The 287,380-nt window shown below is 46.7% G+C and overlaps 5 protein-coding genes across 7 annotated transcripts; 2 read left to right on the plus strand and 3 right to left on the minus strand.

Annotated features, from left to right (window-relative positions):
- Positions 1 to 42,706: 42,706 nt before the first annotated feature.
- MVK (mevalonate kinase) lies at positions 42,707 to 66,097 on the minus strand. The gene is made up of 11 exons (XM_043987221.1): positions 65,837 to 66,097; positions 65,171 to 65,262; positions 64,386 to 64,533; positions 61,293 to 61,437; positions 60,342 to 60,497; positions 55,574 to 55,677; positions 54,798 to 54,843; positions 51,240 to 51,330; positions 49,971 to 50,087; positions 45,403 to 45,556; positions 42,707 to 44,358 (listed from the first exon to the last, which is right to left on the minus strand). The coding sequence occupies exons 2-11, from the start codon at positions 65,246 to 65,248 to the stop codon at positions 44,207 to 44,209; spliced, it is 1,191 nt and encodes a 396-aa protein (XP_043843156.1). The 5' UTR covers positions 65,249 to 65,262; positions 65,837 to 66,097; the 3' UTR covers positions 42,707 to 44,206.
- Positions 66,098 to 66,256: 159 nt separating this feature from the next.
- Positions 66,257 to 83,032, plus strand: MMAB (metabolism of cobalamin associated B). Its single transcript, XM_043987235.1, has 9 exons — positions 66,257 to 66,500; positions 70,168 to 70,229; positions 72,200 to 72,293; positions 72,497 to 72,554; positions 78,738 to 78,810; positions 79,076 to 79,173; positions 79,703 to 79,767; positions 81,213 to 81,272; positions 82,596 to 83,032. Exons 1-9 carry the CDS (start codon positions 66,367 to 66,369, stop codon positions 82,687 to 82,689), a joined length of 738 nt encoding a protein of 245 aa, XP_043843170.1. The 5' UTR covers positions 66,257 to 66,366; the 3' UTR covers positions 82,690 to 83,032.
- Positions 83,033 to 104,500: 21,468 nt separating this feature from the next.
- UBE3B (ubiquitin protein ligase E3B) lies at positions 104,501 to 160,858 on the minus strand. Of its 3 annotated transcripts, none has more exons than XM_043963421.1 (28): positions 160,737 to 160,858; positions 156,397 to 156,502; positions 154,612 to 154,782; positions 154,198 to 154,321; positions 152,005 to 152,064; positions 150,708 to 150,812; positions 149,566 to 149,662; positions 147,721 to 147,806; positions 146,946 to 147,028; positions 145,743 to 145,848; positions 145,000 to 145,120; positions 142,293 to 142,470; positions 131,384 to 131,556; positions 131,070 to 131,237; positions 129,318 to 129,489; positions 126,725 to 126,843; positions 124,874 to 124,988; positions 123,424 to 123,523; positions 121,820 to 121,939; positions 120,288 to 120,464; positions 120,058 to 120,168; positions 117,687 to 117,824; positions 117,066 to 117,131; positions 116,044 to 116,102; positions 111,064 to 111,246; positions 110,586 to 110,697; positions 108,137 to 108,229; positions 104,501 to 106,841 (listed from the first exon to the last, which is right to left on the minus strand). In XM_043963421.1, exons 3-28 carry the CDS (start codon positions 154,770 to 154,772, stop codon positions 106,650 to 106,652), a joined length of 3,219 nt encoding a protein of 1,072 aa, XP_043819356.1. In that variant the 5' UTR covers positions 154,773 to 154,782; positions 156,397 to 156,502; positions 160,737 to 160,858; the 3' UTR covers positions 104,501 to 106,649. The 3 variants fall into 3 exon arrangements, with proteins under 3 accessions (XP_043819356.1, XP_043819349.1, XP_043819364.1); XM_043963414.1 differs by having other exon boundaries at positions 154,612 to 154,785; XM_043963429.1 differs by lacking the exons at positions 152,005 to 152,064; positions 154,198 to 154,321; positions 154,612 to 154,782; positions 156,397 to 156,502; positions 160,737 to 160,858 and having other exon boundaries at positions 149,566 to 149,598; positions 150,708 to 150,806.
- A 145-nt stretch (positions 160,859 to 161,003) lies between these two features.
- Positions 161,004 to 187,480, plus strand: KCTD10 (potassium channel tetramerization domain containing 10). Its single transcript, XM_043969045.1, has 7 exons — positions 161,004 to 161,079; positions 168,108 to 168,321; positions 178,517 to 178,686; positions 179,597 to 179,683; positions 180,088 to 180,140; positions 180,669 to 180,864; positions 183,344 to 187,480. Exons 1-7 carry the CDS (start codon positions 161,077 to 161,079, stop codon positions 183,560 to 183,562), a joined length of 942 nt encoding a protein of 313 aa, XP_043824980.1. The 5' UTR covers positions 161,004 to 161,076; the 3' UTR covers positions 183,563 to 187,480.
- Positions 187,481 to 188,394: 914 nt separating this feature from the next.
- Positions 188,395 to 238,947, minus strand: MYO1H (myosin IH). The gene is made up of 31 exons (XM_043969033.1): positions 238,792 to 238,947; positions 236,229 to 236,344; positions 234,888 to 235,086; positions 233,462 to 233,542; positions 230,175 to 230,354; positions 227,667 to 227,765; positions 223,934 to 224,047; positions 223,170 to 223,241; positions 222,833 to 222,952; positions 219,927 to 219,994; positions 219,243 to 219,348; positions 218,781 to 218,861; positions 215,966 to 216,057; positions 213,610 to 213,704; positions 211,454 to 211,500; positions 209,054 to 209,134; positions 207,811 to 207,916; positions 205,906 to 206,023; positions 205,412 to 205,525; positions 202,273 to 202,349; positions 200,826 to 200,894; positions 200,270 to 200,354; positions 199,249 to 199,408; positions 198,403 to 198,486; positions 197,675 to 197,768; positions 197,155 to 197,210; positions 193,672 to 193,807; positions 192,211 to 192,281; positions 190,357 to 190,454; positions 188,959 to 189,058; positions 188,395 to 188,418 (listed from the first exon to the last, which is right to left on the minus strand). The coding sequence occupies exons 1-31, from the start codon at positions 238,915 to 238,917 to the stop codon at positions 188,395 to 188,397; spliced, it is 3,069 nt and encodes a 1,022-aa protein (XP_043824968.1). The 5' UTR covers positions 238,918 to 238,947.
- Positions 238,948 to 287,380: the final 48,433 nt, after the last annotated feature.

The raw sequence follows: 287,380 nt of genomic DNA on the forward strand, positions 1-287,380 counted from the left end.
AGCTTACAGCCCAAAGGGACCCCAGAGGCCATCTGTTCCGACCTCCTCATCTGACCTGATGGAGATGGGGCCCATCAAAATAAGATGACTTGCCCAAGATCACATAGCTGGGAAGTGACAGAGCCAAGATTTGAATTCTCATTCCAAGCTCCAACTTAAAGATGAGGAAGTCAGCTTGGAGAGGCTCATCGAATCCTACATTTATAGCAAGAAGAGAGCCATCCAATCCAATCTTTCCATGCAATAGATGGGGAAATGGAGACTCAGAGGGACTGAGGGACTGATGTGCCAAGGATCACACAACTAGGAAGTGTCTGAGGAAGGATTCAAACCCGACTCTTTGTGCCTGCAAGTACAAAAGGCTATTTCTATACTGCTTCTTAAAAAGCACTGAATTAACCTGCCCTGCTCTGACAGAGCTGGTCTTCTGAGAAAGACAAGGGCTCTTTTCATTCAAAACTGCCACAATCATCTATTATTGTTAAATATTATTTATTATTGTTAAATATTATATTGTTATATATTATACCACATAATATAGAATCTATTATACATCATATATTATTGTGTATTATTATTATTTATTAAATGATGATTAAATTATCCATTTAGACCTGGAAGAGACCATTAACTACTCATTCTAGAGTTGAGGAAACTAGGTATAGAGACGAGCAGATTTTTTTTTCCTTTCCTTGTGATCCCAGTACATAGCACAATGTCTGACATGCAGTAGGCACTTAATAAGTGTTTCTTTTTAAAATAATATTAATGCAATTAAAAGTAAAAGCAATTTTAAACATTTGGGTTTTTAAAAAAAAATTGAGTTCTAAGTTTTATCCCTCCCTCCTCCCGCCCCACCATGAGAGGACAATCTGATATAGGTTATACATATGCAATCATGTAAAACATATCCATATCAGTCATTTTGTACAAGAAGAGTTGGAAAAAAAGAAAGAAGAAAGGAAGGAAGGAAGGAAGGAAGGAAGGAAGGAAGGAAGGAAGGAAGGAAGGAAGGAAGGAAGGAAGGAAGGAAGGAAGGAAGGAAGGAAGGAAGGAAAAGAAAGAAAATGAAAAAGTATGCTTCAGTCTGTAGGCAGACAACATTAATTCTTTCTCTGGGGGCAGAGAGCAATTTTCATCATGAATCCTTTGAGAGTGTCTTGGATTATTGTATTGCTAAAAATGGCTGGGTCATTCATAGTTCTTCATCATACAATATTGCTGTGCAATATTCTGCTGGTTCTGCTCACTTCACTTTACATCAGTTCATGTAAGTGTTTCCAGGTTTTTCTTTTTTCTTTTCTTTCATTATTTTTACCTCTCAGATTTATTTTATGATTTACAATATGCTTTCCTCACAGCAATCCTATGAGGAAGGTAGTGGCTGTATGATTGTTATTGCTTGTTTATATATAAATTCTCTCCAATTACATGTTACAAGAACTCCTTAACATTTTTTAAAGTTTTGAGTTCCGAATTCTATCCCTCTCTCCTCCCTACCTGCCATGCCACCACACCAAGACAGTAAACAATCCCATATAGTTTATATAGATGCAACCACGTAAAACCTTTCCATATTGGTCACTGGGATTAAAGACTAGAATTTTAAAAAGAATGAAAGAAAGTGAAAAATAGTATGCTTCAGTCTTCATCGTTAGTCCTTTGGGATTGTCTTGATCATTGTATTGCTGAGAATAGCTAAGTCGTTCACAGTTCTTCATCGTACAATATTGTTGTTACTGTATACAACATTCTTCTGGTTCTGTTGACTTCACTTTACATCAGTTCATATAAGTCTTTCCAGGTTTTTTCTGAAGGCATCCTGTTTGACATTTCTTATAGCAGAAAAATATTCCATCAGAATCATATACAGCAACTTGTTCAGCCATTCCCCAACTGATGGGAATCCCCTCAGTTCCCAATTCTTTGCCACCAAAAAAGAGTTGCTATAAATATTTTTGTAGAAATAGGTTCTTTTCTGGTTTTTTTTAAACCTCTTTGGGATACAGACCTAGTAGTGGTATTTCTGGATCAAAGGTTATACACAGTTTTATAGCCCTTAGGGCATAGTTCCAAAATGTTCTCCAGAATGATTGAATTAGTTCCTCAACAGTGTATTAGAGTCCCATTTTTTCCACATTCCCTCCCACATTTGTCATTTTCCTTTTCTGCCATCTTAGCCAATCTTATAGGTGTGAGTTGTTTTAATTTGCTTAATAAATGTTTCTCGACTGACTGACTGACCAACTACTTTACATTGGATAGGAACAACCCCAGTCAAGTCAACAGTGTGGCATGGCCATCCAAAAACTGACCTGTCCTTGGGCTGCATTAGAAAAGGGATCGCTTCCAAGAAGAAGGAGAGGGTCCCTCTAAGCTCTGGTCTGGCCTGATCTCATCTGGATTGCTGGCTTTAGTTATGGAAGCCAGCTTCAGAAGGCCAAGCTGAAGGGTCCCCAGGACAATAACAGGCTATGAGTTTGTTGTCATACCAGGATTGAATGAATGAATGGGGATTGGTTAGCCTGAAGACTAGAAGGCTGGGGAGGAGGAGAGACTCGGCAGCTGAGCTCAGGTACTTGGAGGGCTGTGACCCGGAGGTGGGGCAGGCTTGATTTTGCTTGGCCCCAAAGGACAGAACTAGGGACAACAAGTGGAAGATGCAAAGAGCCAACTTCAAATTTGAGGTCAGGAAAAACTTGCTAAAATAAGAGCTGCCCCTAAGTGGGATGGGCAGCCCAGAGAGGGGGTGGGTGCCCCCTCCCAGGAAGTCTTCAAGTAAGGACTGGAGGGCCTCTTGGTGTAGAGGGAATTCTTGGTCAAGTGTGGGCTGGACCAGATGGTAGCTGAGAATGCCAGGGTTGGGAGAGGCCTTAGAAGAGAGAATGGCAGAGCTGGGTGAGGCCTTAGAACAGGGGATGGCAGAACTGGGTGAGGCCTCAGAACAGGGGATGGCAGAGCTGGGAGAGGCCTCGGAACAGGGGATGGCAGAGCTGGGAGAGGCCTCGGAACAGGGGATGGCAGAGCTGGGAGAGGCCTCGGAACAGGGGATGGCAGAGCTGGGAGAGGCCTCGGAACAGGGGATGGCAGAGCTGGGAGGAGTCACAGAACAGTCTTCAAGATTGGACAACAATAATAATATTCTAGATCATAATATTCAACAAGCATTCACGAAGCTGTACTTATATTTATGAAGCCTATGCCAGTCCCAGTAGACTTTTTTAGAAAAATTAAAATGTGGTATGATTTCCTGATTGTAAGGAGGAAGCTGGGTGGTTCAGTGGGCAGAGCACTGGCCCTGAAGTCACGAGGTCTTGAGTTCAAATCTAGCCTTGGACACTTACTAGCTGTGTGACCCTGGACAAGTCATTTCACTATTGCCAGTCTCAGTTTCTTCATTTGTAAAATAATAGCGTCCACCTCCCAGGGTTGTTGCAAGGAATAAGTGAGGTAATATTTGTAAAGCACTTTGTAAAAACTCAAGAGCTTAAGAAACTCCCTCCAACATAGAAGATTAGCAGCTCATCTTTATTTTACAGTCATAGAGAAGTTCCTGGGGCAGGATTTGAACCCAAGTCTTACTGATTCTGAATCCAGTCCTCTATCTACCCCAAACTGGGGAGACAGACTTCCAGCACTCGAAGGACCGGGATGGAGGAATGGCGGGAGAGGAAGGGAATAATGCACACAAACAGAAGCCAATCAAAGCCTGTTTAAGACAAATATAGAGTAACATGGGGAGGGAAGGGACTTGAACACTGGGGAGACCAAGAAAGACTTCCTGGAGGAGGTGGTACATGAGCTGAGCCTTCAAGAAAGCCAGGAATTCAGAGAGAGAGAGAGAGAGAGAGAGAGAGAGAGAGAAAACCAGGAATTCAAAGAGATGAGGAGGGAACTGCCTTCCAGGTCCAGGGAATGGTCTAGGCAGAAGTGGGGGAAGTGGGGTGGGGAATGGAGTTTGACACACAAGGAAGAGTACAGATGCCTACTTGGCTAAAACACTGAGTATATAAAAGGGCAATAAGCTTGGAAGATCAGGCTGGAGCCAGGTTGTAAAGGACTCTAAATGCTGGACAGAAGAGAATGAATTTTGTCTTAGGGGCAATCGGGAGCCACCAAAGCATCTTGAGCAGGGGAGTGACCCACAGATACAGGCAGAGCTAGTTTAGCCTTGGGGATTAACTAAGCCAAGGCTGGGGGGAAGAAAAGGCCCTGGGCTCAGCCTGGGGAAAAGGGTCAGAGGCCAGGGAAACCAGAACTCCCCTTTCCCCTCCATAAGTAGGATTACCACTGGTTGGGACCCCACTGCTTGGGATGTGGGGCACAGATGTGAATGGGGAGCAGAAACATGGTGTCAAGAACCATAGGCTTGAATTGCACCTCTGACATGCCCAGGGCAAGTCCATCTTCTCAAACTTCAGCTCGTCATCTGTAAAAGGCATCGACCACCTTCCTTACCCACCTCCCAGAGCCGTCCTGGGATGAGAGTGGGGGTGGAGAGTACTTTGTAAACCTCCACACACTAAAGAAACAGGAATTCTCGGCACTATTTTCATCAGGCCCAACCTGGCCCAAATTTATCGACTCTCCCCACTGCCGTGGCATCAATAAAATGTACTTTGCTAATTAATCTTTTGCAGATAATTGCAGAAAATGATTGTCTGGTCCTGGCTGTGACCCTCTTCTCCTCTCAGACCCTTCTCTCCCTTCCCCCAGCTCTGAAATTGACTTAGCCTTCCCATCCTCCCCCCTGCTCCCCCTTCCAAGTTCAGCATAAATGGAACTCACGTGAGGAAGACCATGAAGGCTCTTGGGATGACCAGCTGTGAGCCTGGAAGGGCTTGATGGCTCTGGGAGGGAGACATCCAGCAGCCCCTGGCTGGGAGCCGGCCTCCCTGGGAGCCAGGGCACAGCTGGAGGTGGACAGAGAGTGGGAGAGAGCGTGGCATCCTGCAGCTCCTCTTACATTATAGATTTTACAGTCCCCTGCATGTAATCTTCCCGCTGGGAAGTGGGGGGGGGGCAGGGGAGTGGTCGCTGCCTCCTTCCGGGTTTGACTTTTATGGGTATCTTTGAGCATGTCACTTCTATGAAGTCACTTTTCTCTGGGCCTCAGTTTCCCCTTCTGTAAAAGGACAGGTTCAACTGGATGACCTCTGGATTAATGATTTGATGAACTTGAAGGTCTCTCACATCTCTAAAATCCTATGATAATTTATACCATCCCTAAAGGATTGAGCCTATTTGAGTATATTTTGAGTGGTATTATCTGATGGTGACTTCTGAAGGCAAGGGGCTACAAATCAGGGGTCAAAGGGCACACAGACCTAGGAAGGGTGTGACCCAACCATTAGAATAGGGAAGGTATGGCCAGCTAGAGAGTCATGGAGGAGGGAGAAGTGGGGGAGAGTTGGTGCTGGGTCTCCCTGCAGCCTCAGAGAGGGCTCAGCTAGCCCATTCTAACGCAAATCCACAGCTGCAGAGGCCCAGGGAGGCTAAGCCACTTGATCATAACCTGTCATAACCAAGCAAGTTTGAAGTATCCGGGACAGGATTGGAAAGCAGGTTCTGTGACTCTGGAGCTAGCCTTCTCTAGACTGTACCAACTGTAACGGCATCTTCACACAGCTGAAAAATAGAGACGAGGCATGCTAGTTATTATTTACCCGGGCTATAGAAAGGGTGATTGCTTATGTATAGAATTGCAAATGGATTCATAGATCCCTGTAGGTGAGGAGCCACATCCCCCAAAAGATATCTGCAAAGCCATCTCCTGGAAAGAAACAAAGGGTTCTCTCTCTCTCTCTCTCTCTCTCTCTCTCCTGTCTCTGTCTCTCTGTCTCTATGTCTCTCCTCTCTCTGTCTCTCTCTCTCCTCTCTCTATTTCTGTCTCCCCCTTTCTCTTCTCTCTCTCTCTGTCTCTCTCTCCCTCTCTGTCTCTCCCTTTCTCTTTCTCTCTTTGTCTCCCTCTCTCTTTCTCCCCCCTCTCTCCCTTTCTTTCTCCTTTTCTATTTCTCCCTTTCTATTTCTGTCTCTCTATCTCTGTTACTGTCTCTGTCTCTCCCCCCATACCACCAAATGCCCAACATCTTTTCTTATCATCATTCATTCATTCAATAAATCAATATGCAAGCATTTGCACTAGCACTGTGTAGTGGCTAGAGAGCTGATTCTAAAACCAGGAAGACCAGGGTTACCTCTGGGCATATGCTGGCTCTGTCAGCATGTGAACAAGTCACTTAAACTCAATGCTCTTGGCAACTATTCAAAGATAATAGCTACAGCAAAGGTGTCACCCTGCATGGGTGGAGAGAGTTTCCTCACCTGGGAGTTCCCTATAGCAATGAAAACACAGGTTCCATTCCAAGGTACAAAGTGCACATCCAATCACTAGGGTCATAGACCTTGAGAAAAGAGTGTCTGGAAAAAGGAAAAAAAAAGATGGACCAGTTATGTAAAGAAATGGAGTGATAGCTCATATGCTTCCTTAAGTGTCCTTGTGATGTTGGGAGATCCCAAGGAAGCACATTGTTCTGTGTAAATTTTAGCAAGGATGTTGTTGGTGATGGTGATGGTAATGACGATATAGCACTTTAAGGTTTGCAAAGCTCTTTAAAAACTATTATCTCACTGGGGCAGCTAGGTGGCGATGCAGTGGATAAAGCACCGGCCTCAGACACTTAACACTTACTAGCTGTGTGACCCTGGGCAAGTCACTTAACCCCAATTGCCTCACCAAAATATATATATATATGTATATATATTTATATTTATATATATTTATGTATATATTATCTCACTTATTCCTCACAACAACCCTGGGAGGTAGGCATTGTGATTTTACATTTTACAGTTGAGGAAACTGAGGCCAAGAGAAGTTAATTGGCTTGTGGAAGGTCATACAGCTAGCAAGCATCTGAGGCTGAATTCCAAGATGGGTGTTCCTGACTCCAAACCCAGCCCTCCACTACAACTAGACAAGAGTTCCCCAGCGTGGGCAGGCAGGGATGGGTTGCCATCTTGGAGCCACTGGATTATTGCTGTGTGTGCTGGGCACTAGGTGAGATGAGACATAATCTGAGGCTTGTGAGATTGAAGCCTCTTGTAAGAAAGACAAGATGTACGGGCACATAATTAGACTGTTTCAAGTACCTACAAAGAAAATGACCGGAGTTGGAATTGGCTGATTGCTTCCAGGTGGGTGAGGGAATCTGGGGAGGCTTCTTGGAAGAGGCAGCTTTGAGCCAAACATGCCTCATCACCACCCAGGAAGGATCTCAACTTGGGCCTCCACTGGGGCTCAGGTGACCCTCTCATAACCTCCAGTGAGTTCTTTCTCCTCTCCACAGTTAATGAATGCTAGCTGGATGACTTGCTAGGAGGATACCCACCTTTCTCCTCCGCCCCCCACCCCAACTCTGCAACCCCCCCCAGTGGGGTTTCTCTTATTCTCTGAAATATCATCTTAATATATAACCTCGCCGGGCTGTATACCTGTTCCTAATAAACCTCCAAGACTCTAATGAACTAAATAGCAAATTACTTTTTTATTCAAGAATGAAATTTCATCATATTCATAATTCATATTTTATTTCAGACATCTGCTGCTGATTACATTACATTTAACTAAAATTAGATGAAGCTCAGAATGCAATTAAGGCCTTGCCAAATTCTCCGGCCCACCAATACCAGCCGAGCTCAGCGGGGGCCGTTAGGAGCCTAATATGTAATTAGGAGCTATTTTCTAGCTGTTTTTAAAGTCTGAAAATTAGCTGCCTTTATTAATCACACAGACAAATAGAAAGTGCAGCCAGCGCTCGCTGAAATTTCTAAAAGGGATTTTTTCTTTAATTACATACCACCTCGCGAGGCAACTCGCTCCGAATGTTGATTTGTTGTACGGTGACATTTTGACAACTAGTTCTCAATTTGTCTGTCGCGGTTAGGCAACAACAAAGCCGACGGTAATATTTTAACTTTCAAAACCTTCAGTGCGTTGGGGAGGAACCCAATGGTGGGCCTCAACCCTGAGGCCTGCTCCCTCCGGAGACAAGGCCGGGGATGGCAGGGTGGAATGGGGAGCGGGAGGGGGTGGCCCTCTCCTGACTCTCATGGGGAGGACAGGGCTGGAAGGGTAGCAGGATGATGGAGAGAGAGGGGCTGTCCATCACAGGCCACCTGGTTGGGCCACTCTCAGCAGAACCTGCAGAGAGTAGGTATTGAGCCAGAGAGAAATCCAGGCCTGGCCTTGGTTCAGCTGTGGTCCAGCTGAGCACAGCCACCGGAGATGAGTGGGGAGATCAGAAATGAAATTTGAAATTCTAGCACCTAGGACAGGTTCAGCTGAGAGTGTGTATCTAGACGTGTGGCTGGGGTGGACGTCTGAGGTTAGACCATTCCTAGACATGTTTGGAAATATAAGGTTAGACCCCTCCTGTGTATAGTAAAGGTAGATAGGAACAGACACCAAGGGGACTAAGGGATTGAGGAGGCTGGAGTGTTTGAAGGAGGTGGGGTTGGGGTGGAAAAGAAGACTGAGCCCAACACTGAACTCACTGGAGAAGAGAGAGGATGTCCTTGAAGTCCACGGACCGGAGCTAGTGCTAAATGATAGTGGCAGAAGGAGGGCCTGGGGGGGGGGCGGGGGCGGGGGGGGGGGGGGGCAAGGAGCACAGCAACTCCTCCTCCTAGTCCTGGGTATCAAAGGTTCTGAGAGGGGGCCAAGAGGGGGCCAAGAGATGTGGTGTCCTCAGTAATGGGCTAGGTTTCAGAGAGCACAAAAGCATGGAGAGAATCTGAGAGAAAGCAATAGCATCATGGGATCTTGGAACTTAGTGGGTGTCTATTCCATGTCCTTCATTTTACAGATGAAGAAACTGAGGCCCAGAGAAATGAAGTGATTTGCCAACCGTCACACGGTTAGTGAAAGAGCTAGGATCTGAACCCAGGTCCTTAGATTCCCAATTACTTTTTTGTTTGTTTGTTTTGGTTTTGGTTTTGGGTTTTTTTTTGCTAGGCAATGAGGGTTAAGTGACTTGCCCAGGGTCACACAGCTAGTAAGTGTCAAGTGTCTGAGGCCGGATTTGAACTCAGGTCCTCCTGAATCCAGGACTGGTGCTTTATCCACTGCGCCACCTAGCTGCCCCGGTCCTTAGATTCCAAACCTGATTTTGCTCCCTTTTTTGCACAAGAGACAGAGGCCTCTTGGGTAAAATGTGAGGCTCATGTGGATGGGTGACTATCTCTGGGCCCAGACAATGAATAGAAACGAATGCTAGACAGCAACCTTTCCATTGCTCCAGGAGACCTTGGTGGCCAAGGATCCCTCGATCCTCCTTCCATGCCACAAGTCCTGACTCGGCCCTTCCCTCAGACTAGGCCCTCTGGGCACATCTGCAGTGTCCTGGGGCCCTCAGACTGTCCCCATTCTGACCCTGGAGGCTTTTCCTCCCGATGGATTATGTGGAAAACACACTTGACTCCTCACCCTGGATTAGCCCCTATAACTAGCAAGGTACTTGTCCAAATGTCTTCCTTTCTCCGAGACTTGTTTTCTTCATCTGCTTTTCCAACCTTTGTTCATATTACCTGCCTTCATGGCCAGGGCCTACTTGACATTCCAGGACACAACATTCTATCTCTTGCCTCCTTGCCCTAGCCAAGCTGTGCTTCCTACCTAAAATGCCCTTCCTCCTCACTGCTTCTTCTTAGAACCTTTAACTTCCTCCAAAGAGCAGCTCCAAACACACCCCGGTTTTCCTGTTCCCTCCCCCTCCTTAAAATCATTTTGTATATGCACAATATGTACTTATCCTAGAGGAACTCTATGCTGGTCTTCTAGTATCTTTTGTCAGGAAGTGACTTGATACTCTGTATTCCATTTTCCAGTTACATGTTGTCTTCCCCATCAGAACATAAGCTCTTTGAAGACATGGATTGTTTCTTTTTGGTCTTTGTATCTCTGGCATCTAGCCCAGTAACTACCACAGAGCATGCAATTAATAAATAATAAGTTTGTTGAATATGGTATGAATGAATAAGGGAATGAATAAATGGGAGAATGAGGGAATGACTGGATGGATGAATGAATGAGGGAATGGATGGATGGATGGATGGATGGATGGATGGATGGATGGATGGATGGATGGATGGATGAATAAATGAATGGATGGATGAATGAATGAGAGAGTACATTAATGAGGGAATGAATGAATACATGAATGGATGGATGATGGATAAGGGAGTGAATGAATGAGGGAATGAATGAAAAAATGAATGGATGGATAGATGGATGTATGAACAAATGAAGAATGAATAAGTGAATGTATGAATGACAAATGAATAAATGAATGGATGGATGAAAAATGAGGGGATGGATAGATGAATGAACGCACTGTGTCTCATATCCATCCTTCAGCATATAAATACTCTGAGCACAGGAATTGTTTCCTTTTTGTCTTGCATCTTCAGCACCCAGCACAATGTATGCCACATAGAAAATTTCTTAGTAAATAATAAATACCTGTTGAATGTTAGATGAATGAATGTGTTGCGATTGGCCTCCTTCATTCCCCCTAGAATTTAAGCTCCTCGAGAGCAAGGGTTGTTTTGAATTTCTGTATTTGTATTCTCAGCACATAGCCCAGAAATTACACAAAATGCCCCCTTAGTAGTAGCAATATTGTTTTAAGAACAACTTTAAGCAACTAAGTAATTTTAACTATTATAAATACCCAAATTAACTACAAAGGACATATGAAGGAAGCCACTATCTGCACCCAGAGGAAGAACTGACAAATAGAAAAATGTATAGAAGAATTTTACATATATGTGTGTGTGTGTGTGTGTGTGTGTGTGTGTGTGTGTCTAATGGTAGCCATCTCTAGGGCAGAACAGGAAAGGAAGAAAAAAAGAAAAAAGAGAGTTACATGATAACTTTAATAAAATTTAAAAGGGGGCGGCTAGGTGGCACAGTGGATAAAGCATCAGCCCTGTATTCAGGAGGATCTGAGTTCAAATCCAACCTCAGACACTTGACACTTACTAGCTGTGTGACCCTGAGCAGGTCACTTAACCCTCACTGACCTGCAAAAAAAAACAAAAACAAAACACAAAACAAACAAACAATGAACAGGAAAACTGATCAGACTGCTGTCCAAAAATGCCAGTAACAACTGTAGTCAAGATGGCAGAACAATCCCCATCATTACAGATTCTGCCCAAAGTGTCCCAGAAAACATCAGTGGAAGGGAGTAGGTTTGGGGAGCTGCAATGAACCTGCCAATAAGCTATGAAATAGAGCACAGGAAATGACTTTCTCTACTTCTGCCAACTCTGATTGACTTCCCAGGGAAAGGGAAGGGAAGTGACAGGCATCTGCCCTCCTTGGTGCTTGTCTTCCCCAGCAGCCAAGAGGAAGGACCCACATACCACCTGGCACTTTAAGCTCCTGAGATTCCCCCTTCTGGAGAATCACAAAGCACTCGAAGTCATGACAGCCCTTTGAGGTTCGTAGGACAAGGACCCCTATTCTCAGGAGGGAAACTGAGGCTTAAGGGAGAGGAAGTGACTTTTTCTGGGTTACACAGGTAGGGATTTTAGAGCGAGGATTCAAACTCCTGACTTCAGCTCTGGGGCCCTTTCCAATGGAGAGCACTGCCTCTCCTGCCCCCAAGGAGAAGTCAGTCTGGGTTAGGCAAGGCCTGGGAATTGTTGAGGGTGTCCCAGATCAGAGACTGGAGAGTAGGGCTCAGGACAAGCACTCTATCCACTGCCCCAATGTTTTTAGAACAGTATTGGGGGCAGTTAGGTGGAGTAGTGGATAAAGCACCAGCCCTGGATTCAGGAGGACCTGAGTTCAAATCTGACCTCAGACACTCGACACTTACTAGCTGTGTGACCCTGGGCAAGTCACTTAACCCTCTGTTATAGGCCCAGGCCACCCCAGAAGTTTTCTGGAGTACATCAAAGAACCTTCTCCTTGAGAAACTAAGCCAAAGGACAGACACACCTAAAGAGATAAATGGAACCGAATCTGGACTGAGCTAGCTCTGGGACCACCACCCTTCATTCCAGTCTCCTTCACACCCGAGGAGATAAGATTACATGTGGCTGCTGCCTTTGTGCCAGGAGGAGGAGAGAGATGGCTTGAGAGATCCGCAGCCACCCCTCACCCAAGTCCTCCAGCCACCACCAGTGGGGGATGGTCCTCCCCCAATAAGGGAACTTTCCACAGTCAGATGATCACCCCTATCAGTCCTCTATAAAAGTATCTGCCTGTCTCCTGCTCCAGGAGATTGGTATCTCAGAGCCATGCTCTGCGCCATGCCTTCTCCCCATGAGAAGAAGTTCAAGGATTTCTCTCTCAGTTTCCCTTCCCCAGCCTCTAAATAAACTATTATCTTATTCTACTGGATTTGTGTGCAAGAGGGTATAATTTTTAAGAGGAATTCCTAAGTACCCCTACCCCAACTCCAACCCCTATCCCAAACCCCCTACCCTATTTCCCCATAACACCTCATTGCCCCATTTAAAAAAAAAAGAACAGTATTTATTATAGTATCAGCTAGATAGCTTCCTAGTACACAAATCACTGGGCTTGGAATCAGGAAAGCTCATTTTCATGAGTATCAAATACAGCCTCAGATACTAGCTGTAGGATCCTGGGCAAGTCACTTAATGCTGTTTGCCTCAGTTTCCTCATCTGTAAAATGTGCTGAGGAAGGAAATGGTAAACCAGTATCTCTGCCAAGAAAACCTCAAATGGGGTCATGAGGAGTTGGATATGACTGAACAATGACAATAACAAGGTCCCTTTGGGCTCTAAATTTCCGATTCCATGTAGGAGTGAAGTGGTAAATGTTTAACAACTGGACCTCTAAAGAACATACACAGGACACATTTTTAACATTTACTCTGCATTATTAACATTTTCTCCATCACTTTCTTAAGTCTAAACAATCAATAAAATAGCAAATCAAGCCCTGATTTGTACATTTTTGAGATGTAAATGTTCCCACTAAAAATTTAACAATTGGCTCTTCTGAGTCATCACCTCCAGCACATCCCTAATCCTAAAACATTAAAGAAATATATGAGTAAAGTTCATTAGATGCTAGGTGTTGAAATAGAAGCCTGGGCTTGAAGTCTAGAAGACTCAAGTTCAAATTTGGCCTCATACACTTACTAGTTATGTGACCTTGGACAGTCACTTCACCTCCATCTGCCTCCTTTTGCTCATCTGTAAAATGGGGATAATAATAGCACCTTTCTCCCAGAGGGTTGTTGTGAGGACCAAAGGAGATAATGCTTGTAAAGCACTTTGCAAATTTTTTTTTGGGGGGGGGGAGGGAGCAGGGCGATGGGGGTTAAGTGACTTGCTCAGGGTCACACAGCTAGTAAGTGTCAAGTGTCTGAGACCAGATTTGAACTCAGGTTCTTCTGAATCCAGGGCCAGTGCTTTATCCACTGCCCCAGCTAGCTTCCCCCTGCAAATCTTTTTTTTTTTTTTTTGAGTGAGGCAATTGGGGTTAATTAAGTGACTTGCCCAGGGTCACACAACTAGTAAGTGTTAAGTGTCTGAGGCCGAATTTGAACTCAGGTACTCCTGACTCCAGGGCTGGTGCTCTATCCACTGTGCCACCTAGCTGCCCCGCCCCCTGCAAATCTTAAAACACTAGATAAATGCTAGTTGTTGTTCTTAAAAAGAAAATGGACTGGTCCCATGACAAGAACTGAGGACTAAATGAACCACCCATGCGTTTCATTGGCAGGAGGACTGGAGGAAAGGCCCATCCTAGTAGGTGGACCCCTTGTAGCAAGCCTCTGATTGGACACAGACAAGAGTGGTCCCAGGATCCACCTGCCTAGATGGATTGTGGTCTGCATCATTGGGCATGAACCATAAGGTCAGTGTGACTACAGAACCCCTGGAGTATTTCAGTTATCATTAGATCAAAGGACTTGGAACTTGGAAGGTACCTTAGAGATCATCTCATAATTGCTTGTTGATTGACTGTTATTGGCTAACCCTGCTATTTTACAGAGAAGGAAACTGCGACCCAGGGAGGGGAAGTGATTTATTTACTTCAACTCATAGAGGTGATGAGTGTCGGTCTGAGATAAGAACCCAGATCTTCCTGAATTTCATCTATAATTGCTTCACTACTATGCCTCCCTCCTCATCTGCATCTCTGGGATGGGATTTGGGATGAGAGTGGGTACAGGGAGGCGTGCACCTTCTCCCTAAAAGAGGGTCCTTAACCAGAATAGCACATCTAGGCAGGTCCTTCTCTTCCATCCATCTTCCCTGACTGCACTCAAGTGGGGGGAAAAGCACTAAAAAAAGCACTATAAAGCCATATAGTCTGAAGACCTGGGTTCAAATCCTACCCCTTCTGCTCACTACCTATTTTATTCATACCCAGCTGTGTAACTGCCTTACACCTCAGTTTCCTCATCAAATGTCAAATGAAGGGGCAGCTAGGTGGTACAGTAGATAAAGCACTGGCCCTGGAATCAGGAGTACCTGAGTTCAAATCTGGCCTCAGATACTTAACACTTACTAGCTGTGTGACCCTGGGCAAGTCTCTTAACCCCAATTGCCTCACTAAAAAAAAAAAAAAAAAAGTCAAATGAAGGGAGTAGCAGAGACCTCTGGGGTCCTGCCCAGCTTTGACAATCCATGCTCCCAGGTCCCTCCATGCTCTGACATTCTCTGTTCTAAGGGCTCTCCTAGCTCCCGCATACTGTTTTCTGTTCTGACATTTGATAGAACTTCCATCTCGAATATTCTATTGTTTTATGGCAACCTCTTATATTATTTCATTCTTTATGTACTTACTATATGTCTTATTCCCCCAACTAGACTGTAAGCTGCTTGAGGTCAGGGATCTGGGAGGTCAGGTCTTATACTTTTCAGTATCCCCTCCAGAGTTTTGCATGTAGTAGGCACTCAGTAAATGTGCTGAGTCTAGTAAAGATTTCCGTTATTTGAGCTCCCCTGGGTCCTCACTCCTGTAAGGAAATCCTTTTACCTCTCTCTGTGATTCTCTCTTCCATTCATCATGGTATCTATTTTAAACCCACTCTTCTCTCTTCAAGCCCCCCTGGTACCCTCTACCCTAACCGTCTCAGTCGATGATCTCACCTCAAATTCTGCCGAGAATTTCAAGGACTTTTCATCGTCAGCTCTTTCTTCTCTTCCATTCTCACAACCTTAACATTGTCCCCCACAATCTCCTTCTTCCTTCCAGTCTCTGATGAAGAAGTTGCTCTTCTTCTCACCAAAGCCAACGCACGGACATTTCCCCTAGATATGACACCTCCCATCTCCTCCAGCAGATTGTTCCCTGAGTGTCCCTTTCTCTCTAATCTTCAATCTCCCAATCTGCTGGCTCTCTCCCAGATGCCAACAAGCACACTCAAGTCCCTCCCATCTTAAAACAAAGCAAAACAAAACAAAACTCACTCATCTGTCCATCCCCACAAACTTTTGTCCTGTGAGTCTCCTCCCTTTCTTAGCCACACTCCTTGAAAACGTGTTCTACCCTCACTGCCTCTACTTCCCTTCTTCTCACTCCCTTTTATACCTTTTACACTCTGGCTTCTGACTTCACCACTCAACAGAAACTCTCTCCAAAGTTACCAACGATTCTAATCGCCAGTTCTGATGGCCTTTTCTTAATCTTAGAATCAAAGAATCAAAGGACCAGAGATTTCGAACTGGAAAGGACCTTGGAGGCCAATAAGTGGAGGAAATGGAGGACCCAGGAGGTGAAGTGACTTGCCCAAGGTCACACTACAGTGAGTGACAAAGGCAAGATTTTAATTCAGGCCCTCTGAGTCCTAATCCAGTGCCTTGGTCTCCCTCCTGAGCTCCAGGTCCACGTCACCAGCTACCTAATGGACATTTCAGATGAGCTGTCTTGTAAGTGTCTCAAGCACCACATATCCAATCTGGCCCCCCTCCAAAAAAGCCAACCCTTCTTCCAAATTTCCCTCCTATATCAGTTTAGGGCATCACCATGCACCCAGTCACCCACATTCACCATCTCAGTGGCATCTTTGTATCTCACTCACCCCACATATCCTTCTTTATCTCTCCCTCCTGGTCTCCCTAGCTACCTTCAAGACCCAACTAAAATCCTTTCTTCTACAAGGTTTTTCCTGTTCTCCCCATATCTATCCATTAGACCAAATCTCTCAATCAATGAACTACTTACTGCCTTCCCTCGGTTGACAACTTACTCTATAGCTTCTTTGTCCATAATTGTTTACATGTTGTCTCTCCCATTCGATTGTGAGCTCCCTGAAGGTAGGGAATGGCTTTTGCATTTCTTTTTAACTCCAGAGTTTAGCACAGTGCACACAGTAGGCTCTTAATAAATGCTTATTCATCGATAGATTTGGTCTCTCATAGCACCTAGATCTCAGCTAGGCATAGATGATTGATAGAACTGTCTCTTTTAGAATTTCAGAATTCCAGGATCTCAGAGTTAGAAGCAAACCCAGGGTCCACTTTATCCAACCTATACCTGAACAAGAATTCCCCTACAGCATACTGGAAAAGGAGTCATTTGATATTAACCTAAAGACCAGAGGGAGAACCCATTATTGCTCAAAGCAATCTGGATTGTTTAACTATTGTGACTCAGAACCTCTTTGATGTGTCTCTCTGAGCCCCCATCCAGTGTTTTGTCTTACCAGACTAAACCAGATTAGACATTAAACCAAAACATAAAGTACTTAATTAATCAGAACAGCCATGTAAACAAGGAAAAAGAAATCCATACTCACAGGGGCACAGTATCTTACTGATTCCACGACACAAGTGGAAGAAGGGATGCTTTTTCTGGACAATTCACGCTCCCAACACCTTTCTGCCTGAAGAGCAATTGGGAATTTTTATCCTTCTGTCAAGTCTATTGGATTCAATACAAAGGCTCAGTAAAGATTTCACAGGTTTGCAGAAGCTAGAGCTGGAAGAGACCTCAAAGGTTCGTGGGATTTAGGGCTGAATTCAAGGAACCTTAGAAGCCCAACTATCATTTAACAGAGAAGGAAACCTCATGAGACCCAGAGAATGAATGAATGGGTATATGGATGCATGGGTGCAGAAAGCATTTATTAATCACTTACTGTTTGCAAGACACTGTGCTAAGTGCTGGGGGTACAAATAGAAAAAGAAGAAAGTTCCTGTTCTCAAAGAGGTCATATTCTAGTAAGGAGACAACACATATAGGAAATTTCAGCTGAAAGCCATATGGAAAGGCTCCGTGGTCCTTGGGGTAATGCAACAGAGCAGATGGGAATATGCTTCCTTAATGCCATTTCCATTAATAAGAACTGATAATAATATCTATCATTTATATAGCACTTTAAAGTTTACCCACCATATGCCTGGCCATGAGCTAGGTGCTATCTATTGCAAATCAAGCATTTATTAAATACCTACTGTATGCCAGGTACAATGCTGGGCACAAGGCATACAAAGACTAAAATGAAACCGACTATCCTCAAGGGGCTTACATTCTAATGGGTGAGACCATGTGTATACCGATGTGGCTATGTATAAAAACTTACAGATCTGAAGTAATTGCAGATTCAAGGTAATTACACAACAACTCTGGGAAGTAAGTACCATTATTATCCCCATCTTTACAAATGAGGAAACTGAGGCAGACAGCAGTGAAATGACTTGCCCAGGGTCACGAAGCTAGGACATGACCGAGGCCAAATTTGAATTCAGGGCTTCCTGACCCAAGGCCCAACACTCTAGACACTGGGCTACCTAACTGGATTTATCAATAAAATGATGTATGGTTTTTGATGTTGAACCATTTGATATTGCATAAGACTTTGGGGGTGAAAATTTCTTTGATGGGCCTTGAGTAGTTAGGGTTGTTAAGGAGGTGGGAGCTGTAGCACCTATTGAGGAAATTGCCTGATCAAATCCCCATGAGAAATTAAGTGATTTTTTTCTAAGGTTACAGGGATCCAGAGAGCAGAAAGGAAGGAAGGAGGGAAGGGAAAGAAGGTGGGAGGGAGGAAGGAAGGAAAGAAAGAAGGAAAGGAGAAAGGAAGGTGGAAGGGAAGGAAAGGAGGAAGGAAGGAAGGGAGGAAGGGAAGAAGGGAGGGAGGAAGGAAGGAGGGAAGGAGGAAGGAAGGAAGGAAGAGAGGAGGGAAGGAAAAGAGAGAAGGAAGGAAGGGAGGAGGGAAGGAGGAAGGGAGGGAGGAGGGAGGGAGGAAGGAAGGAGGGAAGGAGGAAAGAAGGAAGGAAGAGAGGAGGGAAGGAAAGGAGGGAAGGAAGGAGGGAAGGAAAAGAGGGAAGGAGGGAGGAATGAAGGAAAGGAGGAAGGAAGGGAAGGAGGAAGGGAGGGAGGAAGAAAGGAAGGAGGGAAGGAAGGAAGGAGGAAAGGAAGGAGGAAAGGAAGGAGGGAGGAAGAAAACCAGTCCGGCACTGGGCTAAGCGCTGAATATACAAATAAAAGAGGAAAAAAAGAAAAGGCATTACCTCCCCTCAAGGAGCTCACGTTCTAATAGAGAAAGACGACACACAAAAAGAGGCTGAAAATCGGGGCATGGTTTTGGTCCAGAAGCCAGACACAGGCCCAGAGGGGAGTAAAGGCTGGCTCCCTGGACCCCTCCACAAAATGGTCACACAGTCACTTAAGAGGAAGAAGCAGAATTTGAAGCCAGAGCCTCAGGAAATGCCCAGGATAGCCACCTGAGGCGGGCAGGGCTGGGGCATCTCAGGGTGGGGAGAGGCCCCCGGGCAGGCAGGATGGGCCAGTCTACAGCTAGGACACAGCTCTGGCTACAGGAGCTCCTGTGGGCCTGCTGGCACTGTCTGCCCCACAGAGGATGAGTGGGAGGTGGGAGGTGAGCAGGGTGGCGCCACTCTCACTGACAATAAAGACCATTTTTTACTTCCCCAGCTCTTTGAAAGACTTTACAAATCCAATTAGTTTCACCCCTTACCCTGCCTCTGGAGGGGCCAGGTGGGGAGGATTAGCTAAGGGCCTTCTCTAAGTTTGATGGATAGGAGATGAGAGCCTCCGCTGGCCCCCATCCACTTTTCAGACTGGCTATCGCCCCACCCCACTGAGAGCTCCCCATCCCAAGTGGAGACAGGCTTTGAATTCCAAAGCCAGAGGTCTCTTAAGGAGCCCTTCCCTCCTACCATGGGGGGCCTCAGCCCCTGACCTCTTCTTTGCAGAAGGGACGGGAGTGGCCACCTGATGGGGAGAGCTTGAAATTCTCTGCTACTTCTCACTCAGTCACCTCCTGGGCCCCCAGACCCTACCCCAATCCCCTTGTATATGGGCTAAAGCAAAATAGGTCACAGTTCATTATTATGCTTTTTATTAAGACCTCAGCCAGAAGTCAGTCAGTTAACAAGCATTTACTATGGGCCAGTGTGCTAAGGAGTGTTCATAGGATTACAGGCTTCACAGATAATATCTGGAAGAGATCTCTGAGACTATCTAGTTCAAATTCACCGCCCCGCCCCATACCTATTTTATAGATGGGTTGCCTCAAAATAATTGACATTGAAAATTTTTTTTGCCACTACACACATAATAACTAACTTTTGGGGGCAGGGCAGGGCAATGAGGGTTAAGTGACTTGCCCAGGGTCACACAGCTAATAAGTGTCAAGTGTCTGAGGCTGGATTTGAACTCAGGTCCTCCTGAATCCAGGGCCAGTGCTTTATCCACTGCACCACCTAGCTGCCCCAATAACTAACTTTTATATGGTTCTTTACATGGAGAGAACTTCCTGTGGGTTACCATCCCAGGTTGCCACTACCACGCTTGTATTCTAAGGATAATGCTATGACTTATAAACCCCCACCAGTGTGTTTCCCATTAACAATCAGACAGTAGGTTCTTAGCAAAGGCACAGTGAGAACAGTAGTTACAAAATAATTTCCCCATAAACTTGGGGTATACTCTCTCACAAATATACACACTGGGATCACAATGGTAATAAGAGACATGTGTCGGCTGTACGTATGGAAAACAGCAACTTATAACTAGTACTTTGGGGCCTAGAAGCTGTTTATCTCTTCATAGAGTCCTTACACAGTTCTCCCTAGGTGTAGCATCTTTGCCAAGCAGTTTGCTCAGCTGAGTTACCAAGGTCTGCTCCTCTTCATAATTCAATTCTCTGTTGCCAGAAGGAGCTGTCACGGTCCTTCAAGCTGCATCATCCCTGGGGTCACTTTCTCACTCTATATGTATCTGTCTGGAGTGTATGGCTTTGTTCCCCAAAGGATGTGATGTTTCTTACTGGTCAAGTAGCATCCTTTCAAAGTTAGATGGCCAATGTGGGAAGGGGAAAGGAAAGAAAAATTCCTTCTTCCCTTCCTGAAGTTGTCTCTTTCATAGACAACTCCTGCCTTGCAATGTCTCCTGCTCTTAAGTAATTATTTCCAGACACAGCTATTTAAAGTTCCCAGTTGTTGTTTTCTGGTCATTTCAATCCTAATCCCATTTGGAGATTTCTTGGCAAAGATACTGGAGTGGCTTGCCATTTCCTTCTCTAGTTTATTTTTCAGATGAGGAAACTGAGGCAAACAGGATGAAGTGACTTGCCCAGGGTCACAAAGCTAGTAAGTATCTGAGGCCAGATTTCAACTCAAGTCTTCCTGACTCTAGGCCCAGCACTGTGCCACCTATCTGCACCCCCTAAACACGCCCAGAGGTATGTCTAATTTTTTCTGTTTGGCCAAACTGATCTCATCTTGACTCAATCAGAGATGTAGTCACACTTGTTAAAGGGATCAGGGCAGATGAGACTTTACACAAGAAGAGACAGGTTTAGAGATTTCCAGTGACTTGCCCAGGATCACACAGCTAACAAGCATCAGAAGTGGGATTTAAATCCTGGCACCAAGTCCAGAACTCCAGCTATTACAGATTTTTTTTTTTGGTGAGGCAATTGGGGTTAAGTGACTTGCCCAGGGTCACACAGCTAGTTACGGGTCAAGTGTCTGAGATCAGATTTGAATTCAGGTCCTCCTGATGGTGCTCTATCTACTGCTCCACCTAACTGCCCCCATTACAGCATTTCTGATCCTCAAGTCTGATGAGTGAGAAGCATTTTTCTTATTTCTGGCCCATGTCTGGAATTCACTCCCTCCTCACCTCCACCCCTCAAGGCTTAGCACAAGTGCTGCCTGCTTCCGGAAGCCTGCCCTGATCCCTTCGACTATGGGTGCCCTCTCCCCAACTCAATCAGGCAATCAACAAGCATTCATTCAGCAAAGAGCGGGGCACCAGGCTCTGGGCGGGCGAAGACAAAAGTGAAACTGCCCCAGCCCTCAAAGAACTTATACTAATTAATGTCTAGGAATATTCAAAATACACACAAGTTGATTCAAAATAAGTGGGAGAGGGAGGAAGAGTCGCTAGAATCCAAGGGGGGGGGGAAGAAGCCAAGGGGATCAGGAACGACTTTTGTATGTGTTTTGTATTGATTGATCCACATCTACATTGTCTTTCCCAATAAAATTCAAGTTCTATTTCATCTTTGAGGGATGTGCCTGGCCCGTAGTAAACACTTAAGTGCTTGTTGAATGAATAAATGATGAGCAGGAGAGGCATAAACCCCACTTGCCATTTCTACTCCTTTCTAGGACTTTACCTGTGTGACCTGTGTGGTCATTTCCCTCTCAGCCTCAGTTTCCTCCTCTGTAAAAGGAAGGGATTGGACTGAAGGATCTCTAGGGTTTATGATGGAGAGAAAGGTGCTACGGGAGATTCTGGAGCTTCTTGGCCCAATCGCTGCTCCATGAAATGGAGAGGGCCCAAAGAGCCGAAGTGGGGGGGGGGTTGGGGGGGAATGGGGGGGCTGGGGTGATTGGTGAGCCACAGGCATTTCCCTGAAAGCCTCCCTCCAGTCTCTCCACAGCCAGAGAGTGCATGTGTAATACAAACAACCCTAATCCCCTGTCAGTTAAGCTGGGTATCAGAGGAGACAAGTTTCCCAGCAGGGGGCCTAATTGAATAGAATTGAAAAGTAGGAATTGTCTTCTAGAGCCGAGTCTGGCCGGCTGCTGGGGGAGGGCAGGGCTTAGGGGCCGCTCACCTGGAAGTAAACCGTGGGGGCTCTTCCCCCCCCCCCCCCCCCCCCCCCCCCCGCCACTGGATTCCAGCCTGGCTCTGGGAGTGGTTTGTCTGCTTTGGGGTTCAGGCCCCCTCAGCCTTCACCCCCCATCTGGGCACAGCCCCCCCAACTCAACCCAATACACTATCCAGACTGCCTCCCACCCCTTTTTTCTCTGCGAGCTCTGACATTTTCTATCACTGACCATTTTTCTGTTCTCTCTCTGTTATCTCAAATAATGTCACTGCCTCTTTAGAATCTATTCATCAGAGCAGAAAGAAGCCGGTGCTGACATTGATAAAAAAAAATATACCATCTGTGCCGCACAGGGGAAAGAGCTCACAAATGAACCTCACACATCTCTCACCCCCTCCCCAATCCCCCCACCACGGTCCCCTCCTCCCCAAACTCTGAGGCCCTTTGCCATTTCAATAGGGAAATTCAGCGGTAATTAAATTCCAGTGGGGGTTGGAGGGAGCTCGCTGGGCCTGGAGAAAGGACTCATTCTGTCAGGTGGGAGGCTTCTGAGAAAGGAGGACTCTGTCCCCTCTGTCCCCTCCCAGGGCCAGGAGACTCATTCCCTTTCATGTGGGAGTGCACCAGAGCAGACTAAGTCCATCCGGCCTCTTCTGGGAGTGTTCTCCCTCCAATAGCTAGGAGGTCCTTAGGTACCAGGCAGATAATAACAACAATGATTAGTCTTCTTATTATAAATCATAATGGTAGCTGAGGGGTTTACAGTGTTTGGAGTTTTGCAAAGGTGGATCAGAGTGGAGCAGCTAGGTGGCACAGTGGATAGAGCACCAGCCCTGGAGTCAGGAGTACCTGAGTTCGAATCCAGCCTCAGACATTTGACACTTACTAGCTGTGTGACCCTGGGCAAGTCACTTAACCCCTATTGCCTCACCAAAAAAAAAAAAAAAAAAAAGGTGGATCAGAGTGGTGTAGTCGTTAGCGAGCTGGATGGAGAAACAGGAGATCTAGGGTTCAAGTCTCACCTCCCACACTTACTAGTTGGGTGTTAGTGGTATATGCTTTCTTGTCTCTCCTGTTGGAAAGTTAGCTGCTTGGGGACAGGGATTGTTCCAATCTTGGTTTGGTCTCCCCAGCGCCTTACAGGCAGCTTTGTGGCCCAGTGGATAGAGTACTGGGCCTGGAGTCTGGAAGATCTGCGTTCCAATCTAGCCTCAGATACTTAGCAGCTATTTGACCCTGGGCAAGTCACTTAACCTGGGCTTGTCTCAGTTTCCTCATCTGTAAAAAGGGGATAATAATAGGACCTACCTCCCAGGGTTGCTGTGAAGATAAAATGAGATAACGTTTGGAAAGCACTTAGCACAGTACCTAGCCCATAGTAGGTGCTTCATAAATGCTCGGGCCAGACTCTCAGAACATGGCAGCAGGTGTTCTGGGTGCTAGGAGATCCTAGGACCTCATGCTGCCTCCCAGACTTTTCACACTTGTAGCCTAGTAGGAGCTGAGGACACAGATTGGGAGTCAGGGGACTGAATCCCTGACCTGTAAGGGGGATACCAGTCACCAGTTTCAGAGTCCCAGCCATGTGGAAGCCGGGGCGATCTCCTTCAGTAGGTGGATACAGTCAGTGTTCTGAGTCCCCTCATCTCCTCCCTCTCCCTGGACAACCTAGGTGCTGCTCAGCCTCTCCCTGGAGACCTATGGCTCAGAGGCTGCTCAAAGCCCATGCATCGATTAACTGTCTGGGCAGGGTCAGTCCAGGACAAAATGGAGAGCTCACTCCGTTCTCTCCATGAGAGCAGGAGCAGTGAATTATCTAAATGTGTTTTCTTCTGAAGCCCTGCCTGGGCCCAGGGCCCTGCTGGGTTCTGTAGGTCTGAGATCACAGACTCACCAGATGTCAGAATCTCCTGGCTGGGAAGAGAATCCCTCCCCTCTGTTCCTGCAGAGTGTCAGAGAGTCAGGGACAGATGGGTGGCGCAGTGGATAGAGCACTGGCCCTGGATTCAGGAGAACCTGAGTTCAAATGCAGCCTTAGACACTTGACACTTAACTAGCTGTGTGACCCTGGGCAAGTCACTTAACCCTCATTGCCCCGCAAAAAAACCCAAAAACAAAACAAAACAAACAAACAAAAAGAAAAAGAGTGTCAGAGAGTCACAGAACACTGTGGCTCTAGGTATGGGTCATACCTTGGGGGTCAGCCCACTCCCACTTCTCATTTTCCAGAAAAGGAAACCAGACCCAGAGGGGTTAAATGATTATCAGCCCATGATCACACAGATAGTGTCAGAGATATGATCATTTTACAGATGAGGGAACTGAGGCAGATCCCGCACTGTCCACGTGTGATCAGCCCATTTATTCCCTCAGCCATACATCTCTCCGATGCCATCCTTTTCACAATTCCTCCTGAAGAATTCTTCATTAGAGGACCTTAATTCTATTTCCCCTGAATGAGATCATAGATGGGAGGTGCCCTGTAAACCTCAGAGCTCCCATAAGCATTAGTTATTAGTAGCAACAGTTGAGTTAATATGACTCCATCCAGGGAAGAGAAACCTGATTCCAAAGAGGGCCTATCAGGCCTTGGAGTGTGAAATCTAATGCTCACTCTCCCCTTAGCCCCCACCCCCACCCGTCGTCGCTCTCAGAGCCAGAGACCTTCTCCTGAGCCCATGAAAGTCAAACTGTGTCCTGAGCAGATGTGGATGCCTCCGGAACAGAAGGCAGGTGCCTCGTTCTTGGTGTGCCTTTGGATGCAAGGTCACATCTTATGGCTCCAGACTCCATAGGCCTACAAGGGATTCATAATAATCACACACACTCACTCACAAGAAAGCTCAGTCAGAGAGGGGGAAATCCTACCCAGGTGTAGCAGAGGCCCACTTGGAAGCTGGCCTCTCTTTGAAAGACCCAATCCAGTTTCCCTTGCTGAGTTCTACCTCTGGGCCCAGACCAGAAGAGGCCTCCAGCTCCACCGGGCTCCCCACCCTGACTCAAGTCAATTCAACAAGCATTTATTCCATTTATTTCAAATTTATTAAATTTTTATTAAATTTATTTCTTAAATATTATGCCATTAAATATTGATTATTATATTAGTCCTTTATTAAATATTAAAACGATTAATGTTTATTTATTAAATCATTGCTAGGTGCTAAGTTCTGTAAATTAAGGCAAAAACATAGGTCCCTGTTCTCAAGGATCTCACCATCTAATGCGGGGGACAACCTGCAATAATTACATACAAACAAGATTCAGCCAGGACTAATTGGAAAGAATCTCAGAGAATTGAAGGAAGACTGCGAAAGGCTTTTTGTAGAAAGTGGGATTTTAGGAGGCAGCTACGTGGTGCTACAGTGGATAAAGCACCGGCCCTGAATTCAGGAGGACCTGAGTTCAAATCCAGTCTCAGACACTTGACACTTACTGGCTGTGTGACCTTGGGCAAGTCATTTAGCCCTCTTTGCCCTGAAAAAAAAAAAGTGGGATTTTAGATGGAAAAGGAAGCCAGAGGAAACCAGGAGGCAGAGATGAGGAGAAAGAGCCTTCCAGGCATGGGGAATAGCCAAGGAAAACTACAGGAGTTGGAAGTGTCTTATCTGAGGAACAGCCAGCCAGGAGGCCAGTCAGTGTCACTGGATCACAGGGTACGTGGGTGGGAAGTAAGCTATAAGACCAGAAAGGTAGGATGGGGACAAGTTGTGAAGGACATGAAGCCAAACAGAGAATGTTCTATTTGATCCTGGGGGGTAGTAGAGAACCACTGGAGTTTATTGAATATGACAGGGACATGATCAAACTTTAGGAAGATCCATTTGGCAGTAGAGTGAAGGATGGACTGGAGCGGGAAGAGACTCGTGATGAGACCAACTAAGGACTATTAGGAGAGTCCAGGCTTGAGGTCATGGGGGCCTGTGCCAGAGCAAGGGATGTATACAGAAAATTTTAGAAATATAGAATTGATATATAAAAATATAGAATTGATAGCTGGGTGGCACAACGGATAGCATGCTGGATCTGGAGTGAGGAAGACTCATGTTTGTGGGTTCAAATCCAGCCTCAGATACTTCCTGGCTGTGTGACCCTGGACAAGTCACTTACCCCTATTTGCCTCAGTGTCTTCATACTCCAGTAGTTTTGCCAAGAAAACACCAAATGGAGTCAGGGAGACTGAAAAATGACTGAACAACAACACAATCGATGGGCCTTGGCAACAAATTAAAATGGAGGATGACAGTAAGTAATTGAGGATGACCCATGGGTCATGAGTCTGGATGACTGGGAAGATGGAAAGAGAAAAGTTGGGAATAGGGGAGGGTTCGGGGGAGAGAGATAATGTGTTCAGTTTGTGATATGTCAAATTTTTTTTTTTTTTTTGGTGAGGCAATTGGGATTAAGTGACTTGCCCAAGGTCACACAGCTAGTAAGTGTTAAGTGTCCAAGGCCGGATTTGAACTCAGGTCGTCCTGATTCCAGGGCCGGTGCTCTATCCACTGCGCCATCTAGCTGCCCCGATATGTCAAATTTTAAAAGGAAACATCCAGTTGGAGAAGTCCAACAGTGAGTTGGAAATGGAAAAACAGAAGTGTGAAGAGAGGTTAGGGCCAGATAAATTGATTTAAGAATCATCTTCATAAAGATGACAATGAATCCATGGGAACTGATGAGATCTACAAGTGAAATAATACTGAGGAAGAAGAGAAGAGAAAATTCCAATTTTAGAGCTTCCCCTCAAGCCCAAAGGAAGATAATAACCTCAGCATCTTCATGTTCTCAAGGGGAGCTCTCCCTACATTTTCCAAACTAAGGTCATATGAATTAATTTTCTTTTTCTCATAAAATAATAATATTGTGTATTATATTATATTATGTTATATAACAATATTATAAAATAATAGCTCCCACATCTAAGAGACCTCAAAGTTTACAAAGTGTTCTCCTTACACTAACCCTATGGGAGGTAAAGGAACAGAGGGGAAAATGTAAGAATTGGTATCCCTATTCTAAGAAATTATTTTATTTTTATTAACCCCAAAGAGGCATAAAGTAGTGAAGAAAGATGGCCTCTGAGCCAGGAAATACCTGGATGTAAGTCCTGCCTTTGACATGTACTGGCTGTATACCCTGGGTAAGTTACATAAGTGAACAACTACAAAATGATGAGAAGGTGATGACCTGCATTGAGAGAGGGAATTTCCTCACCAAGAGTTCCCTGAATCAATTAAATCACAGGTATAATCCCTATCCATTTTCAGATATTTCTCTCTCCTCTCCCTTACCCAATCAGCTTTCCTTGTAATGAAGAAGAGGAAATACAGATTGTCAGAACCAACTAACACATTAATGACATCTGAAAATAAATATGCAATACTCCATACTCATAGTCCCTTGTCTCTGCAATGGAGAAAGGAAGGACGACATTTTCTCAATTCTTCTCCAGGATCCTAATAAGTTCCTAGCCAAGATTTGAAGTCGCATCTCGATTCCAAGTCCAATGCTTTTGACACCAAGCTAGCCTGCCTCCATGTTATCTGTTGGTGGAGCAGAGGACTTTGTTAGTTTCAAATGTTCTTTCCACCACGCTCTGCTCATAGACTAAGCCAGACCCCTAAAGGGGGAAATTCCTAGATAAGTCCAGTGGATCAACTTATATAAGGGAGATATACCCTTTGAGGAATCCGGTTCAACCCAGCAATGGATTGACCCATCTAGGGATGTTTTTAAACTCGGACTTCATCAACCAATTGTTAAATTTTCAGTGTGAATATTTATACCCAGAAAATTGGCAAACACTATAAGCCAGGGCTTGATTTATTGTTTTGTCAATTGAATAGACCTAAGGAAGGGATTGAGAAGTGCTAGGTAGCACAGTGGATAGAGCACCGGCCCTGGATTCAGGAGGACCTGAGTTCAAATCTGGCCTCAGACACTTAACTCTTACTAGCTGTGTGACCCTGGGCAAGTCACTTAACCCTAATTGCCCCGCAAAAAAAAAAAAAATGGAGATTAAAGTGTAAGGTGGGTACATTTATTCCTTCTGGAGAGCCAATTGTTAAACATTTGCCAGCATACTACTGGACCCATTCATCACTAACACCATATCCATAGGGAACTGTGTAAGGACTCTGGGAGAAAGAATAGAGTCCTGCAGCTCCAGAATAGTGACTTACCTTGGCTACGTGTGTTCCCTATATGTGTGTTTCACTACCTGAGTTTGTACTCACTACAATTGTATGTGTATTTGTGGGACCATACATTCCAGGTTGGGGGGTGGGGGTGTTTCCAATTTTCCGGTTACCGTCAAGGGCATGACTATGCTCCCAGTAACCAAGGCTCATCCTTGACTCCTCACCCTCATTCAACCATATCCAATCTGTTGTCAAACCTGGCCATTTATAATTATACAATATCTCTCTTTTTTTTTTGCGGGGCAATGAGGGTTAAATGACGTGCCAAGTGTCTGAGGCGGGATTTGAACTCAAGTGCTCCTGAATCCAGGGCCGGTGCTTTATCCACCGTACCACCTAGCTGCCCCCTACAATATCTCTCTTACAGATCCACATTTCTCCTTTTACTCGGCCACAGTCCTCGCTTAGGATCTCAACACCTCTCGGCTGGTCTCCTGCAAAAGTTTCTGGTAGGTCTCCCTGCCCCAAGTCTCTCCACTCCAATCCACCTTCTAGTCAGCTACCAAGGTTATTTTTCTAACTCATGTCTGACCACATTACCCTCTGTCCCCTCCTCACTCTTTGTCAGTGAGCTCAATCACTTCCTATTACCTCTGGGTTCAAATAGAAGGTCCTCTGCTTGATATTAATAGTTCTTCATTCCTACATTTCCAGTCTTCTAATACTTGACCCCCCCACACACACACACTCTACAATATAGCTACACTGGTCTACTAGCAGTTCTTTGCACACATTCCATCTCCCATTTCCAAGCCTTTGCACTCGCTGACACATATTTGGAATGCTCTTAGTTTCCTTGATTTCCATCCCACCTTATGCAGGAGGGCTTTCCTGGCTACCTCAGCTACTAGTGCCTCTCCTCTGAGATGACCTTCCATCTACTCGGTATTTGTCATGTATATACCAAGTTATTCACATGTTTTTTACCATTGGAATACAAGCTCCTTGAGGGCAAGGACTGCTTTTGTCTTTCTTTGTATCTCTAGCGCTTAGCACAATGCCTAACACATGGTAAGTGCTGAATAAATGCTTGCTGGCTTATTGCTATAAATACCTTTCCTAAGAACTGATTCCATATATTGGCTGGTGTTTAATGGGAAGCCCAGTGGTGGGGTCTCCCGGGTTCCGATGCTGGTGAACCCCAGGTAGCAGTCACCCCTCTGGGAACCCAACCTGCAAGTACATGCACAAGGGGAGGAGATCCTGGCGGTGCTACAACATGAGAAGGCATAAATAATTTTTTCTTTTAAAAGAAAAAAGGTCTTGTTTTTTCTCCAAGAGCAGTTTTACTTCCATTTTCAAAATCCCTGAGTACCCTGTGGGGATTCTGTACAGTGAACTCACCCTTCACCTGAGAAAATTAACTACAACTCTGTCTTATTGATCAAGACAGTTAATGACAGTTTAAAAAAAACAACAGGCATAGATCCCTAATTCAATTCAATCCACTAACTATTGCTGTCTGCTATATGCCTAGCCTTGTTTAGGATGTTGGCAGGATAATTAAGTACATGCTGAGCACTGAGGCATAGGTTCAAATCCCTCCCCCCACCAAACTTCCTACCTGCGTGCCCCTGGGCAAGTCACCTTGCTCCACCGTGCCTCAGTTTCCTTATCCATAAAATGAGGGAGTTGGATGAGATGCCTCTGAGGCTACTTCTTGTTCTAGAGATAGAATCCCATCTGGGAAGCACAGGGCAAGTTACTTCCCCGGCCCGAGCCTCACTTTCCCTTATCTGTAAGGTGGGCAGATAGATTAGAGGATCTCCAGGTACCACTCCAACCCTAAACCTGTGGTGTAATAGAATGACAGGGTGATATGATCTCTCAAACCTCCGACAGCTATCAATAATATGCTCCGAAAACTCGGGCCTGTCCCCGACCTCTGGAGTTGCCAGGAGGAGCAGCTATCTTGCCCTCCATAAAAACACCCCTGGTACCTGTCAGCCAAAGCTGGATGGATAGCTGTCAAATGTGGAGGGGTGATGCAACACAGAACCCCAGAGCAGAAAGCAGAGCTTTAGAGTCAGAAGGACCTTGTTGTTTTTCAGTTGTGTCTGACTCTTCGTGACCCCCATTCAAGGGTCTTCTTGGAAAAGATACTGGAGGGGTTTGCCATTTCCTTCTCCAGATCATTTGACAGATGAGGAAACTGAGGCAAACGGGATTAAATGACTTGTACAGGGTCGCATAGCCAGTAAGTGTCTGAGGCTGGATTTGAACTCAGGTCCTCCTTATTCTAGGATCAGTGCTCTATCCACTATGCCACCCCCCTAGACCCCATTTGACCTTTTGCATATTTGTGTGTGAGCACTAGCAGGTGCTCAGAGTATCTGCCCCTGGGAAGATGGGGGTTCCTGGGGGGGTGATCAGGACTGTTAGGAGGCAAACTGCAATTGTCTCCCCCCAACCTTTTGGGGGGCAAATCTCCTATTTTGTGAAAAATGATGTCGGAAAAAAAAACAAAAAAAAGAAAAATGATGCAGGAGAAAAATTAGCCAAATTATGGGCATAATCCTTCAGCTGAAGTAGAGAAATGAGAAGATAGGCAATGGGCGAAAAGGGAACATGTCCTCACAGGTGAACCCACAATGTCCTCTGACCTACCTACAAACACCAAGATGATAATCTCTGCAAAGATGGGGGGGCTTTCCCAGTATCCAAGTCTTAACCATGGAGAAAAGTACCCAATTACACACAAACACAATGGGATAGAGCACCTGGCCTGGAGTGGGAAGACTCATTTTCCTAAATTCAAATCCAATCTCAAACGAAAGCCGTGTGACCTTGGGTAAATCACTTCGCCCTGCTTGCCTCAGTTTCCTCACCTGTAAAATGAGCTGGAGAAGGAAATGACAAACCGCCTTAGTATCTTTGCCGAGAAAACCCCAAATGGGGTCATAGAGAATTGGACAGAACTGAAAGGGATGAACAAGGTCTCCTCTAGTAATGGAATCCTGTTTAGACTGGTTTCACAGCAGGAGCCAACTGAGGAAATTAATCAGGTCTATTCTCAGGTAACAGGTTTTAATCCTGCTCAGGAAACCATCCCTTTGGACACAAACCATCTTGGCTATGTCTAGGGCTCCTACCTGAATGGTGGCTGAGGGAGCCAGGACTCAGGACTTCCCTGGTCCCTTCCTGGCCTCAGTCAGGCTTCTTCTGGCTTCTCGGGGCTGCTGCTCCGCTCAGACCTGGCACCTGATCCCCACCTCTCTAGCCCCACTCAAGGAATGGAGGACTGTAGCTGTGAATGTGAATGGGATAAACTCTCCCATAAAACAGAAGCAGATAACAGAGCGGATCACAAACAGAATCTTACAATATGTTGTTTATAAGAAACACATTTGAAGCAGAGAGATACACAAAGAATAAAGGTAAAGGGCTGGAGCAGAATATATTATGCTTCAGCTGAAGTAAAAAAAAAAAAAAGCAATGCAGGGGTAGCAATCCTTATCTCAGACAAAGCAAAAAGCAAAAATAGACCTAATCAAAAGAGATAAGGAAGGAAACTCCATCTTGCTAAAAGGTACCAAAGACAATGAAGTAATATCAATACTAAACATATATGCACCAAGTGGTACGGCATCCAAATTCTTTTTTTTTTTTTTTTTTTTTTTGCTGGGCAATGAGGGTTAAGTGACTTGCCCAGGGTCACACAGTTAGTAAGTGTCAAATGTCTGAGGTCAGGTCCTCCTGAATCCAGGGCTGGTGCTTTATCCACTGTGTCACCTAGCTGCCCCCAGCATCCAAATTCTTAAAGAAGTTAACTGAGTTACAAGAAGATATAGAAAGCAAAACTATACTAGCAGGGGACCTCAAACTCCCCCTCTCAGAAATAGAATTTTAGAAAAATTAAATATGATAGACCTCTGGAGAAAACTGAATGGGGATAGGAAGGAATATATCTTTTTCTCACTGGTATATGACACCTGCACAAAAACTGCTTATGTATTAGGGCATAAAAACCTCCCAGTCAAATGCAGAAAGGCAGAAATAATAAATGCATCCTTTTCAGATCATGATGCAATAAAAACTATGTGTAATAAAGGGCCATGAAAAGACAGACCAAAAATTAATCGGAAACTAAATAATCTCATCTTAACCAATGAGCGAGTCAAACAAAAAAATTGTAGAAACAATTAATAATTTCATCCAAGAGAATGACAATAATGAGAAAACATACCAAAACTTATGGGATGCAGCCAAAGCAGTTCTTAGGGGAAATCTTATATCTCTAAATGCCTACATGAATAAAATGAAGAGGAGATCAATGAACTGGGCATGCAACTAAAAAAGCTAGAAAAAGAACAAATTTAAAATCCCCAATTAAAAAACAAATTAGAAGGGGCAGCTAGATGGCGCAGTGGATAGAGCACCGGCCCTGGAGTCAGGAGGACCTGAGTTCAAATCCGGCCTCAGACATTTAACACTTACTAGCTGTGTGACCCTGGGCAAGTCGCTTAACCCCAATTGCCTCACATAAAAAAAAAAAATTAAAAAACAAAAAAAAAATTAGAAATTCTGAAAAATCAAAGGAGAGATTAATAAAATTGAAAGTAAGAAAATTATAAAATTAATAAATAAAATTAAGAGATGGTTTTGTGAAAAAACAATAAAATGGATAAACTTTTGGTTAATTTGATTTTTTTAAAAAGAAGAAAACCAAATTATCAGTATCAAAAATGAAAAGGGTGAATTTACCACCAATGAAGAGGAAATTAAAGCAATAATTAGGAGCTATCTTTTCAATTGTATGCCAATAAATTTGACGGTCTAAATTAAATGGACGAATATTTGCAAAAACATAAATTGTCCAGATTAACAGAAGAGAAAATAAAATCCTTAAGCCCGTTTTAGAAAATAAAATTGAACAAGCCATCAATGAATTCCCTAAGAAAAAATTTGCAGGGTCAGATGGGTTTACAAGTGAATTCTACCAAACATTTAAAGAACAATTCCAATGCTATAAAAACTATTTGGGAAAATATGTAAAGAAGGAATCCTACTAAATTCCTTTTATGAGACAAATATAGTGCTGATACCTAAACCAGGAAGAGCAAAAACAGAGAAAGAAACTTATAGACTGGTTTCCCTAATGAATATTGATGCAAAAAATCCTAAATAGAATATTAGCAAAGAGATTACAGCAATTTGTGAGCAGGATAATACACTATGACCAGGTGGGATTTATACCAGGCATGCAGGGCTGGTTCAATATTAGGAAAGCTATCAATATAATTGACCACACCAATAACAAAATTAACTGAAATCATATGATTACCTCAATAGATGCAGAGAAAGCTTTTGACAAAATACAGCACCCATTCCTATTAAAAACATTAGAGAGCATAGAAATAAATGGGGCTTTCCTTAAGATGATAAACAGTATCTATCTAAAGCCATCAGCAAGCATTATATGTAATGGGGAAAAATTAGAAGCATTCCCAATAAGATCAGGGGTGAAACAAGGATGTCAATTATCAGCACTATTATTTAATATTGTACTAGAAATGTTAGCTTTGGCAATAAGAGAAGAAAAAGAAATTGAAGGAGTTAGAATAGGCAAGAAAGAAACAAAACTATCACTCTTTGCAGATGATATATGATGGTATGCTTAGAGAATCCTAAAGAATAAACTAAAAAACTACTTGAAACAATTACAACTTTAGCAAAGTTGCAGGATATAAAATAAACCCACATAGATCATCAGCATTTCAAATTTCATATGACCAACAAAGTGCAGCAGCAAGAGATTTAAAATAACTGTAGACAGTATAAAATATTTGGGAGTCTACTCACCTGCCAAGGCAAACCCAGGAATTATATGAACACAATTACAAAACACTTTTCACACAAATAAAATAAGATCTAAACAAATGGAAAAATAACAATTGCTCATGAGTAAGCTGAGCTAATATAATAAAAATGACAATTCTACCTAAACTAATTTACTTATTCAGTGCCATACTAATCAAACTACCAAGAAATTTTTTCATAAGGCTAGGAAAAATAATAACAAAATTCATCTGGAAGAACAAAAGGTCAAGACTATCAAGGGAATTAAAGAAAAAAAATGCAAAGGAAGGTGGTCTAGCTGTACCAGATCTAAAACTATATTATTAAGCAGCAACCATCAAAACTATTTGGTGCTGGCTAAGAAATAGGGTGGTAGATCAGTGGAACAGATTAGGTACACAAAACACAGCAGTATATGAATATAGCAACCTCCTGTTTGATAAACCCAAAGACTCTGGCCTCTAGGATAAGAACTGACTATTTCACAAAAACTGCTGGGAAAACTGGAAAATAGTATGACAGAAACTCAGCATAGACAAACATCTTATACCATACACCAAAGTAAAGTCAAAATGGGAACGTGGCCTAGACATAAAGGGTGATACCACAGACAAATTAGAAAAGGAAGGAATAGTTTACTTGTCAGATCTATGTAGATGGGAAGAATTTATGACCAAAGATGAGATAGAGAACATTATGAAATGCAAAATAGGTCATTTTGATTACGTTAAATTAAAAAGGTTTTACACAAACAAAACCAATGCAACCAACATAAGAGAGAAAGCAGAATGCTGGGAAACAATTTTTTATAGCCAGTGCTTCTGATAAAGGTCTCATTTCTAAAATATATATTGAGCTGAATCAAATATATAAGAATCCAAGTCATTCTCCAATTGAGAAATGGATATGAACAGGCAGCTTTCAGATGAAGAAATTAAAGCTAAGAAAAAAGCCATATGAAAAAATGTTCTCAATCACTACTTATTAGAGAAATGAATATTAAAACTACTCTGAGGTACCATCTCACACCTAGCCAATTGGCTAATACAACAAAAAAGGAAAATGATAAATTTTCGATATGTGGGAAAATTGGGACACAGGTGCATTGTTGGTGGAGTTGTAAACTGATCCAACCATTCTGGAGGGCAATTTGGAACCATGTCCAAATGGCTATAAAACTGTGCATACCCTTTGACCCAGCAATATCACTACTAGGTCTATATTTCACAGAGAGCATAAAAAAGGTAAAAAGGACCCACATGTACAAAAATACTTATAGCTGCTCTTTTTATGGTGGCAAAGAATTGGAAATTGAAGGGATGCCCAACAATTGGGGAATAGCTGAACAAGTTGTGGTATATGAATGTAATGAAATACTATTGTGCTGTAAGAAATTATGAGCAAGCAGATTTCAGAAAAACCTGGGAAGACTTACATGAATTGATGCTGAGAGAAATGAGTAGAACCAAGAGAACATTGTACATAGTAACAGCAACATTATGTGATGATCAACTGTGAAAGACTTAGCTCTTCTCAGCAATACAATGATCCAAGACAATGCCAAAAGACTCATGGTAGAAAATGCTCTCCACATCCAGGAAAAAGAACTATGGAATCTGAATGCAGACTGAAGCATACTATTCCCCTTTTTGTTGTTGTTGTTTTGTTATTGTTGTTGTTTATTCTTTCTTGTGTTTTTTTTTCCTTTTCCTTGTTCTGATTCTTCTTTTACAACATGACTAATGTGGAAATATATTTAATATGATGGTAATGTATAACCTATATCAAATTGTTTGCTGGCTTTGGGAGGGGGAGGGAAGGGAGGGAAGGAGAAAAATGTGGAACTCAAAATCTTATAAAAATGAATGTTGAAAACTATCTTTACATGTAATTAGAAAAAATAAAATACTATAAAATGAAAAGGATAAACACACAAGCAATGAATATGAAAGTAAAGCAATTGTTAGGAGCTATTTTGACCAACTATCATAAAACTGACAATCTAAATTAAATGGATGAATAGTTACAAAAATATAAATTGCCCAGATTTACAAAAGAGGAAATAGAATAGAAAATTTCTTTTATTGATGTAAGCATTTAGAGATATAAATTTTTCCCTAAGTACTTCTTTGGCTATATCCCAAAAATAAGTAACTATATCTTAGAAAAAGAAATTGAACATGCCATAAATGAGCTCCCTAAGAAAAAAAAAATCCCAGGACCAGATGTATTTGTAAGTGAATTCTACTAAACACTTCGAGAACAATTAATTCCAATACTACATAAACTGTTTGAAAAAAAAGATAGGTGAAGTCCTATCCAATTTCTTCCATGAAACAAATACTGTCTTGATAATTAAAACAGGAAGAATCAAAACAGAAAAACTGTAGAGCAATTTCTCTAATGAATACAGATGCAAAAATTTCAAATAAAATATTAGGAAGGAGACTATAGCAATATAACACAAAAATTATACACTATGACCAGGTTGGATTATACCAGGATGGTCCAATATTAGGAAAACTATAAGCACAAGTGACCATATAAATAACAAAAGCAACAAAAAAATCACATGATTATTTCCATAGAAATAGAAAAGGCTTTTGACAAAATATAATACCCATTCCTATACTAGAAAGCATAGTAATAAATGGAGCTTTCCTTAAAATGAGTAGTAACTATCTAAAACCAAGAGTAATCATTATCTGCAATGAGAACAAGCTAGAAACCTTTCCATTGTGATTAGGAGTGAAGCAAGGATGTCTATCAGCACTATTACTACTCAGTATTGTGCTAGAAATGCTAGCTATAGCAATAAAACAACAAAGAAATTTAAGAAATAAGCACAGGCAATGAGGAAAAAACATTACTTTTGTGGACGATATTATTGTTTACCCAGAGAACTGTAAAGTGTCAATTTAAAAAAATAACTGAAATAATTAACAACTTCAGCAGAGTTGCAGGACATAAAACAAACCCACACAAATCATCTACATTTCTGTATCTTACTAACAATATCCATTAAGAAGAGAGAGAGAAATTCCATTTAAAACTCCAAACAGTATAAAATACTTTGGAGTCTACTTGTCAAGACACATACAGGAACTATATGAACACAATTACAAAACCCTCTTCATACAAATACAGATCTAAATAACTGGAGAAATTTTAATTGCTCATAGATAGGCTGAGCCAATATAATAAAAATGACAATACTAAGTAAAGTAATTTACTTATTCAGCTCCATCCCAATCAAACTACAAAAATATTACTATAGAGTTAGAAAAGAATAACAAAATTATATGTTAGAACACAAGATCAAGACTATCAAGGCAATCAATAAAAAATATAGAGAAAGTGGGTCTAGCAATATTGCATCTCAAACTATAATACAAAGCTATAAAAATCAAAAGAATTTGGTACTGAGTAGGAAACAGAAGGTCCAAAATATACAGAAGCAAATGACCACAGTAACCTAGAGTTTGATAAACTAAAGGTCCCAACCATTGGGGCAAGAACTCACTTTTTGACAAAACTTTTGGGAAAACTGGAAAGCAGACTAACAGAAAGTAGGCATATACCAACTTCTCACCTTCTATACCAAGATAAACTCAAAATGTGGGTTTGATTTAGACATAAAGCATATCATAACCAAATTAATCAGGGAAGAAATTACCTGTCAAATATATGGAAAGGGAAAGCTATAGCTAGCAAAAGACAGATTCACAGGAGGTAAAACGGATAATTTTGGTTACATAAAACCAAAAAGTTTTTTACACAAATGAAATTAATTTAGCTAAAATTAGAAGAAAAGCAGAAAACTTGGGAAAAGTATATCAAGTTTCTCTGACAAAGGCCTCATTTCTAAAATATATAGGGAATTGGGTCAGATTTATGAGAATAGGGAGCAGCTAGGTGGCACTGTAGATAAAGCACCAGCCCTGGATTCAGGAGGACCTGAGTTCAAATGTGACCTCAGACACTTGACACTTACTAGCTGTGTGACCCTGGGCAAGTCACTTAACCCTCGTTGCCCCACCAAAAAAAAAAAAAGATTTATGAGAATAAGAGCCATTGCCCAACTGATAAATGATCAAAAGATATGAATAGGCTATTTTAAGGGTAATAAATCAAAGCTATCAATAGCCACATAAAAATTGATCTAAATCACTAATAGAGAAATGCAAATTAAAACAACTAAGATACCACCTCACCCATCTGATTGGCTAACATGACAGAAAAGGGAAATGCAAAGGCTGGAGGGGGGTGTGAAAAATAGGGACATTAAAGCATTGTTGGTGGAGTTCTGAACTGGTCTAACCATTCTGGAGAATAATTTGGGACTATGTTTTATTTTGTTTTGTTTTGTTTTTGTGGGGCAATGAGGGTTAAATGACTTGCCCAGGGTCACACAGCTAGTAAGTGTCAAGTGTCTGAAGCTAGATTTGAACTCAGGTCCTCCTGACTCCAGGGCCGGTGCTTTATCCACTGTGCCACCTAGCTGCCCCCCCCCATTATGTTTCATGATGAAGCATACTTTCCACCTACAAAAAGAGAACTGTTGGGCTTGGGAAGTAGCAGCATTTTTTTTTTCTATTTTTCTTGTTTGTTTGTTTGGTGGGGGGGGGGGTTTGGGGGGAGGCGGACATGAGCAATTTGGAAATTCACTTTGAATGACTATAAATATTCATGATGGATTTTGTTATTTCTTGCCTTTTCAATGGGTGGGGGAGGGAGGGAGATACCTAACTAGAAAAAAAAGGCGAACAGCAAGAAAAAGTGGGGCATCACTTGAAAGTTAAAAGGGGGCGTCATAAGGAAGCTAAAGACTTGGAAAAAAGAAACCCTCTCTGGTAAGAGCTTGAACCAAACAAAATGACATTTTGTCTCAAATTAGAGACCATCCTGGTATCGCAGTTTAATAATTTTGGAAACAGGCAGCTAGGCGGCACAGCAGATAGAGCACCAGCCCTGGACTCAGGAGGACCTGAGTTCAAATCCAGTCTCAGACACTTGACACTTGTTAGCTGTGTGACCCTGGGCAAGTCACTTAACCCCAATTACCTCACCAAAATAATAATAATAATTATTATTATTATTGTTGAAACATCTTTCACTTTGGTTCTGACTCAAGCTACTGCACTCGTGTTTGGGTGGGGTTCTTTGGGGGTGGGGAGGAGTTACGGGGTCATTTCATAGTTCAGTAAATAATTTGATGCTCGGGTCCAGGTTGTCAATTCAGCACGCTCATGCAGTCTTTTTGGTTTTGTTTTGCGGCCCATGGTCAGCTCCACCTCAAGCCACTGGTCTCCAGCTTGGAGTTGCCTAGATATAGGATGACAAGGGCTGAGGAGGCAGAAGAGTTTGCTGGTGCCACGTTGTTGGCTCCAAGACCAGCACAATTTAGGAATCTGCAGAGGGCAAGAGTCAGTCTCTGGACAATCACAAGACTGTAGATCTAGAACTAGAAGACATATCTAAGGTCATCTCTAGTCCTCATTTTGCAGACAAGGAAACCAAGGCCCAGGGCAGTGAAGTGACTTGTCCAACATCGTACGGGTGCTAAGTCAGTCGGGATTCAAACCCAGATCCTCTGACCCTGACTCCAGCACCCTTTCCACTACACCATAGAAAACATGAATCCCATTTTACAGATGAGGAGACTGAGTCTGGGAGGCTTTCAGGTCAATTAGTCCAACCTCCTCATATTACAGACGAGGAAATCAGGCCCACGGAGGTTAACTTAGTTTGTGCAAGAGGCTTTAGTAGGAAGAGACGAAAGTGGGATTTGAATTCTAGTCCTCTGACACTCCCTCTCCTATGGTCACTTCAGCTCTCTGAGACGCTTTGCTCGTCTATGTAATGGGGCATGACTTCTTTCTTCCCCCTCCTTGCTCCCCCCCCTCCCCCTACACACACACACACACACACACACACACACGCCTGCTAAGGCCATTGTAAAAACAAAACAAAGCCTTTTGGTGATCTCTAAAGTCTCTACTATTTGAAATATTTGCAGATGGCCACGGGAGAGTAGAGCAACAGGGTGACAATTCTATCACATGCAGGCAAACCAAGGGGTCGACCACATTCGAAAGGCGTCAGTGAAAATTCAGCTAAAAACAAGTTTTAAGCATCCATTGTGGCATTTGCCACCTCTGTCCCAGGAGAGGACCCCTGACAGAATTGGGGGTGGGGGGCAGGGATTGGGGGATTTGGTGTTTTGTAGGTAAAGGTTAAATTCCCAGCAGCTCCCAGGGCCAAGTGCTGACCCGAGCAATTACTGTCTGACTGTTGGCACAGCTCGCGCCAGGCTCCAGTGCTATTTGACTGCTTCATCAGACAGGCAGCGTGGGGAGGAAAATGCCATCCAGATTAGCCTCGTTTCTTAACAGCCACTAACCTAACCCCAAGGAAGGTTGAAGACTCCAGGCTGGGGTCTGCTCCAGGAGGCGCCTCTGGTCCAGAGAAGGTTCTTGCTGACATGGCCCACTTCCCTACCCTGATCATGGGGCTCTGGGTGCCATGTGACTCCATTGCAATGTACGCTTTGGGCACAGGTCGATGGGGGTAGACAGACCCAGCTAGCAAAAGAAGGGGCTTCATCCTCGTGGTGCCCCGGAAGGGAGCCCAGACTGTTCCACAGGGACACCAGGGTTTCTTAACCTTTCTTGTGTCAAGGTCTCCATTGGTAGTCAGACTGGTGAAATCCCCTTCTCAGAAGAATGCTTTTAAATGCAAGGATTACAAAGGAAACCAATTATATTGAAATACTGTTATCAAATCATTTTAAAAATCAAGTTCACAAGGCCCCCGGGGGAAGAACCTTTGATTTAGGTCAACTTTCCTTTTTCAGAGGGAAATGCCACCAGTGACCTGGGGCCAAAGCTGGGACAAAACCCCCACTCTCCTAACTGCCACCCAAGGCAGTACTGGAGAACATAGGATACCCATCCATTCAGGACCAAGAAAATGGGGGTGCCATGACCTTTCCTTTCCCCCACCCCCAAATATGCTTTGAAACCATTTATGTCCTTCATCTACCAGGAGGGCCCACTGAGAAAAGAAGCTGGATCCAGGCCTAGGATTATAGACTAGAACGGAGAGGGACTTCAAGAACCATCTAGTTCAATCCCCTCCCATCCCCAATGGGGAAACTGAGGCCCAGAGGGGTTAAATATCACTGAGTTTGAAGCCAGTTCTGCAGTGAAATCTGAGTTTATCAGCTCTGGATTACAAGGACCAGAACCCAACACTAGTCATAAGAAATACAGGGAAAACTCAGGGGGAGCAAGAACATCTGTTAAGCTGGACATCTCCTGGGAGTAGAGAGGGGCCTAGGAGGGCACAGTCCAGATGAAAATCATTTGCAAAACGTATGCAAACACCACTGGGCCAGAAGGACTGAAGGCAGAGCTGGTTCCCCAGCATCCCCCAGAGGGATTCTGGTCAACACCCTCTTCCAGAAGGGCTGGGGAAAAGAAGGCTCCCGTCGCCCCCTGGTGACCAAGGGCAGAAACACAGCGGCGTCTTGGAGGTCGGGACGCTCCGCAAGTTAATCCAAAATTACTCATCCCTGGCCCTCAGCCCCAAGCCTTGCCCGGTGATGACCCAGTGGGCTGGACGTGCCCGTACTACCTCAGTAACAATCCTCTAAATAAAGGCTGTTCTGCTTGACTTTTCCAGTCGTTCAGAAATAGATGACTTGCTTCTACTCACCCATTAACTCATCCCTCACCCTTTCCTGACTGGTCAGGTGCACAGACGGGCCTTGATTGTGTCTCCTGCCAATATAGGAAAAGATAAAAACCCCTTCCTTGTGGTCTCTGGTTTTGGTTTCCTTGGTGACCAAACACCCAAGGTTCAGGTAGTGGGTGTTGTGTCTTTGGGAACTGGGGGAGCCTGAGGGAGGGGTCTCATCCCCTTGCCTGGGGAGGGGGTGTGTGTGCAGGGCATTCATGAAGGGCAGGTGGATGGATGAATCAGGTAATGAACACACAGGGTCTTCCTCCAGTGACCGAATGATTCCTCATCTTTTCAAAAACCACAGGGGGAGATTCCCATCCATTCAGAACCAAGGCAAGTGTGGGTCCCCATTACTTCTCCCCCTAAAACATGCACCCCCCACCAGGACAGGGAACAGAGCCATTTTTTCCTTCATGTACCAAGAGGGTCCATTGAGAAAGGGAACCCCTGTGTAGTTGTGGACAAAGGCCAGAGAAAATGGCTCCCTCAGGGATGGAGGGGGAACACAGTCTCTAGTGGGTCACAGATCTTTCCCTCAGGACTCGGTCAGCCCCTCCCCCCCCACCAGTGCTGGGGGAAAGTGTGGAAGCCCAGAAGGCAAACTACCTGTTCAAGGTCACTGCCCTCATTTCTTAAGTCCTTTTTCTTTTTTTTAATCTAAAGTGAATTTTTATCTAAAGTGGATCAAGAAAGACTGATCCCATGCTTGCTGGTGAGATGAATAATACCCGTATGGACAGACAGAGATGGGGTTTGGTCTTCTCCCTACTCAATTAAGGGACCACTGCATATTGTAAGGGTTCAGAGAGGTAAGAGCCCTAACAATGAGATCTCTCTGAAAAGGCTTAAAAAATACACATAAATCCTGAAAAATAATTACACGAAATCACCATATTTAAAATATATTTACTATGAAAGGGTTTGGTTTTTTATATTTCTTTCCATTCAAATAAAGGCTTTGTTCATTTTTTTCTCTTAATGCTCATCATTTTGAAAAAGGGAGCCAAAAAATTTCCAGGGGGAGGGAGTGCCACCAACTCCCTCAGGCCATATGTGCCCGACCCCAGGTGATAGCTCAGTGCACTCTGTATAGAGAGGCATTCATTTACTCAGTGTACATCACCATCTTTAAAAACATCGTTACAAGGTCAATTTCCTTTCATCCATCCCCAAGTAGTTTTCAAGTCTCCCCTCCACCTATCGATTCCGTTGTAGGTCATGGGTCCCCCTCACCCTCCACCTCCATCCTTGTTTCAAAAGCTAAGGATAGGGCAGCTAGGTGGCACAGTGGATAGAGCACCGGCCCTGGAGTCAGGAGGACCCGAGTTCAAATCCGGCCTCAGACACTTGAAACTTACTAGCTGTGCGACCCTGGGCAAGTCACTTAACCCCAATTGCCTCACAAAGAAAAAAAAAAAGCTAAGGATAGAACAACTCCCCACATCCTCATAGATGGATCTGAGGATCCGGGTCCCGTGTTCAGATTCTGCAGAACCTGCTGGGCAGAAATGCTCCCTGGGACCATAGGCTGTGGACACTGAGGTAGTTCTCACATTTCACACCAACTGGATCTCTGGGGTGAGCATGGCCTACATTTGGCCCAATACGGGGCTATTTAAAGTACCACAAAGGATGCAAAGTCTCCACTGGTTCACTCATTCAAAGGTTATAGACCAGCCTCCCCTGTGCTATCCTAGGCTGGGTTGTTCAAAGGAATTTTTAAATGGGAGAGGAGTTTACAGTTGGTGCCTGCATGCACAATCCCAGTTTAGCTGCTGGAGACAAGATGCTCACATGTCTGACAAGTGACCCCCAGCAGCGCGGGCCATGTGCTGACTGAGGAGTGGGGGTTGTAGCAGCAGAGAACACACCAGGGCTCAAGTGGTCAGGGAAGGCTTCCTGGAAGAAGCAGGCACTGAGGAGCTGCATCTGAAGAAAGGCCAAAGGATGAGCCTCAATCTCACCTCCATCTCCACTAGCAGCAGAGAACCCAGCACAGCCTGAGCTGAGGACTGTGAGCCAAGGCTAATTCCTCCAGCTTAACCACGTTTGGGCGAGTCGAGTCTGGAGAAGGGAGCTGAGGACCAAAACCAGTGGGTTTATGGTAGGTTTTGGGGCCAGGGAGGTAAGGAAGTTTGGAAATGCAGCAGCTTTCACCTCTGGAGCGTCTGTGGACATCAGGAAGCCCGAGGAGGAGGGTACAGGGACTGGCTGGTGTGCACACGCATCTACACAGACGAGGATGCTGTACTGTCGTAGCAGCCGTGACGGACAAGAATCTGCCCACGCCGGAGCGGGCAGGAAACTGAGGAAGTCCGCTCTTGTCTGCCGGGGCCCAGGGAGCTGCCGTCTGACGCCGTGGCGTGCAGAGCATCTTTCTAGGAGCTGTTCAAAGCCTGCAGCACATCAGCCTTTAAGGAGGACATGGAGTGAAGGGAGACTCCGGGAGCCCCAATGGTGGTCTCCCAGCACTCGAACCCACAGTCAGTGAGGTCCTGTTTGGTGGCCTCCACCACAGACTGCTCCAGACCTGGAGGGAGGAGGGAAGGCAGCTGTTATAGGTACAGGACCTCAGTGTGATCAGACCTGATGTTCTCTGGGCACGAGGGAGCGTCACGGGGATGACCCCAGGCTGTGCCTTCCCAGACCTCCGCAGCCACGGGCAAGGCTGTTTGTGTAGCGTCCACTCGGTGTGCTCGGGCCCCTCCACCTTCCTCCCCAGCCCTCATCAGTCGCCTCAGCACTGAGCACTGAGCACACACACTCATTGTGCAAACCATCTGGGCCTCACTTTCTTCATCTACAAAATGGGTGATAATAGCACCTGCCCTACGAGGCTGTTAAGAGAGTTAAAAGAGATAAAGTCCTTTCCAAGCCTCAGGGAGCGCTTGTATCAGGACTCAGGACTTACATCAGGAGAGAAATCAGGGGACCATAGATTTAGGGCTGGGAGAAGCCTTGAGGCCATTCAGATCAACTGCTGCAGGTGGGGGGGGGAGCCAGCGGGGAAGCAGGAAGGGGCAAAGAACACAGGATTTGGGCTCGGTGCATGTGGAGGTCTGGGCTCACTGGTCCTCACTACTCCGTGTCCTTGGCAAACCCTGCCACAGCACCTTCCTACTCCCCCGTCCCCCTCTGAGAGCCTGTTTCCTTATCTGCAAAAAGGGGGGCTTGGCCTGGCTCCTTTTTTCCAGTGCCAGACTACAACCCTAACTAAGGCAGGGAGAATGAAAGGGAGAGAGAGGGAAGAGAGAAAGGGAGAATAAAAAAGGAGGAGGAAGAGACCAGAGGGAAAGGAGAAGAGAAGGGGGGCACTGGGTGGAGGGAGGGTGGCAGGACGCCAGGGAGGCTGGGTAGGAGCAGGCCCATCAGACACCAGGGTGGACGTCCTCTCTGAGGCCAGATGCCAAGCTTTTTGTTTAAGATGACCCAGCCCTTTCTCAGCCGTGGTGGCCCCTTCATAGTGGAAGAGGGTCTACGGGGGCTCAGCCCTCAACCCCTCAGCCCCATCCACCCGCAGGAGCCCTCCAAGAAGCCCCAGAGCTGGACCCCCAACTGGGGGCAGCCAGCCTACCTGGCCTGAGCAGAGTGAAGCCACAGCCCCCGCCGCCAGCTCCCGTCAGCTTACTGTGCAGCCCGTGGGCCACTGTCACCTGGCACAGCCTGTCCAGGGAGGCGTGGCCCACCCCGATGGCATTGAGGTGATGCTGGTTCATGTCAATGAGCTCCTAGGAAAGAGATGGAGGTCAGGACCTGACACACAGCTCCCGGGCAGGCCCCCGGGGCCACTCAAGAACACAGGCTTAGACCAAGAAGGGCCTTAGAGACCGGAGTCCAACCTCCTCATTTGACAGCAGAGGAAAAGGAACTGAGAAAAGTCCCACGATTGTCCAAGTTACCGTGCAGACACGTGTGTGCACACACAGCTTTCTCCTCCCCAGAGAACATCCTTCAGGACGGGGCTTTCCCCACTTCTGCCTTGTCTGTCCAGAACCTGGCAGAAGGCTAGGCATACACTTGGCACTCAATACATGGACTGATTGACCAAGTGATTAGCAAGTAACAGAAGCCCAACAGGAACCAAGACCACCCGCTCGGCACCACTCTCTGGGCCCCAGAGGGCCCCTGGCCCAAGGCCTGCGACAGACCAGGCCAGACCCCCAGGGCCATCTTCATCCCACAGACTGAGCCTGCTTTTCTGGGAAGGCACTGAACTACACCTGGCAGCGGGCGTGTGCATGTGTGTAACCTGGGGGAAATTTGTTTCAGGGAAAATGAGGCAGAGCAAGAGAGAAGACACAGATAGAGAAGAGACAGAGAGACAAAGAAAGGAGACAGAGACAGAGACAGAGAGGGGAGGAAGAGAGGAGAAAGAACACCAAAGGAAGCAAGTGAGGCCCACGTCTCTCCAGAGCCTCCCTGCCCGGAGCCTGGCCTCCGCACCCGCTCACACCCACGCTCGGGAGCACGTGCGGCTGCCCTGCCCCATGCAGCTGCAGCATCAAGGGCACCAGGCGGCGGGCACCAGGCCACGGCCACATGGGAGGCTTTCGAAGAGGCTCACCAAGCTCAATGGAGCGTGTGATACCTGGAGACAGGCTGACAGTGCCACAGTCTGCTAGGCAGGGCAGAGACCCCAGCAATGAACCAAGAGTAAGACAAGGGAGCTCAATGGTGAGGCCAAGACCACGGCTCCTGGACGTCCGATTCCCTGAGGGAGGGGCTCACGGGGAACAACCTGGTGATGGGAAGGCCGGGGGGAAGCACCCAGAACAGGGTGCCCGGTGGTGAGCAATGCATGCCGATAGTATCACCCACTGCCAGAGGTTCTGGCTGAGAAGCCAGATGCTCAAATGGGAAAGAGAAGGGGTTGGCAGGGAGCGTGGGCGGGAACAGCCTTGGAAAATGCCAGTGTGGGATGGGGAAGCCAAGGCTCCCTGGGGGCACTTGGGAAGACTCGCTAGAAAGCAGCATGCTATAGGATGAATGAGGCCCAGATACCTTCTTATTGGAGCGGAGGGTCTGCTTCTCCCTCTGCAAAGGATGCCCCCCCACCCCAAGGTGGATCTGCCAGTGATAGGAGACAAGTCTTACGAGGTTTGTTGATATGGATGGGAATCAACAATAAAACCATGGGGAAAAAAGATAAAACTGGAAAAAAACAAAAAACAAAGGGAGGAGTTTTGGCCGGATGACCCCAGAAAGGTTTGTTTCTTGCTCCCAAGGCTGTAGTCTAAGGCCGGCCCACTCAGTCCGTGGGGAGAGCACGTGGGGGTGCCACAGAGTCAGGAACCCGAGTGCAAGCGGCACTTACTGGCTGGCACGCTTGTTCCTACCCACCAGGAGGCCACGAGGGAGGGAACCTCCAGCTAGGGCCAGAACAATGATCACCCCAGAGGATCTAGGGAGGTCATTTACCACAGGGACAGAGGAAGCTGCTGACCGATTCTGGGGCCAGCAGCATTCTGCCAGATGCCAGGGGCAAGCTTGAGGCCTTAAGACCCCAAACGATTAACAGGACATGGGTACAGAGCCTTCCCAGTGGGATGGGAGAGACAGGCCTTTGCCTGTGCTGACCCTTGCCAAGTTCCTGAGCTTTCTTGCCTCGGTTTCCCCATTTGTCCAAACGGGGTTTAATGGAGTGGTCTCTAGGGTCTCCTGCAGCTATGCCATTCTGCCCCAGAGCGCTCCCCTTCGCAGAGAAGGGTGCCATTCTGGAGACCAAGCCCTGAATGACGGGCTGTGATTGGGGAGATCTCTGCTTTCCCAATATGCAGAGCTCTTCATGTTTGAGAATGCCGAGATGAGAGGCTTCGAGCTGACTCCTGACAAGTGCAAGCTGTGTTTTAAGACGTCTGGCCCGATATGCTCGGCTTGATGGAGCTTCAAGCTTCCCTGCACCATGAGGGGTGTCAATCACCGAGACATCTCTGCTGACACCCACCTGGTTCACTCATCCCAATACCTGCCAATGAAGCGGTGGCTCGTCAGGACCCCCCCAACCACGACGACGGTCTCTGTCCCTGCCAACTTACGCATCAGACAAATGAGCAAGGGAGGGCAGGGGGGAGAGAAGGCAGCCCCGGGCGGGGGACGGGATCCAAGCCCACTGGCAGCAAGGGCTCTGAGATTCTGAAAGCGCATCCCAGATATTATCCGCCCGCTGCCGTTCCGCCTGAGTGCCGAGCCCAGCCTTGTCTTGGCCGATCCCAGACACCTGTCATATCCTGATCCCAGATCCGTCAGGAATCAGACGACAGGTTATGACACAGTAGAACAGTTCGCTGGTTTAAGTACAGAGCTGTCCAAAAGCTGAGGCATTCACCAGGCCAAAAACACACCCAGTGGATAATCAATGGGCTCTCCATCGAGCTCCCTACATGAGGCCGACTGCTGTAGCACCAGAGAGACAAAGACAGGGGCGTGAGGGGAGAAGGTAAAAAGAATGAGAGGGGGGACGGGGAAAGAGAGAATGAGAGAGAGGGAAAGAAGGAAGAGGGGAGAGAAAATGAGAGAAGAGAGGCAGAGGGAGAGGAGGAAGAGGGGAGAGAAAATGAGAGACAAAGATGGAGACAGAGACAGACAGACAGACAAAGAAGGAAGAGAGGAGAGACAGAGACGGAGAGAAAGCTTGAGCCTGGGCGTGGTCACTATTTCCCCCCATCATTGATTCCCTCTGAAAAGCCCCCTTTGGATGGTACAGCTGAGGCCGGATGGCTAGAAAACAGGTGCTGGAGAGAGCTTTGACGGGGACCTCTGCTCTGTCCCCATCTGGCTTCAGGCCCTGCAAGTGTAGGTCCCCTCAGCCTCCCTCCCCTGGCAGTGCCTCTGCCTGATGCCATGCTGTTCCCTTGATTCAGCCCCTCCCATGAGCCTGGGCACAAGGCCCGGCCCACAGAACTCCCCCAGAACAGCAGCCCTGTGGAGGCTGGCACGGGCCCCTGTCCTGAGGCAGTCACTTGTTTCGGGGGCTCGGCTCGTCACCTCTCAAACAGGGCTAATAATCGCAGCTCTGCTCCATTTTCACAGGGCTGCTGGGAGAATCCAGTAAAATAAGGGGGCTACCCCAGCACATAAGGGGCTGTTACAGGCAGGGCTTTGGGCCGGAGGCATTTGAAAGGCCACTGGAATGCTGCTCTCAAGCAGGAGACAGTGTGGTGTGGGATAAAGAGGACTGGCCTGGGAGAGCTAGGATAGTCCAGTCCTGGCTCTGCCCCTTGGCTAACCTTGGACAAGCTGCATAACCTTCTATACCTCAGTTTTCCTATCTGTAAAGAGGACTGAATTAGAGCCCTCCCAAATGGGAGAGTCTATGTTCTGAGATGCCCTCAGTCCTGACATTTCCTGTGCTAAGGCTCCTCCCAGCTCTAATATTCTATGTAGAAATCACCCACCCCACCCCATTCCAGCTCTGACATTCTCTGTCCTAAGCACACCACCCCCCAGCTCTGACATCCCCTGTTCTAAGCCCCCTCAGCTCTCACATCCCCTGTTCTAAGCCCCCTCAGCTCTCACATCCTGTTCTAAGCCCCCTCAGCTCTCACATTCCCTATTCTAAGGCCCCTCCCAGCTCTGATATCCCCTATTCTAAGCCCCCTCAGCTCTGACATCCCCTGTTCTAAGCCCCCTCAGCTCTGACATGCCCTGTTCTAAGGCTCTCCCAACTCTGACGATCTATCTTTGGATGACACTGGGATAGCCTGGGTGCCCTTCTATTCAACCTCAGAAACAAGCTCCTACCCTAAGAACAAGGTTTCAGGCGGCCCTATTCCAATGAGTTCAACAGTGATGACAGTGTATGGTTCAATAATATTTTTGTTCCCATTAACTTCCTCCTTGGCATTGAAGAGAGCTTTCTTTCCAGAATCCCCTTCTTCCCCTGGGAAGATCATTTGGAGGTATAAAACCCTAACCTGCATCCCAATTCAGAATATGCAAACAACATTTCCATTTTTTGGAAGACAAATGAAGGAAGCCCAAAGGGACCCCCCCACGGCCACCAGTATCCACTTCCTATCTAATGGGACAGTTCCCTCTGAAATGCCAGCTTGTCCCAGCTCCTGATAGACACCAGCTGCCCAGCGGCCTCTCAATGAAGCTCTGGTGAGTGATGGACCCCAGATAAGGCAGAAAAGCTCTTACTTCCAACACCATGAACTGCTCAGGGGCCGGGGCCACGGCCATCACACCCAGCACACGCTCACACTCTTGGGAAATAGCATCGATTGAAGCTAGTAATGGGTTCATGATCTCTGGGAACTGGAAGGGAAAGAAGGCGCCGTGAGGTCAGAGACAACTAGAAGACCCTTCACATGCAGGGCAGGAGAAGCCCCTTGGGCCAAGGCCTGCCCGACCTCCCCCTCCCACACAGGTCTGAAAGACAATGTCAGGTTGGACACTGTCTAGACCTGTCCCCCATGCTGACTCTTCAGGGGACGTGAGTGTTCTTGGGCTTAGACCTCCTCTGCCCAAATGGCACTCATGTATTCAGGGCACTGAGGCTCTGCGTTCTAGCAGCTGTGGACCACTGACCGAACACCCCCTGGTCACGCCCCAAGCCTTGAGAATAATCAATAAGCCTTTATTACACAGTGCATCCTCCATGGCCCACCGTGCTGTGCTGGAGTTAGAGGGACAGAGAAAGAGACATCACATCTTGAAAGGAACTGCTTCCTTTCTATTGACAAGAGATATAGAAAATAGAGGGAGGGAGCATGAAATAGAGTGAATAATTATAAATACGGACAAAGCCGTTTGGGACGAAAGGCACCAGCAGTAGGGAGGATGCGGAGAGGCAGGGTGTCATGGTGGGGTTTGAGGGAGCAAAAGCTCAGTGAGGTGAGGAGATGAGAAGGGACACATGGCAGGTGGGCCGGTCAAGTTAAGGGCGTGGAAACAGGAGGTAGAGGGTAGGAGACCAACCGAAGGAGGCCCTGAGCCCTGGTGTGGGAGTCAGAAGTCCTGGGTTCTTCACTGGGGCTCTGCTGAGAAGCCTTAGCCAAGCCCCTTAATCCTCCTGTGCCTCAGCTCCCCAAACAGAGCCTTCCGTGCCTCTGCACAGACCCTGAGTGAGAATGTACCCGTCCTCACTGCCACCTCCTGGAATCCTTAGCCCTTCAACACTCATCAGGGCCTCTTCCTCCTTCCTGATCCCCTTCCTTCTAAAAGCACCATGCACACCCTTATCAATGATTCAGCCATCGCTCTCCCAAACAGGAGGGCCCAGAGTGCTTGGGGGGTTTGTAACTATCTCCCCGGCACCCAGGAGGCACTTAGGAACCACTTGATGGGTTGGGTGGGATGGACATGGCTTCACAGGGAGTCTGGGAGGAGAGAGAAGTCACAGAAGCAGTTGGGCATTACTCTGGGGCCCAGCTCCCTTCTCCCTCCCCCAAACCCAAGAGCACGCACCTTCACCAGCCTGTCTTTGACCCGAGCCACCAGGGCCTTGGTGCTCCGGGGCACTTTGGTGTTGGTCAGGAGAATCCTTAAGATGGGTATCCTGGGGTGGGAAGAGAAAAACACCTCCTAGGCCTTTTCACCACACACTCCTTTCATCAAAGGGCAATTCCAAAATGGGGCTTTCTACTAGGAAGCCTAATTAACTGTTCCCTTGTAAAACAGAAAGGCATGGCCAAGCTGAGAAGAAAGCAATTGAGCTGGATGAACCTGGATTGCCTCAAGGCAAAACAAGATCTTCCTTGGTGTAGAATTTAGAGCCCTTCTCTCTCTGGCTCCAATCTCCCCCTTATTATCCTTAATGAACTCGTGCTTGGAACCAAACCAGCCAATTAGCAGCTCCTAAATTCAAAATCAACCCCCACACCCTACCCTGCTCCAGTCCCACTTTCCCCACCCACCTGCCCTCCCCAGCTTTTGCCTTCTCCTTCAGGGGCTTGTGGAGGCCTAGGAGGCCACCCACCCCAAACCCCTCAATTGACAGATGAAGAACCGAGGTGGAGGGAGGGGGGGAGGTGACTTGGCCCAGGTCACAGGCTGTAAGAGACAGAGGCAGGATTTGAGCCCAGGTCCCCTACCTCCCAAGGTAAAGGTCTTTCCACTTTATGACCCCCTTGACCATACAGCTCCTCACTAGAATGAGAGCTCTGAGGGCAAAAACTCCCATCTCTTTGTCCTTGTGTCTACACCCCATGTTGGGAGGAGGCTTTCTTCATTTGATCTACTTTCATTTGGACTGTCCCACTGGCCCCTGAGCACAGCCAATCAATATTTACTAAGTGCTAGGCATTGCACTAAGAGCTGGGGATACAAAAAAAAGGGCAAACAGTCTTAGCCTTCAAGGAGCTTACAATCTAGTGGGGGGGGAGGGGTAAGTAAACATACAAAACAAGCTATGTACAAGATGAAAGGGAAAGCGCTAGAATTAAGAGAGTTGGGGAAGGTTTCCTATAGAAGGTGGGATTTGAGTTGGGACTTAAAGGAAGCTGGAGCGGTCAGCAGGGAGGCAATAGGGAGCCCCTGGAGTTCACGGAGCAGGTCAGACCTGTGCTTCAGGAAAATCACTCTGGAGGATGAATAGAGGATGGAGAGACTTGAGGCAGGCAGACCCCAGCCCCCTTCCCTAGCAGGTACTGGGAGGTGATGACGGCCTGTATGGGGGAGGGGGAGCATATACAGAGGTGAAATCGACCAGGTGAAATGGACAAGAGAAGCTGCAGAGGTGAAACTGACAGGCCTTGGCAGCATGCTGGATCTGACTCCTGGGTTGTGAGTGAGGGACTGGGAGGAGGGTGGAGTCCTCTACAGTCACAGGAAGGTAGGAGGGGAGAAAGGTTTAGGGGGAGCGATAATGAGTTCTGTTTGAGAGAAGCAATGGCAGCCCCTGACCTCAAGGAGTGTGCCAGCCTACTAACACAAACAAGTGCAAAGGCAGGAAAAGGGGGGGGAGAGAAGGGTGAAAGGAAGAATTAGAGACAAAGGGAGGGAGAGAGAAGTGGGGGGGGAGTGAAACGGGGGGGGGGGGCAATCTGCTGGAGACCAAGGGGTGGGATGGGATCACTTGGCTCCTGGAGTGGGCAGGGCTGAAGGAGACAGCAGCAGAAGGCACCTGGGCACTGTGAGATAAGGATGCAGGGAGGAGAGAGAGCCCTCCAATGTCCTCAGGGAAGCCCGAGGCAGGGTCTGGGCTGAGAGGCGGGGGGCTGCGGAGGGATGGGAGGTTTGGGCGAGCCGGCACGGGATGGCCTGTGTCCCATAAAGCTGTGGTGGGCCCAGGCAGCGCGGCTCCATGATCTTTTCTCATCTTGTTCAGCATCACGCAGCAGCGGCTGCTGGCGGTCATCTGTGGCCAAGACCCAGCAGGGCAAAAGTGGCGATGGAGAAGGGGGAAAGTAGTAGAGCTGAACTTGTTCACCACGGGGTCAAGATCAGGGAGGGAAGAGAGGCGGCCGTGCAGGGGGATGGCCTGGGAAGGGACTGAGGGCCGAGGGCCTGGAGGTCACATGAGGACAAGAACATGGTTGGGGGTTGCTTGGCAGAGGCAGAGGAGGAAAGGCCGCAGACTGAGATCAGAGAAAGGAACTGGAGCGGTTGTGAGCAAGATCTGAGGTACGGCCTTCTCAGTGGGGAGCTGAGGCAGGCCTGAGGAGCGGGCATGGGAAAAGAAGCAGAGACACTAGGGAGTTGGGGTGTTTCAGGGTATCGATATACCCGCTGAAATGCCCCAGGAGGGGAGCAGGGGAGCAGCTGAGGAGACAGCCTGTGAGCCAGCAATTTCACCCACTGAGGAAAGACGGGGGCGGGGGGGGGGGGCGGCATCCTGGAGGGGTGTGGACACCAGCAGCTGGGATTCTGCCTGAGTGGTGGATGGGGAGTGAGGGACCCTCATAGGAGGAGGTGATGGGGGCAGGAGAGCCTGGAGGCAGCACCCAGTGCTAGGCAATTCATTTGTAATTTATGATCTTAGAAAGCTGCCCCACGTGATTTGCCTAGGATCATTCAGCCAAGACCGGCAGGAGGCGGGACCTGAACCCAGCTCCTTCTAGGGCTACCAACTGTAAACATGCTGCCCTTCTTAAGAAGGGCTCTAGGGGCAGCTAGGTGGCACAGTGGATAGAGCACCGGACCTGGAGTCAGGAGTACCTGAGTTCAAATCCGGCCTCAGACACTTAACACTTACTAGCTGTGCGACCCTGGGCAAGTCACTTAACCCCAATTGCCTCACTAAAAAAAAAAAAAAGGGCTCTAGGTGTGGTCCAATTAGGGCAGAGGGCAGCAGCCTTCTCCCTTTGCTAGTACTGGACACTGTACCACTCAATGTAAACCAACGTTGCATTTGCTTTGTCAGCCACTGCATCCTCCTCCTGAACTTGCAGTCCACTCAAACCCCCAGATCTTTTTCAGAAGACCACTGCCTAGTTTCTCCTCCCCCATCTGGTACCCTGGGAACTGTAATGTTAATCTCACTAAGTTTAGCACTGAGGGACAACTAAGGCCAGACTTTAACTTTTATGGGCTCCTTCACTTCCGTTCTGAGGAATATTACAGGGAAAACAGGACTGGATTTACAGACGCTAACAAAGCTGAAATAGGACAAATTACAAGACCATGTGTGACAGCGGGAATGGGCCCAGTTCTCCCTGCCAAGTGATGAGGCTGTGAAGGGGAGAGCCCAACCGGAGAGGGCAGCAACCCAAGGCAACTCCCCACAGGGAGGTGGTGAGAAAACTGTTCTCCAGTAAAGGTAAGAGGAGAGAGGGCTGGGCCCACAGCCAGAGGCATGACCACCTGTCAGCTATGTGCTAGTGGAGATTTCTCCCGTGTCGGGGTTGGACAAGGTGGGCGCTGAGGTCCCTTCTGACTCCGATCCCCTGACTCTAAACAGAACGGTCCCAGCCCCTGGCCCCACTGGGGATATCAGAGCTGGTGAAACGAAGGACCCTCTCACCTCCCCTACCGCCCCTTCCCTGTCCCCTGCCTCCTACTTCTCCATCACTCACCCCGCCTTACCTCTGTAAAGATGAAATGTTCCCTCTCTGGAATCGAAGTGCTCCGCCTAGGGAGGGGAACAAGGAAACAGACAGTGCTCTCTACACAAGGCAGTCTAGATCTCAGGAGGACAGGAGGGTCCAGGCCAGGAACCCTGGTTGGTCTTCATCCAGGCTCCAGAGCAGGGCACAGCCAGGCCAAGCAAGGACCTGAGTACCTTACAGAAGGTGCTGGCACCATTTAAGTGGTTCCACCCAAAGCCCCAGACACTGGGGCCCCAGCCTCTCAGCAGCTGCAGTATGCCAAGGCTCCGCCGCTTGGCCCGGCTCGCTGTTCCACTCCTTGACCATTACTCTCCCTGTAAACTGAGCTGCTGTTGCTATGACTATCATCCCCCAGAGCCAACGGGGTCAGGGGAGAAACTCCTCTGCATAGAGCTGGGCTGGTCCCCAGACCACAAACCATCCCCCGGTGCCACCAACTCTGGGAGCACTTGACCAAAGGGCTGGCCTGGAGGAAGCTCCTCCTTATCTCCGTGCCACACTAAAACATCAGAGGAGGCTCTTACTTAAAGGGGAAAGCAGTCCTTGCCCCTTCTGCAGACAGGCCTGACCCTCATCTGCTCTGGCCTCCCACCCCACCCACATCCCACCCAACTCTCTTCAGCAAGGACAAACACTGGACGCAATTCCCAGGGGCTGGTTTCCCCTCACAGTGAGGAGGTGTCACTGGGCCTTGTTCTGAACAATCTAACCTGCAACTGAACGCCACAGCGAGGAGGAAGAGAAGGAACATACCCCAAGTACTGATGGAGTTATCCACACCAGAAGGGTTCCCGTGAATGACCTTCTCTCCCAGAAAAGCCCATCTGTTAATCAAATTCAGCTCCTCCTCAGTCCACCTGATGAAGGGAGGAAGCAAACTGTCATCTCCCCTGGCAGCGACTCACAGGAGGGGCGCACTGCCCTCATTTCCTCTTCTGACAAGATTACGAGGCTGGGAAGATGAGGGGAATCGGGTGGACAGAGCATCCTTTGGCTCTTCCTCGTATCCTTGTGGACCAGATGGCAAGGGGGCACCGAGTGCGAGGGAAGAGGGTTTGGAATTGGCCCAAAGAGAGGACTCAGAGGAAGGTCATGAATGGGTCCCCTTAGACGTATGGAGGCACTTGGCTCCAGGCAGCTCAACATTGATCATCCATCACCAGGAGGAAGATATCCAAACCAAGCTTGTCCAGCCCACAGAAGACAGGAAGCAAGGAGGGACGGTCAACACGTCAGATGACGGCAGGAGCCAGAGAGCCCGAGAGGTCAGAACAACGGGCGACACCTAAAGATGAAACAGAGCAGGGAGAGACGGAACGTCCTGCCACAGGGGTTCAAACTTCACAAAGACCAAATGGTGGGTAACCCAAAAGCAGAGCTGTAGTGTCAGGAGCTGAGTGGCCCCTGAGGCCGCCCAGTCCAGCCCAGACCTGTCCAGGACTCGTCTTCAGGGAGGCAGCGCAGTACAGGAGAGAGGGCGCTGATCACGGGGGCAAGGCGCCGTCACCTCTCCATGGTCGTTTTCCTCATCAGACCGAGAGCTACAACTCTGCCTACCGAGGCAGCCTGATCTGCTTCTGGACAGCCTGAACCATGAGGTCCTTCCTTGCACTGAGCCTAACCCTGCCTCTCAGCAGCCCCCCCGTTATGGCCCTGCCCCCTGGATCCAAGTCAATCGCACCCTCTTCCATTCGACAGGCACGCCTTCAAAGACTCGAGCCACCAGCGGGTCAGGCATACGGCGTGGGGTGGGGAGCTGTTCTTGGGAGCTGGAGGGATCACAGAAACCAATCGGATCGTGGACTCTTAACCTTTCTACATGTCACAGACCCCCAGGCATCGTCTCTGCTCAGAATCATAGCTTTCAACCGTAGAGTGAAGTACTGCATTTCAGTTAGAAGTCAGTGGAAATAAAGATATAATTCTTTTTCCCATCCAATTTCACAGACCCCTGATCTGGACTAACCCTCTCATTTTCTAAATGAGGCTCAGAGAGGGTAGGCGAATTGACCAACATCACACAGGCAGGACACGACAGGTCCTCAGATACCCTTCCCGGGATACCAGATGGCATGGAAGGACACACAGTCTGGAGACCATTCCCCTCTGGCCTCGGACACCTCTGAAGTGCCTTTCAGCTCTGATGGATGCTCTGTGATCTCCCAGAGGGAAAAGAGAGAATCATTAAAAGCCACCAAGAACTGGGGACTGCAGCCCAAGGAGGTGCAAGCAGGGGGCAAACGGATGTTACGGAAGCACTCAGGGCCAAAAAAGCCGAGGGGCGGGCAGGAAAGCCTGCTCCATGAGCAGAGGATCCTGGAACTGCTGCGTCTCACTGCCCTATGAGGCCACCTCCCGGTATTTCCTAGCTTCATAGGCTTCCAAGATGGAAAGGAGCTTCAAGCCAACTACTTTAATTCCCTCATATAGGAGCTGAAACCAAAGCCCTGGGAAGGAAAAGGGATGACTGTGGGCCAGGTGGCACCCACCACTAGCAGGCTGGGAGCCAGGGCCTCTGACTTTAAGCCGAATGCCCTCCTGAGTACTGAAGACAGCCAGGACTTTGCCCAAGGCCCCACCAGGAGTCAGACAGAATCTGCCTTGCATTCCAAGTGGCCAAAGCGTGCCTGCTCACTCTGACAGTGGTGATCCCAAGGCCCCATACACGCAGGGTATCTGTAGATGCAATGTGTCCCTTGGTCCCCTTTCCCTCTTCTTTTAGCTGGTCCTCTGGCCACCTGGCCAAAAAGAGTCAGGACCCCCCGGCACATCTCCTCAGGCTCCCCACAGATACACTAGCTTCTATTCCAGAGACAGAACACACCATCCCATGGGATGGACATTACTTAAAGGAAGACTGGGTTCTAAACAGGGAGAGAGAAAGCCTACAGGCACCCACATCTGTGGAGTGGACAAACCGTCCCAGAAGTCTACATTCCACAGGACCATCAGCTATGCTAATGGGAAGGGGCCTGATGATCAAAAAACAAAGACTGTCCCACCAATGGGGCCTTAACATTTAGGGTCTTTAATAATCAAGAGCACCACGCCAGAACAACAAAAAATAGCAGACTACAGGACAGTAGAGCTGGGTGGGGATTCTGAAGTCATCTTCTCCAGGACCTTCATTTTGAGGATGAAGAAACTAAGGGTCAGAGGTCAAGATTACCGAGCTTGTTAACACCAAAGAGAATCATAGAAAATGTCTAGAAAACTGGTTTGTTCACCCCCAGGTGCAGCTCCTTACCATCTGCTGTCTTCCCCTCCACATTTCTCTCTTACACACATGAGCTCACACAAAAGATCCATTCAAAGCAATTCTGGGGAATGTCGACAGAAATATTAATATCAGCAGCCTTGGCATCAACAGCAGTCTACATAGATCAAAGCTCCCCTTGGCAAAAGGAGTTGGGTTTGACAGCATTTTCATCTCAGAATAGGAATTCTAGGATACAACAAACACTAAATAGCCCATTTTTACAGGTGTCACAGCATCACATACAAAAGGAAGCCAGGAAACAGAAGACTGTAAGATTCCCAGAATAAAAAGAATATGAACAGATTTAAAATAAAATCAGCAAAGAAAATGAGCCCCTCTGAACACCATCACTTGCACTCCGGATGCCTGGCAGAAGGGTGTTCTAAATCTCCAGGGTGTTATTAACATCACAGTACTCTTGGCACAGGATGTAACAAGTAACATTTTTCTCTGTTCTATAAAATAACCAAATCAAGAAAGAATTCCCTCAGATGGTGAGGTTCTCCAGATTATCCTTTGCAGATAACATCGTGTTAAATGCATCAAGTCCAGGAACTCTTCGATAAGATTTATAATCACACACAAGTTTGGCCTGACAACTCACACAAGACAAGCCAAGTGGCTGAAGAGTGCCTTTTGTCCACACCAGTTAGACCACACTCTGGCAGCTGTGGGGAAGAAGGCCCACAGAGACTAAACTCAGGCGAGGGTCCTGCGGGTGGAGAGGAGATGCAGGAATGGACAATCTCTTACAAAGGCACCACAGAGATGAGGAATGGGGCCCAAAGATGAACAAGACAAGGGCAGGTCGGCTTGCCCTTGAAAACCGTGTGGTGCTTTTACTTCTCCCTGAAACAAGGGCCCATTTCTTTTTTAGCATCACGATTCTTCCCATGATGCCGCATGGCATCTGTGGGCCACAGAAAACCAAAGAGTGAAAGGGAAAAGGCACCAAGGGCACTGGAGACGTACACGGTGGGTGCAGATCAACCCAGGAGCCAGACAAAGAATTAGAGAGCAGCTGGAAGGGTATCATTTGACTGGCACAGAAATGGCAAGAAATCACTGGCTACATGGCCAAAGGCCTCCACAGGAGGTGCTCCCCTGATATCTTTGGGGCATTTGGCAATGTCGGCCCTGTGGCAGACCCGTAAGAGAGCATGGACCAGAGTTACAAGAGATGGGAAGGCATAAGTGGCACCTGTGGAAGAACTATCCAGCCTGGTGATGTCACAGGCCCATCTGTGGGGTGTAAGACAGGAAGGAGGACTGGCAGCTAAGTGTCCGCTCTGCCCCGGGGCACACGATGCCACAGCTGACACTGAGCCCTCTCTGCCCTGGGACCCTCAGGCCAGGACTAGTGTGAGGTAGAGTGTTTGGTGTAACCAAAGGAATCCTCCAGGGGAGGCAGCAGACCCGTCTGTGCCCACCTCTCGCTGGTCTTCAGCGGGCGTCAAATCAGGCGGCTGGACTGGAGGCTCCCTCGGGTCCCCTCAACTCCAGACCTTCTATGGTTTTGCTCAGTGACAACCATTCCATAAAGGCAGGCCTTTGCACAGTTCCCTAAGGAACTTAATGGAAGAGCATTTGATGCAGGTTATGTCCTGGGGGCAGGTTCAGAGGTGCCCTAGTCCGGGGTTGTCTATCTACAAAGGGACTGAGGAGGGTCCTGGGCTGGGCCAGGCTCCCCCTGACAAATGGCCTCAAAGGGCAGAGGGCGACTGGACAGAAGTGGAGGGAGAACAAGTCCTCACACGCGTACCACGCTTTCTGTCATCAAAGGCCATGGACGTAAGCTCATTTCAGCTCCACAAACACCCAGGGAGGCCCATCTTATAGAAGGGAGGCTGCAGCCACGTTGCAGGTGGCTCTCAATGTCCCCAGAGAGTCTTTCTTTGATGCCAGAGGTGACAGGGTGCAGGGGTGACTCAGTTAGACCACACTCTGGCAGCTGTGGGGAAGAAGGCCCACAGAGACTAAACTCAGGCGAGGGTCCTGCGGGTGGAGAGGAGATGCAGGAGATCCTGCCACGGTAGAAAGGACAAGAGCTGGAGAGAGAAGAGCAGAGGAGGACTGCAGACCCATAGGCCCGGGAGGCAGACACGGGGAGTTCACAAGAGGGACACTGAGCTCCCCTCTGGGCCCCATGAAGCTGAAAGGTCCAGCAAGAAGGGCCAAGAGACCCAGTTTTCTGAGGCTGCCCCCGGCCCTCTCTTCTTCCAACACCCGAGGACTCCTGCAGGACCCCCTGAGTCAACTTACCGGGCACTGGGGGAACCTTCCTTCAGAGGACTCGTGATCTCTTCACAGGAGGCCAGCAGGGCAGCCGCCAAGCAGACGGAGTAGGCAGCGCTGGAGCCGAGGCCCGCCCCGGTGGGCAGCTCAGACCACACCACGATGTCCATGCCGGGCAAGTACCTGAAACACAAAGGCGTGACCTTCTCAGGACAGCTGCCAAGACCCTCCTTCCATTGAGGCAGCCAGGAAGCCAACGTCAGGGCTGGCACCAAGAGTTGAATGCCAAGATCTAGCCATGGCAACCACCAGTGCTGGGCTGGTGAAGCCCTTCCCTGGCATCCCTGCTGGCAAACAAGGACCAAAGAACTTCAGAGCTGGAAGAGACCCTCAGGAGGACATGACCCTCACTTTAAAAAAAAAAAGATGAAGAGGGGCAGCTAGGTGGTGCAGTGGATAGAGCACTGGCTCTGGATTCAGGAGGATCTGAGTTCAAATCTGGCCTCAGACACTTAACACTTACTAGCTGTCTGACCCTGGGCAAGTCACTTAACCCCAACTGCATCACCCAAAACCAAAAAGACGAAGAAATTAAAACCCTCTTCCAATGCCTCAGCATGGGATGGAGGTGACCTTGAGGTCTCAAGGGCTCTGCCAGCAGAGTCTGTGCCACAGCAGGTCAGGGAGTCAGTCAACAAGCCTTCTAATGAATGTGTGCCAGACACTGTGCTAAGCTCTAGGGATAAAAGACTGCAGTCCCTTCCCTCAAAGAGCTTGCAATCTATCGTAAGGGAAGACAGGATGCTGACACTATCCATCTAAGACCTAGATGGAAGGTCATCTCAGCAGGGAAGGCCCTGGGGGAGAAGGGGAGGCGGGTTCCTGACCAAGGTGGGCTTTAGCTGAGTCTTGAAGGAGGCGGGGGGAGCCAGGAGACAACCACAGCAAGAAAGAATCAGCAGCAAAAGGCAAACCTACCTCTGTTTCCCGCAAATAAGTAAGTACAAATAAAGAAAGGCCAACACAGCCATGCACTCGCTGTCGGAGCAGCCCGTCGTGAAGCTGACAAACACCTTCAGTTTTTCTACTTGCTCTGGCATTGGAGCCTTAGGCTCCCCCGAGTCTGTCAACACAGCAAAACAGCGAAGAGTAATGAGGGACCTTCAAAACCACCCACTGCTAAGGCAAAAACAGACAACTCTAGTAACAGCATTCAGAGAGAACTTTGGGATTTGCAAAGTGCTTTACAAAAGCAGACAGAAGGTAAGTGACTTGCCCAGAGTCACATTGCTGGTAAGTGTCAAGTGTCCGAGGTCACATTCGAACTCAGGTCCTCCTGAATCTAGGGCCAGTACTTTATCTACTGTGCTACCTAGCTGCCTCCCTGTCCCATTTCTGATTGTGAATTCTTTGAGACCAAGGCCTGTGTCTTTTTCATCATTATATCTGCAGCAGTAACACAGTACCTTTCATTAATCGTTCAACAAACATTGATTAAGGACCTACTATGTGCCAGGCACTGTGCTAGGGCTGGAGACAAGTACAAAGAATAAATCTACCCCTGCTCATGAAAGGCTTACATTCTAAGAGGAGAGACAAGCACATATAAAAACACACACTGCAGAAATGTAAAGTGAATAAATACACACATATACATATGTACATTTTTTTTTCATGTAGTAGGTTCTTTAAAAATGTTTCTTGAAATTCAACACCTATTAAGTAAGTGCCTAACATATTGGTGCAAGAGGGGAACCAATGATGTCAAGTCCCAAGTCTCTTTCCTCTAGAAGGAATAGAATAATCTAATCTAATAATTAATTTGATAATATGTAATATAGTATCATATAATATACATGATATGTAATATAAAACAACATAATACATTAATTCAATAATGAGATGTAATTGTATATTGCATATAATTGCATGTTGTTTCATAATTAAATTAATATAATAAAATTTTGTTGAAATAACAATAATTTAATAATTGGTGATCTAAAGAATGGAGATAAGCTTGGTGAGAAATAACTACAATCTATATGAATATGCTAAAGAGCTTCACTTGTGTGAGATGGTCTGACCCAGTGGACAAATGACCAGCCCTGACTCCAGGAATCCCTGGGCCCTAATCCCACTTGGACACATCCTGGCTGTGTGACCTCAGCCCTGAGGGACCTCTCCTGCCCCCAGGAAACACTCCAGGGCTCCAGCCTCTACACTGGCAGAGAGATCGTTCTCAGCCGGGACTTCAAGGCATCATCAGTCCAGCCCCACCCAGATACTCACATGAGGAACAAGGCAAAAAGAATTGGGTTCAAGGGGAAACTGAAGCATGGGATCTCTAGAGTATCTGCATGTGGGGAAAGATCCCTATTGGAGCTGAAACAGAAGTGATTCTGTCACTTCATCACACTACAGGGGACCATCCAAAGGGAAGGGATAAGGAGTCTGGAAACCAAACCCATAGCCTACAGTGGGGGAGGGAGACTTCATTACCCAATTACCTCCTTGGGCTTAACTCAAGTCAAGACTTAATGATGATCATTTCATCTGTCAATAATCAATCAACATTTATTAAGCACCTACTATGTGCCTGGCATTGCAATTCTCAATAACAAGGAAGAACGGGGAAGTGACGGCTCCACTTGAGAATTCATGACAAAGGAGAAAGCCAGGCAGACTCAGAGGGCCCCTAGATTTGGGGGAGAGGAGATTTCAAAGGATATAGAGAAAGGACAGGTAGGATGCCACAGAGTAAATTCTATAGAGAAATGGTAAGCTCAAGAGAAATGGTAAGCTTTTAAGGATGGAATTCTGAAGAACAATGCCAATGAGGAAAATGGATTTGTTTAAAAAGACTGGTATAGATGATGCTTAGGAAACCGCCCCCAACCAACTTGGGTTCTTAAGACCAGAAGAGAAGGAAGGCAGCAAGGTGTTGATGGAAGGGAGATGGGGAGGTCCTAAGAGAGCTCCATGATCTCACACATGTAAAACCTGCTTCCTCTGGCTTAGTCCCTGACATAACAAAGGTAGCAAGGTTCCACAAAAGAAGGATCAGAAGCATTAAAGCTCAGAATTAGCTGAGCTTATGATGATGCTGAAGACAACAAAAAAGGAGTGTTATCAGTTAAGTTCGGAGAAAGTAGAGGATCCAAGAAGGGACAAGACAGATGCTCGAGCGGATGGGCTGATGATAAAGGAGGACAAAAACAGCAGAACTACTCAATTCTTTTTGTCTTCTCTGCTGATAAAAAGACTTTTTGTATGGAAAAGGAAAGCACAGATCTAGTTATTAGGGAGTTGAAATCAAAGATTGATTAAATAGGGAGTAACAAGAGAGTAACTTGTGTTCACACATCTAAAACCTACAGAACAGGCCCTGCTTCTTCTAGCTTAGTCACTGATGTAACAAGGGCCAGGCCAAGCGTCTGAAGACAGCACACACAGATAATTGGTGGGTGACCTCTGACTGTCTCATTAAGACAATGTACCCCATGGGGTTCCAACCTTAGCACTCCTTACACCCTAAGTGTTCCAGAGGCCATCCCTCAAAGAAGGGGACAGCCCCCTCCCCAGACCAGAAACTAAAAACACAAATTACTATTTCAAGGTAATCCCACTACAAACTTCCTACCCACAGAAGGGACCTAATCCAACCCATAAACGATGTGTTCAGCGAGACTTTGCTTGAACTCCCAAAGCAGCTGCTCGGATCTTACCCTCCCACCTCCAAGCCCATGGTAAACGCCCCAGGGAAGCTTTCCCTCCCCTGCTTTCCACCAGGAGCCAAACAGATGCTCAAGAACCCCCTGACTTCCTGTGGTTAATCCTGTTCCAGCAGGCCTGAGCTCTAACCCATTTTCATCTTCCTTGACAGCGCAGGCCAAGCGTTAATCGGGCATCCACCAAATATTAAAACCCAGAAGGCACCTCCACCAGGGTTATGGAAGCACAGGAACACAGAGACAAGGACAGATGGGTGGGTCTGAAGCTACGCCCACACTGATAGAGCCATAGGCCAATGAGCTCCACACCCCCTGAAGGTGAGAGAAGTCCAGCACTTACCCTGGAAGGCTTCGTGCAGCAGTTGGAGTTTGGAAACATCCCAGTCTCTCTTGGCCCCTATGTTTGGCAAGCTGAGTTTCACCTTCCCATCTTTGTCAGGTTTTATCCGAAGGAAAGTTCTCAAGTTCAAGGCTTCAGCCAATGCCACCTGTAACAGCCAGGAGCAATGAAAGTTGAAGTCAAGCTTCCAGAATGAGCTCAGGCCAAATGGCACCTAAAGATGTTTAACAAGTCACTGAAGAAAGGCCCAGGAAGAGATTCTCTCTCTGGGGCTGAGAGCTCCAGACAAGGCCGATGTTCCCTTCTTTCCATCCTGCAGGGAAAGGAAGAGCCTCACAGCTGTTTGGCAGAAATGCTTAACATCTATCTTGTGCCTGACCAGCTGAAGAGTAGCCACCCTTTGATTCCTGGGCAGAATCCACTTCCTTCTACCACCAAATACTACATCCTAGTCACAGATTCGGAGACAGAAGGAGCCTTAAAAATGATCAAGTCCCATCCCCTCACTTGATTAGTGAGAAATTGAAGAACAGAGAGATGGTGATTTTCCAAAGGTCACACAAGGAGAATCACAAGCAGACTTGGGATTCAACCCCAAGATCCCAGAGGTGCCAAATGCATCCCCCCCCTTCTACCTTAACCACCCAGTTTATGGCTCTGAGAAGGCTGGACTAGGTTTCAAGTTCCCCCATCTCCACTTTGAAAATCTGTTTCTAGAGTTTTTAGCTTCTTGGAAGAAAGAGGCAGAAGCATGGGGGGGGGGGGGGGAGGGCTAAGTCATTTACCTTGCCATGGACCACGGCATGCTCCCCATGGAGGATGACTTTTCCAGGTGCTGACACCAGCAAAGCCTCTGTCAACATGTTGGGCTTGTATCCTGAAAAGACAGACAAAGTGGTCCTGAGGGGTGAGAGGCAAGAGACGCCGGGTGACTGGAGAATCACGGGAGTCAGTCAATCAAGAAGCTTCGATGACCCACTTCTGAGGGTCGGGCACCACGCCACGGGGGGGTGGGGGGGTACAGGGAAAAGATCAGTCCCTGCCCTCGAAGAGCTTTCGTTCTAACGGGGAGACAACACGCCAACAATGACACTCACGACACGTCACCCGAGCTTCAAAGAAGGGGAAAGCCCTGTGGAAACCCAAGTCTCTACAGAGAAAGAAAGAAGGGGAAGGTCGGAGCAGACAGAGGGCAGGCGGTCCCGTGAGGGTCCCTCAGAGGAGAGGGACAGCCCGGTCACTGCGACCCCTATCTCACGAGGGGCCCCGCCATCCCCTCCACTTCAGACCCGTCTCTCGGGGGCTCTTCTCCATAGCCGCCCCCCCTTTCTAGTCCCTCCTTTCTGGGATGGGGGCTTCCTGAAAAGCTGGGACTGTCCTGTTTGCCGGGGGACGGCCCTCTCCCGGCCTCAGTTTCCCCCTCTGTCAAATGGGTTCGCCATGATACCCACACGTCGGTGAAGCGCTCTGAAAACCAGAAAGCGCCGGTGGGGCGCCGGCTGTGGTCACCCGGGGGCCAGGTCAGGGTTCAAGGGTCAGGAGCCTCCCGGACGAGGCCTTCTCAGGACCTGTACCCCAGCCTCCTGGAGGGACGGAGTTGTTCACGGTCAGCAGGGCTGCTCGAGGCCCTTCCCCAGGCCCGGACGGCTATCTCTCCGTCAGACGCCGCCTCCCTCCAGTGCCCACACGCCTCTATCCCCAACAGCCGCAGACCACGGAGGCTTCGCCCCCCAAGCCCGACCAATCAGAGCCTCGAGCCGGAGCGACCCTTTGCCGATTGGCTGTCGGTGAACCCAATAGGAGCGAGGATCATGCGTCATGCTCGCTGGGCATCCGGAACCAATCGTCAGTGCATCTCTGGGGCAGGTCGGCCCTCGGCTGAGAGGCATTGGCCAATCGGACAGCGAGGACGCCCGGTGGTGCGGCGGGTGGAGTGACCTCGGGGGCGGTACGGGAGCCGGGCAGGGTCAGGCTGGCCGCGATGGCTCTATGGAGTAGGGGCGGCCAAATGGGCCTGGGCCTGGACGTGGGCCTGGCCCGTCTCGTCTGCGCGCGGGGGCTTTGGTGCTCCCGAAGGCAGAGCCGCGGATCCCAGCAAGGGGAAAGCGCCGAAAGGTGAGTGCCGGGATCCTCAGGCAGGCAGCGGGCCCCGGGGCAGCCACCGAGGGGTGAGCGACCCCTCGCCGCCGCTTCGCCTCGATAATGCCGCCTCCCTCGTGACGTCTGCGCGGCGGCGACGTAGCCTCGCTCCGGTGTCACCATGGCAACACCCAGCCGGCGTCGTTATGGCGACCAAAGGGGAGGAAGGAGGCCTTTCCCCCCCTCCTCTTTTCTCCACGTGCCTCAGTAGGACAGAGCCCAGGATGGAGAACCCTGAGACGCGGGTTCTAATCCTGCCCGGCCACCACTTAACTCAATGCAAGACGCTTGCAGTCCCGACCGCCTTGATCAGGCAGCCAACAAGCATTTATTGGGCAGGGCATCGTCTCCTCTGCAGCTTGTCATCTAAGAGACACTTGTGTCCTGAGCTGCTTCGTACACAACCAGGACTTGAACCCAGATCTTCCCGATTTGAGGCCAGCTCTGCATACTCTGGCTACACTGATGCTCAGGAGTGATGCTGTTACAAAGATGACCGGGGTCCTAGTGGCCACAATGTGACACACACACACACACACACACACACACACACACACCCCAGTTTAAATCCTGCCTCAGATATTTGCTGATTGTGTGGCCCTGGACAAACCAACTAACCTCCAGGGGCAGCTAGGTGGTGCTGAAGTTGGGAGGACCTGAGTTCAAATCTCACCTCAGACACTAGCTGTGTGACCCTGGGCAAGTCACTTCACCCCCATTGCCCTGCAAAAAAAAATACAAACACACACACACACAAGAGACAAAAGACTGTCCCTGTCCTCAAGGAGTTTACAATCTGGTGGGAGGAGACTACATGCAAACAAATATAGACAAAGAAAGCTCCATACTTGATCAATAGGCAATAAGGCCCTGAGATTAAGAAGGGTTGGGGAAGGGGCAGCTAGGTGGCGCCCTGGATTCAGGAGGACCTGAGTTCAAATCCGGCCTCAGACCCTTGACACTTACTAGCTGTGTGACCCTGGGCAAGTCACTTAACCCCCATTGCCTCACCAAAAACACACACACACACATACACAAAGAGGGCTTGGGGAAGGCTTTCTGTAGAAGATGCAGTTTTAGTGGGAACCTGAAGGAAGCCAAGGAGCTCAGGAGTTGGAGTGGAGGAAGGAGAGTGATCCAGGCATGGGGAGCAGCCAGATAAAATGCCCAGAGCCTTGGAGCGCCTTGTTCGTGGAACAGCCAAGGAAGCCAGTGTCCCTGAATCAAAGAGGGTGTGTTGGAGAGGAAGGTGTGAGAAGACTGGAGAGGGAGGAGGGGGCTGGGTTATGGAGGGCTTGGAATGCCCAACAGAACCTTTTGTGTTTGATCCTAGAGCCGATAGGAAGTCAATAGAATGGGGGTAGAATAACACTGTCAGACTTTCACTTTAGGAAGATCCATTTGGCAGCTGAATTGGAGGATGGACTGGAATGGGGAGAGACCTAAGGCAAGCAAACCCACCAGTAGCTATTGCAGTAACCCAGGTGTGAGGTCATGAGGTTCTTTACCAAGATGGCAGCAATGTCAGAGAAGAGATGCTGAAGAGGTGAAATTGACAGGCCTTGGCAATGTCTTGGATACAGGGGGCTAAAGATGGTGAGGAGTCCGGGATGGCTCCTAGGTGTGAGCCTGGGGGGTCAGGAGGATGCTGGTACTCTCAGAGGGAATAGGGAAGGGCAAAGGGGGAGGGTTTGGGGGAAAGAGATGAGTTCCATTTTGGACATACTGAGTTTAGGCTGTTTGTGAGACATCCCATTAGAGATGGCTGAGAAGCAGGGAGAGATAGGGAACTCGAGGTCAGCAGAGAGGTTGGGACGGGACAGGTGAATTTGAGAATCATCAGCATAGAGACAGAGGCTAAATTCATGTGAGCGGCAGAGAGAAGAGGGCATGTGTACAGTCTTTCACAAACCTTTCTCATGTATGTGTATGTATGTACAAAAATGTATTTAATATTTAATACTTATAAATATATTGCATAATATATAATAGATTTAAATATTTCATTTTTAATAAATATTATATATTTTTATATATGGTTTGTGAAACACTACATATGCCTTCTTGTGTGTGCGTGTGTGGATGGATGGATGGATGAACAGACGGATAGTGTGTGTGAATGTGTGTATAAATACACAGTAAGTGGGTAGGGTCTTAACAGCTGAGGGATCAGGAAAGGCTTCATGGAGAAGGGAGGCTGTAGAAATAAGGGGCACAGCTTGGGCAAAGGCATGTAGGCAGGAAATGGAACATCGTCTATGAGCAGATAGGTCAGTGTGGCTGGAGTGGGGAAAGGAAGGAGAGAGAACGTCATGTGTAATAAGCATGGAAATGGAAGCTGGACCTTTTTTAAGTGCCAGAGCCCAGTGTGCAATGAGTGTCTGAGAGGTGGAAGAGGGAGGAGTGTATGTTGCAGGGGGAGAGGGGGGAGAAATGACTGACAACATCACAGCTGGGTCCGAAGGCTCCGCCAGGGCCCTGGTGCTGCCTCAGTGGGGCATTGACCCCGTCTCCCTCCTCTAGCTCAGGGCCCACTTCTGATTTCCCAGCGACAAAAGAGGCCTTGGGCTCCCACCCGATCACCTGCAAGAGGGGCTGGCCCTGGGGACCACTCCAGGATGGCCTCAGCAGCAGGGCCAGAGTTCAGAGACACTCCCGGGCCTACTGGGCTGTAGGTTGTGGAAGCCAGACTCGGCTCGGCCAGGCCAGCCAACAGCACAGAGCTACACATAGCAATGTCGCACCATTGTCTGGAGGCCTGTGTAAGAGAGGGTCTCTGCAAAGCATCTGGGCAGTGCGGCAGCCCCACCAAGATTAGTGTGGGACCCCTCGGGGCTTCCACTTGGAAGAGAGTCACAGTTGCTCTTTGTCACGAAACCAGGCACGTGACTGCCCAGCCACATCTGTAACTGTCCACCTCTTGGTTCCATCGATCTCAGATTTAGTGGAAAGGATCTCTAGATGAGTGGGTCTGCAGGGAGTCAATGTCAGTGGCCTCCCCTGGCTTCTGTGGCCACCCATGATAACAGCTCTCATGGATACGCCAGGTGAAGCGCATTGCAGCCCTTCAAGCCTACCCATCCCGAGCCTCTCTTCCTCAGTTTCCCTTACATGAGGCAAGGTAACGGGGGAGCACACAGCCTCCCGTCCGGCCAGCCCTTCTCCTTTTTGCACACGTCCCTTTATCCACCTCTTCCCAGTGGGCTGCAGCTCACATTTCAACCCCACTTTATTGTGAGCACATGATCTCATTCATCCTCACCTGTTCTGCAGGTGCTACTGTTATTTCCCCTTTCAGAAGAGGAAAAGTGACTTGCCCAGGGCCACGCAGGCCTTCCCAACTCCATGTCCAGTGCCCTCCCCATCACTCCACACTGCCTCTCCTGAGGTTCGTGCACATAAGCTGGTCGAGGCTTTGCTGATCTCTTTCCTGGTAAGAACCTCTGGCAGCTTGTGGGAGACCCCTGACATCGAGGCTCCCAGTAAATCTGTCCCCCGTTCCCCTCGTTTCTTGGTCTGTAAGACCGTGGAGGGCAGAAGTGGTGTCTCGTGTATATTTGGGAGTGGCTGGTGCCCAGCAGGCTTCAGACATGATAACCACCGCTAAGCACATGACTGATGTGGATCATCGATTTCTCCTTAGGCCACCATCTTCATCAGAGACAAGGAAGCTGCCCAAGATTTACACCAAAACGGGAGACCAAGGTAGCGTGAGAGACCCGCCGGCGGGAAGCACCGGAACCTGTCACAACCCAGCTTTACCCCCCTTGGCATCAACGGCTCTGGGTTTTAGTATCCTCTGTTTCTGAAGGAATTCCCCCTTCCCAACCCACTTCACCTTCCCTTGTAGCAGAGAACATTAGCTGACAAGAGGAAACAAAGGGGTCCTCCCTCTGAGTCACCTCTGGGTACCCTCAATGGGACTGCTTGGGGCCGCCTCCCTGTCTTGCTGCCATCAGTGATGTGCATGTTGGTTTCCTGCTCAGGTCTCTCTTCCTCTGTTCAAATCCACCTTCCCATTCATCTGCGGGCCTCCCATTCATTCTGCGGCACGCTGCATCCCATTCACACACACTTTCCCCAGCCCCGTGGGCAGCCCTGTCTCTGAGTAATTATTTCCTAATTACGAGGCAGGCATCAGCCTCACAGATGTGGATACATCTGAATCAGGTGTTGGGATGGATGCAGGCTCAACACAGAGCCACCGATCTGAGTGCAGATTCTGTTCCACTGCTGATTCCTAGCTGGGTCACTTGAGAAGGGTTATCTGAACTTCAGTTTCCTCATCCTCAGTGATCAAGCCAGAGGACCCCAGAAAAGGTGTCTCCCCAACAAAGACATCCTCCCTTGGGTTAAGACTCTGAGACATGGGGCAGCTAGGTGGCGCAGTGGATAAAGCACTGGCCTTGGATTCAGGCGGACCTGAGTTCAAATCCAGCCTCAGACACTTGACACTAGCTGTGTGACCCTGGGCAAGCCACTTACAGTAGACCCCCAAGATTTAAAATAAAAAAGAGGCAGAAATAAATACTCCCCAAAGAAGTTGGACTTTATTGTGCTTAGGAAAAAATGGCAGATTAAGGAAGAGGCCAGTTGGGGATGAGGGCCTGGGTGAGAGTTCTGGAAATGAAGCCCCAGGGTAATGTCCTCACCACCCCAGGCTTGCCAGGCCTAGAGTCCAACTCATCACTCGTATCACTGGGGGTTAGTACAAGGGAGATCCATGACCCCTCCCCAGCAGACATCCTGGGCCCTCGGCTGACAAGGTAAGAGCACCGTGGGAGCTCACTACGTGACCCGGGCCCTCTGCTCCCTTCTTTTCTCCCATTGCAGTTCGTGTTTATTTTTTCACACTGGGTCCCCTTTCTTAGTGGAGCTAGTTTTTAGAAATCTCTTTGTGTAACAATCAGAACTTTTTCTGTTTGTCCAATTTTGCTCTTGGAACAAAGTTTGGTATTAACTGTTGTCTGCATTATAGCCAAGTTAAGGATGGTCAGCAAAGTGGTCAGGGCACCAGACTGAGAGTCAGGAAGACCCAAGTTCAAGCCCAGCCTCAGATACTTCCTAGCTGTGGGACCTTGGGCAAGTCACTCAACCTCTGTTTGCCTCAGTCTCTTCATTTGTAAAATGGGAATAATAATACCATCTACCTCCCAGGGTTGTTATGAGCATCAAACGAGAATATGTGTAAAGCACTTTGTAAACCTTGAAGCGCTCTATGGACGTTAACTATTATTATTTATCTGGGTCGCTGTTTTGTTTTCTTCTTGCGACTTAAAATCGGGTGACTGGTATTTGGGGGCCTAGATCTGCTACTAATGAGGCGTGTTACCTTCGGAGTTTTACAAAGGCCCCACTTTCTGGAGTCTCAGTTTCTTCCTGTGGAAAATGTGGGGATCTGGATTCCCAAGTTCTCTCCCAGCCCTGACATCCCATGGTCTAAGGCCCCTCCCAGCCCTGACCTTCCCCATTCTAAAGAAAGTGTCTCATTGCCCTTTAAACTTCCCTCATGCTTAGAATAACTCGATGCAGATGCTTTGTCAAGTCAGAGGCACTGTTACAGACAGAAGGGGTTTATGGGAAAAGCCCTTGCAGGGAAACCGCTAGGGTCCTGTCTCCCTGCTCCCCATGGCTTACTCAAACTCCTGATCTCTGTTATCTTTTTTTCCCCACAGGTTTTTCCAGCACTTTCACTGGGGAAAGGAGACCGAAAGATGACCAAGTGTTTGACGCCTTGGGAACAACTGATGAACTAAGTTCAGCCATTGGGTAAGTAAGACATGATTGGGCTGCAAGTTGTCTTTGCCTTTGGCACTTCAGTAGCCAGTGACTTTAGTCACCTTGTGCCCCCTCTCAGGGGCACTTCTGATCCTGCTTCCTGGAGCCCCTTGGGTGGCCCAGAATCGCTGAGGGGTCTACACTAGAACTCTAGGGCACTAGTCTAAGAACAGTGTTTTCTCTGTTCCCTTTAGGTTTGCCATCGAAGTCATGACAGAAAAAGGCCATACGTTCGTGGATGAACTTGAAAAAGTGAGTCCTCCCAGCTTCCCCAATGGTGAACTACCTGGGCAGTGGGCTTAGGCCAGCAGGTGTGGCTGGCCTCCCTCCTTCCCTCACATTGTCCCCCTCTGGGGGACATTCTCCAGAAAGGGACCATAAGACTCATCAATTACCCCATATTGTGAGCTGTAAGTCAGCCCAGCTTTTTTGATATAAAAAATCAGGTTTGACCTATATTCGCCATATAGATCAATCATAATCTACCTTCCTGCTTTCTCTGAAGTGTGGCCTCCAGTCCAAGCCATAATCAGCCAGGGGAAGAAGCTTCTGTTGGCAATATACCCAGTATATAGAAACCAGCTCCACTGGGGGTTCTGTTGGGGGGTACTTTTTAGTAGTCAAGCCAGGGGTGATTCTGCAATGCTACCCCTGGCTTCTCCCTTTAGGCTTGGTGTGAGAACAGCTCAGGGACTAGCCCTCTGTATTGGGGCTGTGGCTGCTTGATAAACACAATGGTCCCACTGTCTGATCTCAGCAAAGAAGAGCTGTTAGCTCATGGTTTCAAATATATGCCTTTTATCATAGGGAGGAAATAAATCCTTCCTTTCCTTTATTTCTTAGTGCTTTGAACCTCACTAAAGGCAATATTTTATCAAAGGCTTTCTCTTCTAATGGTATAATTATGTAGTCTTTCCTTTTTTCTTGTGTTGAAAAGATTTACTATATTGATTGTTATCCTGATCTTAGCCATCCTTGCATTCCAGTTTTAAATCATACTTGGTCATTATCAATATCGTTTTTGTTTTGCTGCTCAGTTCTATTCCTGAGTGTTATTAGCTATATGTAATCATAGGCAAGTCACTTAAGCTCTCCGGGACTCAGTGTTTTAGGTCTCAATAAAGTGAGAGGTTTGACCTTGATGACCTCAAAGCCCCTTTTACCTCTAAATCTATTATCCTATTGGAAATGATGTGTCAGTATTCATTAATGATCTTGGCCTACAATTTTCTTTTTCAGCCTTATTGTTGCCTGGTTTAGGGTTCCAAGCCATATAGCCTTTTCTTTCTTTGTAGGATCAGTTTATGTAGTATAGAAATTACTTTTTCTTTTAAGATTTGGTCAAATTTGCTTATGAATCTGTGGATTTGGTAACTTTCTTACAGATTTTTCTGATTTGTCTAAGACTGGCCTATTTGGATTAGATTCTCTACTTTGGTATGGTGTACTTTTGTAAATAAGCAGTCATGTCTTTTAGATTCTTAGATTACTACATAGATCTGTGTCTAATTTTTAAAAATGTTTTGCCTTCACCTTGTCATTTCTAATTTGGGCTGATTGTCTTTCTTCTCCCCCCTTCATTTATTACTTTTGTTGATCTGTTTAAAAAGCCAGCCCTAGAGTTTTCTTTATTATTTCCATTTTAAAATTTCACTCATTCATCTTTTTTAAAAATTTTTTTCTATTTAGAATTTTATTTTCCAAAGTATATGTAAAAACAAATTTTGACATCAGTTTTTTAAAACTTTGTGCTCCAACTTCTCTTTCTCCCTCCCTTCTCACCCGCCACCCACAAGAACTCAAGCAATTCAATATAAGTTATACATGAGTAATCATGGAAAACATCCCCACATTAGCCAGGTTGTGAGAGAAAACAGATAAAAAACAAAACTTCAGATTAAGGAAATGTCAAAAAAACCCAAAAACGTGTTTCAATCTGTTTTCAGATACCATCAGTTCTTTCTCTGTAGATGGATTACAATTTTCATAAGTCCTTCGGGGTTATATTGGATCATTGCCTTGCTGAAAATAACCACATGCTTCCCAGCGCATCATCTTACACGATTGCTATTATTTTGTATACAGTACATTTCACTCTGCTTCAGTTCACGTAGGTCTTTTCAGGTTTTTCTGATAGCATCCTGTTCATCATAACTTTATATAGTGCCTTAAATTTGACAAAGAATTTTCTTCACAATAGCCCAGCAAAGTAGGTACCATACATTTTGCCGTTAGTCAATCATCATAACTATTTCCCTCCATCTTATTCCCTTCCCATGATATTAACTCTATTTTCTATCTTCTTTTACCCTATTCCTCCTCAAAAGTGTTTTACTTCTGACTGCCCCCTCCCCCTCTCTGCCCTCCCTTCTTTTACCCTTCCCTCCTTATCTTCTTCCCTTTCTACTTTCCTGTAGGGTTAAATGGATTAACTCCCCCCAGGAGGAGCCTTGAGCCCGCTCTGATGAGATTAAGGTCTTTGAGCTAATTCTGTGTTCTAAATTTTTCTTCCTCCCTCCCTCCTGAACCCTTCCATATGAAATCAAACAATTCAATATGTCATACATTTGCAGTTATGCAGAACATCTTCACCTTCCTTGAAAGTGTTTTGCTTTTTACTGCTCCCTTCCCCTATCTGCTCTTCTCTCCTTCCCCTCTTCTCCCTCCCTCCTTATCTCCTTCCCCTCTCACTTTCCTTCAGGGCAAAAATATATTAACTATACCCACTTGAGTATGGGTGTTATTCCCTCTTGGAGCCAATTCTGATAATAGTAAGGTTCACTCATTCCCCCACTCCTTCCCCCTCTTCCCCTCCTCTCCATAAGCTTTTTTTCTTGTTTCCTTCATGTGAACTACCTCTCCCCTTCCCCCTCCCCCAGTCCATTCCTCCTACCCCTCAACCTTATTTTAAAGATGTCATCATGGGTTAGCTAGGTATCACAGTGTACGAAGCACCAGCCCTGGACCCAGGAGAACCCGAGCCCAAATCCAGCCCCAAACATAAGATACCCCACCCTGTTTGCCCCACAAAGAACAAGGATAAAAAATAAATTCTTTACAGATATCATCCCTTTATATTCAGTTCAGACCTGTGTCCTCTGTATATTCTTTTCAGCTACCTTAATACTGAGAAAGTTCTCATGAGGTTTGAAGTATTATCTTCCCAAGTAGGAATGTAAACAGTTTAATCTTTGGTTTTGTTTTGTTTTGGGGCAAAGCAATGAGGGATAAGTGACTTGCCCAGGGTCACACAACTATTAAGTGTCAAGTGTCTGAGGCTGTATTTGAACTCAGGTCCTCCTAGTTTAATCTTTTAATATCCCTCATGATTTCTTTTTCCTGTTTACTTTTTTATGCTTTTCTAGAGTTTTGTATTTGAAAGTCAAATTTTCTATTCAGTTCAGGTCTTTTCATCACAAATGCCTGAAAGTCCTCTTTTTCATTGAAGTCCCATTTTTTTCCTCTGAAAAATTATACACAGTTTTGCTGGGTATGTGATTCTTGGCTGCAGTCCCAGTTCCTTTGCCCTCTGGAATATCATATTCCATGCCCTCCAGTGCTTTAATGTAGATGGTGCTAGATCTTGTTTTATCCTTATTGTAGTTCCACAGTATTTGAATTCCTTTTTTTTAGCTGCTTGCAATATTTTCTCCTTGACCTGAGAGCTCTGGAATTTGGCTATAATATTCCTGAAGGTTTTCCTTTTGGGGTCTCTTTCAGGAGGTGATTGGTAGATTCTTTCCATTTCTATTTCACCTTCTGCTTCTAGAATATTAGGGCAATTTTCCCTGACAATCTCTTGGAAGATTCTGTCTAAACTTTTATTTCGGTCATGGTTTTCAGGTAGTCCAATGATTTTCAAAGTATCTCTCCTGGACCTATTTTTCAGGTTAGCTGTTTTTCCAAGGAGATACTTCATATTGCCCTCTATTTTTTTATTCATTTGCATTTGCTTTACCGTGTCTTGGTTTCTCATAAAGTCACTAGCTTCCATTTGTTCAGTCCTAATTCTTAGGCAATAATTTTCTTCAGAGAGCTTTTTTATCTCATTTTCCATTTGACTTTTCAAGCTGTTGACTTTTTTTCTCATGACCCTCTTGCATCGCTCTCATTTCTCTTTCCATTCTTTCCTCCACCTCTCTAAATCTTCCTTCTATCTCTCCTACTTTCTCTTCAAAGTCCCTTTTGAGCGCTTCCATGGCCCGAGACCAATTCGTAGTTTTCTTGGAAGCTTTGGATGTAGGGGCCCTGAGGTTGCTGTCCTCTTCCGAGGGTGCACCTCGATCTTCCTTGTCACTAAAGAAACTTTCAGTAGTTCTCACCTTTCTTTGCTTGCTCATCTTGCCGTCTTTTATTTGACTTTTAACTCCCTCTTACGGTGGGACCCTACTTCCAAACTACATTGTCCCAAGTTTCAGAGGGTCCCAAGTGTTTTGGTTTGAGGGAGGGCAGGTTTTTCTCTCACCTGGCCTATTCTCTGGTCCTAAGATAACCTCAAGCCAACTTGCTAGTTAACCAGCCAGCAGAACAATGTGTGCTGTGGTTCTCAGCTTTGACGAGCCTGCGCCCCTCCCCGACCTGGGCCTCTCACTACTCACGATTTCTTCCTGGTTCCCTGCTGGGTCGGAATAGCTGAATTCCTCCTCAGGTCCCGAAGAACCCCTGTATCCCCTCTTCTCCCCCCCAACCCCCGGCCAGCCATTCAGCCCTCTCACCTGACTGTAAGCTTAGTTCCAGAAGGCACAGGCGCTGCGGCTGATTCAGAGGCTCTTACGCAGCATGTCTGGGGTCTGTGTTGGCGAGATTGCAGGGCTGGACTCTGCTCGCAGCCCAACACGGCCCCCTTTAATCTGGAAAGTAATCTCAGCCCGTCTTTTTGTGGGTTTTGCAGCCCCAGGGCTTGTTTTATTGCTGTTTGGGGGGTAATTGTGTCACACGCATTCATCTTTACTGTTGTCTTGGTTACAAGGGCAGACTCGAGTCACTAAGTTCCTCGCTCCCTTTCTTATTGACTTAGGCATTTAACACTCTAAATTTGCCTCTGACGGTGCTTTGTGAGGCTTTGTGCTGGGGAGACGGGATTGCCGTCTCCAGACATTTTGAGGGCTGTAATGTGGGAGAGGGAGTGGCCTTCTTTTGCTCAGTGCCAGGTGTCAGGACCAGGAGAGCAGCGAGCGCAAGCCAAAGAGAGACAGATTCTAGGTCTCTGGAAGGAACAGCTCCCTCTTCCAGCTGTCCCAGAGAGGGGAATGTGAATTTCTGGTCCCTGGAATTCTGTAGCCAGAAGCCGATGCCAATTGGGTGGAAATGTCATAGCAGAGATTTCTGGTACCAACCAGCTGGACTAGTTGGCGGCTGAGGCCCCTTCCGTCTCTGAGGGTCTGTTAGTGAGGACAGCCCCTCCTTGGTCAGGTCCTGGCCAGTTTTCCAAAGCAGATTGGAGAGGGGGGCACCAGGACACACAAGGCCAGGGGAGGGTGGAACATCTGTCTACACTTTGATTTGAGGCTCAAGAACTCAGGTTTTCAGCATAGAGGTGCCCTGAGAGCATTGTGAGAGGGCCTCTGAGCTGGGAGGGGCCCTAATGCCATCCACTCCAAAGCTCATTTCTACAGAGGAAAAAACTGAGACTTGGAAGGGGAGGAGGCGGAAGTGACCCAACGGGCCGAGGAGGTTTTTTTGTTTGGTTTCTTGGGGTTTTTTGTGAGGCAGTTGGGGTTAAGTGACTTGCCTAGGGTCACACAGCTAGTAATTGTTAAGTGTCTGAGGCCAGATTTGAACTCAGGTCCTCCTGAATCCAGGACTATTATGTGGTCATAATAGTCACAGGCACACTTGGTGCTCCCTTTGTGGAGTTCCTCATGGTCCTCCTCCTTTTCCTCCCCCTCCTCCCTCCCTCTTCCTCCCCCTCCCCCTCCTCTCCTCCCCCCTTCCTCTTCCCCTTCTCCCCCCTCTCGCCTTGCCCCTCCCCCTCCACAGAAGGCCCCACCTAAGCTTACTAGGGAATCAGAAGAAGAGATGATGACGTTCAGACACACTTGGTGGACCCCAGCCCTTTAGAAAACAGATAAAGTTTGGGTTTTAGTCCTGTCGGTGCTGGGCAGCTCAAGGATGCCAGCTTCAGAATGGATCGGCCTAAAGCGCGTGTGAGCCCATGATGGCGTTCAGACCCTGCCGCGCCTCTGCTGATGGAGGCCATCGCCTTGTTCTCCTGCAGCCCCGGGGGGGCAGCCCGCACAAACCCCTTCCTCAGGCAGGGCGAGGTTTGGGGAAGGGGCAGAAGGTTCAAGAGGAGTTTGCTGATTAGACTCTGATGCCTGCTCCTTGGAGGTTCTGGCAGCCCCTGACAAAGGGCGGCCTCCGTACTGGGCACCTCCACACGTAGAATTTTGTTCTCCCTTCTCTGTCATCCTTACCCTCTGCTGCTTTCCCCAGGTCCAGTGCAGGTTGCAGGACGCCGGCTCCGCCATTGCCACACCACTGTCTTCCGCCAGGGAGGCTCACTTGAGTAATTCTCTCCTTATCTGACCCTTACAGAGGTAGCGGCTCCCTTTGGGCATCTGGGCACACACTCTCTCGGCCTGGGCCCTCTGTCCAGGAGAAGCTTTGTCTCTGCATGGGCCGGGAACCCAGCCATGGGATGGTAGGGATGCCCGTGGAGGGAGGGGAGAAGCCGTGCCCATTCCTGGGGAAGGGCGAGCGTTCTGCCTGAGGCTCTGCAGTGAGCAGTGGCCTCATGAGGCTTTCCCTGGGCTCCCTCTGTCCCTCTGCAGGGCGCACAGCGTTCAGTGAGGATGCCGTCCGGGACCTGGAGCGCTGGATAGATGCATACACCAGCCAGCTCCCTGCCCTCACAGCCTTCATTCTGCCCGTAGGTATTGGGGGGATTGAATCACTTGGACTTTGGCCAGACCTGGGATGTGTGTGTATGTGTGTCTGTGTGTGTCTGTGTCTGTTTGTGTGCGTGGTGTGTGTGCCTGTGTCTGTGTGGTGTGTGTCTGTGTTTGTGTGCGTGGTGTGTATCTGTGTTTGTGTACGTGGTGTGCGTGGTGTGTGTGTCTCTATGTGGTGCGTGTATGTATATGTATTTGTGTGTCTCTGTGTCTGTGTCTGTGTTTGTGTCTGGTGGGGTGTGTGTGGTATGTGTGCCTGTGTCTGTGTGGTATATGTGTGTGTGTGTCTGGGGGTGTGTACCTGTGTCTATGTCTGTGTGGTGTGTATGTCTCTGTGTCTCTGTGTCTGTGTGTGTGCATGTACATGCACACGCTGAATGAGGGCAGGTGGCTGCCCTCTTCGTGGCTTTTGGAAACAGGCCAGGGTTGTGGCTCTTTCCGGGCCTTTTCCCCACTAACTACAGCACCCCCCACCCGTCAGAGCCAACATCTCATTTTCTGTTTCAGTCAGGAGGCAAGAGCAGCACAGCACTCCACGTATGCCGAGCCGTGTGCCGAAGGGCTGAGAGACGGTGAGAGACGGGAGGATGGGAGGAGGGGCAGCCTGAGAGTAGAGAAAATGTCCTCCTTATTTTTGTGAGCAGCAGCCAGCCCAGGGTTTAATCAGGAGATGCATGAGTGAATGAATGAATGTGAGCAAGTGAATGAGTGATTGAGCTAACAAATGAGTGAATGAAAGAATAAATGAATAGATGAATGATTGAATGAGAGCAGATGACTAAATGACTGGATAGTGAGTGAATGATGGTTGAGTGGCTGAGACTCAGGAGACCCGGATTCTAGTCCTGAGTTTTCCATTCGGTCGCTGTGATCTTGGCCAAGTCACATCCTTTGGGCCTCAGTTTCATCCTTCATAGAAGGGGAAGGAATGAGAAAACCTAGTTTCTCGCTCCAAGGGTGCTGCTATTTAATCACTGTGCTCCTGGGCCAGTTACTCACCCCGTCTGAGCCTCAGTTCCCTCATCTGTACAATGGAGAATTTGGCCTTCTCTGAATCTGAGCCCGAGACTTGGCCGAGGCCCCGGGACGCCCGATGCCCATGCTTGTGGCAGAAGCTGTAGAAAAAAGGCTCGTGGGGGGGACACCTTCATTCAGCCAACATTTGTGAGCCCACAAGTGAGCCATTGAGGGTAACGCCCTAGGCCTCACCTCAGAGTCTGGAGACGCATGTCATAGAAAAGGGAAGAACTAAAGCAAAAAAAGGAAAAACCTTCCAATGTCACATTTGCAAGTCACATTAAACACTTAGGGTCATAAATCCAAGTGAAGAGGTTTGCTGAGTGGGCACCTGCTGTGGCACCCTGAGATGGGGAGGGAAATGAAGCCCTGATGTGAGCCAGCAAGTGGAGTTGAGGAGGGACCAGGAAATAAAGCCACACTCCCATTGTTCTGGATCATGTATAAGTGCTTGGGGATCTTCTCAGAGAGGTCTCCCATGGACAGTGCAAGCTAGCTGATGGCATCTGGGCAGAGCTCTGCCACTGATCACAATGATAACAATAATAATATAACAATTAACATTAATAAGAATAGCTCGCATTTAAATAGCACTTTAAGGTCTGCAAAGCACTTCACACATGTATCATTTGATCCTTACAACCCTGGGAGGTGGGTGCTATTCTTGGCACTTTCTTTTTACTGATGGGGAAACTGAGGCAGACGGTGGTTAAAGTGACTTTCCCAGGGTCACACAGCTAGTTAGTGTCTGAAGCGTGGTTCAATTGCTGGTCTTCTTGACAACCAAGTCCAGCCCTCTGTGCACTGTGCTGTGACCTTGGATAAGTCATGAGCCTTCTTTGATGCTATGCCCATTCATAGCACTGTGAGTCAGGCTGTAGCATGGGGTCAAAGACTGGCCCTCGTTGGAGCTGAAGCAGGTGCAGAAGATAGCCCTGAGGAGAGGGAAGGTGAGGGGAGTGGCACTGAAGGTCACTGCTTGTTTTCTTCCCCCTTCTAGTGTGGTTCCTCTAGTCCAGGCTGGGCAGACGGATGCGAATGTGGCCAAATTCTTGAACAGGTAATAAAACCATTGGAAAGAATCCCATTCCCCCAGTGGCTCCCCTGTTGGTGCCAAGCTTAGCATTTTCTCTTCACAACATTTGGAAACGGGGGCCCTGTTCCCTGCTACCCTCCAACCTTCATGAGAACAGATCAGTAAACATTGAATATCAAAGCAGTTTGGGCAGTTAGAGGGCACAAACACAGGCAAGGTCATGTTGTTTCTGACATTTGATGCCCCTTGAAGGCATCTTATTCAGTCAGCAAACAGTTATTAGGCACCTACTGTGTGCAACAATTTCTGCCTTCAGAAAGCTTACATTCTAACAAGGACGCAGAACAGCTACAGAACACAGCAAAATTAACACAAGGTAGTTTTGTGAAAGGGCACACAGGGTCTTACACCTAGTAGGTGCTTCCTCGATGTTTCATGAAAAAAAGAAAAATGGAGAAGCATGATGCTTGGCATGACAAGCTGACATTTTGGGTTGTCCTAGGGTTGTGAAGGCCTTTCCCATCCATGATCTCACTTGGTCCTCACAGCAGTCTGAGAGTGGAGGGAAGGTGGTAGTAACCCCATTTAGTGGGTGAGGCCCAGAGAGGGAGCTGACTTGTCCGAGATCAAAGTGACCATAGGTTGAGCCAAGCCAAGGACCCAGGACACTGACCCTCAGTCCAGGATTCTTTCCTGTGCTCAGCACTGCCTCCCTCACAGTAGTGAATATGTGCCCCCTTTCCAAGGCTAACAAGTCACTTCTGTTGGGAGGTGGTACATTAGGAATAATGGGCCTACACCCATTTCAGGGATAGGCTCCCTGTGAGCAAAACTTCCTAACAGCAATAGAATGGAAGGGACCTTGGAACCCCAGCCCCTCAAGTCCCTCCATCAGAGGCTGGACAGCCACTTGTCTGGGATGTTGGGAGGAGGCAATTCTCAGTCAGGTGTGGGCTGGACAAGGTGGCCCCTGAGGGTCCTCAGTCTCTTTGACTCACAGGTCCAGTCGTGGAGATGCCCAGAGTTGGCCCGTCCATTAGACTCCTGGCCCTGTTCCATGTGCCAGGGGCCTACCTGCCGGGCAGTCAGGATGATGCTATTGGCCAAGAAGCCTGTTGGGCAAGAAGCCCTGGCACTGACCTCAGCCTCAGGCTCTGACGATAATTCACCACATGCCCAATTCATCAAACTGGAGTTAGCCGAGGACCTCCCACCACCATTAAGTTCTGCTAGGGACCAATAGGACATTTAAACGTCCGCTTTTCACATTAATTTGGGAATCAGTTAGCACTGCTCTCTCTGGAGATGTTCTGTTTGACTCTGCCTCTCTCTCTCTTCCCCCTCCAGACTCAGTGACTATCTCTTCACTTTGGCCCGATATACAGCCATGAAGGAGGGGAGGGAAGAAAAGATATACCGAAGACAGGACCCCTGCCCCTAAGGCTGGGACACTGAGGGACGCTGGGGACATCCTGTAAAGAGGAAGGCCGGTGCCCTCCTTCTCCCATCACAGCAAGGGGGGGAAGGAGTTACCATGTGTAGCGTCCAGACCCAGGACTGTCCTGATGAAAAGCCTGAACCCCAGCCCCACCCCTCCCCCTTACTCAGATCGAATTTCAGCCCCTTCCCGGCCCCCTCCACGTCTCATCCTCATCCACTCTGAGCAGCCAGCACCCCCAGTGATGGGGAGGCCTAGCGTCTCTGAAAACAAAACTATCAGACCCGCGTAGGCCAGATGCCAAAGGTGGCCACAGAATAAAAGGCACGCCTGAGTCCCGCGTGTACATGCATGTGCCCTCCCATGGCCGGCCTTCCTCCTACAAGGATTCAGCAGAGCACTCGAGCACCTCCGCCCGTCAGTGTGATTTACCTGTGCCAGAGGGGCCCTAAATGTCACATTTATAAAGGGAAAAGCCAGCAGGATTTGGGATTGTAGTCACCTCCAAGCCATCCGTCACCCACGAAGCGTGAGGCCGAGGCTAGGCAGATTTACAGGCAAGGGCTGCTGACAAATACTGGGCCCCTTTGGTCCGAGTGGAGGAGGGAGGGGCAGCTCACAGTTCTGCCCCGGCCCCACGGATGCCCTGTCACAAACGAATGGGGCTCCTGCTGGAGAGCTAGACACACCATTTCTAGAAAAGCAACCCCTCGTCCCAATTGCATCAGGCCTGCCTTTGAGGCAGGATCTCTGGAAACTGAGTGCCCCTGGATAATGCCTCCAGATCGGCGCCCCCTTCCCTCAAAAAGGCCCAAGATGACAGTGCAGTTTATAATCCTCACCCTTTGCAGCCTTCCCGACCCAGTCTGGGGGAGAAAGGAGCAGCCCAGTGGTGGCCAGAGGCCTGCACAGGCTTTATCTGAAAGCAGAAATCTGGGTTCATTAGACTTACCAGAGTTACCAACTGCAATTCACAACTTTGCCTGGGGGTGATTAGGAGGAAATGAGCCTCATCAGCTATTAATAAGGAAGAAAACAAGCATCATGGTACAGGCCCAGGAATTAAGGACTTGGGAATTAAGAGACCTGGATTCATTTATAAGAATCTGAGTCATTCCCCAATTGAGAAATGGTTAAAGGATATGAACAGGCAAGTCTTCTGATGAAGAAATCAAAGCTATCTATTGCTATATGAAAAAATGCTCTAAATCACTATTCATTAGAGAAATGCAAACTAAAACAACTCTGAAGTACCACCTCACACCTATCAGGTTGGCTAATATGACAAAAAATGTTGGAGAAGCTGTGGAAAAATTGGAACACTAATGCATTGTTGGTGGAGCTGTGAACTGATCCACCATTCTGGAGAGCAATTTGGAATTATGCTCAAAGGGCTATAAAGCTGTGTATACCCTTTGACCCAGCGATACCACTATTGGGTCTTTTCCTCAAAGAGATCATAAAAAAGGGAAAAGGACCCACATGTATAAAAATATTTATAGCTGCACTTTTTGTGGTGGCAAGGAATTGGAAATTGGGGGGGCTGCCCATCCATTGGGGAATGGCTGAACAAGTTGTGGTATTTGAATGTAATGGAATTCTATTGTGCTGTAAGAAATGAGCAGTAGGAGTTCAGAGAAACTTGGAAAGACTTGCATGAACTGATGATGAGTGAGTTGAGCGGAACCAGGAGAACATTATACACAGTATCATCAACATCACCTAGTTGCCCCCTATATTTACTTATTGATCTGTGTACATGTTGTATCCCTCTGGTAAATGGAAGCTCCACGTGGGCAGCAGCTGTTTGGTGATGCCTTGGTATCCACAGTCCCTAGCAGGTTGTCTTGTGTACTAGATGAGACATTGAAAAGCTTAATGAATTGAATACCACAAGTATTAGCATCCCCATTTTATAGACTAGAAATGGAGGCTCAGGTTAGTTAAGTGAATTGCCCAAGGTCCCGAACCTAGTAAGCATCTGAGGTGGGATTCAAACCCAGGTCTTTCCTGACTGCAGTTCTAGCACACACACACTGCCACTCTTGAAATGAGGCAGGGGGACACGTCATCTTAAGTCTTTTCCAGCCCCAATTCTTAGCATCAGGGATGACCTCCTCAATGACATTCTCTGAAACAAGACAATTTCCATATCTCATTCCCACCACTTCTGGGACAGATTCCCGGAAGTATCGCAGCCCTAGTTGCTAGAGGGGGGGACCTGAAAATTGTCTTTCCCTGGGAAATTTCTCCAGGCATCGTGTAGACTCCGGAGCTAGAGAAATGTCCCCTTCTTGCTCCTTCTCTCTCAGGAATAGCCAAGAGGCCAGCTTGGGGGAGGGGAGAGAGAAGAAGCAGGTCCAGACCCCAAAGCTGCGTACCTTCCATTATGTCACTTTAATTAAGGATCGGAGTGGCTCTCGAGTTCACACACACCACACGCCAGTCACTAATACACACTGCTATCTCATCATTCAACTTCTTCTCTAACTGATATTTCGTAGCTTTTGTTAACGTCCATTTTTCACGGAGTAATTTTCGAAGGCTGAGCTTGTAACACATTCCTGTGACAAACGTCCCCAGTCCAGGCTCCCCCATCAGCAGCAATGTCACCCCAAGCTGTTCCTCACTACCTTCCTCAGACAGCCTACCCCATTTTACGATAGTTCTGTCTCAGTTATCACTATCGAACCTTTAAGGATTCAGTGGCTTTTCAAATTTAATTGAATACAATTCTTTGTATAATAAATTCTGCGTGAATGCTACATAAATCAGCCCTAGGAAAAGATTCATGGCTGTCTTCCTCCACAACCCAGGGCCCAGAAATCTCTCCCTGGCATTACTGGACCGAAACTGGTACTTTTTGATTGTCACAAGAAATCAATTTAACCTTTCCAGCCCAGCTTGAGGGGCACATCTAATTTACAGCTGCCAACTCATCAGATTTTCCAATGTTTTCATCTCCGGGAATCCCCAGAGAATGAACGGTTTAGGTCTGAATAGAGACAAAGGAAGGTCTCAGAAGTCCAAAATTCTCCAGTTGGAGTCCAACGCCTCTATTTGTAAGGACCAACGTGACTACTGCTGTTCACGTTGGGAGAGCAAGGTCAGAATTCAGAAGCTGCCACTCCTGGGTGTCAGTGACCACCTGATGTGAAGGAAAAGGCACAGTGGCTGCTCCCTGCTATTTAGGAGAGACAGCCCCGCACGGTGGGAATGACTAATGTGTTATTATTCTAGCCAGGCATCTTTTTTTACATTCCCATCCATTATTTCATTCGATCATCCATCAACATAAATTATTGTTGGTTCCAGTCCCTGTTGAAGAGCGGACCTAACCCTGCAGACAGAGACTCATTTTGTCTCGCAAACTTTCTGAATGTGTACCTCCCTTCTAGTCCTGAAGGTAGAAAGCCAGTCATCTACATGGGGTAGTTGAATGTTGTATTGGTTGGGACGAGTCCGTGAGACATAGGCAGCTTCCAAAGAGAAGCAGTTTAGAAATCACCAGCAAGGTAATTTAAGAGACTTCTGGTCATCAGTGTGCATTGCCTGGCATATGGTAAATGCATACTAAATTCTTTTTTCCATTCATTCATTCATTCATTCATTCATTCATCTGTCCATCCCATCCACTTACCCATCCATTCATTCCTAGAACGCTCTGGATTTGGAACCAGGACTCTTGTTTGCAGCCTGACTCCCACTTCCTACCAGTGGGACTTATGACAAGCTTACAGTGGTGAGAGACCTTCAAGATCATCTCATCCAAGCCTTTCATTCTACAAAGGAGGAAACTGAGGCCCCAGAAGGGAAGTGGATTGTAAACTGACTGAATGACCAGAAAAAAGTAGTCACTTGAATTCACCTGGACTCAGTTTCCTCATTTTTAAAATGGGCTTAGGGGGGATAAAGACCCTTACAACTAACTCTACATCCTATAATTTTCAGTGTTCATAATGCTACCAGTCACATTCAGTCAACCAATTAGATTTCAGTAGCTTCCTATTTAGTCTCTTAGCCTCAGGTCTCTCCCCACTGTAGTCCGTCATCTGTTCAGCCACCAAAAGGATCTTTCTAAAACAGGTCTGACCATGTCACACCCCCCCCCAACCCCGGCCCCCACTCATTAAATTCCGGAGGCTTCCTATTGCCTCCGGGAGCAAATACAAAACCCTCAATTTGGCATTCAAAGCTCATGAGGAGTCATCTCCCATCTCATTGCTGGGCCAGCTGGCCTGGCCTGGAATGCCTTCTTTCCTTACCTCCACCTCTGAGAATAGCAGGTGTCCTTCTAAATTCATCTCAAATGCCACTCCTTACTTGAAAATAGCTGTCACACATATGTGCGGATATATGTACATAGAAACCATATATACCTATGTGTGTGTGCTTGTGTACACATATAGAGACACACACATATATGGCACTTGAAGGTTTGCGAAGCATTTACAAATATCATCTTGCTTGATCCTTACAACAACCCTATTACTCCCATTTGACAGATGAGGAAACAGGTTAAATAACTTTCCCAGGGTCACCCAGCTAGTATCTGAGGCAAGATTTGAACTCGGGTTTCCCTGACTACAGATCCTGAGCTCGACCCACTGGCTACCCAGTTACTTCTGCAAAGCCTTTTCTGACTCCACCAGTTGCTAGTATTCTTCCTTCCAAAACTCACTCATACTCATTTTGTATGTTCTCTCTGTCTCTGTCTCTGTCTCTGTCTCTGTCTCTGTCTTCCTCCCCCTCCCTTTCTCTCTCCTCCCACCTCTCTCTCTGTATGTGTATCTATATTTGCATACACACATATAGCATCTATACCCCTATATGTGTATATATATATATACACACACACATACATACAAACACACATAACATATACTGGTTTCCGTATTTGTTGTAGATACATAAATCATAGCTTATGTTCCTGGAGGCAGAGACTGTTTCTCTCTTGTCTTTGTAGTTTAGCACAATTCCTGGTACCTAGTGGGTGCTTAATAAATGCTTGTCGGTTGATTTATTAAGTATCTACTGTGTTCGAGGCACTGCGTGGGGACACACAGACAAAAATGAGACTGTTCCTGCTCTCAGGGAGCTTACATTCCTTGGGGATACACAACATGTACATTTAAAAATATGTGTGAAAGAAATACAAGAATAATTTTGGGGCTGGGGAAGATGGGGATCAGCCAAGGTCTCCTATAGAAGGTGGCACTTGGGCGCAGCTTTGATGAAAGCCCAGGGGCAGAGGTGAGGAGGGTGTGCCTTCCAGGTGTGGGCCACAGCCCGTGCAAAGGCTTGAAGACAGGAAATGGAACAGCGGGCTCAGTTTGGCTGGACCCCAGTTAGTGCAAAGAAGCAACAACGCTTAGACAAAAATTGAGAAATCTGCCCAAATATCTGAGGTCGTTTTGGCCCCGATTCAATTTAACCACTTCTGGGGGTGGGGTGGGGGAGGAAGCACAGCTGCTGTGTAAACATCTGGACAAGAACACAGACAGGGCCCATTAGGAATCGAGCAGAGATCTGGTGCTAAGCACAGTGCCTGGCATATAGTAGGTGCTTAATAAATGTTTATTGATCGAGGGCCGATTGAGCCTCTAGGGTTCCTCCGCGGATGAATGCGCCCATGAGGACTTCCTTTCCCAGCGTGCCTGGGAGAGGACGGAGTGGCTTCTCCAGCAGTCGCCTTGGCAAACGGGGCTGCTTCCCAGCCTTTCACTGACCATACGCAGAGCCCAAACGTGTCCCTGCTGCGCAAGGTTCCTTTATTTACGATTACCTTGGAACTGTCGGGGTAGACATATGTTGCTAAGGGTCGTTTATTCTTGTTTGTAAAATTTATGGCTTCTTCTAGATTACACACTGTCAAAGCTGGAAGGATTGGCCCCCAAATCTCTTGCTGCATGATTGGATCAGACGTGCGTACATCTGTTAACACCGCAGGAACTGTAAAATGAGGTAAGCTCAACTATAACTCAAGCGTTCCACGGCCCCGCCGAGGGTGGAAGGCGCCGGCACGCCGCCGGTCTGCGGGGCGACAACACACACTTGCAGGCGTTTTGTCGAATCACAAAAGTCTAGAAGCCAAGGGACCTCCGAGGCCATTGGGCTCAAGGCCATTCCTGAAACAGGACGGCGCGGCCAGCCAGGCTCTGCCTGAAGACGTCCGGGAAGGGCAGCCTCCCTGCCCAAGGCTCACCCCTCCACTCCGGGATCATTCTTATCGGTGGGGTGTTTTTGTTGATGCTTCTGGGGTTACACAGAGCGTTATTGTTCCTGCATGGGACAAGCCCTTCAAACACTTGGTCTTAGCTCTCACCTCCCACCCGAGCCTTCTCTTCTCTAGGCTAACCGTACCCAGTCCCTGAACCAGTCCTGGACTCAACCAATCCTCCTATGTCCTGAATACAGTCTTTTCCCATCCTGGTTGGCCTTCTCTGGGTTTATTCCCTCTAAACCTCAGTGCCCAGAACGAAGCACAGTAATAGTTCAGGTGTGATGTGGCCAGGGCAGAGTGCCGTGGGACTATCACTTCCCCATCCCTGGAAGCTGCACCCATCCCAATGCAGCTCCTTTGGTGGCCACATAACCAAATAATTTCTCATCATGAACTTGTGGTCCACTAAAACCTCAAGGTCTTTTTCAGAACAATGTTCTCTATCCACATCTCCCCCATCTTATATTTGTGGCTTTGCTTTTATTTTTACACCCAAATGCAAGACTTTATATTTATTTCAATTTAATTTCTTCATTGATTCAGCCTGATGCTGTAGCCTGTCAGAATCCTTTGGGATCATGGTTCTTTGTAATCACTGCTCCCCTTCCTAGATACTTACCAACTATCTTTTCAATGATTCATTCTGGAATTTTCCCAGGGATTGAAGTCAAGTTTCTTGGCTCTGAAATCTCGTTTTCAGGCTGTCTCTCTGTCTCTGTCTGTCTCTGTCTCTGTCTCTGTCTCTCTCTGTCTCTCTGTCTCTCTCTCTCTCTCTCTCTCTCACACACACACACACACACACACACACACACACACACACACACACACACAGAGCAGTCTTTTCCATCCTCTCACATCTTCCAAGTTCTCTCAAATATCACTGACAGTTGGTTCTGCAAACAGACCTGACAATTCTTTCAAGATCACCCAGGATATGACTCACCTGGGTCAGGGGACATGACTTTCTATTCAGAGTTGAGCACTGTGGAAATGTATAGATAGGACTTGGGGTTTTTTAGGCCCATGGAATGGTATAGCTTGGAGGGACCTCACAGTTCTAGGGGTTGCATTTCATAGAATGCTGGACTTGGAGTTGGAAAGACCCAAGTTCAAATCCTACCTCAGATACTTCCTGGCTGTGTGACCCTGAACTAATCACCTAGCCTCTGCCTCAGTTTCCTCATCTGTAAAATACGGCAATATTAGCACCTATCCCATAGGGTTGTCATGAGGCTTTGCAAACCTTATAATGTTACAGTGATGTATCACCATTAGTATTATTCCCCAGGATATAGAGGAAACCAGAGACCATACTAGATACATATTGGTTGAAGGAACTAGAGATATTTAGTCTGAAGAAAAGCATTAGTGGGAGCATGATAACTGTCTTCCAACTGCTTGCCTCCGGTGGGTCAGACTAGAAGCAGAGGGTACAAGACAGACAATAAGAGTTGGAATGAGGAGATCGAGAAGTAGTGAGCTCTCCATGACTGGAGATACTTAAACAGACTACATGTTTACGGGGTGGGGGGCGGGGCAGTTCTTTGTTCAGGAATAGGTTGGACAGGATGCTGCTGAGATTCCTTTGGACTCTCAAATTCTGTGATTCATCTAGTCCCCCCTCCCCGCCCCACCCATTTTACAGAGACTGAAAAGTCCCAAATCACTTGTTTTATTTGAGAGGGCTCTTAGGAAACCAAACCACTTAGGCACGTCTGCTGGGGGAGTTCCCGAGCAGCCTAAGAGACTGTCCCAATGTCAGTTTCCACCAGGAACTTCAAGGGAAGGGGGAGAAACTGACCGAGTTTCCCTGCCAGGGAGCGTCTGTTTCTGCAGGAAGGGGCAGCCCCAAGTGTGCCAAGGGAACACTGGCGAGCAGCCTGGCAGCCCTTCAGTCAGTCCAACCTGTGGGGAGGGATGACTGATATCTTTCGGCACTAGGGGCTCAGGTCCCTCCAAAAGGCCAATGCCAGCAGCCCAGGGAAAACCAAATGTGTTTGTTTGATCCGAGCGAGAGCCAACAGCCTGGAGTGAAGCAGCCGTCACCACAGTACCTGTGTGGCAGAGGACAGAGAGACTGTGGCTGAGATTCAAAGTTTGGCATCCAGTCAGGTGTGACAGCAGCAGAGGGGAAGAAAAATGGATGAGCCGCTGATGAGACGCCACCTGGGGAATGTGGCTTCTTTTCCTCTCCAAGCTGTGGGGAAACTCAGGCGTGTTGTCCATAGGCTCATAGACAGAGAGGGTCATAGAGACAGAGGAAGAGAAAGATGATAGAGAAACAGAGAGATGATAGAGAGATAGATGATGGAGAGATAGGGACAGATGGATAGAGAGAGATGACATGGATAGAGAGACCAAATAAATGATAGAGAGATGATAGAGAGATCAATGGGTAGATGGATAGAGATAGGTAAACTGAGATAGATCGATAGATCGATCAATTAGATAGATTAAATAGATTAGATAGATGGATGGATACTAAATAAATAGGCAAGGATAGGTAGATAGATAGGCATAGGTGATAGAGATAGGTAGACAGATAATTTAAATGTTTTAACATTTACCATGGGCTGTACTAAACCTGAGGATAAAATACAAATAAGAAAGACTGTCCCTAACCTCAATAAGCCTATGTTCTCATGGAGAGGATGACACACCAAGGAGATATAGAAAGGGGAAGGGAGCGTTCTCCAAGCACAGTGTGAATTCAGCCACGTGAAGGGCAAGAGAAGGCAAAAGCTCATATATCGGAGCAGGAGGACATAGGATCAAAATCCAGGTTTCTAGGGGGCGGCTAGGTGGCACAGTGGGTAAAGCACTGGCCCTGGATTCAGGAGGACCTGAGTTCAAATCCGGCCTCAGACACTTGACACTTACTAGCTGTGTGACCCTGGGCAAGTCACTTAACCCCCATTGCCCCGTTAAAAAAAAAAATAATCCAGGTTTCTAGTGTGGAAGGGAGTGGAGGATCTACAGAGAAAAGGAAAGTCATAGAGCAGGCTAGAATGGTCAGGAAAAAGATCTTAGCAGCTATCTCATTGTGCAGATTAGGAAGAGAGTCCTGAATGCTGTAAGTAATTTGCTCAAGGTCACAGCGCTCGTGCGCTCTCTCTCTCTCTCTCTCTCTCTCTCTCTCTCTCTCTTTCTCTCTCTCTTCCCATCTATCTCCCTCCCTCTCTCCCTCCCCCCTCTCTCCCCATTGTCTCCCTTTCTGCCTCATTATCTCTCCCCCATTCTCTCTGTGTCTCTGTCCCCCTCATTGTCTCTCTCTCTCTCCCTCATTATCTCTCCCCCCATTCTCTCTCTGTGTGTCCCTCTCTGTCTCTGTCTATGTGTGTATGTCTGTCTGTCTCTGTCTCTCCACTCCTGCTTCTGTTTCTGGCTGTTAGGAGCTGCAAGAAGAGATTTGGAAACCAATAGCCAAAAGCCAACAATGCAATTCCAGGGTTCTACCCACACATGGAGGTGAGCCTTCTGGGAAGATTCTGCCTGACCTTGGTTCATCACAGGGCAGGTGGTCACCTTGACCAGTGATCTTCCCCACCTCCAAGCCCCAGTCGGGTAGCACTCAGATCTTCCCTACTGCAGGAAGTCTCCCCCAAAGGTCAAACTTGCCATGGGCAGAAGGGTGATCTGTCAGCCATTTTAAGGTTGTAGATCATCCTGAACCAAGAGCTTTATAAATCTGCCTAATTAATTAGTCAGCTCAGAGGAGGCTTCCTGCTGTAATACACAAGTTTTAATTACATTTCTTGAAGGAAGTCAAAATGAAATCAACTGAGAAATGACGAGTCTCCCTAATGCTCATCTCCTCCAATGTCTGTAGTGTTTGTTCTCTCCTGAGGAGGAGGTTAAGGGGGCCCTGGGGAGCAGGGGGAGGCATTGGAGCTCTAGGATGAGGTATCAGATTACAGTATCAAAGACACAGGGTACCAGGGGCTAAAGGGGAGGTGGTCTGGGAAATCTGGGCTAGAAAATCAAGACCCATGGGATGATACATATTAGGGTTAGAGGAGACCTTGGAAATGATCTAATCCAGGGGTCCATGGACCCCCTAAGGGTGCCTGTGGATGGATTTCAGGAGGATATGTGAACTTTAATGGGAAAAATTCCATTGTTCTTTTCATTGGCCTCTAACAGAGATTTAGCATTTCCTTCAATTATTTAAAAATGTGATTCTAAGCATGGGTCCAGAGGCTTCACCAGACACTGCCCTTCAAAGGGGAACACAATACAAAAAGAAAAGGGTTAAGAACTCTTGTCCTACAATGAAGTAATAACAGGATTAAACATATATGTACCAAATGGTATAGCATCCAGATTCTTAAAGTAGAAGTCATGTAAGTTGCAGAAGGAAAAAGACAGCAAAACTGTACTAGTGGGGAACTTCAACCACCCCCTCTCAGAACCAGATAAATTTAATCACAAAATAAATAGGAAAGAACTCTTGCCCTGGTTGAACTTAAGATCATAGATCTTGATCTTTAAGAGATCTAGTCCAACCTCCTCATTTTACAGAGAAAGAAGCTGAAGCCCAGAGAGGGAAGTGATTTGCCCAAAGACACACAGGAAGTATAAAGCAGCAGAGCCAGGATTCAAACCCATGGCCTCAGACTCCCAACCTGGCTTTATTTCCATGGCACCTTTCTCTGTCTTTAAGATCCCTTCTGACTTTAAGGTGCTGTTATTTTAGATCCTACCAAGAGCCTAGCAGGGTGAGGAAAGCACTGGATTGAGTCAGAGAAGTTAAATAACTCATCTACAGTTATTAAGCTAATCTACAAGAAGTGAGGCAATGAGGCAGAGAGGGTGTGAGATTTGGAATCCAAAGAGGCCCAGATTTCAGTCCTGTCTCTAACACACACATTCTAGTTGTGTGACTGTGGGCAAGTCATTGAACCTTTGGAGATGTTTCCTTATCTTTAAAGTGGACCTTGCAGCTAGGTGATGCCATAGCACATAGAGTGCTGGGCTTGGAATCAGGAAAACTCATGTTCCCTAGTTCAAATATAACCTCAGATACTTCCTAGCTAGGTGACCCAGGGCAAGTCACTTCACCCTGTTTGCCTGTTTCCTCTCCTCCTCTAAGAACCAGAATCTCAGCATCGCCCAGACTCATGGAGACCCAGTCCACCCCAGTAGAGGGTGGATCCCCTGCCTTGGGTGGTTGGGACATCTTTCTGTGTCCTTGATTCAAACTTCCTTCGTCAAAGCCCTTTCTCCCTTACCAGCCAATGCTACGAATGGGCAGGCTGCCAGGGGCTGCTTCTCCCACCGTGCCATATGCCAGGATGTCAAAACAATACGGTCTGAACCCAGACTCCCAACCAACTCTGAGAACTGGAACCCTCCCCCAGCTCCTCACCCAGGACAACCCCAGCCTCACCTGGGTCATGCCATTGGCTGGGACAGAAAACCACTTAATGACGCCTGGGGGTGCTGGTGCCAAACACTAGTGGAGGGCCGTCTGCCGAAACACCTGCCACAGGGAAGAGAAAGTCAGAAGGCCTTTGTGCCCTGGGGTTGGGACAAGACCTCAAAACCAGGGGATTTTGAGCTGGGAGGGGCCCTGGAGATCATTCAACACAAGCCCCGAAAAGGGAAATGAATTCAGAAGCTGGAGAATAATTCTCAACCTCTCTCAGCCTCAGTTTCTTCATCTTTCAAGTAAGGGGATCAGCCTCCGTCACTCCTAAGGTACCTCCTTCCTTTAAACCTGTGATCCTGCAGGTAGATTCATGATGGGAAGGTTTCCAGTGAGCACCCCGGGAGCAGCGCCCATCTCTGGGTCCCCTGGCTTGGATGGCACGCTTAGCAGTTTGCCGTTGATGCACGACTGGCAGGAGCCATTAACCCTCTGGGTGACGGAATCCTCCCAACTGGCCCCTCCCCTTCCTGACCCTCCCCAGTCCACTTTGCACTCGGGCCGTCACCCTGAATAAAGGCTTGTTTCCTTGACTTCCATGAGTCTCAGAGGTCTCATCACCTCTCAAGTGGGGATCATGATCCCTGCCCACCTCCTAGGGAACCCCAGCCTATTTCTTCTCTGTGGGGCCCAGACAACAGATCCATCAGCCTCTGCTTAGGGAACTTCTCATTTCCAAAGGGAAGAGGGGAGGCACTGGGGCTTGCTCTATATGCTTGCAAGCCAAGGTCTCTGCAAAATGACTCTAGGCATGATGATGCGTAAACAGCCTCATTGGCTGAAGGGGTCCTTTGAGGCAAGAGGCGGCTGCTGCCTGGTGGAGTGGGCTGGGTGGACCAATGGTTTCATCTAGCACCTGCCAACGACTGGGCATCCTGAACATACTGCCAGGACAGGATTGTTGCTTGTCTGTCATCTAGTGGGCTGCCCGGTGTCCAGGGCCCAGACCAGAGAACTGTTCTCACCGAAGCCCCTCAAGAAAGTCCCTAAAGCCTACTTCTTTTGGGGGGGGCAGGGCAATGAGAGTTAAGTGACTTGCTCAGGGTCACACAGCTAGTAAGTGTCAAGTGTCTGAGGCTGGATTTGAACTCAGGTCCTCCTGAATCCAGGGCTGGTGCTTTATCCATTGCACCACCTAGCTGCCCCTAAAGCCTACTTTTTTTTTTTTTTTTTTTGCGGGGCAATGGGGGTTAAGCGACTTGCCCAGGGTCACACAGCTAGTAAATGTCTGAGGCTGGATTTGAACTCAGGTACTCCTGAATCCAGGGCCGGTGCTTTATCCATTGCATCACCTATCTGCCCCTAAAGCCTACTTCTTTTTTTTTATTTTTTTGTTTGTTTTTTTTTTTGTTTGTTTTTTTAGTGAGGCAATTGGGGCTAAGTGACTTGCCCAGGGTCACACAGCTAGTTAAGTGTTAAGTGTCTGAGGCCGGATTTGAACTCAGGTACTCCTGACTCCAGGGCCGGTGCTCTATCCACTGCACCACCTAGCTGCCCCATAAAGCCTACTTCTAATGAAAATTTTACCCATGAGGCCGGGAGAGGGCCAGGGATACAAGAGGAGATATGAGGAGGGCAGGGAGAGGTCCTCCAGTGGTGGCCACCAGGAAGAAGCCCACCTTGGGGCACCATGAAGCTGCTATTGCTACTCTGTTGTTTGGGGAGTCCAGATGGGCCAGAAGGGAAAGGGCAGTGGCTCTGGAATCCAAGGCCTGGGTTCAAATCCAGCATCTGACGCTTACTCCCTCTGTGACTTTGGGCAAATCATTTGACCGTTCTGGGCCTCAGTTTCCTCATCTGTAAAATGAGGAGCTTGGACCAGAGGGCCTCCGAGGTATCTTCCTTTTCTCTTTGTATGATCTCTTGGAATCCCTTGCAAGAGACAGCTCCAGTGCCATTTCTCTCCTCCTTCTAAAGTCAACCCAGATGAGTTCCATCTGTTTTTTCCTCTTATCTCTACCTCTTAGAAACCTTCCCTTGAACAAACCAGTCCAATAGGCATTTATTAAACACCTACTGTGTACCAGGTATTGTGCTAAGGACTGGGGACTTACAAGCTCACAGGAGAAGGCCACCTGCCACACGGGAGTTCTTGATGGCTTCTCTAGTTATCAATGCTGCCTCCTTGAAATGTCATTGTGTAATTTTCCATGTACTTTCTGTTCACTTAGCTGTGTAATTTTTTTCTATTTCCTTCTCTGAGTTCCATTGTGTTTCCTCCAGGTGAATGAAAGCTCTTTGAGAGATCCTCAGCTCCTAGCAGTGTTTGCCATGGATTAGCTGCTTAACAAATCTTTACTGAACTGGAATGAATTAAATTGAGGGACTAGATAGCCAATAGCTAGCATTAAACTTAAAGGGTTTGCAAAACATCCTACAAATATATATTTTTTTCATTTTATCCCTTAGATAACCCCTAAAGACCTGGCATAGCAGAAACAGAGATGGCTTGAGTCAGAGGGCTCTGGTACTTATTATCTGTGTGACCTTGGGCAAGTCACCTAACTTCCTGGGCCTCAGTTTCCTTTTATGTAAAATAAAAGAAGGGGCTGGGTTAGATGACTGCTGAGGTGCTTTCTAGCTCTGGATCTAGGATCTGTATAATGCCCTTTATACCCTTCAAATAATTTCCAAATAGAGTATGTAATTTTCCAGATCAAATAATTTTAGACCAGGGAGTGCCCACCCAAGAGAGAATGGATTGACAAGGGGAAGGGCGAGATGGACCAGCATCCTGGTTGCCACCTTGGAATGTTCATCAGAATCATCCAAATCCTTCCTGGACTGGGAGATGTGTCCTGCACATCACCTCCCCTACCTCCCCCGTGATCCCCACGGGAGCAGAGGACACTGGGACTACCTCTCCCCTCTCCTTAGCTCTAACCCCAGACCCAAGGACTCAAACCCAGCCTGCCAGGCAGCCCCTCAGGGGGAGAAGTTAGAGTGGAGAAGAACCTCTCTTTTTGACTCTCTGGCTCATGGAAATCCCTGGTCCCTTCAAGGCTCCGACTCAAAAGCTGCCACCTACACAAAACCCCTCTAGGTCTCCCCTCCTCCCTCAAATTATGTTGTCTTGGCTTCTCTGTGCACATGTTCTATCCCCCCTTCTAGGATAGAAGATCCTTTGGGGGCACAGACAATTTTGCTTTTGTTTTTGCTGCCCCAGTCCGGCACCTGGCACATAGTAGGCACTTAAGATAAATTGACCTTGGGGGCAGCTAGATGGCACAGTGGATAAAGCACTGGCCCTGGATTCAGGAGGACCCGAGTTCAAATTTGGACTCAGACACCTGACACTTACTAGCTGTGTGACCCTGGGCTTTTTTTTTTTTTGCCCCACCAAAAAAAAAAAAAAAAAAGATAAATTGACCTTGGAGCTCAGCGGAGTCAGAGGGCTCTGATGCTTGTTATCTGTGTGACCTTGGACAAGTCACCTAACTTCCTGGGATTCAGTTTACTTATCTGTCTCCAGTCAAACTTGTCTGCATTCTACCCTGACCATCCACCCTGTCCTATGCTAGCCTGTCCACCCCTCAAATTATATATATATGCATGTATATAGATACATACATACACACACACACACACACACACACACACACACACACACAAATTCCTCCCCAATTCAAATATCACCTCCTCCAGGAAGCCCTTCCTGATCTGCCCTCCCTGTCCCCCCACAATTGGTAATGACCTTCTCCGTCAGACAGAGGTGCTGGTAAATGTTCACCAACCAGCTCTGTGGTTTAAAAAAAAAAAACTGTACACAGGACACATTTTAAAGTTTAATTTGCATTATTAACATTTTCTCCATCACTTTCTTAAGTCTAGACAATTAATGAAACAATACAAGCCTTGATTTGTAGTGTTTATGGATTTCTGAGGCGTAAATGTGTACACTGAACATTTAACAATCCACTCTCATATCTGTTTACACTGAAAATTCAACAATCCACTCTCACTTGGTATGAGCTGACTCCAGTATGTGCCTGCTCTCAGGCCTCCTTCCCTGGTATTTTCCACTATACAACTAGAATGATTATCATGGAATATTTTCTGTGGGACTCTTCTCCCTACTAGACTGTAAGCTCTATGAGGGTAGGAGCTCTCTTATCTACACTTTGTCTCTCATCCAAGTGTCTAGTGCTACCCTAAAGACAGCATGAGGTTAATAAATGTTGGCTAATGGACTTAGACTTATTGATTCATAAGACCTGAGTTTAAATCCTGACTCTACCCTTACTTAACTGTGCGATCTTGGGCATATCATTTAACATCAATTTCCTCATCTGGAAAATGGGGATAATAAGTCTCGTGCTAGCTGATAAACAAGGCTGTTGTGAAGACTGAATGGGAGAACATAGGTAAGGTTATAAGCATGAACTAGTATCATCAATTTTAGAGGTGTCGGAACAGGCTGAGTGAATTGCCCTGAGTCCTGTAGGTAATCAGTGGTAGAACCAGAACCTGGCTCCAGGTGTTCTGCCTTTTGGTCTATCTGTCTCCATTACACCATACCCCAGGCAGCTAGGTGGCACAGTGGATAGAGCACTGCCCCTGAAGTTGGGAGGACCCAAGTTCAGATCTCACCTTAGACAATTATTAGCTGTATGACCCTGAGCAAATCACTTAAGCCCAATTGCCTCAAACATCCGGGATCATCTCCAGTCATCTTGATGTCTATCTTGCCACTGGACCCAGATGGCTCTGGAGGAGAGAGTGAGGCTGGTGACTTTGCACAGCCCTCCCTTACTTACATCCAATTCACTACAAGTCGTGACATCATCTCGATGTCTTCTTTGAGAATTTAGGACCAGCCATGTTCCTCTTTGAGGCAGCATGGGTATGTTCTCTCCCATGTACACACACAAACACAGAGTATACAATTGATGTGTGTTGTACAGGACCCTGCTAACCAGGAAGCAGTCATTAAGCACCTACTGTGTGCTAGGCGCCCTGCACTAGGTGCAGGAATGCAAAGACAAAGAAGGACCCAATCCTTACTCTCATGAAGCTTACATTCAACAGGGACACGTCACTGGGTTCTTCTGAGATTCCCCTCACAGCCAGAGGGAGTCTCACTAGGTGCCAGGGACAGTGCGGGACTATTCACATTTCCAGGCCAGGGAACACAATCTGCCTTTCTGCAACGGACAGACTCTGCATTGGACTTTCTCCCGGACATCGGCAAACGCCTCTGGCTGGTGACCCTGGCTGTCCTGTAGTTCCATCTGCTACCTCCACTGCTTTGGCTTAGCTGGGCCCCCTCACCCCTCCTCCTCCTCCTCCTCCTCCTCCTCCTTGGCTAGCCTGGCTTCCTTCAAGGCAGCTCAGGTTCCATCCTTTGCAGGAGGCCTTAATCTCCCAGGTTACCTTCCGTCCACTCTGGACAGATCTTGTATGTCCCTAGACACTTACCTGTTCTCTCCTACCTTAGAATAAAAGCTTTTTAAGGGCAGAGATCATATTTTGTTTTGTTTTGCGGGGCAATGGGGTTTAAGTGACTTGCTGAGGGTCACACAACGAGTAAGTGTCAAGTGTCTGAGGTTGGATTTGAACTCAGGTCCTCCTGAATCCAGGGCTGGTGCTTTCTCCACTGCGCCACCTAGCTGTCCCCCAGAGATTGGATTTTGCTCCTCCTTAATCCCCAGTACTTAACACAGTGCCTAGGTAAGGACTTGATAAAGCTTGGTGGCAGAATGATGGGCCTTTCTCTAGAAAGGGAGAGCCCAACTGACTTGATCTGTGGGTCTAGGGTGAGCCCTACCCAAGGCCATTATTCACGTTGGCATCTCTGCTTGGGGAAGCTGGTGAACACACACTCTTTCCCGGAGGACCACCCAGTTCAGCCAAGAATTCTTTGGAAGGAGCACCTGTTTTCTGATGACTTCCTAACTCTGAAAGGTCTCCAGATGGCCAGCTGTTTCCTCAGGGATGCTGCCCCTCCGTGAGAAGTGCCTCCAGGCACAAGTTCAATTCCATAAATATTTGTTAAGCCCCTACTGTGCGCCATGCACCCTACTGTGTGCTAGAGATAAAAGGACAAAAACCAAACAAAACAGTTCCTGCCTTCAAGGAATTCGCATTCTCCAGGAGGTGCTGGTTTCTCAAGGAAGTAAACTTTAGTACAAAGGTTTCTCTTGAACTCTACCCAAGGGGTTTATAAGTGGCAGAAGCGTAGAGATCTCATTTTAAGTTCCCCCATAAAACGGAGCCAACAAGCATTTATTAAACACTTATTGTGATGAAGGCACAGGGGATACAAAGAGACAAAATAAAAAAATGAGGAGACACCCAACCATTACATCACAAGAAAAGCTTAATTGTTTAAGCAGCATCCAGGCAGCAAGGTGGTGCCCAGTTGGGCACGAGGCCTGCTTTCTGAGGCATTGGCTCTGTAGCCTCTATGAAACCTATACACTACAGTACGCCCACTTTTCCGGAGCCAGCAAATGGCCCGAGGTGCAGTGGGTCAATCAGGACTATCCCTTGAGAACGTTTGAAAACGCCGTTTATAGGGCCTTAATGAAACGGAAAAGAATAAGAATTTATTAAACGTCTCTTATGTGCCAGGCACTGTGCCAAGCACTTGATAAATATCATCTCATCGGATCCTCACAGCAGCCCTGGGAGGGAGGGGATAATTAGGAGATGGTTCCAAAGTGCTTCAGCTCAAAGTTCTTGGAGGTTATGCAAATTATGCCATTTGAACAAACGTGAGTTCCGATTTTCCATTACAACAGACATCCTACTACATCGTGCTAAAACATACACCCTCCTCCACCTCTCCAACCCAACCTAATTTAATTGTTTCCTACCTGCAGCTTCACACTATTCAGGCCTGAAGATCCCGCCACACGAGGAAGAGTTGAAAGAACTTTGAGCATTTAGTTTGGAGGAGAGAAGGGGTGGGAATGGGTGGGGGAGGGTGGGATAAGATCTTTAGACATCACAGAATCTGAACTGAAAGAACCCTTCCTCACATCAGCAATCCCCTCGACAACATCCCTGCCGTGTGGTCATCCTGCATCCACCTGGGGACATCCGGTGAGCTCACTCCCTGACAAGCAGTTCTTTTTACTATTGACCACCTCTGATGGGGAGCAAGTTTTCCCTAATGTAGAGCTGGTGGAAGGTCACCTGATTGATTCTCAAACTTTCCCTACTCTTTCCTTATTTTTGAAATAACATGGGATTTTGGGGCAGCTAGGTGGCACGGTGGATAGAGCACCAGCCCTGGATTCAGGAGTACCTGAGTTCAAATCCGGCCTCAGACCCTTGACACTTACTAGCTGTGTGACCCTAGGCAAGTCACTTAACCCCAATTGCCTCATCAAAAAAAAAAAAAAAGAAATAACGGGATTTTTCAAGGAAAAAACATGCAGTCTTCTTGCTCTTCAGCTGTGGTTGTCCCATGCAGCAGAAGCCACACTGAAGGCTGGGTCAGGGACCTGAAGAGGCATGAAAAACCCTGCTTAAAAAAAAAAGAAGCCACCGCTCACAGCTGTTCGGTTCCTCTTTGAAAATCCCATTGTCTTCAGGAAATCCCTCCAATCAAAAGAACTCAAGGCACTGCTCTCCTACACACTTCTCGCAGTAAATAACAGAGGCTAAAGGGGAGAAATTCTACCAGACAGCCAATCAAGGACCAGGTCCTGCTAATTGCTTATCAGCAACTTTTTTTTTTTTAAGTGAGGCAATTGGGGTTAAGTGACTTGCCCAGGGTCACACAGCTAGTAAGTGTTAAGTGTCTGAGGCCGGATTTGAACTCAGGTCCTCCTGACTCCAGGGCCGGTGCTCTATCCACTGCGCCATCTAGCTGCCCCTTATCAGCAACTTTTTAAACATCTATTCCCACTGACCATTACTGCCCTAGTACAGCACCCTCGTTATCACTCCCTTGGTATACCGCGAGACTCTTGTAACGAGCATTCTCATTTCTATTCACTCTCCTCTCAAGGACAAGTTTCTTACATCAGCCAGAGTAGCTTTCTTTGGGACAGATCTGGCCAGGTTAGTTTTGTTTCTTTTCCAAAATCTCTACTGGTGCCCAGTTGCCTACAGAATCAAATTCAACCTTCTTTTTTTCTAGTATTCCAGGCTTCCTAGAGTCTGGAATCGTTCTACTTGTATTCCTCCTCTCCATGGACTCTACAATCCATCCGTCAGCAAGTATTATCAAGTTCATAGCATGTGGCAAGCCCTGAGCTAAGTGCTGGGGATACAAAGCAATCCCTGCCCTCAGGAAGCTTACATTTTAATGGTGAAAACAGCATGCATACAAGATACACAAAGTAGATGAATGGGAGGTAACTTTAGGGGAAGGGTACTGGTGGGTGGGTGGTGTGGTACCTTGCTGATGACTGAGCAGTCCTGAAGGAAGCCAGGGATTTCAGGGGGCAGAGGTGGGAAGGAAAGCCTTCCAGAAATGGGAGGTCGGGAGCAGCTAGGTGGCACAGTGGATAAAGCAACGGACCTGGATTCAGGAGGGCCTGAGTTCAAATCTGGCCTCAGACACTTGACACTTACTAGCTGTGTGACCCTGGGCAAGTCACTTAACCCTCATTGCCATGCCAAAAGAAAAAAAAATGGGGGGTAAATTAAAAACACAGAGGCAAGAGATAAAGAGTTGTGTGAGAAATACCAAGAACACCACAGCTAGACTGCAGAGCTGAGTAAAGAAATGTATCCAAACACTGGAAAGGTAGGAAGGCCAGGCTGTAAAGAACTTAAATGCCAAGAGTTTTCATATTTGATCCTGGAAGCTCGAGAGAGCCAAGTGAGTTTACTGAGCCAGGGTTTGATACAGTCAGGTCTGGGCTTTGGGACCCCCCCCTCCCCCCCGTAACTTGGATGGAGGATGAAGTGAGGAGAGTCAGGGCAGGGAGCCCAATTTATTATAGTCCTGTGAGAGAGGGCCTGAACTCAGGTGGCAGACATGGGAGGGGGGCATGTTCTGGCTGTAAATAGGACAGGATTTGTCGACTGATCAGATACAAGGGGTGAATGGAGAATGAAACCCAGCTTGTGAACCTGGGTGAATGGGAGGATGGGAGTACCCTTGAATCACAGGGAAATCTGGGAGACTTGGTAGGGGGTGGGAAATGAGTTCTGTTTTGGACAGGCTAAATTTGTTAAGTTTGAGATGCAGGGGCAGCTAGGTGGCGCAGTGGATAGAGCACCGGCCCTGGAGTCAGGAGTACCTGAGTTCAAATCCGGCTTCAGACATTTAACACTTACTAGCTGTGTGACCCTGGGCAAGTCGCTTAACCCCAATTGCCTCACTAAAAACCAAAACCAAAAAAAAAAAAAAAGTTTGAGATGCCTTGGGGACATTCAGGTAAAAATGTCTAGTAGATAGTTGGTGATAGGTGACTAGAGCTGAGGGGAGGAACTAGGGCTAGATATGTAGATTTGGGGATCATAAGCATAGGGAAGATGGTTGTAACCATGGGAACTGGTGAGACTGATAAATGGGATGGTGTTGAGGGAAAAATGAGAGGGTCTGAGATAGAGCATTAGAAATAGCCATAGTCAGTGGGCATGATGTGGAGGAGAAAGCAGCAGGAGTCTGAGGAGCAGTTGGAGCTAGGAAAACCAGAAGAACAGCACCCCAAAAACCTAGGCAGATAATGCTGCAGAGGGATGAGTGAGAAAAGGCCATTAGATTTCATGATCACTGGTAACTGAAGGCTAACCAACAAAGACCACCTTTGCTGAAGCTGCTCCCTCCCTATGCCTGGGGTGTGCCATGTCCCCTTCTTCTTCCAGGAAGCCCTCCCTGATCATCCTGCAGGTGCACCTCAGATAGCACTTCACTATTTATTTCTAATTCACTTATCATGGTAAAATTGTGCATTAGTCTTAGCTTCATGAGTCGTGTTTTGTCAAAACTTAACTTTGCATTTCTCTCACTTTAGTGGAAATCGTGGGCTGCCTCACCATTGTTTCTCACACTTGCTATGTGACTGGCCCATCCATCATTTCCCCCCATTAAAACCATTCTCTTGGGCCAGTGCTTTTTTAACATGTCTTAAGATTATATATGTTCGCTGTGGACCTTCAACTGACCTCTGGGAGGTATAGGCCAAGGTGAGGACTGGGATTTTGTACAGGGGGAAAAAATCCATCCCAACTGGTTCAAAAAGGGCACAAAGTGATCATCCAGTGAGGTAAAAATTTAATAAAGCCTCTGATCACATCTTAATACATAAGTTAGTTAGTTAGTTATGAAAAAAAAACACACCTTTTTGTAGTCATCAGTCAGGGTGCGAATATTCAAGAATCATGGTTTATACATCAGCATTTTGGATAGTGCAATACTTAGATTGAAAGTTTTATACGGTGACACAGAAGCCTCTCCCTCCTTGGCCTGCCTGACACTCCCATCCCTATCCACTGGAAATGAAAGTCAAAATGGCGGATGAGCTCGGTCTTCCAGAACGAAAACCACATCAGGTTTTTCAAAGTAGGAGTCCCTATGTGCACATGCACGATCTTGGAGTAGTCATTGGAATCAAAAGGGGATGGCATCGTCGATTGAAACAAGATCTTTTCAGTTGGTAGAATTAGAAAGTTAACAACTTGGGGGGGAGGGGGATCTGTGGCTTTTAAATTTGGTTGTTCATGACACTGTCCCCAAAACGAACCTCTCTTCACAGGCATGCACCTGTGGGGTGACCCAGGCTCCTTCTCCAAATACCTGCTCCCTGACAAGCTGCTGGTGCAGGAGGCCTCGTTGCCTCACTGCTTGTATGAAGGTCCCGCCAGGCCCAGCTCTGCAGACACCAGAGTGGGCAGGACACCGCTGCCCGTGATGGGTGGGGAGGCAGGTCTGCATGCTGTAGCTACTCACACCCTGGACAGCTCAAAAGGGAGGGTATGCAGCCTTCTGCTGACCCGACCAGGGCCAGCCCAGATGCCACGGATGCTCCCAGCTACAAAGAGCAGCATTCTCATGATGGTGGTAAAGAATGAGCTCAAAGTGTTGATGCCACCATGCAAAAGGGAACCAAGATACCCACACTCACTGGAGACCGAGTGTCCCATGCTGTTCACCTCTGCAGGGACGTGGCGCTTTTGAGCAGCAAGAGGGGAAGGCGATAGCTTTAAGCTTCATCTGACAATACAAAGTCTGTAGTGTGGAGAGGGACAATTTGGGCAGGGCTGTGACTTCTTGGGTTCTCATCACAGAAGAGATGGGAAGGGGGGCAGCTGAGCCCACCTTGGGGCAGGAGCTGCTCCCCCTCTACGTGTCTGGGGACATACAAAGTGATGGAAAACAAGGCCTTGGGGAGGGACGGACAGCTCCACCTGCTAAGGGGGTGTCACAATATACAAAGAACCCAACCCAAGAAGCTCTGCGTGGAAAGACACGGTGCGAGCATCTGTGCCCCTAGAGTAGAATCTAAATTCTGGGGTCATTTCTGTAAGAAGGCATCAGGCTTGAGTACTTTCTTTTAATAGGGTGAGCGAGGGCCTTTGCCGAGCCGGATGGTCACTCAGGAGTGGGGACGGTACAGAGCTCAGGGCTTCCCAGATGCAGAACAGGCCCTCCAGGCTGCAGCTGAGGTACAGACAAGAGCAGGGCCCCCAGGACTCTCCCAGTCATGTTGGGCAGGAACAGTCCACCACTGGCTCGACTCCCAGGAAGCAGCAGCCTCGGGGTCCTTCGCCATGTGGCTGATGCTCTCCGGGGCTGCCTGAGAGACGGTCCCCACCAGTGAGCTGCCTCAGTTACTGACAAAGCAAATGTGTTCAGCCGCCCACAAGCGGCTCTGTCTGGTGCAGGTGGAGGGTCTTGCTTGGTGCGTGATGGCTTAGGATGTCACGGCCAGAGCCTGACCTGAGTGAAGGGTCTAATGCAGCAGGCTGGGGGCGGGGGAGGAGGGATTCCTAGGGGCCTTCACAGCACCACCTTGCTTAGAAGGGCTTCCAGACAACGAGAGAGAACCGAATGAGACAAAACAGACACACCAAAACGGGACAGAAGCAAAGCGTCTCCAGACACAAGGCTTAGGTCTCGGGTCAGGGGAGGGCAGGACGCATCGGGCCCAAGTCTACATCAGGCTCCCAGCTGCGCTGGGCAAATCCCCATGCCCCTTCTCTCCAAGGCCTGCCTTCTCAAGAGTGTGGGAAGGTCTGTTTGTAAGGGATCGCCGGCAGCTTTCTGGAGGCCCTTAGTCACTCACCAGCTCCCGCTCCTGGGTTAGGCCGCCCACCGAGCCCGGGGGAGGGGAGGGGAGGGGGGGGTCAGGAGAGCTCGAAGGGGGGGGGGTCAGGAGAGCTCAAAGCTGGGAGGGGAGGGGGGGGTCAGGAGAGCTCGAAGCCCGTATTCATGCTGACGGCGTATCGAAGCTTCTCCCGAAGAACGCTCTTCTTGCTGTAATTGGGCAGCTTGAGCAGATTGAAACAGGTGGAGGAGGTAGGCAGGCGGCCCCCCGGCTCCTTCTTGCGGATGGTGAAGAAGCCCCTGAGCACGCTGCCCAAAGTGTCTCCCGTGTCCTGTGAACACACAACAAGAGCCGGGCTCTGGCCCACACTGGGGGACACGGGGCTCCCTGCAGGCTGGCCCTCAACCAGACGCCAGGACGCGTGCCGGTTGGGCGCGTGGGGATGTGTACATGCGGATCCAACGGGACGGCTTCAGGCAGCCTGTGGCTGCGCCGCTTTTCTCTCTCAACCCTCTGAGTTTATTGTGGCCTTGTCTGACACCAAAGCCACTTCTCCTGGGACGGTTTTCTTTTTCTGCTTCTGCTGAAGCGTAAGCCCTTGCTTTGGCCTTTGTTTAATGGGTTACCTAGACTCGAAGGGCTAAGGAAGTTTCAGGGGACGTGACAAAAAGCTCCGGTGTGCCTGGGCACCCAAGGGGGACAATGCCCAGGACCCTTCAAATCCCACCTGGGACGCTCGCTCGCTGTGTGGCCCTGAGCAGATTACTTAACCCCAATGGCCCTCAGTGTCCTCCTCTGTAAAATGAGGGTGTGGGGCTCCGTGGCCTCTGTGATACTGTGGGTCAGCACAAGAGAAGGGCCCAACATTTACAAAGGTAAGAACACCAGGAGCCCTCCCTATGCCTCCCTGATCCCCATACATTTAGCAGGAAGGCCAGCTGGAACACTCCGCCATCTCCCTCAGAGGGTTCACGAGACAGCACAAGCTCTTAGGATTCCTAGCCCAGAGCAGAGACAAGCGGGGATCCCACCTAATGGGGTCAGAGGCTCCCGGGACCCGGAGCTTGAAGAGACCCTAGGAACCCCTAGGCCTAAATTCCTCAGGTCACAGAAGGGAAACTGAGGCTCCTGGGAGCAAAGGGGCCAGGCCAAGGCCACCCGGCAGCAGGGTCAGAATCGCTCCCCTGGGCACCTGCGCCACTCCACACAGAAGCCACTCTGGGAGGAGGCTATTTGGGGCAGACTCCACTGCTGTGAGCTAAGTATCCAACAAAAGGGATCTCTGCAGGGCAGGCTGAGGGAGAGGGAAATGGGGCTCCTTCACCCGTGTGTGTGTGTGTGGGTTGGGGGCGGGAAACATGACACCCCGGCCAAGCCTGGAGCCTTTCTAGTCACTGGGCCTCTCCCCACATCCCCCCCCAAGACTGGCCACCTCTGATGATCCCAAGCCAGCGGAGGCTCAAATGGAGGGTGTGCCTCCAGAAAAGGCCTGAGGAAGCAGCGCCCATCCTTCTCCTGCACAGAGCCTCACCTGAGAGCACCAGTACCCTGGCCTTGCCCCCTGGCCCATCCAACATGGCTGGAGACAAGGCAGAAGCCACCCCCACCCTCCCTGGCTGCAGGTACCTGGTCATCTGACACCTCGACACAACGGATGGAGAAAGGAGGCTTGAGGTAGGCGAATCCTAAAAGTGGGGGCCTGGAACAGCTGGTCACAAACTGGAATGAGAGACCATATTCAAAGGTAGAACCGAGCCCCAAGTCCCGGTCATATCAGGCCCCTTACAAAAAGGGCTGAGCCCATAAACAGTCTATGTGCTTGTTCCCTCACTGGCCGATGACGTCAATGTTGTCCTCACTTTTTTGTTCTGTTTCAAAACGTTTTTAAAATGAGAAACTGTTCTCAGAAAACAAAAATCAGCACTAGGGAGCTGAGCCCCGAACACAATCAGGGCGCCTGCACTAGGTACACTTCTGATTAACACCTGCATACACGGAACCTAAACTTTACTAAGAAGATTGTTTGAATTGAACTAAACCGACTTTTGGAAACAACTCTAGGCCCTGGGGCTGGGAGGGGCTTTGCGGAGGGAATCAGGAGGAGAGACTGGCAGTAACCTGCCCAGGGCCATGCCGGTAGGAGAGTGGCAGTGGGGGGGGGCTGCCCCAGGGGCTTTCTCCTGCACCAGCCTCCCCTGCGCTCACGTCACTGTTGCTGCTTTTTAAATTCCACCCAGAGTGAGGCCAGGCGTGGGCCTGCCTTCTTCTTGCTGGTGGCCGTCCGAGAGGATGTATCATTAGCTTTCCCCTGGAGCAGACGTGGCTCCTTTTCCCTGTTTCACAGCTAACCAACCCCGTGGATGATACGGACCTGGGGAGCACTGGGTCAAAGGGACCCAGATGTGGGCAGTGGGAAAGAACTTGGTGGGAATCTAGAATTCTTCAGTAGGGAGCAGTTTAACAATCCACACAGGAAAAACTCAATGGAGGAAAACAATTTATGCACTTATGTCCTTAGAACACGGATCCCTGAAGTCAGCCCATCAATCACGCTAGGCACTGAAGATGGACAACGCATTGGGCCCAGAAATGGAAGAAGCGGGTATGCTACTCTGCATTTGGGAAATAACATGGAACTTCTAATGATTCCAGATGCTTCCATCAGACAAAAACTAACCTATGCACACACACGTTCTCCTGTTATGCTGAACTACTTGGAACACTGGGCCGCCACAACCTCTGACAAATCTAAACTGCAAGTGACCCAGAAGGTGGGCACGGGTCGGTGGTGGCAGCCTATTTCCAGCAGTGACCCACTCACAGGAGGCGGAGAAGGGAATGCCACTAAATCAATGGATGACGGGGAGCGAAGTGGGCTGATAGGGCATGGTGAAGAACCAACAGATGCAGAGCCTGCACGGACGCCCCTGAAACAAAACAATATACAGGAGCGATCCTTCACCACTGGGGAAGAGCCTGGGGGGTTTATGGAATCCTTTTCAGAAGAATGTTTGTTGCCAACATTCAAAATGCAAGGAAATGCTAAAATTTCAGCCAGAAGTTAATGAAAATAAAGATGTAATTTTGTTCCCCATTCAGGTCATGCCCCTCCTGAAATCTATCCACGAACTGCACTTTAATAGCCCCTGATCTAGAGGAAGGGCCTCCGTGGATCTTTGGGATCTTTTGGGAGAAAACGTTTTATTTTTGACTATCAGAGCCTTGGCTGTCTGTCTGTCTATTGGATAACTATGCTTCTTTTACTTGGTTCAATGTCTTAGGAGAGAATTAACAGGACGACAGCTCTGGGTGTGTGTGTGTGCGCGCGCGCGCGGTCTTTTTTTGAATGATGATGTGCCATAAAAAGCAACAAAGCCCCTCGATGGCAGAGGGCCAATCATTTGCTGGCAAGAGGTGACCTGTAAGCCTCAGTGCCACCTCCCACGTGAGGAGCGTCTGAGGTTCCCAAAGTGCTCTCCACACAATAACCTGTCAGGCAGGTGGGGTCTTGTTATTCTTCCCAATCTATATAACAGTAAACCGAGGCATAGGGCAGGGAGGTGACTGTCTAGTAAGGGGCAGAGCTGAGTTAGGAACCCAGATTCTGAGGCCGCTCAAGGCCTCTCCGGTCTGATAAAGGCAGAAACCTCGATGTATCTGGGGGAAGACAAGGTCCTCGGGTTTTTGGTTAAGCAGACTGGTGGGACCGCGTAGCTTATGAGTATTTTTTTTTTAATTTGTAATAAAGTATTTTATTTTTTTCCTGTTACATGTAAAGATAATTCCCAACTTTTGTTTACACAAGCTTTCGCTTATGAGTATTTCTGAAGTTGGAGGGTCCTGGTTGTCCCCAGGATCCATTTCTGGGGATGTCACCCCCACATATCTCTCAGAATTCCTCAAACCCCACGTCCAATGGCTTGGTACCATGACTTTCATTAGGGAAAGGACATCTAACAAGTTGAAAACAGTTGCAATTTCTTGAGGACAAAGGGAAGTGGCCATGGCACAAGGTAACAGAAGAGTATCAGTGCCTAGCACACATCAAGGGGAAGGTCGAGGCAGATGAATTTACCTTCAGAAACATGGCTCTCTCATCAGGGGTGAAATCGTTGGCTAGAATGTCCCAAAGCCAGATGATGACTCGATGACTCCCATGGAAACCACCATAGTACACCGTGTGCTTCCTGAAAAGTAATTTGTTAGAAATTCAGAATAAAATGTATTTGCCTGAAAGATTCAGAAATACCAATAACCTCAAAGCATACAGCCCCTTTAAAGACACACTGCTTTAAAAAAAATTTTTTTTTTTTGGGCAGGGCAATGAGGGTTAAGTGACTTGTCCAGGGTCACACAGCTAGTGAATAAGTGTCAAGTGTCTGAGGCCAGATTTGAACTCAGGTCCTCCTGAATCCGGGGCTGGTGCTTCATCCACTGTGCCACCTAGCTGTCCCCTAAAGATACACTGCTTTTTAATGCCAATGGCTCCCACGAGGAGTCCCCCAGGGCATCACACTTTCTAAGAGGCCTACAGACACCAACCCCTGCCTTACTTTAAGTCTTCGAGGTCAATCTCTGCATTGTCCCCAGAGATCAGGCGCTGCAACTCAGGGGTTGAAAACATTCGAATCCATTCAGATTTGATAATAGAGCGGAATCCACTAATGAGAGCAGCAGTCTGGTTCTTGATCTGAGTGTGCATCCGGAAATGGGCCATCAGGTGAATATAGCTAATTCTGTTCCAGAGGGAAGAAAGAACAATGCAGGTGAACAAGACTCTTTTTTTTTTTCATTAAGTGCTCATTCACAGTCTCAGAGCTGGGACTTGAGAGACCAAGAGGCCTTCTGTACGTTAACCGTGGTGATGCTTATAGCCAAAGGAGGCAATGAGGGGCACCACATTCAATTTCCCTTATTTCCTTGAAAACCAACCAATTTTAAAATTTTCTTTTGGTCCCTCTTATCAAATAAGAGATAACATGGATTTTTTCAAACCTGTTTCCCAAGAACAAAATAGCTATGATACTTTTCTACCCAGGCTCTCTACTTCCTTATGTGTAAAATAAGGGGTCGGAGCTGACGATCTTAAATAACTGAAGGCAGCCTAGCAGTTCCAGATTCCAAATGGCATTACAAAGTGGTAACCCTCAAAACAATCTGGTACTGGCTAAGACATAAAGTGGTGGATCAGTAGACTAGATTAGGTACTCAATACAGTGGAGTAAATGACCAGCAATCTGGTGTCCGATAAACTCAAAGATCTAAGCTTCTGGGGCAAGAACTCGACATTTGACAAAAACTGCTGGGAAAACTGGAAAGCAGTTTGGCAGAGACTACGTACAGAGCAACCTATCACAATGTATACAAGATAAGGTCAAAATGGATAGATAGATGATTTAGACATAACGGATGATATTATAACTAAATATGGGGGGCATGGAAAAATGTACCTGTCATATCTATCGATAAAGAAAGAGCTTATGACCAAACAAGAGATAAAGAGCATCTTAGGATGTAAAATGGGTAATTTTGATTAAATGAAATTAAGAAGCTTCTGCACAAATAAAACTAATGCAAAAAAAATTAGAAGAAAAAAAGGGGAAAATCTTATAGCAAGTTTCTCTAATAAAGACCTCATTTCTCAAATATATTGTAACGATTGGAATAACGCCACCTGCTGGAGATTTACTGTAGAAGAGTTCTGCCCATGAAGCGAAGGTCTTTGAGGGCAAGACCAGGAGTCTTTTCTTTGGCATCAGGAAGTGCTGCGGGCTAGTGGGAGGAGGAAGGAAGAGACTGGCACTCAGTCTGGCTCTCTTTCCTGAGGACGCTGGCGGAGAAGGGAGCTAAAAATGTGCTCTCCCTTTAATAGATAGAAATCTAGGCCCTTCTCTCTCTCTTTACCAAATTCTTATTCTCCTTAATAAATGCTTAAAAGTCTAACTCTTGCTAAAGCTTATAATTTATTGGTGACCACTCATTAGATATTTTAGACAGACTAGCTAGAATTTTAGCCCTTAACAATATAGACTGAGCCAAATTTATAGAAATAAGAGCCATTCCCCAGTTGATAAATGGCCAAAGAACATGAACAGGCAGTCAGTCTTCAGAAGAAGGAATCGAAGCTATCAATAATCACATAAAAAAATGGTCTAAATTACTACTGATTAATATTGATAAATGCAAACTAAAACAACCCTGAGATGGCACCTCACACCTATCAGACTGGCAAACATGACAGAAAATAAAAATGACAAATGCTGGCGGAGAAGAGAAAAACTGGGACACTACTGTACTGTTGGTGGAGCAGCTGAACAAGCCAACCATTCTGAAGAACAATTTGGAACTGTGCCCAAAGGGCTATGAAGTATGCACACACCCTCTGACTCAGTAATATCACTTCTAGGTCTATACCCCAAAGAGATCAAAGGAAAGGGAAAAGGACCTGTTTGTATAAAAATATTCACAGTAGTTCTTTTGTGATGCCCATCCATTAGGGAAAGGCTAAACAAGATGTGGCATGTAAGTCTGATGGAATACCGCTGTGCTCTAAGAAACCATGAGGGGAATGGTTTCACAAAAACCTGGGAAGACTTATATGAACTGATGCAGAGTGAAGTGAGCAGAACCAGGAGGACACTGTATACACTAACAGCAACATTGTAATGATGATCACCTGTGAAAGATCTAAGTTATTCTGTTTTTTTTGTTTTTTTTTGTTTTTGCAGGGCAATTGGGGTTAAGTGACTTGCCCAGGGTCACACAGCCAGTAAGTGTCAAGTGTCTGAGACCAGATTTGAACTCAGGTCCTCCTGAATCCAGGGCCGGTGCTTTATCCACTGCACCACCTAGCTGCCCCTTAAGTTATTCTGAACAAGACAAAGATGCAAAACAATTCCAAAGGACCCATGATGAATAATGCTATCCACCTCCAGAGAGAAAACTCTGGACTGAAGAATGAAGCATACTTTTTTAATCTTCCTTATTTTTATTGGGTTTTTTGTTTGTTTTCTTTTGCAATGTGGCTAATATGGAAATATTCTGCAAGACTTCATCTGTATGATCAATATCAAATTCTCATCCATCTCAAGGATGGGGGAGGGGACAGAACTTGGAACTCAAAATTTTAAAAAAAGATAGTAAGTGTCATGTGTCTGAGGCAGGATTTGAACTCAGGTCCTCCTGAATCCAGAGCAGGTGCTTTATCCACTGTGCCACCTAGCTGCCCTGTCTTGTTTATTACTATCAAATAATTCCTAATGAGAAAGAAATTCAAATGCAATTAAATTTCCTAAAGAGGTTAAATAAGTCACAAGAGTCAAGTCTCCACTGTCGATTTCCTAAGTAAAACCTGTTTAGATCTGTAGCTTCAGCAGCTAGGTGGTGCAGTGGATAAAGCACCGGCCCTGGAGTCAGGAGGACCTGAGTTCAAATCCGGCCTCAGACACTTAACACTTACTAGCTGTGTGACCCTGGGCAAGTCACTTAACCCCAATTGCCTCACTTAAAAAAAAAAAGCAACAAAGATCTGTAGCTTCAGGGAAGCCAAGTTCTTGTGACCACGAATTCTAAATTAGTGCATTCCAAAGTAATTACTTTTATTACACTCAGAATTAACTAACTAGTCTTGAAAATGCTGCTTTAAAGGGCAGCTAGGTGGTGCAGTGGATAAAGCACCGGCCCTGGATTTAGCAGGACCTGAGTTCAAATCTGACCTCAGACACTAGACACTTACTAGCTGTGTAACCCTGGGCAAGTCACTTAACCCTCACTGTCCCACAAAAACAAAAGAAAAAAAAAAAGAAAAAGAAAGAAAAGAAAAAAGAAAAAGAAAATACTGCTTTAATATTCCAATAGCCCTTTAAGCCTGAGAGTCAAAGTTCTCATCCCAAATCTGCTGTCTGACCGGGACAGGTCATTGCTCTTAATAGAAGTTTTAGTTTCCCTCACCTACTAAAAGAGAAGACTAAACCAGTGATCTCTAATGTCTTTCCCAGCTCTGACATCTTATGAGTCTGACTCAAAGTATTAAGATATCACGTTACATCTTAACATGTACTTTAAGAAAGTCCTTTCCGTAATTGCTACCTACAAGTACTCTTTAAACAAGGTTAATAAGGACGTACTCATCTCACAGAGGCTCCAAGGGCAAGCGCTTTCCCCCATGGTTTCAGAACAACAGCTTCAGGGGATGAGCAAGCATCCCATGTAAGGAGCTAAAGGAAAACCCAGGTGCTGGAAGTCCAGGGGGAACTGGAGAGCCAGGGTGCAAGTGGCATTGCCAGCACAAAGGTGCCAAAGGAGCCAGGCCCCACAAATTGCATCTATCACCCACGGCTGCTTTCTCTCATCAGATGAGATGACGCCAACCCTAATGAGCTCTATCAACGTCTATACAATGATGGTACAGAGGGCCATTATGACCTGACATCCAAGGACTGGACCCTCCAATTTATCCTTGGTGAACACTGGGTAGAAGGTCCTTCCCTCCCTCCTCTGGGTTAGGCTCAGTCTCCATCCTTGGGAATAAAGGCCTCTGGGGGTCCTATGACCCTGGGTCCTCAGGGCCAGCTCTCTGGGGAAGCACATCCCAGAACTCTACGTAGAGTGTGGAATGAAGCACAATCACAGCTGTGTGTGCGGGACCACAGGGGCCTCTCCTGCCTCAGTCTCCTCGCTCTCCTGTGCAGGGCCAGGGGATGGGGAGGCCGAGTGTCTGCTGAGTCCCAAAAGGCTGTTCTGCCTGCCCAGTCTGAGATGGAAGGCTGACCAACATGTCCAGCCTAAAGCTCGGCTCCGTGGATCTGAGCAGGCAGGACCCCAATGGGTCCTGCCCCACCCCTGGAGAGCTGCTGGCAGCAGTGAGCAGGGCTCAGCTGAGGCTGCCAGCCAGAGGGAGATGGAGAGGGGCCCATGCCGACTCCTGATCGTGAGATCAGTGGGTTTAATTAGGTGGGCATGAGGAGGGGCAGTGCTGCTGCTGCTGCAGCAGGCAAGCCTGCTTTTCAAAGGCTCCCAAGGCTGACATTTCAGACAGATTCCCAAAGCTGGTTATCTGTGAAAATAGCTGCAGGCCTCCAAGGCTCATCTGATTTTCTGTGTCTAAGCACCACTGTCTGCAGCGCTGGGATTCATCCCAGAGCCTTCAGGAGGGGCGCTCAGACGCTTGCCTGCCATAAGCTATCATTCCTGGGCGATCTGTCTCCAGAGGTGTCCCTCTGTGCCCGCGTGCGCCCAGATGGCTCAGAATCCATCCGTCTGCATCCAGACCTGTCACTGAACCCCTTGCAATGCTGAGGACTGGCCGCCTTTGACCTCAGAAGCGCCAGTGCAAACGATAAATTGTCAATTCTTATTTTGCAAATCGAATTCCATACAATTTCTGCCTAAGAACTGTAACCGGCAAATTCCATTATGGTCGTTACGGCCCCTTTCTACTCCCATCGATCTTAATAAATCTCCCATGCGAGACGGCCGAGCCAGAATGAAGTCTTTCCAAGTGATGACCTGCAGAACCTAATTGTGCTACTCACTTATTTTCATTTGTCACAGGAATTGTCTTCCCTCCAGGAATCAGTTCATGGCAAACAAGCTGAGGAGGAAGAAGATTGCACTGGAATTACTGCACAGGCCTTTCCCTGGAGATGGAGGGACTAGGTAAGCTCCCAGGACAATTACAGAATGGGGACAGACAGCTTAGAACAACTGGCTCCCCCACCAAGCAGCACAGTGAGTCGGCCTATGAGAGCCCGGGGGTCCTTTCTCAAACATCCCAGACCAGCCTGACTCACTGACAGAGTGAGAAGTCAGTGCTAAAGAGCGGGCTAGAAGAAAAGCGCTCACACTCACTCGGGGCGCATTCAGAACCTCCCAAAGCAATCCTCACCCTCAATAGAAAGGGAGCACTCCTTTGTGCACAGACTCAGGGCCAATCTTCCCTTCAATTTGAGGAGAGCTCACTTCCCCATATGGATCTGTGTCCATAAGCCAAGATCTGGTTTCTTGGAGATGGACCTTGGCATGTATGTGGGTGGATGTCTTTATGTGCTGTAGGCATGTCCCCACACGTGTGTGCCCCCACACCCACAGATCTATTAGCATTACAAGATATGATGAGCAGCAGACCTACAAAGGAGCCACTGGGAAAGAGACCCTTGTGCCTCCGTGTTTCGGAGTCTCCTTCCTCCCTAACCCTTGAGGGAGTGGCAGCCTTTGGCCTGCTTCTTCCCCCTCCAAAAGGCCTATAATCCTTGGCTTGCAAGAGCCTAATCTTCACCATGGCAACCAACAGCCATGTCACCCAGAGGAGATTACGGCTCCAGCCAAGAATCAGCCCCAACTGTGCTATCAGCAGAGCTGTGTCCACAGAGGAGACTTCCCAGGGGGTCAGCAGGAGACAGACCCGGTTCCTAGAGACACTTGGGGAGAGAAGGCAGAGAGAGGGGCCTTCGGGGCCTTCTGTGCAGGGGCCTGGCGTCAGACAGAGGAGGGAGGAGAACAAAGCTGGAAGCAAGCAGGGGAAGGGAATGGGAACGGATGCACCCAAAGATCCCACCTGGCCCATCACATCTTCGTCATAGGACAGCGTTAAGCCCAGGTCGCTAACGTCTCCATCGTAGCGCTGTTGAAAGAGATAGGAAAGGGATCAGGGACACTCCAGAGCTAACCTCCCTGCTCCTGAGTGTGCTCCTTTGGTTGTGACATTCAAGGCTGCAAAGAGCTATGTCTTTGCAAGTACAAACTCCGCCTCTGGGTCGCTGGAAGCCAGCTACAAGCCCTTGTGAGTCTCCAGATACGTTTTACAACTAAGATGTCCCTTTAATCAACCAAATGAGAGGACGGTGGCAGTGGACGGGTAGCTCATCTTGACACCTCAATAAGAAGGTGCTGCACAGCTTGCATATCCAAGAAGGGGGGGCCCATCACTCCCTGCCTCTGCCCTAACACCCAGTCCTCCGCCCTCTCCCCACCTCAGTCTACAGCAAAGGCTCCTCCTTAACTCAAATGGCTGGGGCCGCCAAAAGGGTCACCCAGGCCCTCGGCCAGCAGACAGCGGAGCAGGGAAGGGAGGCTGTTCTTATTTCCCAATAATCGTGTTGCTTCCTCCCTGGGCCTCCCCACTTGTCTGTAAGCCCGCTCCAGCTTCACTGACGCCAAGGGTTCAAATCACACCAACCTTAATGGACGTGAGGTTTTTATAGAACTCGGCGTCTAAGGAAGGCAGTTCGTCCACGGAGCTGTAGAAGATGCTATGATGGTGTCCCAGCAGCTGGCTTAGGAAGAAGGATGCAAAAGGCACATCGACCACAATGCCCTGAAACACGTGAGAGAAGGAAGCCTCAGACGCTCAGGCAGCTGCAGAAGGGAGTGCGTCCTCAGCAGCTCACAGAGCAGCCCAGCGTGGATGGGGCAGTGGAACCCAAGGGGATCCCAGGAGCCCAAGGGGATCCCAGCAGCGACAGCGTGTCCTGAGTCTGTGTCTGTCCCTGTTCCCCGGGAATCTCCCAGGGACGCCCTCCAGACATGGGCTGGGCCTGCCTCCAGGCTGCTCAGCCATGGCCCTGGGGCCCTGGACACCTCGTCCCTCTAGGAGCGGCCTGGGGTCTCTGCCCATCACAATTCTTTGGAGACCACAGGGTCCCATGTCTTGCAGCCAGATGGCAGCACAGGGAGAGTGATGGAGTTCAAAGGAGCAGCCCAGAACTCTCCCTCCATGAACAGAAGGCAGTGGGGTAGCACTGGCTCCAGCCTTCCTCACGGGTGTGCCTGGGACTCATGGCAGCGACAGAGCAAAAGGGAGGAGCAGACCCTTCAGCCAGGTGGCTTAGGTGAGGCGAGTGAGAGACACCAGGGAAACGCAAACCAGGTGGTATGGCCATCCCAGGGGAAGAACCGGGGCTGGTGAGCCTAGAGACAAGCAGGGGCACCACGGCGGTCAGTGCAAGGACCACCTTGGGGAGGGGCCTTCCCTGAGCTCCCAAACTGCCTTGTATCTACGCACTTTGTGCGGGGCCTGTTAACACAGATGGGGGTGTATGTGTGCACCTGTGCGCACGTGTGTGCATATGTACTGCAGGATGTGCATGCACACGATCTCTGACAGGGTCTGCTCCTGGAGAGTAGGAGGGATGTCATCCTTTGTCTTGGCGTGCTGGCCCTTAGCACAGCACCTGCACACAGCAGGTGCTTCCTAAGTGCTGGGGGGCTACCTACTCTAGGGAGGGCTCAGCCGGCCCGCTCAGCTCCAGAGGCAGAACCCAGAGCCACAAACGGGAATGACAGGGAGGTGGACATCAGCTTTCCAGCAGCTGAGGGTGTCTCCCAGAGGATTCCGGGGCCTCCCGGGCTCTGGGCAGAAGAGAGGGAGGGCTTCTTGCTGGGGAGGTCACAGTGAGGAATGCTTCAGGATCTGGGCTCCACGACCCCCCAAGGCCCTTTCCAACTCTCTGGACTCTTTGGCTCAGTCAGACTTGGCAGGGAGAGGCCAATTCATCCCCCAGTGAGTCCCCCCCCCCCCCCGTCCCCCAACCTGCCCCACTCTTTTGGGAAACATGGAGTTAACATCTTTTCTCCTGCCGGTGGCTCTTCTTAGGTTTGTAACAAAGCATGAAATGAACCCTCCCACACTGCTCGGGCCTTTGCTAGGACGTTACCACCGCACAGACTCCGGGACATACCCCAGTCCCGGGAGGCGGGTCAGGGAGGGAGGGCTTGACAAAGGTCCAGGGGCCCAATCTGTTTCCCCAGTTCTCCAACATCTTAATTGCCCCCCACCCCCACCCCCACCCAGTGATAACGGGGAAGGGTGCGGTACTTAAAGAGACCAAGGATATCTAGAGCCCACCGCCATTACCCAGATTGTGGCTGAAGGGCACTGACCCCGCCTCCCTCCAGCCTGTCCCCACGAGGGCTCACTCCCTGCTCCCGTCCCTGTTTGCTGCCTCCCTGGCCTGGCCGCTGACTCCGGCTCCCTAGACTCCCCCTGACCTCCTTCACCACAGTCATGGAGCCCAAACACAAAGAAAAGTGCTGGAGTGAAGCCCCCCGGGATCCCAGCCTGGCACCCACAGAGCATGCTGGGGTCCCAGCGTAATAGATGTATGAGGGCCCCGTGGATTCTCCTGTGCACCCAGTGAGGACGACAGTCTGAAGGGAATGAGGAAACCGAGTCAGCTGCCCGCAGTGGCCCAGGGAGTGTCGGAGCCAGGACCCCCAGCCCTGAGGCTCCAAAGCCATAGCTCTTTCCCTGTGCCAGTGCCTCGCCACCAGTGTCTTCCCTCTCATCCCTCTGGACTGATGAGGCATCTCCAGGTGACTGGGCTCGGGTCTAGATTTTCCACCGATGGCCTGGATGATCGCATCAGAGCTCAGAGCTCTGGAGTTGGAAGGGACCCCAAGGCCCTCCTATCTTTCAGATGGGGAGACCGAGGCGCAGAGAGGCATGGAACTTGAGTGCACAAGGGGGAAGGGACAGAGTCCTCGGGGCAGCAGAGCCAGAATTCGTCCCCCGTACCCAGTGTGGAGCTGCCCTCCCGCCCACGGCTCACCTCGTACACGGCCTTGCCCAGCATTTTCCCCACAAACTCAAAGAGCTGTAGGTAGTTCTCGTGGATGTAGGACGTAGGTGACGGGTAGAGTCTTTCATCCCCGCTAGTCGTCTACAGAGCATAGAGACAGGCAGGGGTGAGCCGGGCCCCGCCTCGGCCCGGCCCAGGCCCCTCTATCCTCTCCTCCCCTCCTCCCCTGCAGCCCCCTCCGGGCTCCTCCCCCAACACACCTTGAACAGATTCAGGGCCGGGTCAAACACCCTCTTGATGATCTCTTCCAAGAACTCTTTGAACACCCCATCCTGGTCAATGCCGGCCTCGTCCACCCCCAGGTCGTTGACAAACTTCACTCGGATCACGCCCTTCATGGCGTTCTGGGAGAGCTGCCGGAGCTGTTCGTAGCCGTCCTGCCCAGAGCAGGGGGACAGCCTGTTAGCCGCGCCAGGCTCTGCTGCATCCTTCCTGACTTGGCTCTCCAGGGCCCCCCCACCCCCACCCAGGCTACTCCCTTAGTCTACCGATGCCTCCAAGATGGTAAACGGTTCAGTGAGCTCTAAAGAGGGGGGCACCAGCAGGGACTGTTGGCTGAGTCCTCCGGGCTGCTGAGGATTTGCTCCTCCTTGGCCAGTGACAGTCACGAGCCCCAGTGGCCTCTGTGGCCCCAGTATGAGCCTCACACACCTGATCTCCTGTGGGCCCTACAGCAGCCCCATGACGGAGGCATGGTTAGCCCCTGTCGCACAGCGGAGGGAGCAGGGCCTGGGCAGGAGAGGCGACCTGTCCATCAGCAGGATTAGAAATTGGGTCTCCCTGAGCCAGGCAGGCAGCCCTTGCATTTATATAAGGCTACTTCACAAATAGGGCAGGAGGTAACCAGTATTGTCTCCATTTTACTGATGAGGAAACTGAGACAGAGAAGTCAAATGGCTTCCCCAGGGTCCCACAGCTGGGCACAACAACAACCCATGCAGCCCCCGGGGCCCAGGACACAAAGACAGGCTGCCTTCTGACGGTGGGATCACTCAACAAGCATGGAATGGCGGGACATCACTGGGCAGGAAGAAGAATCCGGGGAAACGATTCCAAAAAGGAGCTGAGCTCTTGGCCCCAGGGAACAAGTCTGTTATGGGGAGGGGCACGGTGCAGGTGGGGCGTCACATCCAAAACACCAAAAACTTGTGAAAAAAGACAAGTGGGCTGAAGGCAAATCCTGGAGAGCCCCGAATGCCAGCTTAAGGCGGTTAGACATCTGAGGGACTGGACCACGGGCACACAGGAGAATACAGAGGGGCCTTGCTTGGCCTCAGGTGGCAGGGGGTCAAAGGGACTCCCAGGGACTCGGAGGAAGCATGAACCTAACACAGTTTGGCAACACTGGTCGGGCAGGGATCCAATCCTCTGTGCCTTGAGCACACTCTGCTGCTCTGAATACCTAGGACCAACACGGCCAAGCAAAGGGCACACATCACGGCCTGAACTGGCCAGCCCACTTCTTCTACCAAGCAATCAGGCTCTGACGCTTTGTAACATGCAGACGTCATCGTGTTGTACCAAAAGGAGATGACCTAGCAGGCCAGGGAGCTGGCCACGGCAACACAAAAAGGATGAAAGCCCGGTAAAACACGGAAGAGACTCTGGGCTAGTTCATGAACAGTGGACGACCAACGAGCAGGACCCTGGAGAGCAGCCAGCAGAAAACCCGCCCAGCCCCCGCAGCCCAGAAGCCCTTGTGCATGGGGGCCAAGTAGAGATGAGCACTCACCTCCAGCATGCGGGACCTGCGGATGGTGATGTGTGTGACGTGAGGGGAGGCCGAGCTGGTCTCCACAAGGCCAAGCTTCTCCTTCTCCTTCATCACCATATTCCGGAAGAGGAGCACTCTCTGTAAGCATCAAAGACAGAGCCCACAAGGGAATCAAGGACGGAAGCCACTGCACGCCGCACCTGAGATCAGGGCGTCCCGCCATCCACTGGCTTTGATGCTCAAAAAGGAAGGGATCCCTGGGTCTTGGCCTCTGACTCTAAGCGAGCTCCATGTGTAGCCCCTGCACAAGTCAGAAGACCCTGCACGGAAGGCCGGCCCACCTCGGCGCCTGTGACGGCTCCCACCCAGGCAGGCCGCCTTCCTGCACCGCCCCTGCCCCCAGCCGCGTCTCATTTCTAGCCCCGCGCTTGCTTGGTGGTGGCTTCGCAGTACTCATAACCATCCTAGAAATTCTGACTGCATGACCCTCCTAGAGCGGCGCTGAGTAGTCAGGGCTCTTCAGACCTGACTCGCTCTCGCTGAAGAATTCACTTCAGACTTTGGCGGCAGATCAACATTAAGTTTGTTAGCTCCTGGTTTCCTGTGTCTTTTCCCCCACGTCATTCAACAAGCGTCCATTAAGGCCCAGCTGTGGTCCTCTGTCCCACCCCGGCCTCCCTCCCTCTCTGTTGGCCCCTGCCCTTTTGCACACCAGGCTCTCTCAGGGGGGCAGAAGCTCTGCTTCCTGGTCTCTGGAGCAGCAGCCCTGGGCCTGTCATACGGCATCTGGGCCTTAGTAAACATTCACCCAATTGAAATGACTTCATCCATTCCTAGACTCAAGAAGAGCTTCCTAAGCCCGTACTGCCCTGAGCGCTCCCCAGGGCAAGGGGAGGTCCCAGGGCATTAAGGAGCTCCCTCATCTTTTCTGGGGGAAGGAGTGAGAACATGGTCACAGGCAAATTCACAGTAATTTGGCAGGTGAAAAGGTGGGAAAGGGCAGGGATGAGGGAAGGTGTCTAGTGGCAGTATGGCATGAGGAGGGCAGGTGTTCCAAGGCCAGGGGGCAGGAGGTAGAGGGTCACCTGCAGGGAACAAACAGAGCAGCTGAGAGGCAGCAATGGGAATGCGAGTCTGGAAGAAGCTGCAGCCACACCCCTGAGGCTGGTCACAGCACAAGGCGGTCGACACCAGTCAGGAATACGCTGCAAGAAAACAGTCCTCACAACTGGGCCAGAAAAACTTGAGGAAGAGACCAACAAGGCAGGGCCACCTAGCCCAAGGCCCGGCACATCCTAAGTGCTTTCTGTACTTGACAGGGCAGTGAGTGATGTGAGGAGGGCTGAGTCCCGAGCACTGCGGGTGCCCACGATGTCCCAGACCTTGCCCTAAGCCCCCCACAAGGGCCTACACAGGTCAGGTTCCCTCAAAAGCCCTGCACTTTCCACCGGTCATGCAACTATCTCCTAAAGCGGAGAAAATCCACCACTCTTAGAAGGCTGACAGAGCCTCGTCAGCCCAATGCAGCAAGAATCAGGAGGACCTTCCCACGGAAACACTCGTCCCTGTCTAGACAGAGCCCCAGGAAGGAGAAGAGGCGCTGAGCTCTGCCGGCTACTCACGTTTTTGTGGGGAATGACGTGAGGGATGAACTGCAGAATCAGATGGGCACGCTTCCTGTCTTTCTCCAGTTCCTGGAAAAGCACACTGAGTTTGAGATCCCTTACAAAAAAGAAAACAAGTAAGTGAGATGAGAAAGAGCACTCTCTCTAATTACACACGACAGCCGCCAACCTAGCCAACAGCAAAGGAGATTCTGCAGGGTTTGTGAAGGGATTTGGGCCTCCGAAACCGCCAGAGGGTCGCTGGGGCCAATGCCCCCTCAAGGGACCTTCCTGACGGCCTGAGGAAATACACGGGCGAGCGACTGCTGCCCCGACAGAACGAGCACAGACTAGACAAGTTCAAAGAGCACACACCGAGGCTGAAGACCCCGACCTCAGGGGTTTCAGGCCGATTCTGTCAAAACAGACGGTTGCTCTGGGCCTCGAGGCTCTCCTGACCATGGGCCCCCATGGGCAGAAGTCACAGAGATTTTGGCTCGAGGCCTGGAAATACTTCCCACCCCTGGAGTCGTCCAAGGGAAGGGGGCAGCCCATTCGGGAAACCCTGGCATCCTGTCAGAGCAGAGACTATCTGTTGGGGGCGGGATGACGGTGATGGGTTCCAAGGTCCCTTCCAACTCAGACGTATTGTGAGTCTCCTGTCCACGGCCTGACAAGCCAGGCTATCTGAGAGCAACTTCTTATCTTGGACCCAGTCTGACTGTCTGCACAGTCTCTCAGAGCAATCACTAATGCTTCTCCCTCCCTGTCCATGCTCTTTAAGAAGACTAAACACCTCGGACACTTGACACTTACTAGCTGTGTGACCCTGGGCAAGTCACTTAACTCATTGCCCAGCAAAAACAAAAAAACAAAAAAACCCCAAACAAACAAAACAGTGAGCGGCCCCTCAGAATGTGACTCTACTGTCCGTGATGACTTGGCACACCTGGGAACATTACACAATGGCCTGAGGTCCAGAGAAGGGACATAACTTCTTTATGACTGCACAGTTAGTGGCTGGCAGAAGCAGGATCAGAACCTAGACCTTCTGCCCACCTGCTCAGTGTTTCCCCCCATATCAGGGATCCTTATCTTGGGATCCCTGAACTTGGCTGGGAAAATAACATCTTTATTTCAATGTAACTGATCCCCACTGTATCTGATTTGATGCATGTAGAACTAGGATTCTGAGCAGCCCCCCCCCCCCCCCCCCCCCCCCCCCCCCCCCCCCCCCCCCCCCCCCCCGTGCAGGACACAAATGAGGCTAAGAATGCTGCCTGACCCCTTGGTCACCTCCATCCCCTCAGCAGAAGGGACAGGACAGGTTCTGTCCGGCCATGATGCCCCACCAGGGCCAGGCAGAGGATCAGCACGAGCCTGATGGCCCTGACCCAGTGCTGGCCACCACAAATGGGGTGGGGAACCCTGCTGCTTCTAGAAGCCCTGTCTCACCAGCGTCACTTACTTCCGCAGCCAGTGATCATCAGGGGCAAAGCGCCGCCGGCAGTCTCTTTCGTAGAGTACCATCAGCCACCCATGAACTGAGAAGAACAGCTCCAGAGTCTCCGGCTTGGCATTGTCTGCAGGGCAAAGGGACAGTCTCACTGTCTGTGACAGTACAGGCTATGGTTGGCAGAGACGGAAAGGAGACGCTTGCTCCAGAGGGTCCCCATCCAATCCCTTCTCACCCCTGACCGATGCCAAGGGAGACGGCCCCAAAAAGACCGTCCAGGGGCCTTGAAGAAGTGCTCAGGGCAGGAAGGACCAAAGGCATGTCCCTAAAAGGCCAGTGAGGCAGATGGTGAAGGACGATCACCTCCAATTTATGGATGAATAAACTGAGACTAAGAAAGCCAGTGACTGGCTGGGGGTCAAGAGCCCACCTCTGTCCTTACTGGCTGAAGGGTCAGGGGCAGAGCCTCAAGCTCAGTTTTTTCATCTGTAAAATGGGGACAAGAGGGGCAGCTAGGTGGCACAGTGGATAGAGCACCAGCCCTGGATTCAGGAGGCCCTGAGTTCAAATCCAGCCTCAGACACTTAACACTTACTAGCTGTGTGACCCCAGGCAAGTCACTTAACCCCAACTGCCTCACTAAAAAAAAAAAAAAAGGGGACAAGAAGACCCCTAAGTGCCCATCTCAGAGAACCACTGAGGCACAGAGGAGGGAAGGCCCATGAGAGCCAGGCCAACAAAGCCGCTCTTGTGCAGCATCAGAGCCCGGATGTGCAGTGAGGTCTCCAAGGTCCCTGCCCAGTCCAGAGCTCGTCTGCCCGACTGTCCAAACGACTTTTGAAATGAAGATGACTTTTTTCTTAATGAAATGGTAAGAAATACCAGGGGGGATGGGGGGAGGGGGTGGTGCAGCTAGGTGGTGCAGTGGATAAAGCACCGGCCCTGGATTCAGGAAGACCTGAGCTCAAATCCAGCCTCAGACACTTGACAAGTACTAGCTGTGTGACCCTGGGCAAGTCACTTAACCTTCATTGCCCTTCCCCCCCCCCCAAAATTCCTTGGGGGCCTAAATCTACCAGGGCCATGCCTGGGCACCCGCCTCGGAGGAAGCTGTGTGTTTACTAGCTCTCTTGCATTCGTTTATAACCCTCCACACCACGAGGACCATGACAGTAGAAACAGAGGGTGTCCAGGCCAGCACGGTGCTTTCCATCCCGTATCTCACACATGGCCCAGTAAGAGGTGGGATTAGAACCCAGCTCAGGCGGCTCCATACCCAAAGCCCGTCCACCCGAATGAGTTGCAACGATCGGCCAAGCAGGAGAGCTACTGAAGCCAATGGCAGTTTTCTAATGGGCTTAAAACAAAGGCCAGATGTTTTCAACTGAGCCTGATGGGGATGAAAATCCTGACTCCTGCTTGTATTACACTGGAAGGTCTACAAAGGTTTTCCTCCAGACACTTCTACACAGTTAACATGACTGCTCTTAACCCCACGAAAGGCAGAGCCCTGGATATGGAATCAGAAGACCTGAGTGCAAATCTTGCCCCAGGCACTTACCAGACTGTCCAGCCAGTGGACAAGTCCCTTACCCTCTCAGAACCTCAGTTTCCTTTTCTGTAAGACGGAGGTCTTATCTGCCCCTCAAAGGGTTGTTGTTGCAAGGAAACCATCTCATAAGCCACAAAATGCTGCTTCAATGCGAGTTGTTATTATTTTACAAAGAAGGAAACCAAGGCCCACAGAGGTGACCACGCGTCTGGAGCCAGAATTGGCAGGGTCTCCGACACCCGCCTGACAGGAGGAGAGAGGAGGAGGCCTCCCGGGGCCTTGGGTGAATAAGCGGTCCTCTTCTCCCTTACCCACAAGGCCGTCCCAGATCATTTTAAAGGTGAAGGTGTTCAGGAAAGATGAGATGGTGATCAGCTCTTCTACCTTGAATGAGATTTGCTCTTCATACACCTCGATGTCGTCGAGGATTCTAAACGAAAAGAGAACCACATCAGGGACCACCTGAAAAAAAACACCTGTGACCTACAGCCTAGCCCCTAGAAGGAAGGACCCGTCAGCCTTCACCCCTGCCCCCTGGCAGCCCCACCCACTTGGCCCAGGGCCTGACATGTAGCAGGTGCTTAATAAATGTCTGCTGACCACTGGACGGCTCTCAGAGTAGAGACGGTTTTGTTGACCGTGAGCCTGAATCTGCCTCTCTGCCACTCCTACCCATCACTCCTAGCTCTGCCCTCTGGGGCCAAAAACTGAATTTCTCGTCACCACGACAGCTTCAAATGCTGTTGTCCCGAGTCTTCTCAACAGTCCCAGGTCCCTCAGGTGATCCTGGCAGGGAAAGAACTGCAGACTGCCCCCCCCCCTTCCAGTTGCCTTCCTATGGACAGATGTTCCCTAGATTGTCAGGGATCTACATAAAGCATCGTCACCCAGAACTGCACAGTCTGGATATGCACTGATGAAGGAAGAACACAGGGGGGGGCATTGCCTCCTTAATGTCCAGAACTGACTTTTCATTTTATTTTTCTTTGGGGGGTGGGGGGTGGAGAGGGACTGCTGACTCAGGTTGAATCAAAGTCCATGAAAGCCCCACCTCTTTTTAGAACTGCTAACCATGTCATCCCCATTCTGCACTTGTGAAGTTCAATTTTTTTTTTTGAACCAAAGTATAAGACTTTGCATTTATTACTATTAAATTTCATCTCATTATCACCAATGCAATGGTACAAAAGAGTTTCAGGGAACTCATGATAGAAGAGGATCTCCAAATCCAGGGAAAAGCAAAAAAAAACTGCAGAGTACAGATGCTGAATGAACCATACTATTTCTTTTGTTTTTGGTGCTGTTGTTTTTCTATTTTGAGGTTTTTTGTCATTGCTCTGATTTTTCTCTTATAACATGACTAATGCAGAGATATGTTTAATGTTATTATGTGTGTGTGTGTGTGTATATATATTTATATATATATAACCTATATCAGATTACCTGCTGTCTAGGGGAGGAGGGAAGGGAGGGAGAAAAATCTGAAATTGTAAAGCTTGTATAAACAAAAGTTGAGAACTACCTTTACATGTAACTGGAAAAAAATAAAATACTTTATTACAAATAAAAAAAATTAAAATAAAAAAAATTTTAAATAAACAACTTTCATCTCATTAGATCTAGGCAGCTGGTGGCACAGTGAATAACATGCTGGACTTGGAGTCTTGAAGACCCGAGTTCAAATCCAGCCTTGGACACTTCCTGGCTATGTGACCTTGGACAAATCACTTTGCCTCTGCCTGCCTCAGTTTTCTTATCTCCAACATGGGGACAAGAGCAGCACCTTCCTCCAGGATTGCTGTGAGGCACACTTGATGAACCTCACAGCACGGGATAAACAGGATCATCTCGTTGTTCTCAATAATGCCAAAACCTTTTGGGTTCCGTCATCTGGCATATTCAATATCCTTCCCAGTCTGATGTCAACTACCCAAATGATAAGCATGCTCACAATTTTTCTTTTTCAGTGGAGATGGGAATGTGGTGATATGGGAGGGAGAGAAAACAAATGCTTGTTCGTTTTTTTAAGTAGGAGATAGAAGGTGGCCTTGTGAAAAGGCTTAGGAAAATTGACAGGGCACCGGCTAACTCGACTAAAAAGAGGCAAAAGCATTAAATAATGAAAAGAAAAAATAAGCTAGCACAATTGAGAGGAAATAAAAGGATTATTAGAATCGAAGGAAATTTACATAGCAGCAAAATGAAAAATTTGAAGAAATCGATCTACAAAGATAAACACTCAGTAGCAAACGACCAAAACACCCAAATAAAGGCCATGCAGGGTGGAGGGGGAAAGGCAAGGCAGCAGCTCTTCTGAAAAAGGCCCCGGAGGGTGCAGCAGAGAAAGGCCAGGTCTGGGATGTGGCTAAGTCTTGGAGGAGCCGGAGGGGTCAGCAGGATGGCAAGAGGCCCCTGGGTCTTGCCCCAGGGAAAGCTAAGGACTGGCTGAAGGACTTGGAGACATTCACCCAGAAGAGAAGAGATGGCTCTCTTCCTTCGAGGGTTAGACTTGTTCTATCCTACCTGAGGGCAGAAATATAAGTGATGTGTGGAAGTTGCAGAGGCAATTTTTAGAACTGATGTAACAAATGATGAGCTCTCCAAGAGTGCAGTGGGCTGCCTAATGATAGCAAGCTCTCCCTCAGGGGAAGTCTTCAAGGAAAATCTGGATGGCCACTCCTGAGGGATGCTGGGAAATTCTCTGGGGGAGGTGGGAGGAGCCTCTGAGGTCCCTCCTGACCCTGAGATCCAAGTCCAGTCTAGCACTCCGCACACCATCTGGCCTGGAGGTTTCAAGAAGTCTAACACATTCTCTCCCTTCTCTTTAGCTGCAGTTTCAAGACTCACCCTCCACAAATGACCCATTCCCTAGGAGAGCCCCCCAAAGCCAGGGGAGTCACCTACGTGATGAGGTGCCGGGAACAGTCGCAGAATAATGTCAGCATGGCCAGCAGCCGCTTGGAGTCCTCATTGTCACTGTTGAGACATTCCAGGAAGAGCTTTAAGCCCCCTTGAGGTCCCAGCTCACAGATAAACGCCCACAATTTGGGCAGAAGGTCATCCAGGTAAGTGAGGCCTGGAAAAGCAGAGAAAAACCCTGAGCTGAGATCGGACCCTTCCCTCCTGACAAGTCACCAAGGGGCCCAGGACCTGCTTAAAGCAGGGCTGTGCTTCCAAAAGCCACTTGGCTGACTCCATCCAAGTGACAGGGGCGCCCTCCATCCACACCGACCAAAGCCTTGTTCCTTTCCTGCGAGTGTCTACAAGTGCCTGAAGTGTCACCACTGCAGCTGTGACAGACACTGTGATGACCGCACCGCCCACCCCCCACCCAGAACTGGAAGGAACAGTAAGGAGAGGAAGGGCATGATGGTTGGAGATCTGGTCCCAAGCCAACATGGGTGTGAGCCTTGGAGGAGGGGGCCACTGCTTGGCAGAGAAGACACTGGATTTATCCAGCGTCTCCCTGACTTGGATTGCTCTCAAACCACTGGGGTGAAAGAGGATCAAGAGGCTGGGCCCGGCCCAGCTCCTGAATGCCCATGATGAAGTCCCAATGACCAGGTGGAACTTGACAGTGCTTGGTTTAAAGCTGCCAGGGACTCCAATGTATACCCACCCATCGCTATCAAAAGAAGATAATAGAGGCAGCTAAGTGGCGCAGTGGATAAAGCACCGGCCCTGGAGTCAGGAGGCCCTGAGTTCAAATCCAGCCTCAGACACTTAACACTTACTAGCTGTGTGACCCTGGGCAAGTCACTTAACCCCCATTGCCTCCCTAAAAAACCAAAAAACTACCAACAAAAAGAAGATAATAAGACCCTTGGCCACACCAGGAGCTCTCTCTTGGCTGGTGCTTGGAGCCCGCTCTTGGCTTGGCCCTCCCTCTTAAGACAGCGTAGGTCTGATGGCCTGAGACCATGAGAAGTTAGGGAGACATGTAGTCAATCCTTTACTCATATATTATATTAATAAAATAATAATACGCTTACTGCCAAAATGGGTGCAATAGCCATCATTTATTTATTTATTTATTTATTTATTTTTGTGGGGGGCAATGAGGGTTAAGTGACTTGCTCAAGGTCACACAGCTGGTAAGTGTCAAGTGTCTGAGGCCAAATTTGAACTTGGGTCCTCTTGAATCCAAGGCCTGTGCTTTATTCACTGTGCCACCTAGCTGCCCCCAATAGCAATTATTTATAAAACACAGTTTTAACTCAATTAATTCAAACGTACTGGCCAAAGGCCACAGGTTGGATTGTCAACGGTAGAGCTAGGATTTGAACCCAGGGCTTCTGACTCCACTGTATCACATTCTTAAGCCACAAACCAGACTCTCCCATGCTTATGAGAACAGGGAATATGTACATCAGAATGAAAATAACAGAGGAAAGGTGCACCCGGAACAAATGGAAATTATTTAAGAAATATACCTCCCCATAGTGACAAACCATCTGGGTAAAAACAGGATTGCTTTTTTTCAATTCAGATCATGGCCAAAGATGGGCTGATGTCTCATCTTTGTGCCTGAGACTGTTCTGTGTGGAGAGGAGTGGCTAACTGTGTGCCGTGCGTATTGCTATCAGGGAACTGGAGGAAACACTTCCCTAGTCTACAGCAGAGATGGTGAGACTGTGAGGGGGCGGAGGAACCCACCTGTGAGGATCTGCAGTCGGATCTGCGTGAGGGTGGTCAGCGCGGTCTGGTAGAGCACACAGACGCTGCAGACCTTCTGGACCTCTGGCGAGTCCACGCGCTTCCCGCCGACGGGCTTGAGGATGTTCCGAACCGAGGAGGACTTCTGGAACGCACGTTTGAAGAGACCTGGTGGAAGGGAAGGTCCTGTCTGAGGGCAGGGCACGAATCTGCCCAGCCCAGATGCCCAGAGTGGAAGGAACTCAGCCCCCAGGGAGTGATCGCACACAGGTCCGAGGTGGGGAGGCAGCGCTGGGAGGTGTGCCCTCACTCACTCTTCACAGGAAGGCTGTTTGGCGGGGAAGTTGATGGCGCAGCTACCGCATGACTGGCCTCGGGATTTTCTAGCAGCTTCTTGCTGAGAATGTCTTTGAAGAGGATCCGAATGATCCTTACCCCCCACAGGTACTGCAGCTGTTTGGTGAGCAAAGGCATGGACTCGTTCAGACTAGAAGAGAGGAAGGAGAGGCAGTCACACTCAAGGCCCATTTCTCCACACCCCCCCCCCCATCAGGCTGGGAGATGCTCCTCGGGCTCCTGGGCCCCAACGCCGGCCCTTCCAGGCCACGCATACTCACTTCTACCCCAGCTCAGCTCCAAATTTCCACCTTGCCCCTGGACCAGTACCAGGCGCCCCGCCCCCCCAGGTGAATATAAACTCCTTGAGGGGAGCCCAGACTCCTTGTATTTGTTTCCCCAGCTCTTAGCAGAGTTCCTGACATGTAGTTAATAAATCCTTAATAAAAGCCATCTGACGCCTGGTTCTATCTCCAGAGATGGCATTAAATCCAGTTCAACACTGAAAGGACCCTCAAAAATCATGTCAAGCCAACCCTTAGGAAAGGCTATGGCGGGGGCAAAGCCGTCCCCACCGACCCCGCCCTGCTCCACACTTCCTGGTCGGAGTCCCAGGCGCCCTTGCGCTCCCGTGGGCTTCTGGCCCACTCTCTCCTCCATCCCCATTTCCAGGGGCCCCTCGGGTTCTGTCAGTCCTGAGTCTGAGATGTCCAGATTCTTCATATATCCCAGCGCTGGCAAGGACCTCTGCAGAGATCGGCTCCAGCTCGTATCTGCACGGGATTATTTCTACATTGGCTCTGATGGGGGTCACCCAGCATCAACCTCCTAAGGTACAGATCGCTCTCTTCCCATCTCCTCGGCCCCCCCAGGCCACAATCTCACGGAAGCTCATCCCCCCCCAGGGAGGGCTTTCTTGTGGTTGTGACCTTAGGAGGCACAAGGAGAATCCTTCCTTGTTACGAGAGGCCATGGAGGCGCCCCCAGACCTGGCCCTCTGGCTAACAGGAACAAGGCCATGGGCCCTCAGCCTTGAGAGGGGATTTAGGGGAAGGCTTGTTGGCCGGCAGGGCCTCTCCTCACACTCCTCTGCCTGCTTTACTACAACCACACCCAGTCTAGACCGCCATGACCACGTTCATTCACTCCAATACAAAGTGCAGAGGGTAGATGGGGCTCCCCGTCTAGGAGGGCAGCACTGGGCCTCCCTTCAATCTAGGGTGAAGGCTGCAGCCAGACTCATTTTAAACCCAGCTTGGATGGCTCCCTATCAGGGCTGGCCTCCCAGTCCACAATTCAGCTCCAAACTTCTCTCCACCACACTCCCTCTGCCCGTAATCAGAGGCAAATGTGCCACACTCATCACTGCTGCCGTGCCTCTGGGCCCGTTGTGCAGAGCCCAGGGCTTCCCCCTCTCTGCCTGGAGCCTTTGTGACTGATGCCCAGCTCTTCCCCGTCTTCTAGGCTCCTTGTGGCCCCTATAAGGCGTCTGACCTGGTGCCCACTCAGATTCTGAGGTTCCCACGAGGACAAATCACACGGCAGACAGCCAACAGAGACTCACCAAATCTGGGAGCTGGAAGAGCATTCATGGCACGCAAGGCCAACCCATACTCCCAAACCCCTCTATACAACATACCAACAGGAGGTCCCCTCAGGCAGCCCTCCCTGCCTTTGGCAGGGTCTCACACCGAGTTTCTCTGCACACCGGGCCTCGACAGGCCTCTTCACAGCTTCCAGCCCCTGCTCACAGCTTGGCCCGAGGGCCATGCCTCTGCACAGCTGACCACTTCCAAGGCTTCTTTTTCCCAGGCTAACCATTCCTGAGTCTTTCAAGGACATGGCTTACTGCCCTTCTATCATGTGACCGTTCTCCACTTATCAATGTTCTTCCTGAGCTCAATGAACCCAAAGCAGTCAATATTGTCTGACCAAGGCAGGGCACCGAGAGACTAGCACCCCCACACTGCCTCGGTTTCCCTGGCTGCGGCTCACTCACGCACACACTCAGATGCTGCTTCCCCACTCCAAGGGCCTGAGGCTTTAAACCACTGTGTGTCTTCTGTGAGTGAGATTTTCCCCATCCCTTAGTTATGAGATTTAATATAGGTATAAGTGATTTAATGATGACAATAATCAGCATATTAACTGAAAATTGTGATTTATTATATTTAGATATCTTATTTTAATTGTATTAGTAGATTGTTTCTCTTCTTACTACGTAGCAATGTCAGATGACAGTTTCAAATGTCAAGCATTAAGTAATATCACAAGGGGCAGCTAGGTGGCGCAGTGGATGGAGCACCGGCCCTGGGGTCAGGAGTACCTGAGTTCAAATCCGGCCTCAGACACTTAACACTTACTAGCTGTGTGACCCTGGGCAAGTCACTTAACCCCAATTGCCTCACTAAAAAAACAAACAAACAAACAAACAAAAGTAATATCACAAGATACAATAGTCAGTCAGCAATACTATATTTTAGAAACCACGAGTGTCATGCTTGACTCAAGGGGTTCATGCAGCATAACTATGACCCAGTCTGTTTTCATCATAAGACTGATAAGAGTATTGGAAAATGCTGGCATTATGGTCACATAGGCAGTTTCTATATTTCCTAAGAATATGCTCTAATTTTAGAAATTACTAATTAAGATGAATACTGTGCTATTTAAGTACAACTTTATTAAGATTAATATGTTGTCATATAAGTGCAACTTTTGGAAGGGTATATAAACCCATGGATTTTGTAACTCAGGGTCTTTTGGCAGGCTCACCCCTACCGGAGGCTGGCTTTATTATGAGATGAGGCCTTCTCTCAATAAACCTATTTTCTACGGCTTGGAGATTTTGTTGTTTCTGTTCCTCCGTCGGACTTAGAAATTTTCCTGACACTTCCCTAAAAATTTGGGAGTTTTACTAGTCATGAATCCTATTGTAACCTCCCAACAATGGATAAATGAAGCACTGGCTAAATGTTTACCATGTGCAAAGCCCAGAGCCAAGTGCTGGGACCACCAACAGAAAAGGAACTGTGGGAAAATAATCATTAATAATGGATTTCTAAGAGGCAGCTAGGTGGCGCAGTGGATAGAGCACCAGCCCTGGAGTCAGGAGGACCTGAGTTCAAATGCGGCCTCAGACACTTGACACTTACTAGCTGTGTGACCCTGGGCAAGTCACTTAACCCCAAATGCCTCACTAAAACAACAAAAACAAAAACAAAAATACTGGATTTCTAGGAGAAACCCAGACATTAGATTTTGCTGCTCTCTCCCTCACACCAGAAACCTGCCTGAGACAAGTGCACCTTAATACAAGGAATCCAGATTGATTCTTCGGATCAGCTAGGGGAAGACACACCTAGAGCAGAAACTTACCCTCTCTCAGACCACCCCTCGATTCTTGTCAATCAATGGAGCTGAATGACGCTAACCAATGAGCTTACGTCTCTACCAAAAGAGGACAAAAAGACTGCACCACAGGAAGCTTGCTTGCTCTCTTTTACTCTCCCGCCCCACCCCGCCCCCCTTGCTTGCCCTCCTGGCTCAATGTAATTGTTTAGGTCTGTAAGCCTGTGGCTAGTGGGTAAGTCAAGACATGTGGTCAATACTTTAATAATACATGCTATTAATTAATAATAAATGCTTACTGCCCAAATTGGTGCAATAGCCATTAACATGTATTTAGCAATAATCTTTTTAAAGTACAGCCTAGCCACAAATAATTTAGTTAACACAATGTGGCGACCACCACGTGTGTTTCGAATCCTGAAATCTTCTGCTTTTGATCTTGATCTGCAATCAATTTGGGTAAGAAATTCTGTGTTTGTATGTTTAAGCCTATTTTGGGTAATTTTGTGATGTGCCTATCTCTTACGTTTTCATATATCTCTTTATCCCTGTTTCCAAGCATTTGGGGAATTTCACTCTCAAACTTTCTGATCTGGCCTAAGCACAATCAGGGAGATGAGGGGAAAAGGCTTTTTGAGATTTGAGCCTTTTGCCTTAACCAGTCAAGCCCAAATCGTTTTATAGAATGAGCTGATAAGACTGTTAGATTTCTGTGTAAAAAAGGGTGATTTTAACAATGATCCAAGACAACTCTGAAGGACTTAATGAAAACTGCAATCCATCTAATAAAGAAAGAACTGATGGTATCTGAATACAGATGGAAGTATATATTTTTTGTTGTTAGTTCCTTTTTCTTAAGTTTTTTGGTCTGCTCTGTTTTGCACAACTGCACATGTGTAACATATTGAATTGCTTGAGTTCTTAAGGGAGGGGTAGGGAGGGAGGATGAGAATTTAGAACACAAAGTTTTAAAAATTGACATTACTATTTCTTTTACATGAAAGATGGGGAAAAATCCTAAATAGTTTTAAAACGGGTGCTTTTAAATTACACATAATGGGGGCTAGACACAGTAAGAAGTATGCACCCCAAGGTTCTCCCTTAAAAAAAATTCATATAGAGTGGGATAGGGGCATTTAACCAGCTTATTAAGCTGTGGTACAACTGGTATGAAACTTACTTTAACTTATCAAAGGAACCTTTGTGGCCTAAATATGGTTCTTTTAATTACCAAACACTGAGGGATTTAAAATTAGTTTTAGAGACTAAAGCTCCCAAAGATCGTGTTTACTGGAATCTGTGGAGGAGAGTGAGAAAGGAGACCACGCGCCCAGCTTCTCCCTCCCCTGCCCCAACCCCTGCCTTTTCAGATGGACTTTCATCCTTCCAATCTCCTCTGGTATTTCCTCAGACCAGCGACGCGCCCCCCTCCACCTTTTCCAAACTCCTACTTCATGTATTTTCCATTTGATTACCCTGCATTTTCCAGGGGTTCCTTTTCTCCCTTCTCCCCCTGCCACACCTCCCCCTCCTCCTGTTTCTCAGGCTAGGATGACACTGTTAGGGAGCACCTGGAAGCGGTGGCCCCACCCCTTCCTTCATCCTTCCTCCCAGAGGCTGGGGCTCAGCCCTTTCCTCCAGAAGTGGCCACACCTCTGACTCTGCCCACCCCTCCCCCTCTGGTCCTCCCCTCCCAAGTGCTGGGGTTTCTTACACTGCTAAGGGGGTGCCTTTTACTTCTGATGCTTCACGCTCCTGCTCTCCCCTTGTTTCTTCTGAACCAATCACAGCTGACAGTCTAGCGTTAGAGAGGAGAGAAAGCCCTGAGATGATTCTCCCTCTACAAGAGGTTGTCACTCATGACCAGAGAGGAGCTGTCCTGGTGCTCTGACCACACAAACCTTTGGGTCCTAAAGACCATAACATGTGGAAAAGAGATCTTCCTAAATGGGATGAGGATGCAACAACAGTCATAAGCCAGTTTAGGGCAACATTTAGGGGATTCCAGCCTACTTGGGGTGATGTAACAGATCTCACAGAAACAATCCTTTCCCCAGGTGAAAGAGGAGACATGATAGAAGCAGCAAATTCCTCGGTCACTACAGGAAAAGCTGTTACACACTGGCCTTTAGAAGACCCTGGCCAGGGTCCCTGAGCATTTTCATAACGTACAAGAGGCAAGGGAAACACTGTTAAAAGCAATGGAATCATGTACTGACACAACAGATAACTGGCAAAAACTTCTAAATACAAATCAGGAAGCTAATGAAAGACCTAATAGGTTTTATGACAGATCAGGTAAGAGTGCTAAGTAATATGCTAGGTCAGATCCCTTCAAGCCCAGAACTGCACATTTCACTTGTACTCATTTTGTCAATCGATCTTTACCAGAAATAAGGAGGCATTCTGAGAAGCAGCGTCCAAGATGGAATGCCTTGAGCACAGAAAGGATAAAAGAAATAGTATCATATGTACATGAAGGGAATGAGAGGGAAGACAGAGAGAAGAGAGAGAGAGAAATCAGAGAAGAAAGTGAACGAGAGGCTTACTCAAGGAAAGGAGAAAGAAAAAATGGAAGCGATTACAGAGAGGAGAAACTTCAGCTGAATACAAAGGTGCAAGGCAAGAAACAGGTGCCAAACACCATGACCCCCTAGGAAACAAACACAATCCAAAGTATTTTAGCTTCCCCTACAGGAAATATCTAGAAATCTGGTTCAAGTGGCTGAGCCTCACCATCAGCCTTCACAAATCTGTTACCACTGCCATAGGCAAGGGCATATTTTTCAGATGTACAACAAGACAGCAAGATCTTAAACAAATGAGATTTGGTGACTTTAGAAGCTACCAGAAGGGGTGAAACCAAAACAGTTCTAGATTCCCTCAAAGGAATAATGATAGTGAGCAAAACCAAAACAGTCCTACAGAATAGATTGGCTTTAGCACCTTTAGGAGTCTGTGCTCTCATTAATCAATCCTGTTGTTCCTATGTTAATAATCAGGGGAAACTGTTACAAGGGTCCATCAGCTTCAAAGAATTATGAATGACACTGAGCAAACTGTAAGAAACCCACAGGATACCTGATAAGGGTTCATGGTGGCACGCCTCTTCATGGTTTACCTGGTTACAGGGGTCTGGTTTGTTGGTAGTTTTAATTAAATGGGCTTTTATTATCATGGGGATTGTTATTCTTTTAAAATTGTGTTTTAGCTATTGTACTAGGATATACTCTGACTTTTCACCAAGGTAAAAGCTTTTGGCAATACGTACTATGGATAAAGAATATGTTGGTGATTGTATAGACTTAATTTATAAATAAGGGAGTCACGGACAGATTACATTGATTCCTGAGATAATGTGATTTTAATTATTGCTATATTGATGGAAATTATGTAATAATAAATACAGTTGTCAAACTTTTACATTTGTCATTTACTTTCCATGGGATTGTAATTATTTGGAGTATTATTTGGGATTGGATATTGTAACTATATCCTAAGTCAAGAAGCAAATCCCCATTCTTTGCTATCATATTATCCTCACCAGTTAAATGCATGAGGCTTTGATTATTGGAACCTACTATTTAAGACAGTACGGGACTATTCATTAAGATTGTTCCGACTCCAGGTGTGATCATCGGAGGGATACTACAATAGTACTGAGATAACAGGTAGTATACTGTGATGGGAAAGGCTGGGAGGACAACTTTAGCCAGGGCTGAAGCAGGATTCTCCTGACTTAATTTCCTCATATATACATGGTGTGGAAACATCCCACTTAGCTGACTTTGAGCCCTGACTCAATGCACCTGGATGTCTGAAGAACTTTTGCTTGAAACTGTCATGAAGTTGGGGAATGATTTATCCTCCCTTACTGTATAGATTACTTCCCTATTCTTTTGTGGTAACTTTCTATAATCATTTCAGATGTCATATGATGAACACAATATTGAATAATTAGGCAAATGACACAAAGAGTGATGAAACCAGGATATGAATCCTTCTCTTAATTAGTATCACAATTGTCTCAGTCCTGTATTAAAATAGGGTATATCAGCATAAATTGTGGACTCTTTTGCAAATGTCTTAAAGAGACACCCACTTTTGTTAGGGGTTATTACAACTGAAGTTAATCTGACAACTTTAATATGATTTTGTTTTTGTATTAGAGTACATTTTTTTTTGATCTGGAGTACATCTTATAAATAGGAGTGTGAAATTTCTTAGCATGAATCTCATCCTCCAGATGGGGGATTGAAATAATGTTAAGTATTACCAAAAAAAATACTGGGTTCTAATTTTTTGTTTTGTTTGTATCTGAGTTTCATATGTAACAAGTGGACAATCTATAATTGTAAGATCTCTAAAAAGTTCCAAATTTCATTAGACATACGTGTTGAGCTAACTTTCATTATATGATTTGGTTATTGACAAAATTATTTAAATTTGTGTTAGGGGCAGCTACGTGGCGCAGTGGATAGAGCACCAGTCCTGGAGTCAGGAGAACCTGAGTTCAAATCCCCTCAGACACTTGACACTTACTAGCTGTGTGACCCTGGGCAAGTCACTTAATCCCAATTGCCTTCATCAAAATAAATAAATAAATAAATAAATAAATAAACAAGTATAAATCCCCTTTAAGGAAAATTAAATAAATAAAGTTGTGTCAAGGTCAGTTTTGTAGGAGATTTTCCAGCTAAGGAAGAACATCTAAATAACCTGGGAAAGATGTCTCTGCAATCACACTTGAGATCACACCTGGAATACAGAAGTGCATCAAGCAGATGTTCCAAGAATCATCTCTTATAAATGAGACTTCCAGGGACTTAAAAAGACATTTTCCTTTTTGTTTCCCTTTTCCTTATTGCATATCCTTCTTATAAGACCTGCCTCCTAAAGGGGCCTGCCCCCTTTAGTCAATGTGTCGCTCATTTTTCTCTTTTATTCCCCTTCACACTGTTGGCCATCATAAGGCCCATAATTAAGAACCCTTTGTAAAAATATTTGTAATATTAATTTGATTCTTTGAGGAAACAGTTTCTCAATGAATCAGATGGGGAATTGTGAGAAAATACTTAATACTGGATTTCTAGGAGAAACCCAGACATTAGATTTTGCTGCTCTCTCCCTCACACCAGAAATGTGCCTGGGACGAGTGCACCTTAATACAAGGAATGCAGATTGATTCTTCGGATCAGCTAGGGGAAGACACACCTAGAGCAGAAACTTACCCTCTCTCAGACCGCCCCTCAATTCATGTCAATCAATGGAGCTGAATGACGCTAACCAATGAGCTTACATCAATGACCTGCCGCTATCAAAAAAGGACAAAAAGACTGAATCGTGAAAGGCTTGCTCTCTTTTACTCTCCTTGCACCCTGTCCTCCCTCCTTCCTCTCTCCCTCCCACTCTCCCTCTCGTTTGCTCGCTTGATCACTGCTCACCCCCTCACCTCATTATACTGGGTATGTAATTGTTTAGGCCTGTAAGCCTGTGGCTACTGGGGAAGCCTGGGAGATGTGGTCAATACTTTAATAATGTGATACTCATCAATAATAAATGTTTACTGCTAAACTGCAGCCATTAATTTATAGTTAGCAGTAATTTTTAAAGTCCAGCCTAACCACAAATCATTTCGCTAACACAGAACGGCACAGCCTCCCTCCCCGGACCTCCCTACTCCTGGGTCTCTTGGCCATTCCCCCTGCTCTGGCTTGACCTTCCTCTCTTCCCTGTCCCAACTGTGGAACTGACCGGTCCAACTCCATAATGCCCTCTGTTTTCAAGTCCCTTGTCCCCTTCTCCTGTCACTCACTCCTTCCTAAGCCCAAGCCTGGATTGCCTCCTCAACCACCTTTTGCAGTCCAGCTCCCTCTGACGTGCCGTCTATGACCATTAGAGGGCAGGGCCTGGTTTTCCTTTGGTCTCCAGCTCTCAGCCCCGTCCCCAGTGCTCAGTCGGCACTAAATAAATCCTTGCTGACATGAATTGAATCTTTTTTTTTTGTTTTAGTGAGGCAATTGGGGTTAAGTGACTTGCCCAGGGTCACACAGCTAGTGTGTGTTAAGTGTCTGAGGCCGGATTTGAACTCAGGTACTCCTGACTCCAGGGCCGGTGCTCTATTCACTGTGCCACCTAGCTGCCCCATGAATTGAATCTTTAGGAGCAGCAGGCTGGCATGGGGGCAGAAAGCTGGTACTTAGAGTCAGAGGCCTAGGTTCCAGGTCCCCCTCTGACCTATCTTGGCCACGTGACCCTGGGAAATCTGGACAGGTCTCTGAGAAGGTGGAGGGCACTCCCAACACCACAGAAATCATAGGCTTCTTCTCTAGTCCCTTCTCCACGGCAGCTGCTCCAAACCGGGTCTCGCGCATCCTCTCCAAAATGCACCTGCTGACAAATGGGGGCTATGCCCCCCCCCCTCAGAGTCATCCAGCTTCTCTGCCTCTGCTCCCGTCTCTACCAGGAGGCGGCCTCTCTGCTGTGACTGCTGCTGTAGCCTCTTCACTGGCCTCACGGACCCAAGCCTCTGTCTGCCCTCTCCAATCCATCCTCATTCAGAAGCCGAGGGGCTTTCCTAAAGGCCTGATCCAGGGCAGCTTGGTGGTGCAGGGGATAGAGCACTGGCCCTGGAGTCAGGAAGACCCGAGTTCAAATCCGGCCTCAGACACTTGACACTAGCTGTGTGACCCTGGGCAAGTCACTTAACCCCAATTCCCTCACCAAAATAAATAAATAAACAAATAAATAAACAGATCATTGATTGAATGAATGAATGAATGAGTAAATAAATAAATAATAAAGGTCTGACCACATTAGCCCTGTACACAATGAACCCCAGGAACTCCTTCCTACCTCCACAATCTAATACAACTTCCATGTTAACATTCAAAGCCTTTCACAACATGGTTCCAGCCCCGTCTCCTCAGCACTCTGCCCTTCACGCACTCCACGGTCTGGCCAAACGGGCTCTCAGCGGTCTGTCATGGCAATCCATACCGTCTCTGTGCCCGCACAAATGCTCCACCTTCTCCTGTTGTTGTTTGGGTGATTAAGTGGTGTCTGACTCTTCATGACCCAATGTGGGGTTTTCTTGACAAAGATACTGAGGAGTTTACCGTGGCCTTCCCTAGTTTACTTCACAGATAAGGAAACTGAGGCCAGATCTGAACTCATAGAGATGAGCCTTCCTGACTCTAAGCCCAGAATTCTGTCCACTGGACCACCTAATTGCCCCTGCCTTCTCATCAGTATCTCTTACAATCTCTAATCTCCTTCAATGAGTCCTTAAAGCACCACCTATGAGGCCTTTGCTGAAGTCTCCAACAACCAGTGCCATCCCCACAAAACCAGGCCTCTAAATGCATGTGTTGTCTCCCCCATTACCCTGGGAACACTCTGAGGACCGGGCCTGGGTTGTTGCTTTTCTGTGTATGCCCAGCACAGACCGAGCACAGTGCCGGCACACAGTCACGGTTGAATAATGCTCACTGCCTTGACCTGCAGACTGAGGGAAGGTTCATTTGGGGCACTCACCCGTAGTCCACTGACTGGGAGAACCACCCAAGGACAGGGTGCCAGTGGGTCAGGTTAGACCTCTTGAGTGACACGTACTGCTGGCAGTAGGACAGCATGTCAATGAGCACTTTCACAAAATGCTTCGTCTCCTCCTCTAACACTCTGCTCGTAAGATAACCCAAGTGTATGATGTTGCCTGCAATGGAAGGAAGAAGAAAGGAAGATGCTGGGATGGGCTCAGACAGATGGAGGATGAACTTCATGGCTCTGGTCTCTTGCTCTAGCCCAAGCAACACCAAGGAGTGGGAAGAGGCAGTAACTAGAGCTGGGAAGTGGCAACTCTCTCTCCTCCCCTTTTCCTGGAGATGGCAAGGAATTCAAGTGCTAGCAAAACGCGCACTAATAACTCCATTTGTGATCATACCTGTGAAGCTGTAAAGCACTCTAGAGACAGGGTCTAATTTCTTATGATGACCTTACAGATTAAAGTGAGCAGGAATCCTTCCCATTTTGCAAATGAAAAAACTGAAACTCCGGGAGGCTGGCTAGCTTACGTTGCCTAAAGTCATAAAGCTAGTAAGAATTAAGAGTTGAACTCAGGTCACTTGACTCAATTCACTAAGACAGGCTCTCAAGGCACCTTAATGGCTGAAAAAAATGATTCTTCACTTTCAGAGACAGTTTGTCACTCTGAGAACCTCAGCTCCCTCATTACGGGTCCAAATAAAACCCAGTGTCATTAGAGAAGAGGACAGGGACACAAGAGGCGACCCAATCTTGGGAGGCTCAAAGAGGGCCTGGTTTAGCTTCTCTCTTGGTTGCTGACTAAATGTTTCTTATCCCTAGAGATGAGCTAGCTGATGGGAAATTCTAAGCTCTCGCCTACATGCTTTGTCCTTTCCACTCATTCAAATATCCACAGGAAGGATACAGTGATGGCATATTTCGTCTTTTTCAAAACACACATCAATTCTTTCATTTATTCTAGAATCAGAATCTTAGAGTTAGTTACAAGGGTCTTTGAAGGGTAAATTATTCCAACCAACGAGCCAGTTCAGGAGGAGGTGTGGAAAATGGATAGATGAGAGTTCTGATTGTGCTGTGATGGCTAAATTCAGTGGCCGTGTCTCAGTCCACACCCTTTTGGAGGTCTCAACAATCTGACGTTAATGAGCACTCACCTCCCTCCTCCCAGCTGTGCTCTTCTACCTGGGTTTTCATGACTGCTCCCTGTTTGACCATTTTGAAATCAGTGTCAGGGGCACCTAGGTGGCGCAGTGGATAGAGCACCAGCCCCGGATTCAGGAAGACCTGAGTTCAAATCTGGCCTTGACACTTACTAGCTGTGTGACCCTGGGCAAGTCACTTCACCCTCATTGCCCCACCCCAAAAAAGTGACTTTGAAAATCAGTGTCAGCTGGATCACTGGATCAGCTGATCCAGGATCTGCTGGGCCCAGTCCTGGGTCCTTGCTTCTTTTCCTTCTCTCCATGGATCCCATTAGCTCCCACAAGTACAATTATCATCTCAAAGCAGATGGATCCCAAATCTATATAGCTAGTCAATGTTCTCTCCGGAACTCTGATACTGTATTACAAATTCCTACCAGCTATCTCCATCTGGATGTCTCACAGGCATTTCAAACTCAATGTGTTCAAAAGAAAATCTCTCCACCAACTCCCATCTTCCCCCAAATGTCCCTATTTCATTTGAAGGTAGCAGCATCCTGCCAGACACCCAGCGTCACAACTCCAGTCATCTTTACCTCTTCACTGTCCCTCAGGCCTATACCCAATCACTTTCTAAATCTAAATCAATCCCCACGCTATCTCCCAGCTTACAAGGCTGTCACCCTGCATGGTTCAGGCCCTCATTACTACTTCTTTAGATGATTTCAGGAGCCTCCTGGTATATCTCCCTGGATGCAGTCACCAAAGCTCTATCCTCTACAGAGGCGCCAAACTGAAAGTCCTACAGCAGTGGTTCAGTTCTGTCACTTCCCTGTTCAAGAAGGTTCAGTGGCTCCCTATTATCTTTCAAACAAAATGCAAAATTCTCTGCCAGTCATGTAAAACCCTTCATCACCTGGATCCAACCTATCCTAGTAAGCTGGTTTCCCATCGCTCTTCTTCATGTACTCAACATTCCAGTCAAACTGGCCACTTTGCTGGGCCCCAGACATGACATTCCCTCTCCCACTGCCATGCCTCTGCATAGGCTGCACTGTACCCCAAGCCTACGGAGCTGCCCCCGCCTCTCCCAAGGATGGCTCTGGGGCCACCTCACACGGGGCCCTCTCCTGACTCTCCCCCGGTGGTTAGTGCTTGATCCCCTCAGAGGGTGAAATGCCGTGGTGTGTACTCGGCACACTGTTACCGATTCTCTCTGTCGATGCTCTTCCCTCCCAGGAGAAGGCAGGGAGGGAGCCCAGCAGGCTTGTTTGCCTTTGTCTCTCTAGTGCCGAGCACAGAAGCCGCCCACGGCAGCCCCTTGTTAAGATACGCTGAGTGAGTATTGTCATAGTGGCTTCCTTGGTCTGTGACCCTCCCTGGGCTGTTTCGTTTCTCTCAGCCTCAGCTATTCATCTGTAAAATGGCATTCTCCCATTTCCCCCTCTGCCCCCCATCTTCAGAATTTTCCCGGTCCGTTGCAAGGACCTCAGTCAAACAGAGGATGTTTTCTTTTATGCCCAGAACACCCCCCAACTCTGGTCCCAGGCACTTACCCAGCAAACAGAGAGTGTGGCTCCCTTCTAAGCACTCACAGACGTCCAAACACTGATCCTTGCGACTCAGAAACAGAATGAACTTACGAAGAAAGTCATGATGCTCCAGCACAAGGAGGCGCTGCCAGGGAGAGAATCACCACCAGTGAAAATGGAGGCATTGAAAGGCATAGGAAGAGGCTCCCGTCTGAACAGAAACGTGAGAGGCCAATGGCCCCAGCTTCTCCACGTGAAAGGTTTTTCTAACCAACGTGTACACCCATCAGAAGAGAATGGGCAATGATGCTCTGAAGGAAGGAGCCACCCCCATCCTAAACCTCAGCTCAGGGGCATGAGACAACGGCCCCGATTTGGAGGCAAGCGAATCGAGGGATGGACATCATGCAGAGAAAGTGGAACCGATTTCCGAGGACCACGAAAATGGAGCTGGGGAAGGTGACTGAGATCGGAGCACAAAAAAGAATCCCAGAATTCCAGAGCTGGGAGGGCCCTTCACAACCGCCTCAAACAAGGCCATCCTCCATCGAGGGGAGCCAGGGCCCCAAGCTCAGAAGGCACCTGGGAGCTGGTGTGGGGCGAGAGGGGAGGCTGGGAGATCCGGTAAGTCTCCCTTCCTCGTGCCTTCTCGGGGGCCTCAGGCCAGTCAGGCTCTCTGCATTGTGGAGAGGAAAGCCTGCTTTTGTGTAAATGCAGCGGAGCAGGGATCCTAAAGGGAAAGGGGGAGATGAATGGGCGCCACTCACCTTGGGGGCAAGCACGCTGAGATGAGCCACAAAGGCAGGCACTGACATGATGTGGATGAGGAATGGCCGTAAGAGATTGTCCGAAAAGTGAGCAGCAACCACGGGGCTGGACACAAACAGACACCACGTCACATGCTTCCTGGCACGTGGGGATCTACCCGCTTTCCCCAAAACCACCTCTCCAGCCCATGGCGTTCAGTTCCTTGAGAAGAGCCTCGGCGAGGCTACAGCGCCCTGGGGAGCTTAACAGGGAAGCACGGGGTTGGGCGCACAAGGCAGAAATGGTAAAACATAGTGTGCCCCAAAGGGGCCGAAGAGGTGAACCCCCAATAACAGAGGGGACGTCGGTACTTCTGGTCTTGTGAATGCTTCCATTGGAGCACATCTGGGACCAATCACGTGGCTAAAGTGGCGAGTCTGGGAGAATGTCAGGCCACGGCCCAGCATCCCAAACCCCATTAATCCGGGAGGAGAGGGGAGAGGAGGCAAGAGTTCTCTCTAGAATATCCCCGGGTGGTCACCCACAGGGGCAGCCCCTCTACTCTGGGACATGAGTGTTGGCTGGGAGGACCCCAGGGTGGCACCTCATCCAGGCTGCTGCCAGTCCCTAAAATCAGGTGAAGCAAAGGCCGACCCTGGACATTTGCCACAAGTGAGAGGATCACTTTCCTCCTGGCATCTTGGTTCCACGATGAGGCATGACCCTGGACAAGTCACTTGCCCTGTCTCAGCCTTGGTTTCCCTATCTGTAAAATCAGGATGACAGCAGCGCCCGTTTCCCAGGGTCGTGAGGATGACATGAGAAGTTTGTGAAGTGTTTTGTAAACCTCTATAAATGTGCGGTCTGTAGATGCTGGCACTGAATCACTGGCAGAGGCACAATGTCAGGGACTTCAGGGTGGGGCTGTGGGGGTACTGCAGTGAACAAAGAAGGGGACCGGTTCTAGAGAGCTGGGCCAGAGTTCCCTGACTGCCACATCCCAGCCATGGGGCCTCTCCAGAGGGAGGGGGCTTGGACCACTGACCGCCAGGACTCCCTCTGGGTGGCCAGCTGTGCCGGGCCTCTACCCAGAGCAGCTCCTTGGGACCACATCGATGACAGGCTGAGGGGGAGCCTCCACAGGGGTGAGCATGCTCACCCGAATGGGTCCCCAGGCCCCAGGCTGCATCACACATTCCTTCCCTGCACCAGGGATGACTCACCGTGAAGCCAGAGTGAAGGAAGCAGCTAACATGCCTCTCGTCAGGGACGGTCTGGACCTTGCCAGGCCGTTCCTTAACAGAATCTGAAAGACAAAGGCCCTTTGTCAAGGAGGGGTCTGATTCCAGCACCATGGGAGCCGTTCTCAGCTGATAAAAGAAACTGCGCCCAAGGAACGGGGTCTGAGGCCAGCTTGGTGCTCAGGTGGAAGGGGACTGCTGACAATACTCCCTCTCTCTTTGGCAGTGCTGTCACCTGCCCGAGCTGGCCTGGGGAGGGGCAGAGTCAGCCCTCGACCTGACCAAGGACTGTCCCACCTTCCAACCAGCCACATTTCCTTCTTCTCCCCTCTTCCTCTCCAACAAACTTCTCCAAAGTACAGAGCACAAGACTAAGGCACAGAGTGGGTCTACCACTTTCAGGGTCACAGAAACAATGCGGGGTGCTTGACCAACTAACCTGGGATTACAAGAAGGGGGGATCCCCAGATTCCAGAAGAGGGAGCAGGACCCCTCAACAGAACCAACTTCAGGTTTCAATGGTTAGGGGGAACAGGGTAGAGTTATTCAATAAGAAAGTACTACCGCCTCCCCACACTAAACACGAATGCCAAATGGGATGAGGGGAGGGAAACAAGGAACTTAATTATTAGCTTAGGATCCTCTGGATAAGATATAGTCTCATCAGCAAAACCCCGAGGACGCCCACTTCAAACCCAGAAGCCAATCTCCAGTACTTCAGGGCATACAGAAACATGACATTAGAGGGACAACCAACCTGTAGAACAGAATACAATCCATTCTGATTGAGGTGCCCCATGATATTGGCGCAGAGATGGTTCATGGTAGGCCGGAGGTTCTCCCCTAAAAGAAGAGGAGATCTAAGAAAAATCATGAGCCACACAGGACTCATCCAGGTTATGGCAGTGCAAAAAATCACCTCCCAAGTACGAGAGGAGCCAAGAAGTCTGAGAAAGAGGTACCATTTCGACAGGGTGGTCAGAAAGTTTCAAAGGAATCATGGGCATGGCTAGGCAATAAAGAAGCAAATGCCATCTCGACCTTGGGCAGAGAGGACAAAAGTGAGAATTCCACGGTCCTCTGGGTGCCACTATATTGTATTCAGCGCTGGACACCAATGGTGAAGCTAGAACGCGTCCAGAGTGTTGAAAGGCCTTGAGTCCAGGCCACCAGAGGGATGGTGGAAGGAGCCTAGAACCCAGCAGGCTCAGGGCTGAGAGCAGGAAGACATGACAGCCATCTCTAAGTGTCTAGAGGGCTTTCAGTGGTGAAGGGGTGCAACCTGCTCTTGGCCCTAATGGAAGAACAAGGGGGTCCCCTTTGGCTGGGAGGTCCCGGGCGCTATCACAAGTGGACAACAACCTCTCAGAAGATTTCCCAAGACGTCTCCCAACAAAAGCCAGCCAGCCAGTTATTGGGGATGTGATACTGGGGATCCCCAGGGGGCTCGATGGTACCAGGTCCCTGGCAACTCTGCATTCTATGCAGGGAAGAGGCAAGCGTCAAACCTAGGTCCGTGACTCCCAATCCAAGGCCTCTCTTGCCACTTCAGTCATAGCATCGACAAAAATAAGTCTGATTCTGACAGGAGACTGTTTTGTTAAAGGCAGGCGGGGAGAGGGATTCAGAGGGATGCCCACCGGGGCAGACAGTGCCTGGGGGTGAGGGCACCTCCAAAGAGAAGGGGGAGTCACACGATGCAATCTCTAAAGCCCCAACAGAATTCTTGGCTACACTGGGATTTTTCAGAACTCCCTGCAAGGCTGACATTTCTTAGAACATCTGGCAATGGAAGAGCATGGGAAAAATGAGACAGTGCCAATGGAGTGCAGTCGCCCAGCTCTGCCGTGTACCAGCCTGAGGAGGCCGGGCAGGCACTTCATCTCCCGGGGCCTCACCTTCCTTTGTCCAATGTGGAAGGTGGATTAGGTGAGCTCAAAGGTCGCCGACAGGCTGAGTCAGAGGAAATGATCCATTAAACGCCCGCTCAAAGAAGGCAAACTAGTCTTGATACTGGATAGAAGTGCCCCAAGAGCATCTTGGCCAACCCACACCTGACCAAAAGTGTCTTCTAAAGCATCCCCAACCAATGGGCTGCTGGTGTCTGCCTGGAGACTTCCAGGGAAGGAGATGGAGCCCACAGCCTCCCCAGCAGTCCACACCACCCCTCAGGAAGGTTCGTCTGACAATAGAACCCAATGAGCAGGGGCAGCTGGGTGTCGCAGTGGATAGAGCACCAGCCCTGGAGTCAGGAGGACCTGAGTTCAAATGCAGCCTCAGACACTTAACACTTACTAGCTGTGTGACCCTGGGCAAGTCACTTAACCCCAATTACCTCACTAAAAAAAAAAAAAGAACCCAAAGAGCAGTAAAGCACTTCTTACAAATTTTACAGATGATAGACTTTATTTGAGGGCTGAGATGTATTTCATGTTTGTAAATGGGATTGACAGTTTACAACAAATGGCTTTGGAGAGAGGATCTCTCTCTCCCCCCCTCCCTCGGTCTCCGTCTCTTTATACCTACACACACTCAGGCAATTTGTACAGAGCTTTATGTACCAAACCATTTGCCACCAGAGATTTGAAGACAGGGACCCTACCTTTTCCTCGGACAATTTTCCACGTTGATGTGTCTGTGAAGTTAACAAGTAGGGTGAGGTACAGTGAGATCAGCTTAGAGTCCTGTAAGATGTCAGGCTGGGGACAACAGAAGCAATCGTATTGAGAAAGATTGGCTCCCAACCCAGGTCACCCAGCACCCCACTTAGGCTGAGCACCTTGACCACATGATCACCAGGAAATCAGGCCAAGACAGACTTTTTCCACTTACGTGAATTGATGCTAAGTGAAATGAGCAGAACCAAGAGAACATTGTACACAGGATCAACGTCATGGTGTGATGATAAACTGTGACAGACTTAACTCTTCTCAGAAATGCAATGATCCCAGACCATACCAAGAGGGTCATGAAGGAGAATGCTCTCCACATTCAGAAAAAGAACTACGGAGTCTGAATGCAGATTGGAGCAAACTATTTTCACTTTTGTTGTTGCTTTTTTGTTATTGTTCTTGTTTATTCTTTCTTGCATTTTTTCCCTATCGTTCTGATTAATGTGGAAATACATTTAATATGATAAAATAACCTATTTCCAACTGCTTGCTGGCCTGGGAAGGGGGGAAGGGAAGAGAGAGTGGGAGAAAAATTAAACATAAAAGCCAGGCTTTTTCCTTCATCTTTTAAACTCTGGGCTCGGTTCCCCATTTCCCCACTCCTGAAATCACACCTGGGCATCGTACACCATGCAAGGCCCACAGGGCACTTACAGGCTTGTGGGGGGTGTCTCACACTCCTCTCTTCCCCTATACTCCAGACAGTACAAATAACGACAAGCTGTCAGATTTTGGCCTTAGAGAACTTGGGGTTACTTTCTTGTCACGGCTGGGCCTCAGAGAAGGACTCATATCCCAGACCATAGCAACTTCAGAAAGCCAAGAGATTTCAGCGGCCTCTGAAGCCAATGTGGGCTATGGGGCAACACTGTGGGTCCAGGAGCAGAGCCGCCCCAGGCCCCCTCCCCATCCCGAGGCCACTGCTCATGCCTCCGCAGGACATGCGGCAGAAACGCCTGCAGGGCCGGCCTTGATCTGCTGCTGCTCAGCAGCCTGATTCCCTCAGTCTCTGGGAGTTTGACCAATGTGGACACCAACGTGTTACGTAGCAATGACGAGTTCCCTTACTTACCTTGAGGTACTTCAGATACTTGCAGCAAATCCACAGGATGTCTTTGATCTGCTTGATCCAGAGGAGAGTGAGATCTTTGGAGAGAGCCAGGGACACGTACCACACCTGTCAGCACAAACGGGGTGCTGTGGCAGCACTGATTCCAAGGGCAGAACGGCCACCAAGGGAAGGGGCCCAGATGAATGAGGTGGCACAGAGAGATCTCGGCCTCTCTAGCTGTCACTGACAGCAGTGGCAGGAGGAGACATTTCTAAATACAGCATCTCATGTGACCCTCCCCAGAACCCTGGGAGGAAGGCGCTGTAAGGACGGTCATCCCCATTTCTCAGATGAGGCCCAATGGGAGGTGACCAGAACCCATCAGAGGCTGGATTTGACCCCAAATCCCCCTAGCTCCAGGTCCAGGTCTCTTGTCCACTACATCATCCTGCCCCTATGGTCATTCTTCCTTCGATCTTATTTCCATGTTATTAACCCTAAGGGAAGGACATTCAGCACGGGACGTCTAATGGTTTATGAGACTCCCGACAGCCCTGCCGACGGTCTTCATTTAATGCTGAAGACGAGCTCCCAGCGGGCCTGGAGACGGCCAGGGAGGGGCCTCTTGCTCTAGGGGGGCAGCCTCAGGAGTGCCTGGCCACGCTTAACTCAGGCTCCACCTCAGGCCAAAGAAAACACAACCTGGCACTGAAGGAAGTGAGGGGTCAGCAGGCTTTCAAGAGGAATTTTCAGAGACCAATAAGAGGGGAACCTTCAAAGGACAATAAGGTCCTCTTTCTTTGCCTGTCCCCTGCTCCTGGGCCCTGACCGAGGCAGCCTGGGTAAGGGGATGGTGACCTGGATTTGGAATAGCGAGGCCTGGGCTGCTTGTGACAGAGGCCCATGGGCTTCCTCTACTGGAGCCGCAGTTTCTCGTCTGCAAAAATGGGCCGAGGTCAGCTCTCTTCCCTTTGGGTGCTCGGTTCTGTGGAGGGCAGAATAAGGGATCCGGGCTAAATGACCACTAGGGTCCCTCCCAACTCTGAAATCAACGACCTGAGGCAACCACATGAGGAACAACAACACGTGCACAATGTATCTCAAAGCACGCCTGCTCTGGAGCCGAAAGGGACCTCAGAGACCTGGGGTTCAGACCGAGGCCCAGAGTGGGACAGGGGTTTTCCCCGGCTCCCGGAGCAACAGAGGCTCTAGAAGGAAATAAGACCAGGCAGGAAAATTCTCTGTAGCGCTCCTTGGGCTATTGGGAAGAAGACGCTGGGTGAGCCAGAGGGCCCGACATCTGCCCCTCCCCACTCACCTTGGGTTCATTCTCGGCCTCCATGCTGCTTAGGATGCAGCGGCACAACATTCCAAACCTCTGCAAAGAGACGGAAGGACGGGTCACGAGCTCCCGGGACAGGGAGCCACGCGCCCCTATTCGCTAAGGACAGAAGGACAGGACCGGCGTAGTCCCGGGCCTCGAGGCCCCCTGGTCTGCCTGCTCCCAGCCAGGCCCAAAGGCTGGCTCCATGCCAAGAACAGGGCAGGCCCACAGTGGCTCCTCGCTGCTTGAGGGGCGAGTGAAGCCTCCAGGTTCCCAGGCCTAACAGATAAAGACTTGGGCCCAGACTCGTTAACATTGCTGGCCTACCAGCAACCAGGTGCCAGATTGTTCTTCCCACCTCAGGATGGAAAATGAATCAACGAGCATGTATCCATCACCTGTGATACGCCGGGCACTGGGGAGCCAGACAAAAATGAGAGGCCCTGCCCTCCAGGAGGGGGAAAGAATGCGCGCTCCTACAGATAGCCATCCAGCTACCAGTGATCCCTCAGTCACCAGAGCTAATGGCCTTTGCTCCATACTCATTCTTCTCCGAAGCCCCTGCCTGTCACTCACCCTCTTTCTGAGGCTCTCCTATCTCCAGGCTCCTCCCACCTGCCTAACCCCTTCCCAGTCTCCTTGGCTAGAGCGCCATCCATGTCTAGAATTCCCTCCTCGTTTCCCAGCTTCCTCCAGGCCCCAGCTAAAATCTCCCCTTCTGCCACAAGTCTTTCCCAATGACCCTGAATGCTCGCACCTTCCCTCCGTGATTATCTCTAATTTATTCTGGCTACATCTTGCTTGGATAGACTGCTTTCATGCCACACCCCCTATCCCCCAAAAGACTGAGCGCACTGAGAGCAGGGGCTGGCTTTGGCCTTTGTCTTTCTGTATGCCCATTGATCAGCATAAGCCAGAGCACAACAGGTGCTTAATGTTTTGGGGTTTTTTTGCAGGGCAATGGGGGTTAAGTGACTTGCCCAGGGTCACACAGCTAGTAAGTGTCAAGTGTCTAAGGCCGGATTTGAACTCAGGTACTCCTGAATCCAGGGCCGGTGCTTTATCCACTGCGCCACCTAGCTGCCCTGTGCTTAATGTTTTTAACGTAAACCAAACATATGTATGACGTACGTGTCTATGTATATACACCCACCCACACAGAGATGAAATTCAGACTGATTTGTGGGAAGGCAGTGGCAGCTGGGAGAACCAAGAAAGGGGTTACGTTAGAGCTGATGTCTGAGCTAAGCTCTGAAGTCAACCAAGAAGTCTAACAAAGCAGTTTCCAAAGCGGAGGTTATGCTCTGCACCCCTACCCCATCCTGGGGGATCATAGGACAACCCCAAGGGCTCATGATTAACCCACTGGAGCTGCAGGTCTAAGGTGTCACTCCTGAGTCAATAAACTTCAGCTGTTCCCTATTGTTTCTAGGAACAAATATCACCTCGTTGTTATCTCTTCCTTTATTTCTATCTTTGGCCCATGTTTTATGATGCACAATTACCCCCCTCTTTTTTTAAACTGATAAGGATGTGATGACAAAGCATTCAAGGTCAAAGGCCTCAGCCTGAAGGGGTAGAAGTTAGGAGACAGTGCTCCGGCTCCAGAGTGGATACCTTAGCTCCTGCTAAGGTCTGGAGACATGACATAGAATGTTGTGTGGGAGAAGTGGAGGGTGAAGGACACTGAGGGACCCAGACGGAGGGAGAGCCGGCAGGAGTCGACTGGCAAAGAGCTTTAGATGCCAAAGAGAGGAATCTGTTTGATGTGCAAGGTAACAGGGCAGCACAGACGCTTCCTGAGAGGGGGCTGTGGCGAGACAGTCAGACCTGGGCTCTGGGAGCTGGATGGAGCCTCGATTCAGGGAGAGCAATGCAGCCATGGAGGCCAATGAAGACCTGAACAAAGATGGTGGAGGTGAGAGCTGAGACAAGGGGATGGCTGGCTGCGGGGAGAGCTCCAGCAGAAGAGTCAATGAGACTCAGCAACGGCTCAGACTGGGGGAAGGGAGGGACCTGAGGTGGCTCCAAGGAGAGCCCGGTTATGCTTCTGCCTGAAAAATAATCAGCAGCCTACTGGAAACCCCGGCTTCCCCACAAACGGCTCCTGGCCCGGTGACAGCCGCACAGTCAGAGGCAGGGCAGCCAGCAGGCGGGGCGGGGGCATGGGTGGGCAGGGCGCCTTACCAGCTCATCCTCTCTAGCTCGGAATATGAACAAGAGCTTCCGGGCAATCTTAAAAAGAGAGAGTGCACTTCTTTTATAGGGTCCAGTGGTGTCAATAGTCTCAAAGTACTCATCGATCTCGTTCCTGGGAAAGCAAGAGGAGAGAGGGGTTTTACCCAGAGCCCCCCACAGCCTGCAGGAAGACGGCTGGTGAAGGCCCACCTTCCCTATGGCCTGGGCCTGTGGGAGTCACCTGGCCCGGTGGCCACGTCCCAAGGTGAAAAAAGCCTACGCTTGAAGGCTTTCCCAGTGAGGAGGACCCCCTCCCCAGCCTGGACGGGCTGAGGGTGACGGCCTCGCCCCAGGGCAGGATCCAAAGGGGACTCTGCTGGAGTCCCGGGGGAAGGGCCTGGGAAGAATCAGCTTTACACCCACCTGATGTCTCTCTGTAGGCGACACCGACAGAGGAATCTGCGGACCAGGGCCTGTATCTGGACAGCGGCCCGCTCCTTTTCCTTCTGCCCCCGTCTCTCTTCCCTCGCCTGACGTGCTTTGTCCAGGAACTGGGCTCGGGATGACTGGGATGCACCGAACATTGTTGCAAACCTTCTAGGAACCAAAACCCAAAGCAGAACGCATCAGCGCGGGCTGCAGCCACGTAAAGAGGCCAGGGCCCAGAACGGCAGGAAACCAGTCAGCTCGAGGCACCAAACAACATCCTCAGTGCCCCGGGAACCAGCCCGAGGCGATGATGGCGCCTGGGGCAGAGAGCCAACATGGAGGCCGGACCTGCAAGAGGCCGCAAGGAGTCTGGTCCCTGGTACATCACACTAAGATTGAGGCTGCCTTTGTCTCCTAAAAGATGAGAGCGGGAGCAGGCAATGACCCAAATAAAACCGGTGGAACAACTACCAGCCTAGGAACTCCAGCACTCTCAAAGGTGGAAGTGCCTGGAGATGGAGGGCTTGGCAGAATCCTGGCTCCGAGACTTACAGGGAGACCTTGGCCAGCTCCTTCCCCTCTCTGGGCCCAGGTCTGCCCATCTGTAAAAAGAGGGGCTTGGGCCTGCTGAGTTCTAGGGCCCTTCCAGCTCAGTCTGACGATTTCAGCCTGCTTTCCCTGAACACGGAGGAGCATCAAGTTGGAAGAGGCCTTCGAGGCTCCTAAGATCACAGACTCAGAGTGGGAGGGGCCTCAAAGGCCACGGAGCCCAGCTCCGGCCACCATTTTATTAGATGAAGAAAAGAAGGCCCAGGAAGGTCAAGCCACGTGCCCACTGGCTTCACAAGTGGCCAAGTGCCGGAGGCAGGATTGAACCAGGCCCTCCCGACTGTCCTGATCTGAGGGATCCCTTTGCTCACAGTGTCCCTACATTCTTCTGGTTAACTTAAAGGCTGTGGAGTTGGCTCGGTGTAGTAGGTGGGACACTGGAGATGTGGGTTCAAATCCCACCTTAGCCACCCCCGAGGTCCCTTGTTGTCTCTGAGCCTCACCATCTGTATAAAGGAGACCATACTTGCACCCCCTAGCTCCCAGAGGCTGTCTTAGGGCAGCTTCTTGAAGACCTCACAGCGAGCCGTCCCCGTGGGTCACGAAAAGTCAGGCAGCCTGTATTACTAGGACAGGAGAAGCTGACTTCTTTAGACGCCTATCAATCCGGTCACTCATCATGGTGGCGTGAAGGGTGTGGCCCCTGGGGCCAGGGCCCACACAGCACAAAGCAGGGAGGCAGCTTGGCCCAGGCCCTGGCTAACAAGCTGAAAGGCTGAGTCGAGCCGGGCTTATTTCATTTTTGTGACTCTTACTGACGCCTTCTTTTCTTTCTGACAAAGTGAAATCTGTAGAGAACGGAACAGACCCATCTGTAACGCACTTAAGAACCGGGGAGGCTGCCTCTCTGAAATCAATCAATCAATCAATCATCCCACAGGCCAAATCAAAGGCCCAGACCTTGACCTGAATCAACAGTAACAGGCTTCATCCCACCATATCAGCTCCCTTCTCTTCTGGATGAAAGCATCTCTGCCCACCGAGGCAGCCGGGTCCCTTGGGGCAGTGCGAGTAGTGAAAGCCCTTCCAGTCATCGGAGCCCGGCCCATTTTCCACAGGCCATGGGAGCAGCGGCTTGTCCAAACTGGCTGGGAAATCCCTCGCCCCACCCTCCCTCTAACTGGAAGACTTTTTCCACCTTCACCCAAGGAGGCAGCGTGCAAGACTCACCTGAGGATTTGCTTTCCCTGCAGAAATACCAGATGATCATGAGATCAAGCACTGGACCTGAGACTTAAGGCAGCATCTCACGTTATCCAGATTCTGTCTTCTCAGACTAAAGAAACCAGAGGAAAAAACTCCAGATGACTGACTGAATTCAATTAATGAAACATTATTTCCTGATAAGTAGAGAACCCAAAACTACAAAGCCTTGAGGCTTACTGAATACCTCCCTGCCAAAGCCTGCCTCCAAACAATGGAAGGTAGAAAGTACATGATTTGGTGGGAAAGGAGTCAGAGGTCTTGGGTTCAAATCTTCACTTTTTTTTTTGTGGGGCAATGGGGGTTAAGTGACTTGCCCAGGGTCACATAGCTAGTAAGTGTCAAGTGTCTGAGGTTGGATTTGAACTCAGGTACTCCTGAATCCAGGGCCAGTGCTTATCCACTGCGCCACCTAGCTGCCCCCAAATCTTCACTCTTACTTCCTACCTAATCTGACCTAGGGCTAGTGACTTTATCTCTTTAGGCTTTGGTTTTCTCATCTATAACAAGAGAGGCCTGAACAAGAAGTCCCCTCTCCCTCTCAATCTACTGTTATCCCCATTTTAAAGAAAAGCAAAACAGGCTAAAGTGACTTATCCAAGGTCACATAGCTAAGAAGTGTCAGAGGCAGGACATGAACCCAGAAGTCCCAAATCTAAATATTTCTGACGCCTTTAATTTGTCTGTATCCTAAGGAATTCCAGTAGACAATAGCCCCGAACCTTCCCCTGTAGTAAAGAAAAAATGAAATTAAGAGAGCAAATGACTGCTTCTGGTAACATATGCAGCATCCCACTCCCTGAGAAGTCCTTTCTACCAAGAGCCCCGCCCCCCCATTCCCTGGGGTAAAAAGAAACCTCACAATACTCTTTTCATTAACTTCTTTGGGCCAAATGTTAAGGCTAGATTTCAACAGGCTTTCTGATTTAAAGAGAACCAGCCTTTGGCAGAATTGCTTTTCTTCCTCTTTTTCTTTAATTCTTTGTGAAAAGGGCTGGCTGGCTTACTGGGTGGGAGGGTCTGAAAAGGAAGGTGGTATGTCAATAGGAATAGAATAAAACAAAAGGTCAGAGAAGGTTTACAGGCCGGGCCGCACCACTGGAGAGCATGGAGAACATGCCAACAACACGTCTAAGAATGGGTGTTCTGGTGTTCGGAGGGATGGCAGAACAGAACGCGTGAAGCCAGGAGGAGGACTTCAGGGAGGACGAGAAAGCTTCCACAAGCTCTCTGGTGCCCAGATCTGATTTCACACCCACAGCTGCCGAAGCATCCCAGCCAGAGAGCAGGGCCCCAAGCTAGGGAAACCTATCACATGCACTTTCCTCATCCAGCCCAGCTTCTCCTCAGGATTAACAATTTTCCCTCAGGAGAAGGGGAGGACAAAGGCATCTAAACCATACTGCTCACCACCAAGACTACCAGACGACCTCCAAACTCATCTTCTCCAAGGGGCCTTCATAGAAAGTCAATCCATCAAGAGGCATTTATTAAGCACCTACTGTGTGACAGGTATAATGCTAGTCACTGACATTCCTATAGCATTTTAACATTTGTAAAGCATTGCATTATCTCGGAGGATCCTGGCAATAATTCCCTTAAGGAGGTACTAGTGGAATTCTTTTCTCATTTCACAAATGAGGAAACCAAGTCACAGGTACAGGCACTTGCCCATGATTCAACCAATCAATTAAGAAGTATTTATTAGGCACCTGTTATGTATCTCAGACCCATGTCAGGCATTGGGGACACACATCCAAAGAATGAAAGAACCCTTACTGTAAAGCTCACATTCTCACAGAGACAATTACACATAAAGATATGTAACCGATGAAGGCAAACACGTTCAAAGCAGTTAAATGCCAGGTAGTCTGGGAGGGAGGGATCCAGTCCGACCTGGAGGCCTAGAGAACACAAGGAATTTGCCCAAGGGAGCAGAGGCAAATGGCCAGGCTACCCCCTCACTAAGAACTAAGAAGAACTAAAAGGCGCTGAGTCTTAGGAGAGAGTGAGGAAGTAGGAGCCGGGCAAGAGCACCATGTTGGAGCCGAGGATCAATCTGGGGCTTCCCTTCCCTGATACTTCCCGGTAAACACATTTCCTAAAGCTTTATTGACCAACCAATCAGCATTTACCCAGACCAGGTACCTGCTGAACGCAGCATATAATCCTAGTACTCAGCCAACCAGCATTTCAAACAATCATCAGGACAGGTGCCACCTTGCTCTTTTGTTCTTTCTCTTCAGGGCTCAGGGCAGGGTCTGGCACAGGAGCACAGAATGCTCACCCCTTCATTCCTTCATTCACTTACTCACTCATTCCTTCATTCACTGGATGGTTACTGAGCCACCTACAAATAACCCAAGCCCCAGCCTGTAAGATGCTGACTCATCTTCCAGTTAATGACACACAAAGATGAGGGAGCAAGGAGGGCAAATCAAGTGCTGACTCCGGGTTCAAAAAATTCTGTGATGAGCAGCAGCACCACATGGAGGGCCAGGCTGCCCCCGGACAGAGGCTGGGAGACCAGGGGGCTCATTCTGGCTGTACTCCTGGCTAGCTACAGAGAAAGGCCATGAATTTGGAGTCCGAAGACCTGAGTTTGAATCCCAACACTGCTACTGCCTACCTGACCTCAGGCATATCTCATTCCTGAGACTCAATGACCTCTTCTAGACAGTGAGGCCAGGCTCAATGATCTCTCAGCTGTAAAGTTCAGGATATTAGCTTCCAATGAACCAAGGGCAGCCGGGGATGGAGGCTAAATGGATCATATATGGAGGATGATTATCAGTCCCCATCTGGAGTCTGAAGTGTTTGACCCTGGGCACCCAACTCTCTGGAAGGACATTGATAAGCCAGAGACAGGCCAGCGGAAGGCAATGAGGATGGCGTGGGCCAAGTCCCAGCCATAGGAGGATCAACAGAAGAGGGTGGGTGGGAGCAGGAAACTAGCTGACCACAACTACCCAGCCTCAGACACCAGCTGGGCGACCCCAGGTGAGTCAATCAGCCTCCGAAGGCCTGGATTTTCTCAACTGTAAAATGGAGATAATAACAGTGTGATGCTTGTACCTCACATTTATGTGGCATTTGAATGTTTATAAAGCACTGCATTACTCTATTGATCCTCTGAAGGAGGCGCTCCTGAGAAAGACTCTCCTTTGAAAATCAAATGAGATAATTGTTGTTGTTGTGTTTGTGTGTGGTTTTTTTTTCCCTTGGGTGGGGCAATGAGGGTTAAGTGACTTGCCTAGGGTCACTCAGCTAGTAAGTGTCAAGTGTCAGAGGCAGGATTTGAACTCAGGGCCTCCTGACTCCAGGACCTGTGTTTTATGCCCCACACCAAATGAGACTGTAAAAAAACAAAACCCACAACAGAATAAAACAAAGGACTTTGTACACGGTAGGCACCATACAAATGCCCTTCTCCCTCCTCTGTCTGGGAGGGGAATCAGACCTGGTCTGCTCGGCCCCAAAGGGCAGAAGGAGGGTGGATGCCATCCAAAATGGGGTGTGTGGGGATATGGCTGCCCCCCCCCCCGGGGCGCCCTTAATAGCCCCGAGGGGCTTTGGGGCCAGAGACCTTTAAGCCTCTACTACGTGCTGGGCAGATAGAGAAAGGCAAAGGCCCCGTCCCTGCCTTCGGGAAGCTTCCAGTCTAATGGGGGAATTGACAGTAAACCACAAGTTCCAAAGGGGGGGAGGGGCATGGGCAGGGGTCCCCTCCCTGGGGACCAGGACAGGGGCGGATCGCCTCCAATGCCCCCCCGCCCCGGCCAGGAGCCCCCTTAGACCGCTTGCTCCTCGCGGGCGGGGACCGCGATTTCCGCCCCTCCGGTAGCCCCGGCTCGTGGCACACAGCAGGCGTTTAATAGATGCTTGGGGACTTGACCTGCCTCGTGAACGCACGTGGGTGGTGCAGCAAGGAATGAACGGCTGAGGGGCGGGGGCGGGGGAGAAGTCCCGGGGACGACGAGGCGGCCTCGGGAGACCCCGGACAAGGGGCCGCGTTTGAAGCCCCCCAGACCCCGGCCCGGCCCCTATTATTGGGGCCCACAAGGAGCCTCAGTTTCCCTAGCTGTAACACGGGATGGGGAAAGGAGGCAAGCCTCGACGTCGTCGAGGCCGCTCGGACCCGGGGCCGGGGGCTCCTGCCGACCCCAGGAAGCCTCGGCGGGGCAGCGGCGACAACAACGACGACGACAACGACGACTACGACGCGCCTCCCCTCCCCCCCCGCGCGCTCCCGCCGCCCCGCCCCGCTTCGGACCCGGGCCGCGCGCGTCCCCGCCTCTCGCCTTTACCCGCTTGGGGCTGGGGCCCGGGCCGCCTCAGCCCGATCCCCTCTGACTCCGCCGGGCCCCGGACAGCGGCCGAGGCCGCGCCGCCATCCTGCCCCCGGGCTGTCCGCACCTTGCCGCTCCGTCCGGAAACGCGGCCCGGCCCCACAAACGTTCCGAGGCGCCCGCGGCGCGGGGAAGGAAGGCCGGAAGCGAAAGCACGGCGGAGGCTTGAGCGGGGGACACCGTGCGGGGCGGAAGTGCCCGCCCCGCCCCGCCCCGGCTCGGCCCCCGTGCGCCTGCGCCAACTCTTTCCTGGCTGCCCCGGTCCCGGCTCGGCGGCTCCGGCGCTCTCGGGCTTTTCATGGTGAGCGGAGGCTGGGCAGGGTAGGAGAAGCGAGGGCAGGGCCGGCCCCGCGGAAGGGGAAGGGTCCGGGGAAGCGCCTGGAGGGCAAGCGCTGGGGGGAGGCGAGGCCTGGCGCCCCCGATCGGCGCCGCGCCCCTGCAGCCTACGCCCCGTCAATGCCGGACTGGAGGGAGGGGGAGGGGGCTGCGGGCGCCGATGAGGAGGGACCGGGGAGAGGGAGGGAGCGGGCGGGGGACAAGAGCCCCCACCGACGTGGAGGCCGAAGGTCTGGGCTCCAGAGCCCCTTCCCCGCCCCGGCCTCAGTTTCCCCATCTGTAAAATGAGGGTCGGGGTCGCGTTAACCAAATGTGGGGGTCGCAACACTAAGAAGTTACGCGTACCTACTTCACAGACCCGCGGTCTCGAGTGGAAAAAGTTTTAGAAGCCCTGGTCCAGATGACCTCAGGTCCCTGCCCGCTGTAGGTCTATGATGCTGTGACCTGCGTGTGAGTTGCCGCTCAGATATTGACATAGCAAGCGCTTTGTAAGCGCTTTATCTACCTGGAAGCAAGTCACTGCCCCTTTCCGGGCCTCAGTTTCTTCGTCTGTAAAATGGAGAGTTTGAACTAGATGGCCTCTGGGCCCCTCGTGATTTTCCATTTATGATTATGTGACCTTTGAGACTTCAGACAACTCATCTACCCTCCCTGGGCCTCGATTTCCTCCTCTGTCAAATGTGGGGGTGGGACTGGCCCCTGAATGACCTTCCACTCGAGGTCTTTCAGTAGGGAATCTGAACTGGGTGGTCTCTTCAGTCCATTTCTGCTCAAAATCTCCTGTATGAGTTTTTAACACAATTATAATAACAATATCTAGCATTTATATAGAGCACTTTAAGGTTGGCAAAGCACTTGACCCACCTATTATTGCTTTATAACTAGGGGTGTGTACTGTATGACCCCTTAGGTGCCTTCCTGATCCAGACGGGTCATTTTATGATCCAAGGGAGGGGCTCCCTGGACCTGGGATCAGACACTAGATATCAAGGGGCTCCCTGGACAGCAATTCTCAAGGACTTTTGCCCGGGGGTCTTTGTTAGCAGTTGCTCGAAGGCATTATAGAGGAACGGTAGGGATTAGGGTCTGATTTGGGAGGAGACCCCGAAGGAGAGTCAGGGGGGGTGATGAGTCAGAGTTACGGGGGCTTGCAGTTGTAAAGTGGGGGCCCTCACTGGGGGCAGTTGGCACCTTCTCTCCCAGGGTCTGAGAAGCAAGAACACTCTTTGAGCTTAGGAGGAAGTTGGTTTGTTATCGTTCCTTTGTTTGCACCTTGAGAGATAGGAGTGGTTCCTTCCCTGGTCTCCAGAGATAAGGATCCCTGCCCAGATCCCAGGCCTCTCTGTTTGCCACAGCCCCCTGCCTTTCTCTCTCCCTTGGGCCTAGGAAAGGTCCATCAGCCCTCAAAGGGGTTATGCCCTTCAGTGTAGCCTGCATACTGTTAGCTGGCTGGGAGGTTCAGCCTTATACCTCGGGGCTGTATTGGGGCCTACTTTGGGGTAACAACCCCAAGGGTGGCTGCGTGGTGAGGGAACTCATAGAGTGGAAAACCTTGAAGTTAGTACACATTTATTAACCACCTTGTGTGTCCCAGACACAGCTAACTTATGGGGGTACAAAGAAAGGTAAAGGTGTCTTTGCTCTGGGTGAACCCATACTCAAATGGGGGGGACGAGATTTATACAGAATAAATGAGAGATGATAAAGGGGAGGTGCTCGCAGTAAGGGGGATTAGGAACTTGGCTCGCAGACTGGAGGGTTTTAGCTGGGACTTCAAGGAAGGCAGCAGGGGAAGGGAGAGAATTCCAGGCATGGGGGAATCAGCCAGTGAAAATGCAAGGGGGTGGGGGGGAATGCCTCGTTCCAGGAAACCGGTGTCACTGGATCTCAGAGCAGGGGGAGGGAAGGGCGAAGGGGTTAGAATGTTGGGGGGGAGGGGCAGGTTAGGAAGGGCTTTGAATGCCAGGAGATGATTTTATATTTGACCCTGTCCGTGATGAGGAGACACAGTGGTTTACTGAATGGGAAGAGGGGGTGAGGTCACTTTGAGATCACTTTGATAGTTGAGTGAAGGAGGAGGGATGGGCTTGGGAAGAGATTGAAGAGGCTACTAATAGGGGTTGGAAGAGGCATGGACCTGGTGGTAATAGCCGGATCAGGGCCGTGTGGCAGACTTGTTGCACAGGTGAACTTGATAGAGATGTTGTGAGATCAACAGGTCTTGGCAACAGCTTGGATGGGGGGGGGGTGAGAGATAGTGAGGAGCCAAAGCTGACGCCCGGCGTGCCAGCCTGGGGGCCCCTCCACTGTGATGGGGACACTTAGAAGGGCTTGGAGTCAGCCCAACTGCCTGAACTGAGCCTTGAATGCCCCTGCCACTCTACCAGATCCAGTTTGTGTGCTGGGTAAAACGGGAAGTCAGATTCCCAGCTCAAGAAGTGATGCTTGCCAAGGCTTGGCTTTCTTATAGTTTGTCTTAAGTTGTAAGAGACAACGCGAGAGTTTACCAGTTTAGTAAAAGACCAAACGGTCTGGCACCTTTTGATAGAATTGGAGATGATATTCTGGATGTTTGGAGGGCTCTCCTTTAAGCAGAATATGCTTTTAAAACTAGAGAATGTTGGCCTCTTGGCCCAGCTGCCTCAGGTTACAGGGGAGCCCAGAGAGAAGTGACTTGTCACAGGTCAGATCTGCCGCAGCCCCACCTCCCCCACGGCCCTTTTCATTAAGCATTGGCCAGAAGGGAACGAAGCTTCTGGGTATTCTCAGTTGTAAGACATAGAAGGACGTCCTGGAGCTTGGAATTACTGGTTTGGGGGTGGGCAGCGCAGGGCCGTCCAAATCCCAGATTTGTCTGGAAATTAGGAGGGGTGGCAGGGAAGATGAGGAAGTTATTCACCAGGGGAGGGAGTCCTTGGAAAAAGGGAGAGAACCCTTTGCCCCACCCACGCATTTGGGATAAAGAAAGCCTTCTCTTTGATTGAATAGGACTGGTAACCGACACCTCCTAGATCAGTTTCTTTCCTTCACCACTACTTTAATAATGAAATCAAATCTTTGAGAGAGCGGAGGAGCCAGGGGAGGCTGAGGCTGCCCCGGATTCACTGTAACTCTGCCTCCAAGGGGGAGCTACATGGGGCCCTGTCATTTTCTCCGAGGGCCTCTCAAGATCCCTCAGCAAACTGACCTGTGGACTTTGGAAAGTTCTCTCGCTTCTTGCCAGATCTGAAGACAGAGTAAAGCCCGATCAGGGGATCTCAGGCGTTGTCCTGGAGCACTTCAGCCTGGTACTGATCTTAAATGGAAAAGGCAACGGGGGAGAGTGAGAAGCCCTCCTCTTTTGGGGCTGGTGCTGTGGACAGACTGCTTAGGAATGTGGAAGCGTGGTGGGGAGAAGGGGGAGCGGACAGAACATTGAAATCAGCGGGAAATTCCTCCTGAGGCTCGATTTTTCTGCTTTTTTCCTCCCAGAAAAAAATTGAGTCCACCAGTGTTAAATGTCTATGTACTTGTCAGTTCAATTCAGGAAACATTTATTAAGCACCTACTATGTGCCAAGTGCTGACAAAAAACACCGTCCTTGCCTTCTAATGGAGGAGACGATTTATTATGAACTAGTGGGCCCATGCCAGACAGATGGAGGGGTGGGGAGGCACCAGGAAAGGCCTCCTGCTGTAGGTGAGATTTGAGCTGAGTTTCCAAGGAAGTCAGAGGAACTTAAAAGGGGGAAGGGAGAGGAGGGGCAGTTGTTCCAGGTGGAGGACAGCTAGTGGGGAAAGGATGGGAGGGGCGATGGGTTGTGTTCAAGGGACTCCACTAGACCAGGGTTGCTGCAGTATAGAGGAGAATGAAATCTGAGATAACTGGAAAGGTCAGAAAGTACCAGGTTATGAAGAGCATTGAATGTCAAACAAAGGAGTTTATATTTGATCCTGAGATAAACAGGGAACCACTGGTGCTCACTGGGAAGAATCACCTGAAGGATGGATCGAGGCGAGGAGAGCCATGAGACCTTGACCATCCCGAAGGCTCTTGTGTTCCAGGTGTGAGGCGGTGAGCGCCTCCACCAGGGCAGTGGCTGTAATGGTGGTAGAAAGAGAGAAGTGGCTGTCTCCTCAAGGTTTTGTGAGAGTAGACACTGAGGTTGGGGCGGGGGGGACTAGAGGATGGTGGTGGCCCCTGTAGGAAGAGGGTAGGGTTTGGGGAGAAAGATGGTGAGTTCTCGCTCTCTTTCATAATAGCTGCCATTTGGGTTTTTTGGTTTGTTTTCTTTTTTCACTCAATAGCATTTTATTTTCCCCCAATTACATGTAAAGATTTCATCTTTCATTTTTGTAAGATTTTGAGTTCCCAATTTTTCTTCCTCCTTCCCTTCTTTCCCCAAGACAGAAAATAGTTTGATAAAGGTTCTACATGTGCATTCATATAAAACATTTCCATATTAGTCATGTTATGAAAGAAGAAACAAGAAAAAAAGGGGAAAAACACCAAAGAAAATGAAAATAGTCTGCTTGGATCTGCATTCAGACTCCATAGTTCTTTCTTAGTATGTGGCAAGCATTTTCCATCATGAGTCCTTTGGAATTGTCTTAAATCATTGCACTGCTGAGAAGAGCTGAGTCTATCACTGTGTACAGTGTTCTCCTGGTTCTGCTTACTTCACTCAGCATCAGTCCACTTAAGTCTTTCTGGGTCTTTCTGAAATCTGCCTGCTTATTTCTTTTTATTTATTGGGGGGGGGGGGGCGGGGCAATGAGGGTTAAGTGACTTCCCCAGGGTCACACAGCTAGTAAATATCAAGTGTCTGAGGTCAAATTTGAACTCAGGTCCTCCTGAATCCAGGGCTGGTGCTTTATCCACTGCGCCACCTAGCTGCCCCCCTGCTCATCATTTCTTACAGCACAATAGTATTCTATTACATTCATATACCACAACTTGTTCAGCCATTCCCCAACAGATGGGCATCCCCTCAATTCCCAATTCTTTGCCACCACAAAAAGAGCAGCTATGCATATTTTTGTACATGTGGATCCTTCTCCCTTTTCTATGATCTCTTTGGGACACAGACCTAGTAGTGGTGTGGCAGGGTCAAAGGGTATGCAGTTTGAAAGCCTGTTAGGCCTGGTGATAAGTTCTCCTCTGGACACACTGACATGGAGCTGTTCGAGGGCTTTCAGCTGCCTGATGCTCAAAGGACAGCTGGCGGTGTGGGGCGGGAATATCGCCCTCAGAGCAGGTTTCCCCAATCACCAACCTTCTCCAGGATTTGGGGTAAGTCAGAGAGCCTCTCTGGACTTCAGTTTCCTCCCCTATAAAATGACAGCACTGGATTAGATGATGTCTGAGGGCCCTGTCAGCTCTGACCTCCCCTGTTCTGTGTCACTGTTCACCCTCCCAATTTGGGTTGTTTTATTGTGTATTAGGAAACGGGTTTCAAAAGACCCCAGGCTCCGGCCTGGCACCTGCCCGTCTGATGTATCTCTAAGGTACAAGGTGATATTGACTGTAGAATTTCTATTCAGTTCTATTCCATAAATACAGTATTTAGACAGTCAGCAAGCACCTATTAAGGGCCTCCTGTGTTCTTCACTGTAAAGTAAGTACTAGGTCTCTATGGGAAACAGATTGGGAAGAGGCGCTTGCTCCTGGGAGGAGCAGGAAAAGCATCTTGAAAGAAGTGAGCTTAGGGGCGGCTAGGTGGCGCAGTGGATAGAGCACCGGCCCTGGAGTCAGGAGGACCTGAGTTCAAATCCATCCTCAGACACTTAACACTTACTAGCTGTGTGACCCTGGGCAAGTCACTTAACCCCCATTGCCCTGCAAAAAAAAAAAAGAAAGAAAGAAGTGAGCTTGAGTGGCAGGAGCCTTGAAGGCAGCCAGGGATGATGCCACGTGGGATAGGGAGCTCTGCCCGAGGCTCAGCAATAGGAGATGTCTTATACATCAAAGCAAGCGGGCCAGTTGGCTGGCGTGTAGCCGGAATGAGCGCCAGCGGCCCAGTGCTGAAGGCCTTTGGAGTCAGCGGGGGAGCCTGGCACAGGGGCGCCAGCCCCGCGGTCAGACCTGGACTTGAGCAGTATCAGTCTGGCAGCTCTGGGCGAAATGGGCTGGGGGCAGGCAGGGCTCTCAGGAGGCTGTCGCAATAGTTCAGCTGGAAGGGGGCACAGGTCCAGTCTGTCACGAGCAGAGACCAGACCAGCCACCAGAGACAGAGGAAGATGGAATCGAGGCCCTTGGCATTGGCTGGACTCGGGTAAGAGGAAGAATCAAGGATGACTCCTGAGCTCAGGGATCCCAGGGGACTAGAAGGTGCCAGGGCCGGGGGCAGGGCACGTGATGGGTTTGAGATGATCTCAGGGACAGAGGTCAGAGGGGCGAGGCCTGAAAAGGGGCCGTTGGATTAACCAGGGAAGAATCACTGGTGTTCTTGGAGGGAGCCGCTTCAGCAAAATGCTGGCCTAGGACTCCAGGGCCTGGGACATGCTGGGGGGGGGGGGGGTTGGAAAGGCCCTGGTGGGAGGTGGTCCCAGAGCCAGCCTTACCCCAATTGCTTGTCAAGTCACTGTCTTCACCTCTGCACCCCTTCTCTCACCTGCTGCTGCTGGTCACCCCCCCCCCCACAATGGTCTCCTTGCCACTCCAGGCCATCCCCTACTTCACCTGGCTGGTGGCGGCCTAGCGAATGACGGGTAGGGTCCCCCGTCGGTTCTCAAAAGTGCATTTCCTCCCCAGTTTTATCACCACTGGGGTGCTGGAATAGTAATTACTCCTGTGAGTACCATAAGAGTAATTACCACCATTAGTACAGTCGCTTCTATGGGAAAGCGGGTCTGAGGCACACACTTCTTCCTGCCCGGCCTCAGGGGAGGCCAGCCATTCCCATGAGCCCCCCATGTCGGATCTGCCCGGCCCCTCAAAGCTCAGGTGGACTGTATGATGCCAGCCCAGGCCTGGCGAGGCTGCAGTGTGACTGTCTCTCTCCATCCCTGGCAGGAAGAGATGTCGGGAGAAAGCGTGGTGAGCTCAGCGGTGCCAGCAGCTGCCACTCGTACCACCTCCTTCAAGGGGACGAGCCCCAGCTCCAAGTACGTGAAGCTCAATGTCGGGGGCGCCCTCTACTACACCACCATGCAGACCCTCACCAAGCAGGACACCATGCTGAAGGCCATGTTCAGCGGGCGGATGGAGGTGCTCACAGACAGTGAAGGTGAGGCCCAGCGTGAGCTGTGGCGGGGGGAGCCTGGGACACCTGCTGGAAGGGACAGGCTGGGCAGTTCCCTCCTGGTGGAGAGGGAACAGGGGAGAAGCGAGGGGGGCACCGAGAGGCTGACCACTGGCTTATCTCACATGCTGGAGGGCACCTGTGCAGGGGGACATCTCGGGCCTGGGTGTGGGCAAGGTCGGATCATGGCCTCAGCCTCCACAAGTCTTGAGGGGGCTGGACTGGGAGTCAGGAAGCCCTGGCTTCCAGGCCCTTGTTGACTCTTGGTGCCCAACAAGTCAGGCCAACTAGGTGGATGGAGTGCTGAGCCTGGAATCAAGAAGGCTTGAGTTCAAATCCAGCCTCAGACACTTATTGGCTGAGTGACCCTGGACAAGTCACCTTACCCTGTTCACCTCCCTTTCCTCCTTTGGAGAAGGAAATGACAAACCACTGCAGTATCTTTGCCAAGAAAACCCCAAATGGGGTCATGAAGTTAGACCCAACTGAAAATGACTGAACAGCAAGAACAACCCCAACAAGTCAGTTCCCCTTGAAGGGTCTCGGTTTTCTCATCTGTTAAAAGGGCCTCCGAGGTTCCTCCCCACTTCAGTCTGAGCCTTCCTGAGGCCAGGCAGAACCCACTCTGAGGGGCTCCTGCAGTCGCTGGGTGCGTAAAGGAAAGAACCTCAAGGGTGTTCCTTTGTGACAGTCAGGGTTGCGAAGGGAGTTTCCCTTTTGTAGCTGGAGACAGTGGGGCGCCCTTAAAACCCGCTTCCGCTGGCTCTGGAAGGAGCCCATGAGTCTCAAGGAAGGATTGATGGGAGGGCATCTCTGGCGGTAGTTAGGTCTTTCATCAGAAGAGGGGCTGGGGAGGCGGGTGGAGGATGCTATAGGTATGGGGGACTGTCTCCCCAAGAGACCCCCTGTGCCTCTGTGGGGTTGGGAAGAGTGGGGGCCCTAGGGAGGCCAGGCAGTAGCCAGGAGCCGAAGTGCTGGGGGGATGGGCCCCCAGAGCTGTGTTCCTGGCGACCATCATCCTGCCCATGGGTAGCTCACCTCCCGTCTGCTTCCAGCCCATCCCTCCCTGGCCTCCTTCCTGCCTCTCTGGCTTGTTGTTTCAGCTCTGCCCTGAGGCCCCAGCCCCCTGCAGCACACCACCCCTCGGCTGCCACTCAGGGCTGCTGGAGGGCATCCCCCCAAGCCCCCGGCCAGCCCGCTCCTCCCTCCTCTTGCCACGGCCACCCAGCATCCCTCACCCTCTTTCCTGGTGGGCGGCTCTTGCAGGGAAGGTGGCAGACCCTCGCCACCCCACCCACCCACACCGCTCAGGGAGCCGAGGAAACAGGCTCCACGCCCTGCCGCATTGGCATTGTCCCGTTTCCTCCTCCTTCCTCCTCCTTTGTTCCCGTCTCCGACAAAGTGGGAATTCCTCGCCAGAGCTGAGGACAGCTCTCCTCGGCCCCATCGACTCTCTTCCTTCCCACCTCCTCCAGGAGCTCTTTCCATCCCCGCCTTCTTCTGGGCTGATGGCTCCTTGGCTGCCCCCCAGCAGGCCCGGGCTCCCCCAAACCCTCCACCCCTCAATCCATGGTCCTGTACCTCCCCTCCTTTCCACTGATGGCCAGACCCCTTGGAAGAAGCCGCCAACAGTCCCTGCCTCCTCTTCACTCCTCATACTGTGGCTCTTGGCCTCACGATGCAACTGAAAGCTCTCTCTCTCTCTCCCATTGATTTGGGAATGTCTAATCCCTATGGCCTTTGCTCTGTCCTCCTCATTCTTGACCTCTCTGCTGTGTTTGGCTGGCACTGGTGACCACCCCTTCCTCTTGGCCTTTGTCCAGGACCGAGAAAGGGACATTACAGTCTCCTGCCATCACTGTATTACCCTCTGCGTCTTCTTGGAATTCAGTTAATTTTTCCTTCACGAATTTAGATACTATCTGTATCAAAGTGCATGCCTTCCCAAGGCGGGGCGGGCTGAAGGGGAGAGAAAATTTGGAACTCAAAAAACATTTTTTCCTTTTCATTTATTTATTTTGATTTCTTGTTTTCTTGTTTTTCTTAAATTATTAAGTAGAATCTTGTTTTTTCCAATTATACATAAAGGCAATTTCTAATGGTCAATTTTAAAGATATTTTGAGTTCCAAATTTTTCTCTCTCCCTAAAACAGTAAGCAATTTTGTATAGGTAATACACGTGCAGTCACGTAAAACATTCCCGCATTAGTCGTGTTGTGAAAGAAGAAACAGAACAAAAGAGAAAAGCCATAAAAAAAATAAAGAGAAAATAGTCTGCTTCGATCTGCATTCAGACTCCACCAGTTCTTTCTCTGGAGGTGGACGGCACTTGCCACGGTGAGCCCCTTGAAATCGTCTTGAGTCCTTGTATTGCTGAGAAGAGCCGAGTCTGTCATAGATTGTCGCCACGGCCCGATGTTGCCATTACCCTGCACAATGTTCTGCTGGTTGTGCTCACTTCCCTCAGCACCAGCCCCTGTCAGTCTGTCCAGGCTTCTCTGAAAGCATCCTGCTTGTCCCTTCTTACGGCACAACAGGAGGATGTTCATACACTACAAGTTGGAGCTCAGAATTTTTTTAAATGGACGTTAAGATTTTTTTAATGCGATTGGGAAGAACCCAAACTTTTCCCAGGCTTAGCTGCTGCACCATTTTGAGCACGTGAGTCCAGCGTCGCTGCTGGTTGGTAGTGGAAGGTTCTCTTGGGCACGATGTCATTTCCTGCTTGACCTCGTTGATGTTGTGCTTTTTTTGTTCTTGTTTCCAATGTTTTGGCTTCTGATGATAGGATCCCGACTCCTGCTTTTTCGGCAAAAGCCCCGGCTCTCGTCGCTGCCTCCTCTTCCTCATTCGACCTTCTCTGGATCTTCTGGGCCTGCCAGCATCTCTCCTGTCCAGGCACGTGGCTTGGCATCCTCATCCCCCTTTCCCTAAATATTTGTAATAACCTTCTAAGGAAGCCTTGTTTCCAGGCTCTCCTCTTTCCCTGTATCCACCAAGATAATCTTCCCAGTGTGCAGGTCCGACAGTATCATTCTCTCACTTAATCCTCCGTGGCTCCCGCTGTTTCTAGGACAGAATGAAAACCCTTCCTTTGGCCTGCGGGAGCCTTGGCAGTCTTCCTTCCCCTTAGCCACGTCCCTTTATGCCCTCCATGTTCTAGCCGGCCTAGTCTCCAGTCTCCGTGCCTTTGCACGAGCTATCCCGTGTGCCTGGAGCACACTCCCTCCTCTGGTTACTTTGTTTTTGGGCCTTACCTCCCCAAGCCTGTCACCCTGCCCAGCACCCAGGGGCATCTCATAAATACTTGTGGATCAGCGGGTTCAGTGACGGTTCTGCTTCTTAGAATCCTCTCCCTGAGACTCCCTGCCCGCCCTCGTTAGTGCTGCCTCTTCTTTGCGTTGCGTCCCTCAGTGGCAGGCCAGACGATCTTCCGGGCCCCAGCACTCGGTGCAGCGCCTTGCCTGTCGAAGCCCAGTGCTTTGTGGGGCTGGACGTGGGCCTTCCTCTCTTTCTCTTAACAGCGCAAGGCTCTCAGTGGTTCATGCCCACCGGCCCTCATGGTACTGTGGCTGCCCAGTGACCCGGGCATGGGCCCTCGAATGTGCCCGCGGTGCCTCCCCAGGCTCTGTGCTCCTGGAAGTAATGGGTGTAGATCACCCTGCACGGCCCTGAGCCTCACCGCTGCCTCAGCTGGTTTTGCTCCCTTGGCAGGGGCTATGAGAGAGAGAAGAGCATCTTGTGAGCCTCAGAAGCAGCCTCTGCTGGCATTCCCAGCTCTCCCTGCCCCCCTGTCCCGGGCCTGAAGCAGCGACCTCAGGGCCAGGGCATCTGGGGACAAGCACGTTCATTCGGGTCCCATGTCAGACACAGAACATCCAGGCTCCAGGACCAGCAAAGCCTCAAGTGGAAGCTGCCCCGGTCAGGGAATTTTTCCTCCCCTGGCTCAGGAGAATGGGCAGTTGGGGGCACCTGACATCTGGGACTTGCCCAGGCTTGGCCCAGGCCAGAAGCAGAGAGGCAGCCACCCCCGAGGGCCAAGCCAGCCTGTTGTTGGGCATCCCCTGTCCAGACCTGCTGGGCACTTAGGAATGGGAGGGCCCGCTTGATCCTGCCACACCCAGCGTCCTCTGGGAGCATTTCGGGAAGCCTGAACAATAACATCAGAGCAGCTGAAGGAAATGAGCCTAGTCTGATAAGCTCAGCCCCCACCCGGAGACTGGCACCCCCTGGGGGGCATCAGGAAAAGGAGCCGGGCTGTGGCCACAGTTCTGTGAAGGAGAGGGGAGGGTGGCCCCCCAGGCTCTCCGGGGAGCAGGTCCTTCCTCAGGCAGCGGAACCGCCACCAAGACTATTCAGAGGCCTTCAGGGCCCTGCCTGGGAGGCCGAAGACCTGGGTGTGGATCCCAGCTCTGCCTGGGTGGGGCCCATGGCCAGGCCCCTCTGCTCTGCGGGCCTCAGTGTAACTCGCCCATGAAAGGAGGAAATCTGACAGGAGGCCTGTGAGGTCCCAACCTGCCTCTGACCTCCCCCAGCGGTGAGGGCCTTCGCCCTGCCCCCATCCTTCTTGACCTCCCCGCCTCCCGCCCTCTCCTGCTCCCTTCCTGGCGGGATCTCCCCTTCGCTGGGTCATCCTTCCCTCCAGCCCACCCTTGGGCTCTGGTCTGTCTCTGTGCCTGCCTCTCGTGGGCCCTTAATAAGCGTGTGCTTCTTGGGGCTGCCAGCAGCTTGGTGAGCTCTACCCAGCTGAACCCCGGATTTGTCTGTCCTGCCCTAATCCTTTGCCTCCCAGAGACCCGCTTGCTGTCTGTGGGTGGTGGCCCCGTGAGAACCGTGTGCCCCTGATTGAATGGTTTTGTAACGGGACTGGTGGCGCGAGAATTTTAGAGCCCTCATCTCTGCCCGAAGCCTCCTGCGGGCATTTGTGGGGCCCGCCCTGCAGGGTGGCTCTCCATCCCTTTGGGGCACACGCTTCCTCGGGGTGTCAGATTGCCTCGCTCGCTAACGTGGGTCAGGAAGGGGAATTGAAGCCCAGGGAGGGAGCAAACAGCCACAGGGTCATTTCCCGAAGGCGTGTGAGCACCAGGGTGCTCAGGTGTGGCCGTCCTGGGGGCAGGAGGGTTACAGCTGCCTTGTCTCAGTGGGGGGTGACTCGAGGTTCCACGGCAGACAGTTCTGCTCTCCTTTTCCTCCTTGGCCATGGATGCTGCTCCGAGTGACCCCCAAACAGCCGTCCTCCAAAGTAGGCGGCCACACAGCTGTCCGGGCAGACGGTCCTCTCCTAGGAGCTCGTCAGAGCTCGTGGCTCGAATTCCTCGGATTCTGCAAGCACTCTGATCTCTCCCCAATTCATCCCTTGGATCGGCGCCGCCCTCTGTTACTAAATTAGCTCCTCTTCTCGCTGCCCATGGCGTGGGCTCAGATGACCTCCCGTGAATGCGAAGAGCCCCAGCCTTTGCATCGATGGCCCCCGTCACGCAGGCTGCCCTGCATGGCGCTTGCTTGGTGAGCTTTGCCAGTGCACACACTCGCTGACTTCGCAGCTCGTTTCAATCCAGAATTTTGGGGAGGTACCAAAGAGTCACCGTGTTGTTCCAAATATGGACTGAGTTCCCAATTAGAGACGGCTCTGTGTGGGTGCTTCCTTCACCCATGCAGCAGGAGATGGGCAGCTAAGTGCTAGGCTCATTCAGAGAGGGTCAGTGACTTGCCCTGGGCCTTACAGCCTTCGGACCTCAGGATTTGAACTCAGGTCTTCCTTATGTCAAGCCTAGCACTCGGTCCACAAACCTGGGGAAGAGAGCGGGGACAGAGAGGCCCAGGATGGTGGCAGTGATGAAAAGGAGCAGCATCTTTGTTTGAATCAAAAGAAACCAGCTAGGTGGCACAGTGGATAAAGCACTGGCCTTGGATTCAGGAGGACCTGAGTTCAAATCCAGCCACAGACACTTGATACTTACTAGCTGTGTGACCGTGGGCAAGTCACAACCCTCATTGCCCTGCAAAAAACAAAAACAAAAGAACCCGTCACAGTGAATACATATGTTCTGCCAGTAATTCTGAGTAACTTTGGTGCATTCCTAGCATTCCTGTTTTACAGAAGAGGACACAGGCTCAAAGAGTGACTTGGCCAAGGTCACAGAACTAAGAAGTCGCAAAAGCAGAATTTGAACCCAGGTCTCCTGGCTCCCACCGTCCTACACTGTCCTTTGGAATGCATCAAACCCTGCAGCCTCACAGAGCCTCCTCTCTGAGACCTGTGCTCGCTCAGAAGGGACCAATCCGACTGGGCATATGCCCCCCCCCGCCCCCAGATGGCAGAGAGAGTGTGGGTGTGGGTGGGTGTACGTGAACAACTGGGGAGTAAACTGGTAACATCGAATGGAACCAGGCAAGGTGACAGAGCTCTATCATGTTTGGGGAATGGTGCCCCACCCTTGGTAACCCCCAATTTCTTGTGGCCTCTGCCCCCTGACAGGCCCTGCTGTAGAACTGTGGGTTGTGGGATTCCGTGATGTCAGAAGAATCAGAATTGAGGTTACCCAGAGAACACTGGGCCAGTGCCCACCCTGCCCACCTGCCAAGTGTACTTGGGTTTTGTTACAGGCATGGGGGAGGGGCAGTCACAGAGGGAGAAGGTGGGGAGGGGAGGCTGGCCAGTCAGGGCTTCACTGATGTCTGCAGAATCTCAAAAGAGAAAGAGGAGGGTCTCTGGAGCATGGGTGTTGGGGGATCCAGCTGGGGGGGTTGATGGAGAGACACAGAGGAGAATCTTATAGGATGGGAAAGCCTCCCCACCCCCACCAGGGAGGTCACTGATCTGGCCATGTTTCCCCATACAGGGCAGCGCCCCCCCCCCAAAAGGTGGGCTCGAGTGGCTTACAACTGTGCCAAGGCTTTAAGTGTCTGGTGGGTAACACGGTACTTTGGGTCTCCACTGAGTTGGAGAGATGGGCCCGACGCTGAGGAATCCTGAGCCAGCCTTCATGGACCAGGATGGCCTGTGTGTCGTGTGGGATTTAGTCCTTCCTCGTGGCCTCAAGGTGGCCCTGGGCTCTGCTGATGGACGCCCCCCCCCCCTCCCCAGGGCCTTGCCAGGAACTATTGTCTGCCGCCCAAGGTCAGCCGGGTGGCAGTACAGTCTGTGATAGGAGTGACTGGCAGAGACCGTTGCTAAGGTGCCTGACGGCGGGGATCTGCCTCCAGAGAGAGGACCCCCACCCACCAAAGCCAGCTTCCCGAAAGAGGATGGGGTAGCAGTGACATTGGAGGGAGCACAGGGGGGTCAGGATAACTATTTCAGCATCTATTGGTTTCCTCTGCAATTCTTTTGATACTGTAAGCTAGCGCTCCTGTCTTGGAATCCAGAAGTCCCAAGTTCAAATCCTGCCTCAGATACTTCTTGGCCTTGTGGGTCTGGATGACTCACTCAGCCTCAGTTTCCTCATCTGAAAATGGGGATAGTAACAGCGCCTACCTCTCTGGGTTGTTGTAAGGATCGAATGAGATCCTATTTGTAAAGCAACCTTGCAGAGTCTTGAAGCGCTCCCTAAATAAGCACTGGCTCTTGTTTCCTGCATTTAAAGACGTCTTCATTCTGGACGGCCAGAGGGTCTGTCTGCCACACAGCCCGTTAAGAAGCCCAAACCTGCTACATTGGCACGAGCTCTGCCCCCTCTACATTCCATAAACCAGAGGGGGGGGCCTGCCCCCCTCCCGAGGCCACCTGCTACAGAAGACCAGTCTCCTTCCCAGCGCGCCCGAGATGGGAACTGGGCCTCGGATGGATCGGGTAACACCCACACCCAGGAGCCAGGCTTGATCAGCATCTGAAGAAAGCAGCACCCCCCCAAGCTGAGCCCCTCGGCCTTTGGGAAGGGGCTTCCTGGAGGTGCTTCGCATGAAGGGAGTTCCCTTTATAAAGCAGTAAATACAGATTAAAGTTAAAACGGCGTTAATTGAAACTGCCTGGCATGTGCTGCTGTCTCCCCTGCCCTTATTTGTCCAAAATCTGATTCCTTCACCACAAGCATTTCCTGGCGGCATTCTTGGGCCGGAGCCCAACAGCACAGACCTCCTTGGCAGTTTATGGGTTTATGGGAACTCAAGGCCGTCTGTCACTTGTAAGCTGGTGTAGGGGCCCCTGCTCAGACCAAAGATGAGCGAGCAGGAGGAGCCCTGTCCCGTAGAACAGGGGAGGGGAACTGGTGCCATCTCTGGGGGGGCTCTGCCTGTCTTCTCTGAGGATGACGGCTCCCATCCTGCAGTGCCGCGGCCCAGAGCGACCCCTGCCAAGGGCCACAGGGGGGTCACCGCACAGAGTGAGCCGGTCCTGCTCCCTTCCGAAAAGTGGACGAAGGGCAGATGTAGAATGTCCCAGCATCTGTTTACGAGAGTGATGATGTCAGATCAGGTGAGCACAGGCCACTGTGTCTTCACCAGCTGTGGAGGAGAGAGACCCGGCCTGACGGCCTGTCCCCAGGCCTTCCTGGCTGTGTGAGAGGGGGTGCCCCATGAGGTGCTGAGCTTCCTCCCCCACACGCTGCACCAGTGGAGTCCTGGCTCCCTGCCCTGTTGTGCACGATAACTCAGACCACCGGCAGCCAGAGGAGGGTCACCCCCATCTCACAGATGAGGAAACTTGAGTCCAGAGAGCCCGGAGGACCTGCTTATCTGCCCTCTGTGAAGGTTTTGGGCTGTTCTTTTCTCTTTTCTGCCGTCGTTGGCACTTCCCGTGGATTTCTCCCTCCCTGGTAGCTGCCTGATGAAGACATAAGAGCTGTACCAAAGAGATCAGGCCATTGCCTGCCTCCCTCCCCCTAGAGCCCACTAGCTCTGCCCAGCCTGGCCTTCCCCTGGGGCAACCGTGCCCTGCCCCGAGGCACATGGCAGGCCTGGGTGCTTTATTCCTTGTGGTACAGCGATCCATCTCCACCGGCTGTCAGCCCTCTGCTTCCTCCACAGCCGTCATTTCTTAGGGCACAGCCCTCTTTCTCTGTGCCCGCATCCCCCCGTCAGCAGCAGTCCCTTAACTGTGGGCAGCCAGGCTCTTCACTGTCTGTGCTGCCATCAGTGTTCCGGCCCACAGGGCTCCTTCCCCTCCCTCCTGGGGCCCGTGTCGGCTGTGGGAATGGTGGGGCAGGGGCAGAAGGCGTGCGGCCGTTTGCACGTCCTCTTCCCATTAGATGTGAGCTTCTTGGGGTCAGGCCTCTCTGCCTCCTGCGGCTCTCTTACCACGACGCCTGGCGCTTGATGTGTGCTCTCACTTGACTTTTTTGGCCTAATTCTGAAGCACTTGGTGAGCTGAGGCCATCCTCCTGTCTCCAGGCATGGCATTCTCTGTTTCATCACGCTCTTCCCCAAGGCCCTTCACCCAGTTCTGATCAGTGCCAGGGCCACAGGCTGTTGTCCCCCACATAGGGTGTGGGGGAAGGCTGGCTTAATGGGACCCCAAGTGTGACCTGCCATCTTTGTAAAGAGTTTACTGGGGCAGCTAGGTGGCGCAGTGGATAGAGCACCGGCCCTGGAGTCAGGAGTACCTGAGTTCAAATCTGGCCTCAGACACTTAACACTTACTAGCTGTGTGACCCTGGGCAAGTCACTTAAGCCCAATTGCCTCACTTAAAAAAAAAAAAAAAAGAGTTTACCTTCCCACAAAGCCCGCTACAGGTGCCAAGTCACGTTTGTGCTGCTGGCATTGGGCTCGCTAGGGGAGCTTGGGGACCCTAAGCAATTTGGACGTGCTAAGTAGAAGGTTTCAGAGACTATGGGTGCTGGCTGCAGGGAAAAGGCCCTTCTGTAGGTGGGGGGACAGGGAGGTCACAGAAGGCAGGGATGCAAGCAGCTTTGTTTCCAAAACCTCCTTGGGCTTGCCACCAAGAAGAGTGACCGGGGCCCTAACTTGAGGAACAGCAAGGCCCCCTGGGGTGGGAGCCTGGGGAGGAAGGGCTGTGTAAGAACAGAACGTATCAGTAAAGCGTGACGAGCCCCGGCAAATGGGGCGGCCTTGGCTCTGGGCGTCTCGTTGGAGTGTCGTTCATGCTGAATGGCCAGCACACGGCAGCAGGGGGGATGTGCGTGGACCCCCTGGCTCTGTTCCCCTCCGGTGGTGACAAGGACAGGGCCTCTTGGACGGTGCTGCTTGTCCTCACTGCTGCCTTTCTCCCCTCTTGCCTCACAGGCTGGATCCTCATTGACCGCTGTGGGAAGCACTTTGGTACGATCCTCAACTACTTACGGGATGGGGCCGTCCCACTGCCCGAAAGCCGCCGGGAGGTGGAGGAGCTCCTGGCGGAGGCCAAGTACTACCTGGTCCAGGGCCTGGTGGACGAGTGCCAGGCGGCCCTGCAGGTGGGTGTTCGGCTTCCCCCCTTTCACCCATCCTGGGAGCGGCCTTGTGTGACCCTGGGCCATCTCCCCCTCCTGGTGCTGCCCTGCTTGCCACCAGGGCCCTTGTCTGGGTTGGTGTGGGTGCCTGTCCTCGAGGGTCCCTGCCCAGAGAAACCCCAATCGTCTTCTGGCCTAGTTAATGTCAGAGCCAAATTAGTCTTTTTACCCGAGCCCATCAGCTCCCTTCAGGCGGTCACCTTCAGTTCAATCCAGTAAACATTTATGAAGCGCCTGCTGTATGCCTGGCAGTGGGCTAAGCACTGAGGATACAAAAAGAGGCAGAAACCGCCCTCCCCCTCTGAATCTGTGCCTGCAATGAATGGGAGTACTCTGAGCCAGAGGGAGGAGTGTGAGGCACAGCCTCTCCTCAGAGCCGTTAGCTTGGCCCTCTTCCTGATTCGAAGGGCTGGCCTGTGGGAGAGGCCGGGTAGGCCTTGTTCTGCTTGGGTGAGAGGCCAAATTTTGGGAAGCCGCAGGGGCCAGTGGAGGCCAGAGCCCTGAGTTGGAGTGGGGTGCGGTGAGGTGCCTGGGGGGCCGGTGAGCTCCCCATTCCTGGAGGACTTTAAGCGTCTTCCCTCCAGCCCCACTCTGGGCTCAGCCTCAGAACAGCGGGCATTCTAGGACTGCGTGTTGTCATGGTGCCAGGGAAAGCTGCAGAGCCCCTGCCGGGTACACTGTTAGCGCATCCTCCCTGGCATAGGGGGATCTCTGCTCTCTTGCCCTCAGGGCTCAGCAGAACCCTTGGAATTCAGAGCAGGTGAAAGGCTCCTCCCCTGCCCGGCCTCTGGGAGGCCTGTGGTTCTCAATCTGGGAGAGGAGAGGCCTGCTCCCGGGAAGACCCCTGGACTGAGGGCACCTTTTGTCCCAGCAGAACAAAGACTCCTACGAACCTTTCTGCAAGGTCCCCGTGATCACGTCCTCCAAAGAAGAGCAGAAACTGATCGCGACGTCCAACAAGGTGTGTGCGTGGGGGGCTTGGGGGTTCTCCAGAGATGAGGGTGGGCTCCCTCCAACCAGGCCCCCATCTGGGGGAAGGGAAGGGAAACCAGCACTTAGGAAGGGCCTGCGCCGGGCTGGGGCTGGGCCAAGGCTTTACAAAGACTCCCAGCCGCCCTGGGGGGTGGTCCCCATTTGACAGTTGAGGAGACTAAGGCAGGCGGAGGTTAAGTGGCCTGCCCGGGTCACGTAGCTACGATCTGAGGCTGGAGGCCGGGCTCTGCTCCCCATTTATCCCTGCTCTCCCAGCTGTGGCTCACACGGAAGCCACCCTGGCCTTCTCCTTCCTGCCCACCCTCCGTGGCTCTCCAGTCCCAGCCGCGGGCATCCATCCCATAACCGTCTTTTTTCTCCCTTTCGGTGCAGCCGGCCGTGAAGCTGCTCTACAACAGAAGCAACAACAAATACTCCTATACCAGGTGAGGCCGGACGGGGCTTTGCCTTCCCCGGGTTGGGCAGAGACTTCCCACTGAGCCTTTCCTCCGGTGCTCGGGAGAGCGGCCACGAGCGTGTTCAGGGCTTCCGTTCAAAGGCCGAGTGAGCCCCCCTCTGTGCGGAGGCCCCCCGACATCCCGGCCCCCCGACATCCCTGCCCCCCGACATCCCGGCCCCCCGACATCCCGGCCCCCCCGACATCCCGGCCCCCCGACATCCCGGCCCCCGACATCCCGGCCCCCGACATCCCTGCCCCCGACATCCCGGCCCCCGACATCCCGGCCCCCGACATCCCGGCCCCCCGACATCCCTGCCCCCCGACATCCCGGCCCCCCGACATCCCGGCCCCCGACATCCCGGCCCCCCGATATCCCGGCCCCCCGACATCCCGGCCCCCCGATATCCCGGCCCCCCGACATCCCGGCCCCCCGACATCCCGGCCCCCCGATATCCCTGCCCCCCGCCCCTGCCGGCTCTCGGGCGCCTCGCCTCAGCGGCTGTTTGTTCCGCAGCAACTCTGATGACAACATGCTGAAGAACATCGAGCTCTTCGACAAGCTGTCCCTGCGTTTCAACGGACGGGTCCTCTTCATCAAGGACGTCATCGGCGACGAGATCTGCTGCTGGTCCTTCTACGGTCAGGGCCGGAAGATCGCCGAAGTCTGCTGCACGTCCATCGTCTATGCCACGGAGAAGAAGCAGACCAAGGTGAGGGCCCGAAAGGACACGGGCTAGGGCTGGGAGGGGCCCGGGAGGACACGTGACCTGCCTTGGGTCACGGGGGGGGGGGTCTGGTACCACGTCCATGTCCACGTCTCTCTTCTTGCTGCTTGTCTTCTGTCCCCTGTGCTGACCTGAAGAGAGAGCCAGACTTGGTGAAACCACTTCAGGGTCCCCGTGTGGCCCCCAGAGCCTGAACTCCCCTAGGTGTTGTGGTCAGCCGGCCTCAGCCCAAGCCTGGATGAATGACCCCCCTCTATCCATCAGCTGGAGGGGAGCCTTCCCCCAGGAGCCACAGCCCTGAGGGAGGAGAAGAGATGAGAAAGGAGAGGAAGAGGGGGAGAGGAGAGGTCAGACTTAGTCTCCTGGGGCCAGCTGTGGGGCCGACTTGGGAGGGGGTGGGAAGGAGCAGCTGAGCCATCCTGCCTGAGGAGGGGCTGCCTGGGCCTCCTTCCTGCCCAGAGATGGTGGGTCTCCTGTTGGAGGTCCTGGGCACTTCTAGGAGGGGAAAGGAGACCAGGGAGAGCCTTGGGGGCCGTCCTGGAACGTATGATGGGTTGCCCAGAAAGAGGGATTCCGTGTGTTCTCTTTGGCTTCCACAGGGCAGAATTAGGGCAGGTTGGGAGCCATGGGCAGAAGGCCCGAGGAGGTGGCCTCCACTCATGGTCAGGGCGGCTCTCCAACAGGTAGCGCTCTGTAAATGGGGATAGTAGCACCTACCTTTCAGGGTTGTTATGAGAATCAAATGAGATACTAGTTTAAAAAAAAAAAAGGCACTTAGCTCAGTGTCCAGCACATAGTCAGCACCTTAGCAATGTCAGCCCTTAGATGCTTTTTCCTGCCCCCTCCCTACCCTCTCCCACACTGGCAGGTCATGGCCACTCATTCCTCTTCCCAGCTCATTAGGACTGTAGGCCACCTCCTGCCACGATTCATCGGGTTCTACTGTCTCAGGAAATCAAAAACCTTCTGAAAGTGATTCCCTGACCACTGAATCAGTTTTATGAGACAGAAAGAACCTCAGAGTCTCACTAGTATCTCCCGCTCTGGGATGCCGAAGCACCCCCACCTCACGCTCTGTCTCTTCCTTTGCTTGGGGGATAAATAAGCAGGTTAACCAGCCAGAGAAACAAAGGGGCCAGAACTGAAGACAGACTTCCTGTTTATCGGTTGTGTTACTGGGGCAGAGTCAGGACCAGCCCATGGGCCTCGGGACTCGGCCCACTTTCCTCCTGCTGTAGCCACTCCCTTCATTCCATCCTGGCCTGTCTGGGGAGCAGGGAGACTGCACTTGAAGCAGGCCCGGTCCAGCGGCTACCCATCCCCCCAAGTAGAGCGGGTCCTTCTATCCCCAGGGCCCCATCCTTGGGTGGCAGGCCACGATTTGAAGGGACTGTCCCCCAGGGTCTTTGCGGGGAGATGATTTCCTTTCTGAGTGGGAGGGACCCTTCCTTTGCTTCCAGAGAACAAGGTTGGCCCTGTTCGATTCAGGTTTGCTTTTCATTTGGAGAAAAGGGCGTCCTATTGAACTTTAAGGCATTAATTCCCACTCTGTACATTGAATTGACTCGACTGCACATACACATGCATATATGGCTACCCACCCACCATTGCAGTTGGCTGTGACTGGCCTGTAAAGTGCTGGCACCCCTCGGAGCAGGTCTGTCGTCAGCCCCTTGGGGCCCTCCCCCACCAGCCCCAGCGTACGATGGTCACCGTCTGACGTGCTCTTGGGGGGTTTTCTACCATCTAAAGAGCACTTGAAGATGCAGATCCCCAGCCCTGAACCTTCCCTTCTAAAAGACCCCAACACCTTTGTGCTCTGGGCAGGGTTGGAAGGCATCCTTAGAGATCAGAGCAGGTGCCATGTGTGGGCACATGCATTTCTGCAGCTTTGAGTGTTGCAAAAGGCTTACGTGCTTTACACTCGCTCTCAGCCCCTGCAGAGGTGGGTCCTGCGGCTCACACTGCACTGCGGGGGAGGAAGCTGCAGGCTCAGAGCTTCATGGGCTTGTCTGCCCACACGGCTGGTCCTGCAAAGTGTCAGGGAGAGGGGATGAACTATTCGTGGTTTCATTTCCCACTGACTCTCCCCACCCCCTCAGAACCTAATAGCCGAGCCAAGCAAGCCCTCCCCACTACCGGGCTGCTGACCTTGACATCATGGTGACTAGTGTGTGTTCTTCTCTTGTTTCTCCTTCCTCTGCCTCCGTTCAAATGTGTCTTCCTAAGTTTCTGAGTTCTTCCTGACAGTCTTTCTCCTTCATGCACTCCCCACCCTTTGCTTAGTGGGTGGACACCCCATCCCTGTCTCCCTAGACCGGTCTCGTCCCTGTGTTTGGTGGCTGAGGAAGCCATGACCCCGCTGGGGGCAGGGCCCCTCGGCTAAGCAATTACATCAGCCTCTTGGCTCTAAACAGACTTGTAGATTTCAGGGACTCACTCACCCCATTTTCTGGGAATGCAGGTGGAGTTCCCCGAGGCCCGCATTTATGAGGAAACCCTGAACATTCTGCTGTATGAGGCTCAGGATGGCCGAGGGCCCGACAATGCACTTTTGGAGGCCACCGGTGGTGCTGCCGGCCGCTCGCACCACCTGGATGAGGATGAAGAGCGCGAGAGGATTGAGCGCGTGCGCAGGATCCACATCAAGCGCCCCGATGACCGGGCCCACCTCCACCAGTGAGGAGACCACCCCCCCGACCCCCCACCCCGGCCGTGCTGCTCACAGACTGCCACCAGGTGCCCGGCAGTGTGGAGAGCCTGGCGCATCTGGACAGGGTATTTTGTAACAAACCAGATCGCTATTTTGATATTTCTCGACAAGGTGGATTGTCTGTGACGGGGACACTTGTCACCCCAGGACTGCTCATGCTGCATCTGTCATGTTTCTCTTTCCCTGAACGTGAATGAGTCTTTGGGGAAGGATTGCTCAGTCCTCGGGATGGAGAGTGTGAGTGAGCGTGTGACTGTGAGGACTTGCATCTCGTATTTATTTATGGTGGGGATCCTGCGGCGCCAGGTCTGCCCAGCACATGGAGGCCTCTGGTCCCCGAGGCTGCCTTGAGCTGGTCTCTGCTCATGCGGAGGGAATTCCCCAGGGGCCACGCAGTATTTCATGGCCAGAAGGCAAAAAAAGCGCAACAAAACCCCTTCTCAAGTGGGAATCTCTTTTCTTGGAGCAGTCCTGTGCATCTTGTGGCCAAGGAAATAGCCCCCGTAGTGTAAGGACCCTGCAGATCCTGAAGCATTGATCCTGCCCTTCCCTCAGGCTCTGTTTCATAGGCCCACGAGGCCCAGGAAGGACTGGGCAAGACCCCCCCCCCCCCAAGCATCCACTTAAGAGCTGACTTGGGTGATGCCAGGCGTGGAGGAGTCAGCTCTGCCCAGCCTCTGGCTCCTGTCACCACTCAGGTACCCCATGCACAGGCAGGACAGCAGACGGTCACTGGGCCAGGTGGAGCCCACTGTCCGGCCACGTTCTCTGCTATAAGACTGACAGCGACTAATCCCCTTTCCTTCTGTCCCTCCCCTGAGAGGGGACGGGAGACGTAGCATAGGGACTGGGACCAGACCTGGGGCTTCCATGGTCTCGGGACCTCCCAGGGTAGCTCCCTCTAGCATGGCAGGTCAGCACTTTTCAGCAGGTGGCTCTTGCAGGGAGTTGCCTCCACCACCAAGCGGTTAGTCACCCATCCTGCGCCAGTGGCAGGACTTGCACCCGGGTCTTCCTGGCTGCAAGGTAGGCTCTCTTTCCAGCAGCTCCTTGGCTTCTGCCCTTCCCCCTCCCCTTGCCCCATGCCTCCTCTTCCTCCCTAAGAGCCACCTGGCAGAGAGTGTGTGTGTGTATGTGTGTGTGTGTGTGTGTGTTGGGAGGAAAGGGGGGGGGGGTCCATTGGCCAAGTCGGAATTCTTGCAATGCTTTCTTGAGCCCCTTCTCTGTGCAGAGGGGCTACACGACCCCCTGCCTTCCCTCCCCAGGGCGGGGGCTCCAGAGAGAATGTCCTCCCTTAGGCGCTTGTGCTTCTGTAGCATTTTCTTCACCACAGCCTTCTGGGGAGCACTGTGACTACCAGCAGGCCCATTCTCCTGATGAAGTGGAGGCTCAGTAACTTTTGTGCCCTGCTCACCATCGTGCAGAGTCAGGCCTTGAACCCAGGCCTCTCCTCATGGTAAAGAAGAGAATGTTCGTGCAGGGTTCTAGGTCGGTTCTAGGTCTCACCTCTCTCGGCCTGGCTTTGGCCCCAGCTTTGGGTCATCAGAAGTGGGGGGTGGCTGTTCTCTTCCAGCAGACTGACAAGATGTGCAGACCTCTGGGGGAGGTCACCTTCTGCCTGCTTGCATTTGCCACTCTCAGAGAATAGACAAAGGACATGTTTGTGTGATTGCAAAAGAGTGAGTCGTGTTCCTCGGGGCCCAGAGCTGGCCCTGGGCTGTGGGGGTGCGTGGGTGCCAGGTGGGCAAAGTTGCAGTAGCTACCTCCCTGTTGTCTCCTTGCCGCCCCCGGGGAGGCTGGCGCACCTGGTGGCAAAGAGGTAACGGACATGAATGAGAGAAAATGCCTGCGTGTTGGTCAGAAGGGGTGTGTGAGTTTTATACCAAAGCATTAGTTGTGGCAAGTTTGTTACCCGACAAGGTATTTCTGTGAGTCAATTTTATGTACTGAAGCGGCTTGCTGCGACTTAAGCCATATGCTCTCAGAGGGACGTGGCCTGTCACCCGTCAGAAGGGAGCGGGTTTTTTAAATGCTGTTACGTTGTCTTCTGTTACCATCCCCTTCACCATCCTGAAGCGTGTAGCAATCAGAAAAATCACACCCAGACCGTGTCTGACTATTCTAATCATGTATTCATTAGCCAAAGGCTGGGATCGGTTGCTTTGTACAAAATGTTCCTGACTCAGTTTGCCAAGTGAGGCTTCACAGTCAATTATACCTGCAAGGGTCTTCTTCCCCCAAAAATGACTTTGAAAAGAACTTTGTGTTGATTGGGATTTAAGCTTCCCACCTGAATCATATACCCTGGGACCTCTGGGGAGCTTGGAACAAGCCCCCAGCCCATCTGCTGGGCAGGCTTTGTGAATCAGGTCACGTCGTACAATGATAAAGCAGCGTGAACGTCGGTAGGCCATGAACATGTCCGTGGTATTGGAGAAGTCGCTGTATAGTTACTCTTCAAAAGTAGATTTTTATTAATCTAGAATTTATTATTCACAAAACAAAACCTGGACTTTGTTAGTACTTCCATGGGCAACATGAAACTTCTAACAATTTGTTTTTTCCTTCTGTCTCAGTCCCCCATACACACACCCACAAGAATGGCTCAGCTTAGGGGAAGACCAGGTGGTCCCAAGGCTGATGGTGGCACTGCCCAAAGTGACCTCTTAGGGACCCCAAGCCCGTGTCTCTCCAGGGCCTGCAGGGAAGGGGAAAGGCCCGGGGTGTCTGGCAGGAAGACAAATCATGTTTCTATCAGTCCTCTTGCCTGTCCCCAGCAAGTCCGCCCCTGTGGCTGCCTGGCATATCCCCGAGGCCAAGATCCTGAGTCTGTTCTCAGAGCCAGGTGTGCTTAGGGAGCCCAGAACCCTAGCTTAGGGCCAGCCACAAAGAAAGAGGCATAAAGTTAACCCCCTGATTCCTGATTTTCCTCCTTTGGGAATACACAATGCTTTGGCTCACCCGCTGGCCTGCACCAGAAGCTTGCAGTTAGAGCTTTTCTCACAAATCCAAACAAAGGTGAGGGCCTTTCTGCTTCTCACTCTGATGTATTTTTCAATTATCCTCTGAAATTAAATTTAGGTTTATGTTCCCATACCATAAGTGGCGCCACTAATCCGACAGAACTCAAGAAACGGTTATTAAACGCCATGTATTGGCAACGACCGATCCAACCCCAATCAGGAGGACAAGAAGCTGGGTTCTAGATTCAGTCACACTTAGGAGACTAAAAGTTAATGGGGATTGCTTAAGAGATGTCAAAGATCAGTCCAACACTTAGTCAAAAATAGTCTGCTTTATTGCACAATTACAAAAATTAGGTCGGTTTAGCACAGCTTTGGAAGAGGTAGGGGACACACAACATTCCTACCGCTCTTATCCCTTCGACCGGTTTTTCCAGGAGACTCAGTTCTGGCCATTTGCAGCCCATGACCAAGACATCCGATCACCCATCACATACATGCCAAACAAAGTCTGCCAGGAGAGTGGACGTTGTGAGCCACACGTGGGCCTGGTGGCCACCATGCTGAAGCCTTAGCTCTTCGTCCAGTGTGGTCTTTTCTAACGTGTTTCTATGTCCTTCAAAGAAACTGTCAGATCCTGAAACCCTGAACATTCGTGGCCCATGACTGTGAAGGGGAGAATGGGTGTGGCCCAGCTCCTGTAGAGTTTCAATAGTAAAATCCCTTCCTGTTGAACTAGAGGTTCACCAAAAGTCTCACTTTAGCACATTTCAGACGTCTTGTACTAACTGTGCTGCCCCTTCAAGCTATGCACAAAATGCTTGTGTTGTGTTTTGGTTTTTACAACTATTCAGTGTTTATAAGTGACAAGCACTTGTCTATACGTACATCTATATATATGCAAAATAAAAGTACATAAAGCTCTTCTACACACAGCCGTCTGATCTCTGATTTCTAGGTTTTCTCAGTCCCATTTAAGCCAGGGTCCAGGCCTGCTTTCTAACATCTCAAAGGCATTGGGGATGGGAAAGAGATGTCATTCCTCTGGTTTGGTGCAGTGCTGATTGGGGGTCTTGGGCCAAAATACCACCATGCTAAAAGAACAGTCAGCATCTGCCAGGTCGTCATGTCCTTGGTAGATTTTTCAACCATCTGGAATGGGGAATAATGCCTGGTAGCTCTGCCTTCAGACTCCAAGCAGTCTATGAGAGCTGGATATGGCCTTCAGAGGGACACGCACATATAGGTACTTAAGCCATTCCTTAAGTGTTCTAAGCCACATTTATTTAAATCCTGAAACTCAGTTTTTGCAGCTCTGAAAAATGTCTTTTGCTTAGTAATCTGTCAGACGTCATATTTAGGTTCTCCCCAAACAGCACCCTCATTCCTACCCCAATCTGCCCAGGAGCATCATCTTCCTCCCAAAGTGGATGGTCACTCCCTTGGGTGACAAAAGAGGGCATTTGGTGCTTTGGATGGCGTCACCAAGGAAGCAGTGGCAGGAGGGGTGGATGGCGGTTTTCAGACCCCCAAACTTACTTGAGTGAAAGTGAAAGCCAGACAAGCATTAGGTACAAGAACATTCAAGAAGCCTGGTGTTTTGTGGGTTCAAACAAAGCCTCATATTTGAAAAGACTAGCTAGGGTGGGTGGGGTCTACATCTAATGTGACACGACCATATAAATAGAACTGTCTCCCATTAAAATAGGTGAAAAGTTGAAAAAGCAGAACTCAACGATGCTCACATTCTTTGCATGAAGATAGAACTCCTCTGTGGAGCCTTCACACTTTTTTTTCCCCCTTTAAGAGCCAAGACAGTGATATTGGACATGACCCACATCAGGATTTCTTCTGGACGGACACCTGTGGGAGAAGTGAGTCTTAGTCTCAAGAGGGAGGGAGGGGAATGAGCACACCTCTTCCCCGTACCCCTAACATAGAAGAATCATGACTCCAGTGGTTCATGGACACAATGCGCCAAGTCAACCTGCCTCGGAGAACCTGTGATTGTCCTCCCACACCTCCTAGTGCTCATCTATAGCATCTAGCTAGGGACTTTTTCACAAGCCTCTGAAGGTGTAGGAAGTGTACGTTTTATTCCCATTTTGCAGAGAGGTTAAGGGACTTGCCCCAAATCACCCATTGAGTAAATATCAAAGCAGACTAGATCTCAGAACAGGCTGTTTTTCGTCACTCCCGCCCCCGGCTTTCTGAAATATAGGCAGGGTTGGCTCCTGCTCATTCCCTTATTTTGTCCAAAACACACAGTAGGCGCTTGCCATGATTCTTGACTTTACCTAGAACGTTACCCAGTCTGTGAAGGCCGACACCCTTAAAAGCTGGGCTTTTATTCCTCATCTGCCTCCACGTCCCCTCCCGCCTTCCCCAGACGTCGTCACTCACCACTATTAATTGTCCATCTCGGTCTTTGTAGATCTGCTCCTCCTGTCCCGTATGGAAAATGATGGTGCCTTCTCTTCCCGAGCTGATGTAAAATTGTAAACTACAAACAGAGGCATATGTCCCTTCTGTGTCTACCAACCGCTGCTTCCCTGCTTCTACCCCAACCCCCCCCCCAAATACACACACACACACACACACACACACACACACACACACAAATAATCTGTGAGGCTTTGGTTGTTCAAACTTGTTATAATCCAAAGGCAATTTTAGTTGCACACACACATACACACACACAAAAGGCAATGGAAAAAAATTGAATTATCGATAATTCAATAAGAATTCTCTAATTATGTAAATGTAGGGATAAGGCATCCAGGAGCGGTTCATATGGCATTCATCAAGGAGCATATGCCATCTCTGATGCTTTAATGTGGCGCCAACACAGCCATCGACTATGACACGATTGTCCAAGGCCGGACATAAAAAAGGCAGCTAGAAAGCTAGCAAGCCCAAAGGGGTGCCATGTGCACATGCAGTTGGAAAAATTACGGCAAAGGGAACCGGAAACCTAAAAGGAAGATTAGAACCAGGATTGGGAAAGGGGGTGGGGGAGGGGTGCCCCCTTCTGTTCACAAAAGATCTTTTTGGAACCTTGACCTTGTCCCAGGAATCCTTTTTTTGTTGTTGTTTATGGCATTCAAATGCCATCTTTTTTACTATAGGGCATCTAGTGAAATTTAAACGAAGGCTTTGTCCAGGGGGAGTGATAAACCCAGGTACAATGAAGTGTGGGGTTCTCTCCTAAGGCCTAGCTGATGATTAAAAAGCAAGAATTAATAAGCAAGATTAATAAGCAAGAATTCCACCAGAGAATACAAGTTTTCCATACAGTGGAAACTTGAGCTTGAATATCTTTTAGTAAGAAGGTTTAGAAGGTAAGCTCAGTATTGATAGAATTAATGCCCAGAGGTCTTACACAGGCCCCATCCTTTTCATGAGTATCCACCATTTTGTATTCCTTCCCCCTCCACCCAAAGCTACGGTGCAATGGCAGGAGAGGGGTGACCGGTCTCCATCCAGATAGGCCTGGGGAGCCTCCAAGAGCGGCTTGAGGCAGATCTACCCTGGGCGATTCTATCGTTCCCCTGGCAGACCCGAACCTCCCAGGTAGGGACCCTGGGCCTCCCAATCGGCAAGACCTTTTTTTTTTTAGTGAAGCAATTGGGGTTAAGTGACTTGCCCAGGGTCACACAACTAGTAAGTGTTAAGTGTCTGAGGGCGGATTTGAACTCAGGTACTCCTGACTCCAGGGCTGGTGCTCTATCCACTCGGCAAGACCTTTTGAGTGAGTCCCTTTCATAGAGAAGGGAGCACAGTCAGAGCCATGCAGCCTACCTTCCTTGAACAACCTGGACTAGGTCCTCCTTCTTCATCACCATGGAGAGTTTAGTCACTGTTTCAAAGATATGTTCACACAGTAAAATTATATCACCCTAAAATGAAGAATGAGGGAAATGTCTCAAAATTAGTTTTGTCTGACAAAGGAGCCCTGGGGAGCATTCAGTCAGAATTCTGAAAAACTCTTCCACAGAAATCTCCGAGTTAGAAGGGGCCTGAAAAAGGCTGCCCCACACCCAGAATTCCTTTTCTTTTTCTTTCTTCTTTTTTTTTTTTTTTTTGTGGGGCAATGAGGGCTAAGTGACTTGCCCAAGGTCACATAGCTAGTACGTGCTAAGTGTCTGAGGCTGGGTTTGAACTCAGGTCCTCTTGAATCCAGGGCCAGTGCTTTATCCACTGCGCCACCTAGCTGCCCCTCAGAATTCCTATTAATGATAATAATAGCTTATATAGGGTTTTAGTTTATAAAGCCTTTTACAAATAATCTCAGAAGGTAAATGCTATTATTCCCATTTTATAGATGGAGAAACCAAGGCAGAAACTGAACTCAGGTCTTTCGGGCTCCAGGTTCACTGCTCTATCCACTGGGCAACCTAGTCTCTGAATACAGAGAGCCACGCCCCCTCCTCTCCTCTCTCTGAAAACCTCCAGCGATAGATTAGTGTTTGCACCAAAATATTCAGGTAACAGACCACAAAAGCCTCATATGAAGTATTTTTAAAAATTTTAATATTAAATGTTTCTCTAAGATTTCTCATTTTATTGGTTTGTTGTTTTTTTTCAATACATTATATTAAACTTCTCATTAGACCATAAGTTCTTGGGTGGCAGGGACTGCCTTTCTTCTTTGTATCTCCAAGTGCTAGGTGGTGCAGTGGATAAAGTACTGGGCCTGGAGTCAGGATGACATCTTCATGAGTTCAAGTCTCACCTCATACACTAGCTGTGTGACCCTGGGCAAGTCACTTCCCTCTGTTTGCCTCAGTTTCCTCATCTGTAAAATGAGCTGGAGAAGGAAATGGCAAACCACTCCACTATCTTTGCCAAGAAAACCCCAAATGGGGTCACAAAGAATTGGACACAACTGAACAACAACAAAATCCCCAGTGCTTAGCATGCTGCCTGGCGCATAGTAGGTGCTTAATAATAATTAATTAACATTAATTATTAATTAATTTAATAAACCTTTGTTTATTAAATTGAATTCAATTAAAATGCTAAAGTATATGTATTAGAATATGTCTAGGTATATCTAAATGTAATAATGTAGAACATTTACATTATATATGTCATATGTGTATGTGCATATTATATCTATGCCTGATAAAAATATTTGAATTCAAGCAAGAAAATTAGTCCTAGCAAAAATGAAAAAGCCATTTAGTATTGTATCCACCTTGATGACTTTTTCTTTGTTCCCATTTATATAATTTTTTTTTGGTGGGGCAATGAGGGTTAAGTGACTTGCCCAAGGTCACACAGCTGGTGTCAAGTGTCTGAGGCTGGATTTGAATTCAGGTCCTCCTGAATCCAAGGCCAGTGCTTTAACCACTGTGCCACCTAGTTGTCCCCTGCCACTTATATAATTTATAGAATTAAAAAATAATTTGTTTATCAGTCATTTCCTGATAGAGCCCTCTTCCCCCTGACTCCCAATCCTAGAGTGGACCCCTCTACCTGGGTTACATTAAGATGGAAAGTGCATTTGGATAAGAAGTTAATTGAACTCCCCCCCCCCCATCCTTTTATCTGCAGATTTACTTGTCAGAACTACAGAATGTCAACCCTATGATCAAAAACGATTTTTTAAAAAGCTTAGTAGCTTAGTAGAAATCACCAGCAGGTTCCTACCTTCTGTTTGCTGTCCTCGGGTGACACATGAATGACAAAGAGTCCATCGCTCAGATTGCTGGTGGAAACACCTTTAGACAAACCTCAAAGTTAAAATCCCCGACCCCGCCCCTCCTCCACAGCTAACAATAACTCCCACCTGCTCATTGAAGGTCACAGAATACTTTGGTCACAACCCCCTGCAGAGGCAGATAGGTAAATGGCACGAAAATGGTGGACCCTTAAGAGATGCTAGTTGACTTGTGGCAGGGCCCAGATTCAAACCCAGATATTCTGACCTCAAGTCCAATGGTTTTTTCACTACAACTCGGGAGCTTGAGATGAAGCCACATCCCAAGGTAACACCACACCAGAGCCTCGACCAGACTGCAGGGTGGTTTCTAGATCAGGGGTTCTTAGCCTTTTTGTACAGGGGAACACTCTAGTGAAGCCTTTGTACCCCTTCTCAGAATGTTTTACAATGTGCTTAGCACTTAGTGTATGTTTGCTGACCCACTAAATGCATTAAATCTCATTGAGTTTTTTGTTTTTGTTTTTGTTTTTTTTAAGTGAGGCAATTGGGGTTAAGTGACTTGCCCAAGGTCACACAGCTAGTAAGTGTTAAGTGTCTGAGGCCTGGATTTGAATTCAGGTACTCCTGACTCCAGGGCTGGTACTCTATCCACTGCGCCACCTAGCTGCCCCAAATCTCATTGAGTTTTGGGGGTTTTTTTGTTTGTTTGGTTTTTTTTTTGCTGGGCAATGGGGGTTAAGTGACTTGCCCAGGGTCACACAGCTAGTAAGTCAAGTGTCTGAGGCCGGATTTGAAATCAGGTCCTCCTGAATCCAGGGCCGGTGCTTTATCCACTGTGCCACCTAGCTGCCCCCATCATTGAGTTTTAAAGGAAACCAATTATATGGAAATAGGTATAAAAACATTAAAATAAAATCCTGGATTCTGGGTTTAGGACCCTAGTTCTAGTGAGAAGGCTGACCAGGATTGTTTTTGCTAGTGATTGAACCCAGCAAAAGTCATTGATTAAGCAGTAGGCTGGGCACTGTGCTACAATGTTTTTTGTAGAATAGCATCTTATTAGATTATAAAGATGGGTGGATTGGGGGTGGGAGAAGTATATGCATCATATACATATCCTCTTGTCCTAAAAACTCTATGGATGGTGTGAGCAATGGGGAGTCAGGCCTTAGGGTTATCATTAGGCCTGTGCTGAGCAATCTCAGGCCCAGTACAATGGGCCGGTTGGCAGCCTCCCCTTTAGGGTCATCCTCCCCCCCAGCTCACCCCGGGTTTACCTTTTTTTTTTTTTTTTAATTTTTTAGTGAGGCAATTGGGGTTAAGTGACTTGCCCAGGGTCACACAACTAGTAAGTGTTAAGTGTCTGAGGCCGGATTTGAACTCAGGTACTCCTGAATCCAGGGCCAGTGCTCTATCCACTGTGCCACCTAGCTGCCCCCAAGGTTTACCTTTTATTGCTTCATATTCTATCCTCTGCTTAACTTTAGCAAGTTCCACCACATACAGTGCTTTCTGAGTGAGGATTAGTTGCCGCTGCCGGGCTTTGAATCCATTTCTGTCGTATTTTACTGCTGGAGTGCCGTACTGAGGAGAGGGGAGAGAGGCAGAAAGTTAGAGCTGGGAGGGGTCCTTAGAGATGACCTGTAACTTAAGGGGCTGGACGGGACAAGAAAGCCAAGGCCCAGAAAGACGGGGTGGCTGCCCAAGGTCACAGTGAATTGGTGGCAAAGCCAAGAGTTGACCAGAAACTAATGAAAGGATCACAGAACATGAAAAGTCACATGATGACACCTGTAATTGTATTTAAAAGATAACTTTAAAAAATAAAAGAAGAGTATATCCAACCTATATCAGACTGCTTTCCGTCTTGGGGAGGAAGGAGGGAAGGGAGGGTGGGAAAAAAAATTGGAACTAAAAATCTTGTAAAAACAAATGTTGAAAACTATCCTTATATGTAACTGGAAAATAATAAAATACTTTAAAAAAAAGAAGAGTATATCTTCAAGTCTAAGAATTCTTCATTAAAAATAAATCCGGGCACAGTGGATAAAGCACCAGCCCTGGATTCAGGAGGACCTGAGTTCAAATCTGGCCTCAGACACTTGACACTTACTTAGCTGTGTGACTCTGGGCAAGTCACTTAACCCTCATTGCCCCACCAATAAATAAATAAACAAACAAACAAACAAACAAACAAACAAATAAATAAATAAATAAAAAGATTTTTTAAAAATCCAAAAAGAATCCAAAAAAATGAATGAATGAACAAATAAATAAATAAATGGACAAATAAACAAATAAATGAATAAAAGAATGGATAGATAGATTAGATAGATAGATGATAAATAAATAGAGATTTTTTTTGGACTCCTTGACTGATCATGGACCTAGGGTTGGGGGCACCATAATGTCCTGGGAAAGCAATCCTATGTAATCTTTCTCAAAAGAACTAAGACTGGGGCAGCTAGGTGGCGCAGTGGATAGAGCACCGGCCCTGGAGTCAGGAGTACCTGAGTTCAAATATGGCCTCAGACACTTAACACTAGCTGTTCACACAGCTAGTTCACTAGTTCACCCTGAGCAAGTCACTTAACCCCAATTGCCTCACTAAAAAAACAAACAAACAAACAAAAACTAAGACTTAAACACTTGGCAACAAAATAAGGCACCTTTAGGACCAAACACATGGTCTTTTTTTGGCATTTAAAACCCTTCATAAGAATAATCTGGTTGTAACCTACCTTTCCCAGTCAGTCAACAAGCATTTGCTAAGCACCTACTGTATACCAGGCACTATTCTTAGCCCTAGAAATACACACACACACACACACACAAAAGTAAAAGAGTCCCTGACCTTGAGGAGCTCACAGGCTAAGGGAGAAGACAACATTCAAAGATCTACACACAAACAGGATAGATACAAGGGGTAAATTGGAGATTATCTCAGCAGGAAGGTGGGAGGTGTAGAAGGTGGGAGTTGGGTTGAAGGAACCCAGGGAAACCAGGAGATGGGAGATGAGGTGGAAGAGAGTCCCAGGTATGGGGCACAGCGAGGGATGGGGAGATGGGGATGTTGGGTTTGAGGACTCGCCAGGAGGCCAGCGGCACTAGGGAGTAAAGTAGAGGGGTGGGGCAGAAGGGTCAGGTGATTGGAAAGGAGGGAAGGAGGCAGGTTAGGGAGGGAGGAAGGGGAAACCATTGGGGTTGATTAAAGGGGTGGTGACACAGGCAGTGCTTTAAGATCAATAGGGCAGCTGAGACTGGAATGGAGACAGGCTTGAGCCAGAGAGACCAGCCAGCAGGTGACTGCAGCTTCTCCATTAATCACAGACCAATTCTATGGGCCCACAACTGATCTTCTCATTGTTCCTTGCACAAGACATTCCATCTCCTGCCTGTCTTTGCACTGAGTGCTCTCATTCCTGGAATGCCAATCCTTCCTGGCCTCCCTCCACCTCATAGAATCCTGAGCTTCCTTCAGAGGTCAGCCCAAGATAGATCTTGCACTGATATCATATTGCTGGGTGGGGGAGGGAGAGAATTCAGAACTCGAAATTTTTTTTAAATGGAGGTTAAATTTTTAAAAATGCAACTGGAAAACTTTAACAAAATAAAAAAGAATGCTGTGTGACCCTGGGCAAGTCACTTAACCCTCATTGCCCCACAAAAAAAGAAAGAAAGAAAGAATAATATAATTTTTTTAAAATAAAAGAATCAACTTAAAAAAAAAAAAAGCTCAGCCTAAGCACTACCTTTTTCATGAAGCCTTGCCTAGTCCCCCACAATTGCTGGTGAAACTCACCCCCCCACCCCGCTCCAATTACCTTGTACTTAGTCCTTTAAAATGTGTGTGCGGTCTCCCCAGATAGAATGTAAACTCCTTGAGGGGAGGTACATTTGTTTTTGTCTTTGTATTTCCAGGGGGATGGGAAAGGGACAAGCATTAATTAAGCTCCTATGATGTGCCAGGTGCTAAGTGCTTTACATTTGATGAGATCGTTCTTGGTACTTGGTAGGTACTTAATAACTAACTAATTTATTTATTTGTTCATTTGTTCATTTATTTATTTATTCATGTATTCATTCATTCATTCATTTATTTGTTTGTTTATTTATTGCACTTGGTGGGTACTTAATAAATAACATTTATTTATTTATTGCACTTGGTAGGTACTTAATAAATAACTCATTTATTTATCAATTGATTGATTGATTTGTTTATTTATTTATTTTGGGGCAGGGCAATGAGGGTTAAGTGACTTGCCCAGGGTCACACAGCTAGTAAGTGTCAAGTGTCCTAGGCCAAATTTGAACTCAGGTCCTCCTGAATCCAGGGCTGGTGCTTTTTCTACTTTGCCACCTAGCTGCCCCAAAATAACTCATTTATTACAAACAGCTACTGAACATCTGGAAATGAAAGGCCTCATCATCAAAGTCCTCAGAACTTTCAAAAGGCTCAGTGTCAGAAAAGGATGTGGCTTTATCATTTGAAATGACTCTAAATAAAGATGAGTTTGTGTGTCAGCCTTCTCTCCTCTCTAAACCTGAGCCAGTCTTGATCACTTGCCATGTGGACCCCTGGCCCTTTCCATGTACCCTGCTGCTGCTCCCTCCCATATGCTCCGTGAGAACAGGGATTGGATCCCTTTCCTATTTAGCTGAGGAGGTGCCCTCGGCACAGAGGAAGCGCTTAGTAAATACTTATTCATTTGTCATTTGGTGTCCGATTAACTGCTAGGTGAAGGAAACATTGATCGGCAAACAAATATCAGTTTATTCCTCTAAGGAGAGCACATCTTTAGAGGAATCACAATTGCTTCCATCAGGCCAGAGTCAGTATTAGAACCCAGGCCTCTGGTCTCTTAGGAGATGTTCTTTCCACTCCATGGTCAGAACAAACACTTCAAACACAGGCTCTTCTTTCTCCTCACCTGGATTTTCTCACTGCCAATTAGCTGCAGGACTTTGGGATGAATGTCAGCCTCATCTAAGAAGAAACCAGAGTGTTGGATGGAACATCACTGATCAGCCCCATTTCAACAATCAGAAATCCCCTCTCACACACATGCAGGTTAATTTCCTTAATGGTTATATTTTTAATTCCCCTAATATTTACAAATAGGAGATGTGAACCATCAGCTAATGGGGGCTGGAGGGCGGAACAACATTCCACTGAGTTAAAATATACTTCTTTGGGTAAAAAAAAAAGTTGGCAGTGAAAAAAAAATCATTTATTATTAGTCTTTGGATTCTTGGGTACAATGGTTGAGCTCACTGTCTCACATAAGCTATAAGAAGTCCTTCACAGAGTTGAGTAACCCCAGTACCCCAAATCTCAGTTGAGGGAAGGAGTCGTTAAATGCCCCCAGCGCCCCAATCCAGTGGTTCATTAGGCTGTCTCAGGACTAGGACACACATATCTCAAGCAAAACATCTTGACTATGGACTCACCTATCCGGCTATTGGCAAAGGGCTGGTTTAAACTTTCTGGGTAGCCAGCCTTCTTCCCTCGGAACAGGTCACTTGTAACCACCTTTTGCTGCATCTGGTGATAAGACAATTGAAACGGTTTTCTGCCATCCTGGGGCAGCTAAGGGGTGCAGTCGAGACATGGGGCAGGGTACTTAGGGAGGCTGGTGTTTCAATCCTGCCTCAGGCACTTCCTGGCTGTGTGGCTCTGGGCAAGTCACTTCACTGCACTTGTGCCTCAGTTTCCTCATCTGTAAAATGGGTCTAATAGTAGGCCCTACCTCCCAGGATAGTTGTGAGAATCAATCAGGACATCAGTTAAATGTGCTTTAGAAACCTTAAACCATTATATAGATGCTAGGTATAGGATGACAAAGCAATTAGCTCAATCGATCAATATTTATTATGCTCCCCCACACAAAGTGCTTTTGAAAGATATGTGGAAACCTACATAGATCTTTACAAAGTCCAAGGCAGGAGCTAATGGAAGAGAGCTGGGTTCCTGAGGCTTCCCCACATAGCGTGTATTTTCTGTAGCACCTTAAAATTCTGACCTTCCCAGTATAAAGCCTCAGGAAGGGGTCTCTGCCCCCTTGTTAACTGGAAAACAAGCAGACAGGTCCTCCCTGCTCCTGCAGTGGAGACAACCTGCACACCTGTCCTCAGGTAACCAGAGGGCGGGGGAGGGGAAAGGGTGGGGAGGACGGTACCTGATCTTTCCTCTGAGCTGTCACCTCCCGACAATACTGGCGCACCAGGTTCCTCATGCAGATTTTCTTCAGCATCTCAGAAGTCTTCATGGAAGAAAACATCCCCCCCATATACAGAGAGTCATAAATGATACATCACCTGTCCATCAAGCCCATGAGGAAGCCTGGTCTTAAATCACATCCACTGGATCTTCCCACCTGCCTCAAATAGTTTATCAAACTATCAGAGGCAGTTGAGTAGATAGAGGCAGCAGTGGATAGAATGCTGGACCTGGAGTCACGAAGACCCAAGTTCAAATCTCACCTCAGACACTTGCTAGTGGTCTGCCTTAGTTTTCTCAACTATAAAATGGGAATAACAGTAGCACCTACTTCCCAGGGCTATTCTGAGGATCAACTGATTATGTCTATGGGTACTACATCCCACCCTACCAGGCCAATAGCTCCCTGAAAGGGGTCCCATCTTATTTACAGTTTGTATCTCGCTAAAGCACAGAGCACAGGGGTTCACATACAGTAGGTGCTTAATAAGTATTTATGAATTAAAATGTTCTCATCTTACAGCTAAAGGGAAAAGCTATTGACTGCCCCAGGCTATTGATCTTATTCTATAATGTCTGATGGCTGGACCCAAGCTGGGAGGAAAGGGAATTGAGAGAGGGACTTAAAAAAATATCACTTTAGTTTTATAGTTCCCTTAAGGAAGGTGGATTTTAATCCATTGCAAATACTAGGCTTCTAGGGTGGCTGCTTACAACCTCCTACTCTAAGAGGAAGGCACAGCACAGGGGCGCTGGGGGCTGAGCCCCCGCCATTGTTGTCACACTTGCCAGGCCCAGCACATACATCTTCCAAGATGGTTGGAGGCTGCAACCAGCTCTTGTCCAACACATTTTTGGGAACGTGATTTCTCAGGTTCAAGATGTAATTTTTCCGCACAAAAATGATATAGTCTTCATTTTCTGAACAAAGAGTCTTGTTTCGATTGATGAAGCCTCTTATGAACCTAAACAAGGAATTATGTCATGAGTTACTCGGACAAAGACCTTCGCTAGGGGGTCTGGGTTCTCTCTGTGCACTTTGATGTCCAACAAACCAAAGTAGTTGAGAGACAGGCAGACAGACAGACAGACAGACAGAGAAACAGGAAGAAAGAGACACACACAGAGAGAAACAGGGAGAGACAGAGAGGGAGAAACAAAGAGAAAGAGGGAGAAAGTGAGAGAGAGAAAGTGAGAGAGAAGGAGAAAGTGAGAGAGAGAGAGAGAGAGAGAGAGAGAGAGAGAGATCTCAACCCCCTAGGGTCAAGAGAACTACACATGAAAAACTGTGATGGTGTCAAAACCTGAGTAGATAAAATTTGACTCTAAAGGTTTCATCCGTCATTATTAATAAAAAATTCACATTTAGTGGTTTCTTCTTTGGTTTCTAAATTGCTTTCCACCCAACAACTCTGAAAGGCAGGCAACGCCACCATGAGAATTATTTTACAAACGAAGAAACTGAGGCTCAGAAGGGTCAGAAGACTCACCCAAGGCCACAAAGCACTCAGCAGGAACCTCCGTGTTCCTGCCTCACACTGCACTATATTGTCTCTACCTTCCTAAGCGAGAAGTTGGATATGAATTAGAAAAGTGTGAAAGGGGAAACAAAACATCGTGTATTGAATTTTCTGTGCATGCGTCGTTTCTCCCCGGTGGAAGGTAAGCTTCCTGAGGGCAAGGCTGGTTGCTTTCTGTTGTTGTGTCTGCAGCGTCTGGACACTTCAAATGATTGACAACAGGAGCCTAATAAATGCTTGTGAATCAGTTCCTTAGAAATCGCCCCTCCCCCACTCCCCGTCCCTCCGTTCCACAGGAGAACCTACTTTCTGATGATCTGAACCGCCCACTTTCTCCTTTTGATCTCCTTTCGAGCCAGGACGCCCCTCCAGTAGGCTTCAAGTGTAATGGCTGAAAGAATGGATCGCTGGCATTAGGGAGTTCAATAGGGAGTTCAAAACTTTGCTTTGAACCAAGTAGCAGAATCATGTTGAACATGTGAAGGTTACTCCGAGAACGACTTTGTTCATCCTCGCTAACTAAAGTCGGAGCATTCCGGCCATCTCGAACCATGCCGAGGCTATGAAGCTTTGAAGAAGAGTCCACTTAGATCATCAGTTTGACTCCCTTTTCCATAAACCCTGACATCCGCTGACATTCGTTAAGCCTTTCATAGCTACAGAATCCTTAACATACATTCTCATTTGAGTCTCACGAAGGCATTTTATAAGTGAGGAACCCAAAACCTAGAGAATGAGCCCCAAGGTCACACAGTGACTAATTGGCCAATCTTGGACTGGAACCCAGAACCTCTTTCCAGCAGAGAATGCTGCCCCTCCCTCCCCAGCTTCACCTCTTAGGGATGGACCGGGTCCTTCTTACCTGCTTGCCTCTTTTTCAGGTATGCCCTCCTCTCTACGCAGCCTTTGTATGTGCTTTGGATTTTTGCAACTTAAAAATAAAACAGACGGTTCAGTGAAATGAAGTTGTGTGTGTGTTTTTGTTTTTTGTTTTGCACAGTGAAAAGAGTTCCATTTGGGTGCATTGCATCCCCTCCCACCCCCTCTTAGAGAGAAAACATCAAGTGTGCATCAGAGGATGCAATTCCACGACTATCTATGACTCTGGCCCCAAATTCATTGAGGAAGATGGGAGGATGTATGTATGTATATACACACACATGTTATATATGTAGATAATATATGTAGATATAGATAGATGTTGACTCTCCCCCCTCCAGCCCCAGTAAAGATTCCCCTTGAGTCTCCTTCATAATCTAGCAGCACAAGACATCACAAGAGGCTAGTTTTGTCCAAAGACAACCAACCTCTCTGTACTCTGTCCATTGCTAAATTTAGTAAATCTCCCTTCTAGGGATTATAATGACCCAGCCTGCTAAAAAGGTCTGCATAGATTTCAAAGGAAGAAAATCCTTCAAATATTTCTACTCTCCTCTGCATTACCCCTGCCTAATCTCCTTTATCCTTCAATGATATCATGGGCAGCATGACCTCAGCTCCCAAACTATGAACCTAGAGTCCCCAGACATCAATAATAGCTAGCATTTATACAACATTTGGAGGTTTGCAAGTGTTATTTCATTTGATCTGCACAATAGCCATGTGAGGTAGCTTGGTTTTTGTTTGTTGTTTTAACAGATGAGGAAACTGAGGCTCAAAGAGTTAAATGATATGCCCAGGATCACTCAACTGGTGTCTGAGGATGCATTTCAACTCAGTTCTTCCAGACTTCAAAGTCCGGGTGTTTGACAATTGGGCCCCCTAGACCATTAAGAATTATTTTAGCCTTTACTCCAGATGTAGGTGCCCCAAATCTGCTCAGAATTCCTAAGTCTGGTGCAAAACAACTCAGGTTTTAACAAATTCTGATCAGATAAAGAGATTTGTGTAAAGGTCACACAGATTTTAAAGGAGCAGAGCCAGTCCAGGGCTCTTCATCCTGCAGCCTCCCAAAGCTCACATGGTATGAATCAGGAGGAAGGACCTGGCTCAATTCTTACCTAAGATGGGCAGAGTTTTGTATCCACAAATGAACCAAACACTCAAAAATAAATCAATAGCCGCATGCCATTTGCTTAGCATAGTGCCTGTGGTAGATGAATCATTTAGTCAATGCTTGATGCCTTAAACTCACTTAAGCCCTAACACAAAATCTGAGCTCTTGGGGCTGGTTTCCTGTTCAGAGGGAAGGTTTTGAGGGCTAAGTCTATGATTCACTCTTTGTGTGACTCCTCAAAGGAACCTCTTTGTTCATTTTATACCAGCTATTACATGTGTGTGCACACATAAAAGGAAGAAAAAAGCCATACCTAGCTGATGTTTGCTAAATTCGAAAGCATCTTCGGTGGCAAACAAAGTTCTGGGGAAACGGATGAATATCTTGGTTCTAGGGAGAAAAATAAAGGGCTGTTTCTTAATGGTGGATCAACAAGCACTGAGTAAGCATCTACTATGTTTGAAGCACTGTTCCAGGGACTGGGAAGATCAAGCTAAAAATAAGACAGTTCCTGCCCTCAAGGAGTTTACATTCTATAAGGGAAATTAATGTACTTAACAAACACTTTGGCATGGGGAGGGGAGGGGAAAACTAGCAGCTTGGGGGGGGGGCGGGTTAGAAAATGCTTCATATAGGAAGCAGTATTTGAGCTGAACTTTGAAGGAAATTGGGGATTCTGAGAGGTAGAGGTGAGGTGGAAGAGAATTTTAGGAAGAGGAGACAGTCTGCACAAAGGCACAGGGAGATGGGAGATGGGGGAGTATGAGAGGAACAGCAAGATAGGGGTGAGGGGAAGGGAGCAAGCATTTAGTAAGCACTTCCTATATGCTAGGTGTGGTGCGAGACACTTTACAAATATTCTCTTTTGATCCTCACAACTCTGGGGAGTCAAAAGTATTATACTTTTTTTTCCAGGGCAATGAGGGTTAAGTGACTCGCCCAGGGTCACACAGCTAGTAAGTGTCAAGTGTCTGAGGCCAGATTTGAACTCAGGTCCTCCTGAATCCAGGGCTGGTGCTTTATCCACCACGCCACCTAGCTGCCCCAGTATTATACTTATTTTACAAATAAAGAAGCCAAGGCTCAGAGAGGTCAAAAGGCTTGCCCAGTTTGGCCGTACCACAGAGTCTGTGAAGGGGAATAATAAATAATAATTCTGGAAAGGAAGCCAAAGAGAGGCTTCTGTATTTGAGCCTAGAGATAATGTGGAGAAACTGGAGTTTATTGAAAAAGGGAGGGACATGGTCAGACTTATGCTCTTTGGCAGCTAAGTGAATGAACCAGGATTGGAAAAGGGTGGGGGGTGGGGTTGGGGGGGGACTGAGGCAGGGAGACCAATTAGAAGGGGGGTGTAATCAATAGTCCAAGTGACAGAAGATGGGGACCTGGATGACTAACACCAGTTAATTACACCTAAATTATAACTTTTAAAGTCAAATTCACATGATTACACTTAATATTTGAGGCGTACACATGTTTAATCAATAAAGTCTAGACTTATAATTTCATCAGTGTGGGAAATTCCTCCCACCAAGGCAGAATAACACCTCCTGTAATTTAGTCTTAGAGAGTTTGCCTGGGGCGATGAGAAGTGAAGGCAGCTAGTTCAGGGTGAGAAGAGGGCTTTTGGATTCCATCACTGGCTCACTATCCATTGCTGCCTCTCATTATGATATGTGTGTATGAGAAAAAAAAGACAGAAAGAGATCGAGACAGAGACAAAAAATGAGAGGGAGAGATGGACAGACAGAAAGGGGTGGAGAGAAAGATAGAGAGTGAAGCAAGACCTAGAGAGATCAAGAGACAGAAAGTGATAGAGATGGAGGAAGACACAGAAAATGAGAATAAGAGATGGAGAGAGATTGAAAGAGTGAGAGATGGAAAGATGGAGGGAGAGAGTTGAAGAGAATGGAGAGAGAGATGGCAGGAGAGGGAGAGAAAGAGATATAAAGATCAAGAAATGAAAAGATGGAGAGAGATAGAAGGAAAGAGATGAAGAGAATGGAGAGAAAGAGAGATAGAGGCAAAGGAAAAGAAAGAAAGAGAGGGATGCAGAAAGAAAGATGGAGAGAGATTCAGAAGACAGGGGTGGGGGAAGGAGAGGGAAAGAGAGGAAGGGAGGGAAGGAGGGGGAGAAAGGGAGGAAAAGACAGAGACAAAAGAGAGGGAGACAGGCAAGTCATTTAGTCGCTTTCCATTTTTAAAAATAGTTCTTTATTGATATCTTTTTTTTTAAAAAATCACCTACTTCTTCCCTTATCCCTCCCTTTATCCCCTCCCAGTGGACCATTCCTTTTAACAATTTTTCTTAAAAAGAGGAAGAAAAAAAAATCACCAAACCAATCAATGCAAAGAAAAGCATCTGACATCATATGCAGTGTTTCCCAGTCATGAACCCGTGGACTTCCCTTGAGCAGAGGGAAGTGTTTTCTCATATCTCTGCTTTGGGCCAAGATGGATGTTTATAATTTTGTAATATTCAGTTTGGACCATTGTGTGGTGATTGTTCTTTACATGTAATCATTGTATATATTGTTTCTTGGTTCTGCTCACTTTGTATCAGTTCAAGTCAGTCTTTTTGTGCTCTTATGGTCCATTGATGTTCCATTACATTCATGTACTACGCTTTCTTTGGCCATTCCCCTGTCGATGAGCATCTGTGTTTGTGCCAAATACAAAAAGTGCGGCTCTACATATTTTAGTGTATGTACCTGGGGCTTTTCTTTTTATCAACGACCACCTTGGGGTATATGCCTAGAAGTAGGATTTCTAAGCCAAAGTGTAGAGACATTTAAATGATTTTATTTATATAGTACCCAATTGTTTTCCAGAATAGTTGTCCAAATTCACAGCTCTGCCAATACCTGTCTTTCCCACAGCCCCCGCCCTAGGGAGAGGTTAAGCTTTGCTGTTGTTCTGACTTGCATTTCACTTATTATTAGTGATTTGGAGCATTTTTTTCATGTGGCTGTTTAAAGATCTTCTTGTGAGGGCTGTTTGAGCACATCCTTTAGTACTTCCCTACTAGGAAACATCCTTCTATTTTCAGGCATCAGAGGCCATTTGGTAATACAGCCTGGCCTAGATTTTAGGATCCCTGAGTCATGGCTTGCCTCTCTTTCTATTCCCCAGTCTTAGAGTCTTTGATGTTGTTGTTGTTGGGTTTTTTTTGGGGGGGGGTTGTTGTTGTTGTTTTTTTTTGTTTTGTTTTGTTTTTTTTGCGGGGCTTAGAGTCTTTGAACAGGTCTGAACAGCACTTCTGTCTGAAGAGAGCAGAAGGACATTTTTATGAGAAGCAACATAAATGCATAGAACCTTGCCAATGAGCACTGGAGGCTCCTATTGGGGTTGGGGAGGCAGTGCGAGGCCATGGTTGACAAGGTATCCACAAATGAATAACAGAAACACGATAAATCCCAAGGGAAGCAGAAATAGGGCAGGTGCCCACCTACCTCCCTAACTTGTACTCCTCAGGTTTGTAACCAATGTATTTGATGAGCTTCTCCACCCCCTCTGATGGAGAGCCATGCCAGTGGGGCCAGGTATCTGGGCACAAGGATTTGTACCTAGAGAAGGAAGAGATTAGGGCATCACCATTGCCAGCTTTCCCATTTTAGAGACTAACCCAACAATTTGTACCTAGAAAGAGAGGAGAGTACCAACTCTCCCCTTTTGTGGACTTTTGTCTGCCATTATTGGTTAATTGGCTTCAACCTCTATACCAAAGAGTATTAAAAGGATGCGCTCACACTGTCCCCTGGTGGCCACATAACACATTCGAAAGAACAAGAAATCTTTGGGTGGTTAGAATTAAATTAGACACTCAAACAGATGATTCTCAATGATCCCTTGATTTCTCCCACTGTTGAAATTCCAAGCCCACTGGATGTTGCTCACCCTGTTTAATCCATGGTAGTGCTCATTGAGAAGTCAACAGAATATATACCTTTGTAAGAAGTGCTCATATTTCCTCCTGTAGGCAAATCCAGCCCGTCTCACCCGCAGGTGCTCCATCAGACCCAGGTACTTGATCTGATGCCTTATGAGGAAGTCATCAAACTTACCTGTAGAAGCATAGTTGGAAAGAAACAGAAAAGGGTAGTTGATCCCCAAATCCCCAAGAGCCAGAAGACCTTTTCAAGAGCTTGTACACCTAAGTCTATTGCAACCATTGGCTTGAAAATACTTCTCCGCCCAACATCTCTGTGTGGCTACCAGTCTTTGAGCAATAGTAAGGCAAGTCAATCAATCAACAAGTGTTGATTAAGCCACCTACTATGTGTTGAACACTGTGCTAGGCGCTGGAAATGCAAGGACAAAAAATGAGGGAGGCACAGGGAGAAGTAGAATGATTCTAAGGGAATGTGAGACACTTGTAGGTAATGATGAGATGTAACAACCAGATCCACAATGAAGTAGAATTTGTTTAGTATGAAATGGGAATTCTAGTGGGCAAAACCCAACAAAGGTGAACATAATTGTCTTACAAAGAAAAGAAATTTTTCCATGAGCTGAGGGCTATGGAATAGTGTTTTTTACAATGTTAAACCAGAGACGGGTTATGTAGTAAAGTGGAAAGTTCACTAGATTCAGAGTTAGAAGACCTGAATTCAAATCCTGCTCTGTCATTTTCTCCCTATGTGACATAAGACAAATCAATTAAGCTCCCTGGGTCCTTGGTGATAGACAATCCAAAGGCAGAAAACAAAAAGGAAAGACAAGAGGGTCATTGTAGCATTTTTGTTATTTATTTATTTGTTTGTTTATTTGTTTATTCATTCATTTATTTATTCATTCATTCGTTTGTTTGTTTATTTGGTGAGGCAATTGGGGTTGTGACTTGCCCAGGGTCACACAGCAAGTGTCAAGTGTCTGAGGTTGGATTTGAACTCAGGTCCTCCTGACTCCAGGGCCAGTGCTCACTGAGCCACCTAGCTGCCCCTTTTGTTTGTTTGTTTGTTTTGGTTGTTTGGTTTTTTGTTTTTAAATTTTTGCTGGGCAATGAGGATTAAGTGACTTGCCCAGGGTCACACAGCTAGTGTCAATTGTCTGAGACTGGATTTGAACTCAGGTCCTCCTGAATCCAGGGCCAGAGCTTTAACCACTGCACCACTTAGCTGCCCACCCCTTTTTTTTTAGTGAGGCAATTGGGGTTAAGTGACTTGCCCAGGGTCACATAGCTAGTAAGTGTTAAGTGTCTGAGGTCAGATTTGAACTCAGGTCCTCCTGACTCCAGGGCCAGTGCTCTATCCACTGCGCCACCTAGCTGCCCCTTTTGTTTGTTTTTAAATGAACAGAAGAGAACAGATGAAATTTCAGAGGGAGAAAATGACAAAGAGGTTAGCTTTGAAACAAACATGTTGACTGTTAAATAATTCTAGAGCTTAAGTGCCTTTCCTCTGCCATCTTGGCTCCATCCACCATGAGGTTGATTCTTTGACTGTTAAATACTTCTAAAAAATGCAAATTGTGGGCAGCCAGGTGGCGCAGTGGATGGAGCACCGGCCCTGGATTCAGGAGGACCTGAGTTCAAATCCAACCTCAGACACTTGACACTTACTAACTGTGTGACCCTGGGCAAGTCACTTAACCCCAATTGCGTCACCCCCCCCCCCACAAAAAATGCAAACTGAATGTAAAAAAGGTTTACTGTTTACCTACAATCCTCCTTTTCTATTCTCTTTTGCATGTGGAAATGTTCATGTTTGTTGGCATTTACCAGCTTCAGAATAACAAAAAAAATTTTTTAAATCTAATTAAGAAAAATGAGTGGGCTGGACAAGACTCTGATGAAACAACCCCCCTCCAGTTCTGGATCTATGCTCACATTTCCTTGCATTCAATCACTCACTCGGTTCTTTTCCCTCATTGGGTTTGATGCAGCGAATGTAAGAAGGCTCTTTGGACATCAGGATGTCAATGAGGTTGGCTACGCTGTTCTTGAACTGAGTTCCCACCTACACAGACAGAGTATCCTGATTAAACATCATGAGCCAATAGGAGCACATACAATTCACCTGAAACATGATTATTACCATTCTGAGCATTAGCCTTTTCCAGATCTCCCCATCTTATTTCATCCTGCAACCCTTTGTGCATTTCCCATTCTTCTCACACTGACCTTGGAGCTTTCCCCATAGACATCAGTCTATCCCTTGGACCTGGAATATCCTCTTTCCTTGACTTGGCCTATAAGAATCCCTGGACTCCCTTCAAGCATCAGCCAGGGGCTGCCCCCTTACATGAGGCCCTTCCTGATGTGCCCGGGAATCTCCTTCCAATACCAATACCGATACATTTACATTGCATAAATCTGGTATTTACTTGTTGGTGAACTTCTTGTGGCTTCACCAATCCCCTAAATAGAGTGTAAACTCTTTGATGGCAGGATCTGTTTTTCTTTTCTCTTTGTATTCTGTTCACCTTACATTAATTAATGTTCTGTTGAATTGTTGACTCTTCTTAGAATTCATTCATCTCTGGATCTCCTGACATCAGGTGTCAGGATTTAAAAAAAAAAAAGGCTTTTAACCTTAGGGATAGGGTCTGAATCTGTGATTTCAGGAATAGGAAATTCCCTAATGAGGAAACACCTTCTGCCAATGGGGGTCTTGGAGCCCTCTTTGCAACCTATAATCTGAAGAACATGGCCTTGAACAGCCCTGAGAGGCTGCAGGATATGCCCAGGGTCACACAGAGGCAGGAGTTGAACTCAGGTCTTTCTGGCTATGAGGCCCATTCTCTTTCCACTACACTTTTTCTTAAGAGAGACAAAGGGCTTAAATCCAACCGTTGGCTACACTGAGAAATCAGGGCCCAGAAATGGGAATCAGAGGGCCAGGTCTGGAGTCCCACGTCTGTTGTGAACTCTCTATGTGACCTTGGGCAAACCGCTCAGTCCCTCTCAGGGCCCCAGTGAGCCCATCTATAAAATGGCCGTGCTGACCTCTAAGGTCTCCCCTTCTCTGATGTCCTGTGATTTTCTCAGTCTAACTGTGTGAGGGCGATGCCGTCGGGCCAGTGCCAGAAGACTTTAAAAAAAATCAGATGTCTCTGTGCCCTTTTACATTTTATAGGCTAGTTTTCCCACTCACCGTTGTAGGCCTTTTCCTATTTTCTAATTCTTCTACAAGAAAGCACTCTTTAATTATGCCGTTTTTAGACCCACACAGCACCTGATAGGAAATTAAAGGTCAAAGTGAGTCTGATACAGTCATCATGTGCTCCTGGCAAATTCTAGGTAGACCAAAAATGACAACAACAACAACAACACCACAACAAGAGCAACAACAATTAGCTTTTTTCTAGCACTTTGAAGTTTACAAAGCACTTTACATATGTTATCTCAACTGAGCCTCTCAATAATCCTGTAAATTTGGGACTGGTGTTATCTTCACTTCACAGATGAAGAAACTGAGGCTGAGAGAGGTTAAGACTTGCCCTGGGGTCACACAGCTAGAAAGTGTCTGAGGCAAGATTTGAACTCAGGATTTCCTGACTCTAGTACCCTATCCATTTATTTATTTATTTATTTATTCATTCATTCATCTATTTATTTGTTTGTTTATTTATCTCTCTCTCTATTTATTTTTGCAGGGCAATGAGGGTTAAGTGACTTGCCTAGGATCACACAGCTAGTAAGTGTCAAGTGTCAGAGGCCAGATTTGAACTCAGGTCCTCCTGAATCCAGGGCCAGTGCTTTATCCACTGCACCACCTAGCTGCCCTCTCCTATCCATTTTCCTACCTAAAGTGTAAAAGAGCTATCATTCACCTGGACTGGTTTTCTTTATGTTCATTTGTTTTTCAGTCAGGTCAGACTCTTCACGACCTCATCTGGGGTTTTCTTGGCAAAGATACTGGAGTGATTTGCCATTTCCTTCTCCAGCTCATTTTACAAATGAGAAAACTGAGAAAACTAGGAGAAGTGACTTGGCCAAGGTCACACAGCTAGGAAGTGTCTGAAGTTGGATTTGAACTCAGGTCTTCCTGACTCCAGGCCCTGTGCTCTCTGTACAATGGCACCACCTAAGGGCTATGTTTTCTTTACAGGATTAGAGAAGATACTGGTTGAGCAAAGATAACTCTTTCAAATTCAAAAGGAGAAATGAGTCCCACTGGAAAATGAGAGGAGCTGATCAGTCCCAGAGAGGAGATAACTCACAGTTATTTCCTTCATGCTGTGAAACAAGCTACAATCATGTCCCATTATTCCAAGTATGAATAAAACTAAGTCTTGCTATAAGTGACCAGATGTGGCTCTGATGCTCAGTAATTGGCTGCTGTTCATAATACATGTTCCAGTGAGTGGATGGGAAGGTGGAAGGACGAGAAACCTCAACCATGACTGGGAGTTGTGGGCCGATGTTGGCTTCTGATGCAGGAGGCACCTCCCTGGGACCAGCCTGGAAGCTAATCAATCCCTTCCTTCCCTCCCAAGAAGGCAACACAGCCAGAGAGACCAGACAAAAAGGCCTTGAGGGTTCAGTGAGGAGAGACATTTGGCTCCTTTAAGCAAAGGCTTGGGATTTTAGTCATGCGGTGTTCTTTCTTTCTTTCTTTCTTTCTTTCTTTCTTTCTTTCTTTCTTTCTTTCTTTCTTTCTTTCTTTCTTTCTTTCTTTCTTTCTTTCTTTCTTTCTTTCTTTCTTTCTTTCTTTCTTTCTTTCTTTGTGGGGCAATGAGGTGTAAGTGACTTGCCCAGGGCCACACAGCTAGTGTCAAGTGTCTTAGGCAGGATTTGAACTCAGGTCCTCCTGAATCCAGGGCTAGTGCTTTATCTACTGCACCACCTAGCTGCCCCAAAGGCTTGGGATTTTAGACAAGTGATACGAACAGCTACTGCCTCTGGGTAGAATGGTTTGGGGTTTAAAAAAATGTGTTGGGGGGCAGCTTGACACTTGACACTTACCAGCTGTGTGAACCTGGGCACTTCCCTCAACCCTCATTGCCCTGCCCCCACCATGTGTCGACTTTGATAACACACTTTCTTTTTCTTTTCTTTTTTTTTTTTTTGGTGAGGCAATTGGGGTTAAGTGACTTGCCCAGGGTCACACAGCTAGTAAGTGTCAAGGATCTGAGGCCGCATTTGAACTCGGGTCCTTCTGAATCTAGGGCTAGTGCTCTATCCACTGCGCCACCTAGCTGCCCCAATAACACACTTTCAATCTCACATGTTTTAAGAATGTTTCTCAAAAATTCTATTTTTGTTAAAAATGGTGGTTTTTAAAAGTCGGGGTGACTGCTGATCTCAGGCAAGTATGTGCCTTGCTCGGATTGCTGTCACTGCCTCACCACATACTGGCAAGAGGTGGCACAGTGGATAGTACACGGGGCCTGGAGTTAAGGAGACCTGAGTTCAAATCCAGATTAGGACCCACATTTAGATTTTAAACATCACACTCTGTAGTGCTTAGCACATAGTAGGGACTTAATAGAGGCTTGCTGCCTTGGCCTGCCTGACTTGACAGAACAATACCAATGGTTGTCTGCCTTACCTTTTTGAGATGCCTGTAGAGGAGATCATTGTTTTTTTCTAAGAACCCTAGGAGATAAAACAGTTTAAAAGAAATGAATTGATCAGAATCTTGACATGTCATGAATATCAAGGAAAACTCATTAAAATAAAGGTTTTTAGAGCCAGAAGATCATTAAAATCATGGGTGTGACACTTCTTCCATTCTCCTGCCAAGGGCTGAAATGCTAAACATCATTCTGGCAAAACACAGTCTTTACTCCAACTTACTTCTCTGAGGTGCATGCTGGGCACGTAGTAGGTGCTTAATAAATGCTAGCTAAATTGGCTGATTGAATCCCAGAGTGGAAAGAGCAGGGAACTGAAACCCACTTCTGTTTCTGAGTTTATTATAGGTGAAACCACTGTCTGGATTGCCTTATTCCAGAATTTTCCAAGAGGAATTCAAACTCTTACTCATGGAGAAGTAACATATTTTTGTTTGTTTGTTTGTTTGTTTGTTTTTTAAGTGAGGCAATTAGGGTTAAGTGACTTGCCCAGGGTCACACAGCTAGTAAGTGTTAAGTGTCTGAGGCTGGATTTGAACTCAGGTCCTCCTGACTCCAGGGCCGGTGCTCTATCCACTGCGCCACCTAGCTGCCCCGAAGTGACACATTTTTTAAAAAAAATTTTTTCGGGGCAATTGGGGTTACGTGACTTGCCCAGGGTCACACAGCTAGTGTCAAGTGTCTGAAGCTGGATTTGAACTCAGGTACTCCTGAATCCAAGGCCGGTGCTTTATCCACTGCACCACCTGGCTGCCCAAGGTGACACAATTTAAGAGGAATCTTCCATTTTGAAAGCTTGTACATGAATTGGTGGGGTACCCAGGTGGTGCAGCAGATAGAACACTGGACTTGGAATCAGAAAGACTCATCTTCCTGAATTTGAATCCAGCCTCAGACACTTCCTAATTGTGTGACCCTGGGCAAGTCATTTATCCCTGTTTCCCTTGGTTTCCTCATCTGTAAAATGAGCTTGAGAAGAAATGGCAAACCACTCCAGGATCTCTGCCAAGAAAACCCCAAATGAGGTCACGAAGAGTCTGACATGACTGAAAATGACTGAAACCAACAAAATACGAAATGGTGTCTCTAAAGCCTGGGGCTTAATGGTTAATATTATTTGGGTGGTATGGTATAATGGACGGAAGGCCTTTGGGTCAAGACGATCTGGATTCATGTCCTGCTTCTAACATATATTAGCCCTGTGACAACTTGGAAGACCCTCAGCCTCTTAGTGCCCTTGACAACAATCGAAAGATTCTAAGTGACAAAGTTCAATCTGTATCAGTGGGAAGTGATTCTATATTGGGAATTATCTTCATTCCAATGAAATGACAGCTCTATTTTAAAAGCTAAGAAGGTAGATGGAAAGATAGAGGGATAGATGGATAAATAAAGCTAGAGAGTGGAATGGATAAAGATAGATAATAGAGAAATAGAGGGGTAGATGGATAAAAATAGAATAGATAGAGGAACTGACGGATAGATAGAGATAGATAAGTAGATGGATGGATGTTAGAGAGATGTCTGAGTAAAAAACAGAGAAATGTATAGAGAGACTAAAAGATAGACGGGTGAATGGATAAAAATGGATGGAGAGAAATAGGGAGATGGATAAAGACAGAGAAGAATAGGGGGGCAGCTAGGTGGCGCAGTGGATAGAGCACCAGCCCTGGATTCAGGAGGACCTGAGTTCAAATCCGGCCTCAGACACTTAACACTTACTAGCTCTGTGACCCTGGGCAAGTCACTTAACCCCAATCGCCCCCCCCGCCCCCCCCAAAAGACAAAGGAATAGATATCTGGATAGAGAGACAAAGAGGAGTGGATGGATAAAAATAGATGGATGGAAGAATAGATGTATATAGAGAGATAGGGAGATGGATGGAGACAAATGGATGGATGGATGATAGATGACAGATGGATAGATAGCTGACAGATGGATGAATAAATAGCTAGCTAGCTAGATGGGTGGATGGATGGATGGATGGATAGATAGATGGATAAATGGATAGATGGATGGATAGGTAGATAGCTGATAAATGGATAGATGGATGGATGGACACACATATGCTTAGAACTCTCTTGGGGTTTCAGATTATGTAGATGGAAATGTTCACGAGTACCCACTCACCCCGAGCGCAGTAGGTGACCTCTCCTGCATAGTGGAGAAGCCGGAATTCCATCCAACTGATCTTTTTCCTAGCCTTTGGACCAGCAAGCTTGCGGCTACAGGAAAACAGAAATAAAGCAAAATGGAAATTCTCTCCTTTGCTGTGTGTGGGAAGCAACAGGACTGGGCAGAAGGCATACTAGACATGGGTTCAGAGGACTTGGGTTTATATCCTGACTGACCAGGCATGGCTAATATGCTTTCCATGTCTCTGAAAATAAAATGATAGTAATGATTTCTTGTACTTTCTTTTCTTTTTTTTTTTTGCGCGGGGCAATGGGGGTTAAGTGACTTGCCCAGGGTCACACAGCTAGTAAGTGTCAAGTGTCTGAGGTTGGATTTGAACTCAGGTACTCCTGACTCCAGGACCAGTGCTCTATCCACTGCACCACCTAGCTGCCCCGATTTCTTGCACTTTCTACCTCACAGGCTTATTAAAGGGAAGGTGCCTCCTAAATGATTAAGGCCACTGTAGGATCCTATGTAGATTTAGAGATGAAATAGACCCCCAACATTCATCCAGTCCAACCCTTCCCACCACCCATTTTACAGATGAGGAACAGGCATAGTGACTCGCCCAAGGGCTCAGATTATTTTAGTGGCAGCACTGGGATTTGAACTCAGATCTCCCAACTCCAAATCCAGCGGAAAAGTGAGTATTCTCTCAAAAGCAAGTATTATTGGGGGCATCTAGGTGGCGCAGTGGATAAAGCACCGGCCCTGGAGTCAGGAGGACCTGAGTTCAAATCCAGCCTCAGACACTTAACACTTACTAGCTGTGTGACCCTGGGCAAGTCACTTAACCCCCATTGCCTCACTTAAAAAAAAAAAAAAGCGAGTATTATCCTAACATGTAAAGAAATGGTGGAATAATTCAGGAAGTTGCCTGCTGGGGATTTATGCTCCCAACTAAAATATTTTCAAACAAAAGCAGAGAGGAAGCTTTCAGCACCTCCTATTACAAAACAACTATGGGGGCAGCTAGGTGGCGCAGTGGATAGAGCACCGGCTCTGGAGTCAGGAATACCTGAGTTCAAATCCAGCCTCAGACACTTGACACTTACTAGCTGTGTGACCCTGGGCAAGTCACTTAACCCCAATTGCCTCACTAAAAAAAAAAAAAAAAAAAAAACCAACCCAAAAAACCCAAACAACTGTGTACTGAGGATATGGGGAAATGATGCTTTTGACATGGAATTCATATCAAGGTCCATTACTTGGCTGAATCTCTGGGCACTTATTAGGAATACTAATTAGATACTCATTTGATTAGGATTATACCAATTGAAAGGAAGGTCTTTGTTATAGATGTATATATGAATATTCACTACATGTGCATGTAAATGTGTATATTCTATCTATAGAGAAAGAGAACTAGCTTTTGTTTGTTTTGGGGTTTTTTTTTGTGAGGCAATTAGGGTTAGGTGACTTGCCCAGGGTCATACAGCTAGTAAGTGTCAAGTGTCTGAGGTCAGGTTTGAACTCAGGTCCTCCTGGCTCCAGGGCTGGTGCTCTATCCACTGTGCCACCTAGCCACCCCAAGAACTAGCTTTTGAAAGTGATCTACTAACAACAAACTACTGACCATGGGTTTTCATTTGGCTAATTGACTAGCAGAGGCATTTCTAAAATGGGCTTCATTTTGAAGATTCGGATGATTTCTGCCTGGAATCAGGAAGACCTGAGTTCAAATCCAGCCTCAGACACTTCCTAGCCGTGTGATCCCGGGCAAGTTTCTTAACCACTCTGCCTCAGTTTCTCTAACTGTAAAGTAATGATAATAATAGCACCTACCTTGTGGGGTTGTGGTGAGGTTTAAATAAGATATTTGTTTTTACAAAGCACTTAGTCCAATGCCTGGCATGTAATGAGAGCTATATAAATGCTTATTACCTTTCTTTCCTGTTCCCAAACCAGCCTTTATCTAGATTAAATCTTTACCCAAGGGGCAGCTAGATGGCACAGTGGATAGAGCACCAGCCCTGGATTCAGAAGTACCTGAGTTCAAATCCGGCCTCTGACACTTAACACTTACTAGCTGTGTGACCCTGGGCAAGTCACTTAACCCCAACTGCCTCACCAAAAAAACCCAAAAAAACAAAAAACAAACAAACAAAAAAAATCTTTACCCAAGATGAACTATGCCTGACTTCCAGGTGAAAGACTGAGAAAAACATGGCAACATAAATGATGTAAGAGCATCGTTTTAAAAATCTTACAAATAAACTCCCTCGGGGGTGTCTCAGAAAATCTCCCAGGGGACTGTGTGCATGGTGAAGAAAAGGAAGAATTTGTACATGGCTCATAAAGTACTTACGTCTGAAAGTGAGCATGCTTCCCTACTTTCTCTTCCAATTTTTCCAAGAAACTCAGATCCGTTGGAGTGCCAGGCCGGAGGCATTCTTCATCCTTCAAAGAAAAAAAGAAAAGGCAAGCTTTCTTTCTCAAAAGCTTTGAACATGGATGTTTTCATCCTTCAGATAGCAAGAATACAAATGCAGGGCAGCTAGCTAGTGCACTGGATAGAGCACTGGCCCTGGAGTCAGGAGTACCTGAGTTCAAATCCAGCCTCAGACACTTAACACTTACTAGCTGTGTGACCCTGGGCAAGTCACTTAACCCCAATTGCCTCACTAAAAAAAAAAAAAGAATACAAATGCAGCTTTTGCAAGGTAGGTGAAAATCAGGCAAGTTAGGGGAAATGTCTCTGGCAAGACGGCAAAATTGATGTCATAGAACAGCATTATTCATTGTGCTCTTTAAGAACTTACCACTTTATAGTTTATTTCTGCCTCAGTTTCCTCATCTGTAAAATGGGGATCCCAATAGCTCCTACCTTCCAGGATAGTGGTGAGGATCAAATGAGATCACATTTGTAAAGTGTTTTATAGTGCCAGTCATATAGTAGAAGCTATACTAGTACTACTGCTGCTGTGGCTGCTGCTGTGGCTGCTGCTGTGGCTGCTGCTGTGGCTGCTGCTGTGGCTGCTGCTAGTAGTAGTAGCAGTAGCAGCAGCAGTAGCAGTAGTATTTCATGCATGAGCCATAGAATCAGAGGGCTGGTATGGGCCCTGCCAATGTCAGCCATCCCAGAGATATGACACAATTTCTGGTGCAGACCCTTATCACCTCACGCCCTGATTATTGCAATAGCTTGCTGGGGGGGGGGGGCAGGAAGGGTTGTGTTCCTCTGGTTTCTCCCCACTCCAAACCATCTGTCACTCAGCTACGAAAGTGATTTTCCTAAAGCTCAGGTGTAATCGTGTCACCTTACCACTCCCCTTGATAAACTCCAGTGGCTCCCTCTCACCTTCAGGATGCTCTGTTTGGCATTCAAAGCCCCTTACAATCTGCCCCCTCTCACCTTTCATCTTTTTACACTTTACTCCCCAACACATAGACTGCAACCCTGGGACGCCGGCCTCATGGCTGTCCCAGGAACAAGACACTCCATCTCTGGGCTCTGGGCATGCTCTCTGGCTGTCCTCCACTCCTGGAACGTTCTCCTTTCTCCACACTGACTATTGATCTTTCTGGCTTCCTTGAAGTCCCAACTAAAATCTCTCCTCATACAGGAAGCCTTCCCTGCCCCCTCTTAATTCTGGTGCCTTCATTCTTTTTTTAATTTTTAAATTAAAAACAATTTTTTTGACGGGGCAATGAGGGTTAAGTGACTTGCCAGGGTCACATAGCTAGTAAGTGCCAAGTGTCTGAGGCTAGATTTGAACTCAGGTCCTCCTGAATCCAGGGCCAGTGCTTTATCCATTGTGCCACCTAGCTGCCACCCCTCCCCCACACCTTCATTCTTTTAATTATTTCCTGCTTATCCTGTATAGAACTTGTCTCCCCCATTGGATTGTAAATTCCTTGAGGGCAGGGACTGTCTTTTGCCTCTTTTTGTATCACCAGAGCTTAGCGCAGGGCCCGCACATAGTAGGTGCTTAATGAGCCCTTCTTGCCTGGCTGACTGAAAAGGCCTTTTCTTCAGGTCCATGGGGCCCGAGTTGAGATGAGAGAACAGGGAGAAGTCAGACAGACAGATGTCCAAAGCAGGATTGGCTGCTGCTGAGCCCTGCGTGAGTTATGGTAGTTTAGAGTTAAACTGAAGGTGTCACATGGCCTCCTTCAAATCCAATTAAAACCCCACCTTCTGTAATAAGCCTGTCTTGATTGCCCTTGTGCCAGGGCCTTCCCTGGGCTGATTACCTCCAGTTTCTCCTGCCTCAATCTTATCTGTACCTAGTTGTTTGCATGTTGTCTCCCCCACTAGAGGGTGAATTCTTCAAGGGCAGGGATTGTGCTTTGCCTTTCTTTATATTCCTAGTGCCCAGCAAAGACTCTGGCATACAGTAAGTGCCTAATAAATGTTTAGCTGACAGACTGAATGGCACTGCATGTTAACTATATGTCAAACACTATGCTAGATACTAAGGTGGGGCAGTGGATAGAGCACCCAGCCTGGAATCAGAAAGACCTGAGCCTTAGACACTTCCTAGATGTGTGACCCTGGGCAAGTCACTTCATTTGCCTCAGTTTCCTCATAAGTAAAATGAGCTGGAGAAGGAAATGGTAAACCACTTCAGTATCTGCCAAGAAAACCCCAAATGGGGTCAGGGAGAGTCAGACATGACTGAAATGACGGGACAACAACAAAATAGGATACTGGGGTAAAAACACAGAACAAAGACAAGGAGGTGAGAATACAGGCACCCTATATAATAGGTAACATTTAGCATATAGCACTTGGAGGCTTGCCAATATATTATCTCACCTGAACCTTATCACAACCCTATAAAGTAAGTGTGATTATTATCCCCACTTTACAGATGAGGACACTGAGGCATAGCCAGGGTTACACAGCTAGTTGTGTCAAGAACTGGGATTCAAACTCAAGCCTCTCAAACTCCCCTCCTTTCCCTGACTACTACTACTACTACTACTACTACTACTACTACTACTACTACTACTACTACTACTACTACTACTACTACTACTACTACTACTACTACTACAGTGCTCTACCCACTGCACAACACTACCTTTCATAAAAAATGGGTGCCAAAGTACACATTCCTTATGTATAATGAAAACCACACACTCATTATGTTACTTTCAGCATTCATTTTTCTCACCAGAATGGAAATAATTCCTTTGTGTTTCTCTTCCACCAAGTCACATATAATCTTGTTATTGAAGTATTGTATTGGCTCCCACTGGAACAACAAGGCAGAGGGATTCTCATTTCAAAGAGTTACACTTATTGAAAGTTCATTGAGAACAGAAAGATGCATCTAAAACATCTTTGCTTTGAACAACTTGATTCAGAGGCCACCAGGATCTGTTTCAACTTGTGATGGTGAGGGCCAAATATTGAAAACTGGGATCATTCCCATCTTGGGGATATCTTGTACGGTCAATGAAAGACTCTAATAGAGGTTTCAAACTGTTTTCCCAGGAAGCCCAGAAGAAAACAGGCAGATGAAATAAAGCTTGGCCCCAATGAGACAGAAAATTGTCCTGAAGAGAATGTCCTTAGGGGACCATTGTGACCACTCCATGGAAAAGGGGGGAAAGCGGGGAGAGGATTGCGATACCTCGATGCCTTCCAACTCGTATTCTATTTGCTCTGCTTTGAGGGTCATCTCTATCAGCAGCTGCTGCAGTTTCTCGTTGCAGTAATTTATACAGAACTGTTCAAAACTTAAAACACAAAGGGTTTAAATAGACCACAGGGGGAGACCAGATTTTGCATGTGTTGTCATCTGGGCTACTCAACCTCATGGCGTTTCTGTTCTGATAAAGCCTCATCATCATCGCAGCTAGCATTTATATATCATTTTAAGGTTTGCAAAGCACTTTATATGTCAATTAACCCTCACAACAACCCTGTTAGGTAAGTGTTATTATTATCCCTATTTTGCAGTTGAGGAAACTGAGGTAGCTTGAGGTGAAGTGACTTGCCCAGGGTCACACAGTTAGTACGTTTCTGAGGCAGGATTTACGCTTCATCCATCGCACCACCCACCCCATCTTTTGATAAAGAACAAACAACGTCCTTGTTCTGGTTTGTAAAAAAGTACAAAGAAGAAGATATCTTTTGGCTCAAGTTCGTAGTATTCTTAAATGGAGACTCTATGAATTAAGAATAAGGTCAGCAAAGGACTTCACTAGTTGGGATGATTAGGAAAAATGGGAGAAACCATTCTGAGACCTTGGCCTCATACTTGAAAAACTTGAAAGGCGTAAGTACAACCCATTTGGAGGATAATGATCCTTACCCGTTCTTATCAAAAACTTCAAATCCATAGATGTCAAGCAACCCAATCACAGTTTTTCGGGTGAAGTCCTGTTCAGAAAGAACGCACACAGTCTTTACTCATGAAGACACCGGATTTTTACCAATGAGAAAATCAACTGTGGAATATAGAGCCTCCTGAAGCTGGGCAGGAGCCTCCAGGGCTAAGTGATTCTGGTCTCTGAAGATCTGGATCCTTGTTTCCTCTGCTCATTTGTCTAAGAGCCCCCGGGGATACACGAAGCCCAGGGTGGGATTGGGTGGGGGGAAGAATGTAACCACTGACCCACACAACTCCTTCTCTTCCCACAGACCCCTACCACGGACCTATGTAACTATACTATTTATGGTCTCTGAAACGTCAGACCCACATTCAACCATGAAGAGTTGAAAGACAAGGCCAAGAAAAAGAATGAGGACCTACATGTGCAAAAATATTTATAGCAGCTCTTCTTGTGGTGGAAAAATATTAGAAAATGGGAGCTGAGGAGATGCCCATCAGATGGCTGAATGAGCTGTGGTATATGAATGTAATGGAATACTATTGTGCAAATAAAAATGATGAATAGGCAGCTTTCAGAAAAACCTGGAAAGACTTGTATGAACGGATGCAAAGTGAGATAAGCAGAATGTGGAAAACATTGTATGCAGTAACAGCAACATTGTGTGATGGTCCACTGAAATAGACTTAACTCTTCTCAGCAATACAATGATCTAAGGCAATGATAAAGGGCTCGCGATAGAAAATGCTATCCATGTCCAGATAAAGAACTGATGGACTCTGAATGCAGATCAAAGCATACTATTTTCACTCTCTTTGTGTGTGTGCATGTGTTTTCCCCTTTTGGTCTGTTTCTTCTTTCACAACTGTGACTAATACGGAAATATATTTTACATGGTTGCACGTGTACAATCACATATATATATATACTATCAAATTGCTTACTGTTTTAGGAAGAGGGGAGGGAAGGAGGAAGGGAGAAAAATTTGGAACTCAACCTTATAAAAATGAACACTAAGCTCTTTTTGTGGTGGCTAAGAATTGGAAATCAAAGGAATGCCCATCGATTGGGGAATGGCTAAACAAGCTGTGGTATATGATAGTGATAGAATATTATTGTGCTATAAGAAATGACAAGCAGGATGACTTCAGAAAGACCTGGAAAGACTTATATGAACTGATGTAGAGTGAAGAGAGCAGCACCAAGAGAACATTGTGCACAGAGACAGCAATATTGTTTGATGAAGAACCGTGAATGACCTAACTATTCTCAACAATACAATGATCCAAGATAATCCCAAAGGACTATTGATGAAACATGTTATCTACCTCCACAGAGAGAACTAATATTGATGGAACACAGACTGAAGCAGGCTATTTTCACTTTCTTTCATTTTTTTCTTTTATTCAAGTTTTCTTATATGAAATGACTAATATGGTAATGTTTTACATAATGGCACACGTATAACCTATTTCTGATTGCTTAGTGCCTCAAAAAGGGGGGAGGGGAGGGACGGAAAGAAGGATAAAAAATGAAACTTAAAAATTATAAATAAAAATATTTATTACTTTTTTTTTGCAGGGCAATGAGGGTTAAGTGACTTGCCCAGGGTCACAGAGCTAGTGTCAAGTGTCTGAGGCTGGATTTGAACTCAGGTCCTTCTGAATCCAGGGCCGGTGCTTTATCCACTGTGCCACCTAGCTGCCCCAAAAATGTGTATTACTTAAAAATGAATGCTAAAAATTATCTACATATAATTGGAAAAATAAAATACTTTATATATAAAAAAAAGACAATGAGCTGTGATGGTGGCCCTACTTAGTACATGATTAAGCAGATTAAGGTCTATTTTTCCATTAGAAAACTGGGTCTTGGGGGCAGCTAGATGGCGCAGTGGATAGAGCACCGCCCCTGGAGTCAGGAGTATCTGAGTTCAAATCCGGCCTCAGACACTTAACACTTACTAGCTGTGTGACCCTGGGCAAGTCACTTAACCCCAATTGCCTCACAAAAAAAAAAAAAAAAAGAAAAGAAAAGAAAACTGGGTCTTAGGGGCAGCTAGGTGGTGCGGTGGATAAAGCACTGGCCCTGGATTCAGGAGGACCTGAGTTGAAATCTGACCTCAGACACTTGACACTAGCTCTGACCCTGGGCAAGTCATTTAACCTTCACTGCCTCCCCCCACCCCAATCTCTTCTGGGGCAGCTGGGTGGCGCAGTGGATAAAGCACCAGCCCTGGATTCAGGAGTACCTGAGTTCAAATCCAGCCTTAGACACTTGACACTTACTAGCTGTGTGACCCTGGGCAAGTCACTTAACCCTCATTGCTCTGCCAAAAAAAAAAATTACAAAAACAAACAAACAAAAAAACCCCTGGGTCTTACAAGTTAATTTGAGCTGGGTCCAGCACACCCTTGTGTATTTAATACCCAGGGACTCTGTATGGACGTGGCATAAGTTTCATGTGTTCTTTAAGGGAAGGTTTCTTTATCTGAGGCCCACAGAATCCCATGCATGGATTTGAAGGGGTTTGCAGATTTGGATGGGCACATTTTTTTTGATACCTATATTTCAGTATACTTGGTTTCCTTTGTCACCCTATGTATTTTTTTTTTGCGGGGCAATGGGGGGTTAAGTGACTTGCCCAGGGTCACACAGCTAGTAAGTGTCAAGTGTCTGAGGCCGGATTTGAACTCAGGTCCTCCTGAATCCAGGGCCTGTGCCTTACCCACTGTGCCACCTAGCTGCCCCCTTCATCCTATGTATTTTATATCAATCATTTAAGAGCATGCTCTTGAGAAGGGGTCGCTAGGCTCCATCAGACAACCAAAGGGTATATACTAACCCCCGTGTGCCATTCTCCAAGGGAATAGGTCATCCGACTCACCTTGTTGGCCAGAGATCCATTGATCTTGTTAACAAGCCAAGTGAACATCCGTCCATAAATCGCTTTAGCCATCGCATCTCTGGAATAGACCGACAGATCTATATTCAATGGGCATAACACCTGAAAAACAATTAAAGGGTACACAATCCATGGTAGAAAGAAAACTCCAATGAGTCAGAACTCCTAAGCAGCTCTTCGGTGATGCCTGGCTGTGTGTACGGTCTGAGCTGAGGGCAGAGGGATGGTGCCCCACAGGCCTTCCCCACCAATGGCATGTTGTTACAGCAAGAGAATGGGGAAGCCTGGCATGGTTCCAAGGGAGGAGTTGGGTTTATACCTCTTCTGATTTGGCTTCAATTTTTCTATATGTCAGAGCTTCCTGAAGAGCTGATAACTGGACACCTAATAGCTGGGAAGAAGAAGAATTAAAGTGAGAATCAGCACCTCCATGCCATTTTAGGGATCGCCTAAAGCATCACGAATGGCCACGAGCATCACAAATCAATTAAAAAGCCAAACAATTGACAGTATTTTTTATGCTAAGCATTCTTCTCTTGCAGATGCCATCTCTCAATCAGAGGGTGTTGGGCATTGTTGGTGTTTCATATTTGCTTTTTTGTTTTGTTTTGTTTTCGTTTTTTTTTTTTTTTTGGTGAGGCATTTGGGGTTAAGCGACTTGCCCAGGGTCACACAGCTAGTAAGTGTTAAGTATCTGAGGTCAAATTTGAACTCAGGTCCTCCTGGATCCAGGGATGGTGTTTTATCCATTGCGCCACCTAGATGCCCCAGTTTGCAGAGTATTTTACAAATATTATCCCATCCTCATAAACACCTCTGTAAGGTAGGCGCTGTAATTATGTCCTTTTTATAGATGAGAAAACTGAGGTTGAGAGAGGTTGATGAGCCCATCAGCACACAGCTAGTAACCAGATTTGAACTCAGGTCTTCCTGACACCAGGCACATGTTCTATCCACCATGACATCCAGTGGCCTCACTGAATGACTTGGCTATAAATCTGTGCTAGTTTGGGGCATCCCTCATCTCCAACGCTGAGAAGGATGATGTCAGAGGACCCCTTCTGAGGTGTGGGGGAGGGTTACCTTTGCTATCCATTTGATCTGACTGATATCAGGAATAGTGACACATCCACTGCCTTCTTCTACAAAATGAACGTTCCCCAGGTGAAGAACACTGGCAACGATGCCAAAGAGATTCTGCAACGAAGGGGGAGGGGAGAACAAGTCATCTGATTGAGTAGTTGGAGGAGGGATGGAACCTGGATGAATAAGTGACTTCGAAGAGACCCTGATGTAGAATCCAGTTGTGTCTACCTCAACTATTGCCCTTAGGTCATGATGACAAACGCCGTCCACCTCCGGCAAGAGAACCGATAAACTCTGGGGGCAGACTGAAGCATACTTTCTTTTCACTTTCTTTTTCTTGCTTCCCCCTTGCAACATAGCTAATATGGAAATATGTTTTGCTTAACTTCATATTGCTTGCCTTCTCAGTGGGTAGGAGAGGGACTGGAGGGAGAGAATTTGGAACTCAAAAATGTTTAAAATGTACATCATATAGAAACAGGCACATAAATAGATAAATGACTGAATTGATTGATTAAAAATGAAAATGGGGGGAACTATAACCCTTAACTGCTGAAAATGCTTCTGTTGTATTTCCCCCCAGATGTTTTGCTATTAATACTTATTGGGGTTTTATTTTTGTTTTGTTTTTGGTGAGGCAATTGGGGTTAAGTGACTTGCCCAGGGTTACACAGCTAGTAAGTGTTAAGTGTCTGAGGCCGGATTTGAACTCAGGTCCTTCTGAATCCAGGGCCGGTGCTCTATCCACTGTGCCACCTAGCTGCCTGTTATTAATTCTTAGTATCAAATCACAATGGGAAAACATGACCCAAAGTGATATCTCTAAAATGAAAAGAGGAGAAATTGATGGGGGGGAGGGGGAGGAAATATTTTTCGGATAAATTTAATGCAGAAAGTCTGATATTTGAAATTGACATGTTTTGATAAGAGAAAAACAAACTTTTTAATGGAAAAATGATCAAAGGACATAAAGGAGAATAGAAATTTTTTTGGGGGGGAGGAGGATACAAACTGTTAACAATCACATAAATCTAAACCAAGACATCCCAATGATACCCCCACCGTGGCCATGAAATTGACTAAATAGCCCTGCCCCTTAAAAAAAAAAAGGTGATAAAATTTGGTGTTGGCCGGGAAACAGACACTATTACATTGTTGGTGGGGGCTTCTCAGAGAGCATCTGACAGTGAAGAAGAGTCAAAAGATGGGTCACACCTGACCCTTCCAGCTCTTAGAGCCATGATTCTACACTCTCTGACCCAGTTATGATTCTATCCCTGGACTACATCCTGCAGACATCACGGCAGGGAGAATGGGATCAATCTATCCAGAAATATGCTCTCTGGCTTTATTTGCAATAGCAAAAAACAAATGAACGAACCCAATGGCAAAACCTAAAGATTGGAGAATGGATGAATAAATGGTGGTGTATTAGCATGACACAATGTTACAGAACCATTAAAAATATGATCAATAAAAGGAAATGCAAAAGGTCAAGTGATCTCAGATAAGGTCCCCGGAATCAGAAGAACGACAAGACACAACTATTCTTTTTTTTTTTTTTTGGCGGGGCAATGAGGGTTAAGTGATCTGCCCAGGGTCACGCAGCTAGTAAGTGTCAAGTGTCTGAGGCCGAATTTGAACTCAGGTCCTCCTGAATCCAGGGCCAGTGCTCTATCCACTGTGCCACCTAGCTGCCCTCCAGACACAACTATTCTACAAATATACAGGTGTGTGCATATGGTGCTTGGCCTATAATACATGCTTAATCAATTATTTTTCATTCATTCATTCACATATATTCTCTCTCTCTATGCAAACATATCTATATGTACTATATTTATACACACATGTATATACCTATACAGACATAACTAGATATACATAGATATCTTTATAGGTATATTGCGATATGATATATCTATATAGATATATATGTACATGTCTATCATTCACCTATATAGGTTTATATAGATATAATATGGGTAAATCTATATATGGCTAGATCTAGATCTATCTATATCAGACACGTGATTTATATATCACACCCATATAAATACAGATACATGATATAGATAAACAAATAGATCTATATAGGTAAATATGTGTGTGTAGATATAGGCATATGCGTGTATGTGTATGTATATCTGTATGTATATGTGTATTCTAGATACATATATAAATGGAAAAGTAAAGGAAGTTTATGAGTATGCCTCATTTGGAAGACGAGACAAAGGAAGCGATGTTTTGATGGCAGAGAAGGGATTGGTTTGACTTTATTTTGTTAAAATGTATGCCTTCCCTCGCTCCCTCCTTTGAAGAGGGGACTACGGGTGTGGAACACTGTATATAACATGACTAATATGGAAATATGGATAACATGATTGTACATATATAACCTATATCTGATTGCTTGCTGTCCTGGGGAGGGTGGAGGGAAGGGAGGGAGAGAAAAAATGTGGAACTCAAAATCCTACAAAAATGAATGTTAGAACATTGCATATACAGAAAGAGTAAGTTGGGATAAAGCACCGGCCTTGGATTCAGGAGGACCTGAGTTCAAATCTGGCCTCAGACACTTGACACACTTAGCTGTGTGACCCTGGACAAGTCACTTGACCCTCATTACCCTGAAAGGGAAAAGAAAGAAAGAAAGAAAGAAAGAAAGACAGGGGAAAAAAGAATAAATTGGTATGTTGGGTTTTTTTTTCCCTGTTTTATTTATTTTTGTTATGAGGGTTGGTTTATTGGGTAGGAAAATACCAAGGGAAATATTCAGAAATGGAGGTCATAGAAAAGCAAAATATATCAATAGAATTGGGGGGGGGCAATGGAGGTTAAGTGACTTGCCCAGGGTCATACAGCTAGTAAGTGTCAAGTGTCTGAGGTCAGATTTGAACTCAGGTACTCCTGAATCCAAGGCCGGTGCTTTATCCACTGCCCCACCTAGCTACCCCTCAATAGAATTTTTAAATAAAAGAAAACTCATTCTTTCTATTGGTGTCACCTCCATCAGAATGTAAACAGTGATTATTTTTTGGAACAGGCCCTCTCATTCTGAGGAGGTGTGAAGGCAAGCCACCTTCCTCCTTTCCATTTTTGTACCCCTGGCCCTTCATACAGTGCTTGGCACTGAGAAAGTGCTTCATTCATTCATTCATTCATTCATTCTTTCATTCATTCATTTGAATGCTTCAAATCTTGGGAGTTTAACGTTGGAGATTCACCCCACTTTTTATTTAATTGGCCATTTATTGTTCGTTGTAAATTATGCATTTAAAACAATAACAAAACATTTTAAATATGCATTTAAGAAAAAGGGAAGAAAAATCTCATAGAGGAAGATAGAGATAATAAGTGTGAATTCAGCCTCAGTTATATATCTGCTCTGGCTTTCAAAAGAATAGTTTATAACTAAATCTAAAATAATGAACAAATTAGAACAGGAACGCAGAAAGGAGAAATATGAATATCCCTACATTACAATATAGGTTAAGTTACACAAAGCATGAAGATGTCACTGAACCCTAATTTATAAGGGACTTGAATCCTAATATGTTTAAGTCATCTGGGTCAGTATATGTTTGTACCACTCTCAGATCCCTCCCATACATGTGCTCCAGGCACCCAAAAACTTTGGAAGAATCAGGAAGCTACAGAGAAACTGTGCTCCTTATGGTCACATTCAACCTTAACAGGAAGTTGGCAGCCAAGCCCTGGTGGCCCTTACCTCCAAATCAGTTTCATTAAAATCAATGATGGAGAAAGCTTTGACCACGGTTTTCCAGTCATTCTTGTCATTAATAGAAGTCACTGTGGCACACCGACCCTGTTGAGACAGAGACAGAGAGGATCTTCGGATGCCAGTTTTAATGTTTTTCAAGCATGCATGGGCATAAATTATGTACATATACACCAGGTCAGGGGTTCTAAATCTTATCTTGTGTCAAGGTCTCTTTGGTGGGTAGGTAGAGCCCATGGGCCTCTTCTCAGTATCACATTTTTAAATACATAACATAAAATACATAAGATATTAAAAGAAACCAATTATGTTAAAATGCAGTTATAATTTGGGGGGGGAGGGGCAAGGAGGGTTAAGTGACTTGCCCAGAGTCACGCAGCTAATTATCAAATTTTAAAAAATTTCATGGACACTGAGTTAAGAACTCCTACTTTGAGGTTTACATTACATTGTTTTTGCCAATCTCCCATATGTACTTATATGTGAATATATTGTATCCTACCCCACCCCCATATAAGTTTAGAGAAGACAGATTGGCTCACTGTTGTATTTATATCCCCAGTCTGGCATGGAGTAGGTATTTAATAAATGCTGATTGGTTGATTGCCACCATAATTCTCTTTGTACTAGAATACAAATGCTGGGGCATTACTTTTCTGAAGAAAAAAAATATATTGCCCTGCTAAAAAGCCAACTGTTATTTAACTACTAGTAATAATAGTTATAAGAATAATAACTCTAAATCTTCTTAATAGTATTTACAAAGCCTGGAAATGCCATAAGGAAATTCCTATTCTGGGTAAAAAAATTTAGCTAATGTTGACATTTCCTTGCTTCATGATAAATTGTCACTCACATATTAATCAAATCAAATCAGGTCATCTACATACATGAAATCAGTCCTACCCTCTAGAACATGGGCACTGAAATGACAATGTTCAAATTTAGTAAAGAATATTAAAATTCCCCTGGCAACAGTCATAGGGTTCTGAGTTCTCTGGTGGCCAGGTGGAATGAGACCCTCTGGTTAGAAAGATGGTTTAGCATTTAGAGAAGCATGGATTATGCTCATCACCCTAGGAGAGATTCGGTAAGACTTCTATTAATTCTGTCAGCATGCTTTAAAATAGGCAAATTCCTACTTAATGTGTATCATATATGCATGTCCTACCTGGTGAATATCATAGCTTCAAAAGGGAAGTTTTCTATAACCTTGGATTTTTTTGGGGGGTGGGGCAATTGGGGTTAAGTGACTTGCCTAGGGTCACACAGCTAGTAAGTGTCAAGTGTCTGAGACCAGATTTGAACTCAGGTCCTCCTGACTCCAGGGCCAGTGCTTTATCCACTGTGCCACCTAGCTGCTCTTATAACCTTGTTTTCAATGTTGTGTCTATGTGAAATATGCTTTCTATGTTAGTATCTATAAATGAATGTAAAACTTCCTGGTAAATTCTTTAAGTTTGTTTTTATTGTTCAGTTGTTTTTGGTCATGTACAACTCTTTGTGATCCCGTTTAGGGTTTTCTTGGCTAAGATTGTAGAATGTTTTGCCATTTCCTTCTCTAGCTCATTTAACATATGAGGAAACTGAGGCAAACAGAGTGAAGTGACTTACTCAGGGTCACACAGTTAGTAAGTGTCTGAGGCTGGATTTAAACTCAGGAAAACGAGTCTTTCTGAGTCCAAGCACAGCACTCTGTGCACTGTGGTGTCCCCTAGCTGCCCTTCTTTAAGTTTATACCAGATCAAAGACAAGTTTGGGGTTTTACACACTGGATGACCATCCATGTCCACCCACTCCAAGGCTCTATCCCAGACCCTCTTTTCTCTTTCTGTTTGCATCTGCTCCCATGGGTTCATTGATCATCTGATGCTCATAATTCCCAGATCTCTTTACTCTGCCCTGCCTAATTTCTCTCCTAAACTCTAATCTGGCATCTCCAACCTAGAAGTTCCATAGGTAACTCAACACGTTCAAGGATACAATGGGAAAAAAAGAAAAACAAAAATAAAACAGTCTCTGCCTTCAAAGAGATCACATTCCACTTATAAGTATGTAAAAATATATACTGAGTAAATATAAAGCAATTTGGTCAGGGGGAGATCACTGATCGCTGGGGAGCTCAGAATGGTGTTCTTTGGGAGATGGTCCTTGAGCTGGACTTTGAAGGAAGCTAGGAAGAGGTGAGACTATTCCAAGAATCGGGCATAGTCTTGCAGGTGGGAGATGGAACTCTGAGTTTGGCAGGCCAGTTTGGATGGAAGATAAAGGACATTAAAGAAAGCAATATAAACTCAGCCTGGGAATGCAGGGTGAAGCTTCTTGATTGAGGTAACAGCCTGGTCAGATCTGAACTTTAAGGATATCAATTAGGCAGCTGTATAGAGAATAGCTTGAAGAGGGGAAGAGATGGCAGACAGTCTTCTGGAAAGGCCCAAACAGATGAGTCCCACCCTCCAGAAGAATACAAGACACCAGATGCCATGTTTTTCCAACCTGTTTAAGGTACAGATATGCCTGGGGGTTCCGCACAAGTCCCAGGTAGGATAATAGGTCATCTTCCCCTCCTTCCAGCAGTTGGTAGAAGATATGAAAATTCCGCTCTCCATGGTTTTGAAAAACAACTCGAGATTTTTCTATCAAGTAACTGATGATATGACCACCTACAGGAATTCCCTGGAAAAATTAAAAGCTAAAGCTTAGAGCAATCATCTGAATACAGGCTAGAATCTAAGATTCTCCTTCACACATAAAGTAAATTCAGATTCCTTAGGGCTTGCCCCATTCCCTGTGGACCCATGTGAACTGATGAAAAGGGAAGTAGAAATGGGAAGACAATTTATACAATAACTATAATGTTGTAAAGGGCTACAATTGTGAAAGACTTAAGAATTTAAGAACATCTGATCAGTGCAATAGCCAACCATAATTTGAATGACCATGCCTCTTACTTCTTGGCAGAGAAGTGATAGACCAGAGGTGAAGAATGAGGCTTACATTTTCCAACATGGCCAAAGAATGATCTGTTTTCTTGACTGGACTTGCTTGTTATAATAAAGACTTTTTTGTTTATTTGTTTGTTTAAGGAGGGAGGGGAAGTTGGGAAGATGAGAATAACAGATGCCTCCCCCCCAAAAAAAAAAAAAAGAAAAAGAAAGAAAAGAATATAATGAAACATTTGTAAAATACACAAACAAGAACAGAAGTTCGAAAGATACAATCAGGACAAATTATTATATTCTTTTAAAAGTATAAAAACCTTGGGGCAGCTAGGTGGCACAGTGGATAGAGCACTGGCCCTGGATTCAGGAGGACCTGAGTTCAAATTCGGCCTCAGGTTCTTGACACTTACTAGCTGTGTGACCCTGGGCAAGTCACTTAACCCCAATTGCCTCACAAAAAAAAGTATAAAAACCTTAATTGAGATCTGCAACTTCATATATGATTACCCTTTTCTTTTTCATATATTGAAATGACCATGTTTTTTTATTTCTATCAAGTTCATAATTTAAGGAGGGAAAACAATGACTACATCATAAAACAGATCATCTTAGTGTTATAACAAGAACATTCTTTAAGAATGACTAAATTTGGGCTTGGAGAACCAAATGGCAAACCACTCCAGTATCTTTGCCAAGAAAAACCCCAAATAGGCTCACATAAGAGGCAGACATGACTGAAATTAATGAACAATAACAACACAGTTTGGGTATTGGGGTGGTTGATCACTAACCAATTGATATTCCTATCCCAAGTCCAGTTGACAAAATTATAAAATATAAGGGGAGACAACAGACAATGAGGTGTTAATATTTTAAAGACAAATCAATCAAATTTGGTAGAATTAGTAAGGTAGCTAGCCATGGCCAATCAAAGGTTCAGCCATGCCCCACAGTAGCCCTTTAAAAAGTAAGACACACGCTTTATGGAGACAGTCAAGGCAAGACCAGAGGAATTTTGTGAGTCCAGACAAAGTTAGTTATGGCTGTGAGGAATTATGCTACGGAGCTAGACAGGTTCAGGGTTCCTAGCAGAGACACTGTACCCAGGGGGAACAATACGAGTATACTATGAGATAAAGGATGTACATCGGGGTCTTGTCATGCTGGAGGAATGAGTTCCCCAGACATTGTGTGTTCCCTAAATATATATCGTTATTCAGTCATTCAGCAGTATTTGACTCTTTGTGATCCCATGTGCTTTTCCTAGCAAAGACACAGGAATGATTTGCCGTTTCCTTCTTCCTCCATGTCTGCTTCTCTACTAACATCCTCTCTCTCTCTCTCTCTCTCTCTCTCTCTCTCTCTCTCTCTCTCTCTCTCTCTATATATATATATATATATATATATATATATATATATATATATACATACACACACACACACATGTCCACTCTTCCCAATAACACTGTGTGTATTTGTGGGAGAGTGCACCCCAGATTTACAGGGGAATGTTTTATAGCTACTGGGTTTAAGACACCATCTCTGTAAATGCCTTTCCTTTGAACTCATCATGTTCTTGACTATTAAAGGGAAATATACCAGTGGGGGCTCATAAGCTATAATTTTAGGAATATGGAGTCGTAGAATCCTTTGAAACTGGGATAGTCATCTGTGAGGGGACAGAGCTTATAAATGTCCCATAAAGGCTGCTACTTTTGTTTGCTGAAACAACACTAAGTCTCCTTACAGCCTGAGAAACCTCAGACATCTTTAAGATCAAGTGTCCAAAAATAAAAACAAAACCAAACCTCAAAATGCACCACACTACCTGAACCAGATGTCAGATGTGAAGGAAGGAAAATGCAGTTAACACTTTCTCTTCCATAATTATGTAGCACATCAAGGCTTGCAAAGTGCTTCTCATATATTTTCTCATTTGAACCTCAGGGCATCTCAGAAAGAACGGCATTGCCGGTATTATTGGCATCACTTTACAGATGGAAACCAATGCTCAGAGACATGTAATGATTTACCTATGGTCACACAGCTATTAAGTGCTGGAGGTGGAAGCCGAAAGCCAACACCAACAATCTTCTCTCTACACAGGACATTCTTAAATGATGGTACAAAGACTCTCAGGCATCCTCAACACACTTTTAGGGGATCTATAAGGTCAAAATTATTTTATAATAATATTGGAATTATTTGCCTATTAAAACACTCCTCCCTTTTCCAACAACACACTAGTGTATAACCACATTTTCTTCAGATATTTGAATAAAACAACATACTGCAACTGATTACAGGCAGAAGCAGATAGGAAAATTCAGCTGTCTTCTATTAATCTAGACATTAAAGAGATTTCCGATAATATGTAAAACAACATCATTCTTCTCAATAAATTATTTTGTTTTTAGAAAACAGTTAATTTTAATTAAAACATGATTTATGGCCATACAAAATAGGTTCGTTAATGTTAGTTTAAAAGAATTAATAAATATTTTAAATAATTTTCTTTTCAATTCAATTTTTGAAATTTATTTTTAAATTCAAAATTTTAATCATTTAAATTCATTTGAATTATTTTCACTTGCATTTAAATTATGAAATAACTTTAAAATGAATTAATAAGTATTTTTAGATTTTGTCGGTTTTAATTTCTAATATGGTAAATATTGATAGATAAGACACATATAAATGAAAGTTTTGGGGGGAGGTCCTCAATTTTTAAGAGTGTAAATGGGACTTGAGACCACAAAGTTTGGGAACAACTGCTATGACCATTTGGTTGCAGTTAGCGATTACCACTGAACTTCCCCACCAATCGAAATCCTGATTTACCTTAAAATCGAACTGTATATCCATGTACTTTCCAAATCTGCTGGAGTTGTCATTTCGGAGAGTTTTTGCGTTTCCAAAAGCCTGAGAATAAAAGGTCAAAAGCCTGAAATCAGCCTTCACTCTCTTGCTCATTTGGCATCCCTAACTTTTAAGAGACCTGGTCTAAAATGCTATGAAGGGTCAGAAGCCATGTCTTCTCTCTCATCAGAAGTTGAAAACCAGATGACCAGGTTCTCTCTCTGGACTCAGAACACTAGAGAATCAATCGCTACCAATAATGAGACTCTGAGTCATCCCTTAAAGACTTGGACTCTCATGGGGATTAGTGTTGGAGGAGGACAAGAATAAGCATGATAAAAGACCTCTCAGAGGGTTCCCAAAGCACGTGAAACCCTTGATATTACAAACAATATATCCAGGGTCAGACTGAAGTGACAGAAAGTCTCTTCCCCCAGAATCTGAGGGCGTGACAAGCTCAAGATTCTAAGCAGATGGCTAAGTCACGGCACTACAGTGTTCCTAGCACTTAGTACAGTGACTGGAACATAGTAGGTGCTTAATAAATGCTCTTTCTCTTGGCATAACTTGGGTGGGCCCTTCTAAGGAAATTATTTCTACCTATGAATATGGTATTTTCCATTGTACAGAGGTGGGGTTTCAAAAAGAAAGCAACTTGGGGCAGCTAGGTGGCACAGTGGATAGAGCACTGGCCCTGGAGTCAGGAGTACCTGAGTTCAAATCTGACCTCAGACACTTAACACTTACTAGCTGTGTGACCCTGGGCAAGTCACTTAACCCCAATCGCTTCACTAAAAAAAAAAAAAGAAAAAAAAAAAAAGAAAGCAACTTGCCCCACGTCAGTCAAGTCGTCTGTTTGGTTATTGGTTATTGGTTAGTCATTTTCCAGTCGTGTCTGACTCTTTGTCAGACCCCCTTTGGAGTTTTCTTGGCAGAGATACTGGAGTGGTTTGACCTTTCCCTCTCCAGCCCACTTGACAGATAAGTAAACTGAGGCAAACAGGGTTAAGTGACTTGCCCAGGGTCACATAGCTAGTAAGTGTTTAATGTCTGAGGCCAGATTTGAAGTCATATCTTCCTGACTCCAGGCCCTGCACTCTATGCACTATAGTGCCACCTAGCTGCCCCTCTGTATCAGGACATAACTTCTCTTTCTTGTGCCCTTAGGCCACTGGACCTGGAAAATCTCTCATGTCACCAAAAGGACTCCTCCATCAGTGTACATCAAATAGAATTTTTTTAAAGTGAGGCAATTGGGGTTAAGTGACTTGCCCAGGGTCACATAGCTAGTAAGTGTTTAATGTCTGAGGCCGGATTTGAACTCAGGTCCTCCAGACTCCAGGGCCGGTGCTCTATCCACTGCGCCACCTCGCTGACCCCATCAAATAGAATTTGAAGTATTTCCTACCTCCAAAACCGGATTTGAAAGCAATAATCGATCACGGGCTATTTGTAGGGATTCCGTCATTGGGCAGGTCACTGCCAAGTACTGGAGAATCTTTTTGGACGCCTCCGTTTTGCCGGCCCCACTCTCCCCAGAGATCAGGATGAAGTGGTTATTGAGCTCGGAGCACATCATGCGGTAAGCGTTATCCGCGATGGCATAACTGCATGAGGAACAGGACAGAAGGAATTTCGTTTCTGCGCATCCCCGCACAGGTCTGCAATGCCCCTGGAGCGGGATGATCAAGTCCCCTATCTCCCAGCAGGTAATGATATCTGTTGTCCGCGGTGCCAAGATGCTTAAAATTAACCATGCACATTAAACCTCAAGCATGACTCGTTCATAGACTAAAGAGAATTATTAATAGCTCTATTTTTAGCAATTGATGATATAATTAATAATCTCTATTAAACAAAGTTAAGGTGAATGGATCTTGAACAGCAGCAATAACATTATTTTTTAAATGCACCAAGTCATAAAAACTTATTTTATACAATACAAATCAGAATAACTCTGGGGTTTTACTGTATATTGGGCAAGTGGATAAAGATGACAAAAGATATTATAGGGGTCATGGGAAATAGACCTCCTATAATAATGCTAAAGTTGATTTGGCCCATTCCTGCCTAGAAAACCCTCATGATTGATTTAATTTCTTATCTTTTTTGGGGGGGTTGGGGGGATGAGGGTTAAGTGACTTGCCCAGGGTCACACAGCTCATAAGTGTCAAGTGTCTGAGGCTGGATTTGAACTCAGGTCCTCCTGAATCCAGAGCTGGTGCTTTATCCACTGTGCCACCTAGCTGCCCTCATGGTTGATTTAAGATCAACTTCGTAATTACCACAATAGAAGCTATTGTCCCTCCCACACAAACGTATCACTTCAGCCTGTATACCTAGGTTCCCCAAGAGTTATTAAAATGCCACTCACTGTTGGCACATTGCCCTTTTATAGACTTATCATGAGTTAGAAAGGGCCTTGGAAATTGTCTAAACCAACTTCTATGTTGAGCATCATTCAACAAGGGGTATACTACAACATTCTTTAAACTTCTGCTTGCAGACATCCAGTAATGGCAAACATTATGTCCCTAAGCCATTCCATTTGGGGACCATACTGATTATCAGGAAGTCAACAAGCAAGCAACAAACTTGAAGAACTTCATTCAAGTTTTTAAACAAAACAGTACTTCAATTATTCCCAAAATCATCATCTTCTACAAGACGAGGGTAACTCATGTAAAGGAGAGAAGAGCCCAATAAAACGGACCAAGAAGTCTATGAGGAAGACCCTAGTGTTACTTACACATGTGGTGGCAACTCAAAGAAATTCACCCCTTGGTAAAGCTCCATCTGTTTAATAGTGTAGATGCCCAACTCCTGGTAGGGATTCACCGACACAAGGAGGGTCCCAATGTATGTCTGGAGGGACAAAAGTGAGCTCATTAACATAGGAAGTTACTCCTTCCAGATGTCTGATCAGATGCCTAACGTGAGCAAAAATCAACCATCTCAAATAAAGAGACAAACACTTGGGAAGCTAACCCATCAATATCATCCATTTCTCCATTTTGAAATACTCTTCCTTTTAATGTCTATGAGCTGTGTGGTGGTGCTAATGGTTTGGTAGTTATTTTTAAGTTAGTGCCTGGCTTGGTGCTATAGGTACCCCCTTTCCATGCTCCCCATCACCTTTACAGACTCCTCAACTAATCTGAGCTGGAAATGACCTTTGAGTTGTCTAATCCAGCCTCTACCTGGAACGTCATCCAGTAAGGATCTTCCACAACATTCTTCCAAGTGGAGGAATGAAGCTTTTTCAAGCAGGGCATTCAAAATGGCAGCACTTATGGATCTGAGGCTCTTGCACTGGGGAATTTTGTGCTGTGAATTTATACCTAGAGCCCTCTTTTCTCAAGACAAAAGTGGTGGGACAGAAGGAATTACTTACAGAACTGACTTCTGTCCAAGACACATCTTGCATGTGGGAATCTTGTGCCTTTTCCCTTTTGGTGGTCAATATTTGATATCTTTAATCCTCAAAGTTTAGAACAATTGGACCTTCTGGAGTCAGGAATACCTGAGTTCGAATCCTACCTTATACACTTACTAGCTGTGTGACCCTAGGCAAGACACCTCACCTTTGTCTCCTTCAGTTTCCTCGACTGTAAATGGGGAGAATGATAGCACATATCACCCAGAGTAGGTGCAAGGATCAAAAGAGATAATTTTTATAAAGCACTCTATAGACCTTAAAGCTCTATATAAATGTGAACTGATATTATTATTATTACCATCATTAATATTAACTATAATTCCAGTAAAAATGGACAACTTGATCATCTCTCCAGGATAAAGGTGAATCGTGGGATTGAAGAAAAGTCAGAATTTGAACTAACAATCATAAATTACTTCTGATTAGCAAAAACCTGATCGCTCAGATCATTTTGAAATCAGAAAAATAATTTCCAAAATCTATCAGACTAAATGTGAAATATTAAACTTAGTCAAGATAACCCTGCCAACCCAGTTATGCTTCCCTAGGACCCCTCCCCAGATTCTTCCTTTGTCAGACATGGGATCATGTCCATCTTTCTACCTGTACACCTAGTGGAAAGATGATGTCTAAACCTGTCATAATAGACTAGGTTTTCTAATGCAATCATTTGTCACTCTATGGCTCACTCCTGAGCCCCCACAATTCCAGTGACTTCCCCTCTTGATTATCCCCAATTTATCCCATACGTAGCTTGCTTGTACATGGTTGTTTCCTTGTTGTCTCCTCTATGAGACTGTGAGCTTCTTGAGGTCAGGGACTGTCTTTTACCTTTCTTTGTATCCCCAGAACTTAGCACACAACCTGACACATAGTAGGCACTTAATAAATGTTAGTCAACTGACTGATGAATATAAATTATGTAATTCACTTGACCATAAATGTAATGATTAAAACATTTATTAAGCACTTAATATATACCAGGTATGTATCAGGCATTTAGGTGGCGCAGTGGATAGAGAGCTGGGCCTGGAGGCAGGAAGACCTGAGTTCAAGCCCAGTCACAGAGACTTACTAACTGTGTGACCCTGGGCAAGTCACTTCACCCTGTTTGCCTCAGTTTCCTCATCTGTAAAATGGGTTGGAGAAGGAAAAGGCAAACCACTCCAGCATCTCTGCCAAGAAAACCCCAAATGGGGTCATGGAGAGTCAGGCAGGACTAAAATGACTCAACAACAAAAACACGCACCAGGAACTGTGCTAAACAGCAGACATTTCTAACTTCTTTCTAGTGGCCTACTTACTTCAAACAAGTCAAAGAAACCTCAATTCTGTTATTGTTGTTAAGTTGTTTCAGTCGCGTCTGATGCTAGGTGACCACGTTTGGCATTTTCTTGGCAAAGATGCTGTAGCAATTTACCATTTCCCTCTCCAACTCATTTTACAGATGAGGAAACTGAGGCAAGCAGGGTTAAATGACTTGCCCGGGGTCACACAGCTAGTAAGTGTATAAGACTAGATTTACAAGGAAATAATTTATCCAGCCCCTTGAATTTCATCTCAAAAATAAAAACTATCAAGTTCAATAATGTCATTGTTAGCTCCAGGAAGGTCAAGAGTTTCTCACAATGGGATACTCCTCCATCGTGATGTGTGACAAGCCACAGGACATTTAAAAAATGTTCAGATACTCTATCACCAGGATTTGAATGGGAGTTGGGGAGTCAGGTGGCAACCTTAAGCATCTCTCCAAATTCCATTTTGCTTTATCACTGACCTATTAGTGCCATATTAGCCAAAATGTCTGGTTTTCCCAGGAGACATATGGAGTAAGGAAAAGGAAATAGAAAAGCAGAGGAATAGGGCAATTTACGTATATGAGGTTCTCTCTGTAACGCTTGCGAAGATTATCCACAAAAGCAGATTCGCTGGTGTAAGAGTCCAACAGCACGAAGTCTTGAACCCCAACTTTGTCACGCGCAGTTAGCGTCCCTTCCATGTGTAGCTTAATGTGCTTCCGTCTCACCTCTTCTTTCTAAAAGAAGACCAAAATCAAGAAGGTTATTAGGTGATACACGTCAAGCACCTCCTAAATGAATCATCTGATACAGTGTGCTTTGGTGGCTTGGCCATTTCTAGTTGTCTTGATGTATGTCCTGCCACCTGACTCTGATGACTCTGGAGGAGAGAAGAGGGGTGATGACTTTGCACAGCCCTGCCTCACCTAAATCCAATTCACTTGCAAGTCAACACCTTTCTGATGTCATTGGTCTTCTTTGAGAACGAAGGATGAACAACAACAATACTTTGGTGATAGTCCCTGCCTTCTGGAAGCTTACCATGTAATTGGAGACTCTGATGCACAGAAAGTTAAAGAAGAAAATAAGATATTACAAATCAGGAATCCTTAACCTGGGACCTCTGAACTTAAAAAAAAAAATGGGGGGGGGCAGCTAGGTGGTGCAGTGGATAAAGCACCAATACCAATCAATCCCTTATTACCTCTAAGATAAAATAGAAACTCTTCTGTTAGTATTGCTTCTATCACCTGGCCTCAACCTCCATTTCAGGCTCATTGGACATTATTCTCCCTCTTGTACTCTGTGAGCTCTCTCCAGTTCTGGACCCAGAGTCAAGGAGACATAAGTTCAAATCTAGCTGCAGACAATAACTAGGGGTGCAACCCTGGGCAAATCGCTTAACATCTATCTGCCTGTAATGTCCATGTCTGCAAAGTAAGGTGAATAATAGCCCCAATCTCCCGGCTTTGTTGTGAATATCAAATGGGATAATGTATGTAAAGTGTTTTACAAACCTTAAAGCATCATATAAATGAGAGTTATCATTATTATCATGGAATTCATATCTTGTTCTTGCACCTTTGCTCTGGGTGTCACAGATGATTGGAATGGCCTCAGTTTACCTCTAAGGCAGAGTCCCTCTCTCCCTTCAAAATCAGCCACCTTCTGCATGAAAACAGAAAGCTTTCCAGATGCCCCCAGCTGCTAGGACCCTTCCTCTCAAACTCCCTTGTATTTAAATAGTTTGACATATCCACACTTTCCAAGTTATATTTTACTGTACATATTTGTGCCTATGCTCGGCCTTTTCCCCATTAGAATGTAAACACCTCGGGGGCAGCTAGGTGGCACAGTGGATAGAGCACCGGCCCTGGATTCAGGAGGACCTGAGATCAAATCCGGTCTCAGATACTTGACACTTACTAGCTGTGTGACCCTGGGCAAGTCACTTAACCCTCATTGTCCTGCAAAAATAAAATAAAATAATAAAATAAAGAATGTATCTACTACCTAGAGCCAGGAGACATGATCTGTTTCTCTTCAATTTTTTTTTATGGCATGATCTTTAATACCCAGGGCATGTATTCATTTTTCATTTATGGTGGAATATGGTGTAAGATGTTGGTCTAAGCCTAATTTCTGCTTTTCAGTTTTCTCAAAAGTTTTTATCAGATAAAGAGATCTTTCCAAGGCAATCTACATTTTCCAAGCAAAAATTGTTTTAAACTAATCAGCCACCAGGTGTCGCCCTAGGTTAGTGAGAGAACTTTAGATTGTCTATCCAAGGGCCTTTCCAACTTTATGAAGTCATTAATCAAGGAACAAGCTTTTATTAAGCACTCACTGTGTGCTAGGCAGTGTACTAGGTGCTGGGGAATGAAACAAACTCACTCTCAAGAGGTTTCCATTTGAATGACAGAAGCAATAAGTACATATATGATATTTATGAATGGATAGATGGCTGGATAGATGGCTGGATTGGTGGGTGGGTGGGTGGATAAATAGTAGATAGTAGGGGCAGCTAGGTGGCGCAGTGCATAGAGCACCGGCCCTGGAGTCAGGAGGACCTGAGTTCAAATTCGGCCTCAGACACTTAACACTAGCTGTGTGACTCTGGTCAAGTCACTTAATCCCAAATGCCTTACCAAAAAAAAAAAAAGTAGATAGTAGATAGATGGATGGCTGGACGGACAGACAGACAGATAGATATGTGTATATGTCTGTGTATGTATACACATGTATGCATATATAGCTATATATATATTATATTGCATATATATTATACCTAAGTTCATTTATTTACATATTTGTTGCCTCCCTTATTAAAATGAAAACCTCCTAAGAGCAGGGTTTATTTCATTCCCTAGCTCCTAATACATTGCCTGGAACATAGTGAATGCTTCATAAAGCGTGTTCATTGGTTAATGACTTCAAAAGTGTGTGTGTGCTTGTACATACCTATACCTGAATTTATATGTGTATAGATATATGAATATAAGATATGTCTGTATGTATGTATCTATAGTTTATATATACACCTATATGCCACATTACATATCTATATCTGCATTATATATATACACACGTTTATATATAGGTGTCTATATAGGCACACATGTATATAGATACATGTGTATATATGTATCTATACATAGATACATGCATATGCATGCATACATTGTTGTTCAATCATTTCAGTCATGTCTGATTTTTTGTGACCCCCATGGACCTCTTTCCATGGGCTTTTCTTGGCAAAGGTACTGGAGTGGTTTGTCATTTCCTTCTCCAGTGGCAAAAAGAGGTTAAATGACTTGCCCAAGGTCACACAGCTAGGAATTTTTTGAGGCTGGATTTTAACTCAGGTCTTTCAGGTTTCTAAGCTTAGCACTCTATTCGCTGTGCTACCTAGTTGCATATACACACATATATGTATGTGTGTATGTGTATATATATATATATATATATATATAATTTGCATCTATGTGTATTATTACAGAATAAAGATGTTCGCTATATATGTATATGTGTATATATATGTGTGTGTGTTGTTACAGAATTAAGATGTTAGAGTAAGATCTAAATTACCCCCATCCATTTAGCCCTGATCCATTTGTCAGATGAGAACACCTATCAATTATTCACTATAGGTATAAATAAGGCCTCAGCACCACCCTGCCATCAAGCTAGTTGAAATTTGGAGACTTTAAAGGGTTGGCAGGAGAGAAGGAGTTCTGGGGATGCCAAGAACTGAGCTAAAAAAAATCGGCTTCCCAGGGACAAAGAGGCTCATGGACCCCACTGGCATTTCAGGGAAGAGACCTCAGGGTGACACCACTGGCTGTGCCCATCTCCGGGACTGATAGAAATTCCAAGAAAAAATCAGTTCCTTCTCCAAGTTCCCCTCCCAGTTTCCGCCCACTAACAGACACTGTAATAGGTTCTGCTGCCCCTTTGCCTAAATGTTAGAAAATTTTCTAAGTGGGGGCTTGGAGCTATTGGGATTATATTCTTACCTTTTCTCTTAATGTAAACTCCTTAATTTAGCAAAGGAGGAAACCATGTGACTCTTGGGGGGGGCATTATATTGCTCCCAGGTTAAAGTGAGCTAATTATTTTGGGACAGGATGTTACAAAATATAAGGTGCTTAGACAGGAAGGCACTAGAACTTCAGGGAACTCAGAAAGGCTGCGTGCAGAAAGAAGATATTTCTTGAGCTACTTCTTGAAGGAAGAGTGGAAATCTATGAGACGGAGGTGAAGAGAAAGGGCACTGAAGGTATGGGAGATAGTCGATGAAAAAGTGTGGATACAGGAGGAGTGTCACGTAAGAGAAAAAGGGAGAAGAGCAGTTTGGCTGGATCACAGCGTCTGGGGGCAGGGACAGCCATGCCCAATGAGACTAGAAAGATAGGTTAGGGACAAATTATAAAGGATGTTAAAAGTTAAATGAGTTTATATTTTTATCTTGGAGGCAATTGGGAGCCACCAGAGTTTAGCGTTGTCTCCCCCATTAGATTGTAAGCTCCTTGAGGGCAGGGACTGTCTGCTGCTTAGTACAGAGCCTGGCGCATGGGAGGTTCTTTTTTATTTTCAAATTTTTTAGTAGGCTCTTAATTAATCTTTATTTGTTGATTGATTGATTGAATGATTATGGAGTAGGGGTATGACATAGTCAAATCCATGCTTAAGAAAAATCACTCGGGCCCATGATGTGAGGGCATGAAATATTTCAACTGATCTGTGATTTTTCAAATTGAATTGAAAATAAGAAGTATATTCCAGGTATAGGTGACTACTTGTACAAAAACATGGAGGTAAATAGAACCCCAAATTTGGGGAAAGCTAATTATCCAGTGTGGCCAAAATTTAGACCAGATGAAGAGGAGCAACGTAAAATAAAGTTCAAAGGTAGGTCATAGGCAAATTGTGGAAGAAATAAAATCCGAGGTTAAGAAATCAGCATTTTATTTTAAAGGCAATAGGGAGCCACTAGAGATTTCTGAGCCAAGGAGTGATGTGGTCTGGTTTAGCAATACAAAATAAGGTCAGATTTCCCAAATGATAAACTTTCAAAAAATACCTACCGAAATTTTTTTCTTTCCAAGTGTAAAAATATACCTGAAACAGGGGGCAGCTAGGTGGCGAAGTGGATAAAGCACCAGCCCTGGATTCAGGAGGACCTGAGTTCAAATGTGACCTCTGACACTTACTAGCTGTGTGACCCTGGGCAAGTCACTTAATCCTCACTGCCCCGAAAAAATACACACACACACACACACACACACACGTATACCTGAAACATACACTATGAACATGGAACTCAAATTTAAAATTCTTTCTGGACCAACTACCAGTACAGAGAAAAGTCTACTTGCATTCATTAAAGCCATTATTGGTTTATAATTGTGGATCTCTGGGGAAAAGATGCCTACACTTGCTCTTCCCTCTCACTCCTTAACCCTCACCAGCCTTGCTGCCAATCTCATCTTTCGACTGAAACTGCCCATTCCAAGGTAACCAACCATCTCTTTTTTCAAAAATCTCTTTTAGGGTACCAACCTAGTGGTGGTATTGCTAGGTTGCAGAACATGCATGGTTTTATAGTCCTTTGGCCATAGTTTCAAATTGCTCTACAAAATGTTTGAATCAGTTTACAACTTTACCAAGAGTGTATTAATGTCTCATTTCCCCCATATCCCCCACAACATTTGTCATTTTCCTTTGCTGTCCTATTACCCAATCTGATAGGTGTGAGGTAGTACCCAGAATTGTTTTGATCTGAATCTCTCCAATCAATCCAATCAATAGTGAGTTAGAGGATTTTTTTCACATGGCTATAGGTGGCTTTGATTATTTCATCTGAAAACTTCATGTCTTTTGATCATCTATCAATTGGGGAATGGCTCTTTTTTTTTTTTAACAAATTTGACTCGGTTCTCTATATTTTTGAGAACTGAGGCCTATTAGACAAACTTGCTTCAAATCTTTTTTTTTCCACTTACTCCATTTTATTCCCTCCCCTTAACCAACCATCTCTTAATCATTGAATCAGATGGTCTTTTCTCATTCCTTATCCTTTTCAAGTTCCTTGGTACATCTGACAGTTGACATTTGACCCCTCCTCTTGGATATTCTCTACTCTTTGGGTTTTCACAACTCTCTCTCTTTCTCTCTCTCTCTCTCTCTCTCTCTCTCTCTCTCTCTCTCTCTCTCTCTCTCTCTTCTCTCTCCCTCCCTCCCTCATCAGCTTCCATGGATTTAATTATCATCTCTATGTAAATGATGCATAGATTCATATATCTAACCCCAATCTCTCATGAGCTACAGTTCAACATCACCAAATGCCTAATGGACATTCAAAACTGTTCATCTCAGAGATATTTCAAACTCAGCAAGTCCAAAACAGAACTCATCATCTTCACTCTTTCCTTCCTTCCTACAACATCTTGCAAACTTTCAAAGAAACCATATTTCTTTAACCCTCAAGATCAATATCCCTGGCATTACCCCTGACTTTTCACTTTTCCTCACCCCACATATCCAATCAGTTGCCAAATCTTGCCATTTCTTCCTCCTTGACATCTCTCACATCTGACCCTTTCTCTCTACTCACACAGCCCACCCATCCCCACCTCAGTACAGGTCCTTATTACTTCTCATCTAGATCATTGCAAGACCTCCTCATTGGTCTCCCTGCTTCAAGTCTCTCCCCCCTCCAGTTCATTCTCCACACTATTGCTAACATGATTTTTCTCAAATAGATCATGCCCCTACTCAATAAACTGTAGTGGCTCCCTAGTACCTGTAGGAGAAAATATAAACTTTTCCATTTAGCTTCTAAAGCCCTTTACAACCAGCCCCAAACCATCTTTCCAGCCTTATTGGGTAGATATTACTTTACCTAGCTTTATAAACTGGCCTCCCACTCAGAACAATGTTTATAAATGCAGAAAATTAAATACGTGAGATTACTAAGGAGAGCAACTATATAAAACATCCTAATGGCCTTAGTGTGTTTTTTTATATTTTAATTTTCATTTCCATATAAGCTGTCCCCAAAGCTTTAGTACAGCTTTAAATATTTAATAGCCTTAATTACATTTTAATTTAATTAATTTAGTCTGATGAATTGTTTTAATTAAATTATTTCACTGAATGATTATTTACTTTATTTAATTAAAGTTTTATTTTAAATGCTTATTATTTAATAACTTATTAAAGCTTTTAAATTGCACTAAGACTTTTGGGACGCCCTGTATTGAAATATAGTTTGTCAAAAAATTAAAAAACAAATCAACAAGAACCCCAACCATGTAAGGAAGGGTGGCAATGAAGAATGAAGGATGGGAGCAGCTAGGTGGTGCAGTGGATAGAGCACCAGCCCTGGATTCAGGGAGGACCTGAGTTCAAATCTGACCTCAGACACTTAACACTTACTAGCTGTGTGACCCTGGGCAAGTCACTTAACCCCAATTGCCTCACAGGAAAAAAAAAGAATGAAGGATGAAAAACAATTGGTGGACATTCTGAATGATATACAAATGTTCTGAAGATTAAAGTATGCAGAGGATGCTCTTATGGACAAACATCACAGAGACAAAGGGTAACTTTGATCTTCACCTACAGAGGAAAGAGACATACCCATGACATCACACACCATTTAAAGTACCAGAATATGAGAGACTGGTGAGAATAATGGAGAGGTCCATAATGCTATGGGTGTTCAGTGGAAAGAAAAATCCCATGAGGGTGTGGGGTGATAGGAGAGAGGTTAGGGAAAGCTCATTCAATATGACATTTATGTCAACTTTGAAGATTGGGTATGATTTCAATAGTCAGTCAATACACATTTATTTTTGTTTTGTTTTATTTTTTGTTTTGATGGGCAATGAGGGTTAAGTGACTTGCCCAGGGTCACACAGCTAGTAAGTGTCAAGTGTCTGAGACCAGATTTGAACTCGGGTTCTCCTGAATCCAGGGCTGGTGCTTTATCCACTGCGCCACCTAGAATATAGGGTTTTATCTGCCTAGGAAAGCAGAGATGAAGAGGGAATGAATTCCAGGCATGGAAGAATAGCAGGATTTTTACTCATGGGTGCAGATGGTGGGGAGGGTTTGGGTGCAGGGGGGAGGACATTTTTAGCTATGGAGGTCCATGGAAGCAACGAGGTGGAGGCAGGAAGACACAGAAAATGTTTGGTGGGCACCATAGTGAGTATCCCAGCTTGGCAGGATCACACAGCGTGAAAACTTCAGAGCTGGAAGAGGGTCCGAGGTTGTCAACTCATATCTGAACAACAACTCCCTCTATGATATTCCTATCAAGGGGTCCTGTGCCTGTTCACTGAAGACCTTTAAGGAGGAGAACCTTCCCCGGCCTCCCAAAGCCCCCCCAGTCTACTTTAGGATAGTTCTAATTATTGCTATCTCTACCCTTCCTCCATACATCAATTCAAAATCTGCCCATCGGAACTCATTACTCGTAGTTCAGCATCTGGGGCCAAAAACCATGTCAAACCCCTTTTCCATAAAAAAAGGAAGGAAACTATTATTCCTCCTCCTGCCGTCCAGTTGTCTGACAGCATGGTCTCTGGACCCTTAGCCGTTCTGGTCACACTTCTTGGGATTAATTCTCCTCTTTGTAACAGTCCTTCCTAAAATGTGGTACCCAAACTAAACACAATGCTCCAAAGGATACACCTTCATACACCAGTTAAGCTGGGACTCTTTCAAATGTTAAAATTATGGAACATAAATTCGAATTCTCTTGTTTAGCCACAACTATTTCAAATCGATACCGTAGATATGGGGTCAGTCTTATTGGCTCCCTCCTACAGAAGTCATACCACATAATGATGAGTGTCAGGTCTCCACATGCCCAAACTGCTCTCCTAGCAGGTGGCCATAATACCTAGAAATCTATAAAGATTTAGAAATTTATTCCTTCAGGGTCAAAAATGTCTAAAACTGGCGCAGTGGATAGAGCACCGGCCCTGGAGTCAGGAGTACCTGAGTTCAAATCCGGCCTTGAACAACTTACTAGGTGTGTGCCCGTAGGCAAGTCGCTTAACTCTGTTTGCTTCAATGTCCTCATCTGTAAAATGAACTGGAGAAGGAAATGGCAAACCACTCTAGTATCTTTGCCAAGAAAACTCCAAATGGGGTCGCAAAGAGTCAGATAACTAATCGACTAAACAACAAGTGCTAATTATCATTATTATTAACTATAGCTAACATTTATATAGCACTTTGCATTGTGCAAAATCTTTTATGTAAGTAATTTCATTATCAGGAAAATAACAGCACAGATTTTTGCAAATTACAACAGGGTTTGCTTAGAAACAATTAAATAGGGGCGGCTAGGTGGCGCAGTGGATAGACCACCGGCCCTGGAGTCAGGAGTACCTGGGTTCAAATCTGGCCTCAGACACTTAACACTAGCTGTGTGACCCTGGGCAAGTCACTTAACCCCAATTGCCTCACTAAAAAAAAAAAAAGAAAGAAAAGAAACAATTAAATAGCATGACTGAACATTTCCACTGGCCATGTGAGATCAGCCCATCTCATTACTGTGAACCGGGGTCTATTATAAGATGACTATGTGAGGCAAACAGCAAATAAGAGTACCAAGCTCATTTTCAAGGCTGCTGAATTGTGGGGACCCAGACATCCCCCAGACGTTTCCTCTGGATTGTTCATATTATTTGGTCAATAGAACTCCTCCTCAGCCCAAGCACACAACGAATCTCTTTGGTTATAGACCTGGTCGCCAGACAGAAATCACTTCTAAATAAAGAAAATACTTATGGCCACAACCAGGAGCAAAACCAATAGCATAGAATTAACAAATGCTATTGAGAGATTGACTTCACTTTACCCTTAATTTTTTTGAGTTAGAGATTAATACTGAAAAAAATATCTCGGTCTACAACAAGGAAAGTTTGGTTCCAGTTTAAAAAGTACAACAGCAGCCACAACCACCTATAAAGATTTTCCATTTTCCCAATAATTTATGTTTTTTAAAAATAGTGCTGGGGCAGCTAGATGGCGCAGTGGATAGAGCACCGGCCCTGGAGTCAGGAGGACCTGAGTTCAAATCCGGCCTCAGAAACTTAACCTTTACTAGCTGTGTGACCCTGGGCAAGTCACTTAACCCCAATTGCCTCACTAAAAAAAAAAAAAATAGTGCTATGTAGTTCTGTTGTGTTGTATCCTCAAGAGACATAAACCCAAACAAAAAAACATGAAACCAAGTGGAATGATTCTCTCTAGAGCAGAGGTTCTTAACCCAGGGTCTGTGAACTTAGTTTTAAAAAATATTTTGATACTTATATTTCAATATAATGGGTTTCCTTTGTAATTCTCTGATTTTTTTTTTTTTGCATTTAAGAACTTGATTCCAAGAAGGGGTCCAGAGCTATTTCACCAGACCGCCATGGGGGTCCATGACACCATAAAGGTGAAGAACTCTTTCACTGGAAGCAAGTTTGGGTATTAAGGTTGGAAGAAAAAGAGCATGACAAGACAATTCTGGGGGAGTTACCTACATGCCCTTTGGTAGGAGTGTAGGGTAACTTCTTTTTATCTCTTCAAAACACTGTAGATTTCTATCTAGACTATTCTTAGCCACATCCAGAAAGCTTCACACTAAAAAGTATATAATGACAGTTTTAAAATAGGGGAGATCTCAAATCCATTGGTGAAGAAAGGATCCTCTGGAATTTCTAGGTCTCTCCTGAACTCTCTACTGTTGGACTTCAGCAAAGTGGTAGCACTGCTAAAGACAGGATTCTGGCCAACGTGTTATCACCTTCTTCATGCAAAGGCTTGACTTCCCAGATTTCACACCTGATTTCTGCCCCAGGAAGGCAGGTAATGAGGGTAATGGATAAATTTAAAAAGATGTTCATTTTGCGCTCTGTGGAAATAGTATCTATCAGTCTGTTCTCTAAAAATGTCGTTAATGCGACCAGTGAATTAAGCATTCCCTAACCTCATTTTCAGTTGTAGCCTATATGAATATGAATCTCGATTCTGTGTTGCACCACAAATGCAACCAGGGACATCTCATAAATATTTTCTGGACTCCTTAAAACCCAGGATAGTATGACTAAACATAGATGAAAGCTCTGGGCATGTCTTACATTCAACATTCCTTAATAGCAAGATGACAATACAACTCGAGTACCGACATCTTGCCCAGGTAAGAACTGCTAAATTTGTAATAAGTGTATGATATGAGAAATTTGAAATACATTGAATTCTCATATTTATCCACAGACAATCAGGGGAAAAAAAGGTTTAATCACAAGCCAAGAGAGAATATGGAGCCATTCTTTGGGTCTCTTGTTTGTTTCTAGGGCATAGTATCCAATAGCCTTGTAAGAGGCTGACCGTCTGTCCTTCTGAACAGGACAGAGGTCAGGGCGAACCACTTCACTTTCACGAATCAAAAGGGGAAAAAAAGTGAGAAAATCTCCAGAGTTCAAACATTTCTTTAAAACTGAAACTTTAAATACTAAATGTGTTTCACGGCTGCCATTTTGAAAAACATTAGTTTGCCAAAGGCTCCCTTTGATTTCTATTTGGAATGGAAATGCTCGCAGATAATCCATTGAATCAAATCTACACAAAAGACTTTTTGAAACAATTGCAGTGCTTGTGAAGGACAACATTTTTGTGTGCAAAATAAAACATTTTCATGCGCTACAATCCATTACACATATAGTCCTACATTTCCTTTCAGTAATTATTCATTAGAAAACATTTAACGTCACTGCAGATTTCACACTGGGCAGTCTACACACAAAAGAGAAGAGTTGGCCCATTTATAAGGGACTGGGGCCTTCTTTTCTAATCTGAGAAACTCCAAGGAGGTGGGGCCTACAGGACACAACAGGCAAGCTAAATTGTGCAGTTAACGGTCAAAGCCCCCCTGCCTACTTTGACACTCATTTAAAGATGACAAGGAACAATAGAGATTTGTTCTTAGCAACTCTTTCTTGTTATGTGGTGGACATCAACTAAGCCTGGCTGCTTGATACAGGGAACTGGTTCAGATATTTTGTTCCACCTGCCATCTCTCTCTCTCTCCTATGCTCCTTTGCATGTCCCCACTTTAACGCAATGAGACAGGTAAAGAATATCATTAAAAGGGTCCATTCAGCATGTCGGCTTTAATAATACAATTGCCTGTCGGGTTAATATGAGGAGCTCAAACTTTTGGGTCCATGCCAGTAATCCTGCTCCACGGTAATAGGTTAGTAAATCATTCCCCCATCACCTACTATCCCCTTATAATAAAAGGTCATTCCCAGATGAATATAGAAAATAGGGTTTAAGCTCTAATTTTAAGTCAGAACCCCATGGGACTTCATTTCAATTTCTGATGGAATGCATAGATTAAAAAATAGAATACTTTTTCCAATCTTAAGAACATAAAGCATATGAGATAAAAAATATAAACAAGGACTTGTGAGCTAAATTTCCCCTTTGAAAAAACCTCATATTGCTATAATATAAGTAGAGCCTGAACATGTTTTCAAATTTGAAAAGAAAGTCGCTTAAAAATGATACTGGATTATCTCTGATAGGCATAACTGAAATTCACACTAAAATGTTATTAACTCCTGGATGAATTCTTACTTTTCCTGTAGTGACACCTTCTAGAGTAGGGGCTCTTAACCTGAGGGCTATAGATTGCTCCCCCTGCCCAGGGGTCCATGGATAGATTTCAGGGGGGTCTCAACTTGGATAGAAAAAATATACATCTTTATTTTCACTAACCTTGAACTCAGATTTCCTTGAAGACCTTAACACCATTATTCTGAGAAAGGGTCTGTAGGCTTCATGAGATTGCCAAAAGAGTTTAAGACATGGAAAAAGCAAAGACCTAGAGAGGACACATTTCCTCCCATCATGCCCTGACAATAATATAGCAAACGAAAGCGGAGAGTCTGTTCACCTCTCCAGAACTGGTGTGTGACTCCAAGATTTTGATTGTGAAGATATACAGACAAGAAGAGGAAGAGATACTATAAACATTCCTCTATAATAAAACTGATGTTTCATAGTCTGTTTTTGGAAATTGCACAGTCAATGATTTTGAAGTAAAAAAAAAGCAGCTACTGCTTCTGAAATGTTAACTCTAAGACATAATTTGTGTGTTCATCTGGAAAGTTGAACCTTTTAAGGTTTGTTCACTTTTCTGTGTTTCCAAAAACTTTCTTACTCTTAAGAGAGTAGGCAGGTCTAACACCTAGTTAGTACTTAGAAGGTTCCCTTTCTCTTTGCCCCTAAACAGAGGAAAAAGGTGGTATTATTGGGGAGTTTGGGGGAAGGCAAAGTGGAATTGAGGAAGCTATAAAGTATAGTCCCTTTTGAGCTGTTTCTTGAAGTTGGTCAGTTCTTCCCTCTCCTTGATTTTAGGGATCAATAGTTGATATTAAGGATAACCTTTTTTTTTTTTTTTTTTGCAGAGACTGGTTCTCTTTATTTCACCCAGACTGGAAGTATAGCATCCCTGTGTGGGTCTGATCCCATTACAGATTAGAATGAAAGTTTTAACCTGTTCCATTCAGACCTAGGCCAGTTTGCCCCTCCTTATGCAGTATGGCAACAGGGGCACATTGCAATGGTGTCAGAATTAATGAGGACACCTGGTTGGCTTTATCCCTTCTGCATTGTAGACGGCTGGAACTCAAGCAATCTACTGCCTTCAGCCTCTGCCAGTAGCAGGAACAACGGGGGTGCACCATCACACCAGGTTAGGGTAACTTTTCATCTGTCTTATAAGATAATAGTTTAAAAAAAAAAGAAAATATTTCAGTGGAATTTTATCATGTGAATACGGGCTTTCAGTCACCATGGAATCAATGTAATTTTGAACATCAACAGGCAGAGTAACAGAGTAGGGGCTATTGATAAAAAGAAAACAATGAGGGTTAGAATTTCCTCAGCACGGGAGCTCTTAACCTGGGGTTCTTGGGGATCCGCGGATGGAATTCAGAGCCTGTGAACTAACTTTACCCTAACTGAAATTTAGCACACCTTAAATTATTTAAAGATATTAATTCCTTTTTTGTTTTGTTTTTTATAGTAAGCATTTTTAAAGTTTTGAGTTCCAAAGTCTATCCTTCCCTCCTTCCCTCTTCCTTGAAGGCACAGCATTCCTAACCCCCAGCTGTTTTCTTTTACAAGACTCTTCTCCTTTTCTCTCTTCCTCAACCTACTTTTCCCACATTTCTTTGGGAGAAATTTAAATGGTTATGAAAACAAAGCCATGTTTCACTTGAAACTTATCAACCAAACTTTGTTTGTGGAAAGTTGCCAAGGAGGCAAATCCAGTTAATTTTCTCACAACCAAAGAGAGCGGCAAGCAGTCAAATACAGGTTATACATGAGCAATTATGTAAAACATTACCCTATTAGTTATTTTGTATAAAAAAACCTCGAATAAAAGAAAAAATAAAATAAATATAGTGAAACATAGCATACTTCAGTCTGTGTTCAATCAATACCAGTTCTTTCTTTGGAGGTAGATAGTCTGCTTCATCATGAATCCTTTGGGATTGTCTTGGATCATTGTATTGCTGAGAATAGTTAAGTCATTCACAATTCTTCATTGAACAATATTGCTGTCACTGTGCACCATGTAAAGAAATTAATTCTAAGAAGGGGTCCGAAAGGGTCCATGACATACACAAAAAAAATCACACCCCCTGCCATTAGAGATTCATCTCCTGATGAAAATTAAGGTCTTGAAACCCATAAATAGAAAATCCGCCTTGAATTCACCTACTACAATAATAAATGAAGAAATTATGATTTTTGCTTAGTAGTAAGAAGTTGAACATTTTTACATAGCTGATCAGGCATTGGCTCTGGCTATGTCCAAAAATGAGGGACAGAACAAAAGTTATGTTTTATACACTATTCATCTATTGGAATTACCCTTCCCTGAAGTTCCTAGAGTTACTACCATCCTCTGTCTCAAAGAAAAGCATCAAGAAAGAAATTCTGTACCCCCAAATTCTCCTAGGCATTCCCAGTTACCTCACACATCTTTCTCTCCGACAAAAAGCATTTTGTGGTCGAGGAACCTTGGCATAGCTCAGCAGAAACCATACTTGGACATCAGATTACTCTGAAACCTGTGTTAGATCAGCAAATACTAGTGTGGTCTGGGATTTTCAATGTACTGGATTCACATCCTTGACAAGGTTAAGTTTCAACTGAAATATGGCTTTGTTTTTGCAACCATTTAAGTTTTCTCCCAAGGAAATGTGGGAAAAGTAGGTTGAGGAAGAGAGAAAAGGGTCATGTAAAGGAAAACAGTTGGGGTGGGGGGGTTAGGAATGCTGTGGCTTCAAGGAAGAGGGAGATGCCCCACCGCTCCAACCTTGAGATGCAAAGGGAAGCTACTGATAAGCAGTGATCCAGCCAATCAGTATGTATTAAGAACCTACTATGTTTGAGAAATTGTGTGAAGCAATGAAGATGCTCAAAAAGGCAAAAGACTGTCTCTGCTCTCTGGAAGCTACCATTCTAATGGGAGAGACAAAATGCAAACAGTTGTGTATGAATGAGGAATAATACAGAATAAATTGGAGATAAGTGACAGAAGGAAGGCACTAGCATTAAGGAATTTGGGGAAAGACTTCTTAGCAGAAGGCAAGATTTTAACTGGGAGTTGAAGGAAGTAGATATTTACATAAAAATATTTGTAAATCGTTTCTGGAAACAAAACCTACTAAGACAAAGGAAGAGCCTCCTCAGCACACAGTTGAAACAAAAGCCCTCTTGTTCATGCAGCTAACAAACCAGAGGTTGGGTAGCTCTTTCCCCACTTCCCAAGAAGTCCACAACTTCCTTTTTCTCTTTTGTAATGCTGTTATTGTCAGTTAGTCATTTTTTCAGTCGTGTCCAACTCATCATGACTCCATTTGGGGTTTTCTTGGCAGAGATGCTGGAGTGGTTTGCCATTTCCTTCTCCAGCTCATTTTACAGATGAGGAAACTGAGGGAAACAGGGATAAGTGACTTTCCCAGGGTCACATAGCTAGTAAGTGTCTGAGCCTGCATTTGAACTCAAGAAGATGAATTTTCTTGACACCAAGCCAAGTGCTCTGTGCACTGCACTGTCTAGCTACAACCCCTCATTTATGGATGAGTAAATTAGACGGCAGAGGGGTTAATGACTTGCCCAGGGTCACATAGGAGGTAGGGTTTGAAATGCAAGCTTCTTAATCTAAAAATCAGGGTTGTTTGCCCTGTATCATGTCATCTCCTCCTTCTCTTTCTTTTCCCAGCAAGCTCACAGAAAAAGCAACAGGGTCAAACTACTAAGGAGCCACTCATAGAGTCACCTTTTGAGACACATATACTGGCTACCGGAATTTTTCTGGTAAAATTCCCCAGTTCTAGATACAGGTTTACACATTGCTGGCTACTAACTCCCACATGGGAACAGGCTTCATAGGTAGCTGGCAATCCCCTGAGGGCTCAGCTCACAGTGATGAGGCTGTTAGCTCAGCTGCAGAGAAGGTAGTCTGTTATTATAAGAGCTACTTTCAAGAGAGAGAGGTCCCCTTAAATCCAATGGACTAAGGGAAACAAATCTAAACCGACACTGTCTGTCCCTCCCACTCCTGGGGCTCAGTGTTCAAAAAGTAATGGGAGAAAAAAAATAGTAATGGGAGAGAGGAGGATGTAAAGGTAATGGTGGTGGTGGTGGTGGTGGTGGTTTTTCACTAAACTACTTTTTTTGGGGGGGGGGCAAAGGGGGTTAAGTGACTTGCCCAGGGTCACACAGCTAGTAAGTGTCAAGTGTCTGAGGCCAGGTTTGAACTCAGGTACTCCTGAATCCAGGGCCGGTGCTTTATCCACTGCGCCACCTAGCTGCCCCCCCCCCACTAAACTACTTCTAAACTGCCTCTAAGCAAGTTGACTTGTTTGTTTCTCTGATACACAGACATTTCCTAAGTATGGACTCCTGCCTGAGAATCATGGGATCATACAATGTTAGAGCCAAAGAAAGAGCTGATAATCCCAGAAAGTTAAAGCTGTGAGAAGCATTAGAACCCTCACTCTCATTCATTTGACAAATACTTATTAGGTATCTACCTATACTTATAATTACTAATTATATCTTCCAACAAAAGGTGATCCACTGGAGAAGGAAATGACAAACCACTCAAGTATCTTTGCCAAGAAAACCCCATGGACAGCATTGGAGTCCACGGGATCATGAAGAGTTGGACACAACTGAATGACTGAACAAGAATAACATCTACTGAGTAGAGAACAACACTATGTTAGACCTTGGGGGTTGTAGAAACCCCAAGGTTGAAATAAAACCAGTCCCTGACTGTACTAAACTTGTTATTTTTGTTCATCCTTTGTTTTTTGTTTTGTTCTTTTTCGTGGGGCAATGAGGGTTAAGTGACTTGCCCAGGGTCACACAGCTAGTAAGTGTCAAGTGACTGAGGCCGGATTTGAACTCAGGTCCTCCTGAATCCAGGGCCAGTGCTTTATCCACTGTGCCACCTAGCTGCCCCCTTCATTATTATATTTTTTGTTTTGTTTCGTTTTGGTTTTTTTGGTGAGGCAATTGGGGTTAAGTGACTTGGCCAGGGTCACACAGCTAGTAAGTGTCAAGTGACTGAGGCCGGATTTGAACTCAGGTCCTCCTGAATCCAGGGCCAGTGCTTTATCCACTGTGCCACCCAGCTGCCCCCCATCCTTTGTTTCTGAAGAGAACCAATGACATCATGTAATGGGTGGTGTTTTGACTTTTGTCTGAATTGGATTGAAGTGAGGCAGAGTCACTCAGTGTTGTCAGCCTCACTCCAGAGTCCTCAAAGTCCAATGGCAAGACAAAAATGGAGACTGGCCATGGCCCCAGATGCAGTGATGACCTTGGCATCTTTGAGGTCTGACCAAGCTCTAAGTGCTCCACAAAACCTGCTTCAGCTGCCTTCATGGCTGTTGAAACAAATTGTTTTCATCTACCCATTGCGCTGGGGAGAGTCTTCACGTACTTGGGGTAGACACCCCCTTAACTCACTAATGGGCTTGAGACTCATCGGTTACCCTCAACCTGGTTTAACCCATCTGCTGAGGCACCTTTGCAGGGTGTGGCCACCGGACATGTCACAGCTTTTTGGAGGCGCAGGTGAGAGTTGGGAGAAGGTGGACACCAAAGGTGGATGTGCAGCCCTGAACAGGGCTAAGCTTATGATGTAGTAAGTGAAGTGTAGTAAGTAAAGAAGCCTTCAAAGCCCATAAACTCTTTTTTTTTTCTTTTTTCTTTTTTTTTTTTTTGGTGAGGCTGGGGTTAAGTGACTTGCCTAGGGTCACACAGCTAGTAAGTGTTAAATGTCTGAGGCTGGATTTGAGCTCAGGTCCTCCTGAATCCAGGGCTGGTGCTCTATCCACTGTGCCACCTAGCTGCCCCCAAAGCCCATAGACTCTTGATACACAGCAGATAGAGTTCTGACTGCTCTACTTAAAAATTTATATCCTTGTTTAGAGTAGGAGGCCACTTGGTGATGGATCCTTTAACTATGGCAACACATGAAACAAAGAAAAATACAAAATGGCCCCGAGTCCCCAACAATTATCCCTTCCACTTTGGCAGTGATGGTGGAGGAGCAATGAAAAAGGGATGGCTAAGAATCACATTTTAGATCATCTCTGTGTTCTTGGACTTCATCTCCACAGGCCTCAGATCCTGCTGACAACGAAAGGGCTGCACTAGATGGATGTCCTCTGCGGTCCCTTCCGGCACCAGATTCATGGTACTATGAGCCTAATATCAATCAATATTAACTTAACTGCTGTTAGTCGGAATGTAAGTTCTTTGTCTACTGCCCAATGAGTTACCTTCATACTCCTGGAGAAATTAAACCATGGGTCTCGACATTCCTGCCATAAACAAAATCAAAAGACAAAAAGGTAGATGCACCCAAGAGAAGTAGAGGAGTTGGTGAAATTGCTGTTATTATTTATCTGAAGGTAAGAAAACATCATTTCATGGGATACAACTTTGAACTGATTCCATTTGTCTTGTATTTATCTTGAATTTACCTAATTATTGATGCCATTTCCCCCATTAGAATGTGAGCTCTTTGAGGGCAAGGGCTGGTTTTTGTTGGTGTTTTCTTTTTTCTTTTTTACTTTTTTTTTTGTATCCCCAGTGCTTGGCACAATGCCTGGCAAATAATAGGTCGATAAGTTCTTATTGACTGATGGACGGTGTTTATCTAACAGTCTTCTGGCAAGGCTTGGACTGAATGTCTTGCAAAGGCATCCAAGTTGCTAAAGACCCTGAGGAGAAATTGAACTCCTAGGGATTTTGTGGGCTCAGCCTCCGTTAAACTCATGACAAATTTCTGCAAAAAGACCATCATGGAAATTATTGCAGCTTATGTGCTGACATCTGTTGAAGAGGATGGAGTAGATAAATATTACCAAGAATTCAATAATATTCTCCGAATTAAATTCTTTGATATTCAGTGACATGGATGAAAAGGTAGGTATAGATGAGGGCTACAAAAAAATGTTAGAGAATAATATAGTTCGGGTATAAGGTATGAGAGGGCCAAAGGGCTTGTAGAATTCACCAAAGCTTCACTTCTATTCATGCTTTCTTTAAAAAAAGATTACAGGAGGGGAAGCTAGGTGGCCCAGTGGATAGAGCACCGGCTCTGGAGTCAGGAGGACCTGAGTTCAAATCCAACCTCAGACACTTGACACTTACTAGCTGTGTGACCCTGGGCAAGTCACTTAACCCCAATTGCCTCACTAAAAAAAAAAAAAAAGGCAACTAAGGTAATGCCAGTAGCTCAAACCATATGCTTATTTTCCCATCTATATAAAATTTTATGAGAATATTCTTCATACACAACAAGGGTTATTTTATGCGAGTATCATAAGGGAAGAAGTGGGCTTTTCCAAACAATGTTCCACAATAGAATAGATCTTTACTATTTCTCAATTGATTTAAAGTTGTAGAGAATATAAAATCCCAGTGTGCTTACTATTTATTTATTAAAAACTTTTGATTCAGTAGAATAAAATACTACCTTCAGAGACTCTTGTCCAAAAGGTGTCTTCCACGTCTTGCATGGGCAGATGATGAGTGAGATGAGCAGAACCAGAAGAACATTGTACACAGTATCATCAACATTGAGTGTTGATCTACTGTGATGGACTATATTCTTCTCACCAATGCAATGGTACAGAAGAGTTCCAGGGAACTCATGATAGAAGAGGATCTCCAAATCCAAGAAAAAAAAAAAAAGAACTGTGGCGTGTAGATGCTGAATGAACCATACTATTTCTTTTGGTTTTCGTGCTGTTGTTTTTTCTATTTTGAGGTTTTTCATCATTGCTCTGATTTTTCTCTTATAACATGACTAATGCAGAAATAGGATTAATGTTATTATGTGTATATATATATATATATATATATATAACCTATATCAGATTACCTGCTGTCTAGGGGAGGGGGGAGGGAGGGGAGGGAGGGAGAAAAATCTGAAATTGGAAAGCTTGTATAAACAAAAGTTGGGAACTATCTTTACATGTAACGGGAAAAAAATAAATAAAAATACAAAAAACCCAAAAGGTGTCTCCCATGCATATGTTAAAATTATTTAAGATTCCTTGAAAGATGTAGCAATAGAAACAACTTTGGTGACCCCTGGATCATTAATATCAGGTAACGTATAAAATACAGGGTTATGCTTTCCCAAAGGTGTCCACCACTGTCCTGGGGAGCTGTGATATAAAAGACAGTCTCTGATCTCAAGTATCTTACATTCTAATGGGGCAAGGGGAAGATTACACATAAAGGGGGGTTGGGAAAAGGGAAGGGAAGGGAAAGTAGGGTGAGAAGATAGAGCTGGGCACTATGAAATACATCTGTGAGATGACTCTATTTGAGTTGGGGGAAAAAATCAAACTAGGCAGAGTTAAATTCTGTGAAATTGCTGTAATTTTATTCACCAGAAAGGTGTCCTGACCCAATTCTCCCAGTATACCAATTTAGCGTTAGACTGTGCTCGTTTTAATTCATGTGGAGGCAGCCAGACACGACTATCTGGGACCTTACACAATATACAGAATCGAAATGAGCTTCCCCTACTAGCTATATCATAACCTAAGTAATAAATGAACAGGTTCAGATTTTCAGTGCAGTTAATATATAGCGGTATGTCCAAAATCCTGCTTTTAGACTTCCAGTATTTCTGTTGAAGGTTCATACCATCATTCCCTTAGTCACCCAGGCTCATGACACGAGACTCATCCTTGGCTCTTTCCTATCCATCAGCCCTCCTCCATCTCTATATGCACATGTATTGTGTGCATACTAAATGCCAGGTTCTGTGAAACTCTTTTGGTGAAATTGATCTATGAATGAGGGGGAAAACAGCAGGCAGAGCTAACTTCTGTGAAATTGTTGTCATTGTCATCTGGGAAAGGTGTCCTGTTCAGATTCCACCAGGCAGGGTGACACAGTATATTAATTTGGCATTAGACTATATTGATTTTTGATTCATGGTGAGAGTATTTCTGTTGAGGGCACTTCACCTCTAGCTTTATATCCCCGTCATGCTTGGTTCCTCTGTCTCCTATGCTCCCATATCCAGCCAGTTGCCAACTCTTGTTAATTTTACCTCCCAAATATCACCCATGTAAGCTCCTCCAGGGAAGAGGCTGTTTCCTTTTTGCATTTGCATCCTAGGGCAGCTAGGTGGCTCCGTAGTGCTCAGAGCCCCCAGGCCTAAAGATTCATCTTCCTGAGTTCAAATCTGACCTCATACACTTACTAGTTGAGTGACCCTGGGCAAGTCACTTAACCCTGTTTGCTTCAATTTCCTCAATTGGAGAAGGAAATGGCAAACCACTCCAGGATCTTTGCCAAGAAAACCCCAAATGGGGTCACAGAGTCAGATGTGACTGAAATGACTGAACGATGATGAAAAGACCTATCGTCATCATTTTCATTCTACCATCATAGAACAACTTATCTCCACACCACAGTGAGGCATCTGTGTATAACTTTAGTGACCCTGCCTGCACTATATACCTCTATATACCCATGAACATGTGAAAGAACAAGGAGTTTTCTTCCCATCACAGATCAAACATCTCACCTATGATTTAGTCCAAGAGAATTGCTTGAGTCACACAGAAGTATGCCATTTCCTTCTCCAGCTCATTTTTCAGATGAGGGGTAAGTGACTTACTCAGGGTCACACAGCTAACAAGTGTCTGAGGCCAGATTTGACCTCAGGAAGATGAGTCTTCCTGACTCCAGGTCTGGTGCTCCATCCACTGTACCACTTACCTGCCCCTGGGCTAGGTCTTACAAACTTGAAATATTTGAATCATGGCCCAGTGAAGGATTATGCCAGAAGACAAACCACCAGCTCATTTTGTTGAGGCTTGTCACCAACTTGGTCTCAGAATGCTTCATTCTTTGGGCACAACAACTGGTAAGAGCCATTTATAAAGTCATTTGTGTCAGTGGGGGGAAGGCCCATCCCAATTAAATGACAGACCCCCCCTCCCCCAATATCAAAGTGACAATGAAAAAAGTATAGGCATGTGTGAATTTACATCTTAATTCCATATAGATAACAATAAATAATGCTATATATGAATAACCATCACACCACTTAGAACAGTAGCTTCCTGAGGACAGGATTTGCTAGTTTCCTATGGCCTCTCTGTAGTATCTATTTTATCCTGACCCCTCATTATACTGGACTGTCAAAAATCAATCGACGGCTTAGCCTGTGTCCTTCCTAGAGTTACCACTTAGAGATGTCATGGAGGGATGCCAAGTATATTGATGACCTCTTTCCTGTATTTTTCATAAATACATTAATGCCCAGGAGAGTCCTATTTTCTCCCCATCTCTTTGCCTCACTTGTTGCCTAGGTTACAGTAATAGGGGCTATAGATGTTGGATGGATGGGTCGGTGACAGGCTGTAGCTAGAATTTCCTCTTAGCGAGTGAACCTTCTGTTGTCTGCTACTAAATTATTCTAACCAAATATAGAAATGTAAACTTATCTGCAATCTCTGGAGGAGGAGAAGGCAGCAGAGGACAAAGACCACATTCTCTGACAATTTTAGTACAAACGACTTCAACAGACAAAATGTCCTTAGGAAGACTTTTGTATTTGGATCAGGTCCTGAAAAGGGTGGTCATTATGACACTCAAGTCCCACCTTTCATCTTCCCGGTTAAACCTTTATGATCATTTACATACCAGTGAAACTATCTCAGTTTTAACTTCTTCAAGTTATCTTTATCTAGGACAATCTGGAGTGACTAAATTAGTGCCCCAAAGATAAAAAGAAATGTAAAGTCTAAAGGTTAGAAATATGAAGGCCAATTAACAGCCTAAGATTTTGTCCAACATTAGCTTAACATCTAATAATCAAGTCACAAAACCTTTTGGAAAAGTCAATAATCCTTTGCTCTTTCTGGTCGTATTATCGGGAGGAAAATTCAACCGAGCTTCTCCCCAAAAGAACATTTAAGTATTTTAATTCTGAGTCTTAACTTTCTTTTTCCGTGCTTGCTTGTAATATTAGCTGTCATCTCAGTAATTCTTTCATTGTGATCCCCAGCCTCCTCACTCTCCCAGCAGATGGTTAACAACCGGAGCTCAATCCCTCTAACAATTCACATTACCTTGGAATCCATCTTGAATGCCACGAAAGCTGAGTTGCTAATCGAGGATTCTCCCTAAGCCATCGAACACTTGTTTAAGTCCAGTGGGACCAAGCGCCGTGTGACAAGGTCGTAGGCTCTGTCTTGCCTGTGCTCAGTACCGTTAATAATTCATGGCGAGTCAATGACTTCATCCTATGGATACCTGTATACACACACCTCCTCTGGCTGCTTCCGAGAGATAAGATCCGAAAACCTAACCTTGAGATTACATTACTACCACTGCTGATCTTTGATTAGTCAGTTACATTACTAATTACAAACTATTGAAATTAGCACAGGCGCCTGAGTGTGCTATATTTTTAAAAATCTCCCAGGCCTAGGGCTGGGTTAATAGGTATGAAGCCAGCAGCCTAACAGATACCCTCCTACTACAAGCTCTTGGCTGTGTTTGGAGAGCCTTATACCCTAGACCTTCGAGGAACTGAGTGGACTGGGCAACTTTTAGGTTAATAATATATAGACCATGGGATACAGTGTCTCTTTTTTCCCAGGCTTAATTCAGGTTACTCTAAAAAACTGAACGTGTAAATACTAAACCATGAACAGAAAGGCTACATTTTAGACTCACAGAATCATTCAGAGAAATCACAGAAGAAAGTATAATAATTTTTTATCGTTCAGTCGTTTTTCAGTTGTGTTTGACTCTTCATGACTCCATTTGTCTTCTTGACCAAGACACTGGAAGGGTTTACCATTTCCTTCTCCAGCTCATTTTACAGATAAGGAAACTGAGGCAAACAGGGTTGAGTGACTTACCTGGGGTCATATAGCTTGCAAGTGTCTGAGGCTGGATTTGAATTCAGGTCTTTCCTAGAGGAAAGCCTAGATTTCTGTCCACTGTGCTGAGTATAATAATTTTTTTCACTTAGTCGTTTTTCAGTTGCATCCAACTCTTTATGACCCCATCTGGGGTTTTCTTGGCAAAGTGTATAATAATTTTTCTCTAGTTTTACTACAAAAGATGGAATATATTCTAGAGAGAGATTTAAAATGAACAAAACAAAACTGTTATAATGAATCAGCTATGATTTTAAAATCTTTTTCAGTATCAAGCATATGACCAGCACCCGTGCCCCCAAAACCAATGGATGAGGTAGTATTTTAAGCTAAATACAGAAGAATTCACATTTATGGACACTATTGGGTATAGCTGCTGTAATTGAATTAAATTCAATAAACATTTATTGAGAGAGAGGAAGGGAGAAGGGAAAGGAGTAAACATTTATCAAACACCCACTATGTGCCAGGCACTGTGCTAAGTGCTTTATGAATTTTATCTCATTGGATCCTCACAACAGTCCTAGGAGGCAGATGTTATTATTATCCCCATCTTACTGATGAAGAAACTCAGGCAATAGATGTTAAGAGACTTGCCCAGGGTTACATAGCTAGTAATATCTGTGACCAAATTCGATCCCAGGTCTTTTGGAATCCAGGTTTAGCAATTGATCCACTGCACTCTGCAGCTTATTGAAAGTCAGGGAGCCGAGTGGAGAGAGCACTGTACATGACATCAGCATGGAGTCAGGAAGATCTGAGTTCAAATCCAGCCTCAGACACTTACTAGAGGGTGGGCCAAAAGTCATGAATATTTAATAACTCCTTTATTTTTTGTTTCTAGTTTATAATACCATCGCATCATACATAGTACATATAGGAAATGAATGTATATGTGTGAAAAATCAAATCTTGTAAATGGCAAAAAAATAAATTTCAAAAAATTTCAAAAAGTTATTAAAACATCAGACCCCATTGTGATTTTTGGCCTACCCGGTGGTTGTTTGACCCTGGGCAAGTCACTTAACCCCTGTTTGCCTCAGTTCCTCATCTGTAAAATGGAGGCAGACACACTGGAGAAGGAAATGGCAAACCACGCCAGTAGCTTTACCAGGAAACCCTATGGACTTTGTCATATAGAGTCAGACACGACCAAATGACTGAACAACAATTGTGTGACCCAGGCTATGTGGCTTAGCCCTTCTGAGCCTCAGTTTCCACACCTGTAAAATGGGATGGTAATAATAGCATCTGGATCACAGAGCTGTTGTGGGGATTAAATGACAATGTATATGAAATGCTTAGTAAACTTTAAAGTGCTCTATAACTGTCAGCTACTTTATTGTTGTCATCGTTATTATTATTACTAGCCAAAGTTCTGACAGTGATAGACTGTGTGACTGGGGAGGCAGAATTGTGAGGCGCGATCCCACTGGGAATCAAGAGCCCTGGGCTCCAGCCTCTGCTTGCCCACTGGCTGGCACAAGTCAAAGATATACAACCTTGGGGGCAGCTAGGTGGTGCAGTGGATAAAGCACTGGCCTTGGATTCCGGAGGACCTGAGTTCAAATCCAGCCTCAGACACTTGACACTTAACCAGCTGTGTGACCCTGGGCAAGTCACTTAACCCTCATCGCCCTACCAAAAAAAAAAAAAAGTACAACCTTGGAGAAATCACCGTCCCTCTCTATACCTCTACAAAATGAAGGGATTGGATGAGACCACCTCTTCCTAGTTCAACTATTATTATGATTCTAAGAGTTTTCAACTTCTCTGCACCCTCTTTTCTCATCTGTAAATTGAGATTAGGTATATTTGAGCTGGACAGGGCCTCAGAGACTACCTGGCCCAGGGGTTCTTCATCAGGCTGGGTCAAGGATCCCTCCCTCTGTGGCAATCCCAGGAAGCCCAGGGACCCCTTCTCAGCAAAATGGGGTTGAATCCATTCAATAAAATAGGTTTGATTACAAAGGAAACCAATTACACTGCAACCTAGTTAGCAAAATATTTGTAAAGCAAGTGAAGAGGCCCCAAATTCAGAATCCTTTGATGGTCCAACCTCCTCATTTTAATAATAACAAGGTATAATGAGATAATTATGATAATAACTAGTACTTATTTAGTGCTTTATGGTTTTCAAAGTGCTTTACATATGTTATATCATTTGATTCTGACAATAACCCTGTGGGGTAAGTGCTATTATTATCCTTATTTTATAGATGGGGAAACTGAGGCATATGGGTCATGTGACTTATCTAGGATCATAGAGCTAATAAACGTCTGAAGTGGAATTTGAACTTGGGTCTTCCTGATTCCAGGCCCAGTGCTTTAGACACTGTGCCACCTTCCCAAAGTCACACAAGGAATAATAATCAAAAGCAATGTTTGAAAAATAAAATTAAAAAAAAAAGAAGCAATGTTTGAACTCAGGTCCTCTGTCTCCAGAATCAGTGCTTTTGTGCCTCTCCATGATTTAAAGGAATGCCTTAAAACAATAAAAATAACAACAATAACAGCTAACATTTCTATAGTCAGGTAGGCAGCTAGGTGGTTCAGTGGTTGGAGTGCCAGGCCTCGAGTCAGAAAGACTCCTCTTCCTGAGTTCAAATCTGGCCTCAGACACTTACTACCCATGTGACCCTGGACAAGTCACTTCACCCTGTTTGCCTCAGTTTCCTCCTCTGTAAAATGAGCTGGAGAAGGAAATGGCAACCATTCCAGTATCTTTGCCAAGAAAACCCCAAGTGGAGTCACAAAGAGTCAGACATGAATGAAAAATGACTCAACAACAACGTGTCAGGCCCTGTGCTAAGTGCTTTATTTGATCCTCATAACAATCCTGGGAAGGAGGTGCTGTTACAATCCCCATTTTACAGATGAGGAAAATGAGGCAAACAGAAGGTAAGTGACTTGCTCAGGGTCATACAACTAGTAAGTATCTGAGGTTGGCTGGGGAGCAGCAGTGGATAGAGCACTGGCCCTGGAGTCAGGAGAACCTGAGTTCCATCCAGCCTCTGACGCTTCTCACTTACTAGCTGTGTGACCCTGGGCAAGTCACTTAACCCACATTGCTCCACCCCCCCAAAAAAAGTGAATATTGAAAACTTCTTTTAAAAATACTTTTTCCAAAACAAAGAAACAAAAATACTATTTACCAAAACAAAAAGACTTAATTGGTTCAAGGGACTAAATTCTTAGGGATTTGCCTAAAGCATTAAAAAAACCCAGCCCATGAGGAGTTGGCATTCATCAAACCTCTTGGATAACGTGCTGCCATGCAAATAAATTCACCTTTCTCACTAGGTGTGTCATCATGGCAAACATGGATATAAAAAAAGCTACATTGGGGGCAGCTAGGCAGCACAGTGGATAGAGCACCGGCCCTGGATTCAGGAGTGCCTGAGTTCAAATCTGGCCTCAGACACTTAACACTTACTAGCTGTGTGACTCTGGGCAAGTCACTTAACTCCAATTGCCTCACCAAAAAAAAAAAAGAAAAAAAAAAGCTACACTGGCTTGAGCCAATCTTATGTCTTTGTTGAATATTCTTTCCTTGCTATTTTTGAGGAAACAATTCATTGTTAAATGTTAAATGTTAGGTGGTCTACAAGTTTCTCATTTTATTCCAATCCAAAAGTCAAACCACCAGAGATTCATCTGAGTCACATCTGGCCCAGAGCATTCTTCAACCCAATAAGATTCCAATTCCCATCATGTCCCTCTACTAGGTCCTTCTCCCTTCCCATTGCAAATGCCAACATGCTGCATACCTGTGGCTCTAGTTGCCCAGGATCAGTCACAAGAGTAGCACATGCCAGATTTGGGGTGTTCCAGGACCTCTGTAGCATCCTTCCCTACTTCAGCTCAACTGAATTTACTTGAAATGCTGGAATTCCCACTCATGGCTCTGTTGATAGCCCCCCTAAGTAAGAAGATAGTAAGAGAATACCTCCCTACTCTCAAAGAGTTCAAGTCACCTGGTCCAGGTGAACAACATCCAAGAGGTTCTTGTCAATAAACTTTAAGAGAGCAAGAAGAACTGAAGAAAAAGGGAAGAGAATGAACATTTTCCAAAAAGGGAAGAGAATTCTGAAGTCTACAAACTTAGGCCAACGGATTTGACTTTGATGGCATAAAAAAACTCTAGGGCACACCATCAAAGTGATTGGCATTGAACACCTAGAAAAAGAAGCAATGATTGTAAAGAACCAGCCTGGTCTCATCAAATACAGTTCACATGACAGAATGACCTAATTTCCTTTTTTGACAGGGTTACTAGACTGGCCCATCAGAGTAATGGTACACACACACACACACACACACACACACACACATTTAAACTAGATTCTTGCAATACTATCCTAGAAGTCAAGATGGAGAGATGTGGGGTAGACCATGGTAGAGTCAGATGGACCCAGACCTGGTTTTCAATGGTCAGACCCAAAGGGCAGTCATTGATGGTTTGATGGCAAGATTGGAAGGGGGTCTCTTGTGGAGTACCCCAGGAAGCAGTACTATATGCCATTTTCTTTTTTTTCTTTCTTTTTTATCATAAAAGTATTTTATTATTTTCCAGTTCCATGTAAAGATAGTTTTCAACATTTGTTTTTATAAGATTTTTAGTTCCAAATTTTTCTCCCTCCCTTCCCTTCCTGACCAGGCAGCAAGTCATTTGTCAAGGATCAGAGGATTCTAATAGACCACAAGCTCAGGGTAAGTCAATAGTGACTTATGGTGGGCAAAAAAGATAAGGTGACTTCAGGGTGCCTTAAGAGAGGCAGAGAGTTCAGGACAAGGAAGATGGCAGTCAAAATGCATTCTCTGCAGACCACATCTGTCCTAGTCACCACATTTAAGGAAGGACAGGGATAAGATGGCCAGAGAGGATGGCAAGGCTGTCACTTCTCTCCATCTAGACATGACACTTCTAATAATGCACATGGAGAGATCCCATGAGCATTTCTGGCTGCCATGACAAACGGCTGACTCATGTTGAGCATGGAGAAAACTTTCATTTAATCCATCAATTGACAAGCATAGATTAAGTACCTACTATGTGCCATTCTACCTACCGGAAACACAGGATTGTTGTGAGGAAAGAGCTTTGTACATCTTAATACAGATGTTAGTTCAAATTCTGCTTCGTATGAAGCTTATTGGCTGTGACACTGGGCAAGTCACTTAAGCACATGTGCCTCAGTTTCCTCATCTGTAAAATGGAGATGATCATAATAGTACCTCCCTCCCAGGACTTGTACCACTGTTGGCTTCCTTTTTAATCCTATTTATTTTTATACATTTAAATATGTGATTCTTCCAGGGGAATAAAGGTTCCACAAGACTGCTAGAAGCACCCATGACCCACAAAAGCTAAGAACCCTTAGTTCTAGAGAAATTTCCCAATTTTTTTTACTCAAAGGGGATATGTTCTTTGGGAGAGATAGTGAGAGACAGGAGAGAGATGAGTTGAGATTTCCACATTCTATGTTTCAGGGAACATCAAGACATCCATGAAGAAGAAAGCTTAAATCATGATTGGCCATTAGAAATGGGAGCTGAAGCCCTAAACACAGCCTTACTCTGCTGCCTGCCTCCTTTCCTCCCACGATTTACTTTTTCTTCTTTATTAAGTTAAATTGTCCTTAATTTTTAGGTGGAGCTTTCTCCTGTCCTCCCCATCCAACTCCTTGCAATTTACCCATCCTTCTGAAAAGTTGCCCATGGTAAAACTTTCAGCTCATTGATGAAATTTCCCAAAAATTTATCTTAAGGTGGTTGTAAGCATCCCAGTATCTGAGAGAAAACTAGTTATGTTTGGAATTGGTAAGAAGTGATCCCAGAGATTGTATACATGAACTGCAACATTGTGCGATGATCATCTATGATAGACTTTGCTTTTCTCAGCTATACAATGATCCAAGTCATTTCCAAAGGACTCATGATGGGAAATGTTCTCCACATCCAAAAAAAGAACTATGGAATCTGAATGCAGATTGAACCATACTATTTTTACTTTTTTTTTTTTTGAGGTTTTCCCTTTTGTTCTGATTTGTCTTTGACAACATGACTAATGTGGAAATAAGTTTAATGTGATTGTACATATATAACCTATACCAGATTGCTTACTGTCTTGGGGAGGAGGGAGGCAAGGGAGGGAGGGAGAAAAATTTGGAACTCAAAATTTGATAAAAATGAATGTTGAAAACTATCTTTACATGTAACTGGAAAAAAAAATAAAATACTATTAAGGAAAAAAAAAGAAGTGATCTCAAGAACTCAATTAATTCTAAGCCCCCACCTATGGTACAAATCCAAGATTAAAGAGTCTGTCCACAGAGAGTAGGCATCCAGTAGATTAGCCTCTCAGGCATGGCTCAGTTGCAGTGAGAAAGTTTACATACTATCTACATCTAAGACAGAGTCACTTCTAAATTCTCCAGCCCTTCAGATGTATGACTGAAGGAGAATACATTATCATTATCATTATTACCATTGTCATTATCATTTCTTAATTACAAGGAACACTGTTATTGGCTGAAGGTTAAACCTCCAATTTACTTAATTTATTTAGATGACCCTGGGTAAAACTCTCCTGTGGGACTGATACAAAGAATGCTGATTCTAGGATTCTTATCTCTTAAACGCATCAATGCATGAAAAGAAAAAATATATTGAAGTTGGGATTCCATGTAGATCATCCTTATCTCTGTCTGGTTCTCATTTACCTTCTCTTCTACCCTTTGTTCCGGAGAGGTACAGAAAGACTATGAATTCTGGGTGAAAAAATAGCAAGGAAGGCATCTCTCTTTTTTTTTTCTTTAATAGTATTTTATTTTTTTCCAATTACATGTAAAGATAGTTTTCAACATTCACTTTTGTAAGATTTTAAGTTCTAAATTTTTCTCCTTCCTTCCCTCCCCCCTCCCAAAGCTAGAAAGCAATATAATATAGGTTATACACTATAGTAATATAAACATATTTCCGCATTAGTCATGTTGTAAGAGAAGAATCAGAACAAAAGGGGGAAATCACAAGAAAGAAGAAACAAAGACACCAAGAAACAACAATGAAGGTGAAAATAGTATGCTTCAATCTTCATTCAGACTCCATAGTTCTTTTTCTGAATGTGGAGAACATTTTCTATCATGAGTCTTTTGGCATTATCTTAGATCATTGTATTGCTAAGAAGAGCTAAGTCTATCACAGCTGATCAACATACAATGTTGTTGATACTGTGTATAATATTTTTTTGGTTCTGCTCATTTCACTCAGCATCAACTCATGTCAGTCTTTCTAGGTTTTTCTGAAATCCACCTGCTCATCATTTCTTACAGCACAATAGTATTCCATTACATTCATATACTACAACTTCTTTAGTCATTCACCAATTGGTGGGCATCCCCTCAATTTCCAATTCTTTGTCACCACAAAAAGAGCAGCTATAAATATTTTTGCACATGTTGGTCCTTTTCCCTTTTTTATGATCTATTTGGGATATAAACCTAGTAATGGTATTGCTGTGTCAAAGGGTATAGCCCAGTTTTATAGCCATTGGTCTCAGCCACAGTGGGCTATCTTTTTTTTTTTTAATAGTGAGGCAATTGGGGTTAAGTGACTTGCACAGGGTCACACAGCTAGTAAGTGTTAAGTGTCTGAGGCTGGATTTGAACTCAGGTACTCCTGACTCCAGGGCCAGTGCTCTATCCACTGTGCCACCTAGCTGCCCCCACAGTGGGCTGTCAATGATTTGTCTGTTGATCCAGGTCCATATACCTGCATCTAAAGTACACTGCTCCTTATGAAGCAATCTCTATACAGACCCTCAGGGTAGGGAGTGTCCCCATCTCAGTCTTCCTTTTACAAATAAGAAAATGGAAGTTCAGAAGGGGAAGTCATTGGCTCAAAGTCACCCAGCTAGTGTGTAAGGGCTTAGGATTCAATTTGATTTCAAGGCTGGGTTCTTGACTACCTCACACAGCCTCCAATCTGAGAATTAGTGAGATGAAAGGGACTCCCTGGATGGGAAAAATGTCCTAAGAGCATGTGCTTCCCTTATTTGACAAGAATAGAACCTACCAGAGGGCAGGTGAAAGGAAGGGAGAAAAGGGAAGAGGAAAAGGGAAAAGGCAGTTGGTGAGAGAAAAAGTGTTGGTACAAATATGGGAGAGAATAAGGAGTGAGCAGGCAAGGAGATGAGTGTGAGGGTATAAAAAGTGAATGGGTGTGGATAGAACACCGGCCCTGGAGTCAGGAGGACCTGAGTTCAAATCTGGCCTCAGACACTTAACACTTACTAGCTGTGTGACCCTGGGTAAGTCACTTAATCCCAATTGCCTCACTTAAAAAAAAAAAAGTGAATGGGCCAGCAGCAGAAAACACCACAGATGCCAGCAAAGGATTATTACATGGGGACCTTCTCTAAGTAACCAGAAGCTGGAATGTATACATCTGATGGAGGGTTTATTGTCCCTGTGCTAACAGGAGGGAGACAGTAGGTAGAAGATGCAGTTGTACAAAGAGAAATTCATCTCCTGTTCAAATTGTATCCACAGTCGTATTTTCTCAAATTTTAGAATCCAAAATAATTATTCCAAACAACCAAACTAAAATAAGACAGAATATGTTTCTCTAAAGTAGGTGTAAAGTTGTCTTTTTTTCTTTTAAATGCTATTCATCATTTCATTCCCTTCTCCTTCCCTCTCTGCCCCAACCAATGCACTGGGGAAAAAATTTGCAAAGATGTCAAAAACACTGTACATTGGTTATAAATAAGAGACTGAGCTAGATGGCTCAGTGGATAAAGCACTGGCCTTGGATTCAGGAGGAGCTGAGTTCAAATCCAGCCTCAGACACTTGACACTAGCTGTGTGACCTTAGGCAAGTCACTTAACCCTCATTGCCTCGCAAAAACAAAAAACAAAAATAAGAGACATGGAGCCCCATTCTCTCCCTATGAGAATGAAGGGGAAGTGGACTCTCCTGCAGAGGAGGGTCCTTCCTATCACCACCTAGATTTATGGGGGAAACAGCTCCCATATCCATGAAATTGCTCTAATTGTCCCCTCCTCCTCATCTCTACTTTTTAGTTTCTCTGGCTTCCTTTAAGACTCAGGTCAAATCTCACATGTAAGAGGTCTTCTCCACTGTTCCCCAGTCCTAGCTGCTAATGCCTTCCCTTCTCAGATTGCCTTCCATCTTCTCTCTCTCTCTCTCTCTCTCTCTCTCTCTCTCTCTCTCTCTCTCTCCCGCTCTCGCTCTCTCTCTCTCTCTCTCTCTCTCTCTCTCTCTCCCCCGCTCTCGCTCTCTCTCTCTCTCTCTCTCTCTCTCTCTCCCGCTCTCTCTCTCTCTCTCTCTCTCTCTCTCTCTCTCTCTCTCTCTCTCTCTCTCTCTCGCTCTCTCTCTCTCTCTCTCTCTCTCTCTCTCTCTCTCTCTCTCTCTCTCTCTCTCTCCCGCTCTCGCTCTCTCTCGCTCACTCTCTCTCTCTCTCTCTCCCCCCTCTTTCTCTCCTGCCTCTTCTCTTTTTACATAATGTATGTATATCTGAATATATGTGTGTCTATATATGTATATACAGATATATGCATATGTTTGTGTGTGTATAGAAAGAGGCAGCACAGTGGAGTTGGAGTAGGGAAGACTTGAGTTCAAATCTTGACTCAAATGGGCAAGCCACTTAACCTCTGTTGTCTCAGTTTCCTCATCTGTAAAATGGGGAAAATAATAGGACCTACCTCACAGAGTTGTTGTGAGGATCAAGTGAGAGAATAATTGTAAAAGCACTCTATAAAAAGTATTACTATTATTCATTTATACACATGTGTATATACAGACACATATGTGGTATGTAACTAATTCTTTTTTTGTGGGGCAGTGAGGGTTAAGTGACTTGCCCAAGGTCACACAGCTAGTAAGTGGCAAGTGTCTAAGGCTGGATTTGAACTCAGGTCCTCCTGACTCCAGGGCCAGTGCTTTATCCACTGTGCCACCTAGCTGCCCCAATGTAACTAATTATTAACATGTTTTCTCCTCCAACAGAATGTAAGCCCGTGAAGAGCATGGTCTGCTTTTGCCTTTCCTATGCCCAGAGCTTAGTAAGGTGCCTGGCACATAGTAAGCGTTTAATAAATGCTTAGTTGATTGACTGGCTTACTAGAGTGAAAATGGCTCCCCCAGGTGGATAAATACTGCCCTGCAGCTCCTGTATGGCTCTCAGGGACCCCTGCTACTGAGGTTGCTGCCAACAGTGGTTGGGAGAATATTTGTCAGCTTAATTGAATAACAGCTGAGGATATGTTAATTATCTTTGCAGTCCCTAGTCAGCCAGGGCACAGAAGGCAATGAGCTGGTTGGACCTTCTCTGGTTCATTAGGCCATGAACCTGCATGGAGGAGACAGACTGGAGAGCAAGCTGAGTGATGGGAGCCCCTTCCCTTCTCACTCCTGAGAGTGTATAATCAAGAGTTAATGGGGCAGCTAGGTGGCGCAGTGTATAGAGCACTGGCCCTGGAGTCAGGAGTACCTGAGTTCAAATCCAGCCTCAGACACTGAACACTTACTAGCTGTGTGACCCTGAGCAAGTCACTTAACCCCAATTGCCTCACTTAAAAAAAAAAAAAAGTTAGTTAGCATTGGGTCCTGAAGCAAACCAAACCCCTGTGCTTTCTTTAGAAGGTAGTTCCTTGAGCCAGTAGGTGGCACTGCAGTGGATAAAGTACCAGCCCTGGATTCAGGAGGACCTGAGTTCGAATCTGACCTCAGACACTTTATACTTACTAGCTGTGTGACCTTGGGCAAGTCACTTAACCCCCATTGCCCCACCCCCCCAAAGGTAGTTCCTCTCTATCTGCTTGATCACTCCATCCATACTACTGAATATCCACAATGCAAACAAGGTTCTATGAAATGCATTCCCTTAATTTATTTCTTGTAGACAGCAAATATGCTGCTTTTTTTTTCCATTTAGTTCATCAAGTATACATTTGGCAAAGGCTGTGACTCGTCTTGGCATTTTAACTGGTGAAAGATCAGTCAAAGTGAACAATGATCCAAATATGACATCTCTTACCACAAGCCAAAAAGGATTTTTGAAGGAGGAAACCATTAGACACACAACAGCCCATAAGAAAGTGCCTGAAAATCCCTGTGGTTATGCCATCACTTTTGTCCTTTAAAAACAATTAAAGGGGGGGGGCGGCTAGGTGGCACAGTGGATAAAGCACCAGCCCTCGATTCAGGAGGACCTGAGTTCAAATCTAGCCTCAGACACTTGACACTTACTAGCTGTGTGACCCTGGGCAAGTCACTTAACCCTCATTTCCCCGCGCAAAAAACAAACAAACAAACAAACAAACAAAACAAAAAAACAATTAAAGAAGAGCAGAAAACCAAACCAAGATGATTTCACCTCCCATTTGGCACAATGTTATAAAGCTGCTGGTCATGACTGACATAAAGCCAATTTACAGCAGGTGACAGAATTACAGTTCTCCCCATTAGGACCCTTCCAAATTCTAAGGGAACTCATAAGTGTTTTTCTCTGTTTCTGAAAAGTCTATGAAATAATCCTAGGAGAGAAAGGCAAGCAAAATCTGCTTCTGAAGTCTCTGTTCCAGGGTAGTCTCCCTTCCTCACAAGAAGCTTTTGGCTCTGGGAGGGCCAGGACTTTTCACAGGAATGTTTCGCAAGCTGCCTGAAGATTTCAGGAGACCACCACAGTGACTTGCTAAGACTGCCACACTGCTGGGTGCTGAGTTGCTGAACTTCTATCTGAAGTGGAAATAAGTCCTCAAAAACTCTTTGAAAAGAGTGCTAGCTTCAGGGGCAGCTAGGTGGCACAGTGGATAAAGTATAGGCCCTGATTTAGGAGGACTTAAGTTCAAATCCGGCCTCAGACACTTGACACTTACTAGCTGTGTGACCCTGGGCAAGTCACTTAAACCTCATTGCCCCACCCCCACCCCCCAAAAAAGAAAAGAGTGCTAGCCTCTCCAAGAAATGTCAGTGTTTCTATCAGCAAGGTGGAGGCCCAGGAAAGGAAGAATTGTGGTTTTAGAAACTTTAGAAGATTTTTATTTAGAAACCAAGAAAACCAGAAACCCTAACGTTCGCCAATCCTAACCGAAACTTTTTTGATAGCTTCTTCTGATGTATTAAACCACCTTCAAATGATGTTAGTGGGAAACTTGTCAAATGATATATACATATTCAGTGTTTGTTCATTCACGCCTTAAAAACACATCATCTGTTCAAAAAGTGACCTCCAAATGCTATAAATGTCTGTTCATCGTCTTGTTTTCAAAGTCTAACAATCCTAGAATTACTGGATGAAATCAGTACAGAAAACACCAATCTTTTAAAAAACCTCATGTTGCATTTTTACTCGGAACTTCCCATATAAATGTATATGAGTTATCGGCATTAAATTGTGTATAGTTTAACTATAGGGCCCAATTAAAAATAATGAGGCCTGTCTCCAACCGCCAGACCCAATTAGAGATAATGGGGACTGATAGCTCCTGAAATAGATTCATTTTTTCCCTGATAGACGAATTGGGACAGGGGTCTTGGTAGGGGTCATTGGGATCGGCCATAGCAACAAAACACGGGTCATTCAAGCTTAAAAAGCCTTGAAAAATCCAGTTATTAAATAAGGAAGTAGGAAGTACCTCACCTCCCAAAGAACATGAATAACCCCCACTAAATTTTTTTCTGTTGCATATTATATGTTAATTCATCATATGTTATGTTCTTTTGCACTCAGCCAAATGTGCTTTCTATAGAGATAAAAACTTATTTCATAATGGCCAGATGTAAGAGAAATAGAGCTGACTTCATCATTTTAGAATTTTTTTCCATTGGGACATTTCCGAGTTACTCACCATATCCCAATTAATCTGTTTGTTATTTTCTTGTGTTTTGGTTCTAAGTTGTCATTATATTAATGAGCAAACTATTTTCCTTCCTCATTGGCCAATAACGGACTAAAAATGTTCTAACTTAACTATGTCTACCCAAACAACTGGGGGAAAAAACAAACAACCCAGACATTCATTTGGAATCATAGAACATAGAGCAAGAAGGGAGGTTAGTGATTATAATTCTCTATCTAGTCTGACCTCTGACCTCTTCATTTTAAGATCCTAAGAAGTAAAATGAGTTTTCCAAGACCACACTGCCAACCCAAGACAACCCTGGGCAGCATGGTAGAAGGCAGGGCTTTCCAAACTCTGGGGAATAAGACCCTCCCAAGAGAGGCATTAAAGTAATGGTTAAGGGGCAGCTAGGTGGCACAGTGGATAAAGCACCTGCCCTGGATTCAGGAGGACCTGAGTTCAGATCCGGCCTCAGACACTTGACACTTGCTGGCTGTGTGACCCTGGGCAGGTTGCTTGGCCCTCATTGCCTCGCCAAAAATAAATAAATAAATAAATATTTTTTTAAAGTAACGGTTAAAACAATGAGCAATTTAAAAATATAACTCCTGCCTAAAAATAGCCACATTTTCCAAGGAAATCAAAGTTCAGAATGAAAGTCAACAAAAACAAGACTAATGTGGCAAACCCGCCCCAACTGACAGGGAATGCAGGACATTGATTATTTAACATGACATGTGCAAATTAGGTCAAATTTTAGTCACCACTTGTCAAATCTCCATGTGGGTGGAATCTGCCAATCTGCCTCTTTCACCATCAATTCACAACATAGATGAGTCATGGCACTTGGGGTGTTTGCTGAACTTGAACGTGAAGTGCACCAACTTGGAATAAAATACGCATGGAATGTAAGCCAAAATTACCATAACGTGTCATATTGTTCAACATTATTCATTTTGGCAAGTCAGATAAAATAAGCTTAGTTTTCCCCCAAACTGCAAATTTTTAAAAATTGAAATTGCTCAAAACCAGTTAGAGATAATAGCTTGAAATGCTTAAGAATTAAATTTAAATGTCTGTAATGCTTTATTGTCTCTAATTTTTAAAAAGTGAAATCTTATCTTAATTATTATTAATTAATAAGATTATTATTCACTTTAATTATGAATAAAGATTCACGATGGACAAATATACAAGTGGCTGGACAAAAAATCCATAGGGGTGATGGAAGTGGAGTTAAGCAAAGGCAAAAGAGATGATTTAAGTAGCAGAAGTACAAAAACTCAAAATCAAATCCAGAAAATGAGATCAAACTGACCTATCATTTGGATCCACAAATAGTTAATTGGTCACTGAATATTTATTAAGCACCTACTGTGTGCCAGGCAGTAGGGATACAAAGAAAGGCAAAAACAGTTCTTGCCTTCAAGGAGCTTACAGTCTAATGGGGGAGACAACATGCAAACAACTATGGACAAGCAGGTTAAAGTGGAACAAATCAACATAGGGAAGGCACTAGAATTAAAAAGGATCAATTGATAAAGCACCGGCCCTGGATTCAGGAGGATCTGAGTTCAAATCCGGCCTTAGACACCTGACAATTACTAGCTATGTGACCCTGGGCAAGTCACTTAACCCTCATTGCCCCGTTTAAAAAAAAAAAGGATCAAGGAAGGCATTCTGCAGAAGGGGGAGATTTTAGCAGATACTAGAAACCAGGGAAGCCAAGTGGAGGAGATGAGAGAGAGAGTATTCTAGGCATGGGGGAATATGAATGTCACCCAGTGAAAATGGCAGCAGTTGGATCTTGACGGAGAGAAAAGACTGTTGTATTTATTTTGTGTAGATGCTTTAGGTCAGAGGTTGGCAAACTACATCCAGCAAGCCAAATCTAGCCTCCCACCTATTTTTGTCCAGCCTATAACAGCGTAAGACTGGAATTCATGAGCCAGTGGGCAGTGGGGCAAATTTGGCCCGTGGACTATAGTTTGCTGCCTTCTGCTTTAGATAAACATGGGATAAAACCTGATCAATTGAAATGATATCTTCAAAGTATATAAGCAGGGCAGCTAGGTGGATAAGCAGTGGATAAAGCACCGGTCCTGGATTCAGGAGCACCTGAGTTCAAATCCGGCCTCAGACACTTGACACTTACTAGCTGTGTGACCCTGGGCAAGTCACTTAACCCCCATTGCCCTGCAACAAAAACAAAAACAAAAATACATAAGGAGAAACTAAAATCTTCCCATTTGGCATTGCATATGGATGAAGCAAGGGGGCAGCTAGGTGGCGCAGTAGATAAAGCACCAGCCTTGGGTTCAGGAGGACTTGAGTTCAAAACTGGCCTCAGACACTTGGCACTTATTAACTGTGTGACCCTGAGCAAGTCACTTAACCCTCATTGCCCTGCCTGGGGAAAAAAAAGTCAATAGCATATGGATAAAGCAACAGACTTATTTAAAGATACTCATTTGATTATATATATACAATATGTTGTTGACACTGATGTTAGGAAATTTTCATACCTTGCAAACCCATTGATGGCAATGCCACAAGTGACGTTTTCAATATACTTGACAGATTTTTTTTTTAAGTGAGGCAATTGGGGTTAAGTGACTTGCCCAGGGTCACACAGCTAGTAAGTGTTCAGTGTCTGAGTCTGGATTTGAACTCAGGTACTCTTGACTCCAGGGCCAGTGCTATATCCACTGTGCCACCTAGCTGCCCTGACAGATTTTTTTTTTAAATGCAAAAGAGATAATGTGAGAGAATTTTTTGGGAACCTGTACTGCCAGAGCTAACTGGTATCAAGTCAAAACACAGGTCTATGAGAACTAGTTAAAAATGTGACCCTCCCTGAATTTGGACACACCAACTGTATTGAGAAATATGTTTCTTGCATAGACTGAAACCATGTCAGGAACTTGAAGAGGTCAAACTTTGTCCTAGATCAGACCACTCACTATAGGAGCACTGAGAGTTTGAAGGTTCCCAGCCTGTCTAAGATCCTGGAAAAACATAACACCCAGTTCTCCAATAAAGCAACAAAAGGACCAGCCCAGCCCTTCCCTCCAGAAGCATGACCAAGATCAACTCTAAACATCAAGTCTGAAATCAGGAAGCAGGCTGGAAGAATGAGCAAACAAAAAAAGGAGCCTACCGTAATGTGCTATTCTGGTGGCAGGGATGTGCAAGATGGAAGCGCAGAAGAGAATAACTGCAACATGTCTTATAAGCTTTGCCTCCAGGAAAACACAGCTTGGGCTCAAACTCAACTAGAATTCTTCAGAAGATTGGGGGCAGGGGGCAGCTAGGTGGCGCAGTAGATAAAGCATTGGCCCTGGATTCAGGAGTACCTGAGTTCAAATCCGGCCTCAGACACTTGACATTTACTAGCTGTGTGACCCTGGGCAAGTCACTTAACCCCCATTGCCCCGCAAAAAGAAGAAGAAGAAGAAGAAGAAGAAGAAGAAGAAGAAGAAGAAGAAGAAGAAGAAGAAGAAGAAGATTGGGGGCAGGGGGCAGCTAGGTGGCACAGTGGATGAAACACCAGCCCTAGATTCAGGAGGACCTAAGTTCAGATCTGGACTCAGACACTTGACACTTACTAGCTGTGTGACCCCTGGGCAAGTCACTGAACCCCCATTGCCCCACAAAAAAAAAAAAGAATTCTTCAAAAGATAAAGGAAGAATTAAAGAGTTTAAAAATGCTTTTTATAAATGGAATCAGGGCACTTAAGGGAAAAAAATAAAAAAAGAAATGAGAGCTGTAGAAAAGAGAATTAGAGAATTAACAACTTGGCCCAAGAAGTACAAAACCTTACCCAAGGAACTAAATTCCTGAAAATTAGAATGGATCAAATAGAAACCAATGACTCTATGAGGCAAAAGGAATGTCCAGACATAGTCAAAAAGCCCCCAAAACAGAAGAAAATGTAAAGTGTGGTGCAGCAAAACCGACTCACTTAGAAAACAGATTGAAGAGAAAAGATTTAAGAATCATTGGGCTGGGGCAGCTAGGTGACACAGTGGATAGAGAACTGACCCTGGAGTCAGGAGGACTTGAGTTCAGATCCGGCTTCAGACACTTGACACTTACTAGCTGTGTGACTTTGGTCAAGTCATTTAACCCCAATTGCCTCACTTAAAAATTAAAAAAAAAAAAAAGAATCATTGGCTACCTGAATGCTATGACCAAAAACAGAGCCTAGATATTCTATTTTTAAAAAGCTTTAAAAACAGCTGCTAAGATCTCTTGGAAATTCAGAGATCAAAGTAGAAATAGGTGGAGTTAGAAGGTTGAGGTATGAATTTGGGCTCTGATACTCAACAGCCATGTGACTTCTAGAAAATTACTTCTCTGACCTTCAATTTCCTTATATATAAGATGGAGATAATAAAACTTGGACCATCTGCCTCACAGAATCATTGTGAGGGAAAGAGCTTTATAAACCTGTAGATTAAAATGTTATAGAAATTGGGGGGAAAGTGAAAATAGAAAAGTTTCCACTGGTCACTTCCTGAAAGAAATTCCAAAATGAAATCTCCAGGAACAATGTAGCCAAAACTCAAAGCTTTCAGGTTAAAGGAAAGCATCAGAAGTAAAGCAACCAGAAGGAAAAAAATTCAAATACTAAGGAGCCATAGGTAGGATCACACATAATTCAGCAGCCACCATTGTAAAGGAGCAGAGAGCTTGGAATATAATATTGCAGAAAGCAAAGGATGTGAGCTTACAGTCAAGAATAATTTACCCAGGGGCAGGTAGGTGGTGCAGTGGATAAAGCACCAGCTCTGGATTCAGGAGGACCTGAGTTCAAATCCAGCCTCAGACACTTAACACTTACCAGCTGTGTGACCCATGGCAAGTCACTTAACCCTCATTGCCCAGCAAAAAAAAAAAAATAAGAATAATTTACCCAGCAAAACTGAATATAATGCTATAAAGGAAAAAATACTTCTAATGAAATAGAGGAGTTATAAGTATTCCTGATGAAAATACAAACACAGAAGTGAAAAGAAGTATAAAGAGTAAATATGAATGAATAATCATAAAGGCCTAAAGAAAGATAAACTGCTTACATTCAGATATGGGGAGATGGTACGTGTGTCCCCTCTAAACTTTTCATCTTTGTGCCATAGAGGGAATCCAATTAAATGAAGCCTGGGTAAGGTTGTGTTATGTCTTGAGGATCTTAAGAAAAAGAATGGGAAGAGAGAAGAAGAATACAACAGGGAAGGGAAAGGAAGGTTAAAGAAAATTATCTCATGTTATTAGGGTGCACAAATAGGCATCTATACAAACAAAGAGGAGGGGATGGGAGGGGATCAGCTGACTCTTGAACCTCACTCTTATCTGAACTAATCCAAAGAGGGAGAGAAAGAAAAAACAATACCCACACATGCAGTTAGATGCAAAAATACATTTTACTCAACAGAGAAACAAGAGGGAAATGGGAAAGGATGAGAGAGGGAGTTGGAAGGAGGGTAGGCTAAGGGAAAGATTAACCCTAATCAAAATAAACTGTAGGGATGTAAAAGGATATGTCTAGCTCTTTTGGAAGTAGAAAAGAATGGGAATTTGATAGAGTGCCCATAAATTGGAGAATTGATGAACAAGTAAATTGTGATATATAAATGGGATGGAATAAGATTATGTAGAATCCTTATCAATGTAATGACTAATGTGACGTTTAAAATCTAATTGTGTGGTCGCCTGAAATTAGAAGCTTTAGCACCAGTCTTTGGGCATTAAGCATTTATTAAAGCATACCAGGTATTCTTGTGGAGTTCAGAAAGTTAAGAAAAGGCCTATCTAGCCTAGAGTTCCAGCCTGGTCAGGTTCTTCCTCAAGTCCTCCACCAAGAGCCTGCTTCCACCATGAACTGCCCCCAAAAACTGAGTGTGGAAGCTTTTGATAGGTCCAGAGCAGAGGCAGTCCTTACACACTGCTTCAAGCTGAGTGGTAGGCATCACCAAATCCATTGGTTCACTGGACTTGAAGGTGGCCTTGAGATGAGTTCAAAGTCCTTTGCTTCCAAGAACAATACCTCCTTAAGGGCTGGCCAGGTGTGGTTACTATCTAATTAATTTGAAGTAGGCTAATCAGCAAAGTCAATCACTATCACTTTATTCAATCAGTTTAGATTAATCTCCAGGTGAGCCTTTGTGTATCTGCCAAATCCCATCATTTTCTCACACTAACCAGGATTCTGGAGGACTAGTGAGGAAATATGCTACCTCCTGATAGAGAAGGACCCAGAATGCAGAATGAAACATATTTTTTTGGACACGGCCAACATAGAAATTTGTTTTAAATAACTATATTTTATTTATTATGGATTACATTTTTCTTGTGTTTTCATTTGGAGGAAGTGGGGTGGAAGGGTGAGAAGGCAGATCTTGACTAATTAAAACAATTTTTTAACTAAAATAAAAATAATTCATTAAAAGGAAGAGTTTTTCCTATATCTGATTGCTTACTGCCTCAGGGATGGGGGAAGGAAGGGAGGAAAGGAGGGATAGAATTTGGAACTCTAAACTTTAAATAAAAATGTTTATTATTTTTTTAAAAGGAAGGCTTTTTGCAAAATAGTATGATGATATGGAGACAAGGCATAAGGCACTTCAATATTATTGGGGGCAAAATGCTTGAGCCAAAGTATTTTGGAGGGTGTTTGAGCTAAAAGAGAAAAGCCACATTTTCTTAGTGAAAATAAAAAATGAACTGAATTGGGGGCAGTTAGATGGTGCAGTGGTTAAAGCATTGGCCCTGGATTCAGGAGGACCTGAGTTCAAATCTGGCCTCAGACACTTAACGCTTACTAGTTGTGTGACCCTGGGTAAGTCACTTAACCCCCATTGCTCCACAAAAAACCACACAAACAAAAAAAAATGAACTGACTCTATTGTATATGACACAAAAATGTTTTATAAGAAAAAAATTTGATTATTTGTTGGAAACTTTTGAAAAACTGAGTATTCTATATAAAGCAATGCGAAGACTTCAGGTCAACAGTTTGAACTCAAAAAATAATGTAACCATATTTATGAAAAAGTTAACGCTATGGATATAATAAATTTATGAAAATAGTTTTCATATGTTTCCAAATCTAGAAAATATTTACCTTGCAAAATGAATATCCTGACCAGTCTACAAAAGCAATTCTTATTTTAAAGACTTAAATATTTCTAGATGTGAATAGATCAGGAACCCATTTACTCTGAACAAATATGATGCATTCCATCTTATTTCATTTGAACAAGAATTATTTATAGACCTGTAAGACAAGCTCTGAGAGGGCTGGAATGGTTTGTTTTTCTGTCTTTATATCCCCAACACCATGGAAAACATTTGGCACATAATGATTGCTTAATAAATTCTTGATGATTTATTGACTGATTGTGTATGTTAAAATGAATGTTTAAAACTGGAAAAAATCTTATTGGATTGAATAAAGAGTTGGATAAAGAGTTCTCTAGTATATTAAACAAAGTAATATATTTTCCTGCTGTTAGTAGCATCTTATATATGTGAAATGGGGATTTCTGTGTAGCTGTTAAAAAGTTTTTGAAAAGAAATTTTAAGTAGCCATGAAAATACATTTTGAGAAGTCTTGCTCTAAAAAATAAGCCCACCATCACAATATTATGAGGGTGGGAATATTATTTTGTTATGAAAAGTATAAAAGGTTGGGGTTTTTTTACCAATATACAAAAGTCTGTGTATTTTTTATTGGGTATACAGTTGAATCCCTACTCCAAAAGTATTAGGAAAAGATATAAATGTGTACAAAGTTTTAAAATAAAATATTTAAGAAACTGTTAAGACAACAAAATTATTTCATTTTTGTAATTAAAGTAAATCTGGTCATTTGTGTATTGTTATTACAAGATGGGCAGCTAGGTGGCGCAGGAGATAGAGTTCCAGGCCTGAAGTTAGAAAGGTGTTAGTTCAAATGTAGCCACAGACACTAACTGTGTGACCCTGGGCAAGTCACTTCACCCTGGTTGCTTCAGTTCTTCATCTGTAAAATGAGTTGGAGAAAAAAATGGCAAACCACTTTGCCAAGAAAACCCCAGGGGCAGCTAGGTGGTGTAGTGGATAAAGCACTGGCCCTGGATTCAGGAGGACCTGAGTTCAAAGCCAGCCTCAGATGCTTAACACTTACTAGCTGTGTGACCCTGGGCAAGTCACTTAATCTTCATTGCCCTGCAAAAAAAAAAAAAAAAAAAAAAGAAAAAAGAAAACCCCAAATGGTGTCATGAAGAGTCTGACACAACTAAAAGGACTGAACAAAACAAAACCCTCTTTTCTACTGAGAGAACACAGACCAAACTAACTTTAAAAGAGTGGGGAGGGGGGGCAGCTAGGTGGCGCAGTGGATGGAGCACCAGCCCTGGAGTCAGGAGGACCTGAGTTCAAATCCGGCCTCAGACACTTTACACTTACTAGCTGTGTGACCCTGGGCAAGTCACTTAACCCCAATTGCCTCACTAAAAAACAAAACAAAACAAAACAAAAAGAGTGGGGAGGGGCAGCTAGGTGGCGCAGTGGATGGAGCACCGGCCCTAGATTCAGGAGTACCCAAGTTCAAATCTGGCCTCAGACACTTGACACTTACTAGCTGTGTGACCCTGGGCAAGTCACTTAACCCCAATTGCCTTAAAAAAAAAAAGAGTGGGGAAATGGATCAAAAAAGGAATTCAGAAAAGTCCAAACTGGTGTCTGCCCTTAGCAATGAGAACAATCATGGGACCAATTTATGGTAGGAAAGAAGAGAACGTTTGGGCAGGTACAAGCTGGTCAAAGATAGTGAACAGAGACTCACAATGGAGAGAGGTCATGCCTAACAAATTTGATTAACTTCTTCAGGAAAGGGACAATGCAAACTGATGGAGCCATCCCCTTGGACTGAACAAGAACTTCTTACACAACAGCAAATAAAAGGCATTTACATAAGGTTAATAAGACCAAAAAAATCACAAAGAATGGTTATCAGTGATGCGGCTCAATTTTAAAAGCTTAAAGTGACAACTGGCCATTCCACAGATCAGAAAGTATTTGGAAGGCTACTGGAATCGACCCAAACACATACCTTACACCAAGTATACCACCAGAGTTCTTTTATGAAATGTAACACTATCATTAAGGGCTGATTAAAAATTCAATATAAATATATTTTCAGATTTCTTAATATATATATTTTCAGATTTCTTAAAAGAAAAATCCTAATGTAAAGAAAAAAAGTATTTGTTTTGTAAATATCATTTTCCCTTTTGTATGAACCACAATGGCATGTCAATAGCTAACCAAAAAAAAGTCTACTGAAGCAGCTAGGGGGTACAGTGGAGAAAATGCTGGACACAATGTCAGGAAGACAAGTTCAAATTCAGACTCAAATACTCACTAATAGAATGCCTGTAGGTCACTTTGCCTCAGTTTCCTCCTCTGTAAAATGGAGATCATAATGAGGAAAAAATGAATTTGCCATTTGCAAACCTTAAAGCCCTATGCTAATGCCAGCTTTATTGTTGTTATCACAAGTGTTATTATTATTGTCACAGTTATTATAGTTATTATTGTTTTCATATGGCTATAGTGTGGCAAATAGTACAGGAAAGCAACTGAGATCATTAAGGAAGGAAATGCTTCTTTGTATACTTATAAAACCTGATGTGATAACTAATAAGAAGAAATCTCAGATGACCACCAACATGTCAGTTAATTGTTTTGTTCGGACTTGATTCATAACAGCCTGCTCCTTATAAGAAAAAGCAACAACCTGTCTATAAGAGGGCTGGGCCTGGTGGACCTCAAAGGATTGGATTTGTTTCATCTCCATAAGGAACTTGGAAAACTAGAGAGCTCTCTGAGTTATCCATGGGAAAGCAGTCCAGTGCACAGACACCTCCCGACTTAACAACAGCTTGTGTTCCCAAAGTGTGGTAGTAACTCGGTTACTTGGTATCTGAAAGCAAATTTCCTGAAAAAAAAATAATAATAATGTTATAAATGGTGGAGAAGCTTCCAGGCTGGTCCCACAAATGTCAATACAACCCACACTACAGTTTTGGTGCAGAGTGAATTGTACCACCCTGAGTTTGGAGCCCTGGAAGCAGCAGGGCCAAGGGACGCAAAGGGGAAAAGGAGGAAGGAAAGGAGAAGGTGATGTTCTTTCCATTTCCTGGCAGCCATAGAAGAGTTTGAAAAAAGAACAGGGTCCCCCTATGGCATCCTCTACTTAGTTTTCTGTGCCCACCCATTGCCAATCCCTACATCCCCAATGGCCTCGTACTTCCTAACACCACATCCCTAGACTAGCCTCCTCCTGAAAGTATTCAAAGTTTCAATGCTTCCGGTCTTCTTCTCGCTCCCCTTCTATAACCAATTCTATTCTCTTGCAGTTGCAAGTTGGTAAGAAAGCAATAAACTGAACGAATTCATATTCATGTGCTACCAAAAGCTCTTAGTGAGGGCAAATGCTTGGAAAGCCCAATAAATCTCCAACGAATGGAATTTCCATGCGTATTACAATAATGGAAAAGGCTGATGAGAAGTCAGATTTGAGCAATAGCACTGGTTTGTCCATTTACTTCTCTAACCAGGAGAAAATCCTACAGCCTCTCTGGGTTTCAGTTCCATGCCCTGTAAAATCAGAAAGCTGGACTAGATGCCATGACCTGGAAGGTCCCTTCTAACTCTAATATTCTACAAGTCTGAGATATTTGGAAGTGGAGTCAGTCTTGGAGTGAACTCCCCACTTCATTTCTTTAAACTCTCATAGCTTCTTTCCCAACACCCAAGTATTTTAAAAACTCTCCAAATTTTTCACCCTTCCTTTTCCCTAACACTTGCCTGTTAGGCATTTCTCCCTTGCCTTTCCACTCACTCTGTATGGTTGCCAATTTTCTTGGAACAATTATGTCACCTGGTGTTTCTTATAGGAAAAAGTCTTACCCAATATCTTTTGCCCACCACCTCCTTTCTTATCCCTCAGAAAGACCGGGGCTCCTTTTTCTGCAGCCTATTATTCTTAGGTTAACTCCACCTCAGGCAATCACCTTAAATTTACAACTCACTTTCTTCCCTTTGGGCAACTGAAAGTAACCTTTATCACCGTTAATAAGAATAGGCGTAGTACTAGTTATATGTCTATATCTTGGAAAAAGCAAACCATCAACTTCCAAAGCCCTTATCTGTCCCAATAAATCTTCTTTGGAATCTCCATTAAAATGTACATTACCGGGGCAGCTAGATGGCGCAGTGGATAGAGCACTGGCCCTGGAGTCAGGAGGACCCGAGTTCAAATCCAGCCTCAGACACTTAACACTTACTAGCTGTGTGACCCTGGGCAAGTCACTTAACCCCAATTGCCTCACCAAAAAAAAGAAAAAATGTACATTACCTCTTTTGCCAGCCTTTATCTACACATAAAAAGATTTAATTTTGAGGGGTTCCCTTCAATTGAATTATTAGTGTCCTTAACAAGTCCAAAAGAAGGAGATAGGTCAGTGAGATGGAGAGAAGGCAAGAAACAGTTTCTTCTTCCTTTGGCTTAAGGATCTCAAGTCAGCTACTCATGGAACTAGAGAAGGCATAGGACAGAGACACAGAGACACACAGAGAGACTGAGAGAGGAGACAGAGAGACAGAGAGAAAGACACACAGAGACACTGAGAGAGGAGGAGACAGAGAGACAGAGAGAAAGACACACAGAGACACAGAGAGAGAGACTGAGAGAGGAGACAGAGAG

Source organism: Dromiciops gliroides, chromosome 1 (assembly GCF_019393635.1).
Source record: "Dromiciops gliroides isolate mDroGli1 chromosome 1, mDroGli1.pri, whole genome shotgun sequence".
Lineage (NCBI taxonomy): Eukaryota > Metazoa > Chordata > Mammalia > Microbiotheria > Microbiotheriidae > Dromiciops > Dromiciops gliroides.

Excerpts from the sequence above, each read along its gene's own strand:
- UBE3B (XM_043963421.1), bottom strand. The coding sequence starts at position 154,772 with ATGTTCGGTGCATCCCAGTCATCCCGAGCCCAGTTCCTGGACAAAGCA. Across the intron at positions 129,490-131,069 it reads CCGACTGCAGATCCTCACAG|GCCTCACTTACCTGGATGAC; the intron begins GTGGGTTCCTCC and ends CTGCTTTTCCAG. Across the intron at positions 120,169-120,287 it reads CGGCCCTGAATCTGTTCAAG|ACGACTAGCGGGGATGAAAG; the intron begins GTGTGTTGGGGG and ends TATGCTCTGTAG.
- MVK (XM_043987221.1), bottom strand. The coding sequence starts at position 65,248 with ATGTTGACAGAGGCTTTGCTGGTGTCAGCACCTGGAAAAGTCATCCTC. Across the intron at positions 54,844-55,573 it reads TAACTCCATCAGTACTTGGG|GCGGAGCACTTCGATTCCAG; the intron begins GTATGTTCCTTC and ends TCCCCTCCCTAG. Across the intron at positions 45,557-49,970 it reads AGCAGTTCATGGTGTTGGAA|GAGCTCATTGACATGAACCA; the intron begins GTAAGAGCTTTT and ends TCTCTTTCCTAG.
- KCTD10 (XM_043969045.1), top strand. Across the intron at positions 178,687-179,596 it reads AGTGCCAGGCGGCCCTGCAG|AACAAAGACTCCTACGAACC; the intron begins GTGGGTGTTCGG and ends TTGTCCCAGCAG. Across the intron at positions 179,684-180,087 it reads TGATCGCGACGTCCAACAAG|CCGGCCGTGAAGCTGCTCTA; the intron begins GTGTGTGCGTGG and ends CTTTCGGTGCAG.
- MYO1H (XM_043969033.1), bottom strand. The coding sequence starts at position 238,917 with ATGGAAGGGACGCTAACTGCGCGTGACAAAGTTGGGGTTCAAGACTTC. Across the intron at positions 235,087-236,228 it reads TTTGAGTTGCCACCACATGT|TTATGCCATCGCGGATAACG; the intron begins GTAAGTAACACT and ends TTCCTCATGCAG. Across the intron at positions 230,355-233,461 it reads ATATACAGTTCGATTTTAAG|GGAATTCCTGTAGGTGGTCA; the intron begins GTAAATCAGGAT and ends TAATTTTTCCAG.
- MMAB (XM_043987235.1), top strand. The coding sequence starts at position 66,367 with ATGGCTCTATGGAGTAGGGGCGGCCAAATGGGCCTGGGCCTGGACGTG. Across the intron at positions 70,230-72,199 it reads CACCAAAACGGGAGACCAAG|GTTTTTCCAGCACTTTCACT; the intron begins GTAGCGTGAGAG and ends TTTTCCCCACAG. Across the intron at positions 72,555-78,737 it reads TCGTGGATGAACTTGAAAAA|GTCCAGTGCAGGTTGCAGGA; the intron begins GTGAGTCCTCCC and ends TGCTTTCCCCAG.